Source organism: Schistocerca nitens, chromosome 6 (genome assembly GCF_023898315.1).
Source record: "Schistocerca nitens isolate TAMUIC-IGC-003100 chromosome 6, iqSchNite1.1, whole genome shotgun sequence".
NCBI classification, from domain to species: domain Eukaryota; kingdom Metazoa; phylum Arthropoda; class Insecta; order Orthoptera; family Acrididae; genus Schistocerca; species Schistocerca nitens.
In genome coordinates, this window is record NC_064619.1 from 175736139 (window position 1) to 176024496 (window position 288358).

The following is a 288358-nucleotide window of genomic DNA, read 5'->3' on the forward strand; positions in this document are numbered from 1 at the left end:
CCTTGTCGCGTCCAGTTATTATTTCTTTCATCGCGGAATTGCGACGGATGTGATCTGTAATTGTTGTGCTCCTGCGTTCCGCGATTGTCAGTGTCAATTTCCAGTTCTTGTAACAGTCCCTGAAAAGCTTCAATGTCGTCTTTGCAACGTCCTGCTAAAATAATATGTCGTAAATGTTCAGGTAATTTGATTAAGCAAATGCGGATGAGTTCTGAGGGGCTGTATGGGTTTGACAGGTACTGATTCTTGTGCAACATGTCTTCAAAATATTTCACAAGACTGTAACATTCAGATTGTTCGAAATGTTTCATCATTATGATGCCATGTTTTACTCGGTCTTGTGTGGCTTGAGACCAATATGCTGAGAGGAAGGCATGGTAAAATTGTCCTTCACTGTGGCAATCGTGAATGACCGATCGCATTCTTACAGCTGGTTCATTCTCCAAGTAGCCACACATAAATTCTAATCTGTGCTGCAATGACCAGTTGGGAGGAAAGCAATGAGAGAATTGATGGAGCCATGCTTGTGGATGAATGTCGTTGCCAGAATTCTTAAATGTTTTGAATTTACGTGTAGTAATGAACAGCTTATAGTCAAAATCATCGTGTCGGCGAGTAGCATATCGGTCATTGTTACGTCGTGTCGGCGGTTCCATCTCAAAATCCAATGCGCCTTGCCAATTTCTTTCATAATTTCCGAAATTTCCTGTGTTATTATTTTGTGGTTGTTCCGTATTTCTATGTCCCTCTTCCCGTACTGGAGCACGAGTGTCCTCTGAAGTATGTAATTCTTGTATTACCTGCGTCAACTAATCTTGTACTTCCCGGATTTCTCTTTTGTACTGTGTATTGATTTGATTTTGATTTTGTTTGAATTTTCTAATTTGTTCATACTCTTCTGTGTCAGTGAAGGCTACAGGTCTTGTGTCATTCAGATCATCATCTACCTTTGTAGATAAGTTAGTGACCTGATCCGAAAGTTCGGCTACTTTCTCCGATAGTGAACACATTTCCTCAGTGTGTTTTTCTGAACCAAGTTTCAGAGTGTCCATTTGTGTTGAAATCGAATCTACTGCGTCCTTCAAGTTTTCCTGAGTTTTTGCAAGTTGCGTAACCGAATCGGTAGATGCAACTGAGTCAAATTTAGCTTGCAAGGTCTCATGATTTTCATGAACAGTAGTTTGCAGTTCTTTTATGGCTGCTTCGTGATTCTGTAGTGCATTTTCATGACGCGAAAAAATAGGTTGGAAATGCTCACAAATTTGTGTTTTTACGTCATTACAGACTTTTTGACATTTCGATTCAATGTGATGTAACTCAGTAGTTAAATCCTCACGTGTTTGTTCAAGAGTTTGCTCCAATGAGTCTAACTTTTGAAGATTTTGTTCCATTGCGTCTAACTGTTGCTGTGTTTGTCTCTGGTGTTGTTCCATTGTGTCTAACTGTTGCTGTGTTTGTCTCTGATTTTGTTCCATTGTGTCTAACTTTTTAAGATTTTGTTCCACTGTGTCTAACTTTTTAAGATTTTGTTCTACTGTGTCTAACTTTTTAAGATTTTGTCCCATTTGTCTCTGATTTTGTTCCATTTGTTGCATTAATTGCAATAATAATGTATTAGTGTCTGGAATCTGTTTCTCTATGCTTTTTGGCAGTGCATTTTCACCGGCAACATTCACATTTTGACAAGCAGAAAATGTGTCTTGACTCATTTGAGAAAACGGTGATGACCCAGAACCTGAATCTACAGTATTTGCGAAATTGTGTCCTGTCATTTCGGATTCCTGAGGCGAGCTGTTGCCGACCGACCGATCGATAATGCTTCCCTGCTCACCAATTGTTTCACTGTCTACGCCATTGTTTGCCGCCCGCTCCATTTCCCTATGCACAATTACCAAATTATTACTTTGAACATCAGTTAATTCATTACTCGGTGGCGCTAACACACTGCTTTCGCCTTTACTGTCATTTCTCAGTTTACTTTGGAGCCTAGTATTACGTTTTTCACACGCCATTATTGTCACAGTATTTCACACGACAACACAGAAAAACACAATTTGAAGAGCAAAAATAAGAGAACACATTAACATAACACTGAAAATAATATCTAGTTAATTGCAGCTGCGAAATACTTGGTGCAAATCTACATACATGCCACAACTGTTTTACTGTACAACAATGAAAAACTACAACTACAATGGAAATTCTCTCTATAATTACGCGCTAGCAATAAACAAAATCTACACTAATTACACAAACTACAAGAAAAATCAGAAGATTCCAGTGAGGTATCCTCGGCTAAGGGTCGACATATGAAACGTCCCCTTTGAACATTTATACAGGTCTGTGCTTAAACTGACACACAATATTTTGTTAGCGCAACGCAATCTGACTTTCAAAAATCTCTACAAAACAATGGCCCTGACTAACATTAAACTATACCTTTCACAAATCACTTACCTCACAAAAATCTTCGCTACTCAAGCTACTGCAATACAGCGAGCGCCACTACTGCCAGCTAAATAAAAGATTCAAACTATGGAAGGTACTAACTACTGATAGGGATAGTTAGCAAATGAAAGATATTAATAGAGAACAAACAATGTATTTACCTTGATATCATCATATATAAATATAGCAGTTCATGACAAATTTCAAAATTCCGCCATCTCTCTCCCCACATCCACCACTGCTGGCGGCTCACCTCCAACTGCGCAACGCTACGCGCTGTTCACAGCCAGCTGCCTAACACTACAATGGCGAGTATTACAACAATGCAAAGCAGCCACAGACTGCACACAGCACAGCCAGTGATTTTCATACAGAGGTGGCGTTACCAATAAAAAAACCTAAACAGCCTACTTACAAAGGAAGAGAAGGAAACATAGAAGGTGAATATGGATTGGGGCTAAGAAATGAAAGAGGAAGCCGCCTAATAGAATTTTGCGCAGAGCATAACTTAATCATAGCTAATACTTGGTTTAAGAATCATGAAAGAAGGTTGTATACATGGAAGAACCCTGGAGATACTAAAAGGTATCCAATAGATTATATAATGGTAAGACAGAGATTTAGGAACCAGGTTTTAAATTGTAAGACAGTTCCAGGGGCAAATGTGGACTCTGACCACAATTTATTAGTTATGAACTGTAGATTAAAACTGAAGAAACTGCAAAAAGGTGGGAATTTAAGGAGATGGGACCTGGATAAACTGAAAGAATCAGAGATTGTACACAGTTTCAGGGAGAACATAAGGGAACAATTGACAGGAATGGGGGGAAAAATACAGTAGAAGAAGAATGGATAGCTTTGAGGGATGAAATAGTGAAGGCAGTAGAGGATCAAATAGGTAAAAAGACGAGGGCTAGTAGAAAGCCTTGGGTAACAGAAGAAATATTGAATTTAATTGATGAAAGGAAAAGATATAAAAACGCAGTAAATGAAGCAGGCAAAAAGGAATACAAACGGCTCAAAAATGATATCGACAGGAAGAGCAAAATGGCTAAGCAGGGATGGCTAGAGGACAAATGTAAGGATGTAGAGGCTTATCTCACTAGGGGTAAGATTGATACTGCCTACAGGAAAGTTAAAGAGACCTTTGGAGAAAGGAGAACCACTTGCATGAATATAAAGAGCTCAGATGGAAACCCAGTTCTAAGCAAAGAAGGGAAAGCAGAAAGGTGGAAGAAGTATATAGAGGGCCTATACAAGGGCGATGTACTTGAGGACAATCTTATGGTAATGGAAGAGGATGTAGATGAAGATGAAATGGGAGATATGATATTGCGTGAAGAGTTTGACAGAGCACTGAAAGACCTGAGTCGAAACAAGGCCCTGGGAGTAGACAACATTCCATTAGAACTACTGACAACCTTGGGTGAGCCAGTCCTGACAAAACTGTACCATCTGATGATAAAGATATATGAGACAGGCGATATACCCTCAGACTTCAAGAAGAATATAATAACCCCAATCCCAAAGAAAGCAGGTGTTGACAGATGTGAAAATTACCGAACTATCAGTTTAATAAGTCACAGCTGCAAAATACTAACGCGAATTCTTTACAGACGAATGGAAAAACTGATAGAAGCCGACCTGGGGGAAGATCAGTTTGGATTCCGTAGAAATGTTGGAACACGTGAGGCAATACTAACCTTACGACTTATCTTCGAAGAAAGATTAAGAAAAGGCAAACCTACGTTTCTAGCATTTGTAGACTTAGAGAAAGCTTTTGACAATGTTGATTGGAATACTCTCTTTCAAATTCTGAAGGTGGCAGGGGTAAAATACAGAGATCGAAAGGCTATTTACAATTTGTACAGAAAGCAGATGGCAGTTATAAGAGTCGAGGGGCATGAAAGGGAAGCAGTGGTTGGGAAGGGAGTGAGACAGGGTTGTAGCCTCTCCCCGATGTCATTCAATCTGTATATTGAGCAAGCAGTAAAGGACACAAAAGAAAAATTCGGAGTAGGTATTAAAATCCATGGAGAAGAAATAAAAACTTTGAGGTTCACCGATGACGTTGTAATTCTGTCAGAGACAGCAAAGGACTTGGAAGAGCAGTTGAATGGAATGGACAGTGTCTTGAAAGGAGGGTATAAGATGAACATCAACAAAAGCAAAACGAGGATAATGGAATGTAGACGAATTAAGTCGGGTGAAGCTGAGGGAATTAGATTAGGAAATGAGACACTTAAAGTAGTAAAGGAGTTTTGCTATTTGGGGAGTAAAATAACTGATGATGGTCGAAGTAGGGATGATATAAAATGTAGACTAGCAATGGCAAGGAAAGCGTTTCTGAAGAAGAGAAATTTGTTAACATCGAGTATAGATTTAAGCGTCAGGAAGTCGTTTCTGAAAGTATTTGTATGGAGTGTAGCCATGTATCGAAGTGAAACGTGGACGATAAATAGCTTGGACTAGAAGCTTTCGACATGTGGTGCTACAGAAGAATGCTGAAGATTAGATAGGTAGATCACATAACTAATGAGGAAGTATTGAATAGGATTGGGGAGAAGAGAAGTTTGTGGCACAACTTGACCAGAAGAAGGGATCGGTTGGTAGGACATGTTCTGAGGCATCAAGGGATCACCAATTTAGTATTGGACGGCAGCGTGGAGGGTAAAAATCGTAGAGGGAGACCAAGAGATGAATACACTAAGCAGATTGAGAAGGATGTAGGTTGCAGTAGGTACTGGGAGATGAAGAAGCTTGCACAGGATAGAGTAGCATGGAGAGCTGCATCAAACCAGTCTCAGGACTGTAGACCACAATAACAACAACAACAACAAATTTTGAAAGCAAAGTTAAATGAAGTTACTGGTTAAATAAATCATTGATTGTAACTGAAATTTTGTTAAGTAAAAAAAAAAAAATGATTTTAGTTACCTCAGCATGAGTTAGTGCAAATTTGGGAAAAAGCAAGCAATTTACTTTTAATTACTGAAAAATTGAATTATATTTACTTTAAACGAATGTGCAATAGATTTTACTTTTAAAATAAGAACAATAGAGTACGTACCAAGCCAGCAGAAGTCACTCCCTAAGCTAAATAAAGAATAAATGAAACTGCGCTCTCTTAATATGTGCTGTATCTTTAGTTACTAGTTTTGCCAGTGAAATATTACGTTACTTTAAGTGAGTGAAGCTAATATTCAAAACTGTAAATCCGTTAAGCCTCTGATATGGAATACAAGAGTCAACAGCTACTGAGGCAGCAACATTTACGCTAAAACTAGTAATTAGCAAACAAACAAAACTGGCAGTAAATAGTTAATCAATTTTCATATTTTTAACGATAGCCGGTGATTGCATAGAAAGGAAAAGCACTCTGCTTGGTAATAATGTCTGAGGACATCCCTACAAGTTTTAACAGTTGCATGTTATTATAGAAGAAAGCTAGTCAAAGTTTGTGAAAGACGTACCATTGGGTAATGCATGTACATTATTAGTTATACTCTGTCAGTTAATAGTCTTACGATGTTTCAGATGTGCGGACGACGGAAAATGTTGCTGACGACAGTGCTGAGCTGTTGTTGTTGCTGTTGCTGCTGTTCTGCTGCTGGTGGTTGAGAATCACGAGTCGTCTCCAGAGCCAGGGACAATTAACAGACAGACAATAGATACAATTGCGATTTCCTCCGCCTGCTCTCAGTAGTCGCTGGTTAACGAAGTAGGTGTTCCTACAGTGGCGCGATCATAGCTGCACAGTACTTAGTTGCGGAGTACTGGGAACGAAATGCAAATATTGCTGACTACATTAATTGTTTAAATATAGCTGAATTTTATTTTAATAGTTTACGTTTATGAAACGAAGATTCATGAGTCTCAGAGATGTAATCGAGTAGTTCACCAATTTTAAGTAGATAAATAGGTACAGTTAGATGATGAGCAAATATTTTAATGTGAAAGTTGTGCAGATAATAAAGCATGATATTGCTTACGTTGATCCTATCTTTGGAATCTTCAGTTTGACTAGCATGCATTTTGCGCTTCCGTGTGGAGATTATTCTGCTATGATCTGATGCAATTTGTTCATGGAATACACAAAAAAAATCTGTTGTCCAAGTTTTGAATAATGTTGAGTCCACACGACAACGAAGTCTTGAAACAGAATTGGCCTGCTCATCAGCTAACCAATAGCTCAGCAACAGTGAGGTACTGTCATGCAATGCAGTTTCTGTAAAGGAAAAGAAAAGAATATAAAGAAAAATGTAAAACTATTCTTCTTTATTATATGTATGAGGTGGAAAGCTTTTTGCGATATATTGAGAATAAAGAGATCTGTAGAGACGAAGTTGGAAAATGTCTACGTAACAAAAATGATGGAACTCTAAAGTTAAGATCTGTTTAAGCTCTTGTGAAGTCTATCCATGCTCCTAGTAACAATTAAAATTTTAAATTGGAATTAGGGCACTTTCACACAGGGTAACATGTGCGTGAAATCTTCTGTCTATGGAGTTTCATAATGTAATCGGACAACTTCGCCGATGCAGACGCTTCAAAAATGGTCAAAACGTCATTCAGCCTAGGTTCAGTCCTTTGGGAAGATGGTTGTTTGTGGGAAGATGTGCAGAAAGAGGGATCATCTTATGCAGATCAGTGAAGCGTTCCACACACGCAGGCAAACGAGCACCCCAGACAATATGTAGCTTCGCAGAGTGATTGTTAAGACTGCCCGCGCGTGGACTCGACAACACTCATAGTGACGCAAGACAAATTTGATTGTCGACGCTGAACGTCAGATCCGCAATGCTGTTAAAAGGTATTCAAATAACATGAACAGGACAAACACGAAATAAATTTAGTAAGGACGCTTGGTGCGCCTACTATAAACTTCAGTGATGTGTGAGATTGATTAAATGCACGTTGCAGAAACATTAAAGGACTAGTAAGATCTCCTATGACATCAAAAAAAGTCGTTATAAACAGAAAAAAATAAATAATAAAAATATGTACCGCGATAATAACGTACGGATCTCCTAACCCTACGTGTATTTGTCTTGAGATCTATGACTGTCTTGTGCATGCTGATTCACGAAGATATGCAAATATTTTAATATTTATTCTAAAAGTAAAACTAAAGAAAAAAGTTCGTATAAACATAGGTCCGCAAATGTTTGGTTACAGTGTTACGGCTAATCAAAGATTTTGTCTGAAATTTAACAACTTCGCGAATAAGAAGCATGTACTAGGTTAAAGTAAAGGACGATTTCCATTTATTTTGTTGTTACTGGTGCGGTGAATCTATTAAAACATGTTGACTAGAGCTCAGGCTCGCGCACATCGTGAAAGAGAGAGGTGTTGAACGGTCTGAAATTGAGGATGGACGTAGATCACCGCATAGAGAGCAAACTGAAGATCTTGACAGGATAGAAAATGACGTACAACTAAATGTATCGAATGTAGGTCACGCAACCGAACGAAGTGACAATGCAGAGGGAATGGTGGCAGTTTCGCGATTGGAATCTCACGTTGCGACCGCCCAAAACAGAACGGATGACAGATCTAGTGCTTCAAAAACAGAAACAGAGGACGTATAACTTCGGTACGTTGAATCAAATGTAGAAATTCTGAATCAAACGGGACAGTTTCCTACGGAAAGAATGTGCAAGTGCGTCAGAACTATGCACAGAAGTCGGTGAGACGTCACATGAAAGACGCGAACGGCAAATTTTACGCCAAATGGTGACAAATGACGATGGAGAAGAGTCTGACAGTATATTCTCATTGTTGAAACAACTCACTATTGTTGTCAAGCAAACCAATGCAGAGTTAGCAGACTTAAAAACAGAAAAAAGTGCAGGATTATCAGAAACGTAAATAAACGCTGGGCTGGCGGCTTTAAAAACGGTGGATTTAAAAACCGAAATAAATGCCTTTAAATGGTCTCAAATTTGAAACGAATACTGGGTTCGAAAAAGTCCGCAAAGATCAGCAAATGTTTCGAACGGAAGTTAATGAACAGTTTATTGAAATCCGGAAAGAGGCGAGAGACTCGCGCGAACTAATTCAATCGCTTATGGCCGATCAGAAAAAGATGCGTACTGACATTTACGAGGTGCAGGATGCATTGTCTAATAGCAATCAAAGAGTTGATAATTTAGCATGTAATGCGTCTGGTAAGGCGCAACAAATTGTGGAAGATCTCAATGTAGAAAGCGTGTCACGCGAGCCGCGTAAAAAGATTCGATACACAAACTGTAAACATCGTCCCGAAAAATAAGCAGCTGTATGAACAGCTTCGTACAGAACTGAAGCAGTGTATTGAGAACCGTACAGAGAGCAGTAGTGAAGCGATCGAATCGGTAGTATCATCTGACATAGTGGTGGAAAAAAATCCGAAAGAAGTCCGTTACGCAATCTTCCGTGTCAGTTACGGATACACAAAATAGTCGTGAGATTCCACTTGTATGTTAACAAGACGTTGCGTCAGTATATTCCGATCCGAAACAGAAGCAAATGGTAGGAGTACAGTTGAGACAGGTGAGCGAAGCAGGTAATGTGCGTTCACAGCAGACAATGGTGGGAGTAGCGGTTTTGCGCACGTACCAACAGAGCGGCAGGCGACCCTCCGAACGTAAGCGAATCACGCGATAAGAGAGCACACATACCAGATTCTCAGTTTACGAGTTAGAGTACAACAGGTCACAACCTGCAGGTCAATATGATGCAAGAGCAAAGACAAAATACTGATTCAGTAACGGGAAATTTAAACGTATCTTCCAGTCCGATATACGAGGAACGGTACGGTTTAGATAATTGCGTAGATGCGATGCAAGATGGTACTCAAATATGTTGTCTCAGGATCCAAATGTGGTAATATGAATAAATGAAAACATGACACAGTTGAAGGGAATGGAAATGTCGCGAAAACACAAACGCCATATGGTGAATTGAAAACTTTGACATTGATCCTTTTTGACGGTCAGAAATTTCAACATTACAAAGAAAACGGGAACGGCTTACATCCCCGCACGTTTATACATCAATTCCACATCGATTTACCAGAACATTGGCCGCCTAGCCATAAAACTGATTTCATTTGTGGTCAGATGGAAGGCGCAATAGCGGAAACGATGCAAAGAGTCGCTGCAAACTGTCAGTAGTATGAACAATTTGCATTCTTGGAGCGATACTGATCCGCGGAAACCCAAAATAGTATAAAATATGAATCGTTACATAAGGAGTCTTCTGAAAACTCTGAAGAAAAAAAGCCAGTTAGATTTTTTTGAAGAAATAATAAAAAAGAATCAGTGTTTAGACAATCCATACAATGATGGGGAACTGCTACGTATATGTACAATGAAGTTACCCTTGCGTTATCAGCAATCGTTGGTTGGCAGAGTTGGATATAATACACAGGCATTTAAAGGGATGTTAAGAGAACTTGAATTTATATTCAGTGAAGATGACGTGAAGAAACAACGTGCACTGAGAGAAACCAGTGGCAGGGGGAATAATAGCAACCGATTAGCCTTTAATAATGTTAAGAATGGCAATAGTAATGTTGGGGAAGGTAACACTTTTGGGAAGAATAGTAATCGCCCATGGGATAATAATACCTATGGTTTTGGCAACTCACAGAGGTCAAACATTTACTATGGTTTTGGTGAGCCGTGGAATTACAATAATGGCTTCGGTTCCAGAAATTATGGTGGCAACTATAGTTCGCGATATGATCACCAAACGAAGCAGGGAGGTTTAGAGGTTTTCCACCACAAAACCCAAATTATTCGGATGGAACTGGAATGCCTAGAATGCAGAAAGGTTGGGAGAATCAGACTTTACCAGGACTACACACCGAGATGAACCGGTACAGGAAGTCGAGCTGAGGCCACCAAACTTTAGTAAAAAAACAGAAATGACGGAGGTGTACGGTACGAAGACCAGTCACACGAGATTCAGTCGCCAAATGAAGTTGATTTTATAATTAAATTTGTAAATAGACTTAGCTTTGATCAACAAGATTCTGTTGTGGGCTTAGGGGGTGATACAAATACCAGCATGCTGGGAGACAATTGACTGGGAATCGTCCGATGATGACGAACAAGAGATGTTAACAGTTAATGTAGGCAGCTGTACGAAAACAGATAATGACCAAATTGTGGATGATGTAGTTCATTTATACGAAACCGAGAGAGATATGATATGCCAAAACGATAATACGCCATTGGCAACAGCGGTATTGATACACAAGTCAGATGATATACAGGTATATAGGACAGGGACTTACCCGGAAAATAATTAAATTTCCACCGGCACCCAGAGTACAACATCAACATCTAGTAAAATTGGCACTGAGCAATTTGAAGATTGCGCCGTTAAATAGAAAGAACCGGGCGGACAAAATTGCTACCTCACGAGTATTTTCAGTAGGACAAAAAGTTCGTGTAAAAACTCACCATCGCTTCAGCAAGAAAAACCACGAAAGCTATAAGATCTTTTCAGTATGTAGAAGCCCTATGGAAGTAAGTAAAGTGGATCATGATAATGCAGTCGACTTGATTAACCCAAAAATGGGAAAATCATTGGGCTTGCACCATGTGAGTCACTTGAAATGTATACAGGGTAAATCAGTAAATATTAACTCCGCAAGAAAAATTTTATGTGACAAATATCCAGATTCCAATGAAAGCAAATTGTAGTATTCGAAGATTAGGAAAGATAAGAAAACGCATACAAATAAAATTTTTAGTTTGTACTTATCTCATTAAAATAAATAGGATAACTTTCTCAGTAGATCAAATTGATACTTGTGAAGGAAGAACAACAAAGTAAGAACTAAAGTAACTCTTCTGCAAACGAAATGTGTTATTGGGAAAAAGTAGAAAGCAAGGAGAAAGATAAGAGAACAGCATATGGAAAGTTTGACGAAATAGTAGTAGATTCTGTCTTAAAATGTAGGGTAAAGAAAGAAGTTGTTTTGTTGACGAAAGGAAGCCAAGAATTAGGAAGAAAGTAGAAATTTAGGTAAGGAGGAGATATTAATTTGTTTTTTGTTCCGTCGCGGATGGTGAACATTTAGTTGAGGAGATATTTTGGGGGAAAATGAGAAGCATTTATGATTTATGGAAGGTACCACAAGTTGATAATAAATTTGAGATATGAGGGAAGTGGATATAAAAGATTGTTAGGAGATAAGAATTAAGAGAGAGAATTCAATTATTAAGGAAAGCGAGAAACATGTTATTTCTTGGAAGGATGTAGACAGAGGGATGTGAGTTTAACACAGGGATTATTTCTATAAGGAAGAGTAAGATAGGAGGAGAAGGTAATATAAAAGTTTACTGTTTAGAAGAAGGAAATAGGGATAACTACAACTAAGAAAAGTACAAGCTCTAAAATCATGGAATTGGACGGTGGAGGAAGTTTTAAAAGGACACAAGAAACAGAGAGATATTGTAATCTGAAGTTCTGTTACAGCTTAAGCCAAAAAGAAGAACTTGCAGAGAAAAAGATGCTGGCGTCGCAGTCAAGGTGCGGCGTTTTCATGATAATATGATGTACCTGTAGTTATAAGAAGAAAAAACCGAAATACTAACACAATAACCTTCATCGCCATCAATTTTTCTCTTACTATCCATCGTGATGAATATGATGAAACCAATACCTTTATACTAATTTATACTAACGCTGATAAAAAACAGGGGAAGGAAATGTTCATATAGAATAGCGATAAAAGATATAAAGTTATGAACAGTATAATAAGGAGAATCTTACGTATAGTTTAAATACTGAATTTTGTAAAGTCTTACTAGTTAAGTGTTTGTAAAGCTTGTAATATATCTTAAGGGAGAAATGGTTGTGATAAGATAGTTAGTAATACCATGCAAATTAGAGACATTTGGGGATGTTAGAAATGTAAGATGGAAAAAGTGTGCACAATGTTGTATTATACATGACAGCATCAAGAACGATGCATCGTCATTGCGGTCAGATCGACAGCAGAACTGAGTAGAACAGATAGGCATGAGAGAAAGGAACACTGAATGTGGGTGCCTGGTGCGACAGCTTTCGAGATGACGAAAGGAAATGCCTTGGTGGAAGCAACAGTCTAAGAGGATAACACCTCTGGGAAAAAGTATGGGGATCTACGACGAATCCTGGATACAGTCAACATGTACCATGACGCAATCTTTATTCATGTGGAAGTCACATGTGATCTTCATAACAACAGTTTTGCTAAAGTGATATATACCTATCACTTCTGTCGCAAACTGTTTAGAGCAGGATAAATAGATATCATGGATGTCCACCAAGCTAGAATGGAGGCGGACATGTTACATCAAGGACGAACAAATGTCTGAATTCACCGGAAGAAGAAGAGGCGCATTTATGTAAGTCACGATACAGAATGGCTGAAACTATCGTCATACCATACGGAATCCAGTGACTGTAAAACATTCCTTGAACACTCGTGGGAGTAAGGCCGTGTCCTACGCCAGCGACAGAAGCGAACGACAGCGAGCAACCTCCGGATACGCGACACACCAGCGACGAGCAGCAGCATCGGGCGGAAAACTCGGGTGTCCTGCGTGCGAGCGACCATGTCACGCTACAAAATGGCTGCTTACAGCCGACCAGATGTTTCTATAAAACGGCGCTCCTGAACTCTAGAATACTGTAACTGGAGAGTAAGGCTACAAAATTAGGTTTACGAAAGAAAATAAAGCGAAAAGGAATGCTGCTCATGAAATTTACAAAGGGAGGACTCTACATGGAGAATTTCATAAATATTATCAACTACGAAGTTCACCAGACAAATTCTTCGAATACACGTGAATGAGCAGAGGAGCAGTCGACTTTCTCATCAATAAATTAAATACGAATGGTTTTTACATGATCAAGAACTTTTAACAGCCAATAAATGCAGAAGAATGACTGACTACGTGACTAATTACTCTAACTACACACATAAGTAAAGATAATTTTAACCATAAAAACAGACTGCTGTAGTGTAGCGGTAGCGTTACAGTTTATATTTACGTGCTTCGAAAAGGTCCTGGGTTCGATTAAGGGTTCTTCCTATATTTTAACTGATTTAGTTACAATTCTGTATACTAAGTTTTATGTATATTGTTTACACTGCATTGCTAAGTATATTTTTAAGTTCTTGCCAAAGAACTTGATCTTTATATGTACACTACTGGCCATTAAAATTGCTACACCACGAAGATGACGCGCTAGAGACGCGAAATTTAACCGACAGGAAGAAGATGCTGTGATATGCAAATGATTAGCTTCTCAGAGCATTCACGCAAGGTGGCGACACCTACAACGTGCTGACATGAGGAAAGTTTCCAACCCATTTCTCATACACAAACAGCAGCTGACCGGCGTTGCCTGGTGAAACGTTGTTGTGATGCTTCGTGTGAGGAGGAGAAATGCGTACCTTCACGTTTCCGACTATGATAAAGGTCGGATTGTAGCCTTTCGAGATTGCGGTTTATCGTATCGCGACATTGCTGCTCGCCTTGGTCATGATCCAATGACTGTTAGCAGAATATGGAATCGGTGGTTTTCAGGAGGGTAATACGGAACGCCGTGCTGGATCTCAACGGCCTCGTATCACTAGCAGTCGAGATGACGGGCATCTTATCCGCATGGCTCTAACGGATCGTGCAGCCACGTCTCGATCCCTGAATCAACAGATGGGGACGTTTGCAAGACAACAACCACCTACACGAACAGTTCGACGACGTTTGCAGCAGCATGGACTATCAGCTCTGAGACCATGGCTGCGGTTACGCTTGACGCTGAATCACAGACAGGAGCGCCTGCGATGGTGTACTCAACGACGAACCTGGGTGCACGAATGGCAAAACGTCATTTTTTCGGATGAATCCAGGTTCTGTTTACAGCATCTTGATGGTCGCATCCGTGTTTGGCGACATCGCGATGAACGCACATTGGATGCGTGTATTCGTCATCGTCATACTGGCATATCACCCGGCGTGATGGTATGGGGTGCCATTGGTTACACGTCTCGGTCACGTCTTGTTCGCATTGATAGCACTTTGAACAGTGGACGTTACATTTCAGATCTATTACGAACCGTGGCTCTACCCTTCATTCGATCCCTGCGAAACCCTAGATTTCAGCAGGATAGTGCACGACCGCATGTTGCAGGTCCTGTACAGGCCTTTCTGGATACAGTTAATTTTCAACTGCTGCCCTGACCAGCATATTCTCCAGATCTCTCACCAATTGAAAACGTCTGTTCAATGGTGGCCGAGCAACTGGTTCGTCACAATACACCAGTCACTACCCTTGATGAACTGTGGTATCGTGTTGAAGCTGCATGGGCAGCTGTACCTGCACACACCATCCAAGCTCTGTTTGACTCAGTGCCCAGGCGTATCAAGGCCGTTATTACGGCCAGAGGTGGTTGTTCTGGGTACTGATTTCTGAGGATCTATGCACCCAAATTGCGTGAAATAATAATCACATGTCAGTTCTAGTATAATATATTTGTCCAATGAATACCCGTTTATCATCTGCATTTCTCCTTGGTGTAGCAATTTTAATGGCCAGTAGTGTAGATTAAACAGAAAAAAATTGCACAAACACACATGGTTTGTTATTGTTTAAAAATATTTCATTTTGAAGAGTTTTGTGCTAGAACCAGATTTTGTTCATAATAATTTTAAGTTTTAATCTCGACAGATCAATAATAATTTCTTGCATTTCATATTTTTTACAAAACATCTAATTTAAGAAAACCAAATGTTGATATTTTCTTTGGAGATTAAGATTCTAATGTGTGATGTGTTTGTTAAACTATAGGTTATGTAGAAAAAAATTTTGCAATTTTGTGATGCTGATTTAATATTTACACGCTAATTAGTAGGATTAGGAATTTAATATTTACGCAAAACTCAATGAATAATTTAATTCTTCTGTAAATCTACAATACATAAGTATAAGAATTTTAGGGGTTATAAATATGTTTAGGAATGGGATTGTGCTTGTAAAGTTATGGGAAGGGTGCTGTTAAGTGTGAGATGTATTAAGAAATTATTGTAAGACATAGAACGTCCTTGAACTATAATTGCCATAGAAGTTAAGCTAAGGTTGAGACTCAAACGTAAGTATTGGAAAAGGGGAGGTTAAGTTGAATTGAAGATTTCCTCAACTTCAATACATCTGCATCATCATTTAACAAAAACCTTGATGTCAAAAAAATAATATGTTTCGTATTTAAAAATTGTGAGTGGTACAAATTTATAAAGAATCTCTAATTTGACATGTGGAATAATCAGGTCTACTGCCGGATGTTTGTGTCGCTCTGGCACAATATTTCGGCCACGTAACTCGTTGCCTTCTTCAGCTGCTACCTGAGACTGCCGTATTGGAATTTTAAAAAAGAGATGGGGCCCCTCCACGCCCGCACCGACGTGGTGACCAACACAAAAGTTCTACTGTCACCTCCGTAAGCATGTTAGTTTTGAATCAGGCGTCGCAGGATGCAGGCTGTGATGTTATCCATGCGTCTGGGTAAGACTACTCATTAACATGGTCCATCAGGAGATAGAAGTGGTCGAAAACGATCGAAGGGTAGCGGTTGTAAGAGCAGAGGAAAAAAAAGTGCCAAGGCCAGCGCCAAGGGAAAAAAAACCTCTGCGACAGTAGGACGGGTAGTAAGGGCAGTAGCGGCTTGCTAGCTGCGACAGAGCATGCAAGGTGAGGGGGGTTAGCGAGAGGTATCGTGCAACGTTACCTATGTACTGCTTGGTCGTTAGCTGGGTCAGGCCGGTGCTGCGGCTGGGCTCGCTGTAGTCTCCTGTGCCGGCCGCAGCGGCTTCCTCCCTGTAACATAAAAAAAGTTCGGCGCGGCAACTCATGCGCTGCTGTTAGGCCCTCTGCTGCGCCTTGTCGTCAGTGACTTGGTGCAGCTTCATCAGGCTGGTGCAGAATGACGGCGATTGGCTACAGCGACCTCCTCTACTGCACGGCGCACCCCTTCTGCATTGCAGCGGTCATCTGATCCGCACTTCCAGTGATCTGCGCCGCATCAGCGTCGGAGAGGTGCAAGCCGTTCGCTCGCGCTTGCGCAATGAGGGCTGCCTTTCTGTCTTCTCGGTCCCTTGAGGGGTCGAATGCCGCAGCGGGCGGCGTCGCCACCGGCTCCACTGGGGCGGCGGTTGTCTTCCTGGCGCCTCTCACCTGCGGTGCTGCTGGAACAAAAGCAGAGATAGGCGCGCGAACGTCCTTCTGCGAGATCGCAGGAGTGTTCGCAGGTACGACTGCGCTGAGGCCTTGGGCGAAAACTGCTCGCAGTTGCCTCAAGGCCTCATCCTTCTCTGCAGCCACGGCGGCTGCGAAGGCAGCCCTCTCCGCCGCCATGACGGCTTTGGGGGCTGCTGTGGCCTCCTTCACGGCGGTGCCGAGTTCGAGGCCACTTCTCTTCGCAGGAAGGCGAGCTGCGTCCTGGCTACCCGTTTCCGAGCGGCCGTCCCCGCCCCTGGCAGGTGGATCTGCTGCTGCGCCGTCCCTCAGCTGCGCCGGGCTGTTCTGCGCCCTACGCCGTTTCCGACGTCGTCTTCTCTTCTGCTGCTGCGTCGGTGCGGCCGCGGCCGCTTCGCCGCCCCCGGCACGGCTGCGGCTTGAGAAAGCCGCACAGCCGCGCCAACTGGCGACGTGCGGGCCGCCACACCGGACACAAGTCGGCAGAGCGTTGCTGCCGCGGTCACAGGCGCGGCTGTCGTGCTCACCTGAGCACTTGACGCACCGCGCCGCGTTGCGGCAATACTTCGCAACATGGCCCTCGCCCTGGCACCTGAAGCACTGGGGCTGAGGATCCATGGCGGTCGGGAGAGCCTCCGTCGTAACCGGGAAGCCCAGCAACTTCCGCAAGTCGAAGATGTCGCTCCCGCCGTCGACCGTTTGCACGGTCACGGCATCGAGCGGCGCCCTCTTCTTGTTGGTTCGGTTGTGCAACCTTGCGGCTGCACCACCAAACCCGGCTCGCAGCAGCCCTTCCCGGACCGCTGCCTCATCACAGCACCAAGGCAACCCCCTGAGGAGTGCCTTAGTCGTCTTCATCCTTCCTACGGAAGGTGCCTTCTCTCGCGCCGGCGGCGCGTCGACGATGTGGTCGGCCACTGCGACCTTGATCGCCTTGTGGTCGGCCACGTTTGCGGCTCGAACGCAGATCAACGAGTCTGTATCGACAGACTCGTAGACCACCTCGTTCCGAGCGCAATTCGTCATGGTGTCGAACAGCGCTGTCCACCCGCCTTTGCACATGACGTACAAAGGGGGAACAGGCCGCGACTCGTCTTCTCTGGAGTTCCTTGCACGGTCGGCAGACTTTTTTTTTTTTTTTTTTTTTTTTTTTTTGCACTTTTCATTCCCTTCTCGGATGGAGAAGGGCGGGCTGTTGTAGAGCATGCGATGGGCTCTTTTCAGCCATGGGTTTTAGTGATACTGTTTTGACACCATTTATTTTTGTTGCTGGGGTGCGGGGAAAGGGGTGGATATCTCCCAATTGGGAATCTATTTGCAGGAGTTTGTAGGGGACAGTTCCGGTATTTACCTTAGCGGCCAAGGAAAACCTGCAAAACCCGGCCAGAACTGCTTGTGTCTTGCCTTCTCTTCATTTTCCGTGTTGCCAGCGTTGACGCTGGCGTTCACGGCGGGCAAGGGCGGCTTCGCGTCTTCTGTCACGCTCCGCCTCTTGCTCCTCTCTCTGTCTTCTGAACTGCTCGTTCAGGGCTTCCTCCTGTCTTCTTCTGAGCTCCTTGCTTTGCAGGAAGCTCATCTGGTGCTCGTCTCGCGGGCTGTCGTCGTCCAGGAGTTCGCTGTCCACAAGTTCCGCCATGTGGTTGACGAACTCCTTGGTTTGGACGCTTGAGTCCTGACGTGCAACCGCTTCTCCCTTGCCTTCTAACGAGGCCTGTGCGGCTCGACTTATTGTCATCTTCTTAGGCCAGGCCGTTTGTGTGGCCTGGTCGCGACTGGGCTGTGCTGCTGTTGTTGCCAGCCTGTCGTCTTGGTGCTGCGCCTCCTTCTTGTTGGTGTTGCGGCTAAGGGATTCACGTAGAGTGAGGCAGGCGGCCTCCATCTCCGCATGGAGAACCATGCGGAATCGTGTTTCCGCCTCCTGGAGGGCCGACTCGATGTCGGGATCAGCTGTCGTCGCCGTCTTCCCACTCGCTGCGTCGCGCCGCCGCCTCCCTCCCCCACCCTGCCACAGGCAGCGGGGGAAGGCGGCCGCACGTGAGCGGTGGCCGCCGTCGAGTCACCTCCGGGCGCCGCCGTTGTTCCCGCGGCGTTGCCTCCTCCTCTCGCTGTTGCCTCTGCCCTTCCCTTGTTCGCAGCGGCTGCAGAGCGTTGTCGCCTCCTTCTTCTGCGGCGTCGCCTCTTTGCCTGGGGCGCCGTCTCCTGTGCAGTAGCGGGATTTCGGCCGTTGAAGGCCTGACATCCGCGCCAGTTGGCGACGTGCTCTCCGCCGCAGCGGGCGCACGTCGGTTTGACGTCTTTGGTGCTGGTACAGGTGCGGGTGTCATGGTGACGTCCGCACTTGACGCACCTGGCGGCGTTGCGGCAGTGCTTTGCCACATGCCCTTCCTCCTGGCACTTGAAGCACTGTGGCTTCGTGTCCAGGTGGGGGGGGGGGGGGGGGAGAGTCTCCGGCTGCACGTGGAAGCCCAAGAGCTTCCGCATGTCGAGGATGTCCCCGCCGTTGCCTGCCGCTGGTGTGGCGACGATAAACAGTGGCGGCTTCCTCTTATTGGTTTTGTTGCGCAACCTTACGGTTGCCTCAACGAAACCTTGTCGGCGCAATCCTTCCTTCACTGCTCGCTCCGTGAGAATCCAAGGCAGTCCCCTCAGGAGCGCCTTGGTGACTTCTTTGCGACGAGTCTTCTGACCCACCGCTCGTCCTTCCGGGGCGTCCACTGTGTGAGCGGTCACTAGGGCTTTTAGGGCCCTGTAGTCGTTCCAGTCAGCGGCCTGGAGCTTGATGGTGGCGTCGGAGTCGACGGACTCAACGACGACCTCCTTTTCGCAGCTCTGCCCCATCTCATCATATAGTTCCACCCACTCGACCTCCCTGCACTTGATGTACAGGGCGGGAGCGGGGGAAACTTCTTCTTCTGTCGCCGAGTTGCCACCTCTCGCGACATCACGTCCCACGCTGCTCATCTTAACCATACTGCGCGTTAGGGTTAGACAATTTGCTTTTTTGCCGTCAAAACAGCAACACGACAATTTGCCACCCGCGGGCAGTACGATCTCCTATATCACTCTCCCACAGAAGCAGGGCGCCGCGTGCAACAGTGACCTGTGCGCTACGGCTGCCACGTCGGCCTTGTCCAGTATTTATGCCCAGAGGGCGCTGGGTGCTCTCTCTGCCGTCCGCGCCCGCCTGGCGCTGCCTGTAATGTGTTGTCTCTTCCTCGGTGCTCCCTCGGACGTCCGCGCCCGACTTGGTCGCCATCTGTGGCAGCTCTCTGAGGCCCGTCCTGTGTCAGGCGTTCTGTTCGCGGTCCGCGCCCGCCTGGTGCTGCTCCTGAGGTTTTGGCCCTTCCTGGACAAGATCCTCCAATACGGCAGTCTCAGGTAGCACCTGAAGAAGGCAACGAGTTACGTGGCCGAAATATTGTGCCAGAGCGACAGAAACATCCGGCAGTACACCCGATTATTCCACATGTCAAGATCTCGCCGGGAAAGCCTGAAGAGTAATCTCTAATTTGTTTAAATTTAAAATTAAAACATAGACAACCATAAAATAGAAAGAGAAGATTTCATGTTATTTAAATAATTGTATTTAATAAGAAAATTAGTAAAATATGTTAATTTTCGGAAAAAAACATTACTTTAGTGCTCAAAGCAGTAGTATATCGTAAATCAGTTGCGGTGGAAAAATAACAAAAAAGGCACTGAAAGAACAAGTGTTTGATTTTGCCATATTAAAATAGAGAATTAGTCAATATAAATATATAACAATTGCTACATTCTACAGTTGAGAATAATTGTGCACCGACTTCAATCAGTTTCTCAACCATTGATGGACCCAGTGCAAAATTGAACATGGAAGGAGGAGGATATGTAAGGTGGCAGACTGAATGAATGTCAATTTTGCACCTTACATGTGAGATTGTATAAGTCATAACAAGTAGATGAATATGTCACCTGACATACTTTGGTGGTAATGACCAGGTATGCCTATCAAAATGTACAGATATAATGCAAAGGGCATTAACACACCAAAAATCAAATCCTGCATGTCAGTGAGCAAAACGTGAAGAAAGCTGCTGGAAGAAATATTTTACTCTGAGGACAGACGCGAGTTGCGCCGTCAAGGCCCGAGTACAACAGAAGGCTTCTAAAAACGGGTTGGTGACCAGCGGCAAAAGGGACAATGAAAGCGACAGGTGATACACTGAGATGAGCAAGTAGTGGACAAGCACTGCTTACGATGGAGAAATTCTTTAGAAAACTGCGTTGGGGATTTTCCAGAAGGATACAAACAGACCAGCGACACAGTTGATCACGTGAAGTGCTCGTGGTACTGTCGTGATGTACACGTGTAACTTCTAGGCATCAGGAGTGGGCACAAAATGTACGATTGGCTGAAATAAACTCGGAAGGAGTGGAAAGGGGTCGGTATTTCGACACAGTTTAAGGGTAGACCCTTTGCGATTGACAGAGGTAGTTTCCACAAGATGAAAGGAACGCTACTATTGGTTTGAAAAAGCCGTGACGTGAAGCACGAAAGGACACAGGTGGCAAGCTTACAAAAGACATAAGACCGATAACTTCAGGGACCCTCCTCTGAATCAGTGTCAAGTGTAGAACAGGGCGCATCACGCTCTGTACGACGCCAAAAGAGGAATTTCGTGTGAACACTGCGTTCACTTTGGCTGACATTCAGCTAGAAATTAACTGAAGACTCATTGAGCTCCGATAGCAGAGAAACGAAACACACATGTAGTTAATTGTTCTTGTGAGAACTGAGAGGGCATTGAATTATACATGCTCCACCATCAGTGCATGTGTATATCGACACATTTTCCAGACTAGGGATGAGTGCATGTTTTCTTGCCTGACAAGAAACATAAGACAGTTTTGGCTCATAAAATCAGTATAGATTTTGATTAGTTTTTTTATAGGATTTTCAGAGGGCGAGAGCAGCCATGCAGCTGACAGCACATCGCAGCTAAAAGGTAATTGCCGCTGGCAGAGGCATAAACTTGTTGGTTCACCAGCTTGCGTCCACTGTGAACTCGAGCAACCTTGTTCATCTTGTTACAAAAACCAACCATCCTCTGTAGTACCGAGCTTAGAACCGGAATCTGATGATTTGTCGTAATATTTGTCAACTTCATGGCGAAGTAGTAAGAATAATATAGTAGAGAATCTTCTATTTAAATTTTATATTGTTGTGTTCAGGGTTATTTCCATTAAACAGGACGTAATGCGTTGTATTGACAACTGTCCTGTAAGTGTTATGTAACAATCTATGTAAATTCGTGTACTTCTTTTACAATAATTCCGAAATTAAACGAATTGTGTACAGCTAAACACCGACGTGATCTGTCATAGAATAAAGGTCCACTCCTAACCCATCATTTATGCTATAGATGGTAACACACTCACAAGATGTTTTTGTTGACGTCTGACGAATGTGAAAAGGAGTGGAGTGTCAGAAGGGTGAAGAAGATTATACAGTCGTTAGTAGCGAGTACCAAGAGTGAATGAAACAAATTTGTTCCCAAACAAGAGACATAGTACATACAGTCGACAGTTGCACTCTTATGCAAATATTTTTAGTTGAATATACACTCTAAGACAAAAAAAAAGACACACTACGAAAGAATCATCCGAATGAGAGGGAGATCGGTAGATTCAGCAAAACTTAATAATTTAGTCAAGGGAAAGAGCTTCACAAATTGAGCAAGTCAATAATAACGTGTTGGACCAGCTCTGGCTCTTATGCGAGCAGAATATCGACTTGGCATAGGTTGGATGTCCTCCTGAGGGTACTGTACCAAATTCTGTCCAACTGGCGCTTCAGATCGTCAAAATTCCAATCTGCCTGAAGGACTTTGCACCTAATACTCCAAAGGTTCTCAACTGGAGAGAGATACGGCGACTTTGCTGGCCCAGGTAGGGTTTGGACAAACCGTAGAAATTCTCGCTGTGTGTGGATGGGCATCATCATACTAAAATGCTCGCCTCCAATGGTTTGCCATGAAGAGCAACAAAACGGGGCACAGAATGTCGTTCACGTACCGCTGTGCTGTAAGGGTGCCGCGGATGACAAGCAAAGAGGTCCTGCTATAAATGAAAAGGCGCACTAGACCTTCACTCCTGGTTTTCGGGCCATATGGGGGGCGATAGTCACGTTAGGATGTCACCGCTATTCGCGGCTCTCCTGACACGTCTCCTATGGTCATCGGATCTGGAATCTCATTAAATGGAGTCATGAGTCCCGCTTCGAACTGATCCCCGATGACCCGTCTATAGATGCCCCAGACAGTGATGGATAACAACCTGACCGCCGTTCGCCAAACCGCCCGACAGCCTGGCGTGATGGTCTGGGGTGCCATTTCATTTCATAGCAGGACCTCTTTGCTTCTCATCCGCAACACCCTTACAGCACAGCGGTACGTCGACGATATTCTGCGCCCCGTTTTGTTGCCCTTCATGGTAAGCCATCCTGGGCTTTCATTACAGCAACCTATTGCCCGCACGCACATGATGAGAGTTTCTAGTGCTTGCTATTTGCTTGCCAAACACTACTTTGGCCAGCGAAGACGCCGTATCTCTTCCCAACTGAGAACGCTTAGAGCATTATAGGGTTGAGTCCTCCGAGCAGATTTGCATTTTGACGAACTGACGCGCCAGTTCGATAGAATTTGTCATGGTGTCCCTCAAAAGGAAATCCAACGACTTTATCAAACAATTCCAAATGGAATAATTGCTCGAATAAGGTCCAGAGGTGGATCAATGCCATATTGACTTGATGAATTTGTGAAGTTATTTCTCTTGAATAAATCGTCCAATCTTTCTGAAATTGTTCAAATCAAATGGCTCTGAGCACTATGGGACTTAACTTCTGAGGTCATCAGTCCCCTAGAACTTAGAACTACTTAAACCTAACTAACCTAAGGACATCACACACATCCATGCCCGAGGCAGGATTCGAACCTGCGTCCGTAGCGGTCGCGCAGCTCCAGACTGAAGCGCCTAGAACCGCTCGGCCACTCCGGCCGGCCTCTGAAATTGTAATTATTCGTTTGTCATTACATGTAAATCACTTTTGTCCTAGAGTGTACATGGAATAACAAATGGGGGTAGTAAATGACACCAGATGCCACCAACCGTCGGAACCCATGGGTCCCTTTCGCATAAATACACGTGAACAGACTCCGAAGTTTTGTCGGTGGAATTCGGTGTCACCTTGTGCAGTTTCCCATCAGGGAAGTAATGTATTCACTGTAAAAACGTTCGACAACGCATATTCTACATCCACATCTACATCTACATGGATACTCTGCAAATCACATTCAAGTGCCTGGCAGAAGGTTCATCGAACCACCTTCACAATTCTCTATTATTCCAATCTCGTATATCGCGTGGAAAAAATGAACACCTTTATCTCTCCGTACGAGCTCTGACTTACCTTATTTTATCGCAGTGATCGTTCCTCCCTATGTAGGTCGGCGACAACAAAATATTTTTGCATTTGGATGAGAAAGTTGCTGACTGGAATCTCGTGAGAAGATTCCGTCGCAACGAAAAACGCCTTACTTTTAATGATTTCCAACCCAAATCCTGTATCATTTATGTGACACTTTCTCCCATATTTCGCGAGAATACAAAACGTGCTGCCTTTCTTTGAACTTTTTCGATGTACTCCGTTAGTTCTATCTGGTAAGGATCCCACACCGCGCAGCAGTATTCTAAAAGAGGACGGACAAGCGTAGTGTAGGCAGTCTCCTTAGTAGGTCTGTTACATTTTCTAAGTGTCCTGCCAATAAAACGCAGTCTTTGGTTAGCCTTCCCCACAACATTTTCTGTGTGTTCCTTCCAATTGAAGTTGTTCGTAATTGTAATACGTAGGTATTTATTTGAATTTACGACTTTTACATTAGACTGATTATCGTGTAACCGAAGTTTAACGAGTTCCTTTTAGCACTCATGTGGATCACCTCACACTTCTCGTTATTTAAGGTCGACTGCCAATTTTCGCACCATTCAGATATCTTTTCTAAATCGTTTTTCAATTTATTTTGATCTTCTGATGACTTTGTTAGTCGATAAACGACAGCGTCATCTGCAAACAACCGAAGACGGCTGCTCATTTTGTCTCCCAAATCGTTTATATAGGTAAGTAACAGCAAAGGACCTATAACACTACCTTGGGGAACGCCAGAAATCACTTCTGCTTTACTCAGTGACTTTCCGAAATCACAGATACAGTCACATAACTGAGACGGTATTCCATAAGCAAGCAATTTCACAACGAGCCGCTTGTGTGATACAGTTCAAAAGCCTTCCGGAAATCCAGAAATACGGAATCGATCTGAAATCCCTCGTCAACAGCATTCAACACTTCATGCGATTAAAGGGCTAGTTGTGTTTCACAGGAACGATGTTTTCTAAACCTAAGTTGATTGTGTGTCAATAGACCGTTTATTTACTATGCCTACGACAGAGAAAACCTCAGCCTAAAGGATAGTGCATCGCAAGTTAAGCACATTTTTTATACGAAGGAGCAGTATTACAATGCCATGGTACGAATTAGGAATAAATGGATGGCTCAGTTTCATAAACGTTAGTGCCTATGGAATTGGTTGTCTAACAGAGTTGCCTTGAGATCTGTACGTGTACACAATTACACGTCAAACAAGCCACTCATCTGATGAAACATTGCCGAAAGTTTAACCGTTTACTCTCATTTGTGCACATTATTCATTATGTTACAGAACTGCTCAGATGCATCTAGGGAACTTGGTTTTAATGTCAGCTACCTAAATGTCGTGTAGCTTTCTGGGGGTTCAGCGGTCTTCTGACTGATCTCATGCCGCATTCCAGTATTTCCTCTCCTGTGACAACTCTTCTTTTAGGCGTAGCACTTCCACACGAAGTCTCCTGTTTGTTGTATACATTGCAATCTCCATCCTGCCTGCAATGTTTGGCTTCTGAGACTGCTTCTAGTATCACGGAATAACCTCTGCAAACAAACATCTCAAACGCTTCGATTCTATTCTTTTCCGTTTTTCTGTCCATTTTTCTTCCCAGAATAAACGCCACGGGAGGCGGAGTGTTGACTGCAGTTGACAAAAATATTGTCTCTATTGAGGTTGAAATTGAGTGAGTCAGTCAAGCTACCTGGTCGCGTATAACAAGTGTACGTGTTTTTACCGGCCGCTCCATTTCCCTGTGACAGTCATTCAAAGAACGTCCCCAGTCTGTAGCGCTTAGATACCCAGATAATGCAACACTAGTTGGAGGCGACTTTAATCTACCGAGTACACACTGGGACGTTTATGGAACCTTTGCAAGTGTTGCAGACTGTCTTGTGAGGTACTATTGAACACGTTTAAAGAAAACTGTCTTGAGTAGCTAATTCGGCAGCCCACGCACAACGGAAATATCTTAGACATTGTAGTCACAAACATGCCGGACGTTGTCGATTGTATCGGTATGGAGATGGGGGTTAGTGATCAAGATGTTATCATAACGACAATGATTATGAAAATTAATAAATCTCCTATGTAAAGTCACTAAATGTGTCTAAGGCTTCTAGCTAGTCATTCACTGACCTGTTTGGTATGGCAGCTGAAGCTACCAAAACGAAAGCCGAAGTTCTAAACTGCATGTTTCATAAATAGTTCACGCAGGAGAAACGTACGAATATCCCATGGATTGACTATTGAACAAATTTCAGTGTGCCTTACATAGTAATAACCATCCGTGGTGTAAAGAAACAACTGAAAGAGTTGAAAAGAAATAAGTCGCCAGGCCCGGATGGAACCACAATTTGGGTATACAAAAAGTACGGCATTGGCTCCTTACTTAGCTTGCAATTATCGCGGACATCTCACCCAGCAAAAATACCAAGAAAATGGAAAGAAGTGCAAGTGCCTCCTGTGTATAAGATGTGTAAAAGAACGGCCAGGAAAATTTACAGGCCAGTATCCTTAACATCGGTTTGCCGCTGCATTGTAGAACATATTCTGAGTTCGAATTTAGTAAATTTCCTAGCGGCCGAAAAGTTTATGTCTACGAAATTAGCACGGTTTTAGACAGCATCGTTAGTGTGAAACTCAGCTTGTTCTTTTCTCACATGATATACTGCGAAGTGTGAACGAACGGCAACAGGTAGATTCCATACTTCTAGATTTCTGAAAAGCATTTGACAGGGTACCTCTACTGGAGACTGTTAATGAAGGTACGAGCATACGGAACAGGTTCCCAGATAAATGAGTGGCTCGATGACTTCTTAAGTAACAGAACCCAGTGTGTTATCCTCGACAGCGAGTGTTCGTCATATCCAAGGGTAGCGACCCATGGAAGTGTGACAGGATCACTATTACTCTCCCTACATATAAATGGTCTTGCGGACAGGGTGGGCAGAAATCTGCGTTTGCTTGCTAATTCTTCGGTGTTTCGAAGGCGTCGAAGATGAGTGACTATAAGATCATGTAAGACGATTAGACGAAATTTCTAGTCGATGTGACGAACGGTAGCTAGCTCTAAATGTTGGAAACTGTAAGCTAATGAGGATAAGTAGGAAAACAAGTACCGAACGTTCGAGTACATCATTAGTAGTGTCCTGTTTGCCACAGTCAGGTCGTCTAAATATGTGGGTGTTACGCTGCAAAGCGATATGAAATGGAACGAGTGTGTGAGGGCAGGTAAGGCGAATTGTCGACTTCGGTTTGTTAGGAGCCTTGTAGGAAACCGTGTTTCATCAGTAAAGAAGGCCACATACAGGACTCTAGTCCGACCTGTTCTTGAGTACTACTCAAGTCTTTGGGATCAGCACCAGTTCGGATTAGAGGAAGACATCGAAGCAATTCGAAAACTCAAGTGGGAATCACTGGATGGGAGGCGACGTTCTTGTCGAGGAACACTACTGAGAAAACTTAGATAACAGGCATCTGAAGCTGACTGCGGAACGGGCCTGCTGCCACCAACAAACATTTCACTTAAGGACCACGAAGATAGGAGAAATTTGAGTTCGTATGGAGGCATATAGATAGTCGTTTTTCCCTCGGTCTGTCCACTAGTGGAGCAGGAAAGGCAAGACCAGTAGTGATACAGGGTACCCTCCGCCATGCACCGTACGGTGGCTTGCGGAGTATGACTAGAGGTGCAGACATAGATGTAAATTCACTTCTACGCAATGTTGCACTGCAGACGTACATTTTCAACAATTTTTTTCCGATGTGGGTCTATATTTGATAGTAACATACTTCTTTTGGCAGGAAACGTTTAGTTGCCTGTGGTATCCTGCTTCTTATTTTCTCCTTGTATTCTCAATCTGGTCCGCAGCCCGTGGTCTTGCGGTAGCGTCCTCGCTTCCAGTCCAGCGGGGTCAGGGATTCTCCCTGCCTCGAGATGACTGGATGTTGTTGTGTCGTCTTCATCGTCATCATTCTTCCCCATTACGGGCGGAAGAAGGCAATGGCAAACCACCTCCGCTAGCACCTTGCCTAGTAGGCGGTGCGGGTCTCCCGCATCGTCCCCTACGCCCCTCGCAGTATGGGACCTCATCATCATCACCATTCTCATTCTTTCGTCATACTGCTTCGAGGATAGGAAAATTCTAGCACAATCTCACTTAATGGTCCTCAGTTTTGAAAGTAAGTTTATCGCAATTACATGTCTAATGCAAAATTTTAGAAAGCATTCTGTAATTGGAGCAAAGCATCAATCGGTATAAAATGCTAAAAATCAAATAGAAACAATGTCGACCGCGTTTTCAGATTTTCATTCGTTAGCAACCGGTTTTGGCCTGTTCCTCAGATCCTCTTCAGGCTCTTATCCGCCATTATAGTTTCTGGTGGATACAGACGGAGCGAGATCCGTAGAAGTAAGGAGGTCACTCTTAATTCTACGTATATCGCTCCGTCTGCCTCCACCAGCAGCCATAATGGCGGGGAAAAGCGTGAAAATGGTCTGAGGAAAGGGCCGAAACCGGTTGCTAGCGAATAAAAATCTAAAAACGCGATCTAGACTGTTTTTATTTGATTTTTAACATTTCTAATGCTTCTCGTTGCTTTAGTCTTCCTTTGGTTTACTCTCAGTCCATCCTGTGCTCAGAAGACTTTTCATTCCGATCAAAAGACGTGTAATTTTTCTTCTCTTTTACAAGGGACGGAAATAACATCTGTAAATCTTATTATTATTCTTTCACGTTGAATTTTATAAACCTGCCGAAGTCTTACAGATGTGTTACGTGCGCTTCGTTCACTTCTCCGCCTATCGTTGACGAATGTTATGTTAGACGGCAGTGTCGTATGGAACAATGTCACTGGGGAGAGGAATGGCGTCAGATAACGTTTTCGGACGGATCCAGGTTCTGTTTGTTTGGAAACGATGGCCCCATTTTGATTCGCCGCAGACAGGGGTAATGGCATCACAGTGACTGCATTCGCACAAGACATAGAGCGCCTTATGGCGTGGGGTGCTATTGGGTACAACCACGAATCATGCGTGTCTAGGGCACTGTGACCAGCGTAACCTATGTGAATGACACCCTGCGATCAGTAGCCATACCCTTTCTGCACAACACTTCAGAGGCGATTTTTTAGCAATACAATGCAAGACCAAATGTTTCCGCACGGAAACGTGCCTTCTTGATGTCACAGGATGTCAGACTTTTGCCCTGGCTCCCCAGATTTCCAGACTTGTCGTCAATCGAATTGGTGAAACGACAGGTGCAGTACAGTGACCCAGTGCCAAGCACCACAGATGAAATTTGGAACCAGGTGACTGCAGCGTGGATGGCTTTACTACAGGACACCATACGCACCTTATATGCGTCGATGCCATTACGCACTAAGTAAGTTACCATGGCCCATGGCAGACCCTGTTCCTACTAGGCAACAGGTCACATGCTAAACTGATGTGATATCTGCACAACATACTAATGTACGAGGGCAGTTCAATAAGTAATGCAACACATTTTTTTTCTCGGCCAATTTTGGTTGAAAAAACCGGAAATTTCTTGTGGAATATTTTCAAACATTCCCGCTTCGTCTCGTATAGTTTCATTGACTTCCGACAGGTGGCAGCGTTGTACGGAGCTGTTAAAATGGCGTCTGTAACGGATGTGCATTGCAAGCAACGGGCAGTGATCGAGTTTCTTTTGGCGGAAAACCAGGGCATCTCAGATATTCATAGGCGCTTGCAGAATGTCTACGGTGATCTGGCAGTGGACAAAAGCACGGTGAGTCGTTGGGCAAGGCGTGTGTCATCATCGCCGCAAGGTCAAGCAAGACTGTCTGATCTCCCGCGTGCGGGCCGGCCGTGCACAGCTGTGACTCCTGCAATGGCGGAGCGTGCGAACACACTCGTTCGAGATGATCGACGGATCACGATCAAACAACTCAGTGCTCAACTTGACATCTCTGTTGGTAGTGCTGTCACAGTTGTTCACCAGTTGGGATATTCAAAGGTTTGTTCCCGCTGGGTCCCTCGTTGTCTAACCGAATACCATAAAGAGCAAAGAAGAACCATCTGTGCGGAATTGCTTGCTCGTCATGTGGCTGAGGGTGACAATTTCTTGTCAAAGATTGTTACAGGCGATGAAACATGGGATCATCACTTCGAACCTGAAACAAAACGGCAATCAATGGAGTGGCGCCACACCCACTCCCCTACCAAGAAAAAGTTTAAAGCCATACCCTCAGCCGGTAAATTCATGGTTACAGTCTTCTGGGACGCTGAAGGGGTTATTCTGTTCGATGTCCTTCCCCATGGTCAAACGATCAACTCTGAAGTGTATTGTGCTACTCTTCAGAAATTGAAGAAACGACTTCAGCGTTTTCGTAGGCACAAAAATCTGAACGATCTTCTCCTTCTTCATGACAACGCAAGACCTCACACAAGTCTTCGCACCCGAGAGGAGCTCACAAAACTTCAGTGGACTGTTCTTCCTCATGCACCCTACAGCCCAGATCTCGCACCGTCGGATTTCCATATGTTTGGCCCAATGAAGGACGCAATCCGTGGGAGGCACTACGCGGATGATGAAGAAGTTATTGATGCAGTACGACGTTGGCTCCGACATCGACCAGTGGAATGGTACCGTGCAGGCATACAGGCCCTCATTTCAAGGTGGCGTAAGGCCGTAGCATTGAATGGAGATTACGTTGAAAAATAGTGTTGTGTAGCTAAAAGATTGGGGAATAACCTGGCGTATTTCAATGCTGAATAAAACAACCCCTGTTTCAGAAAAAAATGTGTTGCATTACTTATTGAACTGCCCTCGTACATGTCCTGTGAATATGAACGTCCTATCTCTAGTCGTTCAAGGTATTCTGTTTTTTATGAACACGAATGTAAATGTTGCTTATTGTAAAACCTTTAAAATTGACCGTTGCAATCTAGAAACATCTTATGACATCAACATATTGGTTTGTTTGTAATGTAATTCTAGCGAAAACAGCCTACCTTTCTATGGTGAGAGGGCAGTATATGCAGCCAATTGCAACTGTGACAGATGTGAATATTGCAGTTCTTGTGCTGCGTATCATCACAAAGTTTGAATTAATTTAAGATGATTTGGGCAACAATAAGGGACTACATCGCAGTAAATGAGGTTGTGAGTTAGAGTAATGGCTTTAGACTCTGGAACTAGTTTCTAGCGACAGGATCAGTTGAGGATCGTCACATTAGTGGCTTTGGAAGAAAAAGGAAAAGACGTGCAGGACCGATATCTGCATACAACAGCAAGGAGACACCCTCAAGACAACGTCTGTAGTAAAAGTTCCAAACACCCACAAGTAGTAACTGGGTACACTGAGCACGCTATGAGATTATTTGTTGAGCAAGCCCAACTCACCCACAAAAATAGGATATAAAAATTAAGATAAGATATAAAATATTAACTCAAGAAAAATTTATTCAAACAATGAACTCTAGCTTGTAAAATACGCAATCATTATTTTTAGCTCGTTTCAGTCCATTATACTTTAGCTTAACATCACCACCTTCAAAATATTAAAAGTGCAATTCACTTATAACTTTATTAAACCTGTCTGGCAAAGTAATTTTAAATTTACTATCAAGCTCCATTCAAATTTTCCTTCCATATCTAGTATTTAAATATTCACATCCCGTTACGTAATACAATTCATTTTCGGCTAACTGACCAATCTTTATAAACCAATCAGAATTCCTTGCTTTATTTGCCCTCTTCAGTAGAGAATCCATTTATATAGAATAAAAAAATAACAATATTTAAAATTTTCACTGAAAATTCTATATTGAGCATCATATGTTAAATTTTACTTACTATACCTGACTGTGTAGGCAACTAAACTTTCGGAATCTTATCTTTCAGAGAAGCAACTAATTTCAGTGTAGTTCTCTGTGTGGCTAACACATTCAGTCTCCTAGACATACTTGTTACAAAAATAGGATAATTTTCAATAAAACTGAAGGGATTTACATTGACATCGTCATTCAATTGAGTCACTCTCTTAAAATCGAGAAAAGCATTATATGCTTTGTAATAACACATTCCGATGCAGAGACATACAATACCTTAAAGGTTGCGCCAAAGATTAAATTGAGAGGCATGTAGAATATAATCTCTGTAATGTGCATATTGGATTCTCTTTTAGCCGGCCGGTGTGGCCGTGCGGTTCTAGGCGCGTCAGTCTGGAACCGCGTGATCGCTACGGTCGCAGGTTCGAATCCTGCCTCGGGCATGGATGTGTGTGATGTCCTTAGGTTAGTTAGGTTTAAGTAGTTCTAAGTTCTAGGGGACTGATGACCACAGATGTTGAGTCCCATAGTGCTCAGAGCCATTTGAACCATTTTTGATTCTCTTTTGTTTCATACTCCAAGAAGGAGTTAAGAGACACTTTCAATTGTTACCTTGTAGAGGATGGACGTAATTTTTGGTGTGAAAGGCAGCCATCTTGTTAGTAATTATGGTTTGTGCGACGAGCAGAGCAAGTCTTATTGTCTTGTGAATAAAAAATAGTGAGAAGTATCGAAGTGTTACCAAAATTATTTAAAGCGACATAGCATTGTATTCCTTGGTTTCCACCATCTTCGTGAAGTGAACCAATGCCGAATCAGGAAAATACACACGGTCAACAAAAAGAAGAAAATCGATGGCGAATAATGAATTAATATTGTGGCAGAAGGACGAATTCTACATATAAGGTGAGATCTCTGAATAAATCAACAATGATGTAGAATTCAAAATGTAATTAATAGGAATGGTAGATTACAATACAGGCAGATTTCACATAGCACTGAATTTGTCCGCATTCAAGCCGGTCAATACAGTCCGTAAAAAAGCCTTCCAACAATTCTAAATTTACAGTTCCATATCCATAATTTTTTCTCTTCTCAAAAAAATCAATAAATTTAATTTTTTAAAATTTATTTTGCCACACTGGCGACCGCTGACAGGGACAGTGCTGGTGGAACAAAGAGTAAGTACTTGATTGTTGTACTACAAATGTACTTGTACTAATTACTGTGTCTCTGTTTTCTGTTACATGGAAAATGACGAATAATGTGAAACAATACTAATTGTATAAACGGATGGCACAATAACCAGAAGGAACAAGGACAAGGATTTACAAAACTAACGTAATCGTGTGTGACGCAGCTCAGCCGGAATTAAGGTAGGAAAGCGCAAACGCATGCAGCGGCTGCTCCTTGGCTTAGCTCCACTTAAAGCAGAAATTTTTCCTTTCCATATTAAAATCCTGGTGGTGTTTGTGGGAACACGCAATTACACTTTGATAATTACTTTACAGATGTGAAAATTACCGAACTATCAGTTTAATAAGTCATGGCTGCAAAATACTAACGCGAATTCTTTACAGACGAATGGGAAAACTGGTAGAAGCCGACCTTGGGGAAGATCAGTTTGGATTCCGTAGAAATATGGGGACACGTGAGGCAATACTGACCTACGACTCATTTTAGAAGCTAGATTAAGAAAAGGCAAACCTACGTGTCTAGCATTTGTAGACTTAGAGAAAACTTTTGACAATGTTGATTGGAATACTCTCTTTCAAATTCTGAAGGTGGCAGGAGTAAAATACAGGGAGCGAAAGGCTATTTATAATTTGTACAGGAACCAGATGGCAGTTATAAGAGTCGAGGGACATGAACATGAAAGTGAAGCAGTGGTTGGGAAGGGAGTGAGACAGGGTTGTAGCCTCTCCCCGATGTTATTCAATCTGTATATTGAGCAAGCAGTAAAGGAAACAAAAGAAAAGTTCGGAGTGGGTATTAAAATCCATGGAGAAGAAATAAAAACTTTGAGGTTCGCCGATGACATTGTAATTCTGTCGGAGACAGCAAAGGACTTGGAAGAGCTGTTGAACGGAATGGACATTGTCTTGAAAGGAGGATATAAGATCAACATCAACAAAAGCAAAACGAGAGTAATAGAATGTAGTCGAATTAAGTCGGGTGCTGCTGAGGGAATTACATTAGGAAATGAGACACTTAAAGCAGTAAAGGAGTTTTGCTATTTGGGGAGCAAAATAACTGATGATGGTCGAAGTAGAGAGGATATAAAATGTAGACTGGCAATGGCAAGGAAAGCGTTTCTGAAGAAGAGAAATTTGTTAACATCGGGTATCGATTTAAGTGTCAGGAAGTCGTTTCTGAAAGTATATGTATGGAGTGTAGCCATGTATGGAAGTGAAACATGGACGATAAATAGTTTGGACAAGAAGAGAATAGAAGCTTTCGAAATGTGATGCTACAGAAGAATGCTGAAGATTAGATGGGTAGATCACATAACGGATGAGGAGGTACTGAATAGGATTGGGGAGAAGAGGAGTTTGTGGCACAACTTGACTAGAAGAAGGGATCGGTTGGTAGGACATGTTCTGAGACGTCAAGGGATCACAAATTTAGTATTGGAGGGCAGCGTGGAGGGTAAAAATCGTAGAGGGAGACCAAGAGATGAATACACTAAGCAGATTCAGAAGGATGTAGGCTGCAGTAGGTACTGGGAGATGAAGAAGCTTGCACAGGATAGAGTAGCGTGGAGAGCTGCAATAAACCAGTCTCAGGACTGAAGACCACAACAACAACAATTACTTTTTTATATTCAACAATCGCAGAATTAGAAGACGTAGTGCGCCATCTTCTAAATTTCCGACGCGCAACAAATAGCAATCGCGAGATATTTTTATTAATTCAACTGCGAGAGAATTTAAAGATTTAGATTAACAGTAACGTCCAGATAAAAATAATATCTTCACAATGGAACCGGAGAATTTTAATTTGACAAATGTTCATGGGCACGTCTCCGATTCTGATAATAGTGACGTAAATGATGACGCAGTTAGTTTTTCAGCACAACATAATGTAGAAGTAAATACAATTCAATTGCACTCCACAGGGATTAACACTAACGAACCACTTGCAAATGAAACCTTGTACACAGTCGATGAAGCATCGATTACCAGATCAGAAAAAATATTTTGCGTGAAAACAGTGAACCCAGCCCGGTTTCGATTCAATCAGACCGTGGTAGAGAAACAATGGTTACAAATAATGGCTTAAATACAAACACACAAGCTTCGTCAGTTACGCATGAGACATTATATAGTCTGATGTCAAACGTGAGCCAGCAATTATCTGATTTAAAGATCAGCCACAATACAACGAACACAAAACTGGCGAATCTCGAAATCAGCCACAACGTGACAAACACAAAATTGTCAAACATGGAAATTGGGTTCCAACAGCAGTTTTCAAGTGTAAACACGCAATTTGAAAATATGCACAAACATTTCGATCAACGCTTAAATGAACTCACCAATGAAATCGATCAAAAGATCGAAGACAAAATCATCAAAACAGTCAATAGTGTATACAATGTATTGGCAAATGATTTAGAAAAGAAATTGTCAGATCTTACAAACGAACAGAAACAGGAACGGTCAGAAATCGTAGAAACACACAATCAAACACAAACGGTACAAAAAGAAATACATGAAAACGTACAGGCTATTCAATTAAATTTAACCAGAGTATAGTACGCATGTGAAGAAATACCTGACCAAGTTAATAAAGCTAACGAAGAAGTCGGTCTTCTGAAACAGGAGACTCAGCGTATCAATGCGGACATTATCAAAATAAATAAAACTTTAGAAACCGGTAATGTAAATGAATCAATAACTGACCGGGAAACAAAACTTTTTGAAAAATTAGGTAAAGAAATCAAATTAGCCGAGGACAGAATACGTAAAGAAATTGCGGGTAGACTGAATGTTTCAAATGATTTGCCTACGTCAAGCAACAGGCAGCGTGACACTTCTTCGCCCGTGCCAGATTACGATGTCAATAACGCAGAACATTACGCGCCCTGTCCGGCGTATGTGCACGCACCGGCGCAGGCAAACAATGGCTATTCGCCAAACGCAGCGCTGCAACAGGCAGTAGGCGTGTCGCCTTGCATCTCGACGATTCTAGTCGATGAGAGCCTGTTGAAACACAGACAGTTTCCAGTTTTCTCCACAGAATCCAGAAAAACTCATCCAGTCGTATTCGTGAGAGCATTTAAAAATGTCTTACCAAGAAACTGGACTCAGACACAGAAGATTAGATATGTAGTAGGCCTCACACAAGGCGACGCACTTTTGTGGGCCACAGACATGGCAAAACAGTGCGTCACCTACGAACAATTTGAACGGGCTTTCGTGGAGAAATATTGGTCTGCTGGGGTCCAAGAAAGACTGCGACGTGAGGTATTCAACCCACAACCGTTAAACCTAAAAAAACGGCGGGTTGAGAAAGTATTTCGAAATGTATTTGAATAAGACGCGCTATTAGAACAATCCAATACCGCACGTAGATGTTCTCAAAATTCTGAAAAACCGACTACCCGCGAACTTACGCGAAAAATTGGTAACCATACCGGAGAACGACCTTGAATACTTTCTTTCCGTGCTTGACTCAATTGATCTAATATATGAAGAAGAGCCAAACACAAGTAATCGGAATGAACACTCCGTAACCAATCAAAACAACGGTAACGGGAATCATTTTAATGGCAGTGGACAAAACCAACACAGTTGGCATCCGTATGCGACAAGGCCATTTAATGGAAACTGGAATTACGGAAATCGGAGGAATTCGGCGCCACAGAGACGTGAAGACCGAAGATATAATACGGTCCACGCCGGTATGGGAATGATAGAAATCACGTGAATGATTGGTCAGGTCCACGTTATGAAAGGCGACACACAAATGAAAATTACAATAGTTATAGTAATAGGAATGACCGACCAAGGAGAAAGCGACGGCCGGTCGCAAGAAAATGTTGCACACAGCGGTCCGGAAACTAATTGGCGACAGAATAACCACACAGTACACTTCGTAGAGGTAACGGACAGTAGTAAAGCAACGCCGTTGTCCCCCTCGGTAAACAACAATCGGTCGCAATGAGCCCCCACCGACCGACCGATTTGACAACAGGGGGCTCAAACAAGCACACATTACATCTTAAACAATTATTTTTAAGATATGATCAGGATGCTACCGTAGAAGAAGATCTGTGTGAAGAAGAGATGAAAGCACCGAACAAGGTAAGTGACCTCGTGCAGGCTGTAATAACAGCAAAGATAGGAACTATAATTACCAACGTAATTTTAGATACAGGCGCATCTACGAATATTATTTCTAACAGTTTATTTAAAGAAGTTTCGAAAACATTAAAAGTACCAGTGTTGCCAACGGAAAATTGTAAAATCTTCACAGCTGTAGGTAACAAGTCAAAAAATATTAAGTGGCAGACGCAAATACCTGTTACCATTAGCAATGTCACGATAAACTGTACATTCTTAATCGTTGACAAATTAATCGTCAATTGTATTTTAGGTATGGAAGTTTTCCGGCAGTATAAAGTAACATCGACATATTGCTATTTCCGAGTGGGCAGTCGCAGTGTGAAGGTCAATCTTGTAAAGTCAACAATAGAGCGTAATGGCCGATTACAGAAACAAGCTGAAGTAAAATTAGTTTACCCACAAGTGTTATTGATAGATATTCCTTTCCCCGAACAATTCGACACGGAAATAATTAACGAACAAGCCGCCTACGAGAAGGTAGGAAAATCCACTTGTCTTACAGAAACTCAACAAAATGAACTAGCAGATCTTATTTATAAATACCGAGACATTTTTAGAAAACAGCCGACAATAATCAAAAATTATGAATACAAAATGGAAGTCTGCCCCCATAAAACGTACTGCCATAAATCATATGCGATACCATGGGCAAAGAAGGAAGCGGTTCGCAAAGAAATAGATAGAATGGTTCTATGGAAGGTGATAGAACCTTCAGATTCACTGTACTGCAGTCCCATCCTAGCTGTCAGCAAACCTGACGGGTCAGTCGGATTAGTACTTGATGCGCGGAAAATTAATAAGATCATCGTACAAATACGCATTAGGCCGGAAAACGTAGATGAGCAATTTCTCAAATTTCATGGAGTGAAGTATTTAACATCCGTTGACATGGAGGCTTCGTATTGGCAAATAGCCCTACATAGTGATAGCAGAAAATATCCTGCGTTCATTCATGCTGGCAGAAGCTATCAGTTCCAAGTACTGCCATTTGGACTCAACGTGAGTGTTGGGATGTTTATAGAGGGTTTAGACAGAGCATTGTGTCCAAAACTGATTAGCAAAGTGACGTTGTATGTAGACGATCTCTTGATAGCCACGGAGACCTGGCAAGAGCATGTAGAATTGGTACACAAGGTGTTCCAAAAGTTCCGAGAATGTGACGTCACAGCAAATTTTAAGAAGTCCGAATTCGGAAGGGACCGAATAAAAATTTTAGCCCACATTATTTCACCAGGCGGAATTTTACCCAATCCAAAAAAGCTTGATGCCATAAAATATTTCCCTTCACCACAAACACGTAAACAATTGAAAGCTTTTCTGGGGGTCAAGTCATTTTTTCGAAAATTCTTGCCCAAACAGTTACTGAATAGCGATTCCCTACTCAACCTTTTAAGGAAAATCCACACATGGTTGTGGACAGAAAAATGTGAGCAAGATTTCGTAAAAATCAAACAGGCGCTCATAAACGCACCCATTTTGAAGCATCCTAACATGAACTACAACTTTTGTTTGAGCACGGGCGCCTCATGTCAGGGACTAGGCTCTTGTCTGTTCTAATTAGTAAATGATAATGGAGAACAGAAAGTAAACATAATTAGTCTTGCCAGAAGAACATTAACGGAATGTGAAAGAACCTATTCGGCAACTGAACTTGAAGCGTTAGCTGTAGTGTGGGCTTTCCGCAAGTTCCAATACTATCTCTGGCGAAGGCATACACGAGTGTTTTGTGACCATCAAGCATTATCGTTTTTACTCACATGTAAGTTGTTGCACAAACGGATTGCACGTTGGTGTTTATTCCTCCAGGAATTTGATTTCGAGATAGTTTATATCAAGGGTGAACAGAATGTAATTGCCGACGTATTATCGCGCTTGCCACAAGGCTTGAGCGAGTTCAATGAATTGATCGAACAGACTTCCGATGTTATAGTTTTTCTGATGCATGATGGCACATTTCAACTACATTACAGAAAGATGTGTAAAGACATGAGCAAACTACAAAAGGAAGAAAATAGATGGAGACAAGTTACACAAAAACTGCAGGCAAATGACAATAGTACATTGAAACAATATTACACACTGTCAAACGATGTTCTTTTCTACAGGCGCAATCCACAATCCAACAACTGGTGTGTATGCATCCTGGAAGAATACATAGACAGTTTGCTAAGACACACACATAGAGTATGGGGACACTATGGAGTATCAAAATGTACAGCGAAAATATCAACATATTGTTACTTCCCGAATCTCAGACGCAGGATTGAACAAATAATAAAAAAGTGTACAATATGTCAGAAGGTTAAACATCTTAATAGACCTTGTTTGGACGTGTTACACCTTATCATTCCAACTAGACGAAGAGAACTAGTTTCTGTGGACACAGCAGGACCATATCCACGAGCTAGGGGAGGAGTTACATATGTGATTGCATTTTATGATGTCTTCACAAAGTACTTAAAAATGTATGCTATTAAATCAGTACTGTCGGGGTCAATAATCAAACACATGATGGAAGACTACATACCACTAGTGGGGAAACCGAAAATTATATTAACTGATAATGCAACAAACTTCACTAGTAATAAATGGAAAACATTTATCGAATCTCAAAACATAAAACATATATTGGTATCCAAATTCCACCCAGAATCGAGCACGATTGTGTGAAATTTTAAAGAATTTAATCGCTTTGTAAGAACTTATATACCAAATAAACAGACAAAATGGGTAGAATACATAGCCCCATTTCAGCATATTGTAAATCATTTAATTCATACTTCAACAGGCTTTACACCTACAGAGTTAATGTTTCAAGGCAGAGAAAATTGCGAGTGGGCTAAACCGTTACCTAAATTAGCCACAAAGGAAATATCACTAGATGAAAAGGTACGTCAAGCATTACTAGAGATTGAAGAACAAGCAGAAATAAGGAGAAACCAGTTCAACAAAAAGGTAAGAAAGGTTACAGAATTTAACATTGGACAGGAAGTACTATTATGTACCCACCCAAAATCCTCTAAAATTAAGGCATTAAACAAAAAGGGACAGTTGTTGTATGATGGCCCTTTCATTAAATAGACAAACCTCACCCAGGATGTTATCTGTTAGGTAACACACGAACGGGCAAAGTGAAAGGGTTATACACCCACAAGGATATCAAGGAATTTTTTCATTAAAGGTTATATGTTATTTTAGCAAAATTGAAATCATACAACATTGGGTCACATAGTAAAATTGCTGTCCTTAACCTAAGAAACTTGCGAACACGAAAAAAAAAACTCTAAGTCGGGTGTTCATAGTTTAAGAAGTACATTGTAAAGGACAGTCAGTTAGTGAAAAACATGCATTAAACTGGAAGACATAACTGAAATTTCAATTTACAGTTCCATATCCACAATTTTTTCTCTTTTCAAAAAAATCAATAAATTTAATTTTTTTATTTATTTCGCCACAGCTTTCAGATAATAATTTGGTGGATCAAGGTTTCAAAATTCTTGAGGAAAAGCTTCATTTCTTACGTTTTTCACATAGGTATTTTGTAATCTAACAAGATCGAATAAAGATGTATCAATTAGTTGATTATTTTTTGGATTAGTTTGGATAACAACTAAAATAATGTAAGGACTATAAAATTCTGAAGAATTATAGTAATAAGTAATATCTAGTTCAAATTTTCTTTTTCCTTCTAATCCAGCTATTACAAACATTTGTGATTCAAAGAAAGAAATTGCAATTTTTGGCTTCTTTTAATCTTTCTTTTTCTAGCTCTAGTGAATATTCTAGTTCATACTTTATGACAAGAAGACGAATTTCTACAGATTCTACTAAATTTTACCTTCTTTTGGAAATGTATCTTTTATTTCAATTCACGCATCATTTTTATCAGCGCATCTAAGTATAACATCTCAAGTGCTTGAACTGTTAAATCTCCTTCCCATATTATTTCTTTATATTCTTTGTAAAATCCATCAAACAAATCTAGTGGAAAAAATACTTCATTTTTCTTACTGTTTATCTTACCATTATTAAGGATATAACCTTACATAGATAATTCAAAGCTATAGTCGAAGTTAATCTCATAGGGACAGATGAAGAAATGAATGAAAGTTCCATTCTAGATAAAACATTGTTTCCTTTCTCTATAGTGATGACCTCAAACAATTTTTCCTCATAGCTATCAATTAAGTTTTCATTGGATCTTCCATCATATGAGGGATAATCAGTATCATCAGCTCTCCTAATACTAAAACTCATATATAATTATGCTTGATTTGGATGAACCCATCCATCACCAATATTTATATTAATCTCTGTGTTCTTAATGGGTACATTTAGATTATTTTTCGACTTCTCATTCATATGAAATGAGTAAAACTAATAACTCTCGATTTTGTTCGTGATTTAATAGGAATAAAATTTATTAAGACATTTCTAAAACGACTGTTGCGCAAGCACCATTGAAGTCAATCAGATTATCATTTTCATCACTAATAGTCATTTCTAAATTTTGAATAGGTTGAAAAGTCAGAATATTTATAGAATAATTTGGTTCGTAAAATATCAGCCCAACAAATTCTGCATTAGGACTAAATGAGGCAATAACATTACTCTGTGAATGAAAATTATCAGTATGCTTTACAAACATCCCATCAACCAAATTAAAATTTTCATCTATTAATTCAAATGGAATGATTTTAGCAACATAGTTAGCAAATATTTTTTCATTAGCCGCAACAATTTGGTTACTAAATTCAAGCAGACTTCCAATACCATCCTTTAGATCCATATATAATTTAATATCACTTTCAGTAGTAACCCTGTTTAAAATTTAATAAGCTTTGATATGAATATTAGGCTTTTGAGAATGAACAAATTTCCAAGTTATTCAAACTATACTGACCAGTTGGAATTTCTATTGTTTCTCCATCACAATATAGTTTATTATTTTTTGATGTAATATTTACAGTAAAAAACTTTGAATAAAAGCCAAGCAGTGCAAGATTATTAAAGCTACCTTATATGTGTACAGTTATTCCTTTTTTCAGAAAGGACGAAATACCAATCAATTGAAATAATCAGCTCATTTACTATTAAATAAATTATTTGACTAAAAGAATACTGATAGGGAACCAAAAATAAAATTCCAGAGAAGAAATCAAAAAATAAACATGGTAAACTTTTACCAATTTCTATTTGATTTGCTATCATAGGACAAAGTGGTTGCGGAAAACCAACATTAATGATAGATAATTATATTCCAGCAATGGGATGGTTGAACTGGAATAAAATTAATCATTCTTACATTTATTCTAGAAGTTTACATGAACCGAAATATAGAGAATTTATAGAAAAACGTGAAAAAATTGAAGATAAGTGTAACAAAATGATTACTACTTTTATTGAAAGTAATGAATAAATTATTCCAGATGATCAGTGTCAAGAAAATTCAGTAGTACTGTTTGATGACTTTATTCTTGAAGATCAGGATATAGTTAGTCAATATTTTACTAGAGGGAGACATAAAGGACTAGATTGCTATTATTTGGTTCAAACTCACTCAAAAATACCGAGACAGTTTGAGACAATCTTAATTTTTTAAATATCTTTAGACAAGATGACAAAAATTTAAGTCATATTCATCATGAATTAGTTGGAGGTGATTTAAAGTTTGATGAATTAAAAGAAATGTGTAGTAAAAGTTGGAATGATCGATTTGGATTTTTATGATAGGCATGACTAGAAAAAAAATGAATGTACGTTCAGAAATAAAATACATTTCATAAAAACATAAACCTTAAACATAAAACACTCAACACAGACATAAAAAATGTGTAATTAACGTTTTTTCATCTCTATTAAATGTTCGCAAAATATGATGAAGAAGTTGGTGAAAAGTTAGTCAAAATAGAAGAGTAAAATAACAGTTAAAAGAAGAGTTTAAAAATTGAAGAAACAACCAAGAACAGAGTAAAAATATATAAGAAAAGAAGATCAACCAGTTATTAATGCAATCGAATACATTAAACAAGGTATCGAAGGATCAGGTGATAATGTTTTTAAAGCTATTGAAGACAACACATAAACTGAAAAGCAAATGGTTCCTTATTTTCATTATCAGTTAGAAGAATTTAATGATACCCTGTCAATCAAACAAAATGAAAGTCCACAGCATACTATACCTTAAGTAAATCAGAAATACAAGATTTATAAACAAAGTATGGAGACGAGAGAGAGAAAAAACGATGATAATGTTAAACAAGTAAATTTAAGTGAAAGAATGTTAGAAGATATTAGTCGCAGTGAAGATAAAGTGTCAGGATTTAAATTCGTTGGTAAATGACCAGGGAAATTTGATGGAGATAAATTAACTATTGGAGATTGGACATATGAAGGTACAGATCCTTTAAAGAATCTTTTAACTAAAAAACATCAGTATGGAAGACATGAATACGTTATTCACAGGTTCTGATTGATCAAATTTATGCAACTGAGGAGCAGTACATTCTGATGGTAATCAAAAAATAAATAAAATCGAGTAGTGGAAATAAATACAAATATTTGATAAACGGAATTGATGATGACTTTTTCCACTATAGAGACAAAAAAGTTAGATGATTCATTGCAGGGTAAAGTAGAAAAAGTTTGTGGAGGCTTCGTAAAAATATTCAGAAAAATCAATCAAATATGTCAGGATGAATGATGTCTATCAATTAATTGATAGATTAGCTGTAATACACAGGGGACAATTAGTTGGAAATAAAAATTGTCACAATTAAAAAATGGGAATAATGCAAAAGTTGACAAATAAATTTGGAGATTTCGTCATCAACAACACAAAAGAAATTTCATATTTGATTAGAATTTTAAATAATCTTCCTAATACCTTTTGGAAAAATGAAAAACACAGAAAAGGGTTAGTCAATTGTATTTTAAATAATGTACCAACACATGAAATGCATCTTCCAGGCTATAAATTTTGTGGGCCATTTACTAAACTAGAAGAATGATTAACACATGGAAATCAAGGAATTAATCCATTATACGAAGCTTGCAAATTACTTGACATTACCTTTCATGATCATAAAGATTTCGAAAAAACACATGAAGCTGATGAAGAACTTCAATTAGCTGAGAAAGATAGAGTGCATGCAAGTGATGCAACATTAGGAAAAAAGTTGCAGCCATTGGTATATCAGGAATTATGTATGTTAAGAGAAAATTAGGAATGGGCTTAGGGGTGGATGACAGTGGTTGGAGAGTGAAAAAATTTCAATAGCAGTAAAACACCACGATCTAAAAAAATATTAATCGTCATACATTTTTAGTCTATATTAATTCATTAGATGAAGCTTGCAAACTGCATGACATGACCTATCTCGATCATAAAGATTTAGAAAAAAGACATGAAACTGATAAAGAACTTCAATTAGCTGTGAAAGAAAGAGTGCGTGCAAGTGATGCAACATTAGGAAAAAAGTTGCAGCCACTGCAGCTCGAGGAATTGTGTATGTTAAGAGCAAATTAGGAATGGGCTTAGGTGTGGATGGCAGTGGTTGGGGAGTGTAAAAATTTCAATAGTGGTAAAACACCACTTTCTAAAAATATATTAATACTTATAAACTTTTAGTCTATATAAATGAATAACTTTTCAGTCGATCATACTTTGCTACCTAGCACCAAACTAAACCAAAATCAGTGAAATTCAAACTGACTAATGATTAATTAAATAGTATTGAACCATTTTTAACTGATTAGAAAAAAGAAAGGTAGGGAAAAAAACTGTTGGTAATTTTCTCATTGCACTAGGTATTCCTGATGTGAAAAAAAATTTTTGAACATCCAAAAAAAAAAAAGAAAGAGGGCCCTGGATTAACACAACACAAAAGTGGATTTATTCCACACTTGTTAGCTGCATTACCATATCTAGCAACTATTTGTTCACTTTCTGGTGTATCTGCAGCAGTTGCAAATGCAGTAATATCCAAGAAAAAAGCTGATGCAGAATTGGCAGAACAGAAAAGACATAATCAAGCAATGGAAAAGAAAGGTGCAGCATCCAGAAAAAAATAATCGATTTCTATCCTAATGTATTGTGTTTCGAGGCATTTTTATGACTGATGAATTGCAAGTCTTCCTAGAGAATACGAATATGGAATAGTTAATTTAGGTACATTTGATCATCTGTGTACTCACTGGTTTAGCTACTATAAAAATAAAGATATAAAATTTGTTTTTGATTCATTTGGTGGCAATATACCAAAACAACTAGTTAAATATTTGAGAATAAATTATCTGTACTACAATGCTGAGAAAATACAAAATTTTAATGATGTAATTTGTGGTCATTTATGTCCATTTGCGTTAAAATTGCCGTCAGATAACGCCAAGTTTAATGATATTTTCACTTTATTAAATTGACATTTTTGGAAATAAACGCATTAAGCGTTTTCAGTCTTCAAAGGCAAAAATTGATAATGAATTAAATTCAAAATTTGAATCAAAAGTCAAAGATTTTAAATCATTAATAGATCAAAAATAATCTAATTAAACAATTTCATAAAGAATTTAATGCCATTTTTGAAGTAACTAGAGGTTATACTGGCTTTAAAGTTGGAAGAATTGCAAATGAAAATTAAACAATTGATGCAAATTATGTAGTGAACAAACATTTTTTACAGAATGAATTATCAAATGTTGTTACAAAACCCAAATACATAAGTATTCAAGCAGAGTTGAATAATTACGTCACTAAAAGTGGTCTGTCAAATTACTTTACCAAAAAGAGCAGAAAAAGCTTTTTCTGATTATTTCTCCAAAACAGATTTAAATCCATACTTAGATGAGTAAAGTAATCTCAAAGAGAAAGTATATCATAAACAAATTGAAGTTACTTTCATAACTGGAGGCGAACAAAAACGCACAATGTTGAATATGCTTTCAATATTATTGGTAATAATATACACAAAGATTTAAAATTTGATGACTTAGACATCACTGTAAGCATGGCTGACAAAATATACCGAATAAATAAAAGTAATCAATCAATAATGGTAAATAAAACAAATTTTCTCACCAAAAGGTTAAAGATTCTTTTAAAACTTTTCCAGTTGACGTAAAGGTAATTATATTTGGTGAAATAATTTTAAAAAATTATTAAATTTTTTATTCAATGTAAATGGATAATCATAATCGCTGTTTGAAGTGTAGGAAATTTACTGAGACCTATAATCCTCACAGATTAGCAACTAAAAATGGAAGACAAAGAATTGAAGGTCTTTTTACAATATGTAAAAGAAAAGAGTAAATTTTTTAGGCAAACATAGTTCTAAGACTACTTTAGTTCTGAGACTGTTTCAGCAGTCGGTGAAGGACATTCACAAGACACTTTTAATATTCGTGAAGAAATCATTTACAAATTACATAAATTGATGAGAAAAAATTTCAAATGAATTGGCAAGGCGATCCAGCCGATATGGATTCCAGTAAATTGAAAGAAATATCGAAGAAAAATCGAAGATATAAATACTTATTGATTCTTATTGACGTCTTTTCTAAGTTTCCTTGGGCTATCAAGGAAATTGTAACTAGGTTGACTTGCTTAAAAATTTAGTTGACCAATGCAATAACAAAAAAATTCAACTATAAAAACGAGACCAAGAGAAGTTAAAGAGAAAAGTTTTAGACCCATCTGGGAAGCAGGTCTAGAATCTCCAAAATTTTAAAAAGGTGTTAAAATACAGATCAGTAAACTTAAAGGACTTTTTTGAAAAAGGATACACAGCCAATTGGTCAACAGAAATTTTTGAAAGTGAAGTTATTATTCATTCTAATCCAATCACATACAAATTTAAATGTATGGTCACAAATTTTTATGCTCAAGAGCTATGGAAAACAAAATATCCTGATGTGTATCTAGCTTTAAAAGTTTTGAGAAGGAAAGGAGATAATGTGTGTGTTAAATGGTTAGGTTTTGATAATTCATATAATAGTTCGGTAAATAAAAATAATATAATTGTTTAATGATGTTGGTTGCATATTTAAAGGTGCGCTATTGAATAGGACCACTTGATTTAACACATTTTCTAATGAAATATGATCATCTTCATCAACATTAATTCTGATGGCTACTCTTTAATTGTATATAATTTTTAGACCAAGTAATTCGCTGGTTTTAGCAGGAAAAGATATTTCCAATAGTAAAAATTTTTCTATATAAATGGCTATTCTAAAAATGAAAAAATTTGCACAATCTTTCATTCCAGCTGTATGTCACCCAGATGAAGAGACCTCTACATTCATAAATCAATTAACCAATGAAAGTGTAAAATACCTGTTCAATCTCAAAGCAGACGAAATTTGTATTGCTTATGAATACTTTAAAAAACACACATTAATTCAGTCTGATGATGAGGATTCATTATATCAGTAACCTATTCATGTAGAGTGTAATTATTTAAAAGGTTAAAATGGTTATGCCCGCAAATAATTCTCAAAGTTTCTTTCATTCTTCGATATAAATTTATTGAATTGAGATTGTAACTAAGTCTTAACATTTCTTCACAATTTGGGTGTTTGTCTATAATACCATATAACTGTATTTGTAAAGTTTCTCGTTGTGTTCTAATTGCACAATAAGTACATTCACATTCATCATCAAATAATTTTAAGAGAACGAACGATGGTCTTAAACTAATATCTTCAGTTGGTGGAACTACATATGTTTGTATTTCTCTAATTATTTCATCTTTCTCATTAATTAGCTGTTTGAAGTTTTGAAAGTCTTCTCGTTATTTCTTCAGAACACACATAGTCACATCTTTATCAATTTATAAATCTTCAATTTGCTATTATAAGTTTTCAATTGTTGACTGTACTGTATATTCACCATATTTCTGACTGAAGGAAGAACTTCATCTCAAATCTAAACTTGAAACTTTTCAGCTTCATTCATTTTTGATTTCATAATCAGAGAATATAAACCTGTTTCACTAATAAAAGTGGCTGATTCTTTATTACCTCTTAAGGGGACCAATTTGGTCACCCTTAAATTTTCGCAGCTAATACGAAGTTTTTCTCTAACATAATTTCTTTGTGGGTTCTGATATTCTAAAATTTCACCAACAACTTTAGCTTCAAAAAATCGATTATTTGTTTTGTCAATTATCATAACTTCCCTATTATTATATGTAAGCTTCTTGTTGATGAGATCTGCAATCGATTCCATTTACATTGAATAAAAATATAGTAAATAAATTAAAATTCTATTTCAAATTCAAAATTTCGTCGTAAATATTTTTTCTCTTCTCATTTATTTTATCAACAATATCTTTGGATTGATTATATAATTTCTCAATAAAGCAAGACAGACTGTTGAAGTCGATATTGTATATTTATTTTCTTTTTTCTTCTCTGTGTGTGTCAAAATACGCGATAAGCACATTCTCTACTAATTTGTAATCTGTACACCTGTATTTTCTGACATAAAATATTTTATCGTCTTTAGGTCTTCCATCAGATAATACACTACCAACTTTAGAATAGTTTTTCTTGGCATATTGCTTAGATGTAGCAATGTAAATAACTTCCTCTTTCTTCATCTCTACTACATCATATATAACGTCTTTTAAGTGAAGGTATTCTTATTCCTTTTCTTCCAGCTCTTTCCCTTTTATTTTTAATTGACTTTTGAGGTCGTGTGCGAGTTGTTCTTTAACAGATGCTGTGTATTTTAGATAATCAACAAATATTTTTCTACCACTAAGTAGTATTTTCTCACCTGCTTCCATTGTTTTGTGTTAAACTACATTACAGAACTGTTAATAACATCCATTTTTTTAACAAGGTTATTTGGTTTCAATGTCTTCATTTCATTTCGAATACAGTCATACTCTACAGTAAGTGGATTACTGTGTTTTATTTCGGTAGATAGAACATCAGTTAGTTTGGGAAATTTGAGATAATGGCATTTATTTCTTTTTGAAGTTGCAGCATCTAAATATTTGGACTATGCAATTCCATATAAAAAACATAAGTTGTCATCTGTAATTAATAAATTCTTTTCTTCAAATAATTTATCCCAATATCTTTAAACCAAGAGTCCAAATTTAGCTGACAGTTATTGTGGTTAATAAATTCAATTATATTCATGATAGATGATTCTGAACCATGAACAACAGTTGTGGGTGTATTTGATGTCGATCAAAGTAACTCCATTTATATAGAATAAAATTTTAAAAGATTATAAATATGACTAATGTATGGGATGAATTTAATTTTATATTTTTGTCGATACAAATAATAAACAGCGAGAGAGAAGTTGAATGCAATATTTGCAACAAATATTTTAAACCATCTTTAATTATAGAACATTTGAGAACTCCAAACCCTGATGATGTAAAATAAGCGATATAGGAATATGGGAGGAAATAGAAACCTCAGATTCTCTCCTTTTTATGACTGTAAAAGTAATAGCAAATCATAATTTACCTATAAATAATTTACCAAAGAAATTACAAAATTACATTAAGGCCTACTCATCACTCTGTTTCCTATATTCTATCACCATCCAATTCAATATCCAATTTCTCTTTAACTCTTTTGATGTACTCTTCATCGCTTTCAAAATTATGTGGACTATTTTCAAGTTTTATTTTCAGAAAGTTTTTCACATAGTTCATACACACCTAAAATCTTGTATTCCATTTCCACAGCCAACTGTACTTCATGTGTTATCTAAGTTCCAATAAAACTACTTCCTTCATCCACATTCAAATAAAACTAATTTCTTCATCACTGTGATTGCTCATTCTTAATTTTTCTTCTGCCCATTTGACACACAAAGTAAACAACAGTTTTTTCAGTCAATTGGTTTGTATACGTACAGACAAAAAAAGTAGATACAATCCGCTTGACAGCAATACTTTACCTTTTATAAATCCATAAAACTTCTTAGTATAATATCTTGGTCTACATATTTTTCTTTCATGTCGCTCATGACAATAATCATAATAATGCACTGTTAGATAAAGACTGCTTACATAATCATGTCTTACTTTTGTTCTAAAACCATCAGTTTCTGCTCTTAATTTTGTTGCGAATTTTTCACCACCATAAAAAAGCATCTCTTGTATTCAATGGTTCGACAACTTCTGGTAACTGTTTCAATTTCTTAAGCTTTTTATACTCTGCTGAGTTAAGCCAATCACATTCGCACGTCTCTACTAAATTGCACACAGCATTTTGTATTTCTGCACTTCTCACTAAGGTCTCTTGATAAAGGTCATCCATTGTGTCTTTATTTTTATTGCTAATTGTATCAATTATAAAAAAAATTTTAGATCCATGCCAGAAACAACCATGGTACTGATAAACAGTATTAGCTTCTTTATCAAATCCATCTACTTTTGCACCAGGTATTTTTACTTCTCTGACATTAAGAGCATTTTGAATGTTGTTATTGTTTAAGCTGTTTAACCAAGCTATGGTTTCTTTACTGTAATTCTCTTTCAGTTCTTGATCCAATACAACAGTTTTATTTTTGGGTAAATATTTAGATCTGTAAATAGCCATGGAAATTCCTCTGAGGGTGAAATAACAGAATGTATTAATATTAGCTATTTCTAGAAATTGTTGTCTCAGTTCTAAACAACCTCCTCTCAAAATATCTACATCAGAATTACAGTACTGTTTAATTTCTATCTTCATATTAAAGACATATTTTTTCTCTAATGCTTGAGCTGTGCTATTTGAGAAATGCTTCTCCATCTTTTAGCTTTATTCTGTCAACACAATAATACTGACTATCTGGAATAAGTCATTTGTAATTTTCATTTTCATGTGTATTGAGCAAATGAGGGAAGTAGCCTTTCTTCAATTCATTCAAATCAAAAGTTTCTGGAAAGCTACTAAGTGGCCCTTGGACTAATTTGCTGTTGTCTATAATTTTTAGGCCTAACTGTTTGATCTTGAATAACATCAGTTTTGTTCCTGTGTAGATTGTATACGGCTTTATTGTATTTTCAACACAGTAATTCAATATAAATTGGGAATCATAAACTTTTGCATAGTGAGCTACACATGTGTAATAACTGTTTCTTTTTTCAGATATCATGCAATGACAGAATTCATCATTTGTCTTAAATTTGTAAAGAGTATCTCCATTAAAGTTGTGAACAATTAGGAGATTTGGAATATGTATTCCAGTTTCTTGAGTTGCATCAGAGTCAAACCACATGTATCTCTCAGTATAGGTACAATTCACTCTCCTAGGGACTCCATCTTCACAGCATTTAAACTGTTTACCAGTGACATTCGAAGTACTGGTAAACATAAAAATCTTTGAATTCTCCATTAACATAGCAACCTTCTTTATTAAAATTTGGGCAACCTTGCACTATAAAATCCTCATCAAATTTTCTTTCACAGCTACCTCATTTTTGAAATTTGTATTTCATGTAACATTTATGATTTTCAGTTTTAATTACTTGTTTACAATTCCTGCAAAGTTCAAAACCACATTTACGTTCTTTAGATCTCGAGCAAATCTTTTTGCATCCTTCAGACTTGTAAGCTGTATCACAAACTTCTTGGTGATTTTTTCAGCATTCTTCATTATAACAGTATCAGTTGCACTGTTCACAATAAATCTTGTTTTCTACACGTACGTGTTCTGCCCTTTTGCATAATATGCAAACTTTTTCTCCTGTTTTACATCTGCATTCATCTTGTTATATGGTTTGTTACATTTATTATAGAAATATACATATCCTAGGAAAGCTACTATACTGTTAATTACATCAAAATGGTTGTGATCTTTATAGAGATACACTTTTATTTCTTTCCCAGGACCACTATAGATAACAGAATTGAAATTCTCAGCACATACAACATTTATTTGAATATTTCAACATTTTAATGTCATCCAGAGTAAACCCTTCTTCACTGTATGTACCCAACTGATTACATAATATGTCAGTTAGCTCATTTTGTAATTTTTAATTATATCCTTCTGTAATTTTCTTAATATCGTTCAGAGTTAGTTCTCTACCCAAAATATTATTTGTATGATATGTTAATGGAACAATTACTGCTCTTGGACAGCACAGATTATCATCATTTTTAATTCTTGTGATGTATCTCTTAATCTTTTTGTCTTCAGCTACATTTGTTATCTTTTTACCTTGGACACCTCTAGGAACTGTTATCATATGAATATTAAATGAGGTATCTGCTATATCAATAGTCTCATCAGATGTTAAAATATCTCTCATTTCAAATGCATAAAACTTGAACAGATTCTCGATTATTATCTGATGCTTTGCATAAAGTGGAAATTGGATAAATCATTTTTGGATTGTTGGTTGTTATAATCAAGTTAGTTCTCTTTTTGGCTACATCAATCATAGAATTGAATGCTTGCGTTATATAATCTGTTTTATCAGTGACAGTACTGAGCTCGAAAATATTGGCATCACTAAAAACGATTTATTAGTCCACAGACTAGGCATTAAATTTTTCATTAAATCTCGATCTAATTTCTTTCATCTCAAATAAATGCTCTTTAGATGGCTCAGTCTCTTTTTCTTGCTGAAATAGTTTGCTACTAAATGGATAAATTTGATCTAGCCTCGTCATTTTTTCTTGTTTTGGTGGTCAAGCTTTTTCAATAAAATCATCATGGAGTCTGTAAAATTAATTTATATTAGGTACTCGTTTTGGCCTTGATCTAGTCCTTTGATGTAATTTTGGATGAAACTGAAACTCCTGAAACTCAATAGCATTATATTCAGTACCTCCTCATTAGTTATGTGATCTATCCATCTAATCTTCAGCATTATTCTGTAGCACCACATAAAGAAATATGCAACATTTATGTAATCAATGGATTATCAATGTAGAGCGAGCTACGATCTGAAAAGACACTAGGCTAAATACTTACATGAGTGAGTGTGTGGTAGTATACATGGATGGCTGAGAAACAGAGCAGTGTAATTCTAAATTTTGCAGTTTTGAGACATCCAGCTCTCCAGAATCTAGCATAACCAATTTGTTACTGAACACAGTGGTGTAAGCCGAAGTTACATTTTTAGTCACTAGTTAGCAGCATTCAACAAAACGTCAAATGCCTTGCGATTCATAGTGAAGTGAGGCTGATTTCCACCATCGTGTTAGTAAGCTTCTATTACAATTCAGATAACATACACACTAGCATCATGGGTAGCAACAGTGGTGAAATGTGTGGTGTAATTTGTAGTAGTGATGACAGTGAAGCAGATGAGGCGTAAAATCCTCATTGGCAAAACAAAATGAAGATGTATCCACCTTAACTTTTGATTTAAAGAAAGCCCTCCAGTTTCCTAAACTGACAGTGCCTGAGGCATACTACAGTAGAAACATGTGCTGTTACAATCTGGGGGTACATTAAACGGGGAAAAATTTAGGATCATGTACGTATTGCATGAGACCATAGCAAATAGCAGTCACCAGAAATCTCCGTTTGTCTAACCAAGCACATAAAACACAAACCCCCTAAACACATAATGATTTTCAGTGGCATTTGAGGCGGAAAAAGAGGTAAAATTAATATAGCTTTAACTCTAGTGAAATCGACACAAGGAACAAGTGTATTCATAACTGATCTAAATTTCATAAATTCACGGCTCTTGTATCTGCCTCAAGATGCTGACTTTAGTCACATAGAGCAAACAGCTCGAAATCAAAACTTTCTTCATCTTTGGTGATTGGTACAGAATAAAATTAACTGCAAGAAAAAAAAAATCTTATTAGTAAGAACGGAAGGTAACAAGTTTCTGAATGTGAAAACTAGACAAAAACAGGAACAAAATTTAAAAAAATGTAAATGAAGGCAAAGGAAATTCTATCCTGTACAAGTAAACAAGTCGTTTGAAGAGCTTGATGTAAAATCTGCTAAATGGGGTCGACCTCGTAGCATAGCTCTGACGGAACAATAGAAACTTTACAACTGGTCCACAAGCTAAGTCCGTTAAGAAAAGGGACTTATTGTATTTGCTAAAATACTTCCTCCCCAGTGCATCATGCATTTTTAGGAAATGACATATGGCATCGTTGGCCGGGAGGCCCCATCATGGAAGTTTGGCCACCAAGTGTAAGTCTTACTTCAGTCGGGGCCACACTGGACAACTTGCGCGCAGGTGATGAGGATGAATTGATGATGAGGAAATTACAACCACAGACCTCGAGAGGAGAAAATCTCCCAGTCCACCGGAAATCGAATCAGCGCCTGCTTGCGTGGGAGACGAGCGCGTTACCACCCAGCTAAGCAGGCGGACAAAGTAAGAAGAAATGAGAATGCAAAGACGTCATACCACCTCCTGATGCGATCTCTGAGTAGAGTGAAGGATAAATTTGAAATTACTCATAAAACAAAATATAAAAGAAAACTGATGATGTGTTAGATGACGATCACTTTGGCTAAAGTCACCAGAGAGACAATTCTGACATCGCAGTTGATAATGAAACAAGGCTAAATAAAAATCGACCCATTCATAGGATTTGTCTACCTGCCAAAAGGGTTCGACAATGTAAAATGGTGCAAGATGTTCCAAATTCTGACAAAAATAGAGGTAAGTTATAGGTAGAGACGAGTAATATATAATATGTACTAGAGCGACGAGGGGATAAGAAGAGTGGACGACCAAGAACGAAGTGCTCAGATTAAAAAGGGTATAAAACAGAGATGTAGTTTATCGCCCCTTCTGTCCAATCTATACATCTAAGAAGCAGTAACAAAAATAAAAGAATGGTTCACTAGTGAAATTAGATTTCAAGGTGAAAGTATATCAATGGTACGATTCACTGATGACATTGCCATCCTGAGTGAAAGTGAAGAAGAGTTACATGATCTGCTGAATAGAATGAACAGCCTAAAGAGTACAGAATGTGAACTGAGAGTAAATCGAAGAAAGAGGAAAATAATGATAAGTAGGAAAAATGAGAACAGCGAGAAACTGAACATTAGGACGAAGTGGATGAAGTTAAAGGAATTCTGCTACCTACGCAGCAAAATAATCAATTACGGACAGAGCAAGGGAGAAATCAAAAGCAGAATAGCATTTGCAAAAAGGCCATTCCTGAGCAAGAGAAGTCTAGTATGTATTAAACATAGGCCTTAATCTGAGGAAGGAATTTCTGACAATGTGCATTTGGAACACAACTTCGTATGGTTGTGAAACATGGCCTGCGGAAAAACCGGAACAGAAGAGTATCGAAGCTTTTGAGACGTGTTGCTATAGACGAATGTTGTAAATTAGGTGAACTGATAAGGTATGGAGTGAGGAGGCTCTTCACAGAATCGGAGAGGAAAAGTGTATGAGGAAAACACTGAAAAGGAGAAGTGACTGGATGATAGGACATGTGTTAAGATAACAGGGAATGGCTTCCATGGTACCAGAGGTAGCTTCAGAGGTCAAAAACTGTAGAGGAAGACAGAGATTTGAATACATTCAGCAAATAATTGAGGACTTAGGTTGCAAGTGGTTCTCTGAGATGAAGAGGTTGGCAGAGGAGAGGAATTTGTGGCAGGCTGCATCAAACCAGTCAGAAGGCTGATTAAAAAAAAGGAAATTAAACGTAAATACATTTTGAAAATTATGTCTTTATTTTAATACGAAACCTTGTCAATTTTTTACTGGACAAAGGTGTAGCTCTGTATTTCCCGAAAAGCAAATACATACAAAACACGACTATTACAATATAGTGTTCTTGTTTAATTTAAAAGGTAAATTTAGCATTAAAAAACTTCCAATTAAGTTACTCTCCGTGGTTCACGTACTGTTCAATAGTGTCAAACGTAAAACCTTCATTATTGATTAAGTAGCTAGTCTGACTTACACCACTCTGTTTCTCAGCCGTTGCTATGAAGCTGAATGAATATGCGATATACGCATTTTGTATTCTTTATTGTAGTTTTAGTAACAGCAGATACACGGCAGTGGTTATTGCCGCAGTGTTGGACGGCCGTGTTCACTGCTGGAGCGGAGAGGCGACGGGTGGAAAGACGCCGGCCGCGCCCGGAGTCCGCTAGGGCACCAGAGCGACCAGCAGCGCGAGGCAGGTGAAGCAATAGGCGCAGAAGCAGCAGCGGTCCACCAGCGACGACAGCTGCCGCCACACTGCCGAGCCGCGCGACTGCCGCCGCCCGCCGCTCTCCTCCTGCCAGCAGACGGAGTCCCATTCTCTTAAAATTGTTCATTACTGCTGACACATAAGGGTAGTCATCACTAAAAAGTCACAGTCCCACTACCGAAATCGTGGTGCTGTAACGACTTTGGACTGGTTCAGCAAAGCACTGGAGCATATACTGAGGTGACGAAAGTCAAGGGATAGCGATACACAGATGACGGTAGTGTCACGTTCGCAAGGTATAAAAGTACAGTGCATTGGCGGAGATGTACCTGTGGAAGACTTCCCACATCCTCTTATTCCTCAAACCCAACAAACCCCCCCCCGTCGCCTCTTCCTATCGTCCCATCTGCCTCACCTCCATCTTCAGTAAGGTCTTCGAATCCATCGTCTCCCGCCGTATCCATCAGCACTTTAATCAACACCACCTCCTCCCCCTTACCCAGTGTGGCTTCCGAACCTCCTTCCGACTCCTTAACCTCCTTCACCTTCTCTCCCTCCAGCTTAACTCCCGTAACTCCGCCATCTTTGTTTCCCTCGACCTCCAAAATGCCTCTGACCGTGTATGGTCTCCTATTTAAACTCCAAACCTACGCCCTGCTGATCAATTTTGTCCATCTGGTCGCTTCCTTCCTCTCACGCCGTCCTTCCTATGTCACCCTCCACAACAATAACTCCCGTATCTTTTATCCCACTGCTGTTGTTCCCCAGGGCTGTGTCCTCTCCCCTCTCCTTTATTTCTTGTATGCAGCTGATATGCCCAAGCCACCCCCACCTGTCCACCTTCTCAAGTATGCTGATGACACCGCCTTCCTGGCTCTCTATCCTACGCTTCAACGGTCCCAGCGCACCCTCCAAGTGTTCCTTCATTGAGCTGTCAATAGCACTTATTAAATTTTCCAAGCCTACGAAACATTCCCTGATATTCTGAATGTTTCCTTTCATAGCGACTACGTAACGTTAACTCAAACGCCTCGCGAAATTTTACGCGGACTATTAACCTGGAGAGGGTAAGGCTACTCCACTTGCTCGTTATGTTTCCTCACTGACTCCCTGCGTACACTGTCGAGCTGGGTATTGTTCACTTTACCAAGCACAGAGAATTCAATGTTCGCATTTTTGTGTATGTGAAAGTTATCACGCTTGTTTATTTTTTCAAAGAAATGTACAAGGTCCGTAACACCTGTATTAGTCCATGAATTAATTTGCTGGGCTGACAATCAGACACGAAAAACAATTAGTGCATTTCTTACTTTGCACCCACATAGCCACTTCTGCTTACTGTACACTTTTTTGTTAAACGTTTTCTAACATTCTGCGTGGTGTCTGTTTGTTCTATATCGTGTCTCCCTACCACTTTCGCGCAACGACGCTCTGAGCGTGTTTTTTTAGGGAATTGACTAGTTTGAACCTGGGACCTGTTGCTGGTAAGGAGACGCCAGACCACACATGACATGTAGAATTCAGAAGAGTTCAGTGAGACTAGCGATGATATAATCAAATACTTAATGATTTCAGCGTCAGCTCCACTGCACTCCCTGTAAAAGAATCTTAATACTAACTAAATTTAGTCGAAGGGGTTCAAGGCTTTCCTATTTTTAGTTAGCTGGTAAAATAACGTCGAAAAAGCAGATAAGTTTACCATTGGAAATTTTATTCTACTCACAAAACATTGTTTATAAATTGCACTATTGATAAAAGGAAACGTTTTAATACAGGATGGTAAAAACCAACTGCGTTCAACAAAAATGTGAACGAATATTCCCTGAATGGTTTTCCAAGTTCTACAATGGATCGAAGGATGACCTATGCCATATTACATTTATAAACTAGGTTGAAATTAAGTTTCACAAAAGAGAAAACTATCAAAATGGTCTACAGTGACCCTCAATTATCTTTAATTACTTATCTAACTTGTCGTAAATTACAGTGGCTGATGTGGCTTCTCAATAACTAAATAACAGAAAAATTATTGCGTTTCAGATTTTTACTTCAAGTGGCAAATGTGAACACCATGAGCTTTAATTGACGATCGACACTAGTATTACGCAAAAAGGGGATGTAACAGATGAGACTTCTGCAGTTCTGAGAGAAGCTTTATGCACTGCTATGCGGCATCGCGTGCGTTCATTACCTTGTCGGTGTTCGTCAGGGGGCGGCGAGCAGCACAGCTCCGCTCACCTCGCCGTCTCCGAAGCAACTTCTACCTAACTTCTCCTTACTACCATTTACCGAAGTTGGTTTAAAAAAAAACTATCTGGCTGTGTTTTCATCTGACCAATCAGGGTCTCAATGTTAACCTTAAGCTCCACCTACAAACATTCTGTCTATCCAATGAGAAACGTTATACTTTTCGTGGTGGGGCAATGTTTTTAAAGTTTGCAACGTAACAGAGACGCGAAAAAGTCTCACGGTAAAACTTGCAGCTGGTGTGGTCCTTTTAGCGTTATCGTACGATCTATACCGTTCTTCTGGAGGGCTCTATCTTTTAACATGGGCTGGGGTGGTCCTGATGTAACAGAGACGCGAAAAAGTCTCACGCTAAAAACTTGCGGGTGATGTGGCCCTTTTTGTGTTATCGTAAGATCTATACTGTTCTTCTGGAGGGCTCTAGCTTTTGACATGGGCTGGAGGGTGGTCCTAACGTAACAGAGACGCGAAAAAGTCTTACGCTAAAACTTGCGGGTGGTGTGGTCCTAGCGGTTAGCTGGCGACGTGGGTGTCCATCCGTCCCTTATTGTAGGGCATTCTAACTTAACACGGTTCTGCTCTCCGCTTCTGTTCTCGTTTCTCCCCTCGGAACTGCGTCTGTCTCACAGTGGGAAGGTATGACATGCATTTAGGCATTCTTGTGTTAGTCTGTGGTATTCCATTTGCTCACTCGTTACTCATATTACTTTGGTTAATTTAATGTCACGATTTATTCGGAGCTATGTCACATACTACTGGATTTGCTTATCATGTCAGGGTTTTCATGGAACGTATTGGATTTGCCTGACACCTTACATATCACCACCCTTCGAACTTAATTTTTGTATTGAAGTTAGGCAATGATTGAATCGTTGTCTAAGTCAGTCAAAAATTATTCTGTTGTCTAAATTTTGTTGCCTACTGTTCAGCCACGTTATTCTGTTCTATGCTAGTTTGTATTACTAATTTAAATTTTTATATTCTTCCACATTATAATTAAAAATTACAAGAGAAGAATATTTTTATGCTATTATTAATTTTTAATTATTTTCTTTCTTTATGTAAGTGTGAAGTTTGTATTCTAAGAAGTTTGTTATCGAAAGTGAGGAGTCTTTCATATCGATTTTCTTAGAAATATATTTTTTTTTATAAATGTAGTAATTAAGTAAAAACTATTCCTAACACATTTTCTAAATATCATGTACAAGTAAAATATTTTTGTTTCTAGACACTCATTTCGACATTGTTACACTAACAAATAACAATTATTTCCAAGAATTGCTTTGAAAAAGAAATATACATACACAAGTATTGAGACATTATCCTAACAAATTGTACAAATGTTAAAATAAGGGAAAACATCCAACAAGATAATTTTTTATTCTTTGTTTTTATAAGAAGAAAATAAGTAAAATATAGTTATTCTTTTATTTTTATGAGGAGAAAATAAGTGGCATATAGTTTTAGTGTTTATTATGCCTTACTTTTGTTCTTTATATACTGTCCATTTCAGAACTAATGACTTATTTTTGTCGATAATCTTTTTTTTCATTTAAGTCCATAGTCAATGACTGTTATTTTGTAGTTTATTAGCTGTCTGGTGTGCTTAACTTATTTAGTTTTTCGCACATTTCTTTTGCACAATTCCTACATCACATAATTTGATTTCACACATTCACACAATCCTAAGAATGTTTAAGCATGAGGTTGGCGAATGTTTTTGTGCGAAGGTGATGGACTTGAGCGAGATGGATGTGGGCAAGTATTTGATGTACAGCTTTGTTCGTCGTTCCTTGTTGGCTTTGCAAGTGTGTGTTGCTGTTGAGGTCCCATAATGAAATGGAGCTGTGAGTGCAGGATCTTGTGGTTTGCTGGCTTTGTATGTGTAAAAGTCATCGTTATGTGTCGCTGAAAGCGGTCGTTTTTCGTTGTAATACTTCACAGACGACTAGTTTACAATAGGATAGGGATTTGGGAAGGTATGTCGTCTATTCTTCACCCATCTTCTTTCTTGGTCTCAATCTTGCGAATCTTCAACTTCTGTTCTTCCTGCTTTTTCTCTGCTTCTTACTTCATTCTTGGTTCTTCTCTGGGCAGGATATGGAAATATTTATTGATAACTAGCCGCTTTGAAGTTCTCCTCCTAGTAACAGTTTGATAAATGGTTTGGACATGTCATTTCTACTTTGTGGACGTTTTCTTCAGTTTCGTGCATCAGCGTGCTGTTTAATAGCGGTAGTGTGACTTTTACACATATTTTTTTGCCAGTGGCGTCTTGCCCAAGCGGTCTTCTCGTCGGGCCGTTTTTTGTTTTTTGCTCGCTCCGCTGAGTGGGGGTGCTCAGAGACCCTTCTGGCGTTCGGTGTTTGCTTGTCAGTCCCTGCACCGGTCCCTTCAGCAGTAGATTTACAAGCACCCTTTGTTGGTCTCACTGTCCTTTCCCTTCTCTCAACGCTTCTGCCTTCTAGGAATCGTGTCTTGCTAATTACATCCTTATCTTTCTTGATACTTCTCACGTTGCAACTTGTGGGTCGTTGCATCTCGTCCTTGCTGGAGTTTTTAGAATGGTTCTTACAAAAAGTTTTACTTATAATCATTTAACGTATGTCTAGTACCTACATTGTTTTACGCCTTCTTAAAAGTTTTACAAATTTCGGTGCCCTTTCCATGTTACAATTCTAAGATATTTTGAATCTTAACTTCTAAAAAAATCCTCAAATTCGTTTTTTTTATTTTTTGTGTAGTGTCGTGGTGTATAGCATTTTAGTATTTCATGCTGTTAGACTATCTACACTTTATCCCTTCACCTTAATCTATGGTACTATTGGTGTTATTTTTGTTTTTGTTTTTATTGAAACTACTTTCTTTTTCCCACCTTCCTCTCTCTTCATTCTTCTTTCTCCTGACGATCTTATCTGCAACATAATTTTGAAATATTGTGCTGATTATTTACCAGTAATAAAATTAATCTTCAAACTTGTACTGAAAGTGTTTAATACTGCCAGTCTTAGGTAAAAATACATCTGCTTTATCTCGTAAAATACCCTCTAATTCTCTTTTACTGTGTTCCGAAATACCTTGAACTTATTGCAGTTTTTCGTCGATTTCTTTATGGACTTCTAACATGAGTTGAGGCGACTCCCCCTTTTGTGCATACCATTCTAATTCTTAATCCTCTTTATCTCGCATCATTCTTAATTGTTTGTTTATAACTGGTATTTCTTCTAATTTTAGCTTTTGCTCAAAGAGAAGTGTGACATTCCCGAATGTTACGCTACCTTTCCCCATATCTATTGTCGCTCGTCTCTCATTTAAAAAATCTGCACCTATAATCAAATCTACAGTTAGTTTAGGTATAATCACGAAGTTGGCTTCGATCTTTTGACCTTGGCACGAAAGAGTTAATCTTGTTTGTCTCGTAACTTCCGCAGCATTGTTTCTAATAGGACCTCTTACTTTAATCTTACATGTTTTCAGAACTGGCAATTCCTCATTGGCATTACACTGCATGAATAAATTTTCTGAGATCGCAGTCAGTTCACTTCCGCTATCAATTACAATATTGACTGGGATATGCTTTACCATGGCCTTCACAATTGGTTGAATTTGAAAGGGTTGGTTCTGTTCTTCTTCTTCTTGCATCAACGAATCCTCCACTGAATCATACATGAGTCTTTTTAGGAATTTCCCTTGTGAATTCGAACTTTCTGTAGGATAAGCTTCGACTGGTACTTCTCTCTCTTTTATTTGCTCTTCACTATTTCTTCCTTCATTTACGCTTTCTTCAACATCCTCTACTTTTTCCTCATCCTCGTCTATCTTCTCCTTCTTCGTCGCTACTTCCACATAATCGCATCTAAATGCTCTAATTATCGCTTCATAACTTCCTTCATTATATACGTTGGGTTGTGTGCCCACTCGTAACTTATTTTCAACTTCTGTCGACTGCGCATTATCCTCATTGAATTCGCTTTCCCTGGTTTCCATCTCAAATAGCTCTGCAATAGTCATTACTTCGTCCTTTCCTCCTACATTCGTTGTGCATGCCTCTGGTAATTCATCTTCCTCGTCAGTATTCTCCCAATTAATTTCGTCCCAACACGATATTGTTATTTTCTTGTCTTCGTTTTCATCTGGTCCCTGCGGATTTGTTTCTTCCTTCTTCTCTTCTCGTGATAAGATTTTTTACTTCTCTGTTCAAGGTGCTGCAATCGTCGTGGGTCGGTGCGTCATTCTCTTTGGCATGGGCGCTTAGCTGTCAATTCGAACGTTTATCGGGGTTTGGTGGTCTTACATCCACCTCTTCTACCTGTATTTTCTTTTCTTGTTCAGCTTGTTGATAGTGGATTCTTTGTTGATAATTTGTCGGTCTATTGGTTCTCCAGTACCCGTTCCGGCTGTCGTTATTCCCTCTCTAATAGTTGTTGCCGTTCCTGGGTGAATTATAGTTATTGCCATATTCTCTTCTAAATCCATAACCGGTTCTTTGTTGAAATCTATTGTCGTTTCTTGGTGCGAAGTTATCACATGGTTCGTAATTATTGTTTCTTCGTACTGTGTCTTGTGGATTCCACTGCTTTTTGCTTTCGTTTTCACGTGCGCTTCGTCTTTTTCTTGCGTCATCTTCCGAAAATATGAACTCTAGTTCCCTTAGAATACCTTTAAATGCTTCGACGTCATTGCCTCCGCGACCTACTAATGATTGCTGGTATTTCAATGGTAGCTTCATCGCGCATAATTTAATCAACTCTCCGTCACTGTATGGTACATCTAGGCATTGATTTTTCTTTGCCATTAATTCGAAAAATTTCACGGGACTCTTCTCTCCTGAATTTTCAAAATATGGGTTCTGTAATAATTCGTACTTCACTCTGTTCTGTGCTTCGCTGGACCAATATCGTGAGAGAAACTTCTCTCTGAAATCTTCGTACGATCGGTATGTCGCTGCAACGTTCTGCGTGGTTTCTGCGACTGTTCCTGACATGTGTGCACATATAAAGTCTAATTTGTGTGCTAGCGTCCAGTGTTCTGGTGATCCTACTCGGAATTGATCAATAAAAGTTCGTGGATGTAATGAGTTTCCTTCTCGAAAGTGTTGAAATTTTCTGACTGTGAGGAAATGTTCGTTGTCGTACTTCGTCATAGTTCCATATGAAATTCGCGATTCTTCGCCACTTTTATTTCTGATCATTTCTCCCGTCTTTCTTTCCGGTTGTGGTAGATCCATTGGATATTGTCCACTGTAACTTTCGCCTACCCTTGCGTAGTATCGTTGGAGTGGTACGCAATAATTTTCTTCCATCGGTTGTGAACGTGTAGCTGAATGCATTGCACTTTACTCTTCGCGACCTGGCTTTCCATTGTCAGGTATTGGTTCGGTATCTTGTCTGGCTAACTTTGCTGCTTCATTGCACGATCCAAACTGTCTTGAAACATACATTTGTGGTTCCGCATGTGTTTCTGATGCCATTTGTTCATCAAGCATTTCGAAACGTGTTTGTTGCTGTGCAGGCTGTCTGATTTCACGTATGTTACTTTCCGCCTGTGATTGGAATCGCAAATGTGTAATATCTTCGTTAATTGCTTGTTTTTCCGGTGCTGTTACAGATACGGATGTGATTGCAGACTCTGTGCTTGTTCGATCCTGTTCACTACGCTCTTCAATGGTTTGCAACAACTCTGTTCGCAATTTCTGAAATTGTTGCTTCGTTTGCGCTTCTATTTTGACTATGCGGTTATCATATCTTTTCAGCGCTGCTTTTGTGATACGTTTGTGAAGCACACTGTTTTCAACAATTTCACGCGCTGTACCTGCTGCTTGTCTAGTAATTACGTTTATCTGTTTCTCTAGTTTCTTGACTTCTCCCTGGGTGTTGTTACGTAATGTTTTGATCTCGTCCTGAATGTCATTACGCAATGTTTGTACGTCCACTTGTACCTTGTCAATGTCTGTTCTCAATTGATTGTGACCTGTTATTAAGTTTCCTATCACTTCTCGAGATTCTTTTGCCTCGTCTTCGATATGACTTAGGTGTAACTGAATTTTTTTGTTTTGTTCTTTAATCTCACGCATTTGTCTCGTGATTTCTGCAATTTGGTTCGTCGTTTCTGCATTCTGAATTTTAATTTGGTTCGCAATTTCTTTATTTTGTCTTGACATGGTTTCCGTTATTAATTGTAATAATTCTGCCAGATTGGTGGGTCCTATTGCGTTTTCTTCCGACGTCCTACGCTCTGTGTTTTCGCCCAAGTGTTGGTTTGCAACCGATTGCATTGATCTGTGCGGTGACACGTTTCTGCTCGAATTTCTTGTACTCTGTGGTGAGGGAACTCTGATTACTTGTACTATGGGTTCTACGTATTCAAGACGCAAGTTAGAATCCTCATCGACTGTCTCTCTACTTTCCTGCTCCTTTGTCGTATGCTGACTTATGTTTCCTATGCCTTGACGTACATTATCCTCTATTCTCTGTCCATTTTCATGCTGGGTCTCTACCTCAGTTCGGTCAAGGTCTCGATCTTCCATTGCTAATCTTTCCGAATCCCTTATTTTCTGTTATTTTGTAGTCTCTATTGTATACTTTCTTACTATCTATCGCTGCAGCTACTGTTTTCGACTATTTATAAGGTCCAAAAAAAATTTTTTTATTACGGTAATTTTTCAACAGGATATTTTTCTGACCTAGTTAGGCATGTGGTCGACCTTCAATCATGGTATTTTACCATCCTGGCAGGGTCGCCATTTTCAAACATTCTGCGTGGTGTCTGTTTGTTCTATATCGTGTCTCCCTACCACTTTCGCGCAACGACGCTCTGAGCGTGTTTTTTAGGGAATTGACTAGTTTTAACCTGGGACCTGTTGCTGGTAAGGAGACGCCAGACCACACATGACATGTAGAATTCAGAAGAGTTCAGTGAGACTAGCGATGATATAACCAAATACTTAATGATTTCAGCGTCAGCTCCACTGCACTCCCTGTAAAAGAATCTTAATACTAACTAAATTTAGTCGAAGGGGTTCAAGGCTTTCCTATTTTCAGTTAGCTGGTAAAATAACGTCGAAAAAGAAGTTAAGTTTACCGTTGGAAATTTTATTCTACTCACAAAACATTGTTTATAAATTGCACTATTGATAAAAGGAAATGTTTTAATACAGAATGGTAAAAACCAACTGCGTTCAACAAAAATGTGAACGAATATTCCCTGAATGGGTTTCCAAGTTCTACAATGGATCGAAGGATGACCTATGCCATATCACATCTATAATCTAGGTTTGAATTAAGTTTCACAAAAGAGAAAACTATCAAAATGGTCTACAGTGACCCTCAATTATCTTTAATTACTTATCCAACTTGTCGTAAATTACAGTGGCTGATGTGGCTTCTCAATAACTATATAACAGAAAAACCCTCATCGCGTTTCAGATTTTTACTTCAATTGGCAAATGTGAACACCATGAGCTTTAATTGACGATCGACACTAGTATTACGCAAAAAGAGGGTGTAACAGATGATACTTCTGCAGTTCTGAGTGAAGCTTTATGCGCTGCTATGCGGCATCGCGTGCGTTCATTACCTTGTCGGTGTTCGTCAGGGGGCAGCGGGCAGCACAGCTCCGCTCACCTCGCCGTTCGTTGGTTTGTGGGATTAAAGAGACCAGACTGCAACGGTCATCGGTCCCTACCTCGCCGTCTCCGAAGCAACTTCTAACTAACTTCTCCTTTCTACCATTTACCGAAGTTGGTTTAAAAAAAACTATCTGGCCGTGTTTTCATCTGACCAATTAGGGTCTCAATGTTAACCTTAAGCTCCGCCTACAAAAATTATGTCTATCCAATGAGAAACGTTATACTTTACGTGGTGGGGCAATGTTTTTAAAGTTTGGAACGTAACAGAGACGAGAAAAAGTCTCATGCTAAAAACTTGCAGCTGGTGTGGCCCTTTTTGTGTTATCGTAAGATCTATACTGTTCTTCTGGAGGGCTCTAGCTTTTAACATGGGCTGGGGGGTGGTCCTGGTGGTTAGCTGGCGACGTGGGTGTCCATCCGTCCCTTATTGTAGGGCTTTCTAACTTAACACGGTTCTGCTCTCGGCTTCTGTTCTCGTTTCTCCCCTCGGAACTGCGTCTGTCTCACAGTGGGAAGGTATGACATGCATTTAGGCATTCTTGTGTTAGTCTGTGGTATTCCATTTGCTCACTCGTTACTCGTATTACTTTGGTTAATTTAATGTCACGATTTATTTGGAGCTATGTGACATACTACTGGATTTGCTTATCATGTCAGGGTTTCCATGAAAGGTGTTGGATTTGCCTGACACCTTACAGTTTGTTGTAGTCATGCTTAATTGATTTCGTCACTTTCTCAATCAACAGATCTCGTCTGGGAGGCCCTAGTTCTTAACGTGTTGTGGTACTTTTTTTTTTTTTTTAGCACTTAAAATAGATTCATCAGAGATCATGTCGACACTGCACACGAAAGCCGATTCACTGTTTCGTGTTCGTACTCTCACTCACACAGTAAACAACCAACGTCAAACTTTTGAAACGTCCCCTTAAAAAATTATAAATGAGTGTGCTTATAAACTTCTACGTCATTTGATACAGAGACATCTGAGTAAAACTGAACGTACTAAGACATTTCTCTCTTTACTTATTTTGACACAATATTAAAAGCACAATGCAATCTGACTTTCAATAATCCCCAGAAAAGAATGGCCCTGACTAACAATAACCTATACTTTTCATGAATCACTCACCTCATAAAAATCTTCGTTACTCGAACTACTGCAATACAGCGAGCGCCAATACTGCCAGCTAAATAAAAGTTTCTATCTACGGAAGGCACTAACTATTGATAGACATAGTTAGCAAATGAAAGACTTTGATAGAGAACAAACAATGTATTTACCTTAATAATGTTCAAAAGTCATCATATATGATATCCAGTCTTATAAATTTCCTTTTTCTGACGGACACACGTCCATATCGCCGATCTCAAAACTCTGGCATCTCTGTCCCCACATTCACCACTGCTGGCGGCTCACCTCCAACTGCACAACGCTACGCACTGTTCACATCCAACTGCCCAACAGTATAATAGCGAATATTCCAACAATGCCAACCAGCCACAGACTGCATCATCGCCCGCTTTCGGTTAGTAATGGCCATTCTCAGTTCGAATCATCATCAGGCCGTGTCCAACACATGTTTTCTGCATTAAGCAGAACCATCTCTGAAAGTCGAGTTACGTAAGAACTTGAAGATGTCTATTACTTTGCAAAGCCAACTAAAGTAAGGCTTTGGAAGTCACCTTTCTTTAACCTTAGTGTGTTCCAACCAATTAGAACCCAGTTATATAAATTTTTATTACTGTTTCCAGAAGGGGTATTGCGAGTTCGCTGACTTCATTCTATGTGGCCAAAATAGTTCATTCTAAATTCCCTAAATGCATTTTAGCAAACACCAAGTTCGTTTTTCATATTATGTTAATCTAAAAAGTACATGTCTGAATGAAGAAACTCTTCTTTCACAGTGAAATTTCCTCACACTACGTTGCACACCAGCATAACGTGGTTTTTAATATCCACTGAGCCATTCTTTCCTATTTCAATCAATGTTTGCCCTAAATTTAGAAAGCCTATATATTGCAAAATGGCCAGAAGTCCATTGCACACATTTCTGCATGCTTGTCAGTCACTAAGTCTTTGTCCTGTTTCAGAATATTTCTGGAATGAGAAAAGTGACGCTCAAACTTACAAATATGTCGTAACATGCTCGAGGTTCCCGAATAAGTAACTTTTTACACAATTTGCACCTACCGATGTATTAGAAGCTACCTCTTACACACCCGGAAACTCTTCCCCTGCTGGACATCGGCTCTGTTTCATGACTGACGTGTATTCCCCAGTTCTTAATTTCTCCACAGTCTCCTTTACGTTTGGTTTGTTCATTTTCCTGCTCCCACTGCTATAATAAATGAACTCCAGTGAAGCTACCTACACAAACATTTTCCTGGCTAATCACGTTGGATTGACAGCACAATCGGTCGTGAGGTTCAGCAGGCTGAACCGGTCCCTAGGAAATCACCACGCTTGTGGAAACCCAAGCTGGCCTGCTTTAACCATTGCGCTGCGGTGCACATATATTCTTGTGTCTCCGCTGCGACAGGTTGATCTGCTTTTTGACTGCGGCGGAGGTAGGGGCAGGCAGGCTGGAAGGACAATTTGTACATCTCTGCAGTATACATCGCCCTTAGTGGTAGCGGGGTCTCAAGGTTTCCGCCACGCGCCGAATCGCTACCGGACTTGTTAACAACGATCGATCTGCTTCAGTTCCAGTGCGATGGAAAACTTTGCATAACGTAGCACCCCTTGTGTCTCGTAGGGCCCCACTTTGCTTCGATTGCTGATTAAATGTGAAGGTGATTATTTCCGCATAAATTAGCGGACTGGAATTTGCGGTAAATTGTTTAGTTAACCGAGACCCAGTGGTCATACAAATCTCTGTAACTGCATTTGAGTCGAAATGGTTCAAATGGCTCTAAGCACTATGGGACTTAACATCTGAGGTCATCAGTCCCCTAGACTTAGAACTACTTAAACCTAACTAACCTAAGGACATCACACACATCCATGCCCCAGGCAGGATTCGAACCTGCGACCGTAGCAGCAGCGCGATTCCAGACTGAAGCGCGTAGAACCGCTCGGCCACAGCGGCCGGCCATTTGAGTCGCTGTTTGACATTGGGTACAAGGTTTTTTTGAATCAGTGTGTTATTTGATGTTGGCCAGAAGATAGAGTTCTACAAGTAGTTTATTACTTTAAACATAGTTATTATACCTTAGCACCCTTCCCTTGATTGCTAATAACTAATACAGTATGAAACCAGTTAATGGTTCTTGTATTTTATGCTGTAGTTGCCAAAGACTGCTGACGGACTTGGCTCAGTTTTAGTGACAGTTTAAAGATCGGTGCGAGTTTGACATTATTTGAAGTCAGTCCATTAAGCCATTAATCCTCTGTCCGTGAGACAATTGTTCAAGCTGCAAGTGAGTGCTTTACTTGCTTGAAAATAAATTAACTTAAAAGACTGATTTTTTGTTCTTGAGCTATAGCTGTTGGAGACTGAATTGGTGCTTGTGTTGATATTTTACTTGTGATTTTTGTGGTTGTAATCACTTAAATAATGAATTTACTTGTAAATGGTAACTGGAAGCACATCCCTTCTGGGTGATATCTGATTCGATTTTTTGAGTGAAAATAAGTTTTAGAAATCTGCACACGTCTCAGCCCAGCAGAGCCACTCCGAATGCTAGTTCCGCTACAGAAAGGTAATTCACATACGAAAGAGAGAGATAACAAAACTTTCGTTTGGCCAAATATTCACTATCGTACGTCATTCGGCGTCCTTAACAGGTTATATGCGCGATTCATCATGTTTTTGTTTAGTTAACAAGAGAGTGTTTTAGCAGCTCACAGCTGCTATGGCAGACGCTACAAGAGAGGCAATCTACATCGCTAAGAGCATTACTTAGAAAAGTCAGACAACTCAGGTGTTTAAGCGAGTCAAGAAAGGTTCATCTTCCATTTCGCTTAATAATCTTGACGCTAAAATTAGAGAAATTCGGGTGCATACAGACGGGTACCGGCATCTTTCCCACATGCCATCCGTGAATGGAATAAGAAACGAAGAAAATGTTACCACAGCGACCGTCACGAAAATAGGCACCACAAGATCATCTCACCGTCTTTCATCAATGCCAATAGTGGTTATTTCAAATGTTAGTAAAAATTTCGAAAAAACATTAGACATCTCTGTTTTTGGTATTGAATATGGTGGTGTAGTTTCCAAAATAAAATTCTTGCCAGATGCTACGAAAAAAATTAAAATTAACGTTACAATAAATTTTGAAAAAAAAAATTCTTTTACTTAACCTTTGGAAAAAAGAGAATCAATTTGAACTGAAAATAGCATATGAACATTCTCAAAGTTTATAGATGCATGTGATACATATTTTATCAGAAAAACTAAATGGTGTCCGAGATGGAAAACAAAATACCGTAAGAAGTGTAAACTGTTCAGCATGGTAACGATGATTGTCGGTGATGAATTAGCGTTCTGTTGGACGATTTCCAGCAACAAAGTTGCTAAGAATACTATCGAATTAATTTTGGTAAAATCTGAGACATTGTAATTATCATGTCACATATGAATGCATTTTATTTGTGACAGACCCCGTGCGCGACAGCACGCATATACTAGCGTGCTGCCACCAGGATTTTAGTTCCTACAGTACGCCTGGGTAGGACCGAAAATACTCCCTATCTCTCATAAATTTATTTGCTGCTCATACTGACCCTTCGTCACTTCACCCATCGTTCATATTTCCGATGTGCTCTGTACAAAAGTAAATGTAGCCACTTTCAGGCCAATATTTCCGTTGACGTCGAGCAAGATACATTTTCGCCTGTGGTTTTGTAAAACCCAAGTTTTATCGAAGTATACTAAAAGACTGTTGTACTCAGCAAGCAGTAACTTCATTTTACACTAAACGTCGTTCTTGCTGCAAAAATGTCTTTGCAAAATGGTTCAAATGGCTCTGAGCACTATGGGAGTTAACTTCTAAGGTCATCAGTCCCCTAGAACTTAGAACTACTTAAACCTAACTAACCTAAGGACATCACACACATCCATGCCCGAGGCAGGATTCGAACCTGCGACCGTAGCGGTCGCGCGGTTCCAGACTGTAGCGCCTTTAACCGCTTGGCAACCACGGCCGGCAATGTCTTTGCAGACCACTAAAAAATTTTGTTCGTCGTTATACTTTCTGAATTAAAAAAAAACAAGTGAGCGGGGAAGTCAAAGAACAGATGTCTCTAAGCCACAATAATTAATTTTTATCACGGAGATAACTCTGCATTTTTATAGCCGTCCGATACTCTCCTCTGTCGCAGTATAGATGTACACTTCTGTACATTACTTATTTGTCAAAATCGTCAAATTGCGTTATTTACATTTTCATTTCTACCCCTTTCTTTGAAAATCAAAAATGGTTCAAATGGCTCTGAGCACTATGGGACTTAACATCTGAGGTCATCAGTCCCCCAGAACTTAGAACTACTTAAACCTGACTAACCTAAGGACATCACACACATCCATGCCCGAGGCAGGATTCGAACCTGCGACCGTAGTGATCGCGCGGTTCCAGACTGAAGCGCCTAGAACCTCACGGCCACAGCGGCCGGCGGAGAATCTGCCTTCATGCAGACACTCTGCCGATGTAACTAAACCGTTGATACGGAATATAGTCGATTCGGAAATGCCACAAAATTTTGTTTTCATTTTAAGAAACTTTGATCAAAATTTGTGTTATTGGTCCGTTTTTCACTGTTGACCAGATCAGTAAAATGCGTCTTAAATACGTTCGAGACGACAATTTTACATTGTTTTCAAAAGTCTTTGCGGCTTTTAAGCACGCCTTCCACAGTAGCGCTACATGCGGTCCCTTCCTCATGCATTTCTCTCACTAGTAACACACTCCAATGCACCGTTCCGTGAAAGACTGAAACCGCAAGTCAACGCACGATATAACACGGAAACAGAGGACATTCAGCTGGCCCTACCTAAGGCACTTTTAACAGAGTATTTGCGGCAACAAAGCTACGAGGCGTGTTTTTAAGTAAGTACCGTTTTGAAATTTAAAAAAGACGTACTACGAAATCTCAATAATTTTGTTTTTACATGAAAGCCTGTACCTTAATCTACTCACTGACGCCATTACAGTCCGATTCTTCTTTGTTTACGTTGTGTACCGTGTTTAAATTGCCTCCGATAACTGTGAGTCCCGCCGACTGTTAAGAACGGGCTGTTATAAGATTTCTTAGTGCTAAAGGCCTAAAAGCGATCGATATTCATCGTGAGATCTGTGCAGTTTACGGAGAAAACATTATGAGTGATGGAATGGTAAGAAAGTGGGTGAGAGCATTTAAAGATGACCGCACAAATGTGCATGATGAACAACGGAGTGGGCGTCCTTCGGTCGTTAATGAAAGTTCGGTGCAGGAAGTGGACAATAAGTGAGAGAAAACAGACGCTTTACGATTTCCTCCTTGCGGGATGACTTTCTTAATGTTTCTCGTAGTGAAGAAACACCTGGGCGGTCAGCGTCTTCAAGACGATGAGGAAGTCTAAACAGTGGTGATGCAGTGGTTAACAAGTCAGGCGGCAGACTTCTATGAGGAGGGTATTCAAAAACTGGTACAACATTATGACAAGTGCCTCAATATTGACCGAAATTATGTAGAAAAGTAGATTAAGGTACAGGCTTTCATGTAAAAATAACATTATTGAGATATCTTAGCACGTCTTTTTTTAATTTCAAAACGGTACTTACTTAAAAAAACACGCCTCGTATCAGGCAGGCGAATCACAGCGCTTATGGCCGGCGGACTGCAGAGAGGGGGGGGGGGGGGTGACCTCGAAGATTTCGTGACGGCCACACCATCCGGAGGTTTGCGTTGAAGGACCGGTACGCTTATACATTGCCTTGAGATCTTTCGCACGGTTCATAATAATTTCCTTCACTTTCACAAGCAGCGTCCTGCACATACCCGAGGCTGCGCCATCAGAGAGAGACCGTAGGGCCAGGTGGGCACCTGGTCGAGCAGCGCCGCCACGCAGCTGGGAGCCTCCACCTCCGACTGGATGAGGGCGCGCATCACCACGGCCAGCACCAGCGCCACGCAGGCCATCACCAGCGAGTCCCGGTACAGCAGCACTGCCACAGTCAACACAAACACTATATACACCTACTGACCAAACACACCAACCAGTATACATTTCTTATGGCACTATACAGGGTCGTCCATTGATATTGACCAGGCCAAATATCTCACGAAATAGGCATCAAACGAAAAAAACTACAAAGAACGAAAGTTGTCTAGCTTGAAGGGGGAAACAAGACGGCGCTATGGTTGGCCCGCTGGATGGCGCTGTCATAGGTCAAACGGATAACAACTACGTTTTTTTCTTTTAAATCGGAACCCCCCCCCCATTTTTTATTACATATTCGTGTAGTAAGTAAAGAGATATGAATGTTTTAGTTGGACCACTTTTTTCGCTTTGTCACATATGGCGCTGTAATAGTCACAAACGTAGTAGTAGGTGGTATCACGTAACATTCCGCCAGTGCGGACGGTATTTGCTTCGTGATACATTACCCGTATTAAAATGGACCGTTCACCAATTGCGGAAAAGGTCGATATCGTGTTGATGTATAGCTATTGTGATCAAAATGCCCAACGGGCGAATGCTATGTATGCTGCTCGGTATCCTGGACGACATCATCCTAGTGTCCGAACCGTTCGCAGGATAGTTACGTTATTTAAGGAAACAGGAAGTGTTCAGCCACATGTGAAACGTCAACCACGACCTGCAACAAATGATGATGCCCAAGTAGGTGTTTTAGCTGCTGTCGCGGCTAATCCGCACATCAGTACCAGACAAACTGCGCGAGAATCGGGAATCTCAAAAACGTCGGTGTTGAGAATGCTACATCAACATCGATTGCACCCGTATCATATTTCTATGCACCAAGAATTGCATGGCGACGACTTTGAACGTCGTGTACAGTTCTGCCACTGGGCACATGAGAAATTAAGGGACGATGACAGATTTTTTGCACGCGTTCTATTTAGCGACGAAGTATCATTCACCAACAGCGGTAACGTAAACCGGCATAATGTGCACTATTGGGCAACGGAAAATCCACGATGGCTGGGACAAGTGGAACATCAGCGACCTTGGAGGGTTAATGTATGGTGCGGCATTATGGGAGGAAGGATAATTGGGCCCCATTTTATCGATGGCAATCTAAATGGTGCAATGTATGCTGATTTCCTGTGTAATGTTCTACCGATGTTACTACAATATGTTTCAATGCATGACAGAATGGCGATGTACTTCCAACATAATGGATGTCCGGCACATAGCTCGCGTGCGGTTGAAGCTGTATTGAACAGCATATCTCATGACAGGTGGATTGGTCGTCGAAGCACGTTCACCGGATCTGACGTCCCCGCGGATTTCTTATTGTGGGGAAAGTTGAAGGATATTTGCTATCGTGATCCACCGACAACGGCTGACAACATGCGTCAGCGCATTGTCAATGCATGTGCGAACATTACGAAAGGCGAACTACTCGCTGTTGAGAGAAATGTCGTTACACGTATTGCCAAATTCATTGAGGCTGTGGACATCATTTTGAGCATTTATTGCATTAATGTGGTATTTACAGGTAATCACGGTGTAACAGCATCCTTTCTCAGAAATGATAAGCTCACAAAGGTACAGTAATCACATCGGAACAACCGAAATAAAATGTTCAAACGTACCTTCGTTCTGTATTTTAATTTAAAAAACCTACCTGTTACCAACTGTTCGTCTAAAATCGTGAGCCATATGTTTGTGACTATTACAGCGCCATCTATCACAAAGCGAAAAAAGTGGTCCAACTAAAACATTCATACTTCTTTACGAACTACACGAATATGTAATAAAAATGGGGGCTCCTATTTAAAAAAAAACGCAGTTGATATCCGTTTGACCTATGGCAGCGCCATCTAGCGGGCCAGCCATAGCGCCATCTGGTTTCCCCCTTCAAGCTAGACAGGTTTCGTTCTTTGTAGCTTTTTCGTTTGATGCTTATTTCGTGAGATATTTGGCCCGGTCACGATCAATGGACCACCCTGCACACTGAGGTGACAGAAGTATCGTGTCCGACCTCCTTTTGCCCGCTGTAGTGCACCAGCTCGACGTGGCATGGACTCAACAATATGTGGGTAGTCCCCTGCACATATATTGAGTATGCAGCCTCTACAGCGGTCCATACTTTCGAAAGTGTTGGCGCTGCAGGATTTCATGTACTACCTAACGTCGCGATTATATACCATAAATATTCGATGGGATTCCTGTCGGGCGATGTGTGTGGCCTAATTGTCCGCTCGAACTGCCCAGAATGTTATCAAAATCAATCGCGAACAATGTGGCCCGGCGAAATAGCGCATTGTCATCAATAAAAATTCCATCGCCGTTTACTGCAAATGGTCTCCAAGTAGCCGAACATAACCACTTCCAGTCCTCCTTAGGACCGGAGGACCCAATCCAGACACACCCCAGACCATTATGGGCCCACCATCAGCTTACACAGTGCCTTGTTGACAACTAGGGTCCATGGCTTCGTGGGATCCGCGCCGCATCCGAACGGCCTGACGTGCGTTACCTTTTTTCACATCAGTGTCTCGCGAACGCTGTAGTTTTCCTCCATTAACAGTGTTACGCATAAGCTCTATGCACTTTATTAAAATGTACCCGAGTTACTACGAAGGGAATATTAACTATTATAACGCGATTAACTCAGTGGAGAAACACATTAAATGTGTTCCACTTGGTGATTCTTTCTAACAGTGCTTAGTCGTAGAAACAGATAATACAGGTGATTTTAGGTCTTAAAGAAAGAACTACGATTGTCCGACGATATAATGTATTAGGTAATTGAAGGAAGCTATGTTGAAAATACGGCCTTGCCGCAGTGGATACACCGGTTCCCGTGAGATCACCGAAGTTAAGCGCTGTCGAGCGTGGTCGGCGCTTGGATGGGTGACCACTCAGGCCGCCATGTGCTGTTGCCATTTTTCGGGGTGCACTCAGCCTCTTGATGCCAATTGAGGAGCTACTCGACCGAACAGTAGCGGCTTCGGTCAAGAATACCATCATAACGACCGGGAGAGCAGTGTGCTGACCCCACACCCCTCCTGTCCGCATCCTCCACTGAGGATGACACGGCGGTCGGATGGTCCCGGTAGGCCACTCGTGGCCTGAAGACGGAGTGCTTATGTTGAAAATACCGATGGTTACTAAGGTGTGCCACTTAATTTGCTTTCAATTGCAGTCATCCACAGCTGTGTCATCCTCAGCCACAGCCGCTTCATTAAATCCGTATGCATAAACAATGAAACAAGTACTTATTCATCTTCACAGCTGTCTAAATTTTCAACATTGCCTTTAAATGGTTAATATCTGTGGAGCATCACTTATTGAAAATATATGAGGGATCTTATCATTTAAATCAAAAAGTGTTTGCGAAAGTCGAGTCGCAATAGAAGGATGTATCCACGTGTGAACTTACAGTGGTTGGTGAATGAATGTCTACACTGAAACAGCACAGTGAAAAAGCATCGTTTATTGTTTTGAGTTGAAACTGTCAATAGTACCCACCCGAAAACCCTACTTATCACACATACTTTCCATTACAGATGCAAGTTGTCACTTTTCATCGATTCACGGCGTACTCTTTAATCCTCAAAAGACTAATCAGTTTTCCAAACACTCCTATCTAACATGACATTTGGTGGCACGAAAATATTAACATTTTCATATGTTCCATTTTCCAAATTTTTTAGACGTGAATGATTGTGATATTGTCAATATTGTGACCAAAAAAGATGAAGATTTTCCTCTACTATTTGTTAAACTAGCTAAGTATCAGTGTGCGTTTCATTCCCAATTTTCGAGTCGTAGTTAAAGCGAAATACGTATATCAAAGATCCAAAACTCCCGAACAAAGAAGCAGTCCTGAATACTGCATAGATGTTGTCGGACTGTCAGCAGAAAAAAATGGAATTAACTGTCATTAGCTTTAGCGACTCAAATACCAATGCGCACTGCAGTAGACATCGCGAAACCAGTGCACAGACAAGGTCGTTAAATGCGACGTCCGTTACGAGGACTTGCATTCATATGCCGTCCCTTGGCAGCCGTGGCAGAACTAAAGTCGAATGCCACTGAATGGGCGAGGTTCAAAATGGCTCTGAGCACTATGGGACTCAACTTCTGAGGTCATCAGTCCCCTAGAACTTAGAACTAGTTAAACCGAACTAACCTAAGGACATCACACACATCCATGCCCGAGGCAGGATTCGAACCTGCGATCGTAGCGGTCTCGCGGTTCCAGACTGAAGCGCCTAGAACCGCACGGCCACTTCGGATGGCGAATGGGCGAGGCTAGAGATCGCAAGGTATGCGTTGCAACAGGATCCCTGATAAGACAAGGACACTACACAGCTTGTTTCGTTCTCTTGAAGGGTAATTCTCAGAGACTTATCGGGAAAGCTAGAGTAAGACGGCGCAGAAGCGCAGCTCGTTTCGCTCCATAACGTTTTTCCAAGAGTCAGCGATAGTCAGTTCTCGATTGCGTGCTGGAAGTTTTTTTTCTGGAGATGAGGCGTTTATCTACATTCTAGAGCTTGAACAGCAACAATGTGCTCCATTTCTGCGTATGACGAAGCATTGTCAAGCCATGTGTATATATTTTTTTACATGCCTCCAACTTTAGCTATTAACTCGAATCCAGAAACCGCGTTAAGTTAAACAAATATAGCATCACTAAGGAATTGTGGATACGCCTTGGTGCAAAACACTTTTGTTCTGTTTATTGGCTTTCACTAACTAGTTTCAGCAACAATATCGTCATCATCAGTGGGCTTCTTCTGTGTTCTAAAACTTGCCAAATTAGCATTGCTATAAACATCAGATCTTACTACTTGAAATCGAGACTCATCTGACCAGGCCAAGATTTACCATTCGTCTAGGGTCCAACCGATATGGTTACGAGCCGAGGTGAGGCGCGGCAGCCGATGTCGTGCTGTTAGCAAAGGCGCTCGCGACGGTCGTCTGCTTCCATAGCCTATTGACGACATATTTCGCCTCACTGTCCTAACGGATGCGTTCTTCGTACGTCCGGTATTGATTTCTGCGTTTATTTCATGCAGTGTTGCTTGTCTGTTAGCACTGACAGCTCTACGCAAACGCTGCTGCTCTCGATCGATAAGTAAAGGCCGTCGGCTTCTGCATTGTCCGTGGTCAGAGGTAATCCCCGAAACTTGGTATACTCGACACACTCTTGACACTTTTTTTTTGGTCATCAGTCTACTGACTGGTTTGATGCGGCCCGCCACGAATTCCTTTCCTGTGCTAACCTCTTCATCTCAGAGTAGCACTTGCAACCTACGTCCTCAATTATTTGCTTGACGTATTCCAATCTCTGTCTTCCTCTACAGTTTTTGCCCTCTACAGCTCCCTCTAGTACCATGGAAGTCATTCCCTCATGTCTTAGCAGATGTCCTATCATCCTGTCCCTTCTCCTTATCAGTGTTTTCCACATATTCCTTTCCTCTCCGATTCTGCGTAGAACCTCCTCATTCCTTACCTTATCAGTCCGCCTAATTTTCAACATTCGTCTATAGCACCACATCTCAAATGCTTCGATTCTCTTCTGTTCCGGTTTTCCCACAGTCCATGTTTCACTACTATACAATGCTGTACTCCAGACGTACATCCTCAGAAATTTCTTCCTCAAATTAAGGCCGGTATTTGATATTAGTAGACTTCTCTTGGCCAGAAATGCCTTTTTTGCCATAGCGAGTCTGCTTTTGATGTCCTCCTTGCTCCGTCCGTCATTGGTTATTTTACTGCCTAGGTAGCAGAATTCCTTAACTTCAATCCTGATGTTAAGTTTCTCGCTGTTCTTATTTCTACTACTTCTTAGCTTCGTCTTTCTCCGATTTACTCTCAAACCATACTGTGTACTCATTAGTCTATTCATTCCGTTCAGCAGATCATTTAATTCTTCTTCACTTTCACTCAGGATAGCAATGTCATCAGCGAATCGTATCATTGATATCCTTTCACCTTGTATTATAATTCCACTCCTGAACCTTTCTTTTATTTCCATCATTGCTTCCTCGATGTACAGATTGAAGAGTAGGGGCGAAAGGCTACAGCCTTGTCTTACACCCTTCCTAATACGAGCACTTCGTTCCTGATCGTCCACTCTTATTATTCCCTCTTGGTTGTTGTACATATTGTATATGACCCGTCTCTCCCTATAGCTTACCCCTACTTTTTTCAGAATCTCGAACAGTTTGCACCATTTTATATTGTCGAACGCTTTTTCCAGGTCGAAAAATCCTATGAAAGTGTCTTGATTTTTCTTTAGCCTTGCTTTCATTATTAGCCGTAACGTCAGAATTGCCTCTCTCGTCCCTTTACTTATCCTAAAGCCAAACTGATCGTCACCTAGCGCATTCTCAATTTTCTTTTCCATTCTTCTGTATATTATTCTTGTAAGCAGCTTCGACGCGTGAGCTGTTAAGCTGATTGTGCGATAATTCTCGCACTTGTCAGCTCTTGCCGTCTTTGGAATTGTGTGGATGATGCTTTTCCGAAAGTCAGATGGTATGTCACCAGACTCATATATTCTACACACCAACGTGAATAGTCGTTTTGTTGCCACTTCCCCCAATGATTTTAGAAATTCTGATGGAATGTTATTTATCCCTTCTGCCTTATTTGACCGTAAGTCCTCCAAAGCTCTTTTAAATTCCGATTCTAATACTGGGTCCCCTATCTCTTCTAAATCGACTCCTGTTTCTTCTCCTATCACACCAGACAAATCTTCACCCTCATAGAGGCTTTCAATGTATTCTTTCCACCTATCTGCTCTCTCCTCTGCATTTAACAGTGGAATTCCCGTTGCACTCTTAATGTTACCACCGTTGCTTTTTTTAATGTCACCAAAGGTTGTTTTGACTTTCCTGTATGCTGAGTCTGTCCTTCCGACAATCATATCTTTTTCGATGTCTTCACATTTTTCCTGCAGCCATTTCTTCTTAGCTTCCCTGCACTTCCTATTTATTTCATTCCTCAGCGACTTGTACTTCTGTATTCCTGATTTTCCCGGAACATCTTTGTACTTCCTCCTTTCTTGACACTATGGATCTCATAATATTGAATTCACTAACGGTTTCCGAAGTGCAACGCCTCACACGTCTAGCTCCAATTACCATTCCGCGTCCACAGTCTGTCGTGCGGCCATAATTACGTCGGAAAACTTTTCAAATGAACTACCTGAGTACAAACGACAACTCCACCAGTGCACTCTCCTTTTGTATCTTGTGTACGAGATACAGTTTTGACCGCCTTCTGTGTATGTGAATATCGCTACCCCGTGACTTTTGTCATCTCAGTGAATGAGAGCACGCATCACAGCACAATAGTAGCCATACTAGTAGGTCAGCAGTCAATTAACGGGCACGCACTGAAAACTTTGTACACTAACAAACTAATGCAATTAATCAGTTAAACAAACAACTACGTTTCTATTAGTGTTCTGGACAGAGGCACGCATAGACAAGGTCACTACCAGCATCACGAATGCTATCATCAGCAATTCACGGTGCAACAATTCCGCAACCCCAGAGATGCATCTACCATTTAAAACACTGGTTTCCAATGAAAGCGGTTCTGTCCACCCATGAAAACTAAAGGTTGAAATCTAATTATGCTCCCATTGGGCAGACTGTACTGTCCGCGAAGCAGCATCGGCTAATAGAATGCCAGCAAGCAATTTTTCTCGTTACTTTCAGTTAAATAAAAGTAACTCCCAAACAAAGCGCCCAGGTGAAAACCAAGAACATTACACAAAATTTGGAAAACTCCCTTTCAACCCTTCAAATTCACACAGAATTCAGTGTCGTTTTGATTCATTAAAATAACTCGCGTGTGGCGAGAGAGAGTTGTTACTGATTTTGGCCGGCCAGTGTCGCCGTGCGGTTCTAGGCGCTTCAGTCTGGAACCGCGTGACCAGTACGGTCGCAGGTTCGAATCCTGCCTCGGGCATGGATGTGTGTGATGTACTTAGGTTAGTTAGGTTTAAGTAGTTCTAAGTTCTAGGGGACTGATGACCACAGATGTTAAGTCCCATAGTGCTCAGAGCCATTTTGTTACTGATTTTCCGCCAGCAGCTTTAATGAAAGTGTTATACTAATCTTTTGGATTTGCAGCTCTTGTACTTTCTCGTGTTTGTAGTTAAAAGTTTTGGATGTAGGTTACGCCTTTTATGCAAAACCATTTTTTCTTGTTATCCAAACATGTTTCAGCACTTCCGTGCCGTCATCAGTGGTTTTTTTTATTGAACAACTGTAAAAAGTGAACATATTTTAGATTATAACTAATCAGACAAAATGAAGCCTAAAGACAGTTTTTGTTCGTTTCTTTTCTAATCTTGATTTTACATTATGTGGTTCTGCATGACCTTTTGTATGGTGTCCTACATTAATAGCTCATCATCTGCAAACTAATCGTTGTAAATGTGTATTTTATCAGTGAGGTCACACATACCTTGATTTTTGAAAACGTGATTTTGGTGAGGCAAAATGTTTTCCGTTTGTATTTTGATATTACTCACGTTTTGTAGTGACTGATCCTTCTTATTTCGTGTACTGATGGCATTGCAACACATATTAAACCTACTTTGTGTAATTTCGGTTTTATAAACGCCTTTTCAATTCACAAAAAGTGATGTACACGATGTTGTTGTGTGTTCTAACACCGTCTACGTTCATTTGTTCAAGAGTGAGTTTGGTGCGGAATTTGAATTTTGTTTACTTTTATATCGCTTTCTCTCTCTCTCTCTCTCTCTCTTTCTCTCACTGTGTGTGTGTGTGTGTGTGTGTGTGTGTGTGTGTGTGTGTGTGAGTGTATGTGTATTTGTGCGTGTGAGCTCCTTTAGCTGTATGTGTTGCTTTTCTGTGAAGTTCCTTTAATGTGTTAAATAATGTGCCTTTACAGAGTGTAGTGTATTATTCATTTAAAACTTGATTGCCTTCTGCTATTGCCTTCTGTATGCGGAAGTTTTCTTCTGTTGTTAGTTTGTGGTAAGGTTGTGATCAATAATATATGAACTCACATACAACACCTACCAGTCAGCATACAGACGACAAACATTCAGAAACTTTAAAAACCATTCTTTACCGGTTTTGCCACAGTCCATGATTCAATACTGTGTTCCAAACAGATATATGCAAACATTTCTTCGAGAAGTTAAGGCCTATATTTGATATTAGTAGACGTGTTTCTTTGTTTGTTATGTGTTAGTTTGCTGTAAATGTAACAGAATTCCTTAACTTCGTCTGCTTCGTGGTCACTAATTTTGATGTTACATTTCTCGGTAACCTGATACCTGCTATTCCTCATTACTTTCGTCTGTCTTTGATTTACTCTATAAGTATATTCTGCACTCATTAGATTGTCCACTCCATTCAACACGTCTTGTAATTTCTCCTCTCTTTCACTGAGGATAGCAATGTAATCAGCAAATCTTTTCATTGACATTCTTTCACCTAGAAATTTAATTCCACTCTTTACCATTCCTTTATTTCCGTCACTGCTTCTTTGATGTATCTACATCTACATCATACTCCGAAAGCCACCAAATGGTGTGTGGCGGAGGGCACTTTCGGTAACACTATCTAATCCCTCCAACCCTGTTCCACTCTCAAATAGTGCGTAGGAAGAATGATTGTCGGTGAGCCTCTGAATTGGCTCTGATTTCTTCCTCGTGGTCAATACGCGAGATGTATGTGGGGGGAAATAATATGTTGTCTGACTCCTCCTGAAAATTGCTGCCCCAAAATTTCAATAGTAAATCTCTGTGATGCAAAACGTCTCTCTTGGAACGTCTGCCAGTGGAGTTTGTTTAGAATTTACGTAACGCTCTCTCGCCAGCTAAACGATCCCGTGACGAAACGCGCCGCTCTTCGTTGGATCTTCCCTATCTCCTCTATCAGCCATACCTCATAGGGATCCCAGACAGATGAACAATATTCAAGAATCGGGCGAACAAGAGTCTTATAAGCCACTCCTTTCGTGATGAGTTACACTTCCTTAAGATTCTTCCGATGAATCTGAGTCTTGTGTCTGCATTTTCCACTATCTGTTTTATATGGTCATTCCACTTAAGGTCGCTCTGGATAGTTAGGCCTAGATATATTACGGCAGACGCTGTGTCCAGCTGTTTGTCATCAATAGTGTAGCTGTACGGTAGTGGATTTCTTTTCCTATGTATGCGCAATATGTTACATTTTATTTACGTTCGGAGTCAATTGCCAGAGTCTTGGACTTAACAGTATGGTCGAGACTGTCATAACATTTTAACCTGGGTACCTCATTCTTGTTTTCCATTCATAGTGTTCTATCTTGGTCCTTGTACATATTGTATAGCACCCGTCTTTCCTTCTCGATTACTTCGCATTGTTTCTGCAGTCATTTCATTCCTTGAACTTAAGTGAGACATTGCTGCACTGCTGTCTTTCATTGAAATTTTTTGTACTTGCTTCTATCATCGATCAATGGTAGTGTTTCTTCAGTTATCCGAGGTTTCTTCTCAGTTACCTTCCTTCTACCTACATTTTCCTTTCCAGTTTCTGTGATTACCGTTTTTTGAGGTGCTTATTCCTCATCAACTGAACAGTCTACTGTGATATTCCTTATCCACAGCCTCAGAGAACTTCAAACCCATTCCATCATTTATCAGTACTTCAGTATTCCATTTCTTTCCACACTGAGCCTTCTAGACAATTGTCAACTTTAGTATACTCTTTATCGTTATTACATTATAAAAAGGTAAAGGTATTGTAAGATAACTCCACCATAAAACAGTGAAACATTACTTAACAACTCTGCCAATGTTAAAACATAAATGAAAAACGCGAGACTAACAGTAATGATTTTTTTTTCTTTGATTGAACTAGACAAACGATGGAACATGTACAGCGATGCATAGTTCGAATATACAGACCATACACATTAATATAATTTGGAACTGTGATTTCTTAATAATGCGTGCCGCATATTAATCAAGAAAGCAATACACGCCTTATATTTACTGTTTTGAGTTTCATGGACTATAGAATTTAGTAAGGTTGAACAGAACAAAGTAACATCACCAATTTCGCAAAGTTGTCTACGACATGCTATGTACTCCGAAACGGAAGCAGGCAGGTTCGCCGAGTAAAGAATAAAATAGGAATATATACAGTAAAATTAAAAGTCACTATCGGTTTATTTACTGTCATTTTGTACAATCAACTTTCCTTTAATGCTTTTCTATGTTAACTTCACAGTCTTCCTGACAATTTATCTGAATCATGTAGGAAAAATAGCACTTTCCTTTCAATGCAAATTGCGTTCTTTTGCGTTAATGCCATTTTTACTTCAGACAGAACGTATCAAAACTCGAGCTTTTCCATGTGATAGAACATTGATCATTCTCATGAAATACAATGTGACACGAGTTCAATATTTGCCACGGCTTCTCATTTAAAATTCAGCTGATAATTCCTCCAGTTCAGCCTTTTCGAATACACTACTGGCCATTAAAATTGCTACACCAAGAAGAAATGCAGATCATAAACGGGTATTCATTGGACAAATATATTATACTAGTACTGACATGTGATTACATTTTCACGCAGTTTGGGTGCATAAATCCTGAGAAATCAGTACCCAGAACAACCACCTCTGGCCGTAATAACGGCCTTGATACGCCTGGGCATTGAGTCAAATAGAGCTTGGATGGCGTGTACATGTATAGCTGCCCATGCAGCTTCAACACGATACCACAGTTCATCAAGAGTAGTGACTGGCGTATTGTGACGAGCCAGTTGCTCGGCCCACCATTGACCAGACGTTTTCAATTGGTGAGAGATCTGGCGAATGTGCTGACCAGGGCAGCAGTCTAACATTTTCTGTATCCAGAAAGGCCCGTACAGGACCTGCAACATGCGGTCGTGCATTATCCTGCTGAAATGTAGGGTTTCGCAGGGATCGAATGAAGGGTAGAGCCACGGGTCGCAACACATCTGAAATGTAACGTCCACTGTTCAAAGTGCCGTCAACATGAACAAGAGGTGACCGAGACGTGTAACCAATGGCACCCCATACCATCACGCCAGGTGATGTGCCAGTATGGTGATGACGAATACACGCTTCCAATGTGTGTTCACCGCGATGCCGCCAAACACGGATGCGATCATCATGAAACTGTAAACAGAAACTGGATTCATCCGAAAAAAGTGACGTTTTGCCATTCGTGCATCCAGGTTAGTCGTTGAGTACACCATCGCAGGCGCTCCTGTCTGTGATGCAGCGTCAAGGGGAACCGCAGCAATGGTCTCCGAGCTGATAGTGCATGCTGCTGCAAACGTAGTCGAACTGTTCGTGCAGATGGATGTTGTCTTGCAAACGTCCCCATCTGGTGATTCAGGGATCGAGACGTGGCTGCACGATCCGTTACAGCCATGCGGATAAGATGCCTGTCATCTCGCCTGCTAGTGATACGAGGCCGTTGGGATCCAGCACGGCGTTCCGTATTACCCTCCTGAACCCACTGATTCCATATTCTGCTAACAGTCATTGGATCTCGACCAAGGCGAGCAGCAATGTCGCGATACGATAAACCGCAATCGCGATAAGCTACAATCCGACCTTTATCAAAGTCGGAAACGTGATGGTAGGCATTTCTCCTCCTTACACGAGGCATCGCAACAACGTTTCACCAGGCAATGCCGGTAAACTGCTGTTTGTGTATGAGAAATCGGCTGGAAACTATCCTCATGTCAGCACGTTGTATGTGTCGCCACCGGCGCCAACCTTGTGTGAATGTTCTGAAAAGCTAATCGTTTGCATATCACAGCATCCTCTTCCTGTGGGTTAAATTTCGCATCTTTAGCACGTCATCTTCGTGGTGTAGCAATTTTAATTTCCAGTAGTGTATGTCACCGTCGCAGCGACTTGGAACGTTCGTACTGAATTTAGCGCTACTCTTTCCTTTACTTAAACGTTCATAAATATTTAGTGGGGACGTTAGCTCTGAAAGTCATTGAGTTCTTTTAACTTGTCTGCCCCTTTTGAAACAAAGTGTCGCATTCATAAACGACTAGCGCAGACGTCATGGATACAGCTGCCGATACATCTACAAGATTGTTCTGCAAACGTCTACGTTTTAATTATTGCTACCCCAATTCACATATCATATCCGTGGCGCTAGCTCCCCTATTTTCCGACAGTTAGAAACGATCTGCCCATCTTTGAACATTTTCGGTGTCCTTCGTCGATCCTATCTGATGCGGATCCCACACCGTACAGCTGTACTCCAGAAGAGGGTGTACAACCGTAGTGCAGACAGCCTCTTCAGTAGACATGTTGCATTGTCTCAATATTCCGCCAATAAATCGTAGTCTTTGATTTAGCCACAACATTATCTGTGTGATCGTTCCACTTAAGTTATTAGTAACTGTAATCCCTAAGTATTCAGTTGAATTTACAGCCTATAGATTTGAGTGATATATCGTACAACCGAAATGTAGTGGATTCATTTTGGTATTCATGTGGATGACTTCACGCTTTTCATTATTTAGAGTCAACTTCCACTTTGCGCACTGCACATATATCTTGTCTAAATCCTTTTGCAATTTGTTTTGATCACCTGATGACTTTATAAGACCGCAAATGACAACATCATCTGCAATGAATCTAAGAGTGCTTCTCAGGTTGTCTCCTAAATCATTTATGTCGATGAGGAACAGGAGAGAGCCTAAAACGCTTCCTTGGGGAACGCCAGATTTTACTTGTGTTTTTCTCGTTGACGCTGAGTCAGTTACTACAAACCATGACCTTTCTGAGAGGAAACCACGAATCCAATCGCACAACTGAGACGATTGTCCACAGACACGCTATTTGATTAGAAGCCGTTTCTGAGGTATGCTGTCAAAAGCCTTTTGTAAATCTAAAAACATGGAATAAATTTGACGTCCACTGTCAGTAGCATTCATTACTTTGTGAGAATAAACAGCTAGTCGTGTTTCACAAGAAGAATATTTTTCTGAACCCATGCTGTGTGTCAATAGATCGTTACCTCGGAGGTAATTCATTATCTTCAAACAAAGAGTACGTTCCAAAATACACTCATGCTAATAAATTAAGGACAATTGCAAAACGTGGTGTCATACAACGTGGCACTACACAAAACTGGGGCTAATAGCATAGGCACATAGGGATCACACACACACATATCTGTAAGTCCACGGTATTGGTGATAAGTTGAGAAAACCGTCTCAAAACCCATCTGCTACAAAACGCCACTGTTTCCTGCGCATGTACCCCGACGTCAATATGGGATATGATCACCATGCACACGTACACAGGCCGCACAACGGGTTGGCATACTCTGGATCAGGTGGTCGAGCAGCTGCTGGGGTATAGCCTCCCATTCTTGCACCAGTGCCTGTCGGAGCTCCTAAAGTGTTGTAGGGAAGACGTGCAGCGGTACGCCGACCGAGAGCATCCCAGACGTACTCGATGAGGTTTAGGTCTGGAGAACAGGCAGACCACTCCATTCGCCTGATATCTTCTGTTTCAAGGTACTCCTCCACGATGGCAGCTCTGTGGAGCCGTGCGTTATCGTCCATCAGGAGGAAGCTGGGATCCACTGATCCCCTGGAAAGGCGGACACACGAATGCAAAATGACGTCCCGATACACATGACCTGTTACAGTTCCTCTGTCAATGACATGCAGGGGTGTACGTGCACCAATCATAATCCCACTCCACACCATCAAACCACGACCTCCATACAGGTCCCTTTCAAGAACATTAAGGGGTTGGTATCTGGTTCCTAGTTCACGCCAGATGAAAACCCGGCGTGAATCACTGTTCAGACTATACCTGGATCCGTCCGTGAACATAAACTGGGACCACTGTTCCAATGACTATGTACTATGTTCTTGACACCAGGCTTTACGGGCTCTCCTGTGACCAGGGATCAGTGGAAAACACATTGCAGGTCTCCGGGTGAATTAACCAGCCTGTTCAGTCGTCTGTAGACTGTGTGTCTGGAGGCAACTGTTCCAGTGGCTGCGGTAAGGTCCCAAGCAAGGCTACCTGCAGTACTCCGTGGCCGTCTGCGGGCACTGATGGTGAGATATCGGTCTTCTTGTGGTATTGTACATTGTGGACGTCCCTACTGTAGCGCCTGGACACGTTTCCTGTCTGCTGGAACCGTTGCCATAGTCTTGAGATCACGCTTTGTGGCACATGGAGGGCCCTTACTACGACCTGCTGTGTTTGACCAGCCTCCAGTCGCCCTATTATTCTACCCCTCGTAACGTCATCACTATGTGTTCTTTGAGTCATTTTCAACACACAGTCACCATTAGCACGTCTGAAAACGTCTGCACACTTAGTCGCTGCACCGTACTCTGACATGCACCAACACACCTCTGTGTATGTGGACTGCTCGCAGCGCCACCGTGCAACGACCGCATGTCAGATGCACCGCATGCTCATACCCCGAGGTGATTTAAACCCTCAAACCACCCACCAGAGCATTGTTTCAACATACATCAGCATGATCCTTAATTTATGAGCATGAGTGTACTTCTGCAATGCGCCGTTGGTAATACCGACCGGTAATTCAACGGATTACTCCTATTTATGTGCTTGAGTATTGGTGTGATCTGTGCAACTTACCTGTCGTCTGGTACGGATCTTCCTTTACGCCTGCAACTGTGTATGACTGCTAAGTATGGGGCCATCAGCATAATCTCAAACGAGCCTTATTGATACGCTATCTGGTACGGAAGACTTTCTTTTATTAAGTGTTTTAAGCTGCTTCTTTACACGGTAGATATCGACTTCTAACAAGGGAACCTCCCCATCGCACCCCCCTCAGATTTAGTTATAAGTTGGCACAGTGGATAGGCCTTGAAAAACTGAACACAGATCAATCGAGAAAACAGGAAGAAGTTGTGTGCAACTATGAAAAAAAATAAGCAATATATACAAACTGAGTAGTCTACGCGCAAGATAGGCAGCAACATGGATAGTGTGATCTGGGGAGCGCCGTGGTCCCGTGGTTAGCGTGAGCAGCTGCGGAACGAGAGGTCCTTGTTTCAAGTCTTCCCCCGAGTGAAAAGTTTATTTTCAGACAATTATTATCTGTCCGTCCGTCCGTCCGATGGATTTGACGGTCTACAGACGGAAAAATTTGAAAACGTTAAAAACATATGTTTTGAGAGAGAACAGGGAAAACTGTGCGACTGTGAAACTGTTGCATTCATTTGTTGCAGTTTATGTGACAAACTCTTATGTTTTCATCACTTTTTTGGGAGTGATTATCACATCCACAAGAAAACCTAAATCGGGCAAGGAAGAAGAATCTTTTTACCCAGTCGCCAAGTGTACAAGTTAGGTGGGTCGACAACATATTCCTGTCTTGTGACGCACATGCCGTCACGTGTCGTATAGAATATATCAGACGTGTTTTCCTGTGGAGAAATCGGTTGACCTATGACCTTGCGATCAAATGTTTTCGGTTCCCATTGGAGAGGCACGTGCTTTCGTCTACTAATCGCACGGTTTTGCGGTGCGATTGCAAAACACAGACACTAAAACTTATTACAGTGAACAGAGACGTAAATGAACGAACGGACAGATCATAACTTTATGAAAATAAAGAAACTAAACATTTCACTCGAGGAAAGACTTGAACCAAGGACCTCTTGTTTCGCAGCTCCTCACGCTAACCACGGGACCACGGCGCTCTTGAGCTCACACTCTCCTTGTTGTTGCCTATCTTGCGCATGGACTACTCAGTTCGTATGTTTTCATTATTTTTTTCATAGTTACACACAACTTCTTCCTGTGTTCTCGATTGATCTGTGTTCAGTTTTTCAAGGCCTATCCACTGTGCCAACTTATAACTAAATCTGAGGGGGGTGCGATGGGGAGGATCCCTTGTAAGTTACTCATTTGGCAGCTATTCTTGATTCGAATTCTGGAATATTCTTTGTCTTCTTTGACGAAAAGTCTTTAGGGGTGCTGTCATCAGTATACTGAGTGAGCAGCGAGTACTTACCGACTAGTGGGACGGTGATCTGGTAGGAGAAGTTGTGGTAGAGGTCGGTGAGGGAGAGGCACTGAGCCGCCATGAGGCACAGCCCCACCGAGAAGCGCTCCGCCTCCCAGGGTGGCAGCAGCAGCATCGCCAGCGTGGCCAGGCACAGCACTGCAACAACACCACGCCGCCTGCGTCACACACTGGCTTACGTTAGGACGCGTTGCCAACGGACTCGTACGTGAGCTGCAGAAACTTAACACACGTCCAAATCAGCGGTGCAACTGCTATGAGGGGAGATCAAAAAGTAAGTTACACCCTACGACTTATCTTAGAAAACAGATCAAGGAAAGGCAAACCTACGTTTCTAGCACTTGTAGACTTAGAGAAAGGTTTTGACAATGTTCATTGGAATACTCTCTTTCAAATTCTGAAGGTGGCAGGGGTAAAATACAGGGAGCGAAAGGCTATTTACAATTTGTACAGAAACCAGATGTCAGTTATAAGAGTCGAGGGACATGAAAGGGAAGCAGTGGTTGGGAAGGGAGTCAGACAGGGTTGTAGCCTATCCCCGATGTTATTCAATCTGTATATTGAGCAAGCAGTAAAGAAAACAAAACAACAATTCGGAGGAGGAATTGAAATCCATGGAGAAGAAATAAAAACTTTGAGGTTCGCCGATGACATTGTAATTCTGTCACAGACGGCAAAGGACTTGGACGAGCAGTTGAACGGAATGGACAGTGTCTTGAAAGGATGATATAAGACGAACGTCAACAAAAGCAAAACGAGGATAATGGAATGTAGTCGAATTAAATCGGGTGATGCTCAGGGAGTTAGATTAGGAAATGAGAAGCTTAAAGTAGTAAATGAGTTTTGCTATTTGGGGAGCAAAATAACTGATGATGGTCGAAGTAGAGAGGATATAACATGTAGACTGGCAATGGCAAGGAAAGAGTTTCTGAAGAATAGAAATTTGTTAACATCGAGTATAGATTTAAGTGTCAGGAAGTCGTTTCTGAAAGTATTTGTATGGAGTGTAGCCATGTATTGAAGTGAAACATGGACGATAAATAGTTTGGACATGAAGAGAATAGAAGCTTTCGGAATGTGGTCTACAGAAGAATGCTGAATATTAGATGGGTAGATGACATAACTAGTGAGGAGGTATTGAACAGAATTGGGGAGAAGAGGAGCTTGTGGTACAACTTGACTAGAAGAAGGGATCTGTTGGTAGGACATGTTCTGAGGCATCAAGGGATCACCAATTTAGTATTGGACGGCAGCGTGGAGGGTAAAAATCGTAGAGGGAGACCAAGAGATGAATACACTGAACAGATTCAGAGGGACGTAGGTTGCAATGGGTAGCGGGAGATGTAGAAGCTTGCAGAGGATAGAGTAGCACGGACAGCTGCATCAAACCAGTCTCAGGACTGAAGACCACAACACAACGCTTTATTAAGGCACACGAAGTAGCTTTTATTGAATGCTGCACTACACTTCAAAGTGACACACATACATGACGCTATTTTCCAATATAATCACTAAGTTTCTAAACAACGACTGGAACATTCTACCGACTGTACAATTCCACAACGATAGAGATACTCACCTTGGTCGGAGAGCCATTCGCGAACAAGTCGTGAACGTTCTCTGTCGTCCAAAAACCTGCCATAGCTAGTAATCGACTCCTTAATTGCCTGGACATTCTCGTCAGTAGTCCAAGTGCAGGGGTTCGGCAAATAAAAATATGTAAACACTGTGAGAAATGCTTGCTTCGCCATGAATGCAGATGGTAGCCAAGAGTGAAGGTTGCGCTGTATTGAGCACAACTGGCGCCTAACTGTGTAGTGTCGTCAATACGGTGCAAGTGTCAGTCGAGGTGAGAACAGTGTTCCGTGTACTTCTGAGAGCACTGTGTCGAAGCCAAGTGTATTCGAACATGGGCAAAATGTGGGTGCTCGCATGGTAGCCGCTTCCGTGATCAAGGCAGCCCCGAAGTGACAGGTGCTTCAAGAGGCACCATGTCAGAGATTTACGCCGCATTCAAGAAAAGCGGAAAAACATCACCCGTTAAGTCACTACGCGGACGAAAGTGTATGTTGAGTCACTGTGACGGATGGTCATCAAGGAGGATTACCACGAGCAATAATCTGACAACAGCTGAAAAAGTCATAGTAGAAGTGAATGTCGCAAACGCGAACCCTGTCAGCACCAAAACAGCACGAAGGCAGCCCCAGAAGCAGGGAACTGCAGCGTCAGCTGGAATTCTAGAACCGCTCGTCAGTGTTGCAAATGCTCGCAACAGGAAAACATCGCGACGAAGCCCTAAGATCTGCACTATGGAGCAATGGAACGAAGTCATTTGGTTCGATGAGTCTTGTTTCACACTATTTCCCATTTCTCGCAGAACTTACATCCCAGAGTGAAACCTGGTTGGGGTTCGATGATGATTTGAGCAGCCATATCGCGGTATTCCACAGGTCCCATGCTTACCCCGCGTTACTACCCATTTCCAGACGACTGTAAGCTACTTTGAATGCCAATGTATCTCCTACATCGTATGGTGGTTTGTTGTATCCTTGTCCACCCCTTAGTACGTTTACTGGCAGACGAAATTCTGAAGCATAGTCCAATGATTTTGATTTAAATCATAGTTACGAATAAAATTCAGATTCATCCACTGTAACTCGAATAAAGAGCACGGAGGATTATTTAGATGTTGCTCCTCTTCAGTAGCCGTAGTATTTTTTTTTTTTTTTGTATTTCTTGTTTGTTTTTGGGCGAACTGAGAAACTCATCTGCGATTCACTTTTTTTCCCCCCTTCATCCGTCGTTATCCTATAAAGATTATGACGACATGTGACACTCCATTCTTCTGATCATTCTGGTTTTACAAACAATTTTTTTGCGACTACTTTCATTGCTGTGCAAAGTTCCAAATCAAAGAAGAGAAGGGCCTCGAAAACTCGCTAAGAAATGTGCCCGGTGGGTGCGTGCGATTCAAATCCGATTTGTGCTTCTCCTAACACAAAAGGAGAAGCAATTGTCAATCAGCACGTTCAAAAAGGAACATAAAACACTGGCAGAATTGTCTCTATTGTCTGAACGATGTCTTGTAATGCGCCAAAATTTGCGTTGCGCTAAATTGGCATTGTTAGTAGGTTTCGCCACATCTTATTATCAAAATTTGCTCTTATGAAAGAAACCAGAGTTTAATTAGATGTTTTGAAAAGTGTTCTTATGTGTATTTTTGTAAAACGTAGAGATTGTCGCCTGAGAATATCTCAGGCGACAATTTATATCAGAATCCGGTCAAAGTCAGCGAGTTTACTACGCACGGATGGCTGCAGAGTTGATGCTTGCGGCAAAGATAACATCTGCGGCGCAGGTACCTACCGCAAGACCCTAACGACAGCCACAAAGAAAAGGTAACTGCTGTTAAAAAGGAGAATTTGCGTGCTATGTTTGTTCATCGTAAATGGTTCTTGGGTTTTCCCATGAGAAATTCAGTTAATCGTTGTTGATTGGTAGCCGAACTAAGATCAATCCGAGTCGAAATTAGGCTAGGGAGTAGTTGAGTCAAACGCTGAAGTCGTTTAGGATAATTCCATGAGATTGTTAGCAGCTTGTTTCAAAGATATTTACACCGATATGTGATAATTTTAATCCCACTTTGTTGGTGCGTAAAGCGTCAGGTGATTGATTTGTGTGGGAACTTGGAATTTTGCGTGAGGTAGCAGTAGTGGCTGCGGTACATTCTAGTTCAGCAATGGTTTTTCCAGGTGGGTGAGCTTATCCAAAAGAGTTACTGAACGAATTGTAGCTTGAAAGCCACGTGTTTACAGGCGATCCATATCTCGACCAGATTGGAGATTTTCTGTTTTCGAGAAAAGTGACGTTACCACGTGAAGTGTTTATCCATTACCTGCACTTGCCTCTGGTTTGCAAGAAGACTGGTATAAGCTGCTTTGGTGTAAGCTGTTTTGAATGCCAGTGGATCTCCTACATCGTATGGTAATGTGTTGTATTTTTGTCCACCCCCTGGAGATGGCTTTCATATTAACCACGTCTGTGCGGCTTTGGTCAGATTGTTAAGACCATTTCACAAACGCAACGTTGCATTTGGTCGATGTAACGTGAGAATATGCAGGCAGTTTAAAAGTTTTACCCACATGAATCGTGCCGTTCTTTGTACTTCAGTTCTGGAGTACGTTTCAAGTTGCCACGACATTTCACTCCCACACTGTGGTGCAACATCACAGTGTCTGGAGGAAATATAGAACATACACTGTCCTTTGACAATGGGCAATGCACCACTCTTGTTGCGCAATGGTCTTGGCATGGGACGACATGTGGAATTTGCTTCGTGAAGCCCCCTCGTATATATGACAATACCTAGTTTTGGATAGTTAGATATCAATGTCATCAAGTATTCAGGGCGAATCGGTTGAAACGTAACACCCCATTTATAGGGTCAACATATGGAAACAACCTTCTTGTTCTTTCCTGGGATTATTCCATATCTTCACGGGGTGGCTTTGTACATCTATATCTGCATCGATATACATACTCCGCTAGCCACCGTACGGCGCGTGGTGGAGGACACCCTTTACCACAAGTAGTCGCTTCCTTTCCTGTTCCACTAGCGACCAGGACAAAACGACTGTCTGCATACCTTCGTATGAGCCCTAATTTCTCATATCTTATCTTCGCGGTCCCTATGCGAAATGTAAGTTGGCAGTCTCTAAACTTTCTCAGCAGTTTTCGTCAAAATGAATGTCTTCTTCCCTTGAGCTCCGGAAGCATTTCCGTAACACTTGAATGCTGATCGAACCTACGGGTAACAAACCTAGCACGTCGCCTCTGAATTGCTTTGATGTCTTCTTTCAATCTGACCTGTTGAGGATCGCAAATACACGAACAGTATGCAAGAACAGGTCGCACTAGCGTCGTATATGCGGTCTCCTTTACAGATTAACCACAGTTTCCTAAAATTCTCCCAATAAACCCAAGTTGATCATTCGTCTTCCCTACCACAATCCTCACATAGTCGTTCCATTTCATATCGCTTCTCAACGTTACGAACAATATTTAAACGACGTGACTGTGTCGGGCAGGACATTACTAATACTGTATCCGAACACTACTGGTTTCTTTTCCCTACTCATCCGCATTAACTTACATTTTCCACATTAAGAGCCAGCTGCCATTTATCATGTAATATTTCTGGCTTAGTCATCCATCATAGTAGGCTCCAAGAAGCTCTTCCCAGAGCAGTGGAGATGCAAGCAGTATATAGATGACGAAATTTGGTGTGAGGTACCTATGACAGATGTTAGATTTGGTACCATTCCCGTGAGAAAGACCGCCTGCATAATGCTACAGCTCTGTGATTGGCTGCTGTGTTCGGAGCAAGGGTGCCAAACCGTTTAAGTATAGTTATTATTATTAGTTAAACTACTCATTGGAATGACTTCACTTTTTAATATAAATATCTCTCAACAGCTATCAATCAGTCATTTTACAATTATTAAAAACAATTTAAATCAAAAACAAATGACTGACGAAATTACAGACGAAGCACTTCGGGAGCGTTCGGGTCGCGCCTTTTCTGGTATAGCGCGCGAAGTGTTTCGGACTGTTCGTCACCCTGGATTAGGCAATCAAGAAGAGCAGACATGTTGTCTGTCGTAGGATGTGTTTTCAATTTTTTATTTAAGTTCCTGTTCGTCACTCTGGATTAGGCAGTCGAGAAGAACAGACATATTGTCTCTCGCAGGATGTGTTTGCCAGTATTCAGTATTAAAAGATTCATTCCGGTAGTCATGAGGCACAGACACGTGCCACAAATAGTATAAAGATACATTTTCGCAAATATTGTGTTTGATCATGTACTTTGCTGTATCAGAAGGTGTTGTATTAAGATCATGTAGTCTTCTCATGTGGCTATATTAAAATACTCGAGTGTAGTATAAAGACACATTTTCGTAAATATTGTGTTTGATCATGTACTTTGCTGTATCAGAAGGTGTTGTATTAAGATCATGTAGTCTTCTCATGTGGCTATATTAAAATACTCGAGTGTAGTATAAAGAAACATTTTCGTAAATATTGTGTTTGATCATATACTTTGCTGTATCAGAAGGTGTTGTATTAATATCATGTAGTCTTCTCATGTGGCTATATTAAAATACTCGAGTGTAGTATAAAGAAACATTTCCGTAAATATTGTGTTTGATCATGTACTTTGCTGTATCAGAAGGTGTTGTATTAAGATCATGTAGTCTTCTCATGTGGCTATATTAAAATACTCGAGTGTAGTATAAAGAAACATTTTCGTAAATATTGTGTTTGATCATGTACTTTGCTGTATCAGAAGGTGTTGTATTAAGATCATGTAGTCTTCTCATGTGGCTATATTAAAATACTCGAGTGTAGTATAAAGAAACATTTTCGTAAATATTGTGTTTGATCATATACTTTGCTGTATCAGAAGGTGTTGTATTAATATCATGTAGTCTTCTCATGTGGCTATATTAAAATACTCGAGTGTAGTATAAAGAAACATTTTCGTAAATATTGTGTTTGATCATGTACTTTGCAGTATCAGAAGGTGTTGTATTAAGATCATGTAGTCTTCTCATGTGGCTATATTAAAATACTCGAGTGTAGTATAAAGAAACATTTTCGTAAATATTGTGTTTGATCATGTACTTTGCAGTATCAGAAGGTGTTGTATTAAGATCATGTAGTCTTCTCATGTGGCTATATTAAAATACTCGAGTGTAGTATAAAGAAACATTTTCGTAAATATTGTGTTTGATCATGTACTTTGCTGTATCAGAAGGTGTTGTATTAAGATCATGTAGTCTTCTCATGTGGCTATATTAAAATACTCGAGTGTAGTATAAAGAAACATTTTCGTAAATATTGTGTTTGATCATGTACTTTGCTGTATCAGAAGGTGTTGTATTAAGATCATGTAGTCTTCTCATGTGGCTATATTAAAATACTCGAGTGTAGTATAAAGAAACATTTTCGTAAATATTGTGTTTGATCATGTACTTTGCTGTATCAGAAGGTGTTGTATTAAGATCATGTAGTCTTCTCATGTGGCTATATTAAAATACTCGAGTGTAGTATAAAGAAACATTTTCGTAAATATTGTGTTTGATCATGTACTTTGCTGTATCAGAAGGTGTTGTATTAAGATCATGTAGTCTTCTCATGTGGCTATATTAAAATACTCGAGTGTAGTATAAAGAAACATTTTCGTAAATATTGTGTTTGATCATGTACTTTGCTGTATCAGAAGGTGTTGTATTAAGATCATGTAGTCTTCTCATGTGGCTATATTAAAACACTCGAGTGTAGTATAAAGAAACATTTTCGTAAATATTGTGTTTGATCATATACTTTGCTGTATCAGAAGGTGTTGTATTAAGATCATGTAGTCTTCTCATGTGGCTATATTAAAATACTCGAGTGTAGTATAAAGAAACATTTTCGTAAATATTGTGTTTGATCATGTACTTTGCTGTATCAGAAGGTGTTGTATTAAGATCATGTAGTCTTCTCATGTGGCTATATTAAAATACTCGAGTGTAGTATAAAGAAACATTTTCGTAAATATTGTGTTTGATCATGTACTTTGCTGTATCAGAAGGTGTTGTATTAAGATCATGTAGTCTTCTCATGTGGCTATATTAAAATACTCGAGTGTAGTATAAAGAAACATTTTCGTAAATATTGTGTTTGATCATGTACTTTGCTGTATCAGAAGGTGTTGTATTAAGATCATGTAGTCTTCTCATGTGGCTATATTAAAATACTCGAGTGTAGTATAAAGAAACATTTTCGTAAATATTGTGTTTGATCATATACTTTGCTGTATCAGAAGGTGTTGTATTAATATCATGTAGTCTTCTCATGTGGCTATATTAAAATACTCGAGTGTAGTATAAAGAAACATTTCCGTAAATATTGTGTTTGATCATGTACTTTGCTGTATCAGAAGGTGTTGTATTAAGATCATGTAGTCTTCTCATGTGGCTATATTAAAATACTCGAGTGTAGTATAAAGAAACATTTTCGTAAATATTGTGTTTGATCATGTACTTTGCTGTATCAGAAGGTGTTGTATTAAGATCATGTAGTCTTCTCATGTGGCTATATTAAAATACTCGAGTGTAGTATAAAGAAACATTTTCGTAAATATTGTGTTTGATCATATACTTTGCTGTATCAGAAGGTGTTGTATTAATATCATGTAGTCTTCTCATGTGGCTATATTAAAATACTCGAGTGTAGTATAAAGAAACATTTTCGTAAATATTGTGTTTGATCATGTACTTTGCAGTATCAGAAGGTGTTGTATTAAGATCATGTAGTCTTCTCATGTGGCTATATTAAAATACTCGAGTGTAGTATAAAGAAACATTTTCGTAAATATTGTGTTTGATCATGTACTTTGCTGTATCAGAAGGTGTTGTATTAAGATCATGTAGTCTTCTCATGTGGCTATATTAAAATACTCGAGTGTAGTATAAAGAAACATTTTCGTAAATATTGTGTTTGATCATGTACTTTGCTGTATCAGAAGGTGTTGTATTAAGATCATGTAGTCTTCTCATGTGGCTATATTAAAATACTCGAGTGTAGTATAAAGAAACATTTTCGTAAATATTGTGTTTGATCATGTACTTTGCTGTATCAGAAGGTGTTGTATTAAGATCATGTAGTCTTCTCATGTGGCTATATTAAAATACTCGAGTGTAGTATAAAGAAACATTTTCGTAAATATTGTGTTTGATCATGTACTTTGCTGTATCAGAAGGTGTTGTATTAAGATCATGTAGTCTTCTCATGTGGCTATATTAAAATACTCGAGTGTAGTATAAAGAAACATTTTCGTAAATATTGTGTTTGATCATGTACTTTGCTGTATCAGAAGGTGTTGTATTAAGATCATGTAGTCTTCTCATGTGGCTATATTAAAATACTCGAGTGTAGTATAAAGAAACATTTTCGTAAATATTGTGTTTGATCATATACTTTGCTGTATCAGAAGGTGTTGTATTAATATCATGTAGTCTTCTCATGTGGCTATATTAAAATACTCGAGTGTAGTATAAAGACACATTTTCGTAAATATTGTGTTTGATCATGTACTTTGCTGTATCAGAAGGTGTTGTATTAAGATCATGTAGTCTTCTCATGTGGCTATATTAAAATACTCGAGTGTAGTATAAAGAAACATTTTCGTAAATATTGTGTTTGATCATGTACTTTGCTGTATCAGAAGGTGTTGTATTAAGATCATGTAGTCTTCTCATGTGGCTATATTAAAATACTCGAGTGTAGTATAAAGAAACATTTTCGTAAATATTGTGTTTGATCATATACTTTGCTGTATCAGAAGGTGTTGTATTAATATCATGTAGTCTTCTCATGTGGCTATATTAAAATACTCGAGTGTAGTATAAAGAAACATTTGCGTAAATATTGTGTTTGATCATGTACTTTGCTGTATCAGAAGGTGTTGTATTAAGGTCATGTAGTCTTCTCATGTGGCTATATTAAAATACTCGAGTGGCATCCCAAAGAAGTGATACATTATTTCAGAACAGAACCTCGCTAAAAGCCAGTTTCAGCCTCAAGATACAGAGCCTACGACCTGCGTACTGTTTTCTGCGCCGGGGACATCAGCTTGAAGGCAGCAGGTTAGTGAGCTATAACAGAACCTTCGTATTCCACACAGTGCAGTGGAAACAACTCGGCGCCTCACGTGTACTGCATGCAAGAACAAATGTGCTCAGTGACACGTCATCTGCAGTAATGCAGAGGAGGTAAAGGAGGATGATCGTTATTAACACCAACAATGAATTCATTCTTCCTTTCTTGCCGTAATCACACCAACTACAAATTTTGTCTAGGTCGTCTTGTATCAACCCACGTCACTTATCTTCGACAGCTTCCTGTACACCACAGCATCATCAGCGAACAACCGCAGATTGCTTCCCATCTGTCTGCCATATCATTTACGTATACAGAAAATTGTAATGGTGCTACCACACTTCACTAGGTCCACTCCTGATGTTACCCCTGTCTCCGATGAACACTCGCCGTCGAGGACAACATGCAGGGTTATATTACTTAAGAAGCCTTCACATATCTGGGAGCCTATTCTGCGTGCACGTACTTTCGTTAACCTGTGTTTGGCTGTGTTAGTGGTAGACGGTGGTAGGATGTCCTCCCCGCCGTCACCTTGCCATCCCCTCCCCCCCCCCCTCCTCGTCCCCTCCCCCTCTTCCGAGAGGGAATTTGTGACTCCTTCTGTCCGCGTCTAGTATTATCCCATACTCGAAGTGTTTTCGAATCGTATAACTGAGGTTTGACGTGGGTACCACCTCGGCATTCACCTAGTCGGAGAAGGAAAACATGAAGCCTGGCCAGCCCACCGGGAAGATACGATACGGGTTCGGCGTACGAGGTCGGCGCCCCTCGCCGAATCTCAGACAGCCGTGCGCGTTGGGACGCAAGTCAAGATATCAACTTGATGTTTAAAAAATAATAATAATAATATGCAGAGGGGCCAGTACTTGTGATTTTGTTTCATGTTAAATCCTCTCTACTCTTCTAAGACTGTTACCACGTAAGACTGTTACCACGATATTTATTAATATTGGCGTTGAAACGTTTTACCGCAGCGTCCGAGAAATGTACTAAAATTGAAAGGCAAGGCGACCGGAGTTGCTTCGCCTAGTGTTGCTAATATGCCAGGCTCCGTCGTTGTACCGAGCCTCTCGGTAGTTTGCTTGTTTCCACAAAAGGCTTCCACGAAAACATAAGGCGAACAAATATTTGAAGTAGTTTTCCAAAGTCGTTTCCGATGGGCACACAGCTCCACTTGCAAAAACTACCGCCATGGAGAAAGACGTAGCTTTTTAGTGGCCTCTTGCTGCCTATAACGAAGCATCCTGGCCTGAAGCCTCACTTGGTCGCGCCTGCAGCGCACTACTCTATTTCGGCTGCGTTGTCTATCAACTTGAACACGCTTTTCGAAAAGTTTCAGCGCCAATGTCAACAAGTGTTATATCAATGTAAACATCCCTTCAAGCTTTCGAATTTCACATAAATGAATATCGTTATGTTATAGCAAAGACGTTGTTGTCACCTTCAGTCCGAAGCTTGGTTTGGCGCAGCTCTCGGCGCTAGTCCGTCCTGTGGAAGCCTCTTCATTTCTGCATACTATTGCAACCTACATCCGTCTGAACTCGCTTACAGTGTTGAAGCCTTTTCTCAATCTACAATTTTTTACTCTCCACACTTCTCTCCATTACAGAATTCACAATTACTTCATGCTACATGACGTATCCTATCAACTGATTCCTTCTTTTTGTCGAGTTGTCCAAATTCGATTCAGTTCCACCTCAATAGTTATTCGATCTACCCACATACAGCACCACATTTCGAATCCTTATGTTCTCTCCTTGTCTGAAGCGTTTATCGCCCACGATTCACTTCCTTACATGACTTCTTTCACTTAAATTTATATTACAGTAGCAACCCACCCAGGCTTCACACGGGTTGCACTAAGTATCAGTAGCCTAATAAACTGCCTAGCGCAGATGTACTTTCGTTTACGGGGTACTGCGTATAGTTATGATTTAAATTCTTGCGCGAGCTATGGCCACTTACCGATCGCCCTATCCGACCGCCATTTCGGCGGGAGCTACATTTTCTGTGTGACCTTTTCCCACATTTCCCAGCGTAACATAGCTTCGAAATACCCTCTGCCACGCAACATCGTTAGGTTACATACTCTGCCAAGCATCATTGTTATGAAGGACCCTCCGTCATGCACCATCGCTTTCGAACATCCGTGCCATGCAACGTTCGCACACTGGCACGAAAAACTGTTTGCAACAAACGTCATTATGAGGCACCGTCTGCCACGCAAGACTGGTAAGAAGTGCCCTTCGCCACGCGGCACTGATACGAAGCACTCTCTGCAGTGTAACATTGGCATGACGAACCCGCTACCAAATAACATCGGTATGACGCACCCTCTGCCATGCAACACTGAGATGAAGCACCCTCTGCCTCACATCATCGGTACGGAGCACCCTCTGCCACACAGCACTGGTAAAAGGCAACTTCTGCCACTTACAGTGCGTCATATCACCCTCTGCCTTGCAACATGGTACGAAGAACGCTTTGCCATACAACAATGTTACGAAGCAGCCTGTGCAACATAATATCACTAGAAAGCACGCTATGCCACTCAAACTTGGTAACAAACACCCTCTGCAACATTACATTTTTGCGAAGCACCCTCTGCCATCCAACAGTGGTACGAAGCACTCTCTGCCATCCAAAAGTGGCAAAAAGCATCCTCACACTTCTAAGTTCTTTGCTGTCTTTTGCTTCAATATCTCTGTTGTTGCAATAGTTAAGAGTATTACCCACACAATAAAATAATGTGGCCTAACCTCGTTCCGCTATGATGAGCACTCCCTATATGGATTAGTAAACTGATGGAACTCGGGCAATAACATCATGTCATGGGACACACCAAGTTACTTTCGCTCCCACAGCTTTATTAGTTTTCATATGGTTTAGTTACTTTACACAATAATTCGTATTCGAATGGAACACGTCAGTATTCAAAATATCAACTTAATTGATATTTAAATATGACTGCCTACTGGCCATTCATATATATGTTCTCACAACAGGAAACAATATCTAGTTTAATAATACAAGTAAACTTTGAATTAAATAAGCTTAAGTCTCTAAACACATATTCTTGTGCACAGTACGAGGAGTTGCCCAGGTGGTACTTTTACCACTTAATTACAAACTTAGCTATATTGTCTGTCAGGCATTTAAAATCGCTGGGTAAGTGACCAAAGATTTTGCTACCGTATTATTCGCTGTTCCTGACCTGAACTATTTGTAATGAAGAGTACTGAAGGTCATTTTCTTCTAACATTTTAATCACGGATGCCACAGAGGAATTATGTATTCTGATTGTGTAGTTGAAATAGCTGTACTCAACTCCTCAAACGTTTGCCTACAGAATATCGAGAGTGAACACCACATACTATTCTTCTGGCATGCTTTTGTGCAATAAAAGCTTAGGTTGGTTACCGTAGAATATAATTCCATACGATATTACTGAATGAAAATAAGCAAACTATGTTGATTTAGAATTTTCTCTCCCTCCAAGGCATGCAATAACTCGAAGCCCAAAAGTGGCGGAACGTACTTACGAAGCTCTAAATGCATTTTGGTAATTTAATTTCTCATGAATAAGTTCACCGAAAAGTTTTGAAGATTCCAGCTTCCTAACTAAATGGTTCAAATGGTTCAAATGGCTCTGAGCACTATGGGACTCAACTGCTGAGGTCATTAGTCCCCTAGAACTTAGAACTAGTTAAACCTAACTAACCTAAGGACATCACAAACATCCATGCCCGAGGCAGGATTCGAACCTGCGACCGTAGCGGTCTTGCGGTTCCAGACTGCAGCGCCTTTAACCGCACGGCCACTTCGGCCGGCCCTAACTAAATCCCGTCCATGTCTGAATATAAGAGTCAGTCAAATAAAAACGAGAAAGAGGGGGAAAAAATAAGTAAACTGTTTATTATTTCATAAGTAATCACCGTAACTATTAATACATTTATACTACTGTGAATCCAGACGGTCAATGCTTTCATGGAAAAATGGAAATCGCATGGGGAAAGATCGGGACTGCATGAAGAATGTGGCCCTGCCCGCGTGTTGCCAAAGTTATTTCAATTACGCTGCAGAAGTTTCGCTGGAAATCTCTTAAACATCTTCCATACAGTCCCGATATCTCCCCACGCAATTTCCAAATTTTTGGAGCCCAGCCGGAAAACATCTGTGGGCATCCATTTGCTTCGGACTAAGAGATGCATCCCGGCGTACAATCATTGTTCCATAGGCAACCACAAACATTTTTCTATGAAGGCATTGAAGGCCTTGTCTCACAGTGAGATAAATGTATTAACAGTTATGGTGATAACCTTTGAAATAATGAATAGTTCCCTTACATTTTTTTCATTTGTCTCGTTTTCATTTGATTGCCGTTTATAGGTTGCTGCATTCACATCCTCAAATTCCAAAGTGGAAATAAAAGATAACTACAAAGAGTTACAGAACCTTATAAATCACTACAAAACTCAATAGAAGCTGTTAACAGGATAGGTCAATGCGAAAGTAGGACAAATACTAAAAAAATATTCTTCTGAGGCATTCTTCAGCTAAGAAGCAATCATCAGCTTCAGAAGTGTCTGATTACATTAAGATTAGATGTACTTTTTGTTCTTTAGTGAGGAGGTCGTCAAGGATGTAGAACTTGTCATACAACAAGAATAAACGGTACATATTTACAAAGAATAACGTATGCTAAAGTATCTTCCACAGATCCCATTTAAAATTGTCTTTGAACAATAAGTCAAAAATCTTAACATATTCCTACTACTATCTTCCACAGATCCCATTTAAAATTGTCTTTGAACAATAAGTCAACAATCTTAACATATTCCTACTTTCATTTAAAATGTAATGAAAAACATGTTGCAAAAGAAGCAAGTTTACTACAAAATAATCCGAACCACCTAAATCACTTTTCGCCTGACTTGTATACAACTCACATAACGTTACTGTCTTGCAGGTCCTCTGCTCTCTTTTAGATTCAGTCGTTTGACTATACAAAATGGTTACTACAAGAGGCCACAAGATATAACTGCTCTGTATGTTTATCAGTCGAGGTGCAGATTAACATCACGATAACGCAAATATCACAAAACACGTTATTTTAGAGATGATACAATTATTACGCTTATAAACTCATAATATTATAGTAAGTGACATTTCAAAAAACAAATTCTAACTTGAACTTACATTACGAACATTTTTGTACTGGACTGGGTTCCGGCACTCCAGTCCAGTAACTATTTCTCCTGTTAACTAACTACGAAAGATCTTAAGTATGGTTTCAGTCACAAGTAACAAAGTGTGCGCGGGTGAAACTTGAAATGACTAAGCATACAGTTTTGCTTTGCACAGGGATTCGAACCCAGCTCCTAATCGGATTGTTAACTAAGCACAATCAAATGTTACAATTCGTAATTTTTCGCCAGTAGAGAACTGACCGAAATTGAAATGACAGGACGAAAAGGTTTTCAGCTACCGGGATTCGAGCCCAGAAACTACCGTTGTTGACTTCTAGTCACGAATAGACGTGTTTGTTTTAGCAGTAGAGAGATGTGCACATGTCTGACCTGGGAATAACATGCCGGCTGGGGTGGCCGAGCGGTTCTAGGCGCTACAGTCTGGAGCCGCGCTACCGCTACGGTCGCAGGTTCGAATCCTGCCTCGGGCATGGATGTGTGTGATGTCCTTAGGTTAGTTAGGTTTAAGTGGTTCTAAGTCTAGGGGACTGATGACCTCAGATGTTAAGTCCCATAGTGCTTAGAGACATTTGAACTATTTTTTTGGAAATAACATGACGTAAAGATCTGTGTCTGACTGGGAGTCGAAACAGGCTTTCTTTATTTTTGAGTCATCAATCTTCCGACTAGTTTGATGCGGCCCGCCACGAATTCCTCTCCTTTGCCAACTTCTTCATCTCAGAGTAGCACTTGCAACCTACGCCATCGATTATTTACTGGGTGTATTGTATTCCAGTCTCCGTCTTCCTCTACAGTTTTTTCACTTCGCAGCTCCCTCTAATAATATGAAAGTCACTCCCTGATGTCTTAACAAATGTCCTATTATCTTGACTCTTCTACTTGTCAGTGTTTTCCACGTATTCTTTTCCTTTCCGATTCTGAGAAGAACCTCCTCATTCCTTACCTTTTCAGTCCACCTAATTTTCAACATTCGTCTTTAGCACCAAATCTCAGATGCTTTGATTCTCTTCTGTTCCGATTTTGCCACTGTTCATGTTTCACTACCATTCAGTGCTGTGAACCTCAGAAATTTCTCCCACGAATTAAGGCCGATGTTTGATACTAGTAGAGTTCTCTTGGCCAGGAATTCCCTTCTTGGCAGTGCCAGTCTGCTTTTGATGTCCTTGCTCCGTCCGTCATAGGTTATTTTGCTACCTAGGTGGCAGAATTCCTTAACTTCATCTAATTCGTGACCATCAATCCTGATGTTAAGTTTCTCGCCGTTCTCATTTCTGTTGGTTCTCATTACTTTCGTTTTTCTTCGATTTACTATCAGTCCATATTATGTACTCATTAGACTGTACGTGCCATTCAGCAGATCCTGTAATTCTTCTTCACTTTCACTCAGCATAGCAATGTCATCAGCGAATCTTATCATTGATATCCTTTCACCTTAAATTTTAATTCCACTCTTGATCTTTACTTTTATTTCCATCATTGCTGCTTCGATGTACAGATTGAACAGTAGGAGCGAAAGACTACATCCCTGTCTTACACCCTTTTTTAATCCGAGCACCTCGTTCTTGGTCGTCCACACTTATTATTCCAACTTGGCTCTTGGACATATTATGTATTACCCGTCTCTTCCTATAGTCTACCTCTGTTTTTCTCAGATTTTCGAACATCTTTCACCATTTTACATTGTCAAACGCCTGTTGCAGGTCGACAAATCCTATGAACGAGTCTGGATTTTTCTTTAGTCTTGCTTCCACTCTCAACCGCAAAGTCAGAATTGCCTCTCTGGTGCCCTTGCCTTTCCTAAAGCCAAACTGATCGTCATCTAACACATCCTCAATTTTCTTTTCCGTTCTTGTGTATATTATTCTTGTCAGCAACTTGAACGCATGAGCTGTTAAGCTGACGGTGCGGTAGTTCTCGCACATATCTGCTGTTGTAATCTTCGGTATTGTGTGATGAAATTTTTCCGAAAATCAGATGGTATGTCGCCAGACTCATACACTCTACACACCAACGAGAATAGTCGTTTCCCCCAATGATTTTAGAAATTCTGATGGAATGTTATCTATTTCTTTTGTCCTATATGATCGTAAATCCTCCAAAGCTCCTTTAAATTGTGGTTCTAGTACAGGGTCCCCTATTTCTTCCAAATCGACTACTGTTTCTTCTTCTATTACATCAGACAAATCTTCCCCTCATAGAGGCCTTCAACGTAATCTTTCCACGTATCAGCTCTCTCCTCTGCATTTAACAGTGGAATTCCGGAAACTGGTACCAAACGTTATTGTTGAAAACGCACGGGGAGATATTAAAAATAATAACCATTTGCCACTTTTAGTTTGGTGTGCGCATGCTACAATTTGAAATGACACGATGAAAACTTTTGTGCCATATTATGATTCGAACCGACACACGTACTACATGGAGACCTTTGGGAGTTGAGGATCTTGGAGAAACACTGAGACGAGGGAACTGCATCGTCCTGAAGGCGTCAGACCTAGCGAAAGGAGAGATCTGAGTTCCAATCACAGTCCAGCATCAATTTTCAACATTTCAAATTCGGATACAGTGAGGTATAAGTGCCCATAGACCTTACATAACGATTCGGTCATTAATTAAAAGAGAATCATGTAAGAAAGCAAACTCGTGACATCGTGTCTCTTTGTGCTTGTTAAAAATTGTTGACCGATGTGTGAATCGAACATGGACCTTGGGTAGATGTAGCTACTAGAATCATTCCAACAGACCACCACCCTAAACGCAGGACTGGTTCACGATTCTGTCGAGCGGTTCTAGGATCTTCAGTCCGGAACCGCGCTGCTGTTACGGTCGCAGGTTCGAATCCTGCCTCGGGCATGGATGTGTGTGATGTCCTTAGGTTAGTTAGGTTTATGTAGTTCTAAGTCTAGGGGACTGATAACCTCAGTTGTTAAGTCCCATAGTGCTTAGAGCCATTTGAACCACGATTCTGTCGAAACGAAGGATGCTCCACACTATCTGGAGGTTGACTACAGCCTGCTGAATACATTCATTTCTTTGTTCGTTCGCATCGATATTCACTAACTGTTTACCCAGTCATGTTTTTTACTTGATTTTTTAGTCACTGAAATGAAATTACTGAACAGTCAGCTGCACGAACTGGCAATACGGTAGTATGCGGAAATTTCTGCTGGAAGCGTTGCTTTCCACTTGTGAATGTGTGCTGATGTAGGTATTTACAGTCGACTCGAAAATACAGCGCAATGTAAACGCAAAGGGCAGATATCAAGCACACACTCACCTTTACGTTTTTAAAACGCATTTCGCCTGATATAATTACGTAGATAAGCGAGTAGTAACCTTTTATCATGTAGCATATTATGTGAAGAGTACTGATGTATGTAATCCACCAGCGCAAAGGTTACTTAAAAAACCAGACAAGTACGAACAGTCCTCGCTCTCTGTGGATTCCATATAAACTCAATTATGTTTATAGGTGATACTCATTATAATAATAATAATTATTATTATTATTATTATCATTATATAGTGTGACTTAATACGCTAATCCAGGTATTTCTATTAGACGGCACTTCGATGACTTGTTTGTCCCTAATCTACCCAGTTATCCAGCAGAGCAAAGGGATCTACAGTTTAACGTGGACGCCTCACATCGTTGGAAAGTGAAACCCAGGTTATAACTAAGACTCAAAAATCGGTGATCCGACAAATAATCGATTCCACGACCTCTCGATGTGTAGGTATGCGCTTTATCGCTGGACCACCAAGACCATATCCGCCGAGTTTTTTCATCTATACATGAGTTTGTATCAAAACATGTGACATATATGTTCACATTTTTTGACTGCATTGAACTAGAATCTTAAATTTTTACACCGCCAACGGACTGTAGACGTCAGTATTTGAAACAACTCCCGAACTCGGGACCTTTGCCTTTCGCGGGCAAGTGCTCTACCAGAAGTAAAGCTGTGAGTACCGGGCGCGAGTCGTGCTTCGGTAGCTCAGATGTTAGAGCAGTTGCCCGCGAAAGGCAAAGGTCCCGAGTTCGAGTCTCGGTCGGGCACACAGTTTTAATCTGCCAGGACGTTTCATATCAGCGCACACTCCGCTGCAGAGTGAAACTCTCATTCTGGAGTGCTGTCTTTGCACATTGAGCAAAAAGTGCCCAACTGTGTTGTGCACATTAAATTTTACGAAACAGCCAAAACCGGTGGGTGAAACACATACTAAAATTTGTAGAATATTACACCAGTGTAGAGCCTGTTTCATTTATCAATTAGGTAAAGCATTTGGAGGGCCTGTTACTTGGGGGAATACTAATGAAATGCGATAAGCCTATAAAAGAGACTGCTTACATAACTCTCGTGCAACCCATCGTACAATTTTGCTCAAATGTGTAGTACCCGTACCACGACTGATTAAACGCCTGGTAAAGCTGCGTGTTAAGAAAGTTAACCTGTTAAAGTCCCCAGCCTTCCTGCTACGCTGCCGGGATGAGATCACTGTTGTACGATTTGCCATGGTGACCCATCGTATCAACCATTTCGGCATCCAGAAGAAACTATCGTTGTGCCAGCTCTGCCCTGCTGCGGGAAAGGTTAAATTTCACTAGGAGGCACTGGATTCAAACGACCGCGAGCTACTGGTTGTCCACCTGCATCTGACAGAGGACTCTCGGAACTAGACTGGGAGTGGATCGACGCGGTCACTTTAGCACAACAGACGGTGCAGAAAGAGAATCAATAGAATAAATTGTGTCCAATATGATCTTCATATGATGTAGAGAGAAATCGACGTGGGTGCCAGTTCGGTAATTAAGAAAGGTGTTAACTTCGCACCAGTGCGTCGGAATACCCCTATCTGTGATCTTATAAGTGGTGTTGAAGAAACAATTCGCAAAATGTCTGTTGAGAGAGCAGGCGAAATACTTTACGAAACATGGCGAGTTATTTCAAAGTCCAAACCACCGCTATCGAACTTGACTAGCGCTGATCGCAGCGGACTTCACGCACTCCGCAACGAACGCTTCATCGTGGTTCTGCCAGCTGGCAAGGGCAATGCATCCGTCGTTCTGAATAAAGCTGACTAAGACGCTAAAATTCAGGTGATTCTTTCCCTAACGGAAAGTAACGCGGGACGCGACGTCGAGAATAATGGGGAAGGCATCAGAGCTCCTAAAACAGTCATCATTGAAAGAGGCCGTTATTAAGAATCTCCTCCCACAAGCACCGAGACCACCTACGCTACCAAAGACCCACAAAAGGGTCCTCCTCTTCTCCCCATGGTGAACACTATCGGGTCGCCATCCTACAGACTGAGAAAATATCTGGCTAGCCTCCCTACGCTCCATTTATGTCGCTGTGTGCATCGTATCAAGACCAGCGACGATTTTATCAACCGAATAAAACATCTGAGTCTTGAGCAAGGTGGTCAGTTTTTATGTGGTCTCGCTATTTACACGTGTTCCTGTAGGATTTTTTAAGCAGGCTTTGACATCGTCGTACTTCCTATATGGCGGCCAATACTCCGACCAGTTGGACGACTAGGCGATGGGAAGTCATTAGCTCCATCCAGAGCAAAGTTTTTTATGGAAAAATTTGAAGACATCGCTTTGGACACGGCACCAGATAAGCCAAGTTGCTTTATCGTAGTATCGGCGACACTTTTATCATCTAGCCCGACAGACGTGAAAAACTGCGAGAGTGCCGGCCGCGGTGGCCGTGCGGTTCTAGGCGCTGCAGTCCGGAACCGCAGGACTGCTACGGTCGCAGGTTCGAATCCTGCGTCGGGCATGGATGTGTGTGATGTCCATAGGTTAGTTAGGTTTAAGTAGTTCTAAGTTCTAGGAGACTGATGACCTAAGATGTTAAGTCCCATAGTGCTCAGAGCCAGCCAAAAACTGCGAGTATTCATAGAACACATTTGAACGGCATTCACGACCGCATTATATTTACGATGAAAGTAGAGAAAGAGGGTGCATTACCGTTTCTGTTCGTTCTCGTTCTCCGGAAAACCAATGAACACCTCATTCACAGTGTGTACAGGAAACCTTCACGTACGGACTGATATTTGCACGCTCTTAGCTAGCACCATCCGGCATAAAAACGTGGCGTTCTGAACACCCTCGTCCACCGTGCTAAAGTTATCTTAGACGCTGAAAGTCTGCCGTTAGAAATAAGACGCCTCTGAAAAGTCTTCCGGGTCAATGGCTGCAACGGCCGTCAGGAATAACAGGCTATTTATTGTGAGACACGCAGGAAAACACCACCAAAAAAGAGAACAAAAACCTTGCGTTTTTGCGTTTCTGTGGAACAGTGTCGGGGAAGGTCTGCTGGCTCTTGAAGAGACACAGCAACTCATCAGTCTTTAGGCCCCCAACAAAATACAACTCATGAGGTCTGTGAAGGACAATCTAGGACTTAGAACGCCTGGAGAGAACAAAATTCGATGTCAGCATGGCTGCTATTACGTCCGCCAAACAGTACGTACTGTGGAGCAATGCCGGACGGAACGCGAGATCAGACGTGGCAGGACACGCTTTGGAAAATCGACACCGAATTCTATCCGACGAAATATCTATCGTTATGAAGCCGAAGGGATCCTATGAGAGCGTCATAAAAGAAGCAGTAGAAATAAAAGTATCTGAAAACACCATCAGAAAGGACGGTGGTTTGCAGCTCAGCACAACCTGAGACCCGGACTTCGAGTGGTTGAAGCGGGCGCGACGGAAGCCGGACGTAAACATTCTCACAGTTGGCGAGGAAGACGGCACCAGTGACGTCACAGCTGGCAGCGCGGTCATATAACAAGGCCACGGCGACACAGCAGTCATTTAACCCCTGACAATGACCGAGGAGATCTCAGTCGAAACCTCGTGGAATTTTAACCACCTGCTCCGATATTGTTTAGTTTTCCTTTATTGCAGCTAAACTTCAAAAACGAATAGAAGATATTAAAGGAAAATGTTTGGAGGAAGGATTGAAAATCAAACGTAGTGAGCCGGCCAGGGTGGCCGAGCGGTTCTAGGCGCTACAGTCTGGAACCGAGCGACCTCTACGGTCGCAGTTTCGAATCCTGCCTCGGGCATAGATATGTGTGCTGTCCTTAGGTTAGTTAGGTTTAAGTAGTTCTTAGTTCTAGAAGACTCATGACCTTAGAAGTTAAGTCCCATAGTGCTCAGAGCCATTTCACCCTTTCTTTTTTTTTAACGTAGTGAGAGTAAATTCGCCTACAAGCAAGGCAGAAAAATGTAAATATACACATCAACAATGAAGTCATAGCACAGCGCTGAGTTTTTAAATTTATAGCATTTGAAAAGAGTGACTGGATAGACTGGAGCAGATACAAACAGAAGAGTTCAAATGGTCTATTCAGATTTTGGAAAACTGAACAGAATTTTGGAAATCAAGCTTCTCATGTGTTTGAAAATGGAAGTTTATAATCCGTATATATTATCGATTTTGATATACGGTAACAGGAAATGAGCTATTTAATGGGAAAACCACCCAAAACGTGTGGGTTCCCCAGCGAGTAATTAGGACATGCATGTTGTAAATTACTAGTGAAGACAGAAAAATGAACAAACGGATCGGGAAACAGACTGGAAGAGAGTACGGTAATCCTTCTGAAGCATGCATCACTTACAAAAGTTATCCTAATTAATGCGAAGATAAACGTGTGTAGAACTGTCTCCCACCCTCTCTATCTTCTCCGTCTTAGTACACATACCTTGTATTGAATTCAGTTCGCACTTTATGTACAGTTATCTATATTATGCAATGTGGTTAAATAACAATACTTTAATAGCAGTATTAATATCGTTTTGTAATTAACTTGACCATACCCCCTATTTTATGAGCTTAAACTTTTCTTTTAACTGAGCAAGGAATAAACATTGCATGAAAGTAGCCCTCCGTTGGTCATTAATTGCTTGCCTCCAGATTCAGACGGTTTCATTCGTATCTTTCTCCAATTCCCACTGCAGTTTGCAGGTAACTGCACAATTTTAGATAGCTGGCAGCCTTTCCACCTTTTTGAAATCTTATCTGTTCAGCATTTTTAGACAGTACTTCGTCATGTACATAACTGAAACATCTATGAAATGTTTGAGGCTACTACTAATACTCTCTGCCAGGTTATACAAGCAAGGTTTGCAACACACTTCCGGGAGATAAATTGTCAGGCTCCTAATAATCCCTAAGTCAATGAGGTTTAGATTTTGGGGTCCAACCATCAAGAGTCGACAGTGTGTCGCGTTCACACACAGATTTGCTTCTCCGAGCTGCGCTGTTTTAATTATTACATTTGAATTCTAGTTCAAATGCAGTTCATCTATGAATTGGGAAAAAATAAATAGAACCTTGTACTTAGTCGTTTGGAGAGAAGCTTAACTAATTTTTATGGAGCAGCGAGTGCGTGAACTTACCTTCCAGTAACTGGATTTCACTGTACTTGTTACGCATTCTAAATTTAACATTACGGTGATAGTGACCTTATAATCTGTTTAACGGGAATTATTTGATAATCCGGGTAACAGCGAACTACAGTGTAAAACGGAGAAAGGAACTAATCAAATCGCCCAATCTGAGAGGCAGACAAGCTAGGAAAGTGCATTGTTGACCGTGACTGATGAACCAACGAAGGTTTACTTTCATGAAATGTACTATTGAAACGATCCTTGCTCATTTAAAGTAAATGTTTAAGATTGTAAAATACGAAACATGACTGGTTAATTACCGAATGTATACTCGCCGTTGATGCGCTTTTCATAATACAAGTTTGTTTGTTTCCCTGTCTTTACAAGCAATTTACAGTATGGATAGCTCCATTTCAAATTGGGAAAGCCGGCCGCGGTGGTCTAGCGGTTCTAGGCGCGCAGTCCGGAACCGCGCGACTGCTACGGTCGCGGGTTCGAATCCTGCCTCGGGCATGGATGTGTGTGATGTCCTTAGGTTAGTTAGGTTTAAGTATTTCTAAGTTCTAGGGGACTGATGACCACAGATGTTAAGTCCCATAGTGCTCAGAACCATTTGAACCATTTTTTGAAATTGAGAAACCCTAATTAAAAACCCATTTATCACTGCCGTAATTCAAAACTGGTTGGAAACTCTTCTTTTCAAATCATCGGTAGCAAATCGTCATGTCGCGAGTTTCGAGACACAGTTCTAACTGAAAAACGATAATGCCGTAGCGTTACAGTAATGTCTTGTTCAATATCGCAAACAAAATTACTTTGTGGGTGCGCTTGGATGTGCGAACATCAGCACTAATGTAAGAACTTCGACGTTGCGCTGAGTGGCTGATAGCTACGAACAGGAAATACATCTAAACGTGCAGACAACGTTAAGCGTCAGAGAGTGCTTGCAAATGAAGAGTTGGAAGGAAAGCTGTCGTTGCTCACCTACTGCTGGAGCCAGAGCGGTGGCGGCGTAGCCCTCCGCATGCCTCTTGAACGTGAAGTAGAAGTCGATTTTGCGGAAGCCTTTGCGATCATCGTTCTGGCGAGGAATCTCTTCACTTTTGACGGACACCAATTCCCAGTCGCGCTGTGTCTTCACATGCTTGATGGAGAACTGTAACAGAAAGCGAGAAAAAAAATCGTTTCTGTGTGTGACCACTCACGCGAATGTGTGGTGACTGTCTGGGAAACACAATAGCGGCGTTAGGTCGGTAAAGTACCGATAGTCGCTGCGACTGGAACACTGTTAGTATAATCTGAAATAATTGTTGAAATAAGGGGACGAAGAGTTTTATAGTCTCTGTCCCACACAACAACTAACCCATAATTAGCCAGTCGACGTCCACTGCCTCCTTTAAACTTTCCATGGTCTTTAAAAATACGCATTCAAGATGCCAGTTGCTCCTGCACGTTTACTATTGTCATCTACACACCTTCCGCTGAGGCGTCGTCTAGGGCAGTTTTCAGTTCTTGGAAACCTGCAAAGAACTTCGTTGGTGCATCTATGTCCATTCGTCTAGCTGCACGCCACGTCCCCTCCACTTCACTTTCATTATAGTGTTCCAAATAGTTCTGTCACCTGTCTTAATATTTGCTTGTTTCCCTATCCTTCCTAGGAATCCCCAAGACGTCCCTCCATCATTTCCTGAGCAACACCAGTTTTTCATCTATTTTCACATTAAAATTTAAAAAACTGGTAATACTCACTGCCTGTAAGGTGTCTCTCACATCCACTGGAAGATTCCAAGCAACGTTTATCAGGTGGATTTAGAAAGAAAGAGCCGAAAGCTGTAATGTGAAAAGCGATGAAGGGATCGTAATGCCACTGGTTACGGAAGAAGGTGTGGTCCTTGTAAGAGAGCTCTGAGGCTCCAAACTCGCCGCTAGAGGGACACTGGTGCAGATCGGTGGCCCACGAGCCTACATCAAAGCACGTGCTATTGCAGGTCTTACGAGTGCCAGCAGCCGTCTCCGGCGGGAGCGACTATTTCAGACGAGTTTAATATTACTTAACTGCACGTCTAAGTGCAAGGAAGCTCTCGATAGCACATGTCGAAGTTACGACCTTTAGGGGGTACCTTTTCAATTACATGTTTCTGCAAACTAATTTTAAGAATGGATGAAAGCAGACAAATTTACTATTTTGTTGGTATAATATGACAGAACTGCTAAACTTGATATCAGTGACACAATAAAGGCCTGTAAAGGAATATTCTCTCACATCTAACCACTGACCATTTTCTTTTACTCATGATTAGTAAACTGTGCACTATTAACAATGTATGAGGAATAAGTAAAATCAGAGCTTTTTATATGTCACACTACAACCAATCCCAGAAACATCAAGATATAGATTTTGTACTACAGCCGTACATTTGACTTATTATGTACAGTAAATTTACCAATATAGATCACTTAAGTAAAATTTTTCATTAATGATGCTTTATTTTTTTCTAAATCTAATCAATCAGTTATATAATTTGCTAAGTCTTCACAGAAAAAAATGCAGTAAGGTTGTTATAGAGGAAGGAAGAGGGTCAGAATTAGCGATCTGCCAGGAGCGCAGGATAACTTGGTTTGGCTGTGTTTTATTACCTAGTTTCACCATATTGATTCTTGTAGTAACTGCTTCTTTTTCCTCTACATTCCACCGAATCTATTACTAGCCTTCACTAAAACTATATTTAAAGTTCACTACTTTTTAGCCACCTGCTTTACTCATTAATTTTACAACAACTAAAGAGAATGTCAAAACCCAAGATCACTAGAAAAGCATTCTGTTGGATGACCAGTTTCGACGGCTATGTGCGGCCATCATCGTATCTTATGCTTTAAAATTTTTACAACGTAACTTTAAACTTTTTACAACATCAATACTACAAGTCGCTGCACTTCCCACTAACATCTCCAGTGTGAACCGACTTTTAACACTTATGGATAATGTGTTGTAAAAATTTTAAAACATAAGATACTACGATGACAGAATATCTCTTGCGAAACCGGTCATCCACTAAAATTCTTTTGTAGCGCTCTTGACTTATGAAGTTTTCTTCATTTACCAGACATTGCACACAGACTGGGAACTCCAGGAATATACAAGCATTAATTTTACCTCGGTCATTATCGTCATTTCCAATAACAGACAGTGCCTGCCCTTGGCATACTCACCCCCGTGCCATTGCGCAGCCTGATGCTGACCTCGTCGTCGAGATCCAGCCAGTTGATGAAGATGAGGTAGCACGTGTGTGTGTCATACGGCCACTTGGCCAAGTCAACGCCGCAGTGCGAGTAGTACTCAGCATCCACCATACACGACACGTTGCCATCTGTCGTGACGCGGCAGAGCCCGCCCCGTGGCATCATGGGCTGCAGCGCATTGCCGACTGCACCCCTGGGGCAGAACCACAATAGTTACTTTACCGACATGAAGAAAAGGTTCGTGATGAATAGCTCATGCAGCTCTCAGGATCACTCTTCTCCTGAGTGTGGATAAATTACAACAGGTGTTCCACAGTGTTCAATTCTGATGCCATTTCTGTTATTGCTATATGTAAATGACTTTCCATTTTCAACAAATAATGTAGAATTGTGCTCTTAGCTGATGATGAAACCTTCATAATCAAGACCAACAGAACTGCAGCAATTAAAGAGCAATAAATCAAATATTCAGAAAAATTATTGAACTACCCCCTTAAACAGTCTGTGATTTCCAAAAAGTACAGCTCGTTCAGTCCTCTACGTGGCAATACATATCATCATTATATGCATCACAAAAATCTTAAAATATGCATGCAAATATGCATGAAAAATGTTTAAAAATGCATGAAAAGTGTCGAAATATGCAAGATCAAATAACAAAAAACGTGGTGGTTACTGCGTGCATTACATCTCAGACTCCAACCTGTGCATATCAGTTACCAGGAAGAGCGCCGGTCTCGCGAAAAATCGGTATATTTAGAGAGCTGATATCGTTTTCTGAATACTTTCTGGTAGAGTTTAGGAAGGGGGCCTTTCTGGGATTATTTTCTAAAAATTTGCAAAATGAGAACACGTACTGTGTTTCAAGAATTGTTACTACTTTGCTATTGTTATCGGTAACACCTGGACGTGATGCGAGTAAGTCGCAGAGAAACAATCAGTATGCACAGGACCAACTTCGAGATATATCGCATGCAGAGGGGCAAGCTCAAAAACTCTACAATATTTTATTTAAAACACAACATACAATCATGATTTTTTAACAGTATTAACTTTTAATTAATACTATTGGATCAAAGCATCATTTATAATTTATTTTACATTTTTCTGCTATTGTAAACATGAACGACCAAGTACTGTTCCAAATGTTCGGTAGTAAGATTGCATCTTCCATCTCTCAAAACATTTTTATAAGCAGGAAAGGAACGTTCTACATCAACTGAGGTAACTGGGCAGTATTTGAATTTCGGTGCTATGTTGGCACTTACTGTTTCTGGTGAAAGTTCACCTGTCCCTTAATAAAACTATCAATTTGAAGTTTTCTTGGAAATACCTCTGGCAATGAGGAATTCATTAAAATATTCATTAATTGAATAGATTCATTCATCGCCGAACCTTGAGTTTCAAGCTTTTTAACGCTTGCAGATACAGGGTGTTTCAAAAATGACCGGTATATTTGAAACGGCAATAAAAACTAAACGAGCAGCGATAGAAATACACCGTTTGTTGCAATATGCTTGGGACAACAGTACATTTTCAGGCGGACAAACTTTCGAAATTACAGTAGTTACAATTTTCAACAACAGATGGCGCTGCAAGTGATGTGAAAGATATAGAAGACAACGCAGTCTGTGGGTGCGCCATTCTGTACGTCGTCTTTCTGCTGTAAGCGTGTGCTGTTCACAACGTGCACGTGTGCTGTAGACAACATGGTTTATTCCTTAGAACAGAGGATTTTTCTGGTGTTGGAATTCCACCGCCTAGAACACAGTGTTGTTGCAACAAGACGACGTTTCCAACGGAGGTTTAATGTAACCAAAGGACCGAAAAGCGATACAATAAAGGATCTGTTTGAAAAATTTCAACGGACTGGGAACGTGACGGATGAACGTGCTGGAAAGGTAGGGCGACCGCGTACGGCAACCACAGAGGGCAACGAGCAGCTAGTGCAGCAGGTGATCCAACAGCGGCCTCGGATTTCCGTTCGCCGTGTTGCAGCTGCGGTCCAAATGACGCCAACGTCCACGTATCGTCTCATGCGCCAGAGTTTACACCTCTATCCATACAAAATTCAAACGCGGCAACCCCTCAGCGCCGCTACCATTGCTGCACGAGAGACATTCGCTAACGATATAGTGCACAGGATTGATGACGGCGATATGCATGTGGGCAGCATTTGGTTTACTGACGAAGCTTATTTTTACCTGGACGGCTTCGTCAATAAACAGAACTGGCGCATATGGGGAACCGAAAAGCCCCATGTTGCAGTCCCATCGTCCCTGCATCCTCAAAAAGTACTGGTCTGGGCCGCCATTTCTTCCAAAGGAATCATTGGCCCTTTTTTCAGATCCGAAACGATTACTGCATCACGCTATCTGGACATTCTTCGTGAATTTGTGGCGGTACAAACTGCCTTAGACGACACTGCGAACACCTCGTGGTTTATGCAAGATGGTGCCCGGCCACATCGCACGGCCGACGTCTTTAATTTCCTGAATGAATATTTCGATGATCGTGTGATGGCTTTGGGCTATCCGAAACATACAGGAGGCGGCGTGGATTGGCCTCCCTTTTCGCCAGACATGAACCCCTGTGACTTCTTTCTGTGGGGACACTTGAAAGACCAGGTGTACCGCCAGAATCCAGTAACAATTGAACAGCTGAAGCAGTACATCTCATCTGCATGTGAAGCCATTCCGCCAGACACGTTGTCAAAGGTTTCGGGTAATTTAATTCAGAGACTACGCCATATTATTGCTACGCATGGTGGATATGTGGAAAATATCGTACTATAGAGTTTCCCAGACCGCAGCGCCATCTGTTGTTGAAAATTGTAACTACTGTAATTTCGAAAGTTTGTCTGCCTGAAAATGTACTGTTGTCCCAAGCATATTGCAACAAACGGTGTATTTCTATCGCTGCTCGTTTAGTTTTTATTGCCGTTTCAAATATACCGGTCATTTTTGAAACACCCTGTATATGTGAAAAATGAGTGCTAATCACAACAATGTCTTTTTTAATACAGATACCATTAAAAGCTTCCTTGCACTGGCGTACTGCCAAAGCCTCGGCGATGTCGAAGTTGTTTACCACCCCTCTAATGAGCCCGCATCTCGTGGTCGTGCGGTAGCGTTCTCGCTTCCCACGCCCGGGTTCCCGGGTTCGATTCCCGGCGGGGTCAGGGATTTTCTCTGCCTCGTGATGGCTGGGTGTTGTGTGCTGTCCTTAGGTTAGTTAGGTTTAAGTAGTTCTAAGTTCTAGGGGACTGATGACCATAGATGTTAAGTCCCATAGTGCTCAGAGCCAACCACCCCTCTAATGGCCTCGAAATGTTCATTGTAAAACAACACAGTTTTGACCCACGTACCCCAACGAGTTAGCACTGGTTTGGGGGTAAAGATACATTTGGTAGTTTTTCTTTATAGGTCTTGAAGCAAGCAGGAGCCTTTAGAAACAGTTTCTTTGTGGATGAAATCAGTTTATTTACATTCACAAACGTGGAACGTACTTCTTCATAAAGGCGATGTACTCCATGAGCAAAGCAGGTCACATGAATCAAATTGGGAAGAAATACTCGTAGGGCTTTTCCTGCTTTGATCATATAGGGAGCAACATCTCAATTAAACACAAACACCCTTTCATCTGCAGAAGATTCTAGAAATATTTTTCTAATAGCCTCATTCACAAATCTAGCGACAGTAGAATGATTTACTTTTTCAAGTTCTTTGCCGGCCGCTAAATAGGAAGAAGAACGCTCTCTTTTTAAAGCACCAGCAATTAAATTTGCACTGTAACGACCACAAGTGTCTGTAGTTTCGTCAACTGAAATCCAGATAAAGCTGTCCTTGAGTTCATTGCGTATTTCTTCCAGAAATTTTACGAAAATTGTCGGTATGTAATTTTTATGCAATATTGACTCATCTGGCATAATTTCTTTTAAGCAGAATTTGCGCAGGAAGCCTTTGAGGATAGGGTTTGTAATTTTGTGAACAGGAATGTTGCTTGCAGTGAATGTTTCACATAGATCTATGTTAAACCAACTGATATTGGTTACCTTTGGACAAATCTCTGCTACTACAACTTGCTGTTGTCAGAAGTTGTTGTCGTGATCCTTCCTTCTGCATTCCTACAATATAATGACTTGTATTCACATGCTGGTCTATTTGAAACTTTTTTCGCACGAAACGTTTTTCTCGCAAACTCGACAATATAAAATAATTCCGTCATATGTAAATGTTCCAGGATGGTCATGTATCCACGAAACGACGTTTCTTTTTTCGGGCGGCGAGGTGCCTAACACGTTACACACTGCACGTCGTAAACACGTTCACCTATGTACAAGTAAATAAAAAGCTAAGCTGAAACTATGGACGTGCAACTAAAATGTTGTTGCTGTTGTGGTCTTCAGTCCTGAGACTGGTTTGATGCAGCTCTCCATGCTACTCTATACTGTGCAAGCTTCTTCATCTCCCAGTACGTACTGCAGCCTACATCCTTCTGAATCTGCTTAGTGTATTCATCTCTTGGTCTCCCTCTACGATTTTTACCCTCCACGCTGCCCTACAATACTAAATTTGTGATCCTTTGATGCCTCAGAATATGTACTACCAACCGATCCCTTCTTCTAGTCAAGTTGTGCCACAAATTCCTCCCCAATCCTCCTCAGTACCTCCTCATTAGTTACGTGATCTACCCATCTAATCTTCAGCATTCTTCTAGCACCACATTTCGAAAGCTTCTATTCTCTTCTTGTCCAAACTATTTATCGTCCATGTTTCACTTCCACACATGGCTACACTCCGTACAAATACTTTCAGAAACGACTTCCTGACACTAAAATCTATACTCAATGTTAACAAATTTCTCTTCTGCAAAAACGCTTTCCTTGCCATTGCCAGTCTACATTTTATATCCTCTCTACTTCGACCATCATCAGTTATTTTGTTCCCCAAATAGCAAAACTCCTTTACTACTTTAAGTGTCTCATTTCCTAATCTAATGCCCTCAGAATCACCCGACTTAATTCGACTACTTTCCATTATACTCGTTTTGCTTTTGTTTATGTTCATCTTATATCCTTCTTTCAAGACACTGTCCATTCCGTTCAACTTCTCTTCCAAGTCCTTTGCTGTCTCTGACAGAATTACAATGTCATCGGCGAACCTCAAAATTTTTATTTCTTCTCCATGGATTTTAATACCTACTCCGAATTTTTCTTTTGTTTCCTTGACTGCTTGCTCAATATACAGATTGAATAACATCGGGGAGAGGCTACAACACTGTCTCACTTCCTTCCCAACCACTGCTTCCCTTTCATATCCCTCGACTCTTATAAATGCCATCTGGTTTCTGTACAAATTGTAAATAGCCTTTCCCTCCCTGTATTTTACCCCTGCCACCTTCAGAATTTGAAAGAGAGTATTCCAGTCAACATTGTCAAAAGCTTTCTCTAAGTCTACAAATGCGAGGAATGTAGGTTTGCCTTTTCTTAATCTAGCTTCAAAAATAAGTCGTAAGGTCAATATTGCCTCACGTGTTCCCATATTTCTGGGGAATCCAACCTTTTCTTCCCCGAGGTCGGCTTCTACCAGTTTTTCCATTCGTCTGCAAAGAATTAGTGTTACTATTTTACAGTCGTGACTTATTAAACTGATAGTTCGGTAATTTTAACATCTGTCAACGCCTGCTTTCTTTGGGATTGGAATTATAATATTCTTCTTGAAGTCAGAGAGTATTTCGCCTGTCTCATACATTTTGCTAACCAGATGGTAGAGTTTTGTCAGAACTGGCTCTCCCAAGGCTGTCAGTAGTTCTAATGGAATGTTGTCTACTCCCGGGGCCTTGTTTCGACTTGGGTCTTTCAGTGCTCTATCAAACTCTTCACGCAGTATTATATTTCCCATTTCATCTTCATCTACGTCCTCATCCATTTCTATAACATTGCCCTCAAGTACATCGCCATTGTATAGAGCATCTATATACTCCTTCCACCTTTCTGCTTTCCCTTCTTTGCTTCGAACTGGGTTTCCATCTGAGCTCTTGATATTCATACAAGTGGTTCTATTTTCTCCAAAGGTCTCTTTAATTTTCCTGTAGGCAGTATCTATCTTACCCCTAGTGATAAAAGCCTTTAATCCTTACATTTGTCCTCGAGCCATGCCTACTTAGCCATTTTGCACTTCCTGTCGATCTCATTTTTGAGACATTTGTATTCCTTTTTGCCTGCCTTATTTACTGCATTTTTGTATTTTATCCTTTCATCAATTAAATTTAATATTTCTTCTCTTACCCAAGGATTTCTTCTAGCCCTCGTCTTTTGACCTACTTGATCCTCTGCTGCCTTCACTACTTCATCCCTCAAAGCTACCCATTCTTCTTCTACTGTATTTCTTTCCCCCATTCTTGTCAATTGTTCCCTTATGCTCTCCCTGAAACTCGGTACAACCTCTGGTTCTGTCAGTTTCTCCAGGTACCATCTCCTTAAATTGCCAGCTTTTTGCAGTTTCTTCAGTTTTAATCTACAGTTCATAACCAATAGATTGTGGTCAGAGTCCACATCTACCCCTAGAAATGTCTTACAATTTAAAACCTGGTTCCTAAATCCTTGTCTTACCATTATATAATCTATCTGAAACCGGTCAGTATCTCCAGGCTTCTTCCATGTACAGAACCTTCTTTTATGATTCTTGAACCAAGTGGTAGCTATGATTAAGTTATGCTCTGTGCAAAATTCCACGAGGCGGCTTCCTCTTTCATTTCTTACCCCCAACCCATATTCACCTACTGTTTCCTTCTCTTCCTTTTCCTACTATCGAATTCCAGTCACCTATAACTATTAAATTTTCGTCTCCCTTCACTATCGGAATAATTTCTTTTATCTCATCATACATTTCTTCAATTTCTTCGTTATCTACAGAGCTAGTTGGCATATAGACTTGTACTACTGTCGTAGGCGTGGGCTTCGTGTCTATCTTGGCCACAACAATGTTTGTAGTAGCTTACCCGTATTCCTATTGTTTTATTCATTATTAAACCTACTCCTGCATTACCCCTATTTGATTTTGTATTTATAACCCTGTATTCACCTGACCAAAAGTCTTGTTCCTCCTGCCACCGAACTTCACTAATTCCCACTATATCCAACTTGAATCTATCCATTTCCCTTTTTAAATTTTCAAACCTACCTGCCCGATTAAGGGATCTGACATTCCACGCTCCGATCCGTAGAACGCCAGTTTCCTTTCTCCTGATAACGTCGTCCTCTTGAGTAGTCCCCGCCCGTAGATTCGAATGGGGGACTATTTTACCTCCGGAATATTTTACCCAAGAGGACGCCATCATCATTTATCCGCTTAATTTATTTGTTGTCGACGCGTACGGCATCACAGCGAAGAAAATTTACTGGGGGCGTGGGCGCAGGAGCATTGACTCTGACTTCCTGTTCCTCTTCTGTAATGATTTTGCTAGGCGGTAGCCTCGCGGTTAGCGATTGTACGCAGCTCTAGATCGCGGTCAACCTGTGAGATATCAAAACTAGATCAAACAAGAGACCGCCCGTCTAAATTTTAAAAACATTGTAAACATAGAGCGAAAATATCTATCATCACTAGTTTTTAGCTACAATATGCAATAACCGGTGAAAAGAAGCCAAATATCCAAATGCATATGCAACATGTAAATGCATATAATCCGGTCTCTAATCATCGTCAATGACAATACAAATCTCTTGAGGCTTATATGGCCATTTTTTGACGTTTACCTGTTGAATTTTTGTCTCGGTGTTTTCATCTCAAGTATGCCACTCAGAAGTTGCCAGCTAAGGAGGACGAACCTTTAAAGTACCGATACGTAGCTTTTATGTCCTATTAATACAGGGATGGCTGTAAACAGCTGGTAGGTTTATGAAAACACGATATCCAAATGTGATATTGTACCAAAAACATTTTGCACCTTAATGTAGCGATGCGGCGTAAGCATTGGGTGCTCAGCACCCAATAAAGTCACTCACAGCAACCACAAGTACGAGCTAGTATAAAAGCAAACACCTTTCCGGCAAAACACTTTTAATTCATTAATCATACTCTGTGGCCCCGATGCACGTTAGGTGAACGAAGTAATTACACTCCTGGAAATTGAAATAAGAACACCGTGAATTCATTGTCCCAGGAAGGGGAAACTTTATTGACACATTCCTGGGGTCAGATACATCACATGATCACACTGACAGAACCACAGGCACATAGACACAGGCAACAGAGCATGCACAATGTCGGCACTAGTACAGTGTATATCCACCTTTCGCAGCAATGCAGGCTGCTATTCTCCCATGGAGACGATCGTAGAGATGCTGGATGTAGTCCTGTGGAACGGCTTGCCATGCCATTTCCACCTGGCGCCTCAGTTGGACCAGCGTTCGTGCTGGACGTGCAGACCGCGTGAGACGACGCTTCATCCAGTCCCAAACATGCTCAATGGGGGACAGATCCGGAGATCTTGCCGGCCAGGGTAGTTGACTTACACCTTCTAGAGCACGTTGGATGGCACGGGATACATGCGGACGTGCATTGTCCTGTTGGAACAGCAAGTTCCCTTGCCGGTCTAGGAATGGTAGAACGATGGGTTCGATGACGGTTTGGATGTACCGTGCACTATTCAGTGTCCCCTCGACGATCACCAGTGGTGAACGGCCAGTGTAGGAGATCGCTCCCCACACCATGATGCCGGGTGTTGGCCCTGTGTGCCTCGGTCGTATGCAGTCCTGATTGTGGCGCTCACCTGCACGGCGCCAAACACGCATACGACCATCATTGGCACCAACGCAGAAGCGACTCTCATCGCTGAAGACGACACGTCCCCATTCGTCCCTCCATTCACGCCTGTCGCGACACCACTGGAGGCGGGCTGCACGATGTTGGGGCGTGAGCGGAAGACGGCCTAACGGTGTGCGGGACCGTAGCCCAGCTTCATGGAGACGGTTGCGAATGGTCCTCGCCGATACCCCAGGAGCAACAGTGTCCCTAATTTGCTGGGAAGTGGCGGTGCGGTCCCCTACGGCACTGCGTAGGATCCTACGGTCTTTGCGTGCATCCGTGCGTCGCTGCGGTCCTCTCCCAGGTCGACGGGGACGTGCACCTTCCGCCGACCACTGGCGACAACATCGATGTACTGTGGAGACCTCACGCCCCACGTGTTGAGCAATTCGGCGGTACGTCCACCCGGCCTCCCGCATGCCCACTATACGCCCTCGCTCAAAGTCCGTCAACTGCACATACGGTTCACGTCCACGCTGTCGCGGCATGCTACCAGTGTTAAAGACTGCGATGGAGCTCCGTATGCCACGGCAAACTGGCTGACACTGACGGCGGCGGTGCACAAATGCTGCGCAGCTAGCGCCATTCGACGGCCAACACCGCGGGTCCTGGTGTGTCCGCTGTGCCGTGCGTGTGATCATTGCTTGTACAGCCCTCTCGCAGTGTCCGGAGCAAGTATGGTGGGTCTGACACACCGGTGTCAATGTGTTCTTTTTTCCATTTCCAGGAGTGTATCTTAGTCAACCAGATATTTATTATTCTCTGATGGAAATGACACTCTTCAATTTCCCCTTACTTTTCAATCTCCGGCCTCTCGCATCAAGTTTGTCCTGCTTGTTTTAATATATCTTCCATTAGGTCGTCCTCTGGGCCTTTTCATACCGTGAGGAATCCAACACAGAACCTTCTCCGGCTACCCTTTCTCAATTTATATCGTCAGATGCCAAGTTTATCTGCGTTTCAGCTTCGTTGCAGTCAGTTTCATAATCTCAATACGTGTATTTTATCTTTAACGATTCTTTACTTTCTTTACAGCCGGCATGCAGCTTTCTCTTACTATTTGGACAACCACCATGCTTTAACTGTGCATTTCATGTCCACGATTCCCTTCTGTAAGTTAGTATTGGCAGTGTACACTAGTTACACGGTCTCCAAGTAGAGCTCATTGGGAATTCATTTCGGAATACATTATTCAGTTTCCCTAACGAGCCCTGCACTCCTTTTAGCCTCCTCTTTACTTCTGTAAGTGCCCACCCACTTATTGTTTTCAGTTGCAGTAAGTGTACAAATCAGTCAATTGTTTCAGTAAATTAATCATTAATTGTTAATACATTCCTATCAGCTTACTGACCGCACATTACTTTGTCTTATCGTAATTAAACTTCAGTCCTGCTGTCACACTTGCTCTGTTCAGTTTCTCCACACTTTGCTGAAGTTGTTCTGGATCTGAATCTAGCAAAACAGTACTACCTGCAGTTAGAAGGTGGTTCAGAAAAAATCCGTTTATTTGTGTGCTTTCTTCGTCCCAGTTAAATGAACGGAACACGTCTTCCAGGACTGTAGAAAATAGTTGCGGTGGTATTGAGTCTCAATGCCCATATCTTTTCTCAATTCAGAATTTTTTACTCTCTTCTCATAATCGAATGGAAGCTGTCGTCTTTTGTATGTCGGGGGAGGCAGCTAGGCAGCTGAGACAGGCCACCTCGAATGTACCCAAAACGAATAAACATATCCTGGTGAGGTCTTCACTGAGTTACAGGGTACAGTGTGACGACTTTTCTGACTACTTGAGGAAATTTTTGAACTTTTATAGCTACAAAAATATGATATATATCTCTTTTCCTTCAGAGCCATTTGAACCATCTCTTTTCCTTTTTAATGGAGCTACATTATTTCAGTGGTACTGGCAAGAGTCTACGAAAAGGACTTCGAAATTAAATGAATGGAACTCAATTAAACAGCAACAAGATAACAGAGCTGTCCGTCCGTCAGATGACGTGCCACAAACGTCTGTCATCTTGTATCAAATTCAAGTACAGTAGGCAGGGTTAATGCGTTTACTATTTTGACTGTCGTATCAGGTACTCACTTACTAACAATACGACACTAAGAATTACATTGTCCAGGAACAAAAAAATACAGGCATATCAGTAATTCCGCAACGAATTGCACCTTATTTCGTGCAGGTCTCATGGTTCAACACAGTTTTTCTAAATCAAGACAGTAGTTTCCCTGGTAAATTGTACAGGCACAGTGGCTGTAGTGTCACAGTAATCAGTTCCGAGGGAAAGCAGATGGAAACAGAGTTCTTTGAATACTTCCGTATAAAAAAGTATGCTTTATTGGGGTCTACTTTATCAGGACGTTCACCCGCGACCAAATACAATAGCAGAGTGTTCCCTATAAGATCGAGAGAAAAGTGATTTGGCCGTGCGTAAGTTTACCAAAGACAGTTAGCTAGAAACACATAATACTTTGTACGTAAATGTCAAGTCGAGTTAGATATACAGGGTGAAAAGTATTTAAACCGACAAACTCTGGGAGGTTCTAGGGGACATCAAATATTTTTCCCTAATGTCATTTGTCCTATGAGGATTATTTAAACCGGTGGAGGTCATATTACTCTCTTCAGTCGTTAGAGGCCATATTACGATCTTCAGTTGTTAGAGGGCGTATTACACTCTTCAGTTGTAGGCAACTGCTGTCCAGCAGTGTAGTAGTGCATTGTCTCTGTTTACTAATGGAGCGATACACCTGGAGTGAGTACACTGATATAGTTGGTGCGAACTACGTAGCGCACCACAACGGACGAGCTGCACAGCGGGTTTATCAACAAAAATATCCTAATCGCCGTATCCCGCATCATACGACCTTTGCTGCTGTGTACCAACGTCTGCGTGAGACCAGGACATTTAGCAGACTACCTGGACAGTGACGCCGTCGCACGGTAAGAACGCTGCAGTTTCAGGAAGCTGTCTTGCAGCATGTGGAGCGGGATCCTTCAATCAGCACTCGTGCAATTGCACGTAACATGGGGACGAATCAGACGAATGTAAGAACAGTCCTTCGAGAGCAATTGTTACGTCCATTTCACTTGCAGCGTGTCCACAACCTGGAACCAGTTGATTATCCACCCAGAGCACAGTTTTTGCAGTGGTACCTGGAACAGTGTGAAATGCATCCTACATTTCCAGCCCCTGTGTTGTTTACCGATGAAGCAACGTTCGGGCGTAATGGAGTCTTCAACATGCACAATTCGCATGTTTGGAGTGAGGATAACTCATATGCCACAGTTACTAGCGCTCATCAAGTGCGGTTCTTCGTTAATGTGTGGGTCGGTGTTGTTGGGGACTGTTTAATTGGGCCGTATCTGCTACCTAGGCCATTAAATGGGCAGGCACTATTACAATTTTCTCGCCAGAGCATTGCCAGAATTGCTGGAAGACGTCCCGCTCCCTACAAGACAACGCATGTGGTTCCAACACGACGGGGCGCCGGCAAATTTCAGTCGTCGTGTGCGACGATTCCTGGACCGATAGTTTCCAGAAAAATGGATTGGCACAGGTGGTCCTGTACCATGGCCTGCTCGATCGCCGGATATGTCCCCTCTGGACTTTTTTGTGTGGGAAGAGATGCGCAGCCTTGTTTACGCAACTCCTGTTGCGTCAGAAGAGGATCTTGTTGCCCGGATAGTAGCAGCAGCAGGAACAATTCAGGATACTCCTGGGGTTTTTGCCCGTGTCAGACAGAACATGACCCGACGGTGTAACCTTTGTTTACGTGTCAATGGAGGCATTTTTGAAAATCTGCTGTAACTGAAATTGGGTTGTGTTGATGTGTTGTCTCTTGGTCATAAAAAAATGGAAAAGTGTTTGTTGGTTTAATTAATTTGCCGTCAGAGAAATCTTCCTCTACCAGTTTAAATACTCATCATAGGGAAAATTGGCATTAGGGAAAAATATTTGTTTTGATGTCCCCTACAACCTCCCAGAGTTTGTCGGTTTAAATACTTTTCACCCTGTATATATTGAGTAATGAGACATTATAAATCACCGCTACCTGGCACAGAAACTTTGAGTCAGTGACTATGAATACTAAGAGTTTGCTTCCTTACTTTATTGTGATATTCAACAAAGGAATTATAACCTGCTGACATGGACCAGCTCCGGCGTCCAGATGGCATTCGCGCTCATGAGCACCTCCTTGATGCCTTCGTATCGGTTCGGATCCCATTTCAGGAGTTCATCCTTCCATTCCTATAAGAAGAAGACACCTTAAGTCAAGTACTACTCCAAAGATTTAAACATTTTGTGCAAAAAGAATTATTAAAAAAAACACAAGAATTTCAGTGCAGAAAGAATATGCCAAAGGCTTTATTGATTTATATTAAGCGACCACGTTGCGCGTTGGAACCCTTCCTACCTATGTCCATTCTTCTTACTTTCACTGCACAACTTGTAGTAACAATATTGACCCAGTAAGTCCAGCAGTCGTTAATACAATGGGAGACATATTAATGATGGCAGGACAACGTTATTCCTGAGATAATATTAATAGAACCTATAAAAGTATTTACAACTACAGTGCAATAACTACAATACGAATGTCCCGATCAAGGTACGTGATGAGCAAAGGATGAGCCACTGAAACTAGATAAAAGATGACAGTAAAAATGAATGCTAAAGAAAATAAAAAAGCAAAATATAAATTAAAAATACAAGTAAGAGAAGGCGATTGAGGAAGAGCAACGACAAAAGAATGAAAAGAAGAAATCTAAGTAGTAGAGAATGAACATTACAAAGGAAGTACCGGTACCTGTAGTAAATTACAATTAAATCAGGTAAAGTTGAAGACAGCGTAACTACGATAGCATCAGAAAGCTTGTAAGTGAAGTAGACCATTTCAACAAAAAATAATTTGGAGGACATTCTAATGGTGTGTCGGGCAGCCACAAACCCACGTGGAGAGAACGTTCCATTATAGATACGTACAATGAGCGGTACATAATGCGTAAGACAACAATGAATAGTACAAAGCCGAAGAAGTACCGGTTCTCCCATCCTTTCAGTTGCCTTTTTAGCCCATTCTGAACGCAAGACGTACTATCGCAACAAAGCAATCGAAAGTTGGCAGAACTAAGATCAGAAGGGCTTCCCAAGTCCTCTAAAAATCCGGCTTTTTAGAATAAATGTCGGAAATGGAATTGCAGAAAGAACTTCAGCACATTCCCCAAGATTAGGAGTTCAGCGTTTTGTTGCCCAGTATCGTAAAAGACGCAGAAATGGACGAAACTGTTGCACTATGCAATAACGCTCAAGTGATCTAGTACAGTTAAAATTTTTGATGCAAGCAAAAAGAAATTATAACAGGGATCGTTTAATCGAAGGAACACCATTCTATGTTTGGATCCATTTTACGACATAAAACTGTCGCCAATCGTTTGACCGATCAATGAACCCCAACATTCAATATAAAAAGGGGTGCATTTTATCTCTTTTGTCAACATCGATCTGGTTTTCTACAATATTTCCGAATAAGAGGCTCTGTTACAACGGATATCCAAAGTACTTATCCACTAGTACAATTAACATTCCGCACTTACAGAAGATTATGTTTATGTAGCGCAGTCTCATTAATCCTTGTACTCTGAATCTTATTTGCGAGTGAAATACAGTTGACAACTAATTCAATGTGATTGTATGTAAAGCAGTTTTTGCACGTGGAAAGGTTGGTAAATAGTTATACAGGGTAGCATAGCTATAACACTTACCACGTTATTTAAATCTCTATAGAATTATATTGTCGGGATAAAAACATTGTAGCCATGGATATTTTGTCAGGAACACTTACGACTAACAGCTATGCGAATAAAGTAGTAAGAAAAACAAAGACATACTATGGCCCAAAAAACTAGTAGCTCATGAGACCTCACTGGGGAACAAAAACAGGTACCCTGAAAGCCACTGTGTCAAATCAGATAGTTCTGATGTAATATCTGATAACCTGTTCAGATGTAACTTGAAACATTATTGTTAAAGCCTCCAATATGCAGCTCGATGGCTCATCCTTAGCTATATAACCGGTGAGGTGTCAAGGCAGGGCAGACGTTATGTATACTGCGTTGTAAAGCAGCCCTCCACACTTTTGGAAATATTTTGTGGGGAACTGTCTTGTTGAAATTATGGATCAGCAGTTCGATGAAAAAAATTAATCCATGAATGCGCGTCATGACAACCCAAAGCTAGTAAGACTCTCTTGGGAATGTAGTTGTCAACCCGCACTTCATTGGCTATGTTCATGTGGTAGTTATACTGCGAGATGCCAACGGTTCAGTGTTACGTTCGAGCATTAGTTCTAGAGTGGTGAATATAGCTAATTGCAGGAGTAATGCTACGGCTCCCGCAGATTTTCCACTGTAAATGAAGACAGGTACAAGTTCTATGTATCCCTAGCAGTAGGGCGATTGTAAACATCCGTCATCTACTTCCTTCTTCACATCCCTGGTACTGGGATAACAATGTCCATCAAAGTCATAGACTGACAGCTATTTTCTGCCGTAATACAGGAAACGTTTCTTTATTTGCCTTTCAGATTGCTGAAATCAAGTCTATAACTTATACTCACTCATAAGCTATCTTCTTAACGTGTAACAGCAACAAGCACCAAGTAAAGGGACTTAGCTCAAAGTAGGCTGTTAATCATCACCGCAGAAATAGTGCGGCACTGTGTAAAAACTTTTCTTCTTTTCAGTTCTCCAATATACCATAAAGTAACATTCTTAACAACGTGTTGGTCTTGGTCTGAAACACATTTTTTTCACTTCCTAGTTCGGTAAATTCTGAAACTGGATTTCTGCACGGGAAACAAGTGGAGCAAATATGGAACTGTGTGGACTAACATGACTTTTATTTTTTGGCAATAATATCTTTTGGGTACACAAGATCTGTGACAGGGCGTATTTATTCTCTGTCGTCGTTTTCCGCCTCACAGATGTAAGTCTGCTTTTGTCCGAAATAAGGATAACAATCATCGATCACACCAGCCCTACAAACCTTCCTCCCTCTCCCCTCCCCCATTTTTCCTCCACTGCCAAGTTAACCATTCCTTGAAGCCCCAGAACTTGTATTATAACCTGTCCATTTTGTGTCTGTGTTGAGACGCCATGATCGGCCTCATTTGAAATCTTCTGTAGGGAGGGTGAACTTGGAGTTGGAGTGGCTGCTTAGGACGGATATAGGATCCCATATTGGTTTGATTCCTGTGGATGCTATCGATAGGTGGGACTACACTAGGCATGGCCTTCACCTCAGTAGGAAAGGGAAGGGAAAACTGTCTGGGTTGATTGCAGAAAACGTAAGGGGGGACACTGTCACAAGTGGTAAAATACCAGTGGTCACAGGTGTCAGAGGGATGCCTTTTTTAGGATAGGGAAGGGGGAAGGAAAACGAGTTTTAAGAGAGATTGGCAGACACACTCAGTTTGAGAAAACAGATGAACAGGAGTCACATATTAGCATACAGCCTCCATTTAAACAATGTTTAACAGAAAGTAATCAGAAACTGCCAGTTCATCTTCGCCAAAGCAGTTATAATCCCATTAGTATGCAGTATCAGTTATCTTTATTACATCAGAACAATATGGGACTCAGAAATAAAGTTGATGAACTACTCATTTGTATCGATGAAATGAATTCATCTAACCAAATTGACATAATCAGCCTCTCTGAACATCAAGTGACCACTGGAATAGATATGTTAGACATTTCAGGAGTTAAGCTAGCTTCCTACTTCTGCAGAGTAGATATGGATGGAGGAGGAGTTGCCACGTTTATTAAAAACTACCATAAATTCAAGAACATTGACATTAATAAATTCTGTTTAGAGCAGCATCTAGAAGCATGTGCAAGAGAGGTAGAGTTCCATAACAGATCCTATATAATAGAAACTATTTACCGAGCACCTGCAGGAAATTATAATCTTTTCATAAATCATCTATACGCTCTTTTGGATTATTTAACAGAAAGAAACAAAGAAATTTTGATTGCTAGTGACTTTAATACAAATTTTCTAATGCAATCTTCCAGTAAACATTTATTGCAGTTAGTAATGACGTCTTTCAATCTAACTCACACTTTCCAACTAGGATCACTAAATCCTCAAGGACAGCCATTGATAACTTTTTGGAGACAAAGCAAAGGAACAAAATCACATCATAAAACCTGTAATAAATGGACTATCAGATCATGACATGCAGCTCCTTGTTTTAGATGTAAATTCTAAGCAGATTATCAGGACTGCAAAATCGGAGTACAGGAGAGTAGTCAGTCAATCAAAAATTGAGTGTTTTAGAAAACTGCTCAAAGATATGAACTGGAAAGATGTTTATAGTGCTCATGACATGAATGAAAAATACAACACATTCATGAACAATGTCAGTACCATGTTTGAAAACTGTTTTCCTCTAAAAGTTACTCAGATCAAACTATAATAAAACCATGGCTTACACAAGGAATAAAGATTTCCTGTAAGACAAAAAGGAAAATGTATCTGTCGACCAAGATTAGCTCCAATGCTTATGATTTAGCTAACTACAAGGAATACTGTAAGATATTTAAAAAAGTAATTCAGACGTCTAAACAAATGCACTACGAGAAGAAGATGGCAATGTCAGGGAACAAAATAAAAACAATATGGGATATAGTGAAAGAGCAGACTGGTAGAACCAGAAAGGAACAGGAGCAAATAGCACTAAGGGTAGATGACACATTAGTAACCGATGGGCATAGTGTGGCAAATCTGTTTAACAAGTACTTTATATCTGTTACTGACAGAATGGGATTGTCAGGATCAGTAAATAATGCCCTTGAATATCTGAAACTAGCCTTTACAAATAGCTTCAGGTACATGAATATGTCACTCACTTCAGCAAAAGAAATAACTTCCATAACAAAATCTTTAAAAACAAAGCATTCTAGTGGTTGCGATGAAATATCTACAAAGTTAATTAAGGCACGTTCTTGTGAGTTTAGTACAATTCTAAGTTACTTGTGTAACCAGTCAATTATAACTGGGACATTCCCTGACTGGCTAAAATATGCAGATGTAAAGCCTCTATTCAAGAAAGGGGATAAAGAGATACCATCAAACTACAGACCGATTTCACTTTTGCCAGCATTCTCAAAAATTTTAGAAAAAGTAATGTACAGGCAGCTTCTCAACCACCTGACCACAACTAACACATTATCAAGAACACAGTTTGATTTCTGAAGGGTTCTGATATCGAGAAGGCTATTTACACCTACAGTGAAAAATGTACTTATTTCTTTAAATAACAAGTTACAAGCAGCAGGTATTTTCTGTGATTTGTCAAAGGCATTCGACTGTGTGAACCACAACATTCTTTTAAATAAATTAGAATTCTATGGTGTCACGGACAGTGCTGCAAAATAGTTCAAGTCATACATCACTAACAGGAAACAAAGGGTGTCAGTGGAAGGGACTAGTGAATTAAGTCATCAGTCATCATCAGAATGAGAAGAAATTACATGTGGTGTCCCACAAGGATCCATCTTAGGGCCATTGCTTTTTCTTGTGTACATTAATGATTTCTCATCAGTTACATTGCCAGAAGCAGAGTTCGTTTTGTTTGCAGATGACACAAGTATTGCAATAAATATTATGTCGAGAGTAGTTCTAGAAAGCTCTGCTAATGATATTTTCATGGATATTAATAAATGGTTTAAAGCCAACTCAATGACATTAAACTTCGAAACGACTCACTATATGCAATTCAGAACCTGTAAGAGGTTTCCACCCAGCATATGCATAAAGTATGAAGAAGAGCAGATAGAAGAGGTTGACAGTCTTAAATTCCTGGGATTACAACTTGATAATAAATTCATTTGGTGGAGCACTCCACAGAAATGCAGAAACGCCGTAACAAATCTGTATTTGCAATTCGAGTGTTAGCAAACATAGACGACATAAAAATGAAAAATCTTGCATACTTTGCCTACTTTCATTCCATAATGTCATATGGTATAAAATTTGGGGTAACTCTTCAAGTCAAACAAAAGTTTTCAGAGACCAAAAGCGTGTAATACATATTATTTGTGGAGTAAATTCACAGACATCCTGTAGAAACCTCTTCAAAGAACTGGGTATACTAACTACGGCCTCTCAGTATATTTACTCCTTAATGAAATTTTTCCTAAATAATATATCTGTTTTTCCAGCAAACATCTCAGTTCATACATACAATACCAGGAACAAAAATGATCTGCACAAGGACTTAAAAGCACTTACTTTAGTGCAAAAAGGGGTGCACTACTCAGGAACACTCATCTTCAATCATTTGCCAGCAAACATAAAAAAAATTTAGTTACAAATAAAGATCAAGAATGAGATTTTCACTCTACAGCGGAGTGTGCGCTCATACGAAACTTCCTGGCAGATCAAAACTGTGTGCGGGACCGAGACTCGAACTCGGGACCTTTGCCTTTCGCGGGCAAGTGCTCTACCAACTGAGCACCGTATGACTCACGCACCGTCCTCACAGCTTTACTTCTGCCAGTACCTCGTCTCCTACCTTCCAAACTTTACAAAAGCTCTCCTGCGAACCTTGCAGAACTAGCACTCCTGAAAGAAAGGATATTGCGGAGACATGGCTTAGCCACAGCCTGGGGGATGTTTCTAGAATGAAATTTTCGCTCTACAGCGGAGTGTGCACTGATATGAAACAAATAAAGATCAGTTTAAAAGGAGCCTGAAAGACTTACTAGTGGCCAACTCCTTCTACTCCATTGACGAATTTTTTAATAGAAACAAATGATGTATTGTATATATTCATACTATTAGTATTGTTATTTCAGCTTGAAAAAAAAATTGACATGTTCCACATCCACGAGGACTTCCTCACTACGGATCTATGGAACGAAAAACTAATCTAATCTAATCTAGATTAGTATTCGATGATAGCAAATTTCCATTTTTTCGTGAAAGTTTTCTTTCTCCTGGAAGACAAACATTTTGCATATTCTTTACTTCTGCCGTAGTCAGTTATTTTTCTGTCCAAATGGAAAGATTATCTACTACTTGTAGCATCTCATCTCGAAGCCTGATTTCCTCGGAATCACCACATTTCATTTTGCTAAACTTCATTAACTTCCTTTTCTCTTCCGAGACACTTTCCATTCCGCTAAACTGATATTCCAAATGCTTTGCCCTGTCTTACTGGATGCCTGCGTTCCGTGGTAAGCTGAAGTGAGATATGAGAGCCCGAAAATTATCGTGAGTCTTTGTTACTCGCAAATCTTAAGATAAACGGATTTTACCCAGTAAGTCCAGGTCTCAACTCCCAGCATGTCGTGACTCATCTGTAAAGAGAAAAAAGTTGTTAGCCTTTATATAAAACAGTACTATAGACATAAGTAAACATCAAAAACATCAAAATAACAAAAAAGGCCTTACTAACAGACAGTATATATACATGATGTTGTGGTGCCTGTGTTAGTCTGATTACGATGCAAAGCTCCTTGGGACGTGCAAACATGTCGAAAGGAACAGGCACTGTGGTGACTACAGCCGTTATGAAATACATAAATGTGTTCGCAACTGCGAAAAAAGACAACCATCAGCTGTAGAATGGAAAGGCGACAAAGAAAATTTGTGCCGGAGCGGGAATCGAACGCGTATTTCCTCGTTATTGCGAGCGGTCGCCTTACCATTTTCCATCCTTTCTTTTTTTCTTTTCTTTATTAAAAAAATTTCATTTTGTTCGCTTTTGTTCGTTGCATCTGCTCAGGGCGGACGTCGTAAGACATCCGTTTAAGTTCGTTGTTGATGGATTAACTCAGTATTTTTTATTACAGAGAGAAGTTAACCCTCTGACCGAACACACTGAGCTACCGTGCCGACAAACCATTTTTTTTTTTTTTTGGTCTCCTTCCTCCCCTTCAACCCGTTCTTTACGCTCGCCAAGTGTTGCCTTCTCGGCCCGGCTTCTCCGCCTTTAAAGAATGAATGTAACTTGATGATGTGGAAACACGCTTCTTCTGAACGACAAACTAAGTATGCCCCTTCTGTTGCCTTTGTTTGCAACATGGCTTGAATAAAATTAAATGTAAATTCCATTGAGAAGGCAGTCACATAATTGTTCAAATGGCTCTGAGCACTATGGGACTCAACTGCTGAGGTCATTAGTCCCCTAGAACTTAGAACTAGTTAAACCTAACTAACCTAAGGACATCACAAACATCCATGCCCGAGGCAGGATTCGAACCTGCGACCGTAGTGGACTTGCGGTTCCAGACTGCAGCGCCTTTAACCGCACGGCCACTTCGGCCGGCTCACATAATTGTTATGGAAATGTAACTGCATCTGTAAATTTCGTTCTCCGTGCGTGGAAAAACGGAAAGAAGCGAACTCATTATTGCTGATAAGTAAAATTTCCTTCTTCAGAAGGTAATGAAGTAAAGTAGACTTCTTCTGCTTGATTTTACACATAATTAACATAAATGTGTCTTCTTGTGAAAAGAAAAGGAAAGAAAGACAGAAACTAAATAAAGGGTGTATACCAGTTTCATCACTGTGCTTCCCCCAAAACGAAGTAATAGATACACATAGGCTTAACAGGTCTATACTGATGATCTTCTCTGATTACTTTCTGTTGGAAATCCTCCTCCTGCTACGTAAAGTACAAACTTTAACCATAAATCATTCGTCTAATATACGAAATGCTTGGATGCGTAATGTAAATTACGCATTTTTATTGGTTACAGTATTGTTTTAGTTAAAAAATTTGCGTAATTTCCTTTGTATTTTTTAGTACACATCAACTTGTGGTGCTCAGTTGTAAGGTATACCCAGAAGTCCTCCCTATTGCTTGATTCTTTTGTTAGGATGCAATGCATCGTTTGGCCTTTCAACCAGTTAATTGCGTTTCGTTTTGTTTTAGGGTAAGGTATACCGTCAGGGTTTAAAAATTCAGCAGTCGTAACGGCATTGGGCGTAGTTCTGCTGACGCTCGCTATCTTTTGTCTTATGTAGAGCCATATTTCTTTTACCCTTTCACACAGCAATCTATGCTCTTCGATCTGGTATATTACATAATGCACACAGCGGTGACTCGGCCAATCGAATAGAGTGAAGTTTAGAGTTCGTCGTAATTTTTCTGTTTACAGCAAAGTACCAGGTCGATTTGACATACGTTGGCAGGTTCCGGCAGTGAATATTTTCCCATATTGTTTCCCAGTTATAACAAGGATACTTTTGTTCTACTTCGTTTCTGGGTTTGTCTTTCATCAAGTAATTGTAAAGTTCTTTTACTTTCATGATGTCTTTTTCAGGAATCCTTGCCTGTATGTAGCTGTATTCTACGAAAAAGTATTTCAAGTGGTATAGTCCGTTGGGTATGTGTTGGACATTTATAGGTGCACTGACGTCAGCAGGAGCTATTTCGTTTAACAAATGTGCAGCAATGGTACCACTTGGTTCTTTCCATTGTTTGTATGTGGTAGCAAGGTGGCTTGCGCTTTTTTGCTGACATCGGTGAGATTTAACCCACCACATTTCGTAGGGAGCATCAGAATGTCAATTTGACTTTGAAAATACGTCCACGGCTCACAAAGTGTCCCAGTGCAGATGCGATGCTTTTCAACAAAGTCGCAGGTGGTGGCAGAACTTGTGCTACATAATTAACTTTGGATGTGATGTATACATTTGCCACTGCTACTTTTTGAAGTTCATCGAGTTTCCTAATACTATGTGCTTGTACAGAGGCGCGTATGCTGTTAAGTAATTTTCGATAATTCGCAGCAATAGTGTGCTTGATATTTCTTTTAAAATCTATACCGAGACATTTCATGGTTACAAGCTCGCGTAACAGATCCTGCGTTTGGGTCCCAATTCCACGGCCAATGTTGAAAATCCCCGACTTTGTTCTATTAAGTTTTGCACCAGATGCCTGTTCATATTTTGTTACTGTTCGTAGTGCGCTCTGTACTTCAGCGCCATTCACGACTAGGAAGCCAACATCATCAGCGTACGGCTTGCACACGATCTTTTCTCCATGTATTTGTAGTCCTTGTAGATGTTTCACAAGGGAGGCAAGCAGGGGCTCGATGGCGATGGCGAAGAGTGCCATTGACATTGGGCACCCTTGCCTAATGGAGCTGGTGACGTCAATCGGGCGGCTAATGTGTCCATTGATGACAATTCTAGCTGAGTTGTTTGTTAATGTATTTCTTACTACCGCAATGAATCTAGGTGGGAAGTCCATTGCGCCCATGGTGCGAAGGAGAAAACTATGATTAACCCCGTCGAAGGCTTTATCAAAGTCGAGAGAGATGAGTGCACATTTTATTTTGCAGACGTCGGCCGTTGAGATTAGGTCCCTGTAATCACAGAGGGTCTGGAGAATTCTTCTGTCTTTGCCCACACTTGTTTGATAAGGGCCAATGACGCTGGTCATTGTGGTTTTCAGCCTGCGAGCGAGGATGCGGCCAAAGATTTTGTAATCGCTGTTTAAAAGCGTAATTGGCCTCAGAGCGCTTACAGATTTCGTATTGGTAGTTTTTGGCACTAACACTACGAGTCCCTCACGAAATTCTTTCGGGATGTCATTTTCAGGGTTTAGCAGTTCGTTGCAGATGAGAGTAAACTTGCCTTTTACGAGGCAACTGAATCTGCGATAAAATTCTGCCGGAATTCCATCTGCCCCTGGAGCCTTATTTTTTGTGCTTCCATATATAGCTTCTTCTACGTCTTCTTCAGTCACTTGCGAGATGAGAGTTTGTGCTTCCGCGTGGCATACTTTGCCCTGGAGGTTGATCATTAACTCGTCTTGAAGCTGTTCGTCAACCGGTTGACTAGACATTAAGGATTCAAAATGCTGTACGATTGCCTCTTTAATCTCTCTTTGCATCGTTAGCTTCCTTCCATCATCAGTTGTTATTTCAGATAATATCTTGCGGGACGCCATTTTGCTTTCACGAATGACATGATAAATGGAAGTGACCTCGTGCTGTGCTATATTCTGGGTACGCGACCTTATTTGGTAGCCTTCCAGTTGTTTACGCCGTAGTGCTAAAATTTTTGCTTTAATTTTGTTAATACTTTCGTAGTTGTCCACAACTGTTGCATCGGACAAATCCCTTAGACATTGAAAGTAAAATTCTATAGTTGATTTGTACCAAAAGTTTTTGTCTTTTGAGTAGTTTATGAAAAACCTCCGTATTTTGGGTTTGGCATGTTTCAGCCAGCAGTCAGTGCCAGAGTTGTACGAGCTAAATTTGCTTTCACACTCTTGCCATAACTTGTAAAATGCCTCCTGACAAGCATGGTCTTCCAGATGTGACACGTTGAGCTTCCATGTGCCTCTACCTCGGAAGGTCCCTTGTTTTATCAGATTGATTGTGCATATGTATGCAGCATGATGCGAAAAAACGGTAGGCCATACTTCGGACTGCAAAATGAGGTGTTTCAAATTGTGCGTTACATATATCCTGTCGAGACGGCTCGCCGAGTGACTTGTGGCGTGGGTGAAGCCAGGAGCTGCACCGTGCATATGTTCCCATGAGTCTATTAGTCTTAAGTCATTAACTATACGTTCCAGTTCAGTACACTTGTTAAAATTGGGAGTTTGGTCTTTGGCATGCAAAACACTGTTAAAATCTCCTCCCAGGATAAGGTGTTCATATCGAGTTCCAAATAGTGGGACAATTTCTTCTTTAAAGAACTCCGTTCTGCGGTGTCTGTTACTGGATCCTGAAGGGGCATACACGTTAATGAGTCGTATTTTGTTTATTGTGGCCGCTATACCTTCACTGCTTGGTAGTTTTACTACATCTTGGACTATTATGCCCTCCTTTGTGAGCAGAGCCGTGCCCATTTCCGCTCCATGCCCTGGGTTTGTAATGGCGTTGAAGCCAAGTATGTTACCAAGCTCAATGTCTGTCACTTCTTGTAAAAGTATAATGTCACTGTCAGAAGCATATATAAAATCTTTTAAGTTCTGTAGTTTAAAGGAACTATGAATCTTATTAAGGTTTACTGTCGCGATTTTGTATGCTTGTATGTCAGACATTCTTCGTTCTACTTGATCTAATTTTAAAAAAAAAAACATTCTTTTGTTTTGTCACGCAAGCGTCAGCTTTAAAACGCATTTTAATAATATTCAGCGGTAGCAAATGTTTCAGTGGTGTGTCCTTGTTCTTTAGAATGTTCATTCGCGGAGACGTCTTCGTTGAAGAAATCAGCCACCTGTGGGGCTAGCTTACAGGCTGTCTTAGTTTCTGAAACTTCTGTCATTTCTTCGTCGGCATTGTTATGGTCGCTTTCGTCTGCCCAGCTGGTTGAGGTTGTCGTCGTGGGTGGGACGAGTGAAGCTTCATGAGAATGACTCGTTTCTTGGGGGTGGGTGGATGCTTTCTTTGTTGGCTTTCCTTGGACGTCTCGTTTTTCCAGCGCAGAAGGGGAACGCTCCTCAGAAACTGCTGTCGCTTTCGTGTTGCTATAGATCTGTTGGCTTAAGGTACTACCTATTTCCTTCGCTTTTTGTCGGAGTGTGGGAGCTGTCTCCTCTGCACCTTTGCGCGCCAGCCGGCGTTTCTTATTTTTCTTCGGAGAATTGCCTCTCGACGGACTTCCTTCAGTATCCAAGTTAGTGTCGCTTTCCTGCAAGGTGTGTCGGTCTTCAACTTCCGGCGGATCTGCTGCCTTTACAGTTGCAGGTGCCTGTTTCGGTGGAACTTCAACTGTGTCCGTAGATTGACGGGGCTCTTGTAGGTCGTCAGCTATGACGGCACTGACGTCCATCGGAATTTCAGTGTCTGGAGAATTTGTATTTGCACACGATTCAGGGGCTGAGGAGGCAGTCGGCCGTTCGCGTGCCACGGCGGCGTAAGTTCCCGGCAGTGTTGTCATCGCCGGTGGCCTGTCGGCCTCGCCGGCCGGCAGCTGTGCAACGCGCCGCTGTATACATTCTGCGCGAACGTGCACAGGCTTGTTACAGGCGGCACAGGTTCGCGGTTGGTCGTCATAAATTACCATCCCTCTATATCCGCAGACATTGATGTACGACGGGATGTGCTTCAGTAACTCTACTCGAAGCTGCCGTACGCCATTTAGTACTGGGTATTTATGCGCGCTTGACCATTTCTCGGCATAGTTGCTGAGCACTTTCCCGAAGGGTGAAATTACAGCATTAATTTGGTGTGTTGTAATCTCAAAAGGCAACTCGAAGATTCGAATTGTGCGAATGCCAAAACCAGCATGTGCAACGGTGACTTCACCAACGTTTCCATCTGAGTGCTTAAATTTCATGACACCTCCGGAAGACTCAACTACACTCCTGGAAATGGAAAAGAACACATTGACACCGGTGTGTCAGACCCACCATACTTGCTCCGGACACTGCGAGAGGGCTGTACAAGCAATGATCACACGCACGGCACAGCGGACACACCAGGAACCGCGGTGTTGGCCGTCGAATGGCGCTAGCTGCGCAGCATTTGTGCACCGCCGCCGTCAGTGTCAGCCAGTTTGCCGTGGCATACGGAGCTCCATCGCAGTCTTTAACACTGGTAGCATGCCGCGACAGCGTGGACGTGAACCGTATGTGCAGTTGACGGACTTTGAGCGAGGGCGTATAGTGGGCATGCGGGAGGCCGGGTGGACGTACCGCCGAATTGCTCAACACGTGGGGCGCGAGGTCTCCACAGTACATCGATGTTGTCGCCAGTGGTCGGCGGAAGGTGCACGTGCCCGTCGACCTGGGAGAGGACCGCAGCGACGCACGGATGCACGCAAAGACTGTAGGATCCTACGCAGTGCCGTAGGGGACCGCACCGCCACTTCCCAGCAAATTAGGGACACTGTTGCTCCTAGGGTATCGGCGAGGACCATTCGCAAGCGTCTCCATGAAGCTGGGCTACGGTCCCGCACACCGTTAGGCCGTCTTCCGCTCACGCCCCAACATCGTGCAGCCCGCCTCCAGTGGTGTCGCGACAGGCGTGAATGGAGGGACGAATGGAGACGTGTCGTCTTCAGCGATGAGAGTCGCTTCTGCCTTGGTGCCAATGATGGTCGTATGCGTGTTTGGCGCCGTGCAGGTGAGCGCCACAATCAGGACTGCATACGACCGAGGCACACAGGGCCAACACCCGGCATCATGGTGTGGGTAGCGATCTCCTACACTGGCCGTACACCACTGGTGATCGTCGAGGGGACACTGAATAGTGCACGGTACATCCAAACCATCATCGAACCCATCGTTCTACCATTCCTAGACCGGCAAGGGAACTTGCTGTTCCAACAGGACAATGCACGTCCGCATGTATCCCGTGCCACCCAACGTGCTCTAGAAGGTGTAAGTCAACTACCCTGGCCAGCAAGATCTCCGGATCTGTCCCCCATTGAGCATGTTTGGGACTGGATGAAGCGTCGTCTCACGCGGTCTGCACGTCCAGCACGAACGCTGGTCCAACTGAGGCGCCAGGTGGAAATGGCATGGCAAGCCGTTCCACAGGACTACATCCAGCATCTCTACGATCGTCTCCATGGGAGAATAGCAGCCTGCATTGCTGCGAAAGGTGGATATACACTGTACTAGTGCCGACATTGTGCATGCTCTGTTGCCTGTGTCTATGTGCCTGTGGTTCTGTCAGTGTGATCATGTGATGTATCTGACCCCAGGAATGTGTCAATAAAGTTTCCCCTTCCTGGGACAATGAATTCACGGTGTTCTTATTTCAATTTCCAGGAGTGTATTTTCTCGCACAACTCGGAACTACGCATTTTAACAAACACGACACAAGCTACAATCGACAGGTGGATCCCAATTACACCATTAAAGGAGACCTTCACATCTTCTTCTAATCAATTTTCTATTTCAAACGACTTGGGTTGGCATATCGAGGATCAAAGGTAATTTTCAACGTATCTTTTCGGCTTGGTTGAGCCATCACTGCATGCTAGTCATTATTTCTCGAAGTGTTCTACAAACAGGGTTTTAAGCCGCAGCAAGCGCAAGACTTACCACGCGGAAGCACAGACGGCGCAGCGCACAGCACACTACGTCCTACCTCCACGCCGTCCGCCGGCGAACTGGTCCATTTGGCTATTCGTGTACGACTCACGGTCAGACCCAAACTTCCATATGCCGTCAACCATGCATCTACAACCTGTACTCGTATTTCCATTATGTATATTCCCCTACAGGGGAGGCGGAGGCGTTTAACTTCGAAGTCGCTTTCCTGGTATCGGCAGATAAATACCAAGCTGCAATGCCTGTATTATTGCGAATTACGACGCAATGTTCATTACATATATCTTGTGTATTTTATAAAGGCTGCAGTCGCCACAGTGCCTGTTACTTTGGACACGCATGTATGTGTGGTATCAACGTTCGATACCACACTTGTTAGGGTTACAAGAAGACAGGACTATAAGAAACACCACACAATTGATTCAGTACATAAAATACATACAAGTTTCAGACAAAGCCACCCTCCTGTCATTTGATGTAGAGAATACGTATTCCAATATACCAATAACTGAAACAATAAACATTGTAGAACAAAATCTTATTGACACACAGCACACTTCCACATGAATGTGTCAAAGACACAGTCAGTTTTCTAGAGCTAATAACAGAACATAATTAATTTCAGTTCAATAATGAATTCTATTTGCAAAGGGAAGGATTACCAATGGTATCTGTAGTGTACGAAACCATAGAAAACATATTTGTGAACCATGTAGAACAGATTGTATTCAAGAAAATAGTGCCAAAGAGGTACAACATCTTATACTGGATTAGATATATGGTTGATATCTTGTGCCTGATAGATGAACCAAACAATAAAATTGACCAGCTACACACAGACATAAATTCTGTTCATGATAATTTTACAACAGAGAAAGAGCAAAATAGACAGTTACATTTTTTGGACATCACCATAAAGATTCAAAACAAAGAACACACATTTGCCATATACCGAAAACTGACAACAACAGACACAATTATACAAGGGACATCACAACAAGCCAATTCTCAAAACCAGGCAGCACTTAGGTACATGCTCCACAGACTAAACACAGTACAATTACAAAATAGAAATGACTACTGTAATACAAATAGCCAAAAACAATGGATACAAAGAGAACTTAGTAACAACGCTGAACAAGAGAATCAAGAAACAGAAAAGAACAAACACCCAACTGTCACGAACTCAAGGACAAAGTCACACACAAACAAATACACGAAATACAAGAACAGAAACAACACAAAGTGTGAAAGAAACGGAAAGTAAAAGATGGTACACAATGACATACAACCACAAATACACACACAGAATATCCAATATTTTCAAAAAACATGGCATAAAAATAGCACGCAAAACCAACAACTCAATTTAGAAATAATCCCAAAAACAATAGGAAAAATTGATCTGTATCAGAAATCAGGAATATACCAACTGAAATGCAATACATGTGATGGAAGATACATAGGTCAAACCAGGAGGACATTTGACACCAGATACGAATAACATGTAAGTATAGGACAAGTCAATTATAAATAGTGCAGAGCAGGAAATAATGCAAAATGCCAAAAACTGCAGATGTGAAATGAAGGCGGTCGGCATCAACCACTGCTAGCAAGAGGGGAAGGTGCAGGCTGTGTAAAGAAACACCATAAGTAGCTAACAGACCTACTTCATAAAGAAGACACTGTTTTTAACCTAAAAGAATAAAAATAAAATGTACAAACCTGTGTATCCAATTTACAGTATACCACAGAAGATGCTTTGTAAATAAAAGCGAAACGCTTCTGGTGTAATTCTTTTTAATTGTATTGCAGTCAGCTCGATACAGATAACCTATAATAACAAAGGGTCCTAATAGTTGATCATAATTCAAGCACACAAGCTGAGAGTCGCCGATTATCTGAGACTGGCGAGCCAGAAGGATTTTCATCACCCTAGACGTGATGCGGCAATTGGAAACACCAACTTGCATGAAATGGCTTCCTACACGTACAATACAAGCTATAGCAAAATAGTCGCGACCACACTGCAGTAAGTAACCCCCTGACAAAAGAGCTCATTACTGCCACACGATACTTTATGATAGGGACGAAATTACTGTTCCGCCTATACTCTCTACATTGCATCCTTTGAAACGTTCCTTCTCGGGCAAATTGACGAGTGCTAATTTTTGAATCTTCTTCCACACTAACCAACACTATCCCGTAAGAAAGTACTGTGAAGGCAATACTGACAGGAGTGGCCGAGCGGTTCTAGGCGCTTCAGTCTGGAACTGCGCGACCGCTACGGTCGCAGGTTCGAATCCTGCCTCGGGCTTGGATGTGTGTGGTGTCCGTAGGTTAGTTAGGTGTAAGTAGTTCTAAGTTCTAGGGGACTGATGACGTCATAAGTCAAGCCCCATAGTGCTCAGAGCCATTTGGACGATTTGAAGGCAATACTGTAGATTTTGTAACTCTTAGAGTAGCTTTCTGTGGCTTCAGCTGTCCAATTTATAGCAAGATTCTGCGCTCTGGACTGGGGAACACCTGTGGCAAAGCTTCTCTGTACATTCGTTCCTCTTTCCGGACACTATTTTCTGCTAGACCACATATTATACACATTTCTACAAGTTCCTGTAACTAGTACTCCTCCATCTTTCGAACCAGTCACGAACTATATACAGTGATAGACTTCATCCCGGACCCTTTACAGGTTACCGTGCGTTGTGTTATAAAGTAGTGCCGTAAATGTTGGGCAGACAGGAGTCTGTTCGTAATGAAGCATTGTTTTCTGCTAGCATACTCGGGACATCCGTGCGTAGTGCATGCCAGACGGTACTCCCCTCTGCAGCACGTATTAGAGCGGGGATGTACAGACCGCGGGCTACTTGCGGCCGACCTTCCGTCTGATGGCGGCCCACTCCTCACCGTTTGCTTATGTAGAGTGGGATGAAAAACTGCTTGCATGCCCTTTTACCGTCGTAATTAGTCTCATCTTACGTAAGCCTCCAGGATTCAGTGGCCGTTGTCATTGATTATAGAATCTTCTTATTCGTTATGACGCGTGAAAGTTTGAAGAGGAATGCGACGCGGTCCAGCGACACAAAAAATTTTTTCTTAATTTTATCTTGTATTTGTGCTTCCTATGAGAGCGGTACTTAGAGTATTCTTCACTTAACACTATTTCTTCGAACTAAAGAATGATCACAAAGTCCCATTACTTCCTACGTACACTGTTCAGTCACATTAACGTGATCATCTTTCAAAAGCCAGACTAACCACATTTTGCAGTGCGGAGCACAGCGAGACGGTCAGGAAGAGGGTCGGTGAGGTTCTGGAAGATGCCTACAGGGACGTGAAGCTGTGCCGTGCCGACTATTGTCCCGCGACCAGCTGCGCTAGGTTTCTCGGCTGAGGAACCCTGGTGCGAACAGCCTGATCGAGGTGGGATTCTCGATAGGATTTCAATTTGGGGAGTTTGGTTGGCAGATGAGTTGGTAGACTCATCCCGGTGCCCTTCGAACCAAGCACATACGAGATGCGACAGTAAAGTAATGAGAGTGATGTGAAAAAAATGTTGCTTACCGTTTTAGTCAAGTTTAGTGTTGTCTCCTTCAAAGCAGTTCCCTTCTGATTGTACACACTTTTTCCAGCACTTCTGCCATTGGGGCCAACATTTCAGGAACTCATCTTCTGTAATATCCTCCAAGACCCTCGTCACAGTTTTTTGGACATCTTGTATTGTTTGAAAATGGTGTCCCTTGCCCGCCGTTTTGACTCTTGGAAATAGAAAAGAGTCGCACGGAGCGATATCTGGTGAATAAGGTGGCTGTGGTAGTACTGAAATTTGTTTTGGGGCTAACAATTGCTGTACTGACAGAGCAGTATGGGATGGCGCATTAGCGTGATGCAGAATCTAATTATCTGCAATGTTGGCACGGACACGAAGAACTCTTTTACGAAGTCTTACTAAAATTTCTTTGTAGTAATATTGGTTAACTGTTTTGTCCAGGAGGCATCCACTCTTTATGAACATTTCCCTTGGAATCAAAGAAGCACATAAGCATGCATTTCACTTTTGACTTTGACATGCGAGCTTTTCTTGTCTGGGTGATCCCTTTGAGCACCATTGCGAACTTCGGCGTTTTGTCTCTGGATCGTACTGAAAAAACCAACTTTCATCACCAGTGATAACAAGGCTCAACAATTCTGGATTGGTTTCCGTTTGCTCTGACAGTCAGGCTGCCACATTTTTCCGTGTTTCTCGCTGTTGTGGTGTGAGATTTTTGGGGGACCATTTTTGCACAAATCTCTCTCATAGCAAGATCTTCAGTTATTATTTCATGAGCCGTTTCTCGATTGAGGTTCAGTTCTCCTGCAATCATTTTCACAGATAATCTTCGATCAGATCGCACGAGTTCACGTACCCTGGCCAAGTTGACATCCGTCCGTGAGGCTGATGGTCGTCTACTGCGGTCTTCATGTTCAATATTCGTTCTGCCTTCACTAAACATTTGATGTCAACAAAAAATTTGAGATCTTGACATAACCTCCTCCCCAAAAATCTTCTGAAGCGCACCGTAAGTTGTCGTCACGTTTTCACCCAATTTAACGCAAAAAGAAATGGCATACCGTTGTGCAATATTATGCGGTTCCATTTCAGTGACGAGAGACACAAACGCGTGTTACGTTATTACAGCACAACTCATGACTGAGCTGTTCCATCGATGTGCCACTTGGCCTAGAAGCAGCTTATAGACCAAGGTCAAAGATATTGTTTCTACGCAAGAATGCAGGGTTGCGACATCTTGCAAAGAAAATCAGTCTCATTACTTTATTGTCGCACCTCGTACACTGCGAACTGTGTGACATGTTGTATTGTCCTGCCGGTAGACGCCATCATACCGAGGAAAAACAAATTGTAGTGTAGCCAAGGCTAGATGCATACTTGTGTTGATCCATCGTTCCTTCCAGAATGACGAGATCACCCAAGGAATGTCCTCCTGCCTGGACCCTTCCAACAGTTCTTGCAGAGTGTTTTCTTTCGGACGTTTCACGTCCTACATGCCAACGGCCATCTGTTCAATGGAGCATAAAACATGAGTCACCCGACAAGGCCACCTGTCACCATTCAGTCGACGTCCAGGTGCGGTATTTGCAAATACCAATCAACCTTCGTCGCCAGTGAACACCAGTCACCACGGATGCTAAGCCAGGTGTCTGCTGCAGAGGCCCATATCCAGTAACGATCACTGAACGGTGTTTGAGGAGACACTGTTGGTAGCCTCTTGGTTCATCTGAATGGTCAGTTGCTTAACAGTTGCACGTTTACACGCCTATACACATCTCCACAGCCGTCATTCAGCTCTATCATCTATGACGACAATTGCCTCTGTATCAGTTTTGGATAGAGCCATTTGGTCAAACATGTGAATACATCACAAACTTAGCTGTTTAGGAAATCGTTTCATCCTTGACCCGAAATCCAATGCTCATGCCCTTTAGGGCGTCAGATAAATCGCTCCGTTCCGGCTTTACGACAATGACTACACTGTTTTCCACGTAACCCAGACTTCCTCCATACACTTCTGCTACTAGTGCTGCCGCCTGCCGTCCTGGAGTGATTTTCGACGTCGAACGTAGGTGGTACACACATTGATGTAACTGGATCTTGTACTACACAGGTTTCAAGGTACTGTTTCCTATAGTTGCAGCTGCTCATTTACAGGGTGGTCCATTGATCGTGACCGGGCCAAATATCTCACGAAATAAGCGCCAAACGAAAAAACTACAAAGAACGAAACTTGTCTAGCGTGAAGGGGGAAACCAGATGGCGCTATGGTTGGCCCGCTAGATGGCGCTGCTATATGTCAAACGGATATCAACTGCGTTTTTTTTTTAAATAGGAACCCCCATTTTTATTACATATTCGTGTAGTACGTAAAGAAATATGAATGTTTTAGTTGGACCACTTTTTTCACTTTTTGATAGATGGCGCTGTAATAGTCACAAACATATGGCCCACAATTTTAGACGAACAGTTGGAAACAGGCAGGTTTTTTAAATTAAAATACAGATCGTAGGTACCTTTGAACATTTTATATCGGTTGTTCCAATGTGATACATATACCTTTGTGAAATTATCATTTCAGAGAACGCATGCTGTTACAGCGTGATTACCTGTAAATACCACATTAATGCAATAAATCCTCAAAATGATGACCGTCAACTTCAATGCATTTCGCAATACGTGTAACGACATTCCTCTCAACAGCGAGAAGTTCGCCCTCCGTAATGTTCGCGCATGCATTGACAATGCGCTGACGCATGTTCTCAGGCTCTGTCGGTGGATCACGATAGCAAATATCCTTCAACTTTCCCCACAGAAAGAAATCCGGGGACATCAGATCTTGTGAACGTGAGGTGTATGGTATGGTGCTTCGACGACCACTCCACCTGTCATGAAATATGCTATTCAATACCGCTTTAACCGCACGCGAGCTATGTGCCGGACATCCATCATGTTGGAAATACATCGCCATTATGTCATGCAGTGACATTACATAGGAAATCAGCATACATTGCACCATTTAGACTGCCATCGATAAAATGGGGGCCAATTATCCTTCCTCCTATAATGCTGCACCATACATTAACCCACAAAGGTCGCTGATGTGCCACTTGTCGCAGCCATCGTGGATTTTCCGTTGCCCAATAGTGCATATTATGCCGGTTTACGTTACCGCTGTTGGTGAATGACGCTTCATCGCTAAATAGAACGCGTGCGAAAAATCTGTCATCGTCCCATAGTTTCTCATGTGCCCAGTGGCAGAACTGTACACGACGTGCAAAGTCGTCGCCATGCAATTCCTGGTGCATAGAAATATGGTACGGGTGCAATCGATGTTGATGTAGCATTCTCAACACTGACGTTTTTGAGATTCCCAATTCTCGCGCAATTTGTCTGCTACCGATGTACGGATTGGCCGCTACAGCAGCTAAAACACCTACATCATCATTTGTTGCAGGTCGTGGTTGACGTTTCACATGTGGCTGAACACTTCCTGTTTCCTTAAATAACGTAACTATCCGGCGAACGGTCCAGACACTTGGATGATGTCGTCCAGGATACCGAGCAGCATACATAGCACACGCAAGATGGGCATTTTGATCACAATACCCATACGTCAACACGATGTCGACCTTTTCCGCAATTGGTAAACGGTCCATTTTAACACGGGTAATGTATCACGAAGCAAATACCATTCGCACTGGGGGAATGTTACGTGATACCACGTACTTACACGTTTGTGACTATTACAGCGCCACCTATCACGAGGCGAAAAATGTGGTCCAACTGAAACATTCGCATTTCTTTACGTACTACACGAATATGTAATAAAAATGGTGGTTTCGATTTAAAAAAACGCAGTTGATATCCATTTGACCTATGGCAGTGCCATCTAGCGGACCAACCATAGCGCCATCTGGTTTCCCCCTTCCAGCTAGACGAATTTCGTTCTTTGTAGTTTTTTCATCTGATGCTTATTTCGTGAGATATTTGGCTCGGTCACGATCAATGGACCACCCTGTATAGCGTGACGTGACGAAAGCCGTGTGATACCTTTCAACAGCGTGTCGGATCTCCTTTTGCCCGGTGTAGTGCAGAAACTCGACGTGGCGTGGACTCTTGCAGAAATATTGAGTTATGCTGCCTGCATAGCCGTCCACAAATGCGAAAGATTTGGCGGTGCAGGATGTTGTGCACAAACTAACCTCTCGATTATGACCCATTAATGTTCGATGGGATTCATGTCGAGTGATCTGCCAGGCCAAATCATTCACTGAAATTGTCCAGAATGTTCTTCAAACTAATCGCAGACAAACTGTGGCCCGGTGGCATGACATCGTTGTTTGGGAACTTGAGTCCATGAATGGCTGAAAATGGCCTCCAAGCAGCCGAACATTGGCATTTCCTTTTTGTATCCCCAACCTTATTGACAGGAGGTCTTGGGGATCACGGCTGTTCCACTATTACGAGTATAAGAAAATGAAACACTTGCACCCGTTCTTATTTATCACTACTGGCCATTAAAATTGCTACACCACGAAGATGACGTGCTACAGACGTGAAATTTAACCGACAGGAAGAAGATGCTGTGATATGCTAATGATTAGCTCTTCAGAGCATTCACACAAGATTGGCGCCGGTGGCGACACCTACAATGTGCTGACATGAGGAAAGTTTCCAACCGATGTCTCAGACACAAACAGCAGTTGACCGGCGTTGCCTGGTGAAACTTTGTTGTGATGCCTCGTGTAAGGAGGAGAAATGCCTACCATCACGTTTCCGACATTGATAAAGGTCGGATTGTTGCCTATCGCGATTGCGATTTATCGTATCGCGGCATTGCTGCTCGCGTTGGTCGAGATCCAAAGACTGTTAGCAGAATATGGAATCGGTGGGTTCAGGACGGTAATAAGGGGCGCCGTGCTGGATCCCAACGGTCTCGTATCGCTAGCCGTCGCGACGACAGACATCTTATCCGCATTGCTGTAATGGATCGTGCAGCCACGTCTCGATCCCTGAGTCAACAGATGGGGACGTTTGCAAGACAACAACCATCTGCACGAACAGTTCGACGACGTTTTCAGCAGCAGGGACTATCAGCTCGGAGACCACGGCTGCGGTTACCCTTGACGCTGCATCACAGACAGGAGTGCCTACGATGGTGTTCTCAACGACAAGCCTGGGTGCACGAATGGCAAAACGTCATTTTTTCGGATGAATCCAGGTTCTGTTTACAGCATCATGATGGTCGCATCCGAGTTTGGCGACATCGCGGTGAAAGCACTTTGGAAGTGTGTATTCGTCATCGACATACTGGCGTATCACCCGGCGTGATGGTATGGGATGCCATTGGTTACACGTCTCGGTCACCTCTTGTTCACACTGATGGTGCTTTAAACAGTGGTCGTTACATTTCAGATGTGTTACGACCTGTGGCTCTACCCTTCATTCGATCCCTGCGAAACCCTACATTTCAGCAGGATAATGCACGACCGCACGTTGCAGGTCCTGTACGGGCCTTTCTGGACGTGTTCGACTGCTTCACTGGCAAGCACATTCTCCAGATCTCTCACCAACTGAAGACGCCTGGTCAATGGTGGCCGAGCAACTGGCTCATCACAATACGCGTCACTACTCTTGATGAACTGTGGTATCGTGTTGAAGCTGCATGGGCAGCTGTACCTGTACACGCCATCCAAGCTTTGTTTGACTCAATGCCCAGGCGTATCAAGGCCGTTATTACGGCCAGAGGTGGTTGTTCTGGGTACTGATTTCTCAGGATCTATGCCCCCAAATTGCGTGAAAATGTAATCACATGGTCGTGCGGTAGCGTTCTCGCTTCCCGCGCCCGGGTTCTCGGGTTCGATTCCCGGTGGGGTCAGGGATTTTCTCTGCCTCGTGATGACTGGGTGTTGTGTGATGTCCTTAGGTTAGTTAGGTTTAAGTAGTTCTAAGTTCTAGGGTACTGATGACCATAGATGTTAAGTCCCATAATGCTCAGAGCTATTTAAACCATTTTTGTAATCACATGTCAGTTCTAGTATAATATATTTGTCCAATGAATACCCTTTTATCATCTGTATTTCTCCTTGGTGTAGCAATTTTAATGGCCAGTATTGTATGTAGCTACCAGTTTTTGGCGCTTCAGTGCACCATCTTCAGACGTTAGTTGATTCTGAAAGGGTTCTCACGATTCGTGTATACGCTGCATCAGTGGCCAACAAAACTGGTTTACGCAGACTGTAACTGTGATGTCTGCATTCCAACCGTCAATTGCCAAATGTAGGCGATGTCGTGATGTTAGCAAAGGTACTCGCGTCTGTCGGCTGCTGCCATAGTCCATTACCGCCACATTTCGCAGAACTATCCTAACTGATACGTTCGTTGTAATTTTCACATTGATTTCTGCGGTTATTTCACGCATTACTGCTTGTTTGTTAGCACTGAAAACTCTACACAAACGATGCTGCTCTAGGTTGCTAATTGAGGGCTGTCGGCCACTGCGTTGTCCGTAGTGAGAGGTAATGTCTGAAATTTGATATTTTCGGCACACATTTGACTCTGTGGATCTCAGGGTACTGAATTCACTAACAACTAGCCGCAACTACCATTCCGCATTCAAAGTCTATTAACTCATTTCGTGCGTCCATAATCACTTCGGAAACATTTTTGCATGGATCAGCTTAGTAAAAATGACAGCTCCGTCAACACACTGCCCTTTTACACCCTGTGTACGTGATACTACGGCCATCTGTATATGTGCATATCGCTATCACACCACTTTTGTCACTTCGTTGTACATCTAAATGATGGCTGATTAGTCCATTTACACTTCGGAGGAACGGATCGTAATGACCACGTGGGTTCTCGAACGACCCCATACAGGAAAGTCAATTAGAGATAGCACGAATCACTGTAAGATTTCAGAATCCTTCCTCACCAAAACTAACAGTTTTACTGTGAGAGAAAAAGCTCTTCACTGCGTAAAAGATAAGCCCCCGCCCAGTACGACTATAGTACGACTGGAAACGTATGTGAGCGATTCGACGTCTGCCGAACGTTTGCCAAAAAAGTTCGTTCGTAAGCGGTCAGAGGATCTAGGAGTCCCACACTCGACATTACAAAAACACATGCAGTATGATTTGAAGATAAAAGCATTTAAACCTTCGTTTGTAAACGGACTGGATGATAATTGACACATAAAAACGACATACGGCGTAAGTGCGAATGCTTAATGTCTTTACAGCTCTTCCTTCAATGTGGAATTGTTTTCCCCGCACGAGCGGGCAATATATCGCAGTGCAAAACCGAGTAACACTTATTTCCGGAGTAAAAAAAAATTACGAAGAGTTTGAGCACAATTCACCACATGTCTTAATCTGTGGAGCAATGGTTGCAACACACCTGTTAGGTCCATATTTCTTTGACGGTGCTGTGAAACACACTGCGAATCTCATCGTGTTATGTTTACTCCTCATCTACAAGACTGGGGACTTATCTGTCGCGTATGATTCCAGTAGGATGGAGCACCAGCCCATTATGCTGTTGGCATTAGAGAATACCTCAATGAGTACATCTTTGGAGTGACCATCCCGACGTCCTGATCTATCATCTTGTGATAATCTATTATGGGGATTCATCAATCAGAAAGTTGCTGCCACACATTACGAGGCAGTTGACGAACTTAAGGATGCTGTGCGAAATGTATTTACTGCCATCAAGCCAACAATGTTGAGGAGAATTTCATATCGCCCATGGAGGATATTCATACTATATTCTGAAAACGATACTGTACATAGACACTCTGCAGTAACTAATAGAGAATAGTCACTCTACCTCAAAGTGTCGTCTGCTACAATCCCACATTAATACAATGACGCCATCTGTGAATATGTGGACACGCCACAGAGGTTAATGGGGCTTTGTGATCACTCTTATAAGTAGGTTTTGGCGGAATAGCTGATACCTCTTCACGTGTATGCTAACCCAATGACGCTCTCCCGTACTTCAAACGAGTCTGTGAACACTGGTGTCGCCCTTATTTGTATATATACAGCATCCTCTGTTAGTCCTATTCGATATGAGTCTCACACGGTTGAGCAATATTGTAGAATGTGTACCATGAGTGTTTTGTAAGCAACCTTCTTTGTTGGCAAATTAGCCTATCTGTATCCTACCAACGAAACGAAGTCTGCCAACTGCTTTACTTAGTACTGAAACTCTGCGTTCATTCCACTACTTACAGCCAGCTATTTGTATGAATTGCATGTTTGTTATTTTGACTACCTGAAAAACTTGGAAATTTGTTGTAAGTTCCTGTGGGACCAAACTACTGCGGTCATCGGTCCCCAGGCGTACACACTACTTAATTTAACTTACGCTAAATACAACACACACACACACACACACACATCCCCAAGGGAGGACTCGAACATCCGTGGGGCGGCGGGGAGGTATGGAGCCGCGCGAACCGTGGCAAGGCGCCCTGGACCGCATGGCTGCCCTGCGCAACTGACTCCTGATACTACAGTCGTAAGATATTGCTTAAACAATTTACTAAAACGGAGTTCACTCAAGACCTCGTGCCGACTGAAATGATCAGTTCCAACCATTGAGTCCTTATCTCAGAGTTCTCAGTTTCGGATGCTCTGCGTCAGTACGGTTCTGATCCGACAAGATTGAGAAGCTACATGGATGACACAATCCAAAGTGCCGATTCCCATATATACTTCTACGATGGAGCTAAACAACAAAATAAAGGGCTACTATAAATTATTCATACGTTATGAAAGCTCTATATTTTCCAAAGTATTACATGCAGTAGTATGATTGATGCGTGAATAGAGCCATAATCTCACGAAGTTTACATTTTTCACTCCACATATTTCCGGTGAGTGCTCCTCCGATCACACGACACACGTCCAAGCGATAGTCACGTTCGTTCCATTCCTTATGCTGCAACATCCGGTCAATAGTCGTCACATCTATGTTGATGCGTTCTCTGAGTTGTTCCATTTTTCTTGGGAGTGTGGGTACGCAATCACGGTCCTTAATGTGCCCTCAAAGGAAAAAGTCAGAGGTCGTTGGGTCAAGCGACCCTTAAGGGAGGTTGGAGGAGGGAGTGAGGCAAGGGAACAGAGCCACATCACTTCACCACTACACCCAATGCAGCGATGCGGAAATTCGTCGTTCAGGTACCGACAAGCATAGATGCACTAATAAGGAGGTGCCTCGTCATTTTAGAGGTTTGAATTCTCGGAAACAGAGGTCATTTATCGAAACAACCACAACTGCAACATGTAGAAATAACAGTTACCCATAACAGGCTTCTCACAGAAGTAAAATGGTCGATACAGCTTCGTCTGTGTCACTGCAAAGAAAACGTTAACCTCCGGCGAATCTCGTTCAAGCGCCATAATTTCATGAAGATTTTCAGTGCCCCACACTCCGACAATTTTGCTTTTAACCTTACCAGGAAGGTTGCTTCGTCGCTGAGTATCAGCTTGGAGGCGGAATGTTCATCCTGAAGTACTTCCTGCATTGCGATGCAAGACTGATGGCGTCGCCCGCCAACGTCCGATGTTAATTGTTGCACGAACTGCAGACGGTGTGGAATATAACCGCTGTCGCACAAATCTTCCGCACAGTTTGTTACGGTATTCCAAGCCCGTGGATCGTGTGGGCCGTTGAGTTTTTGGCCCACGTACGAAACTCGCCCCCCTCGCGGTTCTAGGCGCTACAGTCTGGAACCGCGCGACCGCTACGGTCGCAGGTTCGAATCCTGCCTCGGGCATGGATGTTTGTGATGTCCTTAGGTTAGTTAGGTTTAAATAGTTCTAAGGTCTAGGGGACATATGACCTCAGAAGTTTAGTCCCATAGTGCTCAGAGCCATTTGAACCCCCTCACACACACACACACACCACGGTTGTATTTGGCTGTCTAGGGCAACCGGTACTTATCTGTTTACAGAGACCATCAGCGTCCCTAAACTCGTGATAACAACGGACAACGTGCTGTATATGTGGCTATTCTTTTCCATAGCTCCTTGTGAATGTTCGCTGATGTAACAGATAGATATCTCACACATTCCAACACGCAAGCATTTTGTCAAAAATCTGCACTCGTAACGGCAACTGGTGTGCACAATGCAAACTCGGCGAGTTTACATTTCCGTACATTTATACATGTAATGATGATGATGATGAGGTCCCATCCACCCAGGATCGTAGGGGGACGATGCGTGAGACCCGCACCGACGACTAGACAGGGTCTACGACGGAAAGTACAGAACTTTCAAAAGGAATGAATAATTCACAGTAGTCCTTTGTATTGGGACAAACAGCATTCCTCACAGTAACAATGAGTGATTTTCCCGTACTGAGACTTCTTATCTATATCCTGTTGTGGAAGCATGAACTAATTGTATACTGCGAGCTTCAAAGAAAAAGTCTACGGAGGTTGGCCGAAATAGAACGTCCCAATACATCTCATGATTCAGAACTAAGTGTGCTTTTTGCTTTAAAGATTTTGTCGTGCATTTGTTGAACTGATTTAAGAAGTGCTATAAAGAGAATTGTTCTGTTGTCCTTTTCCTGTTCCTTTACAAATCTTCGATATCTATTGAACTACCCACATTTGTTTTCGGTACAAAAGCGTTTTGACTGTTATGCAGCGGAGATGGGAGGGCCGACAGAATATAGATGGACGCTGGAAAGCAGGAGCACTTAATCAAACGACAGCTCACCAGATCGACGTCGTGGATGTCCATGTGGAAGGTGACTTCTGTGACGGTGGAGGAGTCCTGCACGGGTCGCACGCGGCGGTCGTAGTTGTTGAGCAGGTCCTCGTGCAGCCGCTTCATCGTCGCCGCGCTGGCCCCTGTAAAACCACAATCAGGGTATGCGTACCAGGTGAAAGAGACGCAATGGCCTCATGTGAGTTTTTACGAGGGTAAGTTTAAATAAAGTTAATTTCTCAACAACAAACATTTTAGTGGGAACTTGGTGTGGCAAGTAACATTTTCTTTCTTTACATTACCTTCCCCAACCTCTACGCACTCGGCCCAGCTCTTGATATGATTTGTAGTTTCGTCCTGGAAGGAAGCTTTGTGGCATCAAGTACGTCTTCCATCAGCTGCACAGCCTCGTGATTCAACTAAAACTTTGATTCGTGCTGGTGCTCCTTCATCAGACCAAAATGATGAACTCTGACGTAAGGCTGGCTGCTCCAACAGCCCAGTTCCAAGATTCTGAATGCAATGGATTGCCTTCTCATCTGTATGACGGTGAGAATCATCCTCAAGCTGCGTGTGACGGTGACACCAATTGAAAGTTCCCCTTGTAGCATCACAACATTGCTGACACCAGCGTTCATTCTCCTGTCGCCGGGGTAATCACAGGTAATGTTTAATTTGGCTATGATTTATTTTAATGAAATATTATTTAATATATTTAATGCTTTCTTTCATAAAGATTTGGTTCCTCTGCTTTTTTTTTTTTATTTCGTGTGATGCGTGTAAGTGCAGTGGCAGACTAGGATTCATCTGCCGCATAATCCAGACTGCTCCACGTTGCGCCATCTACACAGGCCAAACATATTGAGAGGACGAGTTCCAAGACGCCAGGTAGAAGCTGTTCTTTAAACAGCAATTGCATTTTTGGATTGAACAGATAAAGTTATCACAAAAAGGACAAAGACTTGTTACGCAATTCCACGGAGCAAAATGTGACATCGACTTCACCAAATTAACAGTAGAAAAACTTAATATTGCTTTACTTAGTAGTCATGAAAAAGAGAAAGCAAATAAATTCTTTTTGGGTTCAGATAGAGATTTTCACTCTGCAGCGGATGTGCGCTGATATGAAACTTTCCTGGCACATTAAAACTGTGCGCTGAACTAGAACTCGGGACCTTTGCCTTTCGTGGGCAAGTGCTGTACCATCTGAGCTACACAAGCACGACTCACGACACATCCTCACAGCTTCAATTCTGCCAGCACCTCGTCTCCTATTTTCCAAACTTCACAGAAGCTCTTCTGCGAATCATTACATAAGCTATAATGCATGTCATTGTAACACTGGTCAAACTAGCCTTTGCCTGCAAGGGACTTACGAAACCTCACAATTTTATCATTTGTGACAAGTCTGGCGGTTACAACTTTTGGGACATTCCTTGCAAAACTACTCTTACCAGCAGAGAATCTAGTTTTACAATTTAAGTATACGTATCAAGTCCGAGAATGCAAATACTGTCACATCACATTATTGGTCTGTAGTTTAAAAATTAACAAAAATGTTGCAAAGACATGCTTCATATCTTGCGGGTCTATTATTGATAAAGTGTAAATCGCACTGTCTTAGGAGATTTTCAATTCAATGACACATGTTTGTGTGTCGTTACGTCAAAATCTGAATTCAGATCTCCACCTATTACAGTGTCATAATGCAACCATTTTGGCTTTCTAAATACATGTAAAAGAATGTCCAGTTTTTCTAAAAATACAATGGTGATACCCTTAGGTGATCTGTACAAGGATATTCTTACTAACTTAAACTGTCAATGACTATACCAGTAGCTTCAAAATTCCGTTCGTCATACAAATACTCTAGATCCAACCTATTAATGAAGCAAATGACTGACTAGTTGATATGGATTGCTACACAATCTCTGCAATTTTCTACAATAACTATTTGCTATATTATAGTTATCAAGTTTCACAACTGTAAGTTCCCCCTCAGTAGCCCAATGTTCGCCCAAAAAAAATCAAATTTATTATCTACGCCAAAAGCATTCACAAATAATTATTTACCTTTTATTCCTTGAATGTTCAGGTAGCAAATTTTAATCTCGAAATTGTTATTCCCTTCAGACTGAGCCTTTTGGCAAGAAGCTATAGTATCTTTTACAGTACTTATCTTATGGGCTTCTTCATCTTACTGCCTTTACTAAAAAAATCCTTTACACGGAGAGGAGGCACTGTTTACCGCTTGTCCGTAATACTTGACCCTGATTCTTGAACCTCAGTTCTCTTCCCTTCTCCTGTTGGTACTGCAGCAACCGTTGCTGGTGGAACTTCTTTTTATGGCTTGTGATGGTTCGGCTACAGCTTCATCTTTTTCTAATGCTACGATTAATAATGCCACTGGTGACAGTGAAGCTTCACTATGCTGGTGCTGATGTAATTTCTTCTTCCTGAGGTGTTGGCAGTAATGGTTCTCCCTCATATGGTGTTAGTCCATTCTTCTTTTCATTTTCCATTGGTAGCGAACCTACTGCAGGTAGTCCACTCCTAAAGTTTTTATGATCTAGAGAATTTCCTTGGCCATCACTTCCTTGCTTAGCTGGTTTCTGTGTAGTCCATGTCTGATAAAATGCTCTCTGACACAACTGGTTGCCGCCATGAAAGTTTTGTGCATAAAACTGCAGCAAATCTTCCTGAATTTTCTTTATTGAACCAACACAGCTAACGCACAAGAATGACAGTGAAGTTAAAGCATACTATTGCTGAGTTCCCCCCCCCCCCCTCCCGCCATGAACCATGGACCTTGCCGTTGGTGGGGAGGCTAGCGTGCCTCAGCGATACGGATAGCCGAACCGTAGCTGCAACTACAACGGAAGGGTATCTGTTGAGAGGCCAGACAAACGTGTGGTTCCTGAAGAGAGGCAGCAGCCATTTCATTAGTTGCAGGGGCAACAGTCTGGATGATTGACAGATCTGGCCTCGTAACACTAAACAAAAAGGCCTTGCTGAGCTGATACTGCGAACGGCTGAAAGCAAAGGGAGACTACAGCCGTAATTTTTCCCGAGGGCATCCAGCTTTACTGTATGGTTAAATGATAGTTGCATCCTCTTGGGTAAAATATTCCTAAGGTAACATAGCCCCCATTCAGATCTCCGGGGAGGGACTACTCAGGAGGACATCGTTATCAGCAGAAAGCAAACTGGCGTTCTACGGATCGGAGTGTGGAATGTCAGATCCCTTAATCGAGCAGGTAGGTTAGAAAATTTAAAAATGGAAATGGATAGGTTAAAGTTAGATATAGTGGGAATTAGTGAAGTTCGGTGGTGGGAAGAACAAGACTTCTGGTCAGGTGAATACAGGGTTATAAATATAAAATCAAATAGGGGTAATGCAGGAGTAGGTTTAATAATAAATAAAAAAATAGGATTGCGGGTAAGCTACTACAAACAGCATAGTGAACGCATTATTGTGGCCAAGATAGATACGAAGCCCACGCCTACCACAGTAGTACAAGTTTATATGCCAACTAGCTCTGCAGATGACGAAGAGGTTGATGAAATGTATGCTGAGATAAAAGAAATTATTCAGATAGTGAAGGGAGACGAAAATTTAATAGTCATGGATGATTGGAATTCGATAGTAGGAAAAGGAAGATAAGGAAACGTAGTAGGTGAATATGGAATGGGTGTAAGAAATGAAAGAGGAAGTCGCCTGGTAGAATTTTGCACAGAGCAGAACTTAATCATAGCTAACACTTGGTTCAAGAATCATAAAAGAAGGTTGTATACATGGAAGAAGCCTGGAGATACTGATAGGTTTCAGATAGATTATATAATGGTAAGACAAGGATTTAGGAACCAGGTTTTAAATTGTAAGACATTTCCAGGGGTAGATGTGGACTCTGACCACAATCTATTGGTTATGAACTGTAGATTAAAACTGAAGAAACTGCAAAAAGGTGGCAATTTAAGGAGATGGGACCTGGATAAACTGACAGAACCAGAGGTTGTACAGAGTTTCAGGGAGAGCATAAGGGAACGATTGACAAGAATGGGGGAAAGAAATACAGTAGAAGAAAAATGGGTAGCTTTGAGGAATGAAATAGTGAAGGCAGCAGAGGATCAAGTGCGTAAAAAGACGAGGACTAGTAGAAACCCTTGGGTAACAGAAGAAATATTGAAGTTAAGAAAAAAAACATAAAAATGCAGTAAATGATGCAGGAAGAAGGAATACAAACGTCTCAAAAATGAGATCGGCAGGAACTGCAAAATGGTTAAGCAGGGATGGCTAGAGAACAAATGTAAGGATGTAGAGGCATGTCTCACTGGGAGTAAGATAGATACTGCCTACAGGAACATTAAAGAGACCTTTGGACGAAAGAGAACCACTTGTATGAATATCAAGAGCTCAGATGGAAACCTCGTTCTAAGCAAAGAAGGGAAAGCAGAAAGGTGGAAGGAGTATATAGAGGATCTATACAAGGGCGATGTACTTGAGGACAATATTATGGAAATGGAAGAGGATTTAGATGAAGATGAAATGGGAGATATGATACTGCTTGAAGATGAAATGGGAGATATGATACTGCTTGAAGAGTTTGACAGAGCACTGAAATACCTAAGTCGAAACAAGGCCCAGGAGTAGACAAAATTGCATTAGAAGTACTGACAGCCTTGGGAGAGCCAGCACTGACAAAAGTCAACCATCTGCTGAGCAAGATGTATGAGACAGGCGAAATACCCTCAGACTTCAAGAAGAATATAATAATTACAATCCAAAAAAAGCAGGTGTTGACAGATGTGAAAATTACCGAACTATCCGTTTAATAAGCCACGGCTGCAAAATACTAACACGGATTCTTTACAGACGAATGGAAAAACTGGTAGATGCCGACCTCGGGGAATATCAGTTTTTTATTCTGTAGAAATGGAACACGTGAGGCAATACTGACCCTACAAGTTATCTCAGAAAATAGATTATGGAAAGGTTCAAAATGGCTCTGAGCACTATGGGACTCAACTGCTGTGGTCATAAGTTCCCTAGAACTTAGAACTACTTAAACCTAACTAACCTAAGGACAGCACACAACACCCAGCCATCACGAGGCAGAGAAAATCCCTGACCCCGCCGGGAATCGAACCCGGGAACCCGGGCGTGGGAAGCGAGAACGCTACCGCACGACCACGAGATGCGGGCATGGAAAGGCAAACCTACGTTTCTAGCATTTGTAGACTTAGAGAAAGCTTTTGACAATGCTGACTGGAATACTGTCTTTCAAATTCTGAAGGTGGCAGGGATAAAATACAGGAAACGAAAGGCTATTTACAATTTGTATAGAAACCAGATGGCAGTTATAAGAGTCGAGCGGCATGAAAGGGAAGCAGTGGTTGGGAAGGAAGTGAGACAGGGTTGTAGCCTATCCCCGACGTTATTCAATCTGTATATTGAGCAAGTAGTAAAGGAAACAAAAGAAAAATTCGGAGTAGGTATTAAAATCCATGGAGAAGAAATAAAACTTTGAGGTTTGCCAATGACATTGTAATTCTGTCAGAGACAGCAAAGGAGTTGGAAAAGCAGTTGAACGGAATGGACAATGTCTTGAAAGGAGGATATAAGATGAAAATCAACAAAACCTAAACGAGGATAATGGCATGTAGTTTCCCTTTCAGCATTCTTATATGGTCCTTCCTGTGCAGTAATGGTACTACCTTAGTTTTTTATAAAGATTCGGGCGCCTTCTGGTATAGAATGGTCGTTTTCATACGTGTTGAAGAGGACTGACGCAGAGATAGTCATTTTCTTTGTTTTTCTAGTAGCTTTGCTGCTATTGACAGTCAATAAAGAATACGCTTTAAAGAAAGCATTTTATTTCAAGGTACATAACATGAAATAGAAATAACTGCTGATGGTCGAAATAGAGAGCATATAAAACGTAGACTGGCAATGGCAAGGAAAGCGTTTCTGAAGAAGAGAAATTTGTTAATATCGAGTATAAATTTAAGTGTCAGGAAGTCGTTTCTGAAAGTATTTGTATGGACTGTGGCCATGTATGAAAGTGAAACATGGACGATAAATAATTTGGACAAGAAGAGAATAGATGCTTTCGAAATGTGGTGCTACAGAAGAATGCTGAAGATTAGATGGGTAGATCACATAATTAATGAGTAGGTATTGAATAGAATTGGGGAGAATAGAAATTTGTGGCACAACTTGACTAGAAGAAGGGATAGGTTTGTAGGACATATTCTGAGACATCAAGGGATCACCAGTTTAGTATTGGAGGGCAGCGTAGAGGGTAAAAATCGTAGAGGGAGACCAAGAGATGAGTACACTAAGCAGATTCAGAAGGATGTAGGTTCAGTAGGTACTAGGAGATGAAGAAGCTTGCACAGAATAGAGTAGCATGGAGACCTGCATCAAACCAGTCTCTGGACTGAAGACCACAACATCAGCAACAATTGCTGAGCTAGTGATGTCAACCTAGGGAGCAGAAAAAAATGCCTTCACTTACTTACTGCATTCAAATACTTTCAGAAACGACTTCCTGACACTTAAATCTATACTCGATATTAACAAATTTCTCTTCTTCAGAAACGCTTTCTTTGCCATTGCCAGTCTACGTTTTATATCCTCTCTATTTCGACCATCAGCAGTTATTTCTATTTCATGTTATGTACCTTGAAATAAAATGCTTTCTTTAAAGCGTATTCTTTGTTGACTGTCAATAGCGGCAAAGCTACTAGAAAAACAAAGAAAATGACTATCTCTGCGTCAGTCCTCTTCAACACGTATGAAAACGACCATTCTATACCAGAAGGCGCCCGAATCTTTATAAAAAAACTAAGGTAGTACCATTACTGCACAGGAAGGACCATATAAGAATGCTGAAAGAGAAACTATCAAAAGTGTTGATGCGACTCAAATCATAGTACAAAGTAAGTACGGTGAAGTTCAAGCCTTTAAAAAATTAGTGCACGACTTCCAGATAAGAAACAAGCAGGCAGTATGGAAAGTGCCAGTGATTAATAACTTTGGACAGAACTAGTACGAACAGCGTCAAGTGAATGGCAAGGCAAAGTATCTTCGAGGAATTGCTTTTTTCACAAACTATCTAGTACTCTAGCCCAGGTACTCAGCATTACACTATACTATAGCAGAACATGCATGCCCTGTTTGGTTCTGGCATCCCAGAGATAGTGATATTGGAATACCAAATATTTCCAGCCCTCTAAGTAGGTGCTCCCATCCGAAAGTCTCCCACTTTGACATTAACATACAAGAATTACTTCGAGATTATTTAACAGGCTTATATCTAGGCTTGGAATTTCTTTTATGTTAGACATATAAAAAACGTCTACGTCGACTTTCTAAGATTTTGGGGAATAAACAATGACTCACTTGTTGAACTGCACGTCATACACTCTAAGGGGCACCACGGAGGACCTTGTTAATACAGTGCCGATAGATGATTAAGAGCAGTCAGCTGTAGGCTGCCGAAGGGGTTGTCCACACACACACACACACACACACACACACACACACACACACACACACACACACACACACACCTAGGAATCGGTCAGCCGGCCGAAGTGGCCGTGCGGTTAAAGGCGCTGCAGTCTGGAACCGCAAGACCGCTACGGTCGCAGGTTCGAATCCTGCCTCGGGCATGGATGTTTGTGATGTCCTTAGGTTAGTTAGGTTTAACTAGTTCTAAGTTCTAGGGGACTAATGACCTCAGCAGTTGAGTCCCATAGTGCTCAGAGCCATTTGAACCATTTTTAGGAATCGGTCAAGGGTTGCACCTGTACAGGCACATTTTTAAACTGTTCAACAACTATTCGCACTGAGATTATTTGCGACCTGGGAGATATTAGAAGGAACCCTTTGCTGTACTATTCGTGCACGTTTCACTGTTCCCCCTCCCCCAAAGATCCTTCCACAAGAAAACGTGAAACAGGAGGGCTGAGAAAGAATAAACACCCTTTGTTGGTTCGGATCACTTTAAAATATCGTCTAATACTTTTGAACTGTCCCTCTGTGTACCAGAGCAAAAACAGCGGTCGCGCTACACTCCAAAGAGGTCACATTATGTTCAGTGGGGATGCAGCCTCACGATGCCCTTAGAGAAGCGTTGAATTGTCTGTGGATGTCAGCAGTACCAAATGTTGTCAAGGAAGTCGTTCTGTTGCACAGCTCACTGTAAACTACCGGTTTCGACCGCGAAACATTTGGGAATCAATGCCCCAAGGGAAGCGGTGGTTTCATTTAGCCCTTTATGCCACTTCATGGGGCTTTTTCGGTCAGATCTGAGTGTCGGTGTGTCTTAAATGTTTCCCTCTCCCACCCGTGAGACAAATGCGTGATTTCAACGCTGGGCGTCGCGGCTGTGACGTCTATTGCAGAGGCGTTAAGAGAAGGGTTGAGATGTAGTTAATGAGGAGGGGGGGGTTACGACGTTCCCATCAAGTGACACACGGTAGCGTTGGGCAGAATTGTGGTGAAATTTGGTGCCAATGTGGTCTCATTGACCCAACGTGCACCTCACATGAATATCTGAGCACTGTCCTTCCTTCCGCGCGTGTCAACACCTTGCTGTTTGAGCGTCGCCGGGCCTGAGAGTGACATGACAAGGCATTACGTTTTTGCACCCTTACAGAAGACCGAAGCATCGTTGTTCGTGGTTGTTCTTACAATCCACACGTAGGTTTCAGAGGGGTGGGCTACCCTGGAGGCGACATACTATTCGCTGGGGTGGTTGCAGATACTTATCATCTCTCTCTCTCTCTCTCTCTCTGTCTCTAGGTACGTATTTTGTAATGCAGTGCTAATTCTTATACATACCATACCTTTGGTTGGAAGCATCTGAATTTTGCAATAAGGTTACACAATCTACACTCATGCTCATAAGTTAAGGATGATGCTGATGCATGGTGAAACAACGCTCTTCTGGGCGGTCTGCGGGTTTAAATCACCTCGGCGTATGACCTACGGTCGTCGCACGGTATCACTGGCAGCAGTCCACATACGCAGAGGTGTGCTGGTGCCTGTCAGAGTACGGTGCAGCGGGTAAGTGTGCAGGCGTTTGTTTTCAGAGATGCTTATGGTGACTGTGTGTTGAAAATGACTCAAAGAGCACATATTGATGATATTATGAGGGTTAGAATACCTGGCGACTGGAGGCTGGTCAAACACAGCAGGTCGTAGCACGGGCCCTCCGTGTGCCACAAAGAGTGATTTCAAGATTATGGCAACGATTCCAGCAGACAGGAAACGTGTCCAGGCGCTACAGTACGGGACGTCCACAGTGTACAACACCACAGGAAGACCGATATCTCACCATCAGTGCCCGCAGACGGCCCGGGAGTATTGCAGGTAGCCTTGCTCGGGACCTTATCGCAGCCACTCGAACAGTTGTCCCCAGACACACAGTCTACAGACGACTGAACAGACATGGTTTATTCGCCCGGAGACCTGCAAGGTGCATTCCACTGACTCCTGGACACTGGTTCAAGAACACAGTACATAGTCATTGGAACAATGGTCCCAGGTTATGTTCACGGACAGGTCTAGGTACAACCTGAACAGTGATTCTCGCCGGGTTTTCATCTGGCGTGAACCAGGAACTAGATACCAACCCCTTAATGTCCTTGAAAGGGACCTGTATGGAGGTCATGGTTTGATGGTGTGGTGTGGGATTATGAATGGTGCACATACACCTCTGCATGTCTTTGACAGAGGAGCTGTAACAGGTCAGGTGTATCGGGACGGCATTTTGCAGCAGTATGTCCGCCTTTTCAGGGATGCAGTGGGTCCCACCTTCCTCCTGATGGATGATAACGCACGGCCCCACCGAGCTGCCATCGTGAAGGAGTACCTTGAAATAGAAGATATTAGGCGAATGGAGTGGCCTGCCTGTTCTCCAGACCTAAACCCCATCGAGCACGTCTGGGATGCTCTCGGTCGATGTATCACTGCACGTCTTCAAACTCCTAGGACACTTCAGGAGCTCCGACAGGCACTGGTGCAAGAATGGGTGGCTATACCGCAGCAGCTGCTCGACAACCTATTCCAGAGTATGCCAGCCCATTGTGCGGCCTGTGTATGTGTGCATGGTGATCATATCCCATATTGATGTCGGGGTACATGCGCAGGAAACAGTGGCATTTTGTAGCACATGTGTTTCGGGACGGTGTTCTCAACTTATCACCAATACCGTGGACTTACATATCTGTGTCGTGTGTGTTCCCTATATGCCTATGTTATTAGCGCGTTTTGTGTAGTGCCACGTTGTGTGGCACCACATTCTGCAACTATCCTTAATTAATGAGCATGAGTGTAGTAATGTAGCGGTGACCCACTAGGGGTATATCTATTGGAGTGTAGTATTTTTATACATACTGTATCCACAGTGCTTATAGAATTCGCCATGACTTCATTAATTCCCTTAACATGTTCGTCTCTATTTCATACACACCCACACAAAAACACACCCATCCACACACACATACGCACACGCACACACGCACACACACACACACACACACACACACACACACACACTAGTAACTATGTGATCGCTTAGGACTTAGCAATAATAATTGATTCGGGCACATGGTGCATTGTGATTGGCTGAGAGCATTGTGACATCGAAGCGATGTGACATGACGCAGTGTTGATTGACGTCGAGAGCAGAACTCACGTAATTGGATCAAATTATGAAAAAACATGTAAAACTGTGAAAAATATGGAAAATACGAAAAATGTGAAAGATCCATAAAACTGTGGACAGCACGGAAAATTACGAAAAATGTGATAAAAAATACGTCAAATTGCGCAAGAATGAGAGTACTTACATATCTGCCCTTGTGTGGTGTCTGCTGGTGCCTCAAACATAATTTGTTATTAACAGCTACACACAACCTGATTCAAGTGTCCAAGTAATAAAAGCTGAAGATGGCGGGGGGGGGGGGGGGAGGGGGTTGCTTCAGACTAACTGGTCCAGTGGGGCAGAGGAGGGGAAGGAAAGAGGGGGAGAAGGGGATTGCGTTGGGTTTGTTCTAGGTAATCTTGATCAGTTTCCATTGGCTCCGAGAGAGGTGAAGGAGGGGGGGGGGGGGGATGAACTTCAACAATAGTCATCCAAGTGTAGTACTTGCTTGATACCAGAAGTGCTTATCAGTGACCCTGACATAAGATCGTTATCTGGCCTTATTTGCGTTTTGTGTTACAGTAACACAGACTCTTTCATTGTTGCGATGGTATTTTGGGGTAAATAAATGTAACTGGAGTGACAACCTAAATAAATCATTATTACCTCACAATTCTGTAATGAGCAACCGGAGACAACGGATCTCTTACACCAAGATACTCAGGAAATATCCCTGAACAACCTTCATAAATTTGGTGGTAGAGTTGTGGTTCACACTGTATATACATTCAACAAGCAATTTTACGGTGTACAGTCCAATACGGGGTATACATAAAGTCTGGGAACACTTTCAATTATTTAATGCACAAGAACTAAACATTGTACAGATGTCATACATATTGCATTTTGAAGAGAAACTCTGAAAGTTTTTTTTTTTTTTTTTTACAAACATTCGATATGCGAACCATGAGTGACTCAGTAGACATCAATACGGTAATCGAATCCTTGCCACACCCGATATAACACTAACTTGCCATGAAACAAGCTAATGTTACCCTCAGGGAGGATTTTTAAGATTGACCATATGTGTGTCTAATGGTCAAAGGTATCAGACTATAATTTTGAATTTCGTGAAATTAACAGGAAATAACCTTGGGAGTTAATGGAAGTGATAAAATCGTAAGTGAATGAAGAAAAATGAACAGTCGACAGCCCAATTAGGCACATTAATTTGGAAATATACGTTTAAGAAAACTGAATATTGGTTATTGAAGTTACTTTCGTTGAGACTTCCCTTTGAATAGCAAACAGGATACAAACTGACACAGTGCACTCTGAAGTGTGTGTAGCAGCAGGTATCAATAACGCACACATCAGTAAATTATAAGAAGTAATTTTGCACCAAGATCGTACTAATGACAGCTACACTCAAGAGCAGTACTTAATCAAATACTGGAATGTTACTGTAGGAAGTCCAGAACTAAATTTGTACATGAGGGGCTTTTATCTTAATTGACATACAAAAAAGTCAATGAAGATGAATAATATCATAAATACACTGTTTAACCTCATCTACATACATCAGTTTTCCTTAGCAACAGTAATACATAGTTCAATTGTTTCCTTATAAGTGGAGAGAATGGTGAGGACCCATAAACTAGTATAGTTTCTCTAGTCAACTCTCTCTGATTATTACAGTAAAAAAGACTAATTCAAAAAGATAATGATTCACTTCACTTGGAGTAGTTCATAATTTACTTTGCAAGACAACAGAACACAACACTGGGCTAACCTCTAAAAAGGGACTATTCATGATAGAAATCAAAACCGCATTATTTTTGAAAAAGAGCTAAACTTATTTGCCTTTTTATCACCTGTGAAGCGGGTATTTTAGACAGTAATATTTACACAATCTTGCACTGTATTCCTACAAAACTATACTTTGTAATAAACTGAGGATACTTTAGCAACAAACTATCTTACTTCACTTTTGTGGTATTAACTTTAACTTTTACTGCTCCTTTTACATTGGGCAAAAATCACTTTAAAACACTTGAATGCAAGAACTGTTCATTTAAATCAGGATACTAGGTTTTAGTAGCACTTAGGTGAGGGCCCTGCATAGGTTCGTGATCATGAAAAAAAAAAAATATGGTTCTGGACACAATTTTTTTGTGATTATTATTCAAACCACACACAAAGTAACTGGTCCATGCCCATATACGTTACTGAATGTATGAAGTTTGTGAAGCAGTGGCGAAGCAACATGGCGGCTAACTGTACTTACAACTCTTGATGTTCGAATGCTCTATAAAGTCTCTTCTTGGCGTCGGATTTCCACCATATTACAGCCATTCCTTTTTGCCAAGAATACCAAATAATAGCCAGATCCACATCCGAGGCAAATCCATTGTAAAGCAGCTTCCAGTTGCCCCTCTTAGCTTCATCGAGGTGTACCATGCTACGGCCAGCCACGTACTGCATGCTCTTCACACCAAGGAGCCGCTCAGTTCGACTGCCAAAACCAACTTTTACATCAAGCCATGTCACTTCCATCACGAAAGAACTTCCTAACATCTTTTATATATTACAAATACAAGTGCCCTAAGCATGAACCAGCTTTCAATAAACATTTTCGTTTTATGAACATACACATTTTATAATAATTTATCATTTTAACAAACCATTTTGCTTTTTTCATATATACATTACAAAGCTCTAATTTTCCTGTCACAAATCAAGGACTTTAAATAACAAACAATACACACTCCATAATTGCAGATACACAGTTACATAATATAAACCTACTTCTATCCAATATAAGTGTTACATCGTCCCAGCATGGCATCGTCAACTGTAGCAGTCGCTTCCCATATTCTCTCCCGGGGTTCTGCTACATCATGTGGTAGAGGCAGTACATATACCACGTCTTTAATGTGTCCCCATAGAAAAAAAAAAGTCGCACGAAGTGAGATCTGGTGATTGGGGAGGCCATTTCATGAAACTGCTGTCCCCTTCTGTAGCACAGCCGATCCATCGATGCGGCAGCTCCGTGTTCAGGTACCCACGAACTTCACGATGAAAATGGGGTGGAGCCCCATCCTGCTGAAAGATGAACAGAGAGTCCCATTGCATTTGAGACATCAGTCATTGCTACAATATGTCCAAGTAGGAATATCCAGTGACAGTGCTCTCGGCAAAGAAGAATGACCCATACAGTTTTCGATGTGACAAGGCAGAAAAAACATTTACCTTTGGGGGATCATGCTCAAATTCAGTGCATTTGTCTGGATGCTTTGTGCCCCGGATTCGACAATTATGCCTGTTCTCTTTCCATTAGTGTGAAAAGTGTCTTCGTCGCTAAAATTAATTGATCAACAATGCCATCCCCATCCTTATTAAATTGCTGCAACTGTGAACAAAACTCCAAGCGCTTGTCTTTGTCGTCTTCACTGAGCTTCTGCACTAGCTCCAATTTGACTGGTTTCGTAGACAGCTTTTGTCGCACGACTTTTAACACTGTCATGGGAGCCATTTCGAGTTCACGGGATGCACGACCCATCAGTTGCTTTGGACTCCTTATGAATGTCTCTCATATGCGCTCCACATTCATTTCACATACACTGGGACGTCCGCTCCTCTATGCCGGGCACAAGCAACCCGTTGTCACGAATTTGTTGTGTCAGCCGCGAATGGCCTTCCTTGTTGGTGGCTTCTTACCGTACTTGGTTCTAAACATCCGTTGAACAGCCGTAGCACACTTGTTTTTATCGAACTCCAACAAACAGAAAGCTCACTCCGCATCTGAACTCGCCATGTTTGCGACTAGCGCTAACTATCGGCAGATTACCAAACTACGCTGTGACGATGTACAAGAGAAAAATGCTTTTAGGGTTGCTCTTCAAAATGACATATGTATGATATCTGTACAATGTTTCGTTCTTGTGCAATAAATGATTGAAAGTGTTCCCAGGCTTCATGTACACCCTGTATTATAATCGACTTTTTTTCCTGTTCCATTACTATATTGAACTGTCCCTACGAGAGATTTACTTTTGGGGGCAGCGTAATAGTCACACAGTCTTATTCCAATACAGGTTCTCTAAATTTATGCAACAGGGTTTTTGTTGAACTATGTTGTCTTTCCGCCAAGGATTAGCATTTAAGTTCCCGAGCATTTCCGTTATATTTTCATATGTGATAAACCGAACTCTTACATCCTAGCAGCGCTTCTCTGATATTTTTCATCGTCTGTTGTCATTCCCCTTGATAAGGACCGTAAAAACAGGTACAACACTTTATAATTGGTAGTGCTAGCCTCTTTTATGAGACTTTCTTAAGAGATGCACTGCATTTGCCCAAAACCCTTCCGACAAAGCTAAGCCTTCCAATCACCTTCGCTAATATTGATGTAAGTTGACTGTTCCATTTCATATCGCTCTGTAGCATTTTCTCTAAATAAGTACATCACGTGATGTGCATAAGATGTTCAAAACTCGTCTTGTTCAAATGGTTCAAATGGCTCTGAGCACTATGGGACTCAACTGCTGAGGTCATTAGTCCCCTAGAACTTAGAACTAGTTAAACCTAACTAACCTAAGGACATCACAAACATCCATGCCCGAGGCAGGATTCGAACCTGCGACCGTAGCGGTCTTGCGGTTCCAGACTGCAGCGCCTTTAACCGCACGGCCACTTCGGCTGGCAAACTCGTCTTGTAATCACGTGCTGTTTGCTTCTTTCTCTTTGTTATAGGTATTACTCTAAGTTTATCCACATTTAACAAGTGCTTTGGTTGATTTCACCAGCTGGAAATTTCGTGCCACTCTTTCTGCAGTTGCTTACGAGCTTCCAACGACGATAGTCACTTGAACACAACAGCATCGTCAACGAACAATTTTAAAACGTTGCTTATTCTACATGACAAATCGTTTGTGTTTACTGTAAACATTATAGACACTATTGCGCCTCATTGGAGCACACTCAATGCTACTATAGTTTCTGAAGAACATTCGCCACCCACTACAAGGTACAGACGTTCTGTTAATCAAATATTTCTAGAGCAAATCACATATTTTCGAAGATGCTGCGTCTGACAGATTTTGATTTTTTGTCGGCGATGTGGTACAGTGTTCACTGGCATTCCGAAATCTAGAATGATGGATTGTACATGTTCGCCTGCATTTAGTGATGTCGTAGATAAATAAAGAAAACAGGAATGGCCAGCCCTCTTTTCGAGTCGCATGAAACTATTCGATGCGAAAGGAATTCTCGATACATATGAGCCATGAAATGAGTTAAATTATGTATTTTATGCAAAATCTAATTGAAATTCCATGTGGGCCTGGCGCAGTGTTCGCTTTAAATAGGCTTTATTGTTTTTCAATATCGGGGTCCTAATACCGGTATATCTCATTTTTAAGTCTGTGTGGCGACCGAAAGTATGCCAGTAGTATCCCATTGAGTGAAAATAGTTTTAAATGCAAAATTTCAGTTTCAGCACTAGACGGATTCAAGGGAGATTGAATGGAACATTTAGTGACCGCGAATTTATTTTAAAGGTTTCCGATACCGACATAGTAATGTCTGGATATCTATGTCTTAATTGTGTGAAATGAATTCCAAGTGCGTGTGAGCGTCGTTTGAAACTCTACCGTAACGAAAAAGGCATATGAAGAATGGCTGAAATTCGTAGACGCGGTGCACCACCGTGACTGGATGGAGATACGTGCAGAGAGTAGGCAAAGAAGAGACCACATGTTCGCGAGATTTCTTGTTCAGAGGTTCGACGTGACTTCACGGGGAAAAACCACAGACAGCGCCGCCAACGACGGCAATTTGCACTGTCGGCGCACAGGCCAGCACCTGGCTACAGGGTCACGCAGCGACGACCCGCCTCACGTAACGCAATAGCAGCACGGCGAGAGAAGCGGAGTACGCATCACAGTCGAGAAGATTAACGCAGGTGCTCCTGAAAGCGATAATAAAATTGGTACCTGATTGTTATCCGCGTGACATTAATGGTGTGTGCCTTCGTGAGTACAGCCATCATCCTGGTGTAACAAATGACTCCTCAAGGTCAACCCGCCAAAACCCTTGTAATAATTACAGAATGAACCATCCGGACCTTCCGTTTCCATGACTTTCACAATACCAATTACGATCATCCTATCCAGTTAACTAACATACTAAAATATCTGGGACTAACTGTAGGCCGGCAACTGACATGGAAACCTCACCTGCTAACCATCCAACACAAAGCCCGCAATATACTAAAACTACTAATTGGCCGCAGTTGGGCATTATGCCCCTCCATTATTCTCCACACCTAGCAAATACTGATCCGACCGACCCATCCTGCACTATGCAAAGGCTGCATGGATATCCGCTCTACCAAATTTCTATTACATGGTGTTTGTTTTTCTAACATGTCCGAAAGAACAGACACCATATTATATCAATAACGTGCGATGACCAAAGAGCCATTCTTTCAGTCCGGATGCACACCAAGCCTTATCTGTTACTGGGGTCAGAAATGGCAAGTGAGAGGTTCATGTGTGGGTCACATTATACTAACAGTGTGTAACAGGAAGGGAACTGGGGTCGGATGGGAAGCTCGCTAGGATGACTTAAAGTCAACATAGTCTCCAACGTAAGAAACCTTTATTTTCGTGGTTACTGGTTTAGGTCAGCTTTAGACCATCTACAGACCTCGTATCATGATGATATGAGGCTGAAGATTATCTAAAACCGACCGAAACCTGTAACACGAAAAAAAGGTTTCATGCTGTCGAAACTTTTTATGTTCATTTTGAACCAAAAGAAAACAATCATTGTTCTCCACAAGAAATATTCTCAAAAATTACGTACTTGGATGGCCGAGATGGTTAAGGCGACCGCTCACGTTAAGTGGGAGCTCCGGATTGGAGTCCCAGTCTGGCACAAATTTTCTCCTGTTACCACTGATTCATTGCAGTGCCAAAAAGCGGCTAAAGTCACCGCAAACCTTTGAAAAGTTCTATAAGTCCCTCCTAATCCTCGAACGCCATGCACTCAGTCTCCCTTCCCTCACACCGGTCCTCTACCATCTCATCAAATTCCCAGCCCTGCTCACTCCCACATCGAATACCTCAACGTCTGGGAGTCGGTATCTAGAGCCTGTTGCATATCGTGCACAAAGAGGGTCAGCTGTGTCTCTCGTGACCGCTGTTTCCTAAAGCTTGCTGGTTTCTGCAGATGAGCTTCGCAGAGTCTAGAAAGGTCATTATGTCTGAACACAAAATATGTACCATGATTCTACAATAAATCGATGTCAGTGAAATTGGCCGGTAATTATGGGCATCCGATTTTCTACCCTTTTAATTGATTGTTTGACCTGGGCCTTCTTCCAGTCCCGCTGACTTTCCGCTGTTCCAATGATCTCTGATAGATGATGGATAAGAATGGTGCTATATTTGTAGCGTAGTCAACATACGAGGTATGGCTAGAAAAAAACCGGACTAGTACTGGTGAAACAATAAAACGAATACAATAAGGCTGAAAGTCGCGTGGCCTGTCACGTGACTCTCGCTCCACCTACTACTCGAGTTTCATCTGCCTACTGCACTCAGTCTGCCCGTGGCGTCTGTTTTAAGTAGTTGACGTTTTGTCTGTGCGTCGGAAAATGTTGAGTGTACAGAAAGAACAGCGTGTTAACATCAAATTTTGTTTCAAACTAGGAAAATCTGCAAGTGAAACGTTTGTAATGTTACAACAAGTGTACGGCGATGATTGTTTATCGCGAACACAAGTGTTTGAGTGGTTTAAACGATTTAAAGATGGCCGCGAAGACACCAGTGATGACACTCGCACTGGCAGACCATTGTCAGCAAAAACTGATGCAAACATTGAAAAAATCGGTAAACTTGTTCGACAAGATCGCCGTTTAACAATCAGAGCAGGAGTTGACAAGGAAAGTGTTAGGCAGATTCTTCATGAAAGTTTCAACATGAACAAAGTGTGTTCAAAAATGAAGTGTCTCACAATTGAACAGAAGGAACGCCGAAGAATGATTTGTTCTGACATCCTGGAAACTCCTGTTAACTCAGACACTGCTCTGATTGTTAAACGGCGATCTTGTCGAACAAGTTTACCGATTTTTTCAATGTTTGCATCAGTTTTTGCTGACAATGGTCTGCCAGTGCGAGTGTCATCGCTGGTGTCTTCGCGGCCATCTTTAAATCGTTTAAACCACTCAAACACTTGTGTTCGCGATAAACAATCATCGCCGTACACTTGTTGTAACATTACAAACTTTTCACTTGCAGATTTTCCTAGTTTGAAACAAAATTTGATGTTAACGCGCTGTTCTTTCTGTACACTCAACATTTTCCGACGCACAGACAAAACGTCAACTACTTAAAACAGACGCCACGGGCAGACTGAGTGCAGGAGGCAGATGAAACTCGAGCAGTAGGCGGAGCGAGAGTCACGTGACAGGCCACGCGACTTTCAGCCTTATTGCATTCGTTTTATTGTTTCACCAGTACTAGTCCGGTTTTTTTCTAGCCACACCTCGTATAATCGTACAGGGATACCGTCTGTGCCAGATACCTTCCTGGCGTCTAAGGATCTTAACTGTTTTACAATCCCAGATACACTAACTATCTCAGCCATCCTTGTGTTTGTTCGATAATTGAAAGGTGGAATGGTGCTGCAGTCCTCTACCGTAAACGAGTTTTTGAAAGCTAGGTTTAGAATTTCGGCCTTCTTTTTATCATCGTCTGTTACATTACCCGTACTGTCAGCAAGAGAAAGTATTGAATTACTTGTAGCGTTCGTAGATTTTACATACGACCAAAATTTTTTGGGGATATTGTTAGAATCTGCAGATAAAATATTGCTTTCAAATTCGTTAACAGAATCTCTCATTGACCTTTTGACAGCTGCTTTCATTTTGCATAATTTCTGTTTGACAACGTTTAAAGCGACTGTGAAAAATTATCTGCTTTCACGGCAACTTCCTAACATGTTTGTTGTACCAAGGTGGATCCTTTCCCTCCCCTATATATTTGCTACGCACATTCTTCTCAAGCACGTGGTGGACAATACTTATGCATTCGAAAGGCGCGTCTTTAATTTACCAGTCCGTGAAGCCTGTGGCAACTAGGCAGCACTACTAATGATGGCAAAAGAAGTGTTGTCAAATTTCTCGATATCAGTAGTAAACCCTGCTTCTATGGGGGTGTCATAACTCGTCCCGCGTATGCCTTACGCGTGACGCCAAATGTCCTGACTTGTGGGCTCTGCTAACGATTCGATTAATTTCAGAAATGGTCTAGTACATGAAGGACCCGAAATGTGCTTCTCAATACATCGATGGCAACACCTAAAGGTACGTTAAGATTAGCCTCATATTGCGGCAACGTTTGTTCGCAATATCGTTGCTGTCGACATTACTGCAATTTCGTTTGCAACAGACGGCAATTTTGCAGTAAGGTTGTACAATATTGCTGTTGTCGCAGGCTGTTGTAGGGAATTGCCGACATATTGCCGAGTGTTGCTGTTGTTGTCCACCAAGGGTAAAAAAATGGCTCAAATGGCTCTGAGCACTATCGGACTTAACATCTGAGGTCATCAGTCCCCTAGAACTTAGAACCAATTAAACCTAACTAACCTAAGGACATCACACACATCCATGCCCGAGGCAGGATTCGAAACTGCGACCGTAGCGGTCGCGCGGTTCCAGACTGAAGCGCCTAGAACCGCACCAAGGGTACAGAATATCTCTCAAGTCCTACTGTCACACGCTTTAATGAAGACAAAATCGTTTCAATTCGTTCGAAAGCTTGCTCGTATACATATATCCACATGTTTTGTGGTTGTTTGTTGTCGTGAGTTTGTTGTGTACAGTAATGAAGAAGTGGATAAATGAGAGAAGTATGAATTTTGTAAATGCGACCCATCAACGACCAGAGCTATTGGTAGTCGAAATTAATGTGTATACAGAATGCGATCTGAAAAATATAGTTGGCGGTCTGTTCTGATGAGCTCAGAATCACGCTTGATGAAGCATACAAAAATTCTGTAGTCTTCGAACCTACGCCAAATGCGAGGGAAAAAAGTTGCTTAGGAAGGGTGGAAGCACAGATCCATCTTCATCCACATGGTTTGCATTTGATGCCATGAACTTCGTACTATCTCGATACGTAGCTGAAGCAGGAATTGACAGTGTAAAAAGTGGTGTGTCCTGGTAAACAAAAATAAAATGATAACAAAAATGTTATTTTTATTTCAAACCTCCTTTAATGAACTCTTTAAGTTCTTCTAATAAAGCGGTGCATACTTCTGGTAGTATCAGGCTCATTGATGAATGGAAATGGAAATGAAGTCCCATGTTTCTTGACAGAGCGCAGGGGAACGCTGCGGAAGACCCGCACCAGCGTAGTAGGCAAGGTCCTAATGCAGGTGGTTTGGCGTTGCCTTCCTCCGACCGTAATGAGGATTGAAATAATGATGATGAAGACGACAAAACAACAGGCGGTCATCTCGAGGCAGATGAAAATCTCAGACCCGCCGGGAATCGAACCTAGGACCCTATGCTCGAAAGGGGAGAACGCTACCGCGAGACCACGAGCTGCGGACACGTGAAAAATAGTGAACTTTAAATACAAAGCAGCCAATGAGGAAATTAGCGTTCGATGAACGTCGTCATGATGTGGAGTGAGTAATAGTGCCCTTAGGTTGTTTGCGGGTTTTCCGTTGCGGCTGCAGGGAGAGCAGCAAGCAATGCGCAGAAAGTAACGAGTTTTCTCTGTCGTCCTAGCTTATACATCAATGTGTGTGTATGCTTTCTGAAAACTCACCAGGAATTTTCAACATTAAATAATCAGGTTCTTAACCATGAAACAAGGAACAGGGATGATTTTCACAGAAACACCCACAAAGGAGCACTCTACCAAAAAAGTGTATACTACCAGCCCACAATACTTTTCAGTGCATTGCCTTCTACAATAAAGAAAATTAAAGAATTTCATACATTTAAGGTAGATCTTAAACAATTTTTACTAACACATAGTTTTTATAGCATTGTAGAATATCTCAATATGGAAGAGTAATATTATTTATATATGTTGATATAAAATATTTGTGTTTATTATCCAAGTTTTTGAAACAAATTAAAGATAAGAAACTAAATTGTAATTGACTACATCCATACAATGTATATTGTTAACGGATGAATAAAGAGATTGATTGATTGATTGATTGACGTCAGAGTGGAGGCAGCCTTGCCAAACAGCACTGTTGTTCGCGATGTGTGTAATAGTATCTGGTGTATTTGTTGGAGCACTTTGAGTTCTTCCCTCGGAAGTACACAGTCAACAGTGGAATCTTTAACGAATTCGGGAGTGTTACGGTTCTTGCTGTAACTGCATAGAGATTTGATTCGGAACTTAAACAGTGGACAGCGGGATCAACAGTGCGTTCGCCAGCATTTCTCCTCCTTACACGAGGCATCACAACAACGTTTCACCAGGCAACGCAGGTCAACTGCTGTTTGTGTACGAGACATCGGTTGGAAACTTTCCTCATGTCAGCACGTTGTAGGTGTCGCCACCGGCGCCAACCTTGTATGAATGCTCTGAAACGCTAAATCATTTGCATATCACAACATCTTCTTCCTGTCGGTTAAATTTCGCGTCCGTAGCACGTCATCTTCATGGTGTAGCAATTTTAATGGTCAGTAGTGTAGTATAAGTCTGTTGTCAGTGTGAGCTATTTATTTTATTCGTTAAGCTGCTATAGCCTTAGCCTAATTTCCTATTTTGTTTAACTGCAAGCAACCTGAAAATGTAACCGGTCGTAGCACAATAAATGTATAGTTGTACAGCTCAAGTGGTTTTGATTGAAAATCGAAGTTGGTACTTTTGGTGAACAGAGTAATGGTTTTGACTACAGTTTACCAGTGTTCCAACTTTGTTCATTCAACAGGGTGTCCGGGTTTCAATGTGGGCACTGATTGTTGGTCGACAGATATCGAAACTGTACTCCACTTCTCACGACTTGTTCATAGGCACGACAGGTGTTATGACCTGTACTGCGGCGTAGATCCATTGCCTTAGATCCACCAGATCTCGAACTCTTGTTCTGCAAGCAACGTCCTTCATAAACGCCCATGCACTGAAATCCAGAAGGAGTCAGATCGGGAGACCGAGGTGGCCAGGAGAAATGTTATAACGTCTCATGGAGAAATGTTATAACATTACCATGATAGAAAATTACGTCGGGAGGCACCTGTGGAACTAGTAGATCACTAACAAGTCGAGATAGGCGTGCCATGTCACTAGTGCGCATGCGCCTTGTGACTCAGCGCTGTTCGTGAAATTATGAGAATCATATCTTGGAGAGTTGGAAGAACTGAACCCAAAAACAAGAGGAAATGGGTTACAGCAGATATTATTGCGCTTATAGAAAACAGGAGATTATACAAAAATGCAACTGATGAACAAGGAAAAGCAGAATACAGAAGACTAAGGAATTTAGTTAATAGAGAAGGTAGGAAAGCAAAAGAAATGTGCAGGGAAGTGGAAGAAAATATACAAAACAGAAGAACTGATTTAGCCTACAGAACAGCAAATCAATTTTTTTAACAAACGTGAAACAACACTCTCAGGCACAATAGAAAATAAAGAGGGGAAAACGCTGTTTGGTGAAGACATGGTGAAGAGATGGAAAGAATAGATAGAGAAGTTGTATGCCGGAACACCTCTTTTGGAAGAAGTAATAGGAAGAGAAGAGCAAGTGGACGAAGATGACAAGAGAGATGACATTCTACAAGAACAATTTGACAGAGCTCTAAATGAACTACTGCGCAACAAAGCAACGGGTATTGATGACATCCCTGCAGAACTAATAAAGAACGCTGGTGACATCATGAAAATGATGCTGCTTAAACTTATTAAGTCAATCTATAACACAGGAGAGATACCAACAGACTTCCAGAAATGTATCATTGTTAATACACCAAAGAAGCCAGCAGCTACAAAATGTGAACACTACCGAACTCCAAGCCGAATATCACATGCATCAAAAATTGTCATAAAAATAGTTCTGAAGAGAATTGAAGAGAAGGTGGAGGATATGCTGAGTGAAGATCAGTTTGGTTTCAGAAGGGCATTGGGGACAAGAGAGGCGATTCTGGCACTCAGACTGGTTATCGAAAAGCAATTACAGAAAAATAAAACAACTTATATTATTTTTGTAAACATGTAAAAGGCATTTGATAACGTTATCTGGCAAGATATGTTCAGAGTGCTGAGGAAAAGTGGAATACAGTACAAAGACATCCGTGTGATACTCAGTGACTATAAGAATGAGGTGGCAGTGATTAGGAACTGTCACCAGGAACAAGAAGCAAATATTAGAAAAGGGGTAAGACAACGATGTGCTCTCTCTCCTCTTATATTCAATACGTACATCCAGGAAGCTATAGAACCAGTTCGAGAAACTACTGAGGTGGGGATCAAAATTAATGGGCAGAAAAGACAAAAGAAGATGTAGACAAAAGAAGATCTAGAGGGAGTCCTCAGAACAATGGAAAAAATTCTACGCAATCGGTATAGAATGAGAATAAACAAGAAAAAGACTTAAGTGATGGTATGCAGTACAGGAGCAGAATATGAACCTCTGAGAATGAGAATTGGAAGAAAGGAGCTGAAAGTGATAGACGAATTTACTTACCTGGGAAGCAAAATCACAAGGGATGGTAGAAGCCGGAAAGAAATTGCGAGAAGAATACAAAAGGCCAGAATTGCATTTAACCGGAGAAGGAACTTACTCACCAGCAACAACATCAGTCTTAAAATAAGGAAACGTATCATGAAAGGTTTCGTTTGGAGTGTAGCCCTATACGGATGTGAAACTTGGACAATTGGAACAGAAGAGAGAAGACGGCTAGAGGCCCTGGAGATGTGGTGCTATAGAAGGATGATGAAGATCAGCTGGAGAGACAAAGTAACAAATGAATAGGTGCTTAGAAGAGTATAGAAAACCAGAGCTCTGTGGAGGCACAGCCAAACAAGAAGAGACAAACATGTATGGCACAGAATGAGATTTTCACTCTGCAGCGGAGTGTGCGCTGATATGAAACTTCCTAGCAGATTAAAACTGTGTGCTGGACCGAGACTCGAACTCGGGACCTTTGGCTTTCTCGGGCAACTGCTCTACCAACTGAGCTACGCAAGCACGACTCACGCCCCGTCCTCACAGCTTTACTTCTGCCAGTACCTCGCCTCCTACCTTCCAAACATTACAGAAGCTCTCCAGCGAACCTTGCAGAACTAGCACTCCTGAAAGAAAGGATATTGCGGAGACATGGCTTAGCCACAGCCTGGGGGATGTTTCCAGAATGAGATTTTCACTCTGCAGCGGAGTGTGCGCTGATATGAAACTTCCTGGCAGATTAAAACTGTGTGCCGGACCGAGACTCGAACTAGAGACATTTCCCTTTTGCGGGCAACTGCTCTACCAAGTGAGCTACCCAAGCACGACTCACGCCCCGTCCTCACAGCTTTACTTCTGCCAGTACCTCGCCTCCTACCTTCCAAACATTACAGAAGCTCTCCAGCGAACCTTGCAGAACTAGCACTCCTGAAAGAAAGGATATTGCGGAGACATGGCTTAGCCACAGCCTGGGGGATGTTTCCAGAATGAGATTTTCACTCTGCAGCGGAGTGTGCGCTGATATGAAACTTCCTGGCAGATTAAAACTGTGTGCCGGACCGAGACTCGAACTAGAGACATTTCCCTTTTGCGGGCAACTGCTCTACCAAGTGAGCTACCCAAGCACGACTCACGCCCCGTCCTCACAGCTTTACTTCTGCCAGTATCTCGTCTCCTACCTTCCAAACTTCACAGAAGTTCTCCAGCGAACCTTGCAGAACTAGCACTCCTGAAAGAATCGATATTGCGGAGACATAGCTTAGCCACAGCCTGGGGGATGTTTCCAGAATGAGATTTTCACTCTGCAGCGGAGGAAGGTAGGAGACGAGGTACTGGCAGAAGTAAAGCTGTGAGAACGGGGCGTGAGTCGTGCTTGGGTAGCTCAGTTGGTAGAGCAGTTGCCCGCGAAAGGCAAAGGTCCCGAGTTCGAGTCTCGGTCCGGCACACAGTTTTAATCTTCCATGAAGTTTCATGTAGGGCACATCCTACGACACAACAACATCATTGTAACAATAGCAGAAGGAGCTATTGAGGGAAAGAATCGGCGGGGGCGACCAAGGATATCATACATGCAACAGATCATGAATGACGTTGGATGTAACACATACGTGGAAATGAAGAGGGAGGTAGACAGAGGAGAGGAATGGCTGCTGCAAACCAACCTCAGGGTTGAACACTAAAAGAAAAAGAAAGAAGATTTTAGAGATGTCTCTAACGGTTACCTATTTACCCAACAACATAAAACGTCGAGTTCTTTCGTTATAAGGCTTTGTTTGTGATCCGGACATCCTGTATACTACAAGGAAACACATAATGATCGAAAATTTAAGACTTTTCTATGTCCCCAGTTCTAGCTCCTTGCCCTGTCGATTTTTTAAATCGTCAGTCCCAAAGTCCCAATTTTCTGGATCTGGCAGTAGTGCCGCTAGTTGGTCTCGGCTAATAGTCACCTTATTAGGAGGACATGGGGTACTTACCGGCAGCCCGGCGGCAGCCGAGCGGCAGTAGCAGCAACAGCGGCCAGATGTGGTTGTGGCGCATGGCGGCAGCTGCAGCACACTGACGGAGGCCGAAGCGGTGGCGAGAGTGGGCGGCAGCGCACGCCCCCGCAGATAGCGGACAGCAGCGGGCCGAGGCAAGCGCCACACCTTCGGGTCTACACCAGCAGATAAAACACAAAAGTAGCTATTCTGCCACAAAAGAAGGCGAAAAGAAATCGAAAAAGAATGCTCGTTAGGAAGACTGACTCTTCATAGCCGGCCGCGGTGGCCGAGCGGTTCTAGGCGCTTCAGCCCGGAACCGCGCGACCGCTACGGTCGCAGGTTCGAATCCTGCCTCGGGCATGGATGTGTGTGATGTCCTTAGGTTAGTTAGGTTTAACTAGTTCTAAGTTCTAGGGGACTGATGACCTCAGATGTTAAGTCCCATAGTGCTCAGAGCCATTTGAACCATTTTTGACTCTTCATACAGAAAAATCAAAACAACCTTCGTTAAAACTAAGAGCACTGCTGATTGCATTAGAAGAGCAATACGAATTCCAGTGTTAAACGCAGAGGAGAGAGCTGATGGGCTGAAACGAGTACATCGAAGGCCTCTAACAGCGTGACGACGTGATAGAAGAAGGAATTTAAGTCGATATGGAAGACTTGGGGATCCAGTATTAGAGGCAGAATTTAAGACTTGAGATCAGGTAAGGCAGATTGGGTAAACACTGATGCGCCGAAGAAAGCGGTACAGGCATGTTATTCAAATACAGAGATATGTAAACAGGCGGAATACGACGCTGCGGTCAGCGACGCCTACATAAAGCAACAGTGGCGCAATTGTTAGATCGGCTACTGCTGCTACAATGTCGGGTTATCAGGAGTTGAGTGAGTTTGAAAATGGTGTCACAGTTGGAGCACGAGCGCTGGGACACAACATCTCCGAGGTAATGATGAAGTGGGTATTTTCCCGTAACGAGTTTTGTTTCAAATTATATCGAGGGGATGAACATGTATCGGTATGGAGATAACCTTATGAATCCATGGACCCTGCATGTCAGCAGGAGACTGTTGAAGCTGGTGGAGGCCTGTGGGGCGTGTTAGATACGACTCTGACGGGTGACACTTACGTAAGCATCCTGTCTGATCACGAGTGTACCGTAAATATCGGGAATCTGGTAAAACATCAAATCTCCAACATCGCTGCAGCCCGAAAAAGATCCTGCAATAACGATACCAACGACGACTGAAGAGAATCGTTCAGTGTGACAGAAGCGCAAGCCTTCCGCAAATTCCTGCAGATTTCAGTGCTGAACCATCAACAAGAGTCAGCGTGCGAACTATTCAACGAAACATCGTCGATTGGGCTTTCGGAGACGAAGGCTCACTCGTGTACTCTTGATGACTGCACGACACAAAGCTTTAGGCCTCGCCTTGCGCCGTCAACACTGACGTTGGACTGTTGATGACTGGAAACATGTTGCCTGGTCGGACGAGTTTCGTTTCAAATTATATCGAGCGGATGGACTTGTATCGGTATGGAGATAACCTTATATTCCGACGGAGCTGAGCAGTTCCATCAGGACAATGCGACACCCCACACGTCCAGAATTGCTATAGAGTGCTCCAGGAACACTCTTCTGAGTTTAAACACTTCCGCTGGCCACCAAACTCCCCAGACATGAACATTAGTGAGCGTAACTGGGTTACCTTGCAACGTGCTGCTCAGAAGAGATCTCCACCCCCTCGTACTCTTGAGGGTATATGGGCAGCTCTGCAAGACTCATGGTGTCAATTCCCTCAAAAAATGGTTCAAAAAATGGCAAAAAAGGCTCTGAGCACTATGGGACTCAACTGCTGTGGTCATAAGTCCCCTAGAACTTAGAACTACTTAAACCTAACTAACCTAAGGACACCACACAACACCCAGCCATCACGAGGCAGAGAAAATCCCTGACCCCGCCGGGAATCGAACCCGGGAACCCGGGCGAGGGAAGCGAGAATGCTACCGCACGACCACGAGCTGCTGTCAATTCCCTCCAGCACTACTTCAGACATTAGTCGAGTCCATGGCGAGTCGCTTCACGGCACTTCTGTGCGGTCGCGGGGGCCCTACACGATATTAGGCAGGTGTACCAGTTTCTTCGGCTCTTCAGTGTTTTAACATTCCACCGTACTTTCTAAGACCATGGTCTGAAGCGCCAACTATACGAAGGTGTGTAGAATCTATGTAACTGGCGACGTACTATGACACTTTTGGAAAAATATCATCCACAAAATTGCGAAGATAGGAAGAGCAGGCAAGTACGAAAACACGCACAATCGTCTTAACAGCTCATGCATCTAAGCTGCTGACAAGGACAATATACGGAAGGATGTAAGAGAAAATTGGGGAATTGAGAGATGACGATCAGCATGGCTTTACGAAGCGTAAAGGCACCTTAGAGGCAGTCGTGACGTTACACTTCATGGTAGAAGCAAGACTGAAGAACATGAGCACAGCATTGCATTGTAGTGCATCATGGATCGTGGGATAACTGGGACGGAAAAGAATAGAAGCGTTTGAGATGAGGTGATTCAAAATGTGGTGTACCAATCCATGCTATAATCTAATTTGCGTGCAACGAACTGATATTGTGGTGAACGGCATATACCGATTGCGAGAATCGGAAGTTCCGTGCTACGAACGAATCTCTGTGTCTTACCGAACCAAAGATTTGTTTTATGGACTCTTTGTGAAGGAAATGGAGAGATCAGACGTGTGAGAGGAGGAAAGAGATTGTATTGTTGTGGGGCTCCATTACAGTATATAGTAAACGTTGAAATAGTTTTTTCCACAAATAAAATCCAATAACTAACATCAAGTATTCAAGGTGTGTGTATCACCATACGTAAATTAGTTAATTATCATGGTACAGTTATTACGAAACGTAGATCGCTCGGAGGTGAAGTTTGGGACGATAGCACGAACCTGCATTTTCCACGGTCAGAATTCGTCGAGAGATTATCTCCGAATTAATAAACTTTAACTTACTAAATTGTTGGACATATCATCCAGACTCATCAAACAACATAACACAAAGTTGTGCCGAACGATCTGCGTAGCGAGTAAAGGTTTTAGAGATTTCAGGTGCAGCAGATAATGACGAGGAATTTCCGCGAAATCGCCGCTGCGGAATACATCTCTTACTCTCCTGTGGTATTTAAAACGAAAATATTTATATTTTCCAGTTTTTCAGGAGGGTAAAGGTAAGAGGAATAAAGGAACTAAGCTAAACCATCTAAAACCAATAACTAAACCAATAAATGGAATAAAAGCACACATAAAGAATATTTATTTATAATAATAAATAACTAAAGAATATTTTAATTAAATAATCAATAATGATATATTAAAAGAGGAATGTTCAAAATCGGATGAACTGATAACGTAAAGCATGAGGAGCTTCTCCGCAGAATCGCTGCTGAAAGGAGCGTGTGGAAAACGCTGATAAGAAGAATCGACAGAATGATAGGACATGCGTTACATCAGGGAATAAGCTTCATGTTACTAGAGGGAGCTGTAGAGGATAAAAACTGTAGGGGAAGGCATAGATTGGAATACATCCAGTAAATAAATCAGGGAGTAGCGTGCAAGTGCTACTCTTGAGATGAAGAGGTTGGCACAGCACAGGAGAGGAATCCTTGGTGGGCCGCATCGAACTAGACAGATGAGTAACGATTAAAAATAACAAACACCTAAAAAAAAATCTTGCGGCGATGCGGATATCAGTCGAAATACCCATGGACTTCAAGAAGAGTGTAATAATTCTAATCAAAACGATGGGGGGTTCTGACAGGTGTGAAAATTGCCGGTCATCAGTTTTTAAGTCATGGTGACAAAATATCGGAAAGTCTACTAGTAGCCGACCTTAGGGAAGACCGGTTTAGTCTACAGAGACAAACAGGAACACGAGAAGCAAACGTCACCCTGCGACTTGTCAGAGAAGGTAAATCTATGTTTAATTCATTTTTAGATCTCGCGACACCTTTTAACAACGTTGACTAGAAAATACTATTTGACATTCTGAAGATAGGCATAAAATATAGATTGCGAAAGGTTTTCTACAACTTGTACAGGTGCAACGCTGCAATCTGAAGGACAGGAAAGGAAATCAGTAGTTGAAAAGGGTTTTTGAGAGAATTGCAGCTTATCCCCTATGTTATTGAATCTATCCACTGAGCAAGCAGCAAAGGAAACCAGAAAGAGAAATACAGTTCACGGAGAAGAAATAAAATGATTGAGATTTGCAGATGACAATGTAAATCTGTCGGAGGCCGTAAAGGACTTGGAACAGAAGTTGAATGGAATACATAGATCCGTGAAAAGAAATTATAAGATGAACATCAACAAAAGTAAAACAAGGAAGATGATGTGTTGTTGAATTAAATCAGGTGACGATGAGGAAAAGAAATTAGGAAATGAAATATTAATAGCAGTAGATGAGTTTTGCTAATCGGGGAGCAAAGTAACTTACTATGCCAAAAGTAGTGAGAATATAAAATGCATTTCTGAAAAAGGGAAAATTGTTAACATCTGTTAGAAATCTAACTAGTAAATCGTTTGTGAGGCTGTGACAAGATGAGGCTATAAGCTCTGGTGCTCTAGGAGAATGCTGGATATTAAATAGGTAAATCGAACAGCTAATGAGGAGGCACTGAACCGAATTTCAGACAAAAGAAATTTATACCACAACCTGACCAAAAAATGGATTGCTTCATAGGCCGCGTACTGAGGCAGTAAGATGTGGGGAAGCAAGCTTCTAACTATCACGCTAGCAGTACGGTAATTCATTGCAAGGCACGTGTCCTCTTGAGAAAACTCAGGATAGTAAGTGTAAGAGTCACTCTCAGCACTGTGTGCACTTGAGAATTATTCTCGGCAAGATTTGCTGCCTAAAGTACCGCGCGACAATGCTAGAGGAAGAAGTCACTCTTGTGTTTTCTTGTGCTCTCCACCTTGCGAGCTAACATCCCAAAACTGTTCGGGCCCCATGCGGTTCCTCTTCGTCGAAATGTCTTGGCTCAAACTCGTCTAGGGGTTGATCCGCACGTGTCGCATTATACGCCCTAAATTAGACACTTGTGACCGTTTGGTTAAATTGTCTGGCTGATGGCAAGTTTGTAAAATATAAAGTTAACATAACATCTAAATACAGTAATAATAATGTCGGGAACTATTGTTGTTGTTGTGGTCTCCAGTCCTGAGACTGGTTTGATGCAGCTCTCCATGCTATTCTATCCTGTGCAAGCTTCTTCATCTCCCAGTACCTACCGCAACCTACATCCTTCTGAATCTGCTTGGTGTATTCATCTCTTGGTCTCCCTCTACGATTTTTACCCTCCACGCTGCCCTCCAATACTAAATTGGTGATCCCTTGATGCCTCAGAACATGTCCTACCAATCGATCCCTTCTTCTAGTGAAGTTGTGCCACAAACTTCTCTTCTCCCCAATCCTATTCAATAGCTCCTCATTAGTTATATGATCTACCCATCTAATCTTCAGCATTCTTCCGTAGCACCCCATTTCGAAAGCTTCTATTCTCTTCTTGTCTAAACTATTTATCGTCCATGTTTCACTTCCATACATGGCTACACTCCATACAAATACTTTCGAAACGACGTCCTGACACTTAAATCTATACTCGATGTTAACAAATTTCTCTTCTTCAGAAACGCTTCCCTTCCCATTGCCAGTCTACATTTTATATCCTCTCTACTTCGACCATCATCAGTTATTTTGCTCCCCAAATAGCAAAACTCCTGTACTACTTTAAGTGTCTCATTTCCTAATCTAATTCCCTCAGCATCACCCGACTTAATTCGACTACATTCCATTATCCTCTTTTTCCTTTTGTTGATGTTCATCTTATATCCTCCTTTCAAGACACTATCCATTCCGTTCAACTGCTCTTCCAAGTCCTTTGCTGTCTCTGACAGAATTACAATGTCATCGGCGAACCTCAAAGTTTTTATTTATTCTCCATGGATTTTAATACCTACTCCGAATTTTTCTTTTGTTTCCTTCACTGCTTGTTCAATTTACAGATTGAATAACATCGGGGAGAGGCTACAACCCTGTCTCACTCCCTTCCCAACCACTGCTTTCCTTTCATGCCCCTCAACTCTTATAACTGCCATTTGGTTTTTATACAAATTGTAAATAGCCTTTCGCTCCCTGTATTTTACCCCTGCCACCTTCAGAATTTGAAAGAGAATATTCCAGTCAACATTGTCAAAAGTTTTCTCTAAGTCTACAAGTGCTAGAAACGTAGGTTTGCCTTTCCTTAATCTAGCTTTTAATATATTTCGTAGGGTCAGTATTGCCTCACGTGTTCCAATATTTCTACGGAATCCAAACTGATCTTCCCCGAGGTCGGCTTCTACTAGTTTTTCCATTCGTCTGTAAAGAATTCGCGTTAGTATTTTGGAACCGTGACTTAAATTAACTAAATTAACGACCCATAAATGATGTAGGCCACACAGTTGCGATTTGGTTAAAATAATGTTTATTCAGAAAGAAAACTGTTGGCGAAAGTGGTCCTATTTAGAATTACTCTTACACTAGAGAGTGTGTCCATTTGACACAGTTCGATCATTGACAATCTCATCGTGAATTAAAAGTCCAACACTCCACCTCGTTAACTACGCGAAAAGTTAGAGGTCACACCAAGCGCGCGGCTGCTCACCGCTCAACGCGAAGTTTTTTTACGTCGTTTCGCTTCCTAGCTATCTAAACACAGACTGTCCGCTTTCGGGTCTCACTCCGAACTGTACCCTTTGATGCCTCCAGCCGAACTGTATCCTGTGGTGCCTAGACCAGAACGGCCCTCTGTCCATCTCTGACTGCGTTTCCCGCGTGCCGAACATAATCGCTCAACTGACTAGCGCAGTTCCCTTTCCTGAAGCCGTCCATCTGATTAGCTACAGCTTATTCTACATTATTTTACATTTTAACATATTTAAATAATCAAATCTTGACCACTTTCACGTTCTAAATACAGTAACAATAATATCCGTTACATATAAACGTTAAATTCTTTTACGTAAAACCAATACAGTTTCCTTCTTAGCGTTGAATTCCACGGTCAGTAGCCTTGCACCAATGTGCTTTCTGATAAATAAATAAAGAACAAAAGTAACTGTTATGCACTAAGTTTTACAACAAATATTCTATTACCCAATGATACAATAAGGCGTCATGCTGTCACCGTTCAATGTGTTTTGTGTGGAGGAAATGATGATCTGATGCTTAACTGAAAATAATGATAATTTAAATTTACTATATCTTTTAAACAAATTAAGTTACACAGTTGATATTTACAACGTTTGTCATTTTAATGATGAGCTTCTATATGAAATGTCGATCATTAAGATCGACCAAAGCGTTCAGATTTTAGCATTCAGGTCTTTGTTACAAAACTTGTTAATTTCACTTTAACAGTAAATCCTAAACTATTATTGATATGATCAATATTCAAGTTTTATTGGGATCACCGTGAAAATTTATGAAGGATGGTAGATTAAAATAACTGTGGCTTAATTCCCTGAATCACTACAGAATTAAATTAATGTTTCCCTTTATGGCCAATCTTAGGTCCGCCATATTTAACACTGCTATGCCTCCCGGGGTTTCCCTATGAGGTAGGTTCTCGTCTCGCACACTACAGCGCTTAGGCGTCAATAGACAATAGACGCCGGCCGGGGTGGCCGAGCGGTTATAGGTGCTACAGTCTGGAACCGCGCGACCGCAACGATATCGAATCCTGCCTCGGGCATGGATGTGTGTGATGTCCTTAGGTCAGTTACGTTTAAGTAGTTCTAAGTTCTGGGGGACTGATGACCTTAGAAGTTAAGTCCCATAGTGCACAGAGCCATTAGACAATAGACGCCTGTGAATTACCCCATCTCGTGGTGAATCTGCGCCCTTTGTGGAACACGGTACTCGACGACAGGGTTCGTTTCACAAATTCTAAAGGCTGACTCTTTCAGCCATATACTTAAATGAGAGCGAAATGCTCGTTAACTCACAACCTGAGAGTTTTTGCCATCACCGGCGAAGAATTTTCGTGATCAGTTTGCGTAAGAGGCAAGTTGCCGCTGCTTTGATAGTAACTAGAAAAAGATGTAAAAAGAGTGGAAAAAGGGTGTGGATAAAATCGTGGATAGACAGGAGAAGTGAATTAGGCGCAGTCCTTAGCTAATTCTGTCCACTCAATGAACTGTGCGTCTGGCTGCTGCGCGTAGGACCCGGGATCGATTCCCGTGCGTCTGGCTGCTACGCGTAGAACCCTGGATCGATTCCCGTGCGTCTGGCTGCTACGCGTAGAACCCGGGATCGATTCCCGGTATTACCAGAGTATCAAAGAACGGTCAAAAACGGTGATCGGATGCTTTTATAGACCACCTGAGTCAGGATCTGTAGTTGTAGAGCACTTCAGACGGAGCTTGCAGCCGGCCGGGGTGGCCGAGCGGTTCTAGGCGCTACAGTCTGGAACCGCGCGACCGCTACGGTCGCAGGTTCGAATCCTGCCTCGGGCATGGGTGTGTGTGATGTCCTTAGGTTAGTTAGGTTTAAGTAGTTCTAAGTTCTAGGTGACTGATGACCTCAGAAGTTAAGTCCCATAGTGCTCAGAGCCATTTGAACCATTTGAACAGAGCTTGCAGAATATCATTAGTAGTTTTCTTGATCATGCCGTTGTAATAGCGGGTGATTTCAACTCGCCACGTATATATTGGGAGTGTTATGCCATCAAAACTGGTGCCACAAACAGGGAATCGTGTGGCATTGTTCTGAATGTCTTGTCCGAAAATTACCTCGGCAAATAGTTAGAGAACCAACTGGTGAGGGTAAGGTCTTAGACCTCCTGGCAACAAACAGACCTGAACTTATCGAATGAGTTAACGTAGAGGAAGTTATCAGTGATCATAAGGCCATGACAGCATCTATGACGACGGGTCCTACAAGAAATTTTAAGAAAGGTAGGAAGATACATTTGCTCAGCAAGGCTGACAGGTTACAAATTTCAGAATATCTCAGCAGTCAGCATCAACTATTCGGTGATGAGGACGAAGATGTGGAGAACAAATGGAAAAAATTCAAAGGCATCGTTCAATATGCCCTAGACAAGCATGTTTAGAGTAAGGTTTTAAGGGATGGGAAAGATCCACCATGGTTTAATAGCCGTGTTAGAAAAGCGCTACGTAAACAAAGGGCACTTCATCTCAGATTCAAGAGAAGTAAAAACCTAGCTGACAAACAATGGCTGAACGAAGTTAAAATGAGCGTAAGGAGAGCAATAAGAGAAGCGTTCAATGATTTTGAAAGTAAGACGTTGTCAACCGACTTGAGTAAAAAGCCAAAGAGAGTTTGGTCGTATGTAAAATCAGTAAGTGGGTCCAAATAATATCTATTCATTCTCTCAGCGACCACACCGGCACCGAAACGGAAGATAACAGAGAGAACGCCGAAATACTGAATTCGGTCTTCCGAACTTGTTTCACCGCGGAAGATCGTAACACTATCCCTCCTTTCAATCGTCGTGCGAACGTCGAAATGGCAGATATTGAGATAACCGATCGTGGAATCGAAAAGCAGCTACAATCGCTTAGTAGTAGAAAGGCTTCAGGATCAGATGAGATACCTATAAGATTCTATAAAGATTATGCGAAAGAACTTGCTCCCTTTCTAGCAGTAATTTATCGTAGATCACTTGAGCAACGAAATGTACCTAACGACAGGAAAAAAGCGCACGTCATTCCCGTTTTTAAAAAAGGCCGTAACACAAATCCACACAATTATAGACCTATGTCGTTGACGTCAATCTGTTGCAGAATTATGGAACATGTTTTATGCTCAAGAATTACGATGTTTTTGGAAAATGAACAGCTCCTGTATAGAAATCAACATGGATTTCGCAAACAGAGGTCCTGCGAAACTCAGCTCGCTCTGTTCCTCCATGAGATCCACAGCGCAGTGGACAACGGCGCTCAGGCTGATGCCGTATTCCTTGACTTGAGTAAGGTATTTGACAGCGTCCCACATTGCCGTTCAATAAAAAAAAAAAAAAAAAAAAAAAACCGCTTACCAGCTTACAAACATCGGAGCAGAACTGCGATTGGATTCAAGACAGGACTCAACACGTCGCTCTTGACGGAACTAAATCGACAGATGTAAAGGTAATATCCGGAGTACGACAGGGAAGTGTGATAGGACCGTCGCTGTTCACAATATATATAAATGATCTAATACAAAGCGTCGGATGCTCTTTAAGGCTATTCGCAAATGATGCAGTTGTTTATACCAAAGTAGCAACGCCAGAACATAGTAAGAATTTGCAGAACGACCTGCAGAGAACTGATGAATGTTGCAGACTCTGGCAGTTGACCCTGAACGTAAATAAATGTAACATATTACGCATACATTGGAAAAGAAATCCACTACTGTACAGGTACACTATTGATGACAAACAACTGGGGACAGCGTCTGCCGTAAAATATCTAGGCTTTAACTATCCAGAGCGACCTTAAATGTAATGACCCTCGTATAAAACAGATAGTGGGAACAGCAGACACAAGAATCAGATTCATCGGAAGAATCTTAAGGAAATGTAACTCATCCACGAAAGCAGTGGCTTATAAGGCGCTTGTCCGCCCGATTCTTGTGTACTGTTCATCTATCTGGGATCCCTGTGAGGTATGACTGATAGAGGAGATAGAGAAGATCCAACGAAGAGCGGCGCGTTTCGTCACGGGATCGTTTAGCAGGCGAGAGAGCGTTACGGAGATGCTAAACAAACTCCACAGGGAGACGTTGCAAGAGAGGCGTTGTGCATCACGGAGAGATTTGCTATTGAAATTTCGGGGCAGCACTTTCCAGAAGGAGTCAGACAACATATTACCTCCCCCCCCCCCCCCCCCCCCCCACACACACATACATCTCGTGTATTGACCACGAGGAGAAAATTCGAGAAATTAGAGCCAATACAGAGCCTTACCGACAATCATTCTTCCCACGCACTATTCGCAAGTGGAACAGAGTTGGAGGAATCAGATAGTGGTACCGAAAGTACCCTCCGGCACACACCATTAGGTGGCTTGATGTAGATGTAGATGTAGATGTAGATGTACCAGAGAGTTTTCCTTGGTGGGAGGACTGGTACGGGTGCAGTCAGCCTCTTAAGGCCAATTGAGGAACTACTTGAACAAGAAGCAGCTGCTCTAAGGTCAAGAAAGTCGGCAATGTCTGGGAGAGTGGCGTCCTGACCGCACGTTTCTCCATACAGCATTGAATGACAGCTGTGGCAGAGAATAATTCGGCGGTTAGTCGGTCCTCATTGGTCCACCAGCGCCATAACGAGGAGCTTTGCTTTGCATGCGCTAATTCGAGAGCTAAAGAGCGAAGACGAACAATAATTCCGGTCAGTTTGCCGATTTACGAGCTGCGAGCTGCAGTTTTTTATAGATTGTGTTGGACAGAAGTCATAGAAGACACAAAAATGGGACAAGAAATACGAGTGCGCGATAGATTGGTGGTTCCCTTGCGATTGTTTGCGGCAGGTGAGACAGTCACACATTAAAATAGTTTAAATGTACTGCCTCCCAACGACCACTCCACTACCATAATCTTCATGGTCGTCAGCTGCACGAATTATAGCTTTCCTGATTTCAGTTTTCTTCTAACACTATCAGAGCGATGTGTACGCAATTGAAAGGCTACATACTCTCTAGAAATGTCACATACGTCAGGTACTCCTTTCGCTAACACAACAATTTGTACTTATTTTATAAAGATGACTGCGCTGTACGCCGCGCAGGATCATTCTTGTGCCGCGCGCAGTGGCCGCGCGGTTTGAGGCGTCATGTCACGGATTGAGCGGCCTCTCCCGCCGGAGGTTCGAGTCCTCCCTCGAGCATGGGTGTGTGAGTTGTTCTTAACATAAGTTAATTTAAGTTGTGTGTAAGTCTAGGGACCAATGACCTCAGCAGTTTGGTCCCTTAGGAATTCACACACATTTTGAGATCATTCTTGTGCAATCTAGGCTACGGAACTGCTGACAGTTATTGCAACTGTTGTATATATTGCCCTCACGATAATACCAGTTATACTGTTGCAAGTAACGATCTTTTGATCCAGTTTATTTTCAAGCAACTGGGCAATTTCCTACATGATCATCAACCATCTACAACCTGGCTTGCTCACTGTGACTCTTTCAACTGCGTACTGTTATGGGTTTGGTACTTAAAGAATGCACATTGCTGCATGACTATAGCTAACGATGCTTTCCAATCCTTATTCAGCACACTTTCATATTCTGAACGCTCTGAAGATGGTTGCAGATAGCAGCCAAAACTAGTCACCAAACTTTAATTGTGATAGGAAAATTGCGGTCTATGTATTAAAAGTTTTTACTTTAAAGTTGTTATTTAATAAATTACATTAAGACTGCAGTCTCTCTGTCTTGATTATGTCAGGCTTCACCGTTCACTGGCAGTACTGACACATGTCTGTTTGAGGGCATATGAGGAGCGACAATAAAGTAATGAGACTGATTTTCTTTGCAAGATGTGGCAACCCTGCAGGCGTGTGTAGGCACATCTTTGACCTTGGTCTATAACCTGCTTCCATTCCAGGTGGCACATCGATGCAACTGCTCAGTCGTGAGTTGTTCTGTAATAAGTTGACATATGTTTGTGTCTCTCGTCACGGAAATGGAACCGCATAATATTGCGCAATTGTATGCCAATTTCTTTTTGCGTTAAATTGGGTGAAAACGCGACAACAACTTACAGTAAGCTTCAGAAGGTTTTGGAGAGGAGGTTATGTCAAGAGCTCAGTGAGATCACACAGATCAAAACAAGCTCGCATGTCAAAGTCGAAAGTGAAATGCATGCTTGCTTGCTTCTTTGATTCCAAGGGAATTGTTCATAAAGAGTGGGTGCCTCCTGGACAAACAGTTAGCCAATATTACTACAAAGAAATCTGAGAAAGACTTTGTAAAAAGAGTTCTTGCTGATAAAAAAATTAAGCAACTATGGCATTCGGAAGCAACCAGGTGAATGGATAAAATCATACTTGTGCAACCGCAAGCAGTATGTATCATTAGGAAACTCGTACCAATCAGAAACCAAATCCATCAAATATGGAGTGCCGCAGGGTTCGGTAATGGGGCCATTGTTATTTAATGTATTTGTTAACGATGTAGGTGTTGAGGAGGGCGAAAAGAAAATATTGTATGCTGATGACATGACAATACTAAATAGTGACCAAAATATGGAACAGCTTGAGAGAAGAGCATACATATCTGCATACGTCACAGCTCAATGGCTGTTGGAAAATGAACTGATTATAAATCTAAAAAAAGACTATGTATGCAGTGTTTAAAAACAAGGAAAAGGCTGTAGACATGGATTTAGAGGTTGATGGAACAAGGCTGGAAGAAGTAGAATCTGCTAGGTTTTTAGGTATTCTTGTGGATAATGACCTGAAATGGAAAAACATGTTAATAATGTCTGTGAGAAACTGAGCTCTGTCATATTCTTAATGATGCAGCTATCACAGTATTCAGACAAGAACCTTCTGTGTACAGTGTATCATGGACTTTTCGAACCATACTTACAGTATGGAGTGACTGTGTGGGGAAACTCAAACAAACAAGAGACAAAACGAGTGTTCACCTTAAAAAAAAAGCAATTAGGACCATTTTAAGAAGAAAGACCTCTGAAACATGCAGAAACTGTTTCAACAATTTAGATATCTTAACTTTTTCATCATTGTATATATACAAAACAATAATGTACATCACAAAAGGTAGTGAGGACTGGATTACAAATGCTAGTGTACACACCCACAATACAAGAAAGAAGAATGAAGTAGGGAGCATACCCCACCGACTGGCAATGCTAGAAAAAGGACCCCAGTACTCTGGTATCAGACTACTAAGAAGTCTGCGCAAAAACCTGCAAGATAGTGTAATTCATAATGACTTTCCAAAGAAGCTTAAAGACTATTTCATTGAAAAAGAGTTTTACAGTGTTGCAGAATACTTATGCCATTAAATTTGTATACATTGTTACTCATTATCAGTGATGTAAAAATGTAAGCTAAAGGTGTAGAAAAATAAGTGATAAAGAATGTTAATACTTTGACATGTCCTATATTACACGTACATTTACTGTACACAATGTAATCTTACAGGATCAAATAAAATTCAATTCAATTCTTCATGTCCGTGCCAACATAGCTGATAATTGGCTTCTGCATCACGAAAATGCGCTATCCCATACTGCTCTGTCAGTACAGCAATTTTTAACCTCAAAACAAATTTCAGTATTACCACAGCCACCTTATTTACCAGATATCGCTCTGTGCGACTTTTTTCTATTTACAAGAGTCAAAACGGCGGTCAAGGGACACCATTTTCAAACAATACAAGATGTCCAAAAAGATGTGACGAGAGTCTTGGAGGATATTACAGAAGATGAGTTCCAGAAATGTTACCATCAATGGCAGAAGCGCAGGAAAAAGTGTGTTCAATCAGTGAGCCTTGAGCAGTTCCTGGTGAAGTATCAGTGCAGCAGCAGTGCAGTAGCGAGTCGCATATTTAGCTTTCATATTTGTTTTGTAGTTTGATTCTTAATTTCTTTCTGAGTGTTTGTGTGCTTGCATATTTAATTACTTAAAATCCTTGCGTATTCTCGTATTTGAGAGGAGTAATATTGCTTATTGATAGCTGTAGAGTATAAATTCGCAGAGTTGTTAGATATTAGCCGTAGGATGGATAGAGTGTGTGCGTGCTGTGTGTGGGCGCAGGAAGAGCTGGCCGCGGTTCGCGAGCAGCTGAGCGTGCTGTTGGCCACGGTCAGCCGCCTTCAGGCTGCTGCCTCAAGGTGCAGCGACGGCGGAGGGTCTGGCGCGTCGCTTGAGACAGCCCAGGTGGCGCTTGCTGTGTCCGCTGACTCAGCTGCCGAGGCACCTTCTAGTGTATCAGGCGCGTTGGGGCCGCCCTCACCTCAGGGTGAGTGGCGGACTGCAAGGCGTTCGCGCCGCTCGAGGTGGAGGGTCAATGTGGAGGCTGTCCGGCTGGCCTCATCCATTCGTCCTGTCAGTGGGCAGGTGGCCGCTCCTTCAGCATGCCCCGAGCAGGCACACGGGGGCAAAGGCTTGCTGGTTATTGGGAGCTCCAACGTTAGGCAGGTGATGGAGCCCCTTAGGGAAATAGCATACAGGGCTGGAAAGAAGTCCAACATGCACTCGGTTTGTCTGCCAGGGGGCCTCATCCAAGATGTGGAGGCGGCCTTGCCTGCGGCTATCGAGCATATAGGGTGCAGTTGTCTGCAAGTAGTTGCTCACATCGGCACCAATGATGCCTGTCACTTGGGTTCTGAGGCGATCCTCAGTTCGTATGGGCAGCTGGCGGATATGGTGAAGACCGCTGGCCTTGCATGTGGGGTGCAAGCAGAGCTCTCTATTTGCAGCATCGTTCCCAGAGTGGATCGGGGTCCTTTGGTTTGGAGCCGAGTGGAGGGTCTCAACCAGAGGCTACGTCAACTCTGTGACGGTCTTGGCTGCAAATTTCTAGACTTGCGCTATTGGGTGGGGAATTGTAGGACGCCCCTAGATAGATCAAGGGTGCACTACACAAAGAGAGCGGCTATTCAGGTAGCAGAGTACTTGTGGCGTGCACATGGGTTTTTTAGGTTAGGCAGTAGTGCGAGGTGTCCTGATGAACACTCACCAGTCGACGTGCAGGCAGGGGAATCAGGGTGTGCTCAGTGTAAAGATACTTCAGCTATCAAGATACTAGCAGTAAATTTTCAGAGTGTTCGGAATAAAGTTCCTGAATTTACTGCCCTCCAGGAAGCGAGTGGCGCGCAAATTATTCTCGGGACTAAGACCTGGCTGAACCCTGAGATAGGAAGTTCTGAAATATTTAGTGAAGGCTGGAACGTGTAGCCGGCCGGAGTGGCTGTGCAATTCTAGTCACTACAGTCTGGAGCCAAGCGATTGCTACGGTCGCTGGATCGAATCCTGCCTCGGACATGGATGTGTGTGATTATCTTAGGTTAGGTATGTATAACTATATCTAATTTCTAGGGGACTGATGACCTCAGAAGTTTAGTCCCATAGTGCTCAGAGCCATTTGAACCATTTGGAACGTGTATCGGAAAGACAGATTAGACACTGTAGGAGGCGGTGTCTTCATTGCAGTTGACAAAAATATTGTGTCCACTGAGGTCGAAGTAGAGTGTGATTGTGAAGTTATCTGGACACTTTTAACAGGGCTGGGGGAAATAAAGTTAATTGTGGGGTGTTATTACCGGCCACCAGGTTCTACTGTGACAGTTCTAGAATCATTCAAAGGGAGTCTACATTCTGTATTGCAGAAGCACCCGGACTATGGTATATTAGTCGGAGGTGACTTCAACCTACCTAGTACAGACTGGGATGTCTATGGATTCATTACAGGTGGTACAGACAAGCCTCATCGCTCCTTCCTCCTCCTTCATACATGTGAAATTGGTAGGTAGAACAGATGATGAACTGGTGGAACAAATCTAAGATTTTTTTAATGTCATGCCTCTTTTTGTATGGTATTGACTTTGCTGTCCTAGCATGAGCAGTTATGTAATTTCAAAGGCTTAGCAGAAATTCCTGCACATCTGTTTCATTAGATTTGGGGTCAGCTGCTTTATACTTTTCTGTTTATTTGAAACCACAGAGAATATAAGCACTGTCAAAACTGAAAAAAATAATGGGCATGAGACAGCTGACATTGGTATAAGCAACAATTTGTTTTGTTATCAGCTGAAAAATTGCTCTATAGTAAGTTCTATGAATTATGTATATGACCATCATTACAAAAAAATAAGCACCTATTTTAACTCTAATATAACAAGTTACATGAACTCAAACCATAAGTCACAATCATACATTTGGCACTTGGATCACTTCAGCTTTCACACTAAATTAGAGCCATATCTTGGAACCGTAATGATCCAAGTGTGATTTTTCAATTGGATCAGTATGGCCGGATGTATTTTTCAAAATATTAGCAATTCTAAAATAGGAGACTGAGACGTTCTTGCAGAAGATGCTGGATTCCACAGTTGGATGAGTGTGGAATGCAAATTTACATTTTCTCCCATGCATTTACACTTTTGTGTCTGCTCCCCTCGCAGTGTCACTTGTTCCTTTAAACTATTTTACACTTCTTTTCTGTTTCACTAGCATTTGGTACACCCATTGAGTTTTTGGTTCATGACCGATTCTGTTTTTCATCAGTTTGTCCCTTGTTGGTGCCGATACTGCTGGTACAAACCCATAGGTTGAAGACTGATTCGGAAGAAATATGGGCAACTCTGCACTTGGTGTACAAAATTATCTCACTGACTAGCAAGACAGAAATGAAATTAGAAGACAAACTGAAATAACCAAAAAAGAATTGCCAGCTGATATTTTGGCTAGGAAAAAAAATGGGACACAGTAATATGATAAAGAATGCTAAAATAAGACTGTCTGTGTTTCGGTTAAGACTCCTTAAAGGTCAAAGAAAATAAGTTCTGAAGTATCCCAGTTCTTCTACTTACACAGAGGAGTATTTGTTATAGCTATCATTCAAATGAAAATTCTTATAACTTTGATCAAATTAAACTATGTAGTTCCAGTGACCTATTCAAGTCTCAAACATCTATGACATATATATGCAGACTGAAGCAATGTTTGAAAATTTGTACCAAGATTGAGATTCGAATCTGGGTCTCCTGCTCACTGACCACTAAGCCACCCTGGTGCAGACTACCCTAGCATGCCTCCCTCCTCAGTCTAAATTCCCATTCATGCCTCTCCCCCATTGATGTACTAGACTTTGGGATACTATACTTTCTAAAGGGAGTTGTTTGCGACTCTCATATAATGCACGCATCATAAGGTTCTCATCTCTGTGGTTGATGGGACTACTTGATAGAAAACTAATAATATCAGTCATCATTAACTGATTTATTACTGCTACTAACATGAACTAGCAAATATTGTTAAAGACATCTGCACCTATGAAAGCAGAAGTGATATGTTGTGTTGAGGACTACTAAAATGTTATCTGTAATTGATTTTGGCATAATATTATATACTGACATTTTTATAAACATTGTGTTGTCTGCTGTTGGAGTTGTTAGCACTTGGAAAGGAATCAGTACCAATTACTGGCATCTGATTTCAATCAGTGCAGCTACTCCCATCAATCACCTCACCGAATAACATCTTGGAGTTCACATACACTATTGTTACGCTTAATTGACAAGCTATGTAATAAGTAGATCCAACAGATCCTCTTCTGTCGAAATTATCATTTCACTCACAAGTATATATAAAATGAAAATATGGAGTCAGAGGTTCCTTCCTGTCTCTCATACTGCCATGTATAAACTGTTACAAAAAGCATTAAAAACTGATTATGCCATTGAAAAAAAATGAAAACAGAAATATACCTAAAAAATGAGAATGATGGTTTTGTTCAAAGGCCTAACTGCAGTTAAAAACAAATGCTCCTATTGTATAACACGACTGGCTCCTTCAGATGCCAGTCCAACTATCTGCCCTGTCAAACTAAACAGTCTCCACATAATGGGTCTATACCTAACAGCAGCAAGTACAGGGAACTGACATAAAACAGATGGGGGGACTCTGTTTTAGCACTGAAATCTACCTGAGCCATTATGTTTGTAGTGTCGGCAGACTTGCCAACACTACACACACTAATTGAAAGAGGCGGCCAAGATGCACGCACTAACTCACGAAGGATGGAGTGAGGTCTGAAACAGGAGACTTAATGAATGTGATAAGTGTCGGCAGACTTGCCAACACTACGCACACTAATTGAAAGAGGCAGCCAAGATGCACGCACTAACTCACGAAGGATGGAGTGAGGTCTGAAACAGGAGACTTAATGAATGTGATAAAGAAAATACGTATCTTTGGAATATACTTAACTTTTAATACATCCTTGTATACATCGTTCTTGATGAGACATCTGGAGATTGTGGCGATACAAGTGACTCTTTATATAAAAGCTTTTTAAGGCTAATGGCGCCTTGCTAAGTCGTAGCCATTAACTTAGCTGAAGGCTATTCTAACTGTCTCTCGGCAAATGAGAGAAATGGCTTCGTCCGTATAGTCGCTAGCAACGTCGTCGTACAACTGGGGCGAGTTCTCGTACGTCTCTCGAGACCTGCCGTGTGGTGGCACTCGGTCTGCGATCACACAGTGGTGACACGCGGGTCCAACATGTACTAATGGACCGCGGCCGATTTAAGCTACCACCTAGCAAGTGTGGTGTCTGGCAGTGACACCACAATGTTACATCACAAAGAGGAGCAAGTTGTTTTGTATACTCTATGCAGAGCAGTGTAAGTATATCATTGGGTCCATTAGCCTTCCCTCCATTGAGTGATTTTAGTTGATATTAAACAATGGAAACTCCATGTTGGAATATCAACAATATAAGGAAAAAGAAACATTGCTACTCAAAAAGCTGCTGGCGATGGCAGCCATGTATGCATTAGGGGTGCTTGCTAAGTGAATGTGTGTGTGTTTCCTTCTGTGGAGAAGGCTTTGAGCAAAAGCTAAATGAGTAAGTCTTTTCATTTTGCCCATCTGCAAATCAGTGTGTCAATAGAGTGACAATTTTACGTTTTTTGTTGTATTGTTGTTTAGGTGATATTGCACCCCATAGTCTCAGTATCTGTCATTCTGATGTTCACATGACAAATGAAATGAGGAACCATCGTACAGTCTTCCTCAGTGAAACAGTTTCAGAAAATGGAATTTAGATGTTGCCCTTCCCACTCTACTCTCTTCCTCTGTTTTGGTGCCAGTATGATCACTGAGGGACTCTATAAATGGATTTGATTTAGTTACTGATTTAAGATATGATCAATACTTCTCAGCAGGAATTTCTGTTAGTTTTAGATATAATTTTACATTTGAATTCACTGAAAGCTATAAGTGTGCCTGTGCTTAACCTCATTTTTGCTACTTTTAAATCTGCAGTGAAGTTGTCTTTGTTTTCAGAGCAACTTTCTAATGTGGCTGTTGAATAAAGCCAATCTTTACAATACCCCGCGACTTTGCTCAGGACCTACTTGTCGATGAGTTGTATTGTACAATAATCCTGAGTTTCATCCACTTGTACTCATTACCAGTCTCAGACATGTTACAACCTGTATGTTTTTTGCCGTCCCTCTCCCACCTTTGTTACATACAATGCACTTAGCTCTTCACACTTATTAACTTGTGCATGATGTTTTAACAGTTATCTGTGTCTTGCATATTATCCTGTCTCCTCCATTTAAACCAAGGTTTTCAAATCTTGTCTGGTGCAGTCCCCAACAATTATCTTTCCTTCTCATCCCATCTGGTAAGTCTCCCCAGACCTGTAGTTCTGGATGACTTTTCTGAAATGTACCCCTTTTCCTAGGCCTCTCCAGTCCTTTTCCTTTGACCCTCTTCCTTCCCTTTCAACCTTCCTGCCAGAAGAAGAAGCCACTGGATCCAAGAGGTTGCATAAATATAACTTTCTTTTACGTGCATGTCCTGCCACTGCTTGGTGAGTAGATTTTTTGTCTATGCAATTATATTATAACAGCAAAATTTTTGTATTAGCTGTACGTGCTCAGTTGTGTACCAATGTTATGCAATTATATTATAACAGCAAAATTTTTGTATTAGCTGTACGTGCTCAGTTGTGTACCAGTGTTATGATGGGTATCACTTGACACAACACTATAAAGATCTTATCTGTAGCATGTGAACTTGTTTGTCAACTAATTAAGTATGATTGCCTCTAATACGTCATCTGTCAGTTGTGATTTCATGACAACTGTGATGTGTTTGGCTGCATGGCCCCTCCCGCCAGAGGTTCGAGTCCTTCCTCGGGCATGGGTGTATGTGTTGTTCTTAGCATAAGTTTAAACTAACTTGTTCTAAGAACACACACATTCTTGCCTGAGGAAGGACTCGAACCTCCGCCGGGAGGGGCCACGCATACAAACACATCACAGTTGTCATGAAATCACAACTGACAGATGACATATTATAGGCATTTATACTTTAATTAGTTGACAAACAAGTTCACATGCTACAGAAAAGTTTAAGTAATGTTTAAGTCTAGGGACTGATGGCCACAGAAGTTTGGTTTCTTAGGAACTCACACACATCTGAACATTTGATGTGTTTGGCAGACATTCTGATGATAAGCTATGCCTGAAATGCATAAATAAGTTTTAACAAGTGTACAATTGTTATTAACAGCCAAAGCTGTGATAAGAACATGCTCAGTATTACTATTTTGTTTTGTGCTGCAGTGTTCTGTGGTCATGGAAAAGGGGTGGGGGTGGGGGGAAGAGATATTCTGGTGCTGAATGGAAAGGATAAATGGAGCTGTCAGTATTACTCTCCTTTGCGCAAATGAACTGTGAGGACAAAAACTTTAGATTGCTGAAAACAATGAAAAATGATTTATTGACAAAATATAGGTAAAAACAAATTAAAAATCAAACTCTCTCATGCCAATACTTAGAATAGAAATAAGCCACTATGTCTCTGTTGATCCATTGTGGATGTGTGTGACAGTGGCTGGTCAAATAATTAACATTTAATTTGCCAAACAGCTGTGCAATTTGAGCAGTTATTTTATTTTATTTTCACTACCAGTTTTGGCAATTCAGTATGCCATCGTCAGGCCACATATGCACCTCTCAGAAATTATTGTTATAGGCATACTGAGGCCAGATGTTTTTGGATGTTGTGAATTTCCAGTTGGAGTCAAGTTATCAAAGGAAGCACTTGGGAACTCACAAAATCCAGAAGGCCCCAGTATGCCTATATCAATGATTTTTGAGAAGTGCCTATGGGGCCTGACGATGACATATTGAATTGCTGAATCTGGTAGTAAAAGTAAAATAACTGTTCAATTTGTTGTTTGGGGAATTCATTGTTAAATACACCGTTAATGCTCCAGGAAGATAGTTTGCATAATCAAGCTGTACTTTTCTGCCATAAACACATAAAATAAATGAATTGCTATGGCAAAAAGACTGTTGAGTATTTATTTATTCAGATCTTCAACAATAAGTTAACAGGTTTTAATTTGATTGAGCAACACTAAAAACTGTGAATTAATGGACATACATGAATAACTGTCATGAAAATTTGGAAATTATGCTTCTTCTCCTTCTCCTTCTTCCTCTTCATCAAATTCTCCCTCTTCTTCAGCTGTTGCTTCCTGGTACTGTTGATATTCACTAATTAAGTCATTCATGTTTGACTCAGCCTCCGTAAACTCCATCTCATCCATACCTTCACCAGTGTACCAATGAAGGAAAGCCTTACGTTTGAACATTGTTGAAAACTGCTCACCTAAGCGTTTAAAGAGTTCTTGAATAGCTGTGGAATTCCCAATAAATGTTGCTGACATTTTAAGGCCACGAGGCGGTATGTCACACACTGCAGTCTTAACATTGTTTGGAATCCACTCAGCAAAATAACTGCTGTTCTTATTCTGGACATTCAGCATCTGTTCATCTACCTGTAAATCCCATCACATACATTATTTGTTTTTTAATCACATACAATATTAATACACACACACACAACAATTATGTCAAACATTAAGAACAGAGGATTTATATTATCTGCAGAGTGAATTTTCAGACATTCAAGCTGTCACCTGTTGCTAATATATATTGATAAACATGTATGAGGAATTGATCTACGGGAAATATAACATTCAAAACTTCTGGAATCTAAAGACCCATTATGCACACTGTGGGATATAATAAGTCCTAGAATCAACTAATATTTTCACACTGCTATTTTGCCGAAAGTGTCCAGACAACTCATAAGACATTTTGTGTGATCTGAGGGTATACAGCTACTTTTAGTGGTATACATGCTGCTGATTACAACAACAGACCTCTTTTTCTATCTGCATGACTAATGGAAAGATTTGACTGACTCTAATTGGAACATGATTGTAGAGGCCTGCGAGTTTTAATTTCCTTTAGACAGATTTACTGGGAGTTATTTATCCTCAGATCCATTATTAATGATGTTTACTTAGACCTTTCGAAAGCTTTTGATTGTGCTTGCCATAGGACTCTAGAGGAACTGCACAGCTATGGCATTAGAGGAAAAGCTGCAGATATTATAAAAACCTTTGCTGAAAATGAACACCAATACACTGAAATAAAAAATAAATCTGGAAACACAAAGAAAAATGTCTAGTTTGACTTTCTGCAGGTAAAATATGGAGTAGCTCAGGCTCAGTACTAGGACCTTTCCATTTTACCTTCTACCTATATAAATGATGTTTCCATTTGCAGTAAATTAAAAAGTGATTCTGTATGCTGATACAACTTTAATACTATGCAGCAACTCTGTAAATAATCTGGTAAAGATAACCAATGAGAACGTACAAAAGGCAGAAAGGTATTCTGATTATCAACAGGGAGAAAATGACATGTACAAAATTTTAAACAAACAGAACGAACAGGTCAGAAGATTTTATTCTGAGCATTGGGAATGCAGGTGTTGGAGAAGTGGACTGTAATAGGTTTCTGGGACTAGAAGAGGACAAATTTCAGACATGGGGAAACAACACTCATAAGATATGTTCAAAAATAAGTGCAAATATAATCTTAATGAAGAAAAGCCCTATACAGCTGGCACACAAACCTTGCTAAAAATATACTATGAACTTATCTTTGTATAAATATTGTACTGTATACCAAAATGGGGAGAAGCAGCAGCAGTATATGTACACATTCAGGGAATTTTAAAACTTCAAAGGAATGCCATCCAATGATGAGTGAAACCAATGCCACAGAATCATGCACAAACAATTTAAAACAATTTAAAATATTAACTGTACCAAGTTTGTACATAAATGGGACACTACTTTTTTTTAAATGGTAAATTATACAACACCACTAAATGGAGATTTTCATGGTTGTAACACAAGAATTAGAGAAAATTTCAATGTCCATAGCAAAAGGCTGGAAATGACAGACAGGGACCTATAAATGCAGGAAGCTTATTTTATAAAAGACTGCCACTTAGCATAAAGAGAATAAAGGAACCGAGCATCAACAAAAGCAAAAGGAAAGATCATCTCATCTGTGGCTGTTCATACAAGGTGAAGCAATACTTGCAGATGAATTCACTGAACAAAGATAAATTTTTAATTGAGAACGGTGTAAAACACATTTTTCTCAATATGGAAACAGACTTCCTGAAGGAAGAAAAAAGAAGAACAAGTGTAGAGCTAATACAAAAAAAACAGAATGTAGAGATTAAGTGGAAAATTGTGTTCTTGAGTATATGTATTACTGAAAATGTGTTTTTAAAAAGTTTCCAGTATGCATTGTGGCTTGCATATATGATTTTAAAAAATATTAGAAAATGATAGAGCACTACTCATTGGGTACAGAGAGTCACAGACAGGCACAACAAAAATACTGCTATACATTTAAGTTTTTGACCAAAAGGCCTTCTAAAGTAGTAAACACACATACATTCACACAAGCACAACTCACACACACAAGACCATTGGCTGTGGCCACTGAGGCCAGACAATGTACAGCAACTGCACATGATGGGAAAATCAATTTATGGATGGTGAGGGTAAGGAGGAGGCTGTGGCAGGGAGGGTTGAGAGAGCACAGTAGGGTTGGGGGATAGTAAAGTGCTGCTTGTGGGAGCATACAGGGATAAGGTGGGCGAGAGTATGGAAGCTATGTGAAATCAGGAGGTTAGACAGAAGGATTGGTGGGGGGGGGGGGGGGGGGAGTGTAAAATCAGAGAAGTAAAAAGACTGTGGTTGTGTTGGTGGAACAGAAGTCTGTGCAGTGCTGATATGGGAGTAGAAAATGGGACAGGTCGACAAAAGTCAGTGTCCAATGAAGGTTGATGCCAGGGGATTATGGAAGTGTAGGATATATTGCAGGTAGAGCTCCTACCTGGATGATTCAGAAAAGTTGGTATTGTTAGGAAGGATTGACATGGAGTAGGCTGCGAAGCAGTCATTGAAATGAAGCATGTATTGTTGGGCAGCCTGCTCAGCAACTGGTTGTCCAGCTGTCTCTTGACCACATTTTATCAGTGGCCCCCCATATAGACAGACAACGTGTTGATTGTCACGCTGCATAGAAAGCACCTTAGAGGTTGCAGCTTTGTTTGTATATCACATGACTGCTTTCACATTTAGCCCTGCGTTTCATAGGATAGGAGATGCTTGTGACCAGAGTGGAGCAACTGGTGGTGGAAGGACATATGGGACAGATCTTTCATCTATGTCTATTGCAGGAGTATGAGCCCCTTGTCTCATGCCTTCATTCAGCAGTGCCTGGCATCTTTCAGTCACCCTCAGATGATGAATTTGAAATAGTGTTATTCCAAAATGGCTCTATCCAGAGTGAAAGTAGCACTAAAAATACTGAGGCTGCAACTGTGACCTACGTCTACTGGTCTTGAAATGCTTGTCAAGTGAACAGCAACTATAACTACATAATTATATTCTTTGTCTGAATTACTGAACATAAATAACTGAAATAATAATTAGACTGTATTTAAATCAAACAGGGACATAGGTGGATGCTGGGCACACATTCTCAACCTCCCACTTTTAACTGTACGTGAATTCTTTCCCCACAGCTACAGCTGTTCAACTTACTGGTCTAGTGTACCTTCAATTTACTGCCACTCAAATTAATCAGAATATTTTATAAAGTTTCCTATGATGAAAGAATGCATTTGCAGTACACATGTGATGGTGCACTGGCCCACTTTCATGTAGGTGTTCAAAAATATATAGTGCAAATCGTCAACACTGTGTATTAGTTGGGCTTTGCCAACACTGGGGCCTCCCAGGTGCCCAGACTTGAACATCTACATCTACATAGTACTCCGCAAGCCACCTAACAGTGTGTGCCGGAAGGTACTTCGGATAACACTAGTTGGTTCCCCTTTCTTGTTTCATTTGTGTATGGCACGTGGGAGAATGATTGTTTCTAAGCCTTTATATTAGCTCCAATTTCTTGAATTTTCTCATCGTGGTCACTTCACGAGATATATGTTGTCTGACTCTGCCAGGACAGTGTTCCCTCATAATTTCAATAGTAAATCTCTTCATGATGCACAATGCCTCTCTTCTAACATCTGCCTCTGGAGTTTTTTGAGCATCTATCTAATGCCCTCATACCAACTAAATGATCCAAGGATGAAAGCTGTTCTTCATTGGATCTCTCTCTCTCTCTCTCTCTCTCTCTCTCTCTCTCTCTCTCTCTCACTCTCTCTCTCTCTCTCCCTCCCCCCTCCCCCCTCCCCCCTCCCCCCTCCCCCCTCTCCCCTCTCTTCTATTAGTCCTACCTGATAAAAGATCTCAGATATATGAACAATATTCAAGTAGTGGTGAAACAAGTGCCTTGTCAATCACTCCTTTCCTTTGCGAGTTACATTTGCTATGAATCTGGCATCTGCTTTTCTTAATATTTGCTTTACGTAATCTTTTAACTTAAGGTTTCTCAGGACAGTTACTCCTAGATATTTTATGGTAGATACTGTTAGCAGCATTTTGTCATCAATGTAGTTGCGCAGTAGTGGATTTCTTCTTACATTATCTAAGTTGAGGGTCAACTGCCAGAACCTGCTCCATTCATCAATTCTACACAGGCCATTCTGCAAATAGATACTATCTACTGGCATTGCTACTTTCTCATAGACAACCGCATCATCTGTGAACAGTGTTAAAGAGCTTCCAATGCTTTCTACGAGATCGTTCATATCCAATGCAAACAGTTAACAGTTCTGTTGCACTTCTTGTGGGTAATCCAGATATTATATTTACATCTCTATATTTTGTTCCATTAAGGGTGACATCTGCAAGGAAGTCTTGAATCTAGTTGCAAATCTGTTCCAATACTCAGTAATCTCATATTTTTTTCATTAAATGGCAGCACCAACCTGAGCACCATTGTCTGCAGTGCTATGGATCTCGTGGAGGAACAGAGTGAGCTGAGTTTTGCAAGATTTCTGTTTGCAGAGTACTTGTTCATTTTCTTAGAGGAGATTTTTGTTCTTGAGCATAAAACATGTTCCATAAAACAATGTAGGCCTATAATTATGTGCATCTGTCCTTCAATCCTTCTTGAAAACAAGAATGACCAGCACTTTTTTTCAAGGCACCTTTCTTTGCTCCAGTGATCCACAGTAAACTGCTACTAGAAGGGGAGCAAATTCTTTCATATATTTTTTGCAGAATCTTACAGGTATCTCATCTGGTCCCAATGCCTTGCCACTACTAAGCAACTGAGTTGCTTTTCTGTCCTGCAATCAGTTATCTCAATATCTGCCATTTTGGCATTCACACAATGATTGAAAGGAAGGACCTTGTTACAATTTTCCACAGTGACACAATTTCAAAAGCTGAATTGAGTATTTTGGCCTTCTCTCTGCTATCTTCCATTTCTGTGCCTATGTGGTCACTGAGTGAATGAATAGAGGATTTTGAACCACTTACTGATTTTGCATAAGATCAAAACCTCTGAAGATATTTATTCAGATTGGTTGACAAAATTTTACTTTCAAAGTCTGTGATGAAGCTCTCTTTCTTCACACAGCAGTTTTCCAACACAGCTATTAAACTGCAGTGGGTCTTCCCATATCTTAAGACCTTGCCTGGAACATACTCGTTGAAGGATTATTCAACAATGCTTTCAAATCTTTTTCATTTATGCTTCACATCTTTGATCCTACTACTGAATATCTGATATTGACTACTCAGATACTCTGAAATTTGTATCCCATCACTCTTGCTGAGCAAAAATACCTTTCTTAACATTCCTTGCAAAACTAGTAGTCGTGGTTGCTAACACAGCTTTATGATCACTGATACCTTCCTCTATGTTAATTGATTTGATGTGGTCAGGTCTGTTTGTTGCTAGGGGATATATTACATTAACTTCACGGGTTGGTTTTCTAAATACACTCCTGGAAATGGAAAAAAGAACACATTGACACCGGTGTGTCAGACCCACCATACTTGCTCCGGACACTGCGAGAGGGCTGTACAAGCAATGATCACACGCACGGCACAGCGGACACACCAGGAACCGCGGTGTTGGCCGTCGAATGGCGCTAGCTGCGCAGCATTTGTGCACCGCCGCCGTCAGTGTCAGCCAGTTTGCCGTGGCATACGGAGCTCCATCGCAGTCTTTAACACTGGTAGCATGCCGCGACAGCGTGGATGTGAACCGTATGTGCAGTTGACGGACTTTGAGCGAGGGCGTATAGTGGGCATGCGGGAGGCCGGGTGGACGTACCGCCGAATTGCTCAACACGTGGGGCGTGAGGTCTCCACAGTACATCGATGTTGTCACCAGTGGTCGGCGGAAGGTGCACGTGCCCGTCGACCTGGGACCGGACCGCAGCGACGCACGGATGCACGCCAAGACCGTAGGATCCTACGCAGTGCCGTAGGGGACCGCACCGCCACTTCCCAGCAAATTAGGGACACTGTTGCTCCTGGGGTATCGGCGAGGACCATTCGCAACCGTCTCCATGAAGCTGGGCTACGGTCCCGCACACCGTTAGGCCGTCTTCCGCTCACGCCCCAACATCGTGCAGCCCGCCTCCAGTGGTGTCGCGACAGGCGTGAATGGAGGGACGAATGGAGACTTGTCGTCTTCAGCGATGAGAGTCACTTCTGCCTTGGTGCCAATGATGGTCGTATGCGTGTTTGGCGCCGTGAAGGTGAGCGCCACAATCAGGACTGCATACGACCGAGGCACACAGGGCCAACACCCAGCATCATGGTGTGGGGAGCGATCTCATACACTGGCCGTACACCACTGGTGATCGTCGAGGGGACACTGAATAGTGCACGGTACATCCAAACCGTCATCGAACCCATCGTTCTACCATTCCTAGACCGGCAAGGGAACTTGCTGTTCCAACAGGACAATGCACGTCCGCATGTATCCCGTGCCACCCAACGTGCTCTAGAAGGTGTAAGTCAACTACCCTGGCCAGCAAGATCTCCGGATCTGTCCCCCATTGAGCATGTTTGGGACTGGATGAAGCGTCATCTCACGCGGTCTGCACGTCCAGCACGAACGCTGGTCCAACTGAGGCGCCAGGTGGAAATGGCATGGCAAGCCGTTCCACAGGACTACATCCAGCATCTGTACGATCGTCTCCATGGGAGAATAGCAGCCTGCATTGCTGCGAAAGGTGGATATACACTGTACTAGTGCCGACATTGTGCATGCTCTGTTGCCTGTGTCTATGTGCCTGTGGTTCTGTCAGTGTGATCATGTGATGTATCTGACCCCAGGAATGTGTCAATAAAGTTTCCCCTTCCTGGGACAATGAATTCACGGTGTTCTTATTTCAATTTCCAGGAGTGTATCTGCTTGAAGTAACTTTCAAACAATGCATTCAGAATAATATCACATGAACCCCTGTCTCTGCCACCAATTTTGATGACATTGCTCTCCCAGTCTAAACCTGGCAAGTCGAAGCCACCCACAAGTATTCTGCAAGTTCTCTCTGAAGCACTATACCACTTGAACTATCAGATATTTCTTTCTTTCTTTCGTGTCAGAATGTTTAAAAGCTTTGATACATTACAGTTCTGCTGATAATGATGCTGAACACTGGGAACACATTTATAAAGCATTTCAAACGGCACACTCCCTACAGTGTAGCAACAGATTGAAATTTGAGCTTTCCTCTGTCAGCGTGATAATGTTTCTCTCTTCAGTGCAAGACTGGCAGTCTGACTAAAGAGGCCAGAAAAGTGGCCAGACACACAGTCATATGTGCCTGAGGCAGGTCTGCTGGTGTGAATATGTGTGAGTTTTCCATTTTTCTGAAGAAAGATTGCCCAAAACCTAAGTGTGTAAAAGTCTTTTTGTTGTTCCTGTCTGCAACTCAATGCTCTAATCTTTACAGTGAGTAGCAGTCTAAGTTTTTCATAACTGTTGATATACCAACCTGGATTTTCCATTTTTTAAAAAGCAGTAACCCTATTTATGAGGATGTGTACACTGTACATACTGAACCCCTATTCTGCTCAAGTTGAATTTGTCTTCAAATATCTTGTCAGTTGCAAAGCAGATTTACAAAATCAGTGATCAGGTCATAAATTTCCAATCACACAAGGTGTACTCCAGGGCCCTGTTCTAGGTCCTTTCCTTCTCCTTCTGTTCACAAATAATGTAGAACCAACTCTCAGCTCCCAGTTTGCAAGCTATGCAGACGATTTCTACTGTTATTTGTTGGCAAACAAAACAGTGAGTTTACATTGGCTGCGACTGAGGGACTAGATCAAATAATTACTGAGTTCCGCAATCAAGGTTTGATGGTTAATATCAGTAAATCTCAGTTATTGCCATTTAAATGTGTAAATTCACGCCAAACGTCTGTCAATAATATACATGGAGTTAAAACAACAGACACCGATAAAGGTAGATTTCTAGGTATACAGGTTGATGCGAAATTCGTGCACTTGGGTTTCACAGCACGACTCCTCACATGCCAGCGATAAAAAAATGTCTGTCACAAAATTTCGTCTGACGAGTACATCTGGCAGAAAAAGGACGTTAAAGAGTGGAAATCAGGCAACACTGTAACCACATGTATGGTAACTCCCTCTGTCAGCACACATTGTGTTTTTTAGTTGGTTCAGTGGATAGATTTTTGAGTTAAAAAAGCATGCAGGGGCTCGATGGTTCGATCCTGGGTTGGGAAATATGTTTTTTATTTGGTAAATGTAGTCCAGGTGGTATGGTACCAGGCATCTGAATCGTCAAGATCGATGGCAGTGGGTCCTCTAGAAAACATTTGCACTTACATACTACAAACATAGATGTGAAACATTTGTAAGCTTTGAAAGAAGCCCTTTCCACATTGTCGGCATGAATTTCTTCCCACCACTTCATCTGCTAGATGCGAAACCTGTTTGCTTTGTACCCTCCTCCAATGATCCCATAGATTAGTACCAGCTATTATTCTTGCCTCGTTTGTTAGGGCCTTCATTACCAGCAGGACTAGCAATGTGCTTTGCAAATAATGTCCAGACTTGGTTACTATTTGTATGTATCACCATGGTCCTACTAATTATGCATTTCAAATACTGAATCTGGTAACTGCATGCTGTTTAGTACATATCTCAATGCATTATTATTATTCAAATGGTTCAAATGGCTCTAAGCACCATGGGACTTAACATCTGAGGTCATCAGTCCCCTAAAATTAGAACTACTTAAACCTAACTAACCTATGGACACGACACACATCCTTGCCCGAGGCAGGATTCGAATCTGCGAGTGTAGCAGCAGTGTGGTTCCAGACTGAAGTGCCTAGAACTGCTTGGCCATTGCGGCCTGCCAGTATTATTATTATTATTATTATTCTATCGCTGGGATTGTGAAAACATCACATCTATTACCATTAGGGAAACAGTGTAATTCGAAACCGAACATTTCACAATTAGTGGTATCGAGATGAATCATGCAGAACAATATCTGTCAGAGGGGTAATGCGTGTTAGCTGGAACAGTGTGCAGGACCGAAGGTGTGTTTATACTGTATGCGCTGTCCACCAGGTGCTCATGACAGACTCCAATGTACATGCGTACACGTATCGAATTTTCTCATTGTAAACCTCTAAACCAATGTGTCAGACACGTGGCATACACAAATGATGAATATGTGGATATGCTTCTGGTCCTTGGTGCATCTGAAAACTGGGTTGTTGTTGCCACTTGTGAATATGCTGCTAGATATCCTTGTTGACTCCATCCAGATAAAAATTTGTTTCATCGTCTGGAGCTGCACCTTCGGGTGTCAGGTTCTCTCCTTCCACCGTCACGTGGCAGAGGTCATCCATGGGCTCGCCATACTCCAGCTACTGAGGAAGCTATTCTGGAGGTCATACACAAAGAACCTCAGCAAAGTACATGTAAAGTAGCAAGGCAGCTGCAAGTCTCGCAACACAAGGTTGTTAACGTGGTGCACAAGTATGGTTGCACCCCTATCATTATGCTGTCATGCAACACATGCTTCTTGCAGATCACCATCAGCAGATGCGATTCTGTGAATGGTTCCAACAATGACAGGAAGGCAACAATGACTTCATGAACACCATAATATCATCGTATGAACCAGCATTCGCTCGTGAAGATGTCTTCAATATGCACAATACCCACCATCGGTGAGGGTAACCCATACGTCACCCGCAACCATGGATATCAAGTTCTTGGTATCAATGTCTGGGCCAGAATATTGGGCGACAAGTGTTTGGGCCCCTACATGTTGCCTGACTGGTTGACTACATGGAGGTATAATGCATTCCTCTCAAACTATCTTCCTGATGTGCTGGAAGATGTTCCACTACATGTTCGGCAGAGGATATGGTTCCAACATGATGGTGCACCTCCACACTCTGGAATTAATGTGCGACAGTATTTTGACAGAACATTTCCAGGGTAATGGCTCACATGAGGAGGTCCAGTTGTATGAGCACTGTGGTCACCTGACCTGAATCCCCTGGATTTTTTCCTGTGGGGATACCTAAAGGAGCATGTGTACTCTACCCTTTCAACGAATGTGGAAGAACTGGTAGTGCATGTGTATGCTACTCTTGTTACTGTTGACACAGCTTTGCTGCGAAGGGTCCAGAGCTGTATGATCCGAAGGGTTGCACAACGTTTAGACGTGTAACGAGGTCGCTTTGAGCATCTGTTGTTCTGAGGACAACATATCCTGTTGTGAAGGTCATGTGGTCATTAACCCACTAGCGCCGGAATTTATTTTTTTGTGATTTTTAAAAAAAATTTGCGTTATTATGTCTGTAAAAGACATAAATTACACAACAGAGTTGTTTCGACAAAAGTCATTACCGCCATTAGTGAGATATTTGGCGTTATTTATATGGATTACAACATCAACTAAAATAAGTTGGTTATTGAAATTTCTTATTACATATACAAGTTTTGTGCAAATTTATTATTCAGTCTTCATCATACATCATATACTTTATAACACAGTACAACTCATAATCAAAAGTCAATTCTTGAACTCAGCATTATTTTACATGAAATGGAATAAAACAGTCAATACACAATCCCACATTACACTTTGAACACATTGTTCTCACAATAGATTTACAGTCCTTGTGTGCATATCTTTTCTTCTTCTTTCCTTCTGTGTGCTGGATGAGGTGGTCAGTCTTCTTAAACCTAATTGAATCTGATTTGCAGCTGTCGGAACATGCCCTTGATGCAGATGGTCTCCCGGCTCCTTTTGGTAAAGCTTGGTTTCTTTGCAAGTACACAAAATTCAACTGTTTTGCATGGCGACATCTAAAATCCATGTAAAGAGACACCAGTACCATTTATTGCTTCTTATTGCAATGCGATAGCATGCTAGATTATGGTCCATCTGATCAATACCTCCCATATATGTTTTATATTTGGCTACCAGGTTTGGTCTGGGAATCATTACATTTCACTTTTTTAGTTGCGAGAATCTCTTGACTTGGCCAATTTCTTGTGCACCACATGACGAAGAGATCATTGTGACACGTAAGTTGTCCAGCCGCCACACATACAACAATCCATCATTCTTCTCTATTCGGATCTGAGGGCTCAACAAACACATCACGTTCAATATCGTCATTATATAAAAATCTCCAGCGCCTCAGCAAGCGAGAAACCTCTTCTAAAACAAGAAAGAGAAAATTCATCCTTTTACTGAGTACAAACGCCTAGTGTTGCCATATGGCAACACCGATGTTCAAACGGCCTAAATGAACGTAATTTATTTCACAGCAAGCAGTAACCTCCAGAGAATATATATTTGAGTATTTAAAGTACAACCATACTAAAAAAACAAATTATATATCGTAAGTTACTGTGTAAAACATACTTACTCGAACTTATACTCCAATTGTCTTCGTCATTCAGCAAACAACTACTTCCAACACTGCTTACGCCGCAGAATTTAAATGTATTGTTAAAACCGTTGCATTGTAGTGATCTTTACAGTCTTGCGGAGCGGAATCCAGTGCTACCAACACTCTCGCTTCGTTGATGTTGTGGAATCAACGATTTTAAAAAAGTGTTACAAACGTTGCCATAGGGCAACGCACGGCGCTAATGTGTTAATATGGACACTATTATTGTCGCTGGTTGGAAATATGTGATATCTGAGCATTCATATTAGATGTAGTATAAATGACAGGTAGATGTTGTGTTATTGTACTGTGCTATCATCTTTAGCATCTCCAAATCGATATTGTTTTTGTAGTTAGTCTGTCCTATGATAGGTCATTTGTTTTAACTGTCTATTTATTATTTGTCTAACCATGTATTTGTTATATTCAGCGTTACAAAATGTTGTGAATTTAGGATACATGTAATCTAAGAAATACCGTATATTACAGAATGAAATTAGCAAATAAAAAAAAGTGCGCCCTAAGCCAGGATCGAATCCTCCACCCCCTGCATGCTAACTCAAAATGCTATTGACTGCACCGACTGTGCTACTCCAGCAACATCTGCTGACAGCAGTAGTTACCATACATGTGATTACAGTGTTGCCAGACTGCCACTCTTTAACATCCTTTTTCTGCCGGATGTACTCGCTGGACTAAATTTTGTGACAGACATTTTTTTATAGCTGGCATGTGAGGAATCATGCTGTGAAGTCCGAGTGTACAAATTTCGGTTCACCTTGTATACCTAGATGAAAACCGTATCAGTTTTACATGTAATAAAATCAGTAGTTCACAACATCTAATTAGACAGTTGTCAGAAGTAGTCTCTGATCTGACATTAAAAACACTTTATTACGGGTCAGTTTTTGTACTGATTAATTATTAGATAGAGATATGAGGCTGTGCTGATAGCATACAAATGAAAAGAAGCAGGAAAGAGCAACCAGATTTATCTGTGGACTGGGATATAGAGACTGCCACAGGGCAATCTCTGTACATCATAGATACCTCACAGTTTACTCATTGAATCTAAACAAATTAATATTACCTTTTTTTGTGACACACAAAACAATGAAGTCCTCCAATATGCATGTCTACAATACGAGAAAGAAAGATTGCTGTACATGGTATGCTACATATATACAAGAAACTGCCATGTTCTATAAGGTGTCACAAAGGGAATACACTCAACTTCAAACTGAAAAAAAAATCGCTTTTTAATAAGTGCTTATACTCGTTGAATGAATATTAATATCAACCTAAAGTGATTTTTTTGTATTTTGCTCTGTAAAATCATAATATCTGAAAAAATTATGATCTAATACCCAATTTTGTGTCTCCCACAAGTCCAACGCCTCGTCCAAGTCATGAGAGATGGGCAACTGCATGAAGTAGGGGATTGCCTGTAGGAGCGAGGTACAGTGGAGACTGTGTATGCCCCAGGACTGCTACCTTAACTGTGAAGGTCCTACAGGAACCCTGAAAAGTGATGGCTAATGAGGCTCTGGTGAAGCTACGATAGGCCCAGCAAGCCAGTAGTGAATTATGAGTTCTGCTTTCAATGATAGAACGGACCTCAGAAAGGATGGATTTAATCGACGACAAACTGGCTACAAACAAGACTAAGATTGCAATATTAAATATACATACATAGCCTGTAAAGGTGGAAGAGATGATAAACATGATGGAAAGAAGGAAGTTAGACCTATTGGTGTTAGCTAAAACAAGATGGAAAGGAGAAGGAAGGAGAGAATTGAGGAAAGGCTACCGACTGTACTGGAGTGGAAATGAGGAGAGAAGGAGAAATGAAGTTGAAATAGTAGTAAGAGATGAATTAAAAGAAGAAGTGAAGAGAATAAGTGATAGGATGATGAAGACCAAAATATCAATCAAGGAGACAACCATAGAGGTAATACAAGTGTTTGCGCCACAGGTGGGTTGCACTTCTGAGGGGAAGCAAGAGTTTGAAGAGGAAATGCGGAAGCAGATGGGAAGGAAGACGATGATAGTAATGGGAGATTGAAACACACACGTTGGAAGAGAAAGACAAGGCTGCGGAAGTGTGCTTGGACCAGAGGGTTGGGGCTACTGAAATGAGGAAGGTGAAAGACTATTGGAGTTCTGTCAAAGGTATGGCTTGCTGGTTGGGAACTCTTGGTTCAGGAAAAGACAGAGCCACAAGATTACCTGGTACAGTCAAGACTTAAACAGAAAGTCAATAGTTGACTGCTTCCTGTACAACAGTGAGATGAATAGGAACATCATTGACATTAAGGTAATACCATCAGAGGCCTTGGATAGTGAACACCGTTTGCTGGTAATGAACCTGAGAGGGACTAAGGATAATAAAGGGACAGAAAACCAGGAAAGACATATAAGGGTACGGAAGTTGAAGGAGGAAGAATGCAAGCTACATACCTACAAATAGTAAAGAAAAGCATTCCAAAGGATGAACCAAAAATGATAGAAGAGGAATGGGGTGGATTCAAGGGAACATTAGTAAGTTCAACAGAAGCAATATGTGGGAGGACAAGCAACAAAAAGAGATGGAAAGAAACACCCTGATGGAATGATAACACAAAGGATATAGTACAGAAGAAGAATAGAGCCTTTATGGTATGGTTCTGGAAGAGAACGCCAGAGACAAGAGAAGTATATTAGGCAAGCAAGAAAGAAGCAAAAAGAGTGGTGGTGGAGGAAAGAAGAAAGTGGATGGAACAGTAGATCAGAATGACGGAGGAGGAAGTGAAGGTTCAATAAAGGTGTTATATGGGATGATTAAAAGTAAGGGGAAGAACTGTACGACAGATTATGCTCAAATGGTGAACAAAAGTGGACAAGATGTAGAGAATAAGGAGGAACTCAAGAATATGTGGAAGGAGTATTTTGAAGAGCTCCTGAACCCAAAATGAAGATCTGGATGAGGAGGAACAAGCTGAGGAGAAAATAGAGGAGGAACAGCAAATTGAAAAAGACCTTACATGGGGAGAAGTGGAAGAGGCATTGGGCAAGATGAAGGGAGAAAAGTCACCAGTTCTGGATGAGCTAAGTGTAGAGATGGTAAGAGCAGCAGGAGAGGTGGGGATACAATTGCTATATCGAGTAATGAAAATTGTGTGGAGACAGAAGCTGATCCCAGAAGACTGGAAGAAGGGAATAATTGTCCTGATCTTTAAGAAGGGAAGTAGAAAAGAGTGCAAGAATTATCGGGGGATAACATTGATGAGACATTGTGAAAAGATTTTTGAGAAAATTTTTGGAAGCACAAATTCAGGCAAAATTAAAAGGAAGAATGAGAGAAGAGCAACTTGGCTTCAGAACAGGGAGGTCCATGGTGGATCTAATTTTTGCTGTAAGACAACTGCAGGAACAGCAATATAAATATGGAATAGATCTACTAATGACCTTCCTGGACAATGAAAAGTGTATGATAGTGTATGTAGAAGCAAAGTGTGGAAGCCTTGGAGAACAGGGGAGTAGCAAAACATTATTTGGAGGATAAGGGAAATGTGCCACGGAAGTGTGAGCTGTGTGAAAGCAGGAGGAGAGAGATCAGCTTCGACTGAACAGAAGAATGGCTTGAGACAGGGAAGTGCACTTTCACCATTACTCTTCATTGTAGTGATGGATGATATAATGAGTACAGTAGCACAAGTAATTGGTGAAAGGAATATGAAAGCTATGGTGTCTGAAGATGATCTGATGATGTGGGGGAATAAGGAGAAGAAATTACAAGAGCAGTTGGACATATGGGAATGAACAGTACAAGAATATGGGATGAAATTTAGTATAAGTAAGAGTGAGATGATTATCACAACAAGAAAGAAGGAGAGAGGAACAATGGGAATAACAATTGGTGGGGAACGATTGAGGAGTAGAGAGTTTCAAGTACCTAGGAAGCCTGATACAGGAAGATGCAAAAAAACAACAGAGAAATAAATGAGCAGGGGAGAAAAGAAGAAGCATTTTGGAAGAGTGTCAGAAGCCTGATATGGAGCAAGGATGTACCCCAAATCAGTAAAAAGGCTATATACCAGTCATAATATGTCCCAATCCTGACATATGCATCAGAAACCTTGGTTATGAAAGGAAGAGAGAAAAGCAAAGTACAAGATAGTGAGATAAAATTTTTGAGAAACTGTACTGGAGTGACAAGGATAGACAGGTTAAGAAATGATAGGATCAGAGAGTTAATGAAGGTGGAACCATTATAGGAGAGGACAGGGAAATCAAGGCTGAAATGGTATGGACACATTAAGAGAATGGATGAGGATACCCAGGAGGATACAAGAGATGAAACTGGAAGGAAAGGGACCAAGAGGAAGACCAAGAGACAGACGGCTGAAGACTGGACCAATGTGAAGATGGAGAGATGGTGGCAAGACAGAAGACGATGGAGAGGCCTATGTTCCATACAGACCTGGCCAGAGGCTGGAAACTGTCCAAGATGATGATGATGATGACCCAATGTTGGGTCCTTATTAAGTATTCTATTATTTGTATTGTGTATATGTAATCACTTAGACAAATATAAACTGTATTTACTCTTTGTTCACACAAAACTTGTAAAAAATTGCCAAGGTATTTGCGAAAGTTGTCAGTTGGTGGTTCCATGCAAAAAATGCTACAAATAAAATAAATTAGTCAATAACTCAAATCTGTGAAAGACAGAAAATGCACCATTATGAATGTTACAAATTCAACTCAGTTTATCTAATTTTCACAGCATTTTTAAGCTGCAAAACGCAGTACAGTAAATACTATCTTTTCTATAGTACTCACATATTAAAAATATTAAAAATCTTGAAGTTAGCAAAAAATGTGCTGTTAATCTTGGAATAAGCAGATAGCATTCCACAAGTGACAGATACCTTGCTGTTGACCAACTGTTAGAGAAAAAAATGGTTCAAATGGCTCTGAGCACTATGGGACTCAACTGCTGAGGTCATTAGTCCCCTAGAACTTAGAACTAGGTAAACCTAACTAACCTAAGGACATCACAAACATCCATGCCCGAGGCAGGATTCGAACCTGCGACCGTAGCGGTCTTGCGGTTCCAGACTGCAGCGCCTTTAACCGCACGGCCACTTCGGCCGGCTGTTAGAGAAAAATACTACACACACACACACACACACACACACACACACACACACACACACATGCTGCAGTAAGACTGAGTTATTTCTTTAAACAAATAAACTTCACCTCTTTCATAGACATACGCCCTCTGAAAATGGCTGCCACAGTGAGATATCGGCCATGTCTGGGGTCACAAGCTGTCATCATATTTTTTGCATCAAACATCTGCTGTGTGAGTTCCGGTACAGTTAAAGCTCTGTACTGCTGAGACCCACGTGACGTCAAAGGAGCAAATCCGGGCATGAAAAAATGTAAGCGTGGAAATGGTACCATATTTACTGCAAGCTTGCGAAGATCAGCGTTTAACTGACCTGGGAACCTGAAATTTCAGAATACAAAAACTTACATTTGTTATTTTAAAGATAATTTTTATTCTGACAAATATAAAAAACTATATTACATTATAAGACAGTAAATGAAACAGAAGTTATTCAAAGCATGTTATCTCTATGCAGTTGTTTGACCTCTATTCTTTTATTTGTTTTGTAAACATTCTCCCTTGTAGACTGTGTGTTTTGCAGTGTCCCACTAAGAAACTGAAGTCTGCCACCTGCTAACTATGACTGAGCCTAAACCATTTCCCCCTCCCTCTGGAACATCTATGTTTCCCTGTTTTGTGAAGTGCACAGTTTTATATTTTTGGGCATTTAAACCAAGCTTCCAATCTTCATAGCACTTCAAATTCTTATCAAGATGTGGCTGAGCATTGGTGCAGATTTTCTTCAGACAGATCTTCATTATGGATAATTTTATCACATGCAAAAAGTCTGGGAATGCTAGTAATATCATCTGCCACATTCCTAACATACAGCATGGACAGCAAAGATCCCAAAAAACTTCCCTGGAGCACATCTGAAGATACTTCATCTGTCAATTACTCTCCATCCAAAATAACATGCTGCATCCTGATTAGAAAGAAAGCCTCAATCCAGTCATCAATGTCGTTTGATTTCTCGTATGATCTTACTTTTGTTAATAAGCATTAGTGTGGTTCTGTGTAACAAGATTTTTCAGAAGTCAGAAATATGCCATTTACTTTACTGACTTGGTCCATAAAGTATGTCATGTGAGACAAGAGGAAGTTGGCTTTTACATGAGATACCTCATTACATTTGAGATCGGTAAATGTTCTAAGATTCTACAACAGATGTATATCAATAATATTACACTGTAATTTTGTGAACAACTTCGGTAAACTGTCTTGTAGATCTTTGTTTTCTTCCAACCACTGGGTGCAGGGCTCTATGATGTAATTATGGTTGAATTATCTTGATGAAAAAATTTGAGAAATCAGAGCTAATACAGAGGCCTACCTACAATCATTCTTCCCATGCACCATTTGCAATTGAAACAGTTAAGAGGGGATCAGATAATGGTACCAGAAGTACCCTCTGCACACAGTGTCAGTTGGCTTGTGGAGTACTGATGTGGTTGTAGGTAAAAGAAGTGCTAAAATAAATCCAAATTATGTATAGAATCTAACAAGTATTCCAGAGTTCTAGAACCTTGCTCATTTTTAATTTATCAGAACCAATGACCATAATATCTATATCATTTTTTCTTTGCAATGGTGTGAAATCTACATCACTCAACTTTGCAATGGTGCAGGAACTGATCTGAGAGTACTCTTACATTCTGCTTCGTAAAGACACATTTTAAGATGAAGTTTGGCATTTGTGCTTTTGATTTGCTACCCTCAGTTCCTGTGCTATACACATGGTTCTCAACACTCTTTAATGTTACAAACAGCTTTTACATATGATCAGAATTTCTTTAGTTTCAATATGGATATTTTGATTAGAATTTGCTACAGTAGTCATTGAAGGCTTCACGCATAACCCTCTTTGCAACCAAATGCATTTCCTTCAGCATCTGCTTATCTGTTGTCATGTTTTACACCCAAGGTGCAGTACTCAGTGCTTCTTTAGAAGTTTCTATATTGTGACAGTATGGCATCATATAAGGTTCCACCCATTATGACCTGTTAGACTATCCAGTTCTTGGTTAACTATTCATCTAAACTTGAGCCACCATTCCTGCACATTCTCCTACCCTGAAACAAACACTTGAAGTTTCTTCTTGAGACCTGATTCTACTTCCTGTTTATCTAGTTTACAGAACAGATAAATGTTTCTCGCTGTTTTACTTGCTCATACTTTGGGAATCATTGTTGCTTCATCTACATTATAGTCATTGATACTAGTTTCAGTGTGGAAATCCTCAAAAATGTCAGATCTTTTTTTACATTATATCTGTGGGCATTCCAGCTGTGAATGGTTGCAGGGAGAGGCAGAACACCAATAAATGCAATTAACACACACTATATTACTAAACAGGATGTACAATCAAATGTGTTTGCATGACACAGTTCTTCACAACAAGCTGAACCAATTAAAGATATTCTTCCTGCTGCAGGCTAAACTTGCTGCTGCAGAGTCTTGTAATCTAATATTTTACACCATCAATTGTATGGTCCTTGCAGAGTACCCCCTCCCCCCAGCACCCTTACCCTCCAGATTGCAGAGCACTGACAGGAGGTGGTCACCAAAGGTACCTGTGGTTGCCGTGGCTGGCTGAGTTCACAACAAGACCGGACAGTTTCTCGGTGAGAAGAAAACAAGTTGCGCTAGTGTCCCTTTTCCCTTCTTAGTACGGGTGACAATGACTAAGGCAGGATAGGCATCATTGAACTATGGAGATGAGTGCATGGCTGTGTATCAGGAGGAAAGGAGTTTGGAAGTAACATGATCATCGGTGGTTGATAGTGCCAACTGTCAAAACTTGAAGCCCATGAGAAATACTGGCTGTGGAGTGTAGAAAAAAAACACACTGTACACATGTTATGAGTGCCAGCAGCTGTGCCTGGCAGGGAGCTAGTAACTATTTCAGACAAGTTTAATAATTCTTAGCTGCATATTTAAATGCATGCAAGCTCTTGACAGCACACAATAAATTTAAGACCTTTAGTGGGTACCTTTTCAGTGACATATTGATTTCCCATGGGTCCTGTGTGGAGCTGAGTGTTTACGAAATATGGCAGGCAAGATGACTGTGTGATGTCACAAATTCTTTGCACAGCCCTTATTTCTTGTAGGACCCATCAAAACTTTCTTCCTGAGAAATAATGGTGACGTGGTGATGTGAAGTGATGGCCCATGTGGATGCCTCCATTTGAAATGCATTGCAGAATGTGTGGACATGATGTCCAATGTGAATTGGCCTTAATACATTTAACTGCAAATGAATGCTCAATAAATGAACAATGCAATGTATTACACATTTTAACAGTAAAAGAAAAATCGGTTAGCTAGAATAAATTTTGCAGGAATGAATGATGAATGAAACAAAAGTTAACTATCTTAATCACTTTTGCTGTTGGCTGAGGTTTTGCTGCTGCTGTTGCAATCCTCTACTTGGATCTGCAATATTTTTATTGCTATGTCAAGACAGTGAGCTCTTTCAGCACAACTGTTTTCAGGCTTGTGTGCATGACTCACTGAACTCTCCAGACACTTTGGTGAAACCGGAGCACAGTGATACAACTGTAAAGTATCATTTACCTTAAAATTCATGTTTTCCTTTGCTATCTTCTTCTTAACAAATGCCCTTATAGCTTCAGTGTTGATGAAATCGCAGTTTGCCACAGGCAATCACACAGCCTTAATTGCCTTGTTGACTGAGTACAATACACCCTTCAAAAGGTATTCTTGTGACCTAAAGGGCAGTTGCACATGTTCCAGTAGAACAGTTTGTCAGTTCCTCAAACGATGTGCCATTAGATGGAAGCACTGCATTACTGCTTTCCATCCATTCATTAATAGCATCCTGTCTCTGATTCATAGGTGGATTTCATGATACTGTTATTAGATTTGTCATTGTGTGATACAGAGCTTGATCTAAAACCATCACAAATCTGTTTGGTAATTTTAAGAGAATGCTTCTAATCCATTCTTTGTAGTGTCTGGCTTTCATCTCAGAATGACTATGTGCACCTCTTTCTTCCCCAATAAAACATAAGCCAGCATTAAGCATGAACCCATCTTCTTTCCCAGTGTGGCACATAAACTAATCAGTTGTTGGATGAGTGAGGTCTTGTCTAATCATGACAGAAAAACTGTGATCATGCATAGTAGCAAGATGAGGTTTTTCTAAAGCTTTTGATTACACCTAGGAGTGGGTCTGGTGGTCGACATATACTCACCATTGATACTGAGTCTCACCTAAACAATCTTGGATGCAGCTTCAATTTCTGTCTCGATGGATTTGACTTACTTACATATTGTGAAGAACACAACCACCTCAGTTTCCCATTATCCTTTCGATATACTGTATACTTTGAATTACCTTATGTGCCATATGTGTATTTGTTCATTTACTTGAACTGTGGTTGGTCTTTGGAAACAGTTGAAACAGAGCCTAACAAGAAGTTTGCGAGTCTGTTTAGTCTTCATCAAATACTCCTTCTCGAGTGCATCATACATATGATGAGTAACAATAATAGTAGAAGAAAAAGATGAAGAAAATGAAATCCAACAATAATCAAGGCTAGAAAATTACTCTACTTGCACGAACTTTTATATAGGTCTACTTAAATGGAAGATGGAGTTTGGCAATGACCTGAACAATTTCTTGTTTGTCATGTACTGGTAGTAGAACAGTGTCGCTGGATCTCATGATTTCAATTTCGAGAAGCTTCATAACTGAATTAAAAGCCAAAAGCTCAACAGACAATTTCGTTAATGTCTGTATGAGTTCGCAAGCCGAAGATGTATTTCTGACACTGGGGCTAAAATGGTCCCTAGACTGTCAACAACATCGGGCAGCAATATCATGCAATATATTGACGGCTTGCTACAAATAGCAAATCTATATTGCGGAATATTAGTGTCAGATTATGGACGCACAAATGTGGCAGCTTCGGACCCCAGCTGTTACGTGGCTCTTGGGCTGGTTTTGCGACTGTGTAATGTAAAAAGGAAGCATAGATGTGTTTGGGATTGGTACAATACGAGGTGAAGATTGATGCATGGAAATCTACTAAGTGACTCGAGGATCACTGAGCCAAATGATTATTGGAACTTAGAGGTTCGGTTCTCGCTAATTTGCTTTGTACTTTTGGAAATGCTTGCACATATACTTCTGATTATACCTGGGTAATATTTATTTATTTAGATGCATTTTTAAAAACAAGAATTAACACATTTTTATGTAAACAGAACTAAAAAAGTTCATGGCATTGAAGTAACATACCGTTGGCTCCAGTGGCTCGTCAGTACCAGCTCCACTTTTCGACACACAAGTAGTTCTTTTAAGTTCTTTCTCATAATGTGTCCACAATGATTTTAGATTCTTAGCTAAACGAAGCTTACCTCCTTCTGAGTAGATTAATTTCCACAGCTGATCATATTGCTTTGTTTTCTTTTAGCGATTACTATACTCATTTCATTTAACACTAGAACGGCGGAGTTTCTGACAACCCTAAAACGGCAGAAAGGATCATTTTGATCCCACATAAAATATTTTCATATTTGAACTAAACAAGCACTTTGTTTTAGTGTTTGCTAATCCATATCTTTTTTTGTAGTAATCACAATTATAATAATTAATAATCACTTAAATTTCACAAAATAATACCTTACAAATTTATTGTTGCTTATGCCCACAAGTTTCCTATACTGTAGATTTTCATCTATCGCCTATTTGTGTGTGTAATCTCCTAGACACATTTAGTATATGTCGTTCATATTACTCTCATTTGTGTCCTACACATGGCTTTTTGTTATTTTTCACTCATGTCACTGGAATCTGCAAGATGCACATAGTACATATGATTTCTGTTTTATGCGCACATTACCTTTGTGGCATATTACACAGTTTTACCTGGTCTTGTTGCCTTTGTGGGGATTCATTTGGCACTTTCTCCGCTTTTCTAGCTGATTTCAGTCCCGTATCCTCTTGCTTTGCCTGATGTTCTTGCCCTTTTGTTTGCTTGAGTTCATTGGCCAGTGGAAGTATGAACTTCTTCCTTTTCATTTTCTTGTTCATTACGATGTTGTAGATGATCCATGCATTTATTGTTGCCATGTCCGAGATGTTGTAGAAGACATGCAATGGCCATTTCCTGCATACAACCTTTGTAGTATATTTATGAGTCATGTCATCAACCACGTCAATCCCATATTTTGTTGCATTGTAGAATATTATGGTTTCAGGTTTATTCTTTGGTTTTTTGGTTATTGCTACTCTAGCAGGCAATGTACTCAGAAGAACAACATTTTTATTCTTCTGGTGCAATCCAAGTTGCCACTATGGTGCAGAATGGTGGTCAGCGGGAGGTGGCAAGGAGGGGGGGGGGAGCTATGGGAGCTATAGCCCCCCCCCCCCCAATGAAGATCATATTACAATGGATAAAATGACTTCAGAAATCAGCGAATATATTACTCCAACAGATTCAATCATTTTTTAATAACTATGTAGCAACATAGGTTGCAATGCATTTCAAACACATTTTAACAAAAAAATAAGAGCGGCAAATAGCTTACTATCCAAACCAATAAATATCATTTAACTTAAAGTGGTGCATCTTATTGTTTATTAATGCACATTTTTTACCCTGAACTCCAAAACAGTTACCAAAAACTACTTTAAGTAACATCAAATTTTACCAATTTGTGGGTGAAGGATCCCAACTCTTCTTTTGTTAAGCAATATTCCATTCCCCCAAACCTTCCCCTCCCCTCCCCTCCCCCTCCCCCTCCCCCCCCCCCCCCATTTAGCCCCCACTCCCTTTGACTTCTAGAAGCGCCCCTGACGGTGGTGGAGTGTATTTCAACATCGGGCTTCCTCACTTCATTCGGGATTTCACGATGGACCTTTTTCACTGTACCAGCTAATGAGGTTTTCTTTTCTTTGAGTTTCTTAGCAAGTTGAAGAGACATAAAGAAGTTGTCATCACATTTCTTCCTTGATTTACAAATGGATCCATGAGATGCAGAATGACATGCTATTCAAGTCTTTGTTTCTGTCCATGCGTGTCCTATTTGTCAAGGAATGGGTAGGCAGAACATATATACTTTTGTCATTATGTTGACAGCCAAGCAGAATTTGAGATCATATTTGTCTGGTTTATTGGACATGGATTGAGTGAACCAACATCTTGTTTTGCTTGGTAACAGTTGCTTGTCAATGGTTATATTTTCTCCAGTACAGTAAAAACATTAACAAAGTAAATAAACTGAATACGACAATGAAGGGAAAAAGTATGACAGGGGTTGTTTTGACCACTTCCACCGTTTTAATGTTAACTCGCCATAATGGTGGCAAACACCTACATACTTCCAATAATTCTCAAATTAATATGCTTTCCATTAATTCCGAAGACATATACTCTTCAGAACACAATGAATCATGCAAAATACACAGTTTTGTATATGAGTCTGAGCTGACAAAGATATACGATATGAGTCAGCGATTACATAATCAAGCAGTTTGCTCAATACAAATAAGATTTCAGTAGACCTGTCAATGTATTGCACAGCCTTCAATCTTATCTACAGGTGATCAATAATAATGCACAATTTTGGGGGCCACTTATCGGAAGAACAATGCAAAGAGAAGAAAAAAGCACAAGCAGTAAAAACATTACATGCTGTAAAGAAAAGTAATCTAAACGCTACTGATGTTCAGCAAACGATTTCTGTGGGAGGGAGGATGCACAGATGAAGTAATTACTATGTTTTTTGCCCTTGCCGGTATTTTGAATTTTGTGCAATGAATGGCGGCAGAAATGTTAAGACATTCGTAAGATAAAAATGACTACACACTGAAGCACTTCAACTGAAGCACTTTAACTACATAGTGACTTAACACTGCAGTTGTTGTTGTTGTTGTTGTTGTTGTTGTTGTTGTTGTTGTGGTCTTCAGTCCTGAGACTGGTTTGATGCAGCTCTCCATGCTACTCTATCCTGTGCAAGCTTCTTCATCTCCCAGTACCTACTGCAACCTACATCCTTCTGAATCTGCTTAGTGTATTCTTCTCTTGGTCTCCCTCTATGATTTTTACCCTCCACGCTGCCCTCCAATACTAAATTGGTGATCCCTTGATGCCTCAGAACATGTCCTACCAACCGATCCCTTCTTCTGGTCAAGTTGTGCCGCAAACTTCAATTCTCCCCAATCCTATTCAATACTTCCTCATTAGTTATGTGATCTACCCATCTAATCTTCAGCATTCTTCTGTAGCACCACATTTCGAAAGCTTCTATTCTCTTCTTGTCCAAACTATTTATCGTCCATGTTTCACTTCCATACATGGCTACACTCCATACAAATACTTTCAGAAATGACTTCCTGACACTTAAATCTATACTTGATATTAACAAATTTCTCTTCTTCAGAAATGCTTTCCTTGCCATTGCCAGTCTACATTTTATATCCTCTCTACTTCGACCATCATCAGTTATTTTGCTCCCCAAATAGCAAAACTCCTTTACTACTTTAAGTGTCTCATTTCCTAATCTAATTCCCTCAGCATCACCCGACTTAGTTCGACTACATTCCAATATCCTCGTTTTGCTTTTGTTGATGCTCATCTTATATCCTCCTTTCAAGACACTGTCCATTCCATTCAACTGCTCTTCCAAGTCCTTTGCTGTCTCTGACAGAATTACAATGTAATCGGCGAACCTCAAAGTTTTTATTTCTTCTCCATGGATTTTAATACCTACTCCGAATTTTTCTTTTGTTTCCTTTACTGCTTGCTCAATATACAGATTGAATAACATTGGGGAGAGGCTAACACTGCAGTTATTCTTATGAAACAATGTGATCAAGTGAAATCATAGATGACTCAAATTCCATCAGAATTTTAAAAAAAGAGAGAAAATAGAAGTGATCTGGATGATGTCTAGACACAACAAAAGGAACAGATTCTTCTTTCAGAAATTTCAAAAACTTAGAGTTCAACTGAAAAAATCATTTTGGGTGTTACTTCACATCATTATTAAACACTAAAACACATAATAAGCAAAATTATTCCATTTCAATTGTCATTGCCAATGGAAGCCTAAGAAATTAGATGTTAACAATTCAGACTCATATATAGACCACAGCAAAACTGCGGAAGATGCTGTGGCAATCCACATTCAAGTCAGTGCCCATCAACAAGGATGATGTGCCACAGCCTATAGGAATAAGAGTCATTATTCCATGAGGTGTCATAACAGTGGCACCAGAGAACACAACTCCAACCGTCACTCAAGTACCACAGTGATTTATTGCCACAAATGGGTGCATCAAAGATATACACAGTAGCTTCCTCTATAGAAAAGTATCATATTGGCTTGAAAGTTGACACAGAGGCAAAAATAACGTTCGTTCTCAGTGAAACATACCAAACGTTCTTCTGCGTTAAAGGGTTGTGACAACCCAGAAAACGACTTACTGTGAATGGCAATTTAATGCAATCAATGGGATTCTTCAGAAAAAAATATTAGCATTCATTTTTATATGTGTCATACATGCTGAACAATACATTTCTTGATGACAACACAAGTGAAAAGCTTAGTATATAAAAAAAATTTAACTGTAATGGAGAACATTCGAACAAAACAAACAAAATGTTGAAACTCTTCAAAGGTACAGCATAGGCTAAAGTTATGCACCACATAGCCTTGAAATAAAATGCAGTCATATGCTTTGAACACTCCACAATGTATCTCAAATCCACTACAAATATGATTAGAAAGAATCTGACCAACATGGTATACCTTGGAGTCACTGAACCGTTGGAGGAACTGGTGCTCACGATTTTTTTTATGTATATGGACTATGTGAGAGCTCAACAAATATGTTTAATGTGAAGCTTATCCTAAACCAGTGAGCGAGGTGGTGCAGTGGATAGCACACTGGACTCATGTTCGAGAGGATGACGGTTCTAACCTGCGTCCGGCCATCTGATATAGGTTTTCTGTGATTTCCCTAAATCACTTCAGGCAAATGCCGGGATGGTTTCTCTGACTTACTTCCCGGCCCTTTCCTAATCCGGTGGGACCAATGACTTCACTTCTTGTTCCCTTCCCCCAAATCAACCAACCTAAGCCAGCTACGAAAAATGATTCAGGGCAGCTAGGTAAGTCAAAAACTGGTTCTTCAAATAGATGGACTCAATTAATTCATTTTTATTTCATGAAATAATCTATATGCAAATAGAAACACAGGTTATAAAAGTTCATAATGGTCCCACCCTGCTGCAAGCTAAACATCTAAGCTGTAGCAACTCGTCCCACGCTTGAATTATCATGTCTTGTGTTACTGACAATGAACACACCACAGATGTAATATGCAGGCTGGCCAGTGTGTGAAATGTAAATTGCCTCTTTTACAAAGCCCACAAGTAAAAATCCTTAGAAAGATATCAGAAGATCTCAGCGGCAACAACAAAAGATTCAGGTCTTCATTTTCCTTGTGGCTTATCCATTGTTGAGGAGGCGATCGATTAAAAACTTACCGGACATCATAATGCCAGTGAGTGTTCTAGCAGTGATAACCTAAATTTTAGATCCTCTTTTCTCCAATGGTGTCAAGTTTATTCTTATCCAATTTTTATAGGATAATTCAAAATAAATATAGTGGTTCCAGGCAGCTATATCTATTTGAAGAAAGGCGATAAATCGACAAAAATTAGAGAATTTGTAAGAAAGTGCAAAATTTCGATAGTTTCGCAAGCATAGTGGATCTTCCATGCTGTTGGATCGGTCATCCTGGACATGATGATTTTGTGTTCAGCTCTTGGTTATCTGAATCCCATGATCTAACACCCGTGGTTTTCTTTTTGAGATTAACTGAAATACCATGTTTACCCTGTCTCCTTTGGTGAAATAATTAAAGATTTCAAAATGCTCATTTGTATTGCGCTCAAATCGATGCGTCCACCTTTGCTTCATAATGTATGGCGTGAAATGCATTATTGCTTAGATGTCCGTGTGAACACTGGGAATCATACAGAACATGTGCATAGTACGTAATAGAAAAAATGGATATCACCTTAAAATCCAACATTTTGACCCCAACTGTGAAGGACCTTTTCAAGGGAGATCTTAGCTTCTTTGAGTGTATGGTTCACACGCAGGGTCACTAAAGACTACAGCAAGGTTCCTTTATGTGTACTCCCGCGCAGTGGCGTGGCATCACATGCTTTGAATCGGGGCCCACAGTAAATAGGGGCCTTCAAAGAACTTGTGACGCCACATTAGGTGCCCTGTCCGCCTTACTTCGCCAACGGTAGGCTCCATGAAGGGACTACGAGAAATCAGTATTCAGTGAAATAGTACCCACTAAAGGTATTAATGTCGTGTGATGTCGAGAGTTTCCAGTATTTAAACAAGCGGTTGAGAACCATTAAACTTTTCTAAAATAGCCACTCGCTCCACTTCAGAAACGGCTGGTGGCTTTCATAAGGTCTGCAGTCACTGTGCTGTGACGTACGCGCTGCGGCCTGTCTTTCTGATGGGCCTCACTTTGAAAACCCGAGTGCAATAGGCCGTATTTAGTATCCTAAATTAGTATTTGTACCATATGTTTGACTCTAAAAGTCCCTGTCGTGTTATGAATATCAATATACGACACAAGACTTATAGAATCAAACATATGAATACTAATTTATATACTAAAATTAGTACACTAATTTTGTATAATAATTTTGTATAGCAATTTAGTATACTAAATTAGTATTCGTATGTTTGATTCTAAAAGTCCTATGTCGTATATCGATATTCAAGGCATGTAATGTGGTGGCTTAAACCATTTTAACCCTTATCCATGAAGATGGTACAAGACTGAAACCGGTTGGTATTTGAGTTTACAAAAAAAAAAAAAAAAAAAAAAAAAAAAAATGAAAGAAAGAAAGAAACAGCTGATGGTCAAACATGCATTTTATTCATTGTTCTTGTCATTGGTTTGCAGGCGATTCTGATGAGAATAACCCTATTACTGAACTATTTATAGTAACTCACTCTTGCCCTACATTCGTATTCATGTGGATTCGTGCTCCCGTTTCACAATTTTCACTGCTGTTGATATTTTCCTATACTTGTCTGATCAGAAATCCTCACCTTCTTACCTTTTCACTTCACTGACACCCACTGTATTTAGAATGAGCTTTTGCAGACCTCTTTTCATATTTTCTATCTTTCCTTCCATACAAAGATTTCTGATATTTTACGTGCAGACTCCTAGAATGTATCCATTTCATGGGCTATTCAACCTTTTTCTCATGGTCACCCCCTTTTGGCTGCCCCTCCAGTGCATGCTAATAGGGGACCAATCTAGAACATTGTGCCACAAACAGACCACCATTACACTTTTATTTCAATTACAGGGCACATGTCCTCCCTCCAGATATACATATATCCTTAATGTAGTGGTTTCTATTGCCTCCTGCATTATCATGCCTTTGATCATTGCTAGTCTTCCACCTTTAGGGGCAGTTTCCCACCCCCAACGGCAAGACGCTGCTCCGAACCTCTGTCCACTCCTCCACTCTCTTTGACAAGGCCGTTGGTAGAACGAGGGTGACTCCTTACGCTGGTAGACTTTCGCTGCCATTGCTGTTGATGTTTGCTCAGAATTTAAGCAGTGAAAGGAATCTAACTCGAGACCCACAACGTTTTAATTATTTGTCAAGGACATTACCCTAAGAGCACAGGAACTCAGAAAATATCAAACATATATTGAAGTTGTGATAGTAGATGAGAGGAATTTGTGAGCTACAGCAGGACAAATTTCAGACTATTACCGATAATGGAATTTACAGAATTTGCAAAAGAATGGTCTTTAGAGCATATAAAAACTAATCCAAAACTTGCGCGAAGCAATGTATGTGTCAAAGTCGTCAAACGCAATCTAATGAAAGTTGATGATGGTTATAGTATATTAAAATGTTACCAAGCAATACCAGTGAGTTTTCACCATCTGAACATTTAATGGGAAGATGGATACAGATGGTGGTAGCAGAGACTAAAAAGAAGGGGGGGGCGGTTATGTATATTCCCTGAACTGATCCGTGGATGAGCTGTGGAAACAGTTGAACTGGTTGCTAATAAAAAGTCCTCATATTTATCTAATCATGCTCCACATACTTTGCTATTTTAGCCAGCTTTCTGTACCTATTACGTACGTATTATATGAGCTCCACTGCTTTTTAACAGCACCTAAAACACATCAATGACTGAGCACTAGGGTTTCAATAGTCTCGTCTGTAAGGGTCATTTCTTTGTTGAGTCATACACTAATAGCACTTAGCGTGCAATGGGGATCAGGAATGTGTACCCTCCCATTCCCACTTTTTGTAAACGATTTAAGGTCTTGTGGACATTACTTGCAATTCACAACTCTGTACTCATAATGGATTGATGCCAGCAAAGCTCTAGAAGAAGTAGGGGCCTTGTTTGATACTGCAAAAGAACAAAATGAAAATGAATGAAGAAAAAACTCAAACACTGTTATGTAACTTCAGTGACAAAGGATACCTAAACACTGCAGGAACTGTGAAGCTTCGGGAGTTCATGGTGGACAGTAAACTCACTTGGCAAGAACACACTGCAGATGTGTGCGACATACTGTCACGAGTCATATACCTCCTGAAGATACTAAAGCACGCGATAACTGACCAGTATCAGACCCTGTAGTTTTCAACCCTGTGATGCAAGTTTAGGAAGTCAGCACATGTGTCACACACTGCTGCGCTCTCACCTAAGTTAGGCCCGCGTGATGTCTGGCACGGTCTCCAGGCAGCTGCTACAGACACTTGACGAGTATCAGTACGAAGCTCAGCGGCTATGCATAGCAGCTCTAGGATCCACCCAGATGAACCCACTGTCAGTCGAAACAATGGAATCACCCTTATCAGTACATAGACAATACCTCAGCAGAAAATTTATTCTGAAACACCTACAATGCTCGGCAGATGTGCTGACAAAGAACATTTGCGGCTTCAAAGTGCATTGTTACACCGACCATTACTAAATCCATAAATCAACATCACTTGTGAAGGCATTTCAATGCGCAACAGGTACCAGATCATCATTCAAAGAACACGACCCTTACCATAATTTGAGCAACAGAACGAATATACCCACCAGGTACTACATTGAATAGGCAAAGAAAAGAAACTAGTACACCTGTCTAATATCGTGTAGGGCCCCCGCGAGCACGCAGAAGTGCCGCAACATGACATGACATGGCATGGACTGGACTAAAGTCTGAAGTAGTGCTCGAGGGAACTGACACCATGAATCCTGGAGGGCCGTCCATAAATCCGTAAGATTACGAAAGAGTGGAGATCTCTTCTGAACAGCACGTTGCAAGGCATCCCAGATACGCTGAATAATGTTAACATCTGGGAATTTTGGTGGCCAACAGGAGTGTTTAAACTCAGAAGAGTGTTCCTGAAGCCACTCTGTAGCAGTTCTCGACGTATGGCGTGTAGCAGTGGCCTGCTAGAATTTCCTAAGTCCGTCAGAAAGCACAATGGACATGAATGAATGCAGGTGATCAGACAGGATGCTTCCATACGTGTCAACTGTCAAGAGTCGTATCTAGACGTATCAGGGGTTCCATATCACTCCAATTGCAAACGCCCCACACCATTACAGAGCCTCCATCAGCTTGAACGAAACCCTGCTGACATGCAGGGTCCATGGATTCATGAGGTTGTCTCCATACCCGTACACGTCCGTCTGCTCGATACAATTTTAAACGAGACTCGTCTGACTAGGTAACATGTTTTTGGTCATCAACAGACCAATGTCGGTGTTGACGGGCCCAGGCGAGGCGTAAAGCTTTATGTCATACAGTCATCAAGGGTACACGAGTAGGCCTTCGGCTCTGAAAGCCCATATCGATGATGTTTCGTTGAATGGTTCGCATGCTGACGCTTGTTGATGGCCCAGCACTGAAATGTGCAGCAATTTGCAGAAGGGTTGCACTTCTGTCACCTTGAACGATTCTCTTCCGTCGTCATTAGTCCTGTTCTTGCAGGATCTTTTTCCGGCCGCATTGATGTCGGAGATTTGATGTTTTACCGGATTCCTGATATTCATTGTACACTCGTGAAACGGTCGTACGGGAAAATCCCCACTTCATCGCTACCTCGGAGATGCTGTGTCCCATCGCTCATGCACCTACTACAACACCACGTTCAAACTCACTCAAACCTTGATAACCTGTCATTGTAGCAACTGTGTCAAACACTTGTTATCTTATATAAGCCTCGCCGACTGCAGTGCCGTATTCTGCCTGTTTACATATCTCTGTATTTGAATATGCATGCCTATATCAGTTTGGCGCTTCAGTGTAGATGTACACAGTAGTCTCGACTACTCTGAGACAGGAGTAAACAATATGCCTAACAGTAGCTCAGAAAGCCTACAATGGGCAGGTACCCGTATGTGTGTACTGACGGGTCAAAATACGAGGACTCGGTCGGTTACGCCTAGGGAAGAACGGGGCGGAATGGGCTACCTGTGCAGAACGCTAAACGGTCTAGGTTGTCTAGTTTCGTCTAGAGGCGCTAGGGTGTGTTCAGACTGATATGGGTTTTTAACAAACCAATGTCTGTTGTGGTTTAGTAAGAATGCTATGACTGTCGCGTGCGTAGTCTGCATAAAAAGTGATCGAATTTACTGTTCTAGTGTAACTTTGCGGACCATTTCCAACCAAGGCAAGTCTGTCAAACTTGTTTCTTCGCAAGCAACGTTTAGTCCATCTAAATCAGCACGTTCTTCGCTATCCTTGTATACAAAGCAGTTGGAAAAATACTATTTACGTTGGTTACTGAGTATTTTCTGAACAGATATGCGTTTGGGACAGAATGCTGTACTGGTGTAGACCATTCCTCTCCGGTCGCTTTTATTCTCCATTCTTTTTATTGAGAATGAACTGTTTCGCCTACTGAAAGAGGCGTCACCTTACACGGGCGAACTCCAAGTATTGAACGGACACTACGATACAAGACCATAGCAACTACGCCTGGATTCGCTCTCAGCGGTAAAAATTTTTGTGGTAAGGTCTTATGGGACCAAACTGCTGAGGTCATCTGTCCCTAAGCCCACACACTATTTAATCTAACTTGAACTAACTTACGCTAAGGACGACACACACACACACACACACACACACACACACACACACATGCCCAAGGGAGGACTCAAACCTCCGAAAGGGGGAGCCGCGTGGACCGTGACAAGATGCCTGAGACCACGCGGCCGCTCTCAGCTGTACATACATTACCCTTAGTTGGTAAGCACAAAGGGAGTTGCCATTTACCATATCAAGCAGCTGCTTGTGTATCAGAGATGCAAAACACCAATGCGGAGGTATCATTAGTATGGATCAAAAGCCATGCTGTGATTATGGAGAACAAGAAAGCTGACCAGTTGGCTAATGGCACAACGATGATTGTCATTCGAGAACAGTGCACCGCACCAGATGATCTCAGTGTAGTTAGAGACATCGCCAAGAAAAAATGGGAACAAGGCGTGGGAGACCGAAGACCTGCATTTCGGCACCCAGCACAAACAACCTCACCCGTATCTACCAAAGGCTCAGTGATATACTGAAAAGCGGGCTCTGAAAAGTGACTCACCTCGAATAGGTAATTAGGACAGTTTGTGAGGATCCTTTCCAGGTTGAAATTCAACCATGGCTGCCACAGTCACCTTTATACACTTTAAACTCCACCTAATACCATCGCCATATTGCGACTGTGGGGAGATCCCGGAAATTAACTCACTGCTTCGGCTGCTCTCGGCACAGAGGGGATCCGAATGGCGATTATGGAGCTGGTCCGCATGCATCAAGCACTTTCACTCGTGTGTTAATGTTTTTTTTTTTTTTTTTTTTTTTTTGTTTAACGAAGAACTTACACATTTATAAAATAGTAGTGCAACTTGTTTTAAAGGTTGAATTAAATTGTAATTGTTAAAGTTTGTGTGTGTGTGTGTGTGTGTGTGTGTGTGAGAGAGAGAGAGAGAGAGAGAGAGAGAGAGAGAGAGAGAGAGAGAGAGAGAGAGAGGGGGGAGAGAGAGTAGGGGGAGGGGGGAGAGAGAGAGTTTGAAATCTGATTGTATTATTTAGTTGTAACCGTCCATGTGCTATATGTTTGGATTTATGAATTATTCACCAAGGAACTGCAGTTTGTTTTAACTTTTTAAGCCACTGTATGTTTGGACTGGCTGTATGGCTGCAACCAAAGGCCAACACATAAATAAACCTAGTTTGTCGCACTGTCACAGAACCTTCGAAGTCTCTGGTTCAGACCTTCCACTAGACTCAGAGTTAGGGGACCATGATCAGTGCAGAGAAAAAAAACTACAATGTGTGAGCTTCAATGAAATTCCATGAACAAGGCTACTTCTTTTCTTTCTATGCCAGTCGCTGGAACAATCTAAATACGAGGGCTATCCACAAAGTACATTACGTTTTGGAATTAAAAATAAATAAAGTATTGGAAAATTTTTTTATTATATACAGATGAAACCCACACTTAAATACTACTTTTCTACATAGTTGCCATTTAAATTAAAGCACTTATCGTAGCGATGGAGGAGCTTGGAAATTCCTTCGTCGTAAAAGTCGGCCGCCTGCGCCTTCAACCACGTGGTTACCTCTTCTTGAAGCCGTGCATCGTCATCAAAATGCTGCATAGCCAACCACTTCTTCATTGCTGGGAATAAGTGGAAGTCGCTCGGTGCCAGGTCGGGACTGTACGGCGGATGAGGAAACAACTCCCACTAAAAGATTCGAGAACTTCACGAGTGGCATTTGCCGTGTGGGCCCGGCCGTTGTCGTGAATCAGCAAGATCTTTGAGCCCAACTTTCCCCTGCGCTTGTTTTGTATTGCTCTTCTGAGGTTGTGCAGAGTTTGGCAATACCTTTGAGAGTTTATTGTAGTGCCTCTTTCCAGGAAATCCACAAAAATCACACCTTTTCTGTCCCAAAAGACAGTCGCCATCACCTTCCTTGCCGACATTGTCTGCATCATTTCTTGGGTTTTTGGTGGGAATTTGTGTGCCCCCACTGCATTGACCGCAATTTTGTCTCGCAGTTCACATGCTTAACCCATGTTTCGTCACCAGTAACGATGCGATCGAGTAATGAGTCGCCATCTTTCTCGTAAGCATCCAAAAACGTTAACGCTGCAGCCATTCGCTGATTTTTGTGAATCTCTGTCAAGATTTTTGGTATCCATCTTGCACAAAACTTGTGGTAACCAAGCTTTTCGGTAGTGCAACAAACTTCGTAAAATTTGTGGAAAACTCATAGAGAGTTCCATTATTGTGAAATTACGGTTTTCACGGACCGCAGCATCGACTTTTTCGACAAGTTCGGCAGTCACTATGCTGGGTCTTCTACTTCGCTCTTCGTCGTGAACGTTAGTTCGGCCATTTTTAAATTTTATGACCCATTGACGCATTCCACCTTCAGTGATTATGTTGTCCCCATACACTTCACAAAGCTGCCGATATATTTCTATCGGTGTACAGTTTTTTGCAGTCAGAAACCTTATTACAGCACGCACTTCACACTTCGCGGCATTTTCAGTTAATGCTGACATTTCAAACTGTCACAGTAACTGAACGGAGTACAGCACGAACCTCTCACTAGCACGGCAGGATGGTGACTGAGCGGCGGAATATCATGACACCAAGATGGCCGCACTAGCCCCGCCCCTAAGGGACACAAACGAAAACGTAATGTACTTTGTGGATAGCCCTCGTATAACTTTGGAGTCCCGATGACAAGCATTGTTTGTTTCAATGTGCGTCACGATCTACAGCTGGTTGCACCCTGCTCCCTCGGTGGTTGCTGCGACAGCATCTTCAACATTTTGAATGAGGCCCCACACATACACACTAACAAGGGGACCGGGCCTACTCATCACTGATTTCTTACAAATTTGTGGTGTTATGCAGGACGTGACCTGAAATGACAATGATAAAATTAGGAGCACCAGATGGCCACATGTCTCGTAAAATTGACATTATTGGCACAGGTTGGGCGAGGCTTGAACCATTTACGTTAGCGTAGTTTCTAGGTAATGGTTAGCGCAGCAGAAAAAGTACAGGCAGTAATCCGAAGGTCTTATGGTATATAATCGAGCCAAATGTTTTCCTTGTTTCCAATTTTTACTTTGGGTAACACTGCAAATAAACCTAAATAATGCTCAATATATTGTACCAGTTTTTATTAATATTGTTGTAAAAAGGATGAAAAGGAAAGACAAGAAAATTTCGGATTACAAATAAATTTTCAAGAAAGGATTGTAGTTACAGCCGTCTACAGGACTCTAAAAATGACATTCCAAAAAGGAACTGTAAATAAGGCTTACAGGACTACGTTTTCCGGCAGTTTAATTTTGACCTTTGCGCTATCCTCGGCAGCTGCTAGCGAACGATAGGTTCCCGGTGCAGATGCAGGGAAAATTACTGCTTCCTCTGTTTTTACGATGCATATCATCCCAGCAAGTGTAAATCATCAATTGTAAAATGCTAAAAGTGTATTTTATATACGAAGCTCTTGTGTGCTCTTTACAATCCGTTTCTGCATATTTATTTGCAAATCTCAAATTTTTCTTTCCCATTCATTTTATGCCATGTACGGAAATATTGATAAATACGATATATTGATTATTACTTTGGTTTATTTGCACCTTAAATAACATAAAAATTGAAACTAAAAAAGTGAAAAATGATTCTCGATAGGGACTTGGGCCCACATCCACCCAGTTACCTTTCTGCACTCTTTCCATTACGCCAACTGGTGCCTGGGAGCTACCCCAAATAAAAATGGCTCATGTCTCGCTCGACACACAACTTTTTTTCCCCCCAAACGCTTGGCCATCTGGAGCTATGACTCAGAGTCACTTTCATTTCTGGCCAAGCCCTGCATATGTAGACAAAATCGGTGATGACGAGCAGACGTGGTAATCCTTTGCAAGCGCACAACACGATCCTTCCCATCCTTTGTTGCCATTTCCCCAAAAGGAATGATTATTCACCTACGTTCTAGCCGCAGGTACTCTCTCACACACCTCTGCCGAAATAGCGTTTCGTTAAGAAATTGACATGGAATAGACCTTCAGATTTTCTTGAGTTAAACATACAGTGTTTATGCACTCATTTATTATGATTAAATAGTTATTAAGGATATCCTCTAAATTACGGTTACAAAGTTGGCCACGGGGGTGAAAGCTATATGGGAGAAGAGGCAACAAGCCAGGTAATTCCTTCCAGACTACTAGAGGCGCTATGGGTCAAACGAAGCTGCAGTTGACCAATGAGAACTGTCCAATGGCGGTTATTGATTTTATATCGTCTTGCTCTGTACTGAAGTCCACGGTTACAGTCGTCTTTGTATATGTTTCATATTTACATACTACTCATCTTCATTATAAACAGGTTTATTACTTTAAATTTCATAAAGTTCACTGTGGAACTGAAGAGATTTCCTGCAGAAAAAATGTCCGCAATTAATCCTAAGGTAAGACATTTAATTTTCAGTAAATAATCTCGTAGCCTATAAATGAAATGTATTCACTTCTGTCGTGAATGAAGCTGTGTGATTTCTGTTTGCTTACTTAAATAACTTTGATATGTCAGTAGTAGTTTTATTTGTTGAAGAATTTTATGTTTTCATAATATTCAACACAACAAATTGACGTAGAAATGCTCCTGTAAATTCCCTGGCTGTTCATCTGGATATTACGTCGGTTCAACGGAGAAAGTTAGGAACAAGCATTTCAACAGGTTTCCAAAACTACTTCAAGGCTTGCTTCTGAAGCGGAAAAGTGTTTGTAAACTGTGACCTGATGTGAATTGTGCTACTTATTTTGTTTGTGAAGATCATTTTTTCGAGGAAGCTTTTATGAATAAAACTGGGCATAGGCTAAACAGGTGTGAGTTTCCAAAACATGTGGCAGGTGTTCCATGTGAAATTGTTAATATCAGTAGTGAATCAGGTGCAACTGTTGCTCATAGTGAAATTTTTATTGTGTGCTTAACAAATAAAAAGTATTTTTTGTTTTCATTTCACTGTTTTTATCCACATTTCCTATTTTTGGTACTTACTATTGATGTCTTCTTTTTTGTGTTGAAGCGTTTACAGATGTAAGATGTAGGAACTTTTTTAAGAAGTTAATGGTCATTAGTGCACGTTTCCTGGGCAATTACTCAGAAATTACAGTCCTGAAACACAGTTGTAACAAATTTTAGAGTTCTTCATTCATTAACATTGTGGCAAAGATTTCTTAATTGAACCTGTTTAACTGCCGATTATTCTCTTGATAATAGTTTTTTTCTTCCATTGGCCCCACCAGCTTATAAGATGTCAAAGTATGACATAATCCAGGAATATTTGTGGTCCAATTTATATGCAACAATTTGTATTTAGCTTGTAACAGTTATTTAGACTACAAGCTTGTTTCGACTTACTGTCAGTTTCAAGTCTTGCGTCTAGCTTTTGTAACGCACAAAACGTCCTGGAGCTCTTATATGTTGATAGAAATCAATATAAGTGTGTCAGTTTGCAAGTCTATTCTTGATGTTTGCGCCTGACAGTTGCTGCTCAAGAAAAGATCATAGAAGCAGCGACTGTCAGACACAAACGTCAAGAATAGACTTGTAAACTGACACACTTATATTGATTTCTATCAACATACAAGAGCTCCAGGATATTTTGTGGGTCATAAAAACTACACTCCTGGAAATGGAAAAAAGAACACATTGACACCGGTGTGTCAGACCCACCATACTTGCTCCGGACACTGCGAGAGGGCTGTACAAGCAATGATCACACGCACGGCACAGCGGACACACCAGGAACCGCGGTGTTGGCCGTCGAATGGCGCTAGCTGCGCAACATTTGTGCACCGCCGCCGTCAGTGTCAGCCAGTTTGCCGTGGCATACGGAGCTCCATCGCAGTCTTTAACACTGGTAGCATGCCGCGACAGCGTGGACGTGAACCGTATGTGCAGTTGACGGACTTTGAGCGAGGGCGTATAGTGGGCATGCGGGAGGCCGGGTGGACGTACCGCCGAATTGCTCAACACGTGGGGCGTGAGGTCTCCACAGTACATCGATGTTGTCGCCAGTGGTCGGCGGAAGGTGCACGTGCCCGTCGACCTGGGACCGGACCGCAGCGACGCACGGATGCACGCCAAGACCGTAGGATCCTACGCAGTGCCGTAGGGGACCGCACCGCCACTTCCCAGCAAATTAGGGACATTGTTGCTCCTGGGGTATCGGCGAGGACCATTCGCAACCGTCTCCATGAAGCTGGGCTATGGTCCCGCACACCGTTAGGCCGTCTTCCGCTCACGCCCCAACATCGTGCAGCCCGCCTCCAGTGGTGTCGCGACAGGCGTGAATGGAGGGACGAATGGAAACGTGTCGTCTTCAGCGATGAGAGTCGCTTCTGCCTTGGTGCCAATGATGGTCGTATGCATGTTTGGCGCCGTGCAGGTGAGCGCCACAATCAGGACTTGGCCGTACGCCACTGGTGATCGTCGAGGGGACACTGAATAGTGCACGGTACATCCAAACCGTCATCGACCCATCGTTCTACCATTCCTAGACCGGCAAGGGAACTTGCTGTTCCAACAGGACAATGCACGTCCGCCTGTATCCCGTGCCATCCAACGTGCTCTAGAAGGTGTAAGTCAACTACCCTGGCCAGCAAGATCTCCGGATCTGTCCCCCCATTGAGCATGTTTGGAACTGGATGAAGCGTCGTCTCATGCGGTCTGCACGTCCAGCACGAACGCTGGTCCAACTGAGGCGCCAGGTGGAAATGGCATGGCAAGCCGTTCCACAGGACTACATCCAGCATCTCTACGATCGTCTCCATGGGAGAATAGCAGCCTGCATTGCTGCGAAAGGTGGATATACACTGTACTAGTGCCGACATTGTGAATGCTCTGTTGCCTGTGTCTATGTGCCTGTGGTTCTGTCAGTGTGATGTATCTGACCCCAGGAATGTGTCAATAAAGTTTCCCTTCCTGGGACAATGAATTCACGGTGTTCTTATTTCAATTTCCAGGAGTGTAGATGCAACACTTGAAACTGACAGTAAGTCTAAACAAGCTTGTAGCTTAAATAGCTGAAGGTAAATAAAATTGTTGCAGCTAAATTGGACTACAAATATTCCTGAATAATAGGTTGTCACTGCTGTATTGCAGTGTGCTAAAGCTGTGTTTAAATTATTTTATTATGATGCTAGCCAAAATAATTACATAGCGCCGGCCGGGGTGGTCTAGCGGTTCTAGGCGCTCAGTCCGGAACTGCGCGACTGCTACGGTAGCAGGTTCAAATCCTGCCTCGGGCATGGATGTGTGTGATGTCCTTAGGTTAGTTAGGTTTAAGTAGTTCTAAGTTCTAGGGGACTGATGACCACAGATGTTAAGTCCCATAGTGCTCAGAGCCATTTTTTTAATTACATAGCACACCCAGAAAACTGAGATAAGAAAATTAAAAGAAAAAAAAAACAACTTACATAAGCTAGGAGGGATGCAACCCACAATGTTTATCCTTTTTTAGTTCATCTCCGTACCACTAGAGGCGCTGCTACCGGTCAGTGTTGCCCTCTTTCAACACGGGAGTTGCGCTTATCTTTTCTTGTTGTTCTGTGAGGTTGGCTTACAAGACTGAGGACATTTCTCTTTGTCATACGTAACCAACGAGTTAAAATTTCATAGAGTGGCTGAGATACTAGTTACTGTTGTTTGTGTTGGCAGTGTGTCAGCTGTTGTGATATTACTGCAATATTTAACTTTTCTAGTTGACTTTTTTGTTACAAAATATAAAGTCAACATGCCTGCAGTGTGTTCAGCGTTCAACTGCACAAATTGCAGCGATAAAACAACAAATATTTCATATTATAAGTAAGTATATTAGTACCGAAATACGACACACGTTTTTTTATGTTTATTAAAGAGTCATTTGCATTGGAACTGTAATTATGCTTAAGACAAATGCAGGAAGTAATTTATTTATCGTTGATTACAGATTTCCTTTAAAAGATAAGGAAATTACAAAAGATGGGTTATAAATATGAAGCGAGAAAACTGGTTTCCTACTACAGCCAGTTACCTCTGTTCAGCTCATTTTGAAGAGAAATATATGTACCACACAAATGTCCAGAGGCGCCTTTTGTCAAAAGCAGTACCTACTATCTTTAACTTTCCACCACATTTACAAAAGCAAGATAAAGTATTACGACCAGAACCCAGAAAGCGATCTTTCGACAATTTGCAAGATAGTGCTGTTACAGTGACATCATTAGCACAAAGTAAGTCAATAATTTAATTTTACTCGGTGTTCTTATTACTTTGAATTACATACTTTCTATTATAATCTTATGGTGTAACTCTGTTATAAACTTATGATGCAACTGCATTCTTTCAGTGCCTGTCGGACCCACATCTATTTCTGCTGACCACAATTACTGTCTACCAAGCCCTAAGAAGTTGAAAACACAATATAACAGAGTACAAGCAGAGAATGTGCGACTAAAGAAGCGGATAAAGCAAATGAAGCAACTTAGTGTACGACACAAAAGAAGAATATAGTGCAGTTACAGACTTTAGTTGCTGGTTTGAGAAGAAGGCTATGTAGTTCATTTTCTGATATGTTAAACAGTGAACATGTAGTTGGTTTGTTGAAGAAGCTATTGGAACTTTAGTGCAGTGCTAAAGTATGCCATTATTCTCAGCAAATAAGGAAATTTGCCCTGACCCTACACTTTTATACTGCCAAGGCATACAGCTACTTACGAAAATTTGTGAAATTACCCCACCCAAGAACGCTTCGCCGTTGGGCAATGTCAGTGGGTGGCCATCCAGGTTTTACTGAGGAGGGTTTCACTGAAATTGCCTCTGAAGTTGAGAATAGCACAACCCAAATTTTTGCAACATTGATGTTTGATGAGATGGCTATTAAGAAGGACCTTGTTTGGGATGGGGAAAAAATAAGAGGCTGTGTTGATTTTGGGGAGGGTGGCATAGAAAGTGATGTTAGCGAGGCAGTAAAAGAGGCTCTTGTGTTCATGGTCACAGCGCTAAACAGAAATTGGAAAATTCCTGTGGGTTATTGTTTAGTTCACTCCCCATCTTCTACTGTAAAGCTAAATTTGGTACAACACTGGTGTTACTATAGTAGCTGTGGTTTGCGATGGTACTGCCACAAATAGATCTTTAATGGCAAATTTAGGGATCAGATGTGATGAACAGGGAGCACAGTGTTGGTTTCCCCACCCTTCAAATAATGATATGAGGGTATTTTGCATGTTTGACACAGCTCATATGCTAAAGCTGGCACGTAATTTACTTGCAGAAGAGAATTTTTTGTTGGATGGTACCATTTCAGGCAGTGATAACATAATTAAATGGGAATATTTTAAAAAGTTAGTGGACTTGCATGAAAGGGAAGGTTTGCATGCTACAAACAAACTTAGGAGGCAGCACATTCTGTACCATACTCAAAAAATGAAAGTGGCTTTGGCAGCACAAACCCTTAGCAATTCTGTTGCAAATGCCATGTTGTTCTGCAAAGATTTAGGCATTAAAGAATTTTATGGGTGTGAGGCAACAGTTAAATATATCAAAATGTTAGGCAGTGCCTTTGATTTATTAAATTCTTGTCACACAATGGGCAAGGGCACTAAGGCACCAATTTTCAGAGGGAACAGAGACACAGTCTGTAAAAGGATCAATGAATACATTAAGTATTTCAAGTCTTTAAAGCTTTCTGATGGAAGTCCTGTTATTCTGTCTAACAGAAAAATGCCGTTGTATGGACTTATGCTGAATTTAATGAGCATAAGGCAAATTGCAGAATTGTATGTTTGGAAAGAAAATGCAGAGCTCAATTATATTTTGACCCGTAGAACAAGTCAAGATAACTTGGAATTATTTTTCTCCAGCATTCGTAGTAGAGGAGAAACAGAAATAACCCAAATGTTGTGCAGTTTAGATCAGCATACAGGAAATGCTTAATTGCACAGATAGAAGGTTCTCAAAATGGCAATTGCCAAGAATCAAATACTAGTATGCTACCTCCTGCTACCGTTCCATCACTTCCTTTTGCTAAGGTAAGCCCTGCAGCTGTAGACCATGATTATGTGCCAGATTATGCCTCACTGAGTATGTACTCAGAATATGTCATTGAGTACATAGCTGGAAGTATAGTGAGACAGGTGACTAACAAAATTAACTGTACTGACTGCTTAGAAGTTATTTTTGCTTGTATTGAGGCTAAAAGAACTGGATTGATTGCAATGAAAGATGTGAAAACCAGTTTAATCAATCCAGCTAATGATGTTGTTAAACTTTGTAATGTTGCTGAGGTTTCCAGAAATAATGAGGACATAATCCTGAAATGTCAGAAAAACGTTTTGTTGAGGTTCCAGAGAGAAGTGTTGCAATTGGTGAGAGGCTCCTTATTTATAAACAATGAACATCTCTTTACAGAAACTGAATTTGGTGAAAAAACCCATTATGTTAAACTGATAAAACTGCTGCTCAAACATTATTTTGTATGTCGAATAAATCACTTATGCAAGTCAAAATCATCTGAGAAGAGAGGTAAAGTTGTGAGACAACTATACACGAAGCTTATTTTATTTAAAGGTCAGTGAAAAGACTGAAAAAATACGAATGTCAGTTAAAACATTGTAAAAATTAAATGTAAATAAATTATTTTACTTTTCTCGTAGATTATTATTATTATTGAATTACTATGCTTGTGTTAATTACTTGCAACACCTATTTCAAATAATATTCTCGTTCACAGTGTACTGGTTTTTGAGGCTTTGACTGTTTACTTTGAAATAGCGACAAAAATATCGCATTTCTGCGCCCGTTACTGTTTCTAATAGTTAACCACAGCATGTTTAAAAGTTTCACCATAATATTCTGGTGGTACCTGCTCTAATTGCATTAATTTATGGGCAACAAGTAACGTTATAGTGGATGAACAGACTTATTTGAGTTGTCTTGTAGTGTTATCTACATCGAAAAGTTTAGCCATATTTCGACAAAAACATCCCTTTTTGCTGTCAGTGTACACTGAAATCACTGCTGTCTATTGCTTGTTTTAGAAAAAATAAAGCTAGTATGGGCTATTTCAAGTAAGTCAAACGCAGTTACAAGGGGGCGGGACACAGTAGACGAATGCCTTGACTAAAGAAAACATGGCGGACAGAACTTCGATTTGCTTCAAACATGGCGGACCTATAGCCACTCTATGAAATTTTAACTCGTTGTACGTAACGTAATAACCTTATTGGTTGAGGGTAGCCAGTTACAAACAATGTAACGTTTGCGACCCCTCTGGTGGAGAAAATGCCAAACGTTTTAAGAACCAAACGTATGTGGCGCCTCTACCATAATAACCTGAACTTAAATTAAATTGTAGCAGTGGCAGCGCCGCCGGTGAAGAAAGGATGCAAGCTTACGAAATAAAGGGTTTACGATTTTGCTGCAGTGCAATATTATGGAATGGATTTAAAGAGATCTTCATCTGATGTATGGACTAACTATATTCCAATGTAAATACTTTTCAAGTTCTTAGGAATTAATAAGATTGGGAAGCACTTACAATATAATCCTAATAGTTGTATTTATTATATGATTGGTATTTTACGGTTACAATCAACAATAATAATTATATTTTAGCGAAAATTCGTCGGAATTAGTATAAGTTTTTCTGGGGTTACCATTACCAGATGGAAAATATGAGACAGTACTGAATATTAATGTTAAAAACTACCGGTAAAATTGTAATCACTACTGGATTAGGGTTATTGAAAATATCGCGACCGATAGACGTAAACAATCCTGAGAAAGCCTACAAAAAAGTTTGTAGAACTAGCTAGGTTTGTACAACTCTACAAATCGCCTGCTTAGGGATAGTGAGGATGAGATTAGATTAATTACAACGCGCATAGAGGCATTTGAAAACTCATTCTTCTGACTATCACTACGTGAATGAAACCGAAAGAAGCCCTAAGAAGGGCGCCGATACCCAGGGACAAAGGGGAGGATGGGAGACACCCCCCCCCCCCCTAGCTCTTTGAGAAAGGAAAAAAATATAGAGTAGTTAGGTATTTTTTTATTTCAACGCAATTACGCAAGTTTTTGACAAAGTCTGAAATGGATCTTTTTTATGGCTGCTTACAAGTCGCCATTCGTCTTCCAAAACGGTAAAAATATTCCATATCCACAGGTGTAGTCCTCCCATTATCCTTTACAAACCTTGAGCCCTAATAACTGCTACAAACTGATACACCCTCTGGAAAGCATTTCAGTGGTTTGTAAAGTGTGGATATAGATGTAGATTTACATCGCTATGGTTGCCTCATTGACTGCCAAAATAGCATTAAATTGTTGACATGGGCATGAGTACAAAGAAAACCTATCTATGGTGACAGACTGATCTGTAGCATAGCAGGAGATCTAAGTTAGGTCTGAATGCAACAGTTTGGTTGTGAGTTGGCGTAGCGAAAATCGTGTCTGTGGTGACAGAATGGTCTGTAGCGTAGCCTGAGGGCTAAGTTAGGTTGGGATGCAACATTTTGGCTGTGAGTTGGCAAATCCAACGAATGTGATGGCGATTAACATATCTGTGGTGCAGATTGGTCTGTACCTTAGTTTGTGTAGGCCAAGTTGGAAGGTGAGATTTTAGCTGTTAGTTATTAAATAATTATTACGCCATTGGAAAAGCGTTTCAAGTACTTGTTATTAAATATCGAATTTTTTGCCGGATCTGACATGTCTCGGCTTGTATCACAGTGTAAACTTTCCTTTTTCCCCAAAAGGGAACTAAACTATTAGATACCGTAGTGACATGTTTCATGTAAATCGTAGTGTAATAGACTTATGTTCCTTTTGTTTTGTAATATCAGTCTGTAGAAGCGCGTTGTGTTTGCAACGGTGTGTTATTCATATATAATGTAGTCTTTATACAGTATGTGACTAGTTGGAGTTATTATCGTTTGATCTTTGCTGTTTTTCTGTGACGTCAGTAGTAGTGTCTTTGGCTTGTTTCGAGAAGTGAGTCGTTTGGCGCCTTTTCAAATACTGTTGGGTCGAACAGCCAGCGCGTTGATCTGAAGTTTCTGTACAGTCTGTAAGATGATAAACAGATCCTAGACTGGTTTAGAGAAAGGGTGTGAAGTGTGCCAGTCAGCAGTGAACTGGTACCGAAGAAGAGTTTGAGTGATTGATTCGTATGGAAGTGTCTGGTGAAAGGGAATAATAGGCACGAAAAACAATTTTCGGTAAGTAAAGGTTCCTGGTTTGCACGTAGCAAGCTACCGGTAAGTACCATTTTGCGACTGCCGTGGCAGTAAATACTTTTTTTTTTACGAGCTACAACTTGGCAATTACTCTATTGTTCACTGGGAAGAATACTGTAGGGAAATTTGCACTGTTGCGGGTTTTGAGAAAATGAAAAATTTGATGAAAAAAGTTATTGTGGAAATTTTTGAATCTCTATTTGGCCAGAAAAAATCTGGGAGGGGCAATAACGCACCAGGGCGATGGGTATTCGGTCCTATAGAAAGAGGCACTAATAAGTGCTTTTTTCATGTTTTTCAAGAGAGTTCTAAAGAGATACTTTTGAAGATAATTAAAGAAAATATTGTACCTGGGACAACAATAGTGTCTGATTATTTCAACTTCTATTAATGCCTAAGGTGAAGGATTCTGCATCTATTCGATTATCATAGCCTTTATTTCGAGGACTCTAAAACTGGAGCGCAACAAACATTGAAAGGAAGTGGTCTGGAATTAAAAGCTCGTTACAAGGAACTTGGCAGTGCACAGATTTGTTTGACTTTTATTTATTTGAATATACATTAAGAAAGTGAAGATGAAGAAACTTATTTATGAATTGTGCAGCTCCTTTGTACGATGGCAACTCCTAAATGATTACATTCACGGGTGTATCGTCAACGAAATAAATAAATAAGTATTTCGCAATCTGTAGTAGAGATGGGCAAACTGAAACACATAACTGTTTCGAAACAAATGAAACAGTACAATGCAATGTTTGTGTTTTGTAATAGTATAGGCCTTCGCATTTTATCATCTTGAGTGTCTACTGTATAAATATTGTCATAAAAAAACAAATGAGGTGCGAGATCGCCAATCATATCGCAGAAAGTGTGAAACTTTCACTTAGGCGTCTTTGCAGTTCCATATTTCCTGTAGCAAATGCGCTGCTTTCGTGTCATGTGACTTTCATACTTTGCAATTGGCCGAGGTCAGACTAAATATGTTTGACATAACAGATTTTGCCAAACTCGTTTCCCTGTATTCTAGTGCATAATTTTGATAGGTTTTATGAGTGATAATCTGTATGTGCTCTTGAAAAGGCATATCATGAGATATAATTTATTGAGATAACATTCTGGGAAGCGAGGCACTGAATTAACATTTATGAGTGTGCCACTCACACTTTTACTACTCACAGTTAAATTTTCCGTTGTTTGTCACACAGAGCAGGATGCAAAGTGACTGATGGACCCAGATCAAAAAATTCCCCTGACAGACTTGAGGATATAGCACAATGGTCAAGTATGGCAGTTTCTCACCAAACATTCATAAGTTAGCTGCATACATCTCATAGTAAGTACACTTGATGGACTTGGAAAACATTTCAAGGTAACTGAAATGCAGAGATAGGTATGTTTCTTTGAAGTATAAAATCCAGACTAAAATTTAAACCAATTCATACAGTGTAATGCCTTTGTGATACCTATATCATGGCAGATCTGCCTCTACACCACTTATAGTTCTTGCTAAAGAAGTTTGTTTGGGGTACAGGTAAATGGAGTTCCTCAAGTACTCACATCAAGCAGATGTATTACCATTTTATTATAAACTACCCCAGGAAATCAGAGATGAAGTTATGTCGCTGTTGAAATGCAATTTTTATCACTGTATCTGAATGACAAAAACAAAAGTATCGAAGTAACATTGTTGATTTGCCTGAGAATTATTTATCATACACAAGTATTAAGATGTCTATAGTGTCATAACCAAACACAGGACATTTACAAAAATAAACACACAAATATATACATACACAAATCAGATAATTATTCTCAACACATAAATGAATACATAACATATTCAAAATAAAATTAAACTCACTGAATGGTGGGCAAAAACGTGTCTTCTATGTGCAACAAATATGAGAGAAATGTTCTTATAAGATAGCTACATGCACAATTTAGTGGACTAAACAAAATACAATCAAATATAAATTCAGTGCCACGGTCCAGAGAAGAACAAAATCAACTGAAATTTTACTGTTTCATTTCTGAGTAGATCTGCTGTAACTATTCTAAGTTGTAGTTTAGAAATATCATTTTTGATACTTTTTCACTTGAAAGACAGGATCGTCTGTCTGTTATTGTTTGCCCCTGCTTTGAAAATATGCGCTCACTTGGAACAGAGGTGGCCATAATACAAAGACGTCATTTCATTATTTCAAACAGTGTAGGAAACAACGCATGATTTTCTTTCCACCACAGCAATGGACCTTGTGATCTGTGTGTCAGTGGCATCTTCATATATTTATCAAGCTCGACTATACTTGCAGCACGTGGATTGTCTACACTTTGGATCAAGCCACCTACAGCTTGGTCAAAATCTTGCCAAATGTTGCCACTGCTAGAGGTGAATGTGCTCACCACAACTGGTTTGGCTGGTGGTGGATTTTCTGTAGAACACCGAGTGGGTTTCTGTCGTATTGCACAGCATTTGTTAATTATGGCATCTTTTTTTCCTTTTAATCGATGCCCAGTTTTTGGAAAACCATGCTCCCTGAAGCGAGGATCCAATAATGTTACTTCACATGCAATTGCTTTATCTGCAAACTTTTGAACGAGGCGGGTACAGATTCCGTCTTCAAGTTTATCAATTACTGTATTGGTGGCTTCATTGCTGTGATCTGAGTTTTTTAGTCTCAGACAATGATTTTGTAAACCTTTGCTCAATAAGACAACTTTTGACAAGGTTACATTTCTTTCACTGCTAATTTCTCTTGTGACTTGTTCAAAAGGAGATAGTATCTCACAAGATTTTTCAACAACTGACCAGTCTTCATTGGACAGTTTTGTTTGTGAATCCACACTGAGGATGGCGAGGGTGCTTTGCAAAGGCTCTTTGATTTTCAAAATCGTGTCAAACAGTTCACACATGGAATTCCATCTCGTAGGGCAATCTGGTTTCGGTGTTAAGATAGGGAAGTCCATTTGCTTCTGAATATTGTATAATTTCTCAAGTGCTTGAGGACTTCTTTTGAAAAATTCCACTATTGACTTCACTTTTGCCCTTGTGTCTGTAATTGGTTCAAGGCTTGCTTGCACAATTAAATTCAGTGTATGTGCAAAACAAGGTACATGCCACCACTTGCACATCATCACTGCCTTCACCATATTAGGTGTATTATCTGTAGTGCAAGCTACAATTTTATTGGTAATACCCCAAGATGAAGTCACATTTTGTAATTCACTGGAAATGTTTTCTGCTGTATGCTTGTCATGGAATTTAAAACTAGATAACAAATATGATTTCAGATTGCAGTTTTCATCAATGAAGTGAGCAGCCACTGCAATATAATTCTCATTTTTGACAGATATCCATCCATCAGTTGAAATGCAGATGTAGGATGCAGCTTGCACTGCAGATCTTACTCGCACTAGCGTGCTGTCGAACACTTGAGAGAGTAAACTGTGGGAGAGTGTTTGTCTACTGGGAGGTACATAGTTTTCTTTTAATAAATAAGTCATTTTTCTAAACACTACACTCTCAACTACATTAAATGAAGGTATTCTTTAATAACAAGTCTTAAAATCTGTTCGTCTATTTTGGCTCGTTTGGATGAAGGCACTGGTCTTGATGCAAATCCAGTAATCTTTGTTTGTCTACCACACCTACCCAAAAGTGAACTGGTGGAAGTGCTGGGCATTTCTTGCACAGATTGTTCATCCTGACGTTACAGGCACTGAATTGGCAGATTCCTGAACAGTTGCTGTGGAAACTGAACTGGCTTTGTCACTGCCCAGATTCATAAAAAGTGATTTCGAACGAGTTTCACTTAAATTAATTGTTGGATGCTTATGTCACAAGCGTCTGTTTAATGAAGAAGTTGAACTACGTTTAAACGACAACTCTGCCGAGCACGAGTTACATTTATTTTTCTCAAGATTTATCTGCATAAAATAATCAATCCCACAGTGCGCTTCGTAATACCATAGCTGAAGAGAGAAGAACCAACACGAACGGTACTGGAGGCGGGAACAAACTGCTGAAGCAACGGATACGCTACTGGGATTCCCACATTTCGTTAGTATCGATCATGTATACCCGGCCTGCTAATTTCCATGCACACAAAAGAAATCATTGTGGAGAATAGGCACATTGACTATAGACTCATGAATAAAGCCACATAATTCGAAAAAATAAAAAATATAAGAGAAACAAATTTTTGTCCCTCAAGGTGTTTCAAATCATTACTATAAATCCACCATGCTTCCCAGCCCTTCTCGTACACCATTACATCATCAATGATCCGTCAATCACATTGCTTGAAAGTACATCCAATTTGCTTATATGTCTAAAACCTACCACTCTACGCCTTTTTTAATTCAAAACGTTGTAGGTTTACTTGCGTTTTTTAATGTGATTACTGTACATGAACAGAGAAGCATATGTTATAGGAGATGTGTAATGTAACTGAATGTTTTTCACACTTTTATTATTTGGAATGCGAATAGTGTGCTTTATTTTATTGTCTGTTAGTGTTTATAAAGCATATATTACGCCATTTCGGAATAGAGCAGTCAATTAGAAACGAAGCTTTATTTTCGGAAATCTTAAGCTTCATGCTCGTGTGTGTCAAAAAGATTTCGACACTCTTGAAAGAGTTTGATGAAGCAGTATATTAAACGTATTTCCGTATTTGTGCCGTGCCCGAATCTCGTCCGAGACAAAGCGAAATGAAACATCACTGTTTCGATACAATTAGTCCGTTCCAAGCACAAGTGGACTGAAACAGCGTTATTTTGAAACAACGATACAGTTTCTGTGACTGGCTCGAGATCGAATCTGGTCCCGTTATCCGACACAGAGCGGAATGAAACACCACTGTTTCGAAACAGTGAAACATAGCAGTTTCTAAACACTGAAACAGTTCCACGTATCAATACACTGCACCGAAACATAGAAACATTGGCCAAGTCTAATCTGTAGTTTGCTCCTTACATGTTAAAAAAATTCTCGTCGACAAGTTATCGCTTACTTTTGAGTCAGAAACGTACCTTCTAATAGCAGGCCTCGTACTTTTGTATTGCACTTGTATTTGCTCGAGTGTTCGTTTCCTTGAAAGTTATTTGAGATTTGTAGCGAGGTTCTTGGATCCCTCGTACCAATACAAACTGAAACAACCATACTGTGAAATATCCCTTTAGTCCATTGCTTTTAGCGATTCTATTACTATTGTTTTGCTTAAATATGCCACAACACGGAAAGTACAGAGACTTTTTTACTTACAATGGGAGGCCACGAAGTTGGGATGACAGATTTACTTCAAACTTTGTACACATTTAGTAGGCCATAAAAACAACATAATGTGCAAGTAGTAAGATGCGCTACTCTGGAAATTCCGAGAAAATCTCAGAGAAGTTTTACGTTTCTGTCATGTAATGGGTACATCTGTGCTAGGTACTGAATGTTACAGTTCTTGGTTGTAAGCCGGCATGGTAGCTCAACGTGTTCGGCCAGAGGGTTAGCTGCCCTCTGCAAAAAAATCAACACGAGATCAACAAAAAAAAAAGGAAAAAACGTGGTTAGCGTTCGATCCAAGTAAGCCGGACGGTTCGACTCCCGTTCAAACTCATTTCTTAATCTATATTTTTTTCTTCATTGGTCATGTTATTTAATTTATATGATATTTTAGAGGAAACAATTTTTAAAAAACCACGTGTATTTGCATGAAGTTTTAGTGAGTTTCGTCTTATTTGAGAACTTACTAATTTTAATTAAATTTAATTGCTCGTTTTTCCCGCGTGCCGTTCGAGAGTGGAACGGTAGAGAGACAGCATGAAGGTGGTTCATTGAACTCTCTGCCAGGCACTTCATTGTGAATAGCAGAGTAATCACGTAGATGTAGATGTAGATTAGAACAAACATATTTATAACTATCGACAAGTAAATGAAGAAACGCATAGTTTTCCCAAAATTGTATGCCTTTCGTAACTTCTGATATCCATTATAAATGCAATCTGGTTGTGTTGTTGTTGTGGTCTTCAGTCCTGAGACTGGTTTGATGCAGCTCCTCATGCTACTCTATCCTGTGCAAGCTTCTTCATCTCCCAGTACCTACTGCAGCCTACATCCTTCTGAATCTGCTTAGTGTATTCTTCTCTTGGTCTCCCTCTACGACTTTTACCCTCCACGCTGCCCTCCAATACTAAATTGGTGATCCTTTGATGCCTTAGAACGTGTCCTACCAACCGATCCCTTCTTCTAGTCAAGTTGTACCACAAATTCCTCTTCTCCCCAATCTTATTCAATACCTCCTCGTTAGTTATGTGATCCACCCATCTAATCTTCAGCATTCTGCTGTAGCACCACATTTCGAAAGCTTCTATTCTCTTCTTGTCCAAACTGGTTATCGTCCATGTTTCACTTCCATACATGGCTACACTCCATACAAATACTTTCAGAAACGACTTCCTGACACTTAAATCTATACTCGATGTTAACAAATTTCTCTTCTTCAGAAACGCTTTCCTTGCCATTGCCAGTCTACATTTTATATCCTCTCTGCTTCGACCATCAACAGTTATTTTGCTCCCCAAATAGCAAAACTCATTTACCACTTTAAGTGTCTCATTTCCTAATCTAATTCCCTTAGCATCACCCTAGTTAATTCGACTACATTCCATTATCCTCGTTTTTCTTTTGTTGATATTCATCTTATATCCTCCTTTCAAGACACTGTCCATTCCGTTCAACTGCTCTTCCAAGTCTTTTGCTGTCTCTGACAGAATTATAATGTCATCGGCGAACCTCAAAGTTTTTATTTCTTCTCCATGGATTTTAATACCTACTCCGAACTTTTCTTTTGTTTCCTTTACTGCTTGCTCAATATACAGATTGAATAGCATCGGTGAGAGGCTACAACCCTGTCTCACTCCCTTCCCAACCACTGCTTCCCTTTCATGTCCCTCGATTCTTATAATTGCCATCTGGTTTCTGCACAAATTGTAAATAGACTTTCTCTCCCTGTATTTTACCCCTGACACCTTCAAAATGTGAAAGAGAGTATTCCAGTCAACATTGTCAAAAGCTTTCTCTAAGTCTACAAATGCTAGAAACGTAGGTTTGCTTTTTCTTAGTCTAGCTTCTAAGATAAGTCGTAGGGTCAGTATTGCCTCACGTGTTCCCATATTTCTACAGAATCCAAACTGATCTTCCCCGAGGTTGGCTTCTACCAGTTTTTCCATTCGTCTGTAAAGAATTCGCGTTAGTATTTTGCAGTCTTCGCTAATTCCCACTATATCTAACTTTAACCTATCCATTTCCCTTTTTAAATTTTCTAATCTACCTGCCCGATTAAGGGATCTGCAATCTGGTAAGGTGTCGGAACTATTTTGCACATGGACGCTTGGAGCTGTAGACACAGACGCAGGCCCCATTTGGCAATTAAATTGCATTGCGGCGAGACGTTGCGCATGTAGCCAGAACGAATAGTGTAGGTGCATTAAAAAAAATTCACAGAATTTACACTCGTACTACAAAAATGAAGATTCACACACGTTCGTCTGAGGCAGCTCAAACGCTAACCACTTAACCACCATTAGCGCCAACGTCCGGCACCTACGCACAGATACATCAGTTACATAACAAACGCGTAAAGCATCTCTTGTGATTTTCTCGGAATTGCCAGAGTAGTGCATCTTACTACTTGCACATTGTTATTTTAATGGTCTACTATGGGTGTACAACGTTTGAAGTAAATCCGTGATCCCTATGTCGTGGTCTCCCCTTGTTAACAGAATACTCATCCCTCTTCACCGTTTTTACTTTGTCATATATAGAATCGGGCTTTTTTCTGTTATGTGCGTCCCGCCAACCGTTTCATTATACCTAAAAACATTTCAGTTTAGTCATTTCTCGGTTCATTCCAACTGACGGTTTATTTCCAAAACTAATAACATAAAATAAGGTGTTCCTTATACAGAACTGAACTGTCTCTCGAAAATTATGTTTTATTGTTAGTTTGTTGTGTGTAATCCGAGAACCGTTTCGATTGCAACATTATGTCCCGTGCCGATCTTCCCACTGCATACACCCCCCCCCCCCCTTGTTTTGCAGATGTTACCCTAATCATCATTATTTCATCCCCATCGACGCGCAAGTCGCCGAAGTGGCGTCAAATCGAAAGACTTGCACCAGGCGAGCGGTCTACCCGACGGGAGGCCCTCGTCACACGCCATTATTATTATACCAGTTTTAGCTGGGCGCTTTGCCAACTGTTGATATGTGCTGCTGTTGGTTGTTTCGGAGGACGCACGAACGATATAACGGCGCTCAATGAAAATGTAAAACCGTTGGTGAACTGTACTTGGTATACGTGCAGCAGATGAAAGAAACACGCATCCTGATAACACATATGAATAAATAATATCAAACTATTGTTTTACGGTCCAACAATGCAGCTGTGCGTGCGATTAGGAGACAACGGTACATCCGCTCTTAATATATTCTTGTGCAGGAAAACGCAGGAAATGGAAAAAAAAACTTTTGTGTTACGATCTAAAAACAGAAGCGAATAGGTGTACATTTGCAATTAACACATTCCTCTACAGAGAATCGTGCGAAATTAAAATAAAACTTGGTTTTGGAACTAATAACTTGAATTGGGCGTGCAGCAGATAAAAATACGCTCGCTGTTAATACATCATTCTACAGGAAAGCATAAGAAATTAAAATGAAATCATGTATACGGCGGTGTGGTCTACGGGCCCAGGCACCACTTCCTGGAGCGATTCACCCTAGTGGGCCCTCGTTTGCAAGTAATAGATGGGAAAAAAGTTTCGGAATTACGCGCGAGAATTTATACCATTAAAATAATAGAGAGCTCTTACAGTCAGCTGCAGTAGTGCAGTGGACAACCCGTCTCTTTACTGTGCAAGAGGTAGTGGGTTCATATCTTGTTAGGTGCTGTAACCTTTTTTCTTTTTTTCATTTGCAAATCTTTATCGAAATGACTTTGATCACTGTATTATTAAATCTTGTAGCGAAAAATGCATTTTGACCGCACTGTACAACCAATAGAAACAGATTGTTCGCCTTTCGCTTTTTAATCAATACATTAGCATTTTCAAACATTTAAATATTGTGATGGATAAATAAAAATAATTTAACTCACATACACAAGAATTCCAAACGAAAAAAGAAAGACAGAAACGAAACATTTGACCTAATGTTTTCAACAACTTTTAATTCATATGTAAGGGCTGAAAACGTAGCTCATCTGCACACAATTCTGCCTGATCTGCTACTCGGTAGAGCTGTTGCTGATGTCCGAAGCAGCTGTCTCTGTCGAGACTGAATGTGCCTCGTCCGCTATCTCGCTCAGAACAACGCGACGAAATTTCACTTACATTGTCTGGCTGCAGTTAAATAATTATGCTCTCAATAGCTTCGTCCATCAGTGCGTCTCTGTGCCAGTGTTCGTCCCTAATAGTTCTCACTTTAGCATGCGCCTTCTTTCAGTCGTCTTTCGTAATTCTCTGTATTGCAGCCGTATAGTCATTTGTTGAAGGTAGGAAAGGGTAACGCTGTTCGATGAAACTTTCCGTTTCATAAAATTCCAGAGAAGTTCGATGGGATTCAGATCACAGTTGCAGGGTGGAAGGCGTAACACAGTAAGTCCTTTCTACTCTATCTACTGTATATTCTGGCTCGGGTTTGTAAGTTTCAGAACTTCCAAGAGCTCGTTGCGCGTTAAATATTTTATGCTTAGTCAGCCATGACTGTAGTATATCTGTTTTATGAGAATATGTGTTACGGGCTTTATTTTCGTGAACACAATGATAGGGTGCATTGTCTAATACCACAATACTTCCACCTGGAACATTTGGTATTAGGCGCTATTGCAACCATTTTATATAATTTTCACTGTTCATTTCGTTGTGATAATCTTTCGATGTCGATCTCGGAATCATAGATCAGCTCTGCACCCTCAATGTACCCCATTCCTCCTCCCACTTGAACCACTATTGCTCTTTGTCCAGAACTTTCATTTTTCCGCACACCTGGTACGTCACCATGCTGCCAACATTTACTTACAGCATAGTGTATATGCACCCATGATTCGTCAGTATACACGACGGGTTTTTCGCAACTTTCTCGTTTTCTGTCAACGTTCTAAGGAAGCGTGCACGGCATTCTACAATGTCCTCCCTCTCAACCAGAAATGTTCGTCTGAAACCATATATCTTTCTAAATTTTCCAGAAAGGGGTTCGTTTCCCGGTGAAATTACAGTCTATATCATTCTTCACCCAATTGTATTCGAAGAGTGGTTATTTCTCTTTTAACCCTTTCGTGAGCCCTGGGAAACATGCTTCCCACTACAATGAACTCGCTCCTAGTCCCGTGGGATTCACAGTACGGTGCTACCACCTAGTGAACAGTATAGGGTACTACTTCCAATCGGAAGTTCCCGCCGTTTTTGCTGTGCCTTCGCGCAGAGGCATTGTATAGCTGAGTGTTGCTCTGTAGAGGAGCCTTTCAGTTTTGTTTGCGTGACATTCTGTGATTTTTTGCTCAAAGCTATAGTATAAGGTAAATACTTTTGATTTGCCCAAATTTATGAAGGAAAACGTAATATTAGAACGAGGAGAATTCCAGTCTGAAACAAAAGGAGCCATTTCTGCAGTAAAATGGATGGATAACCAGTCACTTTCCTGTCCTCAATTCATGACCCATGAGAAACAGCCACAGTGAAAACGAAAAACAAGGATGGTACTAGTACAGAGATTTCTGGTCCTGAAGTTGTGGCCGAATACAACAAAATAATGGGTGATGTCGATAAGTTTGATCAATTACGAGAAAGGTATGCTATTGGCAGACGTTCTGTAAAATGGTGGCACAGAATATTTTATTTCCTGGTGGACGTTGCTGCAGTGAACAGTTTTATCCTGTGGAAAATAAGTAAAAGAGAAAGTGGACAGCATGATCAGCTCACATACAGGATCCATCTAGCCAGGATCCATCCCAAAAAAGGCGTGGACAAAAACCTGTCTTTCTGGCAAAAAGGGGTAAAGTACCGGAAGATTTTCGTCATGTGGCTGTAGGGGAGCATCAACCCATTTTAGGAGAAACCTACTGGACGTGCCGTCATTGTAGTACCAAAGCTGCGGGAAAGTGCGCTCACTGTGTTTGTACGTATTGTCGAATACCACTTTGCAAAGACCCATGTTTCAGAAAATTTCATGGCAAGTAATTGTGAACAATCATTGTAACAAGAGAAGTAAATTTATCAAATAAATATGACACATATTGAAAAAGTTGTTTTTGTCATTTAACTCCATGGAAGGGCAGTTGGAAGAATACTTCCCACCTTGTTGTGTTACCTCACTTTCACAGTTGGAGCAAATTTGATTTTCTGTATGATAAATATACCTATCTCTTGACTACTATCTGCTCTCCATTCATTAAAAAAAAACTGCTCAATAATTTTGCCGACGAAAGGGTTAACGTCGTACTATTCCAAGAACTTTCTTTTCAATAAAAACTAGTCAAAGTCTTCGAGACACTTCATTTTCTTCCTCAGTGTCTTCTTTGTTGTCACAATTTTCTGCCCATCGTCTGTCTTTCTTAACATTGTTCACAACATTACGCACTGTCTTTACACTCTTTCCTACTGCAGCTGTTGCTCTCTCCAGAGCTCTTTCTAACATTATTAGCAAACCTTTCCGTTTTTCTTCGCGACAGAACTACGTTATTAATGAAGACTTTTTCGCCTTAGTGTACTCTTTGATAACTTATATTTACGCAATCACTGTCCATTTCAGCAAACTCCAAGGTAACACTGCTTTAGTAACGCACTATGACAGTAAGGTGACTGTACAAGGCCGAGCCACGTGCGTCATTCGTATACTGTCGAGTATTATCGGACGCCTTCGACCCCGTCAATATGTAAACACAGCTTAGTTCCGCCTTCTGCTGTCGGCAATTGTAAAATGAATTCGTCATAAACGCAATGGTCCACTGTCAATGTAGGAAGACGACTCCTAATCCTGCAAGAGCATCCAAAAATTTAACGGGACATAAAGGACGCTCCACTGGACAATTGAGGTAGGGAACCTGGGGTCGGACAAGCCAGCTCAAAGAGGTAATAGGAATAAAATCACATTACTGTGTACCATTTTATTTACATTAATTACAGTTAACTGCAAATACCGTCATTGAAACAATGAACCTAGCATTTGTACTGTTATCTTACAAAATGTGCTGAAACTGACGGCCTTCAATCTCAATGCAAGCATGACAATGGCGAACAAGATTCTGATGCAACCTAACAATTATCCCTGGTGTGTTTCGAATCACATCAGAGGCAGCTACAATTCTGACAACTCATTCCATCTCCGTAACCACTGGGGTCTCGGGTCTAGTGAAGCAGGGGATACAACCCGTCGGCTTTGACCAAAGACGTCATACATTAGACATATATAGTAATGTCTTCACTTCGAGGCATAGATAATAAAACAGTTCTGTGTTCCGGATAAGCGCTATCATTGTACATTAAAATAATTATTCGTAATGATATTGAGGTAATTTGGAGTATTACTTTGTTATTGTAGAACAATTTTTAGTGTCTTATTTTTGTTTATAGGAATAGATTTGTCTGTTTGTGGGTCTGTCAAGGCGAGCTTCGGTTATTCCTCGATATTTCCGTGTGGTAAGTTCATTTTCCATTTGCTTCTTTCACTGTATTTCACTATTTTCACATATTTCACTGTTTTATTCCACCAATATGTGTATTTTCGTGTTGTGAAGTACGTAATAGAAATTTCTCAGCTGTCTGTCTTCTTTCGTTTCCCAACATATTTTCGAATGTGTACTTGCTAGGCTATATTACAGGCGAAACCCCCGACACAGCTAAAATTTGTAACCCGTCCTTCACTTCACCTTTACACTGACACTATATATGTCAATTGGCGAGCAAGATACAAATGTCGCGTATAATAGCTACATAGCTCAAGTACCGAATGGGATACTATTAGTGTTCAAGGCAACAAGAAAACTGTACCCCATAGTGAAGTACGGGATACAAACTGTACATGTGTCGTCTTCTTGTCTCCGTGTAGTTCAATTGAGGTACAGGTTGCAAAAGTAACATACGTCTATTTCCACCTTTTCGTTACCAGTTTACATATATAAAGGTCAACGGACGTCTGGTATACATATATTACATACGTAGGTTCTTCTGTCATCAATAGTACTGATATGTACGTAAGAAAAGACTGTTAGTAGTAGTGGAGACGAAATAAACAACAGCCGGCCGCGGTGGTCTAGCGGTTCTAGGCGCTCAGTCCGGAACCGCGCGACTGCTACGGTCGCAGGTTCGAATCCTGCCTCGGGCATGGATGTGTGTGATGTCCTTAGGTTAACAAACTGCCTATTGGCTTCTGTCTCGGGAATATACCGCATACCATGCACATGCGGAAAAGTTTATGTCGGAATGACTGGACGATCCATTAACACCAGGATCAAAGAGCATAAGCGACATTGCAGGTTGGGGCAGGTGGAGAAATCGGCCGTGGCAGAGCACGCACTGAATGAGACCGACCATGTAATAAAATTCGCCGACACGGAAGTTCTGGCTGTAGAGAAGCACTATCACACGCGCTTGTTCAGAGAAGCTGTAGAAATATAAAAACACGCGAACAGTTTGAACAAGAAAGAGGAAAGCCTTAAGGTCAACGGATCCTGGCTTCCCGTACTGCAGCGAACGACCGTCGCAGGTAGCAAGAGGAGAACCGCACCGGAAATGACCGCGGAGAAGCCCTCGGACGTTGGCGCGCCAGGTACTTATAGCCTGCGCCCGCGAGCTCGGCTCCCAGAAAGACAGGCAACTTTGGCCCCATGATTCGAGTCATCTCGAATAATCAGAGGGACATCGACTTCATGCTTGAACATGGAGTTCACATCTTCTTGTCCCACCACAGAGTAGAACCCTCCAACCCACCCAGTCCCCTACCCATTCAGTGCCAAAGATGCCAACAATTTAACCACAGGACCGAACAATGCTCCTCACCACCCAAATGTAGCCGCTGTGGCAAGGACCACCCCCTCTCATCCTGTGAACTAGACCCTACCGTCACTCCCACCTGCGCCAACTGCGGTGGCCCACACTCCTCCCGCTCCTTCCGATGCCAAAACCGCCCCCAACAGGCAGAAAGCGACCACCTCCAAGCCCCCCTCCACCTCGCTGACACCCCCGCCACCCAAGGTCCTCACCTTCTCATCGAGGACTTCCTTAAGTCCATCACCTTCACCCTTGCTTCCCTCTTCCAAGGCCGGCGGCGAGAGATAATATCTACTCTCCGACAGGTGGCCCAAAAATTCTTCCTCAAAGACCTCAAATACAATCAAGCAGGCAATAACGTCACAACAACAATAATCAAAACACCATATTCGCAAGCGCTGAGAAGTTAAACACACATACCAACACCCTCATCCCCCCCCCCATCCCATTCATGGCAGTACACCCCAATAGAGAACCCACCAACCTCCTTTTTGTCAACATAGAAGGCATCCACAGACGCAAAGCCCCCCTCAACGACTGCCTCTGCAGAAACGACATAGACATCCTTGGACTAGCAGAGACCTGGACCAAACCTACCGACAATATGAGACTCAACCGCAACTACGAGCACTACGCCAAACACCGACCTGACGGCAGAGGCGGTGTTGCTATATACACCAAGACTACCCTTGCCTCCCAAGAAGTCCCACTCCCACCTCAATATCAACATCTAGAGGCAGTCATGATATCCATACCCCGCCCCAGACGTAGACGCCTCATCATAGCCTGCCTATACAACCCACCAAATACACCACTTCCAAGATCCTTCCTCCGCTACCTAACAACCTTTAAAGAATACTTCCTCCTAACCGACCTGAACGCAAGACATAAACTACTAGGAGACACCACACACAACCAAAATGGTACCGACCTACTTGACTTCCTCACCACCGAAAACGCGACAAGACTTCCCATTAATACCTTCACCTTCATAGGACACAACAGCTGCTCCCTCCCCGATCATATCCTCTACAGCCCCTCCCTCTCTGATACCATCACCCAGTACTCAAATAGGTGACACCCTTACCAGCCCCCACCTACCCATCCTTTTCAGCACCACTGCCATCAACCCCCCTCCCCCAGCTCCAACATCCCGAACGATAAAACTCTATAGCAAAGCTGACTGGGCAAAGTACAAAGAGACCATTAACAACAACCTACTGGCCCCACTAACCATTACCGACACCGACGACCTTAACCACATCAATGACAGAATAATTGACACCATCAAGACAGCCATCGATGCAGCCATCCCCACCAAAACCATCGCCTCCTTCAAACCGCACCTTCCCCCCGAAATACTCAGACTGATCCGAGAAAAAAGAAAACTCTACCGCGAAATCAACAAAGACAGAAACCCCGACCTTAAAACAATCTGGAACAGACTAAACAACGAAATTAAGCGACTCACCTCTGAGCACAGACAAAAACAATGGGACGAAACCTGCTCCAAACTTGACTACAGACAAGGACGCAAATTTTGGAACAAGTTCAAGACACTCACGGGACAAAACACTGACAGGACATTCAAACTAAACGTAGACGACTCCCCCACCACCGACCCCACCCAAGTAGCAGAAGCCTTCAAAACCATCCTAGAAGACACCCACAAATTCCCACAGGACCCCCTATTTATCGAACCATTCCACCACACAGTCACCACAGAACTCCCCCTGCTACTCGTCTCCCCCACCGCCCCCACAGAAGAAGAAATTAAACTGCAGAATGTAATCACCGACAGAGAAATTAAAAAGGCCATCTTCTCAGGCAGAAACTCAGCCCCTGGTGAGAACGGGATTCAGCGTCTTCACCTCCGCAACTGTCCCCTCAACACCATCATCCCCCTCCTGTCCCTCCTTTTCAACTTCTGCCTCTCCCACAACACCATCCCCACAGCGTGGAAATCCGCTAAAGTCGTCATGATCCCCAAACCATGCAAACCCAAATCAGACCCCAAATCCTATCGCCCCATATCCCTCCTTGACGTCCTCCGCAAGACCTTCGAAAGAATAATTACAGACAGACTCACACACTTTACTGACAAGCTCCAACTCATCCCTCACCTCCAGTCCGGCTTCCGAAAACTCCACTCCACCAATGATCCCCTTCTCCGACTCACATCAGACATAACAAGACACCAGAACCTTGGACAGTGCACGCTCGCTATCTTTCTGGACATCGAGCGAGCATTCGACAAAATCTGGCATGACGGACTTTTATACAAGCTGCTTAAGACAGGCTTCCCACCGCAGACAGTACGACTAATCAAAACCCTATTAAACGACAGACGCTGCCAAATCCACATCAACCAAACCACCTCATCCCCTTTCCGTCCCGAAGCAGGAGTAGCCCAGGGTGGGATTATCTCCCCCCTGCTCTACTCCCTGTACACCATTGACATCCCCACCCCGACAAGAACCACCGAACAACTCCAACTATACGCAGACGACACAGCATACTGGAATTCGGGACCCTCGATAAACACCATCAACAACCAGACAGCGACATACCTGACAAAACTTGAAGACTGGATGCGACAATGGCGCATCAAACCCAACCCCACCAAAACCCAACTTATCCTATTCAAACACCGCAACATACACAAAAAAACAAACCAAAATCCCGACCACATCTCCCTCACGCTGTGGGGCACCCAGCTCCTCCCCTCTTCCAACGCCAAATACCTAGGCGTCCACCTTGACAAGTATCTCAACCTAAGCAACCACATCAAGGAGACCCTGAATAAAGCCCGTCAACGACAACACCTCATACGACGGGTACAAGGCAAATTTACAGGCTGCAATGATAAGACAGCTGTAAATACCTATAAAACCTTCGTCCGTCCACTATTTGAATACGCGGCAGCGCCTCTCGCCTGCATCTCCAAGACCCAAGCAGAAAGAATCTTTCGCACCGAAAGGCGAATACTTCGCAGCATCCTACGACTCCCACCCTCCACCCCCAGACAAGAGGTCTTTGAGGAAGCAAAAATCACCCCTGTCCAAACAAGATTAGCCATCCTTAGAGCCCGCTATGGGAAAACCACCCTCACCTCCCGACCTGACCTACACACAATATACACCCACAGACCCAGACACAGAAACAAACCCAAACACAAATACACCTACCCACCAAGAACAATCATAAATAACACTCTCCACACCTTCCCTGACACTATACACCAACACGAACACGCAAGACAATTACACATACAGAACAACGACACTCCTACCCCCCCACACCTCCAGGCGTTGAACCCCGACCGCCCGCCACCATAAACCTTACCGAATCGATAGCAACAAAACGGCACATAAACCTAACTCCACTGTCGCCCTGACTTTTGTACCCTTGTACTTTTGTTTTTATATTTCTATTTTCATCTCTACCACTAGCTCCATCTCTAAATCTCTAATTCTATTTGACTTCTACAGCTTAAAAATTGTAAAAATTGTAATTAGTCTGTAAGATAACAAAACAATTGTAAATTGCCAAACACTATTTTAGGAAAACAGTAACTAGTATGTAAGTTAGCATTAAGTACAAAATAAATACAGAAAAGAAAAAATGTAATACCCTCATCTCTGGCCCCAATAGAGCAACAAGCTCTCCAGCGGCCCATCCGCCTCCCTTCAGGAGCGGAAATGAATAGTATATAAAAAAAAAATTAAAATATAAAAAAAAAAAAAAAGCTCGGCTCCAGTTCACCACCGGCAATGGAGGGTGAAGCTTTGACAATGCCAGCCACTCGTGCTGGCGAAACGTCAGAAAAATCATTAGATGAACGTCGGCCGAAGAACTCGAGACAGAAGCCAATAGGCAGTTTGTCAACAAGTGGCCACGAAAGCCTCAACAATTTTGTATCCTTAGGTTAGTTAGGTTTAAGTAGTTCTAAGTTCTAGGGGACTGATGACCATAGATGTTAAGTCCCATAGTGCTCAGAGCCATTTGAACCATTTTTTTTTTTTAAATAAACACCACATCTGCAATTTGTATCCCGTGTCCCACTTAAGGTTTACTGAAGCGGAGGATACGTCGCTCAAGTGAAGAACAGGACAGTAATGCTAGTGAAAACGAAGAAATCGACTTACGACAAACTTGTATTCCGTACTGTACTTAAGCAACACACCTCGAATGAGCTTTTATTTGTATCGGGTGTTTCATTTACGGTTTAATGAAGCAGGGGAACATAGTTCAAGTGAACAACAGGACTGCAATCCTAGTTGAAACTAAGAAATCGACCTACGCTGAAATTCTATCCCGTACTGCACTTAAGCAATACAGTTCGAAAGAGTTTCGAGATACAACTGAGATACATGTAACGTATTCTTTGCTATAGTTGAATTCTTTTATCTTGGCGGCTCGCGCATGCCCGCCCAGACGCGGGAGATTGCTGCGTTGCCAGTTGCACGCGACGCACGCGCCATAGTATAGCATAGTTCGCAAGCTTACGTTCAGGTGGGAGCGCGCTGTTCATGAAGTAAAGCCACCACGGCCGCAATAGCCCTTTCGCTGCCAGAAAGACGTGCTCCCTGCATACCGCGCTGTGCGCGAATTTGTCACTGCACTGATCGCCTGTGAAGACACATCGTGTTCCGACTGCTTTGTCACTCTTATCATTCGATTCCACAAAAACTATTTGGCCCAAAAATTAGATGTTTACACATCTTCTTGACTGATACCTTCCCCCCATAAATGACTTAATTTTGTTTCGATGTTCAACGCAGTTATTATGCGGCATTAAATATAGTAAACCATTGCACGAAATTTTGAAGAGTTTGCAGAGGTAAAAGTCCATAGAGTATACTTTCCGTATGGTCGATTTTAGTTGCCACAATGTTGAGAATGAAATGTGGACAAGATACCTAAATTTCATATAAAATTTACTGTATAACAATATCTCATTCAAGTACGACATAGGTGTCGTATGTAATATTGAGAAATATTCCGTTTTTCGCGACTGTAACAAAGGTTTTATTTACACTGAGCACGTTTGGCTTTATTTTAAAGCACCTCAATCAATCAAAAGGCAGTAGACAAAATACATTAAACAAAACTGTGGACTTACAAAAACATTAGGACTTGAATATACCGTCTATCAGTGAAGTGCTCTGAGCTATGTCAAATGTAATTTTTGTGAGTGGCACACACAAACAGCATTTATTTGCTAAAACGCTGAACAGCTGACACAAACGTTGAATATTGTGTTACCGCAGCACAAAACTACGAAAGATGACTTGGCAATGGAGGAGACAAAATACTGTCCACTGAAGATGCTTCAAAAGAGAGAAAATAAGTCGCTTATTACAGTTGCAGAAGAGGAATATATTTCAATACCATTGGTAAAACTGCGACTGTGGAACAAAAACAAGAAAGAGAACATGAGTACGATTGCGTATGTGCCATACCTTTCATTGATTGAAGTGCTTTAAAATAAAGCCAAACGCGCCCGGTGTAAATAAAACTTTTATTACAGTCGCAAAAGACGGAATATTTCTCAATATTACATACGACACCTATGTCGTACTTAAATTAAATGAGATATTGTTATACAGAAAATTTTATATGAAATTTAGGTATCTTGTCCACATTTCATTCTCAACATTGTGGCAACTAAAATCGACCATACGGAAAGTACACGCTATGGACTTCTACCTCTGCAAACTCTTCAAAATTTCTTGCAATGGTTTACTACATTTAATGCTGCATAATAACTGCGTTGAACATCGAAACAAAATTAAGTCATTTATGGGGGGAAGTATCAGTCAAGAAGACGTGTAAAAATCAAATTTTTGGGCCAAATAGTTTTTGTGAAATCGAATGATAAATGTGTCAAAGCAGTGGGAACACCATGTGTCTGCACAGGCGAGCAGTGCAGTGATGACAAAATCGCGCACAGCGCGGAATGCGGGGAGCACGTGTCTGCAGCAGCGAAAGGGTTAATGAAGAGCCAAAGCACTAGAAATTTCAAAAAAATTGCATTCAAAAGAATATAATTCGTGACGTAAGGCACTTCGATATTGTTTTTAAGTAATGAAAATATTAAGCACCAGACAAGGTTTCAACTCATAACCGTACACATAGAAATCCACCACCTTAAACGTTACACTAATGCACCTCATCTCACAAGATAACGCCATGAGGATGATAACACGTCACGCAAAATACTGACAAACACTGTTGGTATGACTATGAATTACTCACGCTTCGTCGAAGTACGATAGGAAATAAACAATTACCGCTGTTCATTATTGCGAAAAAGCGGTTTGTGAGATTGATACAAACACCTTTCATTGCTATCGCCTGAATTAGGAGTCTTATTACTTGTTTGGTTTAATTAATTAATAGAATATGAGGCAATTGGTATAAAGAATGCTTTTTCCAAACTTTCTATAAAAGAAAGTCTGCTATCAAGACATTGCTTTTGTTCTCTTACTTTATTTATGACTGAACGTTTCTAAAACTGAAGACACTCGTCCATGTTCTGCACTGCAGTCGAGATCTGGCAACGTCGTTTTTTGTTCATTGGCTGACTGTGTTTTGTGACGTCAGATGCGCAGAACTAACCTAAACTCGGCCGCCAACATAAATGACGCGCACTTTAGTAATATATTTCATTCATTTCTTTCCATTGTATTTTGCGGAGAAATACTAAGATACAAACACGCAATATCGGTAACATGAAAATACTACTGGCCCTTATATATGTGAAGTACAATTTTTCTCTCTTGCATTCCTTGCTCTTTCATCTTTGTAATACATGTTATCTGTCCAATTCTGACGTCATTGGTCAAAGCGGACGGGTTGTATCCCCTGCTAAACTAGACCCGGGGTCTCATACACAAGTGACTTTAGCTATCCCCGTAGGAAAAAATCATGGGAATTCAGCTAAGGTGACCTCGCAGGCTATGGAATAGCACCTCGACTTCCAATCCAGCGACCAGAAATACAGCATTGAGATGGTTGCGGACATCCACACTGAAGTGAGGCGGGCCAGAAACGTGCTTGATGGTGTGACTGTACTACAGCAGGAGGGTTTTCCTCGTCCCACACATGGCTATTGCTAGGGTGACCAGATGCAGTTGTTTAAAAAGGAGGACAAACAGCTTCAAAAAGGAGGACAAAGGAAGAAAAAAGAGGACACATCAAACGGGTCAGCTTTGGACAAGTCACGTGACTGCCGGGCATTACCGGTAAAACTAGTAGTTAATTGTTACTGATAGTCAGGTGGTGGTTAACTGAGCAATATAGAAAAAATGAAAAACATTGATTGTGGTGACCGTGGCGTCGATTGTTTTGTTATGTCGACAACACCGAATTGTTTACAAAGCGAAAAACGTAAGACCATTCACCTCCCTTTATTCGACGCACCGCTACCAACATCTACAATTCAAGCAGCAGCTGAAAACTGCACTTTAACCTTCCGAATACAAATAAATTGAATGACTATGAAACAGTGAAATAAAACCATGACAGTTAATCTGTCGAGTTATGTCTTACCTTTATTGGCCACTGAGACGTACGTTCCAGCTCTACATATCTTACATTCCACTTCAGATTCATTTCTCCCTTTCTTAAAGTCGGATATTTGTAGGAAAGGATATCAGAAAATGTATACTTTCGTTTAGGCATAGTCAAATATTTTACGTAGCTCACTCGGTTAATAATTACACTCACAAATCACACGTGCACTACAGGAAGCCAAGCCAATACAAAGCGAAGATACGAAACGAAAATGTTTAAATAATCGATATTTGTATTCGCTTATAGGTAGATCAACGATAACATCGACGATCCTGTTGCCACCTACCAACACCGCCTTCAAAATGGTTCTAATGGCTCTGAGCACTATGCGACTTAACTTCTGAGCTCATCAGTCGCCTAGAACTTAGAACTAATTAAACCTAACTAACCTAAGGACATCACACACATCCATGCCCGAGGCAGGATTCGAACCTGCGACCGTAGTGGTCGCTCGGTTCCAGACTGTAGTGCCTAGAACCGCACGGCCACTCCGGCCGAACACCGCCTTCGTGCACGTTTATCAAGAAGGCTGTGCCAGTAGTTAAAGTATTTAAGAAAAGAGCCAATAGAACGGGACGAATTGTAAATTTAACTGTATTACGCTCAACTTTGCGAAAAAGCTGGACACTGTAAAAATCAGCCCCGACCCCGGACAAAGAGCTAAAAAAGGACATGTCCGGATTAAAAAATGGTTCAAATGGCTCTGAGCGCTATGGAACTCAACATCTTAGGTCATAAGTCCCCTAGAACTTAGAACTACTTAAACCTAACTAACCTAAGGACATCACACACACCCATGCCCGAGGCAGGATTCGAACCTGCGACCGTAGCAGTCCCGCGGTTCCGGACCTCAGCGCCAGAACCGCACGGCCACCGCGGCCGGCATGTCCGGATTAATCCGGACGTCTGGTCACCCTAGCTATTGCTGCTGTCATAAATACCTTCACAATCAAGTGAGACCTCGTCAGTAAACAGCACTATTTCAAGGAAATATGGTCGATCAGTCCATTGTTGGAGCGACCACTCACAAAATGGTATGCTTGCTCCAAAGTCATCAGATACATTGCATGGACTCGTTGTCGGTGATATGTAACTGTTGTTCGTGGAGTGCTCGCCACACGATAGTATGTGCAGCGCCCATTTCACGTGCAATACGACGAGTACATGCAGTAGGGTTCACTGTAACACGTGCCAGCACCTCCTCTTCAAAATCGGGTGAGCGAGTGGTCCTCAAGTTGCTAGGTCCCTCGTTTCTTCTTCTCCCACATTCGCCAATCGAGAGAAATAAACATTCGCCGTGACAGATGGCGTTTGTGATGAAATCGTTCCCTATACAGCCTTTCGGCAGCGGGAGCATTGCAAAGTACTTCCCCATATACAAGATGCATGTCAGTGAGTTCTGCGAAAGTGTACCGGTACTGCTCCATCGTATTGTACTGTACGTCTCTGAATAGCACTGAGTAATGAATGGTATTGTCGTTGATTCCTAGCAAGTTCTGTTATGGGACGATGTAAATACGACACACAGAGCCACCCTATGGACAAGTAAAGTAAACAACACGTACATCATGTCTTATTAGTAATCAGGCTCCCCCTCCTTGTTTCCTAGCAGGAAATAAGGACTGTTCATGTAAATAAACAGCACATTACGTGTAAACATGTACGCATGTTACTTGTAAATAAGCTGGAGAACAGTAATGCTAGACAAAGCGGTGGACAAGTTTACTTCCATATCTCCTAAAGCTGGATTCTCCGACCCTAGGTTCTGTACCTCAAATTGTTCAGTGGAGCATTCTCCATGTCCTGTTACCGTTTTGCACGCTATTACGGAAACGGCGTATACGGCGAGCAGTGAAATCTGAATTGAATAGTTTCCTTTCGTTTTTGGATTCCCGCTGCGTGTGACGTCATTATGACACTAGGGGAACCGAACTTTCTCGTAGGCTGAACGATTTCAAAGTCTCAGAACTATCTTCGTTACCAACATTCGCTCCATGTTTAAGACACTTTTCCTTATAAACTGATAGAAGTGTAGGAAAAAGGAGATATGTTTTACGCCATAGAAAAAACTTGGCTGATTTATTGCAGTGCATAATACATGTATATACCGCATCTAAATTATCAGAAACGCGAGAGGTTTCCAATATGTACATTTTACCCGCAGATGAATAACGGACCTATTACTAAATGCATTTGCTTCCACCTGACAAGGGATACAGTATGCTTACCAATAGGTGAAGTGTGTCTCATCAGCTCAGTTTCTGTGTCACCTACTCAGATCTGTTGGTTAGGGGATGCGTGTTAGCTTCGAATATTGCCAGGTCCCTGTCTCCACTGTAAAGGGCTCGTAGACCTACCATAAAAATGGTTCAAATGGCTCTGAGCACTATGGGACTCAACTGCTGAGGTCATTAGTCCCCTAGAACTTAGAACTAGTTAAACCTAACTAACCTAAGGACATCACAAACATCCATGCCCGAAGCAGGATTCGAACCTGCGACCGTAGCGGTCTTGCGGTTCCAGACTGCAGCGCCTTTAACCGCACGGCCACTTCGGCCGGCAGACCTACCATAGACATGTCACACTCAGCCAAGGCGAGTGGTAATAGGTTCTGTATTTCATGGGGAGGAGACAGTCTCCACAGGAAAGAATAGTACTTGAGGTATCTTTGGTCTCTCTTCCGTGTGTCTCTCGACAGCTCATCCAAAACACTCATTTGTAAAAGCTTTCAATTCTTTGACAGAGGTCAGGGCGATTTCCAGCTTCATACAAATACCAACTAACTCATCCCGTGTCAAAGAACAGTATTCTCTTGGGCTATGTCTCGGTTGGCGCAATATTTTTTTTCGGAAAAGTAAACAAATAACTTCAAACCGAGATTGCTGATTCTCAGTTAATTTCTGGATCTGTCATGCAACATGGACCAATTAACAAACAAGAAAGGATTTCCTGTTATAACGAGAGAAAAATCTGGGGTAAAATTTACTGATATCCTGATTCAACTTGGGATTTTGGGTCTCCAACTTACTTTTTAAGGTCATGCTCTCTAACAAACTCGAAAATAGCAAAAAATTACGACTAATGCAGACAGCATATACGTATCGAAAATGAAAGCTAAATTAAATCCCTTATGACAAGTAACCGACAAAAATGCAAGTCACTGCAAAGGACTTCAGAATAGCTATGCGTATGTCGCAAACGTACACTTTCAAAGAACCCGATAAGTGAGCGCAGAGAAAGTGGAAATATTGCACTAATTAGGTGAATTCATACACTGTAATTAAGGGGAAACGATTTTCCAAACCAGACATTACCGCTTAAATTTAAAGAATGCGCAACGGTAACACCCAAAAATTATCAAAACTAAACCTTTGTTACATGCATATACACTGAAATCAGGGGGCACTATTGTCTGGACAATGTCACTACCGCCAAAATTTGTATTAGACACAATGAGGATTACAACTATCTTCGAGCTGAGGACAACACCAATAAGCATTTTTTTGCCAATCACGTAATCTTTTACTATCACAGCACAAAAAGACTTCTTCACAAATTGACAGTTTTGATAAGTATTCGAGTAAATAAAGCAAAGAAATTAAGTGTGATTTATAAAAATGGATTACAGTATTTGATTTTATATTTACGTACTAGTCAGGCCATAGACATACAACCAATTTAAGAGCCTTAGAATTAGGAGAAGAAATCTAAATTTGGTTTGATCATCATTGTATCGAAATTGCTTAGTAGATGACCATTAACATTTCTAGTGGCAAAAACAGAACATCTCTAAACGAAAATGCAATCATCATAAACTGTAAATCCTATAATAGTGGATGATTTCGACCATTAAGCACTGCAAAATTTCCTAGTTTCTTTTCTTCACAAAATAGGATCTAGACAGTCATGCTCGTGTTTGGACCGTCCAAGCACAACACTAGCTCTGCAACTTAGGCAACTGCTGTTAGCGTTAACGACATTCATTTTGCTTAATAGAACACGTACCTGAGACATGTTGTTACCCCGGACATTGCTGCAGACACTAAGTGGTTGAGATCTCCATAAGTCGGAGTAGTGAGTTTTAATGTGCGGAAGCAGATATCATACAGAGCCTCGTTGTCGATGCAGTAAGTCTCGTCAGAGTTCTCAACCAGCTGATGGACGGAGAGGGTCGCATTATATGGTTCGACAACTGTGTCAGAGACCTGTAAAGTAATTCAGTCAATTACTGAATGATACAACAGTGCATGTTAACGAATATGAGGTGACAACTGAAAGATTGTGTCAGATCAGGAACCGGAAATTCCTGTTTATGGCAAGCAGTAGTCTTAATTGTTAGGGTACCTGAGCACACTTCCACACATGACCCAAACTTTAGTTGGCACCTGTCTTCATTGATATCAGTACATTTAATTCAGTACATGTCAACATTAATACAACGTCCGCCCTTACCTTAGGTGATGGCACAACACTGAAAGTGTTCATAATGCGGTCAGGGTACTCCTCTCTTATTTTCGATATCAGCAGCGTTCCCATGCCAGAACCAGTTCCACCACCGAGAGAATGTGTTAGCTGGAATCCTTGAAGGCAGTCACAACTTTCTGCTTCTTTCCTCACAACGTCAAGCACGGAATCCATCAGTTCAGCTCCTTCCGTGTAATGTCCCTTCGCCCAATTGTTGCCTGCTCCACTCTGCCCAAATACGAAATTATCTGGGCGAAATAGCTGTCCAAATGGCCCAGATCTGACCGAATCCATAGTACCAGGCTCCAGGTCCACGAGAATGGCTCGTGGCACGTATTTCCCACCTATGCGAAAAAAAGATAGATAGCTATCATACAGAATACTAAAACTAACAGTGGGAACCTCGGATTACAAATGGTAAAGGGTAATAATATTTTCTGAATACCATCTTCTTCACATATCTGTATATGTCTTTCTTGACAGAAGGTGTGGCCGGAAAGGACATTAAACACGATGCTCTTTATAGTCTTGCTAAAAGGAGTATACTGGATTTACAGTTTTGGAATCTCTAAATCAAGATGTTCCGACGACGTCCAGAATTATGAATTTTGTAGCAAAGGGCTAGGATTGTGCAATAGTGTTGACACATCTCAAATGAAAAAAATATAATTAAATATGCCCCCAATCTGGTCTCATCAAAATCAGAAGCAATCTTAACCGAGCTGGACCAGCTATATCAGTAGCCACAGATTCATCGATGTAAATTTTGCAATCATTAATGAGATGTTTACCAGTTAGGAGTCTATGAATGATCAGAATTTATAGAAAATTACCTGTTGCTTCGTTGTAGTACACATTTATGCGTTCCAGTTGTAAATCAGAATCTCCATGGTACGTTCCAGTCGGGTCTATGCCATGTTCATCAGAAATTACTTCCCAGAACTGAAGAGAAAAACTAATTACTATTTATGTTACTTGAATACAATGACGATAAGATAATTCGAAGTAAAAATAATTTCATACCTTCGCTCCTATTTGGTTTCCACATTGTCCAGCTTGAATATGAGCTATTTCGCGCATCTTTGGTAGTATGAAAGTTACCAGTTGCTATCGCAACCCACTCGTATTATCTATCTTCTAGCCTTGGCGTGTGTATGTTGACTGCTGCACAGAATTTGAAAATGTGTATCTCATAACAATAGGTAGCGGAAAACGACATAGGAAAATTCAAAACGGTATTAAAAGTTTTTCTTACGGTAATTTTACCAACAGAACATACGTTTTCCTCTTTCGGAAATGCCTACTGTCGTTCTACCATTCCAAGACGTTAATTTAAGGAAACTATACCGGAACCACCTTCTGTAGCTATATACCGCGGCTTACTATGGTTTGTTCGAGCGTAACTTCATAAAAGGCAAAGAACATCCATCTAAGAAGAATCTAAAATCAGGAATATAGCTTCCTACATTTTTGTGAACTTTTCAATGAATTTTTATAAAAGTTTACCGTATAAGGAAAGAATGCTGATGCGAAGTGTTCTTAGTTTTGTTATTATTTTCTTAGTCATCTATACTTTTTCATGAATTTTCTTCGCCATAACCAATGTCCAACAGAATGTTTGGTGTAAGAGTATACACGTCAACTCTCCCCTGTTATTCATACGTTTAATAACGCCACAAAATATTGTGTAGAATTTTGTTATGACAGCGATAATCTACAGATAGAGAAGTACATATACATTAACAGAGTGAGCTAGCGTTTCAGTCCCATCTTTAGTTCTGTGAAATGATTTTGCCGCTCTTTTAACGTTTACAGTTTAAATATGTTGACTAATTTTTGATCATGCGGACAGCTGAATAGGAATGCGCTAGAAAAATATATGCTCACGCAGTTCACATTGAAGCCCATGTGAGAACTGTCAGAAAGCAACCTCCTGGAGCGGCCGCAGTCGAGCAGGCCACAGCCTCTTGTTGCATCAAGTAGAGAGCACAGTTGTTGGCCATTTCAAGTCCACACTAATCAGTACAAAAGTTCGTGTTCGCTGATCGAATAGTGATTTTACTAGTAATGCTATTTAACGGGTAAAATTTCAGTTATCGTGTCCACTGTTTGGTAGTTCTCGATCCGTGCTGGCTGGCATCACATATAATGATAAAGACGCCACAAACGTAATGGTATCACTGTCCATGTTAAATGAAACGTTTTCTTCAGCTGAAACTGAAGTACATAATTTAGAGTGTTACACAATGTACAACGTTGGTTTCTCAGCAGTGTTTACGCTACTGCGTGGGGAGTAGTTCTTTCGAGACACTTGTTCCCAGTCCTGCTATGTAGTGAAGTCTCTCTCACGCATATGACCGTAAGGCGATGCCGCCTAACGTTATATTGTCAAACTAGGGCGTTCAAGAGGCTACCCGTAAAGTCAAGCATTCGGTTCTGCGCCGCAGTCAATAGTAATATATATTTATACACACCAGTGATCGTTAACAATGATACAGGCTTCGTCAGCTATAATTAGTAATATATAGGCAGGAGAATAAATACAATAATAATCTTAGCAACAGATGCCAACAATGAGCATGTCGATGGAATTCGTTTACTTTTCAGACTTGGTTGCCCGACGGTCGTGCACTATATGAACCAAGGGGAGTATTTAAAAATTATGAAAAAGACCACAATATGTGACAATCCATCTCATAATAGGTAGTCTATATTTTAGAATAACAAAGCTTACCTCAAAGTTGGTACTGAATTTCTTCCCTAGCCGCAAATTTCATAATGGTCTTCTTGGTACAGAGTCACAGCCTAACAGTTGTTATATTTTGAAACTGATAAAGATGGGATGCCAGTGCTCCATGTGACTGATCTTACACATTACAGGTACAACTTTATCTCTGTTTTTACAACGTTACTGATGAGAGAAGTGTGTTCTGCTTGGGAAGGTAAGGCTAATATAAGAAGCTGAAAGTTATTGTGTTTGGTACCTCGCCATTTCTTCCAGAATTTCCGAATCTGACGTTTCGGTCCCATGCTGAGGTCTTTTTCTGAGAACTGGCTACATACTGTGTCGCACTGTCAAACTTTCGCAAATTTAAGGAGAGTATTTCCGCCTTTATCGCTTTAAGTGTTGGCGCTTGGTTATTCAGTACCTTTGCCGTGATTGGAGAAAGCGTTCGCTACTGGCTAGAGGGCGAGTCATGAATGACGCCTTATTTGTTTTTATGTTAGTTTGCATATGTCGGTGACGTCTTTCTAGCACTGCGGGAATGTGCCCAAGTCGTCGGCGCCGATAGCCGTCGCCTCGATTAAAACAGTAGTACACTGGTGAAAAAAATCCTCCAAGCACGACAACGTCTCTGAACAGTCAATTCTTGGAGAGATTAACAAAAGCGTTGCCAATATTATTAAAATTGAATGTGAAGCGGAAATAGGTTATTCGGAGATGTATAATGAAATACCTGTTTCTCTTTGTCACACATACTAATCATTGTCTAATATCAATAAAGTAATCTAATTATCTGCAGGAGGCCATGTCTATGATCTTATTTCATATGCAAAATTACGAAACTTCGCGTGTATATATTCCAGTTGAGTCAGTTTCGTAGTTTCAAAACTAGTGAGATAGAAAATTGTTTATGCAAGTCAATTTTTGTGTAAATTAAACAAAATTATATATAAAAAAGTCGATCATTCAAAATGTAACCATTTCAAACATTCATATTTTTAAAACGATTTTAAAAACATCTTTTTGTATAAATTAATAATAACACTTCGCACTGGAATGTTTGTGAACGAAGGCAAAATAAATATTTATAGTTTTCATATTTCAAACGTAATTCTTCAGACATAAAATTCTTCGAATTTTTGTACAGATGATTAATATGTAAAAAACGAATTACTTCAAATATTTAATCCTTCATTGTAAACGTGAAAATTTACTATTAGGAATAATGTATGTGGTATTCTTGAGAGTTATCCGTTTACATAGGGCCGATGCCAGGCCAGTTTGTGTATCAGTCATGTCGCAGTTTTGTAACAGATTTTCTAGCAGTTTGAACCAGTTTTTGAAGCAATTTTTGTGAAGCACTGGTCTACAAAGATTTCTTTTGAATAAGTATGTGACATCAATCGTTATTTCAACCCACAGTTTGTGTTATGAACAGAATCTCTCGCCAACCTAATACAACGTGTCATCTTCAACAGACAGGTATTTAATAAAATTCTACCTTCTCCTCTTGTCGTAACCTTACGTGTTAAAATAAATCTTTTCAATAAATAGCACTGTTGCAGCTGCATATTTAGATGTAGATGGAAATATATTGTCATAAACGACAAGTACGGCATCGTAGTGAAAAAATTAGAAGCTAGGTTCACCGACCACGTTAGTAATACTTAACAACATTGTCAGATGATATGAATGATGAAAACAGTCTATTCTCTAAAGAGCAAAGAAAACAGCTAAAAAAGTAGCAACAGTTTACAATCCACAAAACTGAATACTGTCAGATTCGAAGGAATCAATGATTCTCTGGGAGGTGCATCAATTTAAGCAAAGCATGCTCAACGAAAGCTTTTTCTCGGTAATAATACCATGTACTGTGAATTCATTAGGTATTATAAAAACTGAAGTGACTTTTTCTGTATTGGAATTAACTCTTCCCTTCAACAACTTCTCCTTTGTCAGGCGGCGCTGTTTCTCTGCACACCAGCCGTCTTATCTTAAACTATCCTCCACCGTACTAAATTTCTAATGCAATTACACTTCCAAAACCTTGCAAGAACAATGTCACTTCAGAGAATTACCAACCGGATTCAGTTGTAAAAACCAAATCCGAGGCTTATTAATAGCGCAAATAAAGTTAACACTCGGCGCGGTGGCTGATGGGAGCAACTGTAAAAGGGAAATACCTTTTCAGGTCGCTCCCATCAGCCACTGCGCCAGAGTGTCAACTTTGTTTGCGCGTTTGATACATCTCACTCTGCCTGCAGCATTATCAGTTTAATAGCTCTGTTGTCATTACAGAAAAGTTCAGTCTCGATTCAAGGAACTAGTGATGTGGCGTAGTATTTGGAAATTTGTGGTAAGGCCTTATGGGACCAAACTGCTAAGGTCATCTGTCCCTAAGCTCCACTCCTTAATTTAACTTAAACTAACTTACGCTAAGTCAACACTTTCACCCATGCCCGAGAGAGGACTCGAACCTCCGACGGGGGCAGACGCGCGGACCGCGACAAGACGCCCTAGACCGCGCGGCTGTGGCGTAGTAATTAAGGCACATCACTTAATTCGGAGGAGCAGGTTTTGAATCCCCATCTGGCTATAGTGGTTTAATTTATGGGCTACTTCCTCTCAGCGCCCTACATTAACTCTGCTGGTGTTCCGTCTCTTTCCATAGTTCACAACATTATTCAGTAATATCACCACAGGCTGCAAAATAATTATTACAAGTGCTACGATGTTTTAATTTTTTCTACAGTTGCAGAATCTTACAGTCCCTACATAGGATCGGACTTTGAAGTGAACTGACAGATTCCACACTTGGTTCCAAATATGGAGCACATGCCCACCGACGCGGAAAACACAATATTTAATACTGTTTGTTAATACTGTGACAGACCATCAAATCAAACGCAGGAGCGTAGAAACATAGTCGTTGGACAAACAATTTTTGAGAATGTTAATGAATTCGAAGCGAGAGACGATTAGTGCACAACGTTGTTAATAATATTCATTTTAGGGATGAGAGCACTGTTTTACTTTGTGAGGTTTGAGCTTGTATTGAGAGCGAAATTGGACATAAGTATTGCGATGTTTTAGTTACTGTGAGAGTATCAAGTGCCTGCAGTTGCGAACGACGTGTATGTCGATAGACACTTAGAATCAGGAAATCATTTCTCTACATCTACATCCATACTCCGCAAGCCACCTGACGGTGTGTGGCGGAGGGTACTTTGAGTACCCCTATCGGTTCACCCATCTATTCCAGTCTCGTATTGTTCGTGGAAAGAAAGATTGTCGGTATGTTTCTGTGTGGGTCTAATCTCTCTGACTTTATCCTCATCGTCTCTTCGCGAGATATACGTAGGAGGGAGCAATATACTGCTTGATTCCTCGGTGAAGGTATGTTCTCGAAACTTCAACAAAAAGCCCGTACCGAGCTACTGAGCGTCTCTTGCAGAGTCTTCCACTGGAGTTTATCTATCATCTCCGTACCGCTTTCGCGATTACTATATGATCCTGTAACGAAGCGCGGTGCTCTCCGTTGGATCTTCTCTATCTCTTCTATCAACCCTATCTGGTACGGATCCCACACCGGTGAGCAGTATTCAAGCAATGGGCGAAAAAGTGAACTGTAACCTACTTCCTTTGTTTTCGAATTGCATTTCCTTAGGATTCTTCCAATGAATCTGTCTGGCTTTTGCTTTACCGACGATTATTTTTATATGGTCATTCCATTTTAAATCACTCCTAATGACTACTCCCAGATAATTTATGGAATTAACTGCTTCCAGTTGTTGACCTGCTATATTGTAGCTAAATGATAGAGGATCTTACGTTCTATGTATTCGCAGCACATTACACTTGTCTATATTGAGATTCAATTGCCATTCCCTGCACCATGCGTCAATTCGTTGCAGATCCTCCTGCATTTCAGTACAATTTTCCAGACGCAAATTTCAAAATTGCTTTAACGGTTACAATATTCAGCGATACTTTTCAGTGTAGATAGATTTATGGAAGAATACCTGATTCATAGGCGCAAATCTTATTTAATCGACACACGTAAAATAAGTGTTAACCTCCTTCGTGTATAACTTGCTCGCTGCGTTGTGAGATTGTTCCAAGCGCACGGAAGTAATCTTAAACAACTGTAAAATTTCTGTTGTTTTACACTTACTTTAGATGAAGCAGTAACATTTTGGTAGGAAGAAAGTTGTTTATTAGAGTTATTGTCTTTCGGAGGACAATGAGGTCACTACAGAACGGAGCAAAAGCTTGGATTTAACTAGGAAGGAGAGCAATAGACCACTTTCTTTCAAAGAGAGCCATCCTGGCATTCATTTAAGCGATTTACGAATGAAGGAAAATCTAAATAAGGAACTCCTTTCAGTTAAACATTTTGGACTTGACACTACCTGTAAAATGGACCATAAATGGAGAGTGTCCAAGAATTATCTCAGTTTCTAGCTTATGCCACAGACATACTACAGTCTCAAGAGTGCACTGAGTAATGATGTCAAAATCAGCTCAGACAAATATAATAACGTTGTGCATAGTGTGGGAGAGATTAGGTCGATAAATGGGCATTCAGTGGGAGTAAGTTTTAAAGAAGAAAAGAGAAAGCTGTTAAATAAGAGGGGCGTTCAGTAAGTGATGCAACACATTTTTTTATGAAAGCAGTTTGGTTTTATTCAGGATTCCGATGTACCATATTACTCCCCACTATTTTGGCTACAAACCCTATTTTTCAACATAATCTCCGTTCAATGTGGCGGCCTTACGCCACCTCACAGGAAGGCCAGTATGCCTGTAGTGGTCGACGCCGGAGCCAATATCTTGCTGCATCAGTAACCTCCCCGGCATCCACATACTGCTTCCCTCAGAGAACATACTTCACTGAAACAAACAAATGGAATTCGGAAGTTCTAACAAGGGAACCTCCTCATCGCACCCCCCTCAGATTTAGTTATAAGTTGGCAGAGTGGATAGGCCTTGAAAAACTGAACACAGATCAATCGAGAAAACAGGAAGAAGTTGTGTGGAACTATGAAAAAAATTAGCAAAAAGTACGAACTGAGTAGTCCACGTGTAACATATGCAACTTCTAGGGCAGCTTGTAGCGAGGAGCGCCGTGGTCCTGTGGTTAGCGTGAGCAACTGTGGAGTGGGAGGTCGTTGGTTCAAGTCTCCCCTCGACTGAAAATTTTAATGTTTTGTTTTCAGACAATTATTATCTGTTCGTCTGTCCGTCCGATGCGATCACTTTTTTGGGAGTGATAATCACATCCACAAGAAAACCTAAATCGGGCAAGGTAGAAGAATCTTTTTACCCATTCGCCAAGTGTACAAGTTAGGTGGGTCGACAAAATATTACTGTCATGTGACGCACATGCCGTCAACAGTATCGTATAGAATATATCAGACGTGTTTTCCT

At 41.3% G+C, this 288358-nt stretch overlaps 2 protein-coding genes across 2 annotated transcripts; both read right to left on the minus strand.

The window, feature by feature from the left end:
- Nucleotides 1-55998: 55998 nt before the first annotated feature.
- On the minus strand, nt 55999-185722 carry LOC126262623 (neuronal acetylcholine receptor subunit alpha-10-like). The gene is made up of 9 exons (XM_049959379.1): nt 185530-185722; nt 159204-159337; nt 137197-137238; nt 130011-130120; nt 117025-117247; nt 114799-114970; nt 90475-90624; nt 73274-73440; nt 55999-56504 (listed from the first exon to the last, which is right to left on the minus strand). The coding sequence occupies exons 1-9, from the start codon at nt 185591-185593 to the stop codon at nt 56373-56375; spliced, it is 1194 nt and encodes a 397-aa protein (XP_049815336.1). The 5' UTR covers nt 185594-185722; the 3' UTR covers nt 55999-56372.
- A 22067-nt stretch (nt 185723-207789) lies between these two features.
- On the minus strand, nt 207790-281283 carry LOC126262643 (tubulin beta chain). Its single transcript, XM_049959404.1, has 6 exons — nt 281227-281283; nt 281037-281145; nt 280192-280547; nt 279745-279944; nt 224835-225087; nt 207790-208158 (listed from the first exon to the last, which is right to left on the minus strand). Exons 1-6 carry the CDS (start codon nt 281281-281283, stop codon nt 207790-207792), a joined length of 1344 nt encoding a protein of 447 aa, XP_049815361.1.
- Nucleotides 281284-288358: the final 7075 nt, after the last annotated feature.

What these genes read in the sequence shown, in the direction of transcription:
- LOC126262623 (XM_049959379.1), bottom strand. Translation starts at nt 185,593, where the DNA reads ATGCGCCACAACCACATCTGGCCGCTGTTGCTGCTACTGCCGCTCGGC. An exon ending in CGCTCTGGCTCCAGCAGTAG is followed by an intron (nt 90,625 to 114,798) that starts GTGAGCAACGAC and finishes GTGTTGTTGCAG; the next exon opens with TGCTGTGCCTGGCCACGCTG. An exon ending in CTCTGATGGCGCAGCCTCGG is followed by an intron (nt 56,505 to 73,273) that starts GTATGTGCAGGA and finishes GTCTGCTGGCAG; the next exon opens with GAGGAGAGCGGCGGGCGGCG.
- LOC126262643 (XM_049959404.1), bottom strand. Translation starts at nt 281,283, where the DNA reads ATGCGCGAAATAGCTCATATTCAAGCTGGACAATGTGGAAACCAAATA. An exon ending in GTGTTGTGCCATCACCTAAG is followed by an intron (nt 279,945 to 280,191) that starts GTAAGGGCGGAC and finishes ATTACTTTACAG; the next exon opens with GTCTCTGACACAGTTGTCGA. An exon ending in GGCGTATGTCTATGAAAGAG is followed by an intron (nt 208,159 to 224,834) that starts GTGAAGTTTATT and finishes TGGGATTTACAG; the next exon opens with GTAGATGAACAGATGCTGAA.